Here is a 273,224-nt window from a genome sequence, read left to right on the forward strand (position 1 = left end):
ACTACAAGGATGCAATCTGAACTTGGACATCCCCTTCGGCTTCCCAAAACATTTTTGAAGCCTCTATCCTGTTGTCACTGAAGGCAATGACCAATTTTCAATTACTCCTGGAGTCTAAGAATTGCTTTAGAAATGCTACAGCCATGTGTAGAAAATTCACTGCCTCTCTGCACACACATACAGTTTCATATTACCATACAAATAATGCCCCTAAGAAAACCTCTTCATTCTCTACTTCCTATTTGAGACTGCAGCAGCTGTTTGTATGCTGAAGTAAAAGTAAAAGGCTACTCCTTTAAATCATTTTCACCCTTCACAAGGCAGTGCTTTTAGCGTATGCTTAATATCATGGAACTGAAATTGATGTCTTTCTTATCCAACCCCACAGATGATCAGGAACTGCTATATTTATCTTTTTCTCAGAAAGGGAAAAGATAAGTTATCATAGACAAACATTTTTAGAGGTCCAGGATTGCTAAGAAAAGCCTAGTCCATGTGCACAGTCAAAATCGGCTTACTAGCATTTGAGGTCAGGAATCATTTGACAAAATGTAATTATGAACTAGTTTGAAACAGTTTTGCAATGTAGCATCTCATTTTGTAAAATATGGCCACTACTACAACTACTACTAATATTTACATTAAAGTATAACTACTATTAAGAAAAATGGAATAATTGCTCTTGGACCTGCAGGGCTTCAACAAGCTGCATCCAGGATGTGTATCCCTTTTCTCTCTTGTCTGGAAATACCCTTCACTGACATGCCCCAGTGGTGCATCATCCAAGCATGGGATAACCCCTCAAAAGGCATAGATGAGAGTGAGACTCAGCTTGTGCAAGCATCTTCTCCCTAGTTCCCTGTCTCCCACTCCTGTTCCTCTGGTCAGGTATCTAGCTGGTTGTCCCTGTGAAGACCCTGCTAGGTACTTTTGGGTCTAGGAGATGCCCAAATCAGCTCACTGACTCCCCATCCCAGAAAATGAACACATCAATGAAAACTATTGTAGCCAGGGCTGGCTCAGAATGAGTAAAAGATTGTGATGGTGACAATGGCATCACTTTGGGATTTTCTGTCCAGTAGGAAGAGAACAAGAAACACTTTTGTTTTCTTTGCAGAAGTCTCAATGCCGTCAAGGAAACTTAGACACCTAAATGCAGGGGAAGGAGATGTTCGTCATCAAACAAGTGAAGAAACTGTGGATGGGGTAGGCAAGAAAAGAGCCTGGCATGATCAGAACAAAAAGGAACAAAGCAATTGAGGCTGAAATGCAATCATATCAAGTACAGGCATATAAAGAAAGAACTGCCAGCAGAACAGCCTCCTGGGGAAACCTCTTGTGATCTTTCTGGGGAATCAGACATTCAGGTGGCTCCCTGAAATGCCTGTATGCTAATGCATGCAGCATGAGGAACAAACAGGAGGACTTACAAAAGACTGTGTGCAGTTACTGTGCTGTGTGCCCCCAGGGATCACAGAGGTGTAGCGGGATAGCACACAGTTGGAGTGCTGCAACAGATGGATCTGGGCTCTTTAGGCAGGACAGGCTGGGAAGACAAAGAGAGGGAGGTAGCCTTTGAATGAGTGAACACTGGTGATGTATAGGGCTCTGCCTTCGAACGGGTCAGGAGCCAGTCAAGAACTTAGGAGTCGAGCAGATCAACATGAATCATGCTGTAGTGGGTGTCTGCTATAGGCTTCTTGGTCAGGAAGAACAAGTAGATAAAGCCTCGGTAAGACAGCTGAAAGGAGTCTCATGTTCACATGCTCTAGTCCTCACGGGGAACTTGAACAACCAGGTTGGAAGTGCCTGGATATGGGGAGAGCAGGCTTCAGGCCGCTCAGGGAACTAGTTAGCAGGAAACTAACTAGGAAACAGCTCTTGAAGACACTGGGGTCTATAAGTGCCCATCAGTTTTTAAGTACCACCTCTTACAAGCATGGGAACAGGCAATTCCAAAATGATGGAATTCAAGCAGGCACGGCAGAAGGTTGACTTGCCTGAGCAGGTGTCTTTCTCTGGAGTTTAGGTGGAAAAAGAAAGTGTATGGCTGCTGGAAGCAAAATGGTGTGACATGGGAGGACTACAGAGTTGCTTTTTGCCATTGTAGTGAGAAAATCTGTGCACCAAAGCTCAGATTTGAAGCTGCCCAGAACTGTGGGGGACAATAAAAATGATATTTGATTTGATTTGATTTGATTTGATTTGATTTGATTTGATTTTTAAATATGTTAACAGCAAGAAAGGAAATAGAAAACCTTGTTCCATTGTTAATTGATGAGGATAGTCACCTCATGAACAGGGACATAGACAGAGCAGGGACATTTAATGCCTTCTTTACCTGTCTTCAACACTGAGGTTAGGCTCTGGAGCCCCAGGTCCCTAAGACAGAGGACTGTGTCCATAGGAATGATAAACTTCCAGCCAACCCTGAACTTGTGCAGGATTTGCTGCTCCACCTTGATGCATATGAACCTATGGAGTCCAATGGGATTCACCTGATGGTATTCCAAGAGCTGGTTGATGTCATCACAAGACCTCTCTTAATTATTTTTAATAGCTTTGGGAATCTGGAGAGATCCCAGTCAACTGGAAGCAGGCAAACATTGTTCCAAGTTTCAAGAAGGGCAAGAAAGAAGGCCCTGGTAATTAACAGCCTGCCTGTCTCACTTCAGTGCCTGGTAAAATCATGGAGAGAATTGTTCCAGGATTCGTTGAAATACACATGAAGGACCATGGAGTCATTGGTCACAGCCAATATGGGTTCACAGAGGGAAGGTCCTGCTTAATTAACTTAATTTTCTTGTATGACAAGGTCACCCAATTGGTTAACTGAGGGAAGCCAGATGATGTAATCTTTTTGGATTTCAGTAAAGCTTCAGATACTGTTTCTTACAGGGTCCTTCTGGACAAAATGCTCAACATACAGCCAGATAAAAAGCATAATATGATGGGTGAAAAACTGACTGATGGGTAGGGCCTAAAGGGTTATAGTAGATGTCATTACATCAGGCTGGCAGCCACTCACTTGTGGGTTTTCCTAGGGCTCCGTCTTAGGGCCAGTTCTCTTTAATGTTTTCATAAATGTCTTGGACACAGGACGTGAAGGTATAATAAGAAGTATATAGACGATAGTAAATTGGGAGGAGCTGTTGACTCCATTGAGGATATAGAGGCTTCACAGAGAGATCTTGACAAAATAGAGTGCTAGTTAATCACCAACAATATGAAGTTTAACTAGAGAAAGTACAGGATTCTGCATCTAGGAAGTGATAATCCTGGGTATACGTACAAAATAGGGGACAGAAGGCTGGACAGCAGCCCCACAGAAAGGGATCTGGGGGTTTTGGTAATCAACAAGTTGAATGCAAGTCAACAGTGTGCCCTGGCAGCCAAAAAGGCCAGCTGGATCTTGGGGTGCATCAAGCACAGCATTGCTAGCTGGTCAGAGGAAGTGATTGTCCTGCTCTACACCCTGCTGGTATGGCCTCACCTCAAGTACTACGTGAAGTTTTGGGCACCCCACTATGAGAAGGACATAAAACTGTTACAGTGTCCAAAGGAGGACCATGAAGACGGTGAAGGGTCTAGATGGCAAGACATATGGGGAGCAGCTGAAGTCACTTGGATTGTTCAGCCCAAAGCAAAGGAGTATGAGGGGTGGCCTTAAGGCAGCCTGCAGCTTCCTCAACAGAGGAGCGGAGGGGGGTGTTATGGGGATGGCGAGGCACTGGCACAGGTTGTCTAGAGAAGCTGTGGATGCCTCATCCCAGGAAGTGTTCAAGGCCAGTTTAGATGAAGCCCTGAGCAACCTGGTCTAGTGGGAGGTGTCCCTGCCCATGGCAGAGGGATTTGAACTAGATGATCTTTAAGGTCCCTACCACCCCAAACCACTCCATGACTATGATTCTTGATACTATGGTTCTACCTCTTCTCTCTGTTGAACAGTGACAGGACCTTAGGGAACAGAATGCAGCTGTGACAGGAGATGTTCAGGCTGGGTGTTAGGAAAAGGTTCTTAACCAAGAGGGTGGTCAGGCACTGGAACAGTCTCCCTAGGGAAGTGGTCACAACATCGAGTCTGAGGGAGTTCAAAAAGTGTTTGGACTACACTCTCAGACATAGGGTCTGATTTTTCAGTGGTCCTATGTGGAGCTAGCAGTTGGACTTCATGATCCTTGTGGGTCCCTTCCAACTCAGGATATTTGATGATTCTATGAGTAAGAGAAACAGTACACAAAAGTATAGTTCAGGAAGAAGTGTTTTAGAAAAAATAATTTCCACTGCTTTCATACACTTGCAGATAGAGCACAGACCACAGTTTTCTGATATCCTTTACCCTTTGCTTTTACTGTAAGTGTTAGGATATCAGACAAACTTAATTTTAATTGTAAATCATAGATTATGCTCAACTCTGGCCCTATGGACTTCTTTCCATCTTTCAAGTGTCCAGTCATCCAAACTGTTGACTTCTGACAGCTGCCAAAGAGGTCACTAGGGTTTTTCTGGAAGAAGTTCAGGCAACACAAGAATAACTTTATGTGATAGGGCTTCACAGGATATGCTTACTGAGGAGACACTACTACTACTACTACTACTACTACTACTACTACTACTACTGGATATCAGTAATTTATAGAATCATAGAAAATCCTGAGTTGGAAGGGACCCATAAGGATCATCAAGTCCAACTCCTGGCACCACACAGGTCTACCCAAATTTCTTTGAGATTGATTGCTCTGCACCAGGTAAGAGGTCTCAGTCAGACTGGAACTGTGATACAGTCATCATACATCTTCCCAAACCAGCCAGGATCCATTTGGGATTCATTTCCCAGAGAGGGCCATCCTGGATGACACACTTGGAGGCCCCTGATGTTTGAAGTATCCTTGGGTGTGACAGTTAAGGTGACATAACAACAAATAATCGATTGAAAGGTTTTATTGATAGTGGAAGCTATTTCTGGCAGAAACTGATTAAACCTTGCTGTTTATAACAGGAACTATTTGAACCTTGTTATTTTGGCTTGTTATGGGCTGAATGGCCCATAACATACAATGAAGAAAGAGAGAGAGGGAGAGCAAGTTAGAAAGGTAGAGGTAGAGGAAAGATCTAGATCATCACCCTGGGTTCCAGTGAGTTTTCTGGTTGAGTTCTTGCTGTGCTTGTGAAGGTGCTGGGTGCACACATGGCCCCTCTGAGTTCTGCTATTTATGAGTCAGTCCCTACTTCCAGCTCTCACTTTGTATGCTACTTACTCCAAGCTTGTGTCCCAAGACCTTCTTGAGAAGAGGTCGGTGGGGAGATTGCTGATGTCTTTCCTTCCCAACCACCAGAACCACTGGCACCCACATGTCTCAGATGGTTACCCAATATAAGAAAATGGGCCCTGGAAAAGTGCAATCCTACCTCCACAAGATCCTATTTTCTAACCCTATTGTATCTCATGAGTGAGAACACCTTTTCTCTGCTGAAGATATGAGACATGGGACAAAAGCCACAACTATTGTTTGTGTTGACCTGGAGTAGAATTCTTTCAAGTGATGACAAACTGACTGAAGATGAAGTGCCACACCTGTAGCACCAAAGCTTCTGAGAAACCTGGGAAGAGACCACTGTATCCTCTTCTATGTCTCCACCTCATGATATGGTTATAAATAAAAAGACAGAGTGATGAAGTGCAGTATGGAGGTAAATAGTACCAAATAACTGTACAATGCACCCCCAGTGAGTTTGATTAGGTTTAACAGAATCATAGAAAAATTTATGTTGGACAGTGTGGTGGTTTTACCCAGCTGGGCAGCCAATCTCTCTCACTACATCTCCTCAAAGGGGAAGGGGGAGAGAATACTATGAAAAGGGCTCAAGGGTTCAGATAAGGACAGGGATATCACTATGCAGTTATCATGATGAACAAAACAGACTCAGCACAGGAAGATTAGAGAAATTCATTACCTATTACTAACAAGCTAGCGAAGTGAGAAATGAAGAAAACGAACTAAAACCACCTTCCCTTCATCCATCCTATTCCACCTCCTCCCCCCAAGCAGCTCAGGGGAATGGGGGAATGGGGACTGCGGTCAGTTTGTAACTCTTCATCTTCGCCACTCCCTCACAGGTCCCTCTCTGCCCCTGCTCCCCGTGGGGTCCCTCCCACGGGATGCCGTCCTTCCCCAACTGAGCCTGCGGGGGCTGCCCACAGGCAGCAGCTCTCCAAGCACTGCTCCCACACGGCTCCGTCCCAAGGGGTCCATCCCCCAGGAGCAAACTGCTCCAGCACGGGTCCCCCACGGGTGGGGGCAGCTCCCCTCAGACCCCCTGCTCCTGCGTGGGCTCCTCTCCATGGGCTGCAGCTCCGGCCCGGGGCCTGCTCCTGCGGGGGCTCTCCATGGGCCGCAGCCTCCTCCAGGCCACATCCACCTGCTCCACCGGGGGCTCCTCCACCCATGGGGGGGCTGCAGCGTGGAGATCTGCTCCATGTGGGACCCATGGGCTGCAGGGGGACAGCCTGCTCCACCAGGGGCCTCTCCACAGGCCGCAGAGGAATTGCTGCTGCCTGCCTGGAGCACCTCCTGCTCTCCTGCTGCACTCACCTGGGGGGCTGCAGGGATGTTTCTTATTCCTCGCTCTCCCAGCTGCTGTTGTGTGACTTTTTTTTTTTTCTCTTACCTTTCTTATATCTGCTTTCACAGAGGCACAAACAACAGTGCTTACTGGCTCTGCTCTGAGCAGTGGCGGGTCCCTTTGGCGCCAGCTGAAAATGGCCCTCGTCTGATATGGGGCAGCTTCTGGGGTCTTCTCACAGAAGCAACCACTACAGCCTTCCGCTACCAAAACCTTGCCACATAAACCCTCTACAGACAGGACTTGCTAAATCCAATTAATTCGGCTTTGTTCTGTCAAGTTTTGTATATTTTTAAGGATGGAGGTTCCACAACTAAGCTAATTGATTAGCTTCATTGTGAAAGGTTGCTTTTTTATAGATGGGGATATAGATGAAAATGAATGAAAATGAACAGCAAATATATTCTACAAATGTTAGATAATCCCTTGAGGAAGTTTTAAAAAATTATTCTGGTAAAAATTAAGATGATATAACTTGGTGGCTTCAGGAATGCAGAACAATCCTAGTAAATGCAAGTTCAAAATCCAAGGCGGTATACTGCCCTAAGTGTGTGTAAATCCAGTAAAAAAATATGAGTGTAATTAAAAGCATAATTTGAGCCTATAAACTCTGCATAATGCTTTGAATAAACTTGTTTGGATGCATGTTCTCAGCATTGAACTCAGAGTACTTTCATAATGAAGTATCAAAATCAAAATGAAACTGGAACTGCTCATAAATTCCTAAGAAGCTTGGTGGTTTCCTTTTAACATAGTCACTTGCTTTGTGGCATAAAGCTTGAATAAGAACACAAGCTTCATTGTTGATGCTTATGTTAAAATGGTTATGACGGCTGGATGAATAGCCATTGCTATCAAGCAAACAGGATACAGCTGCTTTGTCTGTAAAACTTTAACAGTCTTCGCTGTTACGTGAGCCTTCTGATTCTTCCAATGGTTGCATAAATATCCCATGTGAGTATAACACTTATAAAATGCAAATCTATATTTACTCTGTTTCTAGTCAATGAACTGCAGATTTTCTCTATATTCTTAAGATTTGCTTAAATTAATTTCATTTTCAAATGATTTGCAGGGAGTAGATTTTGAACCAGAGACTGGATAAGCCCCAGATCTTAAACACAGGTCCATGTAACTTCAGACCTCAGAGAAGGAAGAGTTTTAGAAACTGAATCTGAGTCTCCAATTCAGCCTTCTGACTGTCAAAAGCAAAGGCAGAGCAGTGGTGCTAGTGAACATCTATAACTTATGAACTGGGATGTTGCTGTTTGTAAATCTTTCATTCTAAATATCAGGGAAGAGCTGTAAGGAGGAAAAAACAAACAAACAAAAACAATGTATATATTTCTGTCTGAATGTTTTTGGTTGCTTTCCTTTGGTTGTTATTAATCCCTTACCATCTGCAGGGCTGTTTTGATTATACAACATGTCTGTGGAGATTCACATTCTGCATTCCCAGGAAAAGTATCTCTTTTTGTAAAGCTGGAAACCACACTGTAATGTTAGCCTGTATTGTACAGGGCTGTTGCTAATAACTGGAAGGTACATATTTTCTAGAATGCATATCTGCATTAGTGTTAATATAATCAATGATATTTTATTTAACAAAGATATCAATCCAATCTTATCCTAACATAAGTGAAATTCTTTATTTAATTCAAGATTTATTAGTATTGCTGCATTTTACATTGGAAAAAAATGTCAGATAAAATAGGCACTGGTTGCATTTGCAATTTATATATTGCAATTGTAGTGATAGGTGCATGGTAAACAATGCAGTGAGAGTGAAAAGTAACAGCAAAGAACAACAAAGAAGGAACTGAGTATGTTATCCTCTCACCTGAAAGCTGAAGTAAGACGGAGAGCAGACTGAAATTATGCAAATAGGCTGTCACAGGTGATGTGAACTTCAGCGATGAAGCAATGGGCTAGTACTAGCTTGACTGCATAGTGAGGCAGACAAGGGACTGCAATAAGGATGCAACAGCTGAGAGCAAACAACAGGTGAGAGGGCATGTGGTTGAGATGGTTACAGAGAATGAGGGCAGATGTCTTAGTCCTCAGGATGGGAGACTTAATGGGAAAGGCCTAAGAAATAGACTTTGAACAAATGTTGGCTTTTACTTTATTAAGATCTAGTATTTTTTTTAAACAAAATTCCTCAAACGGAAATAGAGTACATTCTGTATCTGTAAGATATAGAACAGATGTAGTTTATATGAGTATCTAATAATGACTTTATTAATATTTTAAATGAGATTTTAAGCTTAAAGGCACAGAAGCTGGATCCTTCACTGACTGGGAAAAAAAAGTTTAGTCATTTCATGAGGACATGGAAAAGCTTATGAATTTTTGCAGATGTGAGACGGCTGGAAGGAAGATTGCTGAAGCATATAAAAACACAGAAGACAACAGAGTTTCAGTAGCAGAGAAAGACAAAGCAAACAATGACTGGAACCTCACAATCTTATGCAGTGTTACTTATATGCTTAAGAAAATAGTATGTTTTTCAACAAAATGGGCGTACAACTCTGTTTCATGCAGGAGGGTCTGAACTATCTCAAAACAAAACAAGCACAGGCATGAGAATCATCATATGAGCCTGGTATTGGTATCATACTTCCTTCTGACTGAACAGAGCCCAGGTGTTCAGCTGAGTTTGTCTTTCTGTGATATTTCTAGAGTTGTACTTTGTGCATTGTGCTTTGTGATGGCCATAACTTTGCAGTACAAAAATACTGTGTGTTACCTGCTACAGCTGCACACGGTAACCTTGCAGGCACTACCAATGTGCTAGGCTGGTCCACAGGGTCCACCTCTCTGCACTACCTACTTCAGAGGTACCAAGTAATGGTTTATTAGTTAGTCCTTTAATCTTTCAGAGTAGAGTATCGGCAATTATTCTGAACTGGCATGTACTTTTGACTTCTGCTTTAAACCTGAAGAAGAGCTTGGAAACATGTTCAGGTTCTCCAACAGTTCTGGTTCTTCTAGTGGGAGATAGGCCCTCGGTATATAACACTCTTCTTGCTTAGTGCTGCAAAGTGTCATTACATCAATGCTTAATGTGCATGCTAATCATCCATTCTCTGGAATACAACAACAACAACAAAATTTGAAATTATGTTTCCAAGAAAGGATTATGGGTTTATGCATGATTTGTAGACTATAAGGGTCCTGAATCAGTGGCTATATCCCGGGTTGTGTTTGTTTAGTGGAGAGCATAAAGTAGGCTCTGTCCTTCCCAGGAGCCTTTGTTATCCTGCAGTTGGCAGCATAGCAAGGCTACTAAGCATTGGTGATGCTGGGGGGGTTTCTACTGAGGTCTTAGACTAAGATGTTCCTTTTATCTGAGAAAAATGCTGTGATCTTTCAGATGCACCGATAAAGGAAAAAGAACTGAATTCACAGTTCATGTTACACAGAAGTAGACCTCAATCTTTATTACTTAGGAGTAGATTGCAAAGATGTCTGCTCTGGGTGGCTCTGCTTGAGCAGGGGCGTTGGACCTCCAGATGTACCTTCAAACCTTGAACATTCTGTGATTCTGTGAAAGTAGTCTTTGATTTCCATGTTCCTTTGCTTACCAAGCTTTTCGCAAATTTTTCATTCTTGGCAACATTGAGCATTTCCCCAGAATAAGATCCAGGAGGCATACATGTGCCAAATAAATCTATACAAAGCATAGCCATAATAAGCAAGTACCCAGCTTTTGCTTGGTAGCTCCATGGCTGAATCAGAGTTTGATGTTCCCCTCTTGCTACCTCTTCTGCCACATAAGAGCATCTTTATACCATACACCTACATACATAGGATAAGCACCTTTTTTTTTTTTTTTCTTTTTTCTTGTCTACAGAAATGAATGAAATCTATATAGAAAATGAAGTAGTATGTTGAAAACAGTATTGTGGCCTAAAGTACCTAACTTGCGCTATTGAAATTGGAATGTTGGGTCTAAAATTTTTGATGGAACAAGAAACATCTTTCTCATTACCTGGAAAATGTAGGGAAACTGCTTCAGATTTTATGTGATCTGGTGTATTCCTTTGGCCAAAAATTACTTTTGTTTTTGGAGATAAGTGTTATGATCCCTGGGGGTATGTCAGCTGGGGCTAAGACTCAAGTTATAGGCATGATTAAGCAAATCAAAAGGAGGAAACCTATACCTATCATACTTTTGACCTAGTGGTGGGATTTTAGCAATTTATTGTCACCTCCCTCAGGACTTCACTCAGCACTCAGTAAGAAAATTTATCAGAATATGTTCATTTTGGATCAAGAAAAGTAAAGCATGGGTTTCAACTTAGTACTTTCAGTAATATAAAAAAGCTATATAGAAAGAGATAAGATTTCTCCATTTTCCCATTCATATTGCCATGACTTTGTTTTCACTGTTCCCACTCAACTGGAACTGTTACAAGTCATAAAAAGCCATGATAGTTTTTAGATGTGTGGTGCTATGGTTTACATAACCTCAAAACTCAAAGCTTTCCTCACCTTCATTTTCACAATCACACAGCACTGTGTGAAAACTTGCTTTTTCTTCTGCAGATTGGTCTGGGAAATTCATTTACTGAGAGGATCTGAATTGCTGTTGAAATGTCACACAACTTCCTCATGTTCTCATATGTGGATTCCAAATCCAGAACCAGTAGTTGCTGGTTTTTAGGGCGCAACTTTTATGAGTTGTATCTCTATGAAGTTGTAACAGGCAGATGATGAATATGCTTTGTAAATGGCCTTTTGCTAAAAGGAAATGCTGTAGCCATCTGAAAGCAAGTGTTGCATGTGAACCTGTTATGATAGTTGCGTACAGAGACCATTGCATGACACGACATGCTATACATTTTACAAAAGATAGGCAAACATTGATTGCTGTTGTGCAACAGAATGAATGGCTGATATAGTCAGCTCAGATAAAAATACTTTCCAGTAACTGGTTGCAGATTTTTTTTAATGAGGGTGCGTCAGGATGCCTGGTGCAGCTACAGTATTAGTTTGCACAGGTAGATTGCAGTGAGGTAGTGCAACAGGTTGATGCCTGCTAGTAAGATCACAGAAATAACAAAAGGTGGTTTCTAGTGCAGATTCTAGCAGATTCCCAGAAGCATTCCGTGGCTATGCTTTCTGTATAACAAATGAAAACATATTTCTCTCTTTGGGTTCTCCTACTTACCTATGGTGTGTGTTATGCTATTCTCACACTAATCCTTCTGGTCTCACAAGACTTATTTGATAAAAAATATATATATATATATATATATATATATATGATTTCCATCTGCTGGTGTTTAGTTATGTATTCCTTTATTTTTTGTTCTATCATACTATTCTCCTTAACACGTATTTTAAAAAGTCTGATCCACTATTTTATACCAGATCTGTGCTTTGCACCTTCAGCGTACCCAGGGGTATAAAAAAGAGCAGGTTCACTGTAAATATCCCACACAAGGCTAAGTCAAGGATCCAAATGTTAGTGCGAGATACTCTACAATTCTTCATTCACTTCTTCCCCCTGTGTTCACCTGCTTCTAGGTAGGTTTGTGGGTGAGTATAGCAGGAGACTGAGGGTGGTAAATTTCTGTGTAGTTCTAAATAAGTGAAATTTAACCCAGCTCTAAGGGCACTACAGGATCTTTGTTTCTGCATTCAAGAAATGGAAATTAATGCTGATACTACTTATAAACTCCTTGCTCATATAACTAAAATTATAATGATCTATCACACATTGAATAATGCCATCTTAGTCCTCTGATTAGTCCTTTCATTTACATGTAATTGACCTGCTTTCTACAGTTGTCTGTCCACCTTTGTGGTATCAAAAGCTTAAAGTCTCTATTTCCAGGAAAAGTTCCCTAATATCAGTTGCTAACTTTGATAAAACCTTGAGGTACTGAGAACTCAAAGGTGGAAGCAATCAGAGAAATGCAGTACCTGAGAAAATCAGAGCCAGAATGTTTCAAGCTGAGTCGCAAGTGAACAGGGAAGTAAAATCTAAAACCTTCTCCAGTAAGCTCTGGGGAAGTCTAAAATTGTTCCTTCTCTTCTTTACTTCCTTATGCTGTTTTCTGGATCTGTTTCAGAGATATCCAGAAAGATATATATATATTTTTTTTTCTGAAGAAGAAAAGAGAGATTTTTCAGACTATGATACGAGAGCTTGTTTGTTAAAAGTATTTCTTCATTCTTCTCTATTGTCTCTTTAGTAACAATTATCCCTAGGTTTTCTTGTCTGATTGTTTTTGTTTTAGTTAGGTTGATTTGTATACAGCAGTTCTAACATTATTTTCCTTGTTACTGGAAAAGGAAGACACTAACTGTAAGACTGGACTTTCTCCTTTAAAGGTTGTTGGTTTACTGTAAGCAATGCAAGGTACTTCATACATGTCAGGCACTACCATGTGCAAAAGCCATGAATCCTGAAGCAAGCTTTAATTTACCCCGCCCTGAGATTTCCAGCACCACATGTTGAACGTGAGATATCTGCTGGTTGTGAGGTTAAAGAACTCAGATAACAAACCAAGATAACAGGTATACTCGAAGAAGTATGCGAAACAGAGATGAAACAAAATCAGGATCAGTGATCTTTCTTTAAGCTAGATCAGGTGATCTGTAAGCTAGGTCATGAATTAGTACAGGCAGTTAAATAAGTCTGCTTGTCTGTGTTTATAACGCCCTGACATGTGAGAAGCCAAATGCAATTGCTTCTGTTATTTATAGGTACAGAATCTATGTGAAACTCATGAAGCTGTTGTAAAAGTTCTACCCCATCAGATTATTTAAGTCTGTTTGCAAGATTCAGATATTTTGAAAAACTCAAGGATAAAGTTGTAGAAGTGTTTTTTCTCCCTTCACTGATATAACTCAGTGGTTCATATTCTGTGTGTGAGAATGGGTTATTTTAATCAGGATTTTCCTTTTTTTCTAGTGGTAGTTTTTGTTTGTTTGTTTGTTTTGTTTTGTTTTTAATAGCTGTGAGGTGTTCTGAAGGGTTGAAAGGCTTTTAGTGGCAGCATTCTAGTTCTCTGCAAGAGAAGGTAGCTGTTGTAAAGCTGCAATTCTTTTATTTCAGATCCACCTGAGAAAATGTTCCAAATCCTGACACTGCTGTTGCTGGAAATGCAGCTCTGGGTGGTTTCAGGTGAGAGGAACTAGACTGCTTTCCAATCTCATCACTAGGACCGATGTGATGACACTGTTGACCCCTCAGAGTGTAGGATGCAACACCTCCAGCGATAACTACGCGAATGGCTGGTGGCATCCGGAGCCTCTGCTTTGCAATGCCTCATAGAAGGCATTGGGTAAGCACTGAGCACAGGACAGATGTCCATCGCTTTCCATGATCATGCTTCTTGGAAGCATGGTGTGTTGGCAGTGGGTGTCCTGAATTACATGGCTGTGAGAAAGATAATAAGGAAACATCTTAAGCCAACTGCAAACTACAACAACCTTATTCATCTGTCCCTGTAGCAGGAGCAGCTTGACTAAAACCCACAAGGGGACCATGGGGGGAGAAAAATAACTGAGGAGCACTGCATATAAAATTGCAATAATTCTGTACCTGTCCCCTGGGTGGCCACTGTGCACAAAGGAGTTTGCAGAGTAAACTGAATTCCTTGTGAAGTGAAGTGGATTCCTGGTGATGTGGCAGTGCAAAATGGGGAATTGCAAGAAGAGAGCTGCAGGTTCCCAGCCTGAGGCCAGCTGTAATCAACAAGAGACAGCCCTGTTCCCCATCTGCACACGTTGTATTCAATAAAAAAATCGGTATTATTATAATTACTAGGGATAAGTCTTCTTCTTTCTTTTTCTTTCTAATCATCTTGAGACAAATACATGGCAATGTACATGTATACTCCTTATTTAACTTCACTTAGGTTAGTGAACTCATGTTCTGTGCAGACACAAAATGACAAATAACAATTTAAAATGGGTAAAGCTTGGCAATTCTTTATATGATTTCTCTGTTGTATTAAACAGTGTATCAACTGTATTAAATACTGTTGTATTAAAATGAATAAGCATTGCTAAAAGGAATTGAAGCTTTCTCTGTAAGTATTTCACAAACAGATGATTAAAAATCAATACGTGCATGAGCAGGTGCATGAACTTCTCTTTTGAATGTCACTGTCAGTATGACCAAGTGTTTCTGAATTAAATATACCAGTATCTGGTAAATCCAATATCGAAGGTAGTAACAAGGTATATGGAATGAATTATAAAAAGCTTTATTTTATCAAGTACTCTTCAAAATGATAAACAATTCATAACAATATGAATTTCAGGTTTGGTAAACAGCTAGGAAGATTGTTTTGGCATGTTTTGGTAATACTGTTGTACATTTCTAAGGTTGCATGGGATCAAATGATATTCACGTGGTCTCACGCTTGTGGAAGACCACAGTTTCTGCGTAGCAATTCTTGCATGTTACACACACTTACCTCATGCAAATGTATGTGTTTCTCAGGAGTTATACTGGATTTTCACTTTTTAATGAATAACAAAACTAAGCTTAGTATTTAAATAACTAATTGTCACTTTTATAAGGACTTACAAGAACATACAGATACAGATTTAATTTCAGAAAAGTGCTTAGTATGTAATCACTGACTCAGCCTTAAATTAATTCTAAAATGTGAAAAAAAAAAATAATGCGTTTCTTATCCTTATCCTTCAGACTCTGTAAGCAGTAGAGAATAGAGATGCTTTTCTATAGATACAACTGACATGGTAAAAATGCTAGTGTGAATAGGAACAAAAATGTTTAAAACTTTCGAACTAGTGACTATATGCCCAACTGCATGAAAACTGCTTGCCCAAGCTTAAAAAAAAATCAGAATGTACAGCAAACAAAACCTGTTTTCTTTTCCTACCTTAGGTTTATTTACAGTTGAAGTTCCTCAGCAGCTGTACGTTGCTGTGTTTGGGAGCAATGTGACCATGGAATGCAGATTCCCTGTGAATGGCTCGTTGAACCTGGGACTCTTAAGTGTTGTCTGGGAGCAGAAGAGGCAAGGTCACTCAGAATCAAGAGATGTGTATGCACTTCACAAGGGGAAAGCACTCCCTCCATCTCAGCATCACGATTACGTGGGAAGAGCAGCACTGTTACATGACGAATTGGAATCGGGACGAGCTATCCTTCAAATCACCAGCGTCAAGATCACAGATGCGGGATCATACCTTTGTCTTATTGACTACCAGGGTGCTGACTACAAGTACATTACTTTGGAAGTAACAGGTTAGTAGTTGAAAGACAGCAGTTGAAAGACAGCACGTGCGTACTCATTTGAGACATCTCAACTAAATTCCTATAGACTAGCAGGAAATCAAGAAATGGCAGGAATTCATGGCTAAGTCTCTCACCAAGATACTGTGCTCAGCTCCCAGGTGCACCAAAGCACTTGTCTCAGTGACAGCTAGCCTTTAGTTCAATGGCAGCTGAGCTTCTCTGAGGGCCTCTCCGTCTTATCTCTATGCCCTATTCTGTGGTCCCCTCACCCCACTGCCCTGTCGAGCCACCTCTGGCCATTCCCAAGCATTTTTCAAATGTGCTTTAATTCACCTATGAGCCCTGCTGCAAGTACCCAAGTGTCTAGGAATTCCCACAGTGCCTGCGGCTCCAGGAACAAGGACATGTGATTTTGTGTGTTTGTCAAAGCCAAAAGGACATTAGTAATAAATCCATACATGACTGGATAGCATTGCAGAGCAGTCCTTCAAAAGGCGTCTGGCATTTCCCACCAATTGCTGTATGCCTGTGTGGTATGAGGCAGCATTTATTTCCCATTCAAGCACTCAAATAACAAACATTGTCAAGCACAAAAACAGACACAGACATTTTTAAGGCCTATCTCAGTCCCTCTGAATTGATCTCACAGAAATTCAAAGTTCTTTTTGTTCTCATATGATGAAAATATGCTTGTTCATAAAGCATGGAAGCACAAACAGTAAAAACAACCTTTTTCTTAAAGTGGCCTGAATGATTTCTTTTGTACTACAACTACTATTTTGTGTATTCAGGATGGGGAAATAGGGCCCCATGAGATTTCACTTATTTGTTCTGCGCTGATGAAATACGAATTCAGTGTTATTTGCTGCCTTGGATAGAGTAGTGGAGTAAGCCCTGTCACTGTGGGCCTGAGAAGGATTGAACTGATACTACTGAGTTGTTCTACAAAATTTCCTTTGTCATTTCAGTTACAGGCACAGATATAGTATGACAATAAAGGGAAGGTGGGAAAGTGAAGTGGGAAAATTAGTATCATTGCATAAAATAGTTTCACACCACTTGTTCTTATGCAGCATCTTACAGGATAATAAACACTCAAGTGATGAGAAAAGGGGATGAAGCAAAGTTTGTTTTTATATGCCAGTCAGAAGGCTTTCCTCTGGCGGAGGTATTCTGGCAAAATGAGAAGAACATCAGCCTCACTGGGTCTGCAAATACCACCTACACGCTGACTACAGATGGCCTCTACAATGTCACCAGCATCCTCACATTCAAGCCAAACATGAGTGAGAACTACAGCTGCATTTTTTGGAATAAAGAAGTGAATGAAGAAACTTCAGCTCACTTTTCCACTTTAGGTTCATATCACCTTGAACTTGTATGAGAGAGAGAGGGAGTGTTGAAAATGATTATGTGCATTGCTATATACATAATGACCTATTATCCATCACTAGAATTTGATTCTAGCAAGCAATGTAATACTGATGATCTGGAAAGGAAACAAGTCAGTGTTATTTATGTCTTTGAAACCTAGATGAGCTCACATCACAAAAAAACAGCCAGTCATTTTCTGGTGTATTTTAGTTTTAGGGTGGCTCCCATTATTTTGCTCATTAATTTCTTTAATCTTCATGGCTATCTTTCCTGATCTAGACTTCTAATTAATCATTCTTCAAATAGGGTATAGCTAAATTGCAGTAGTGCTTGCTCAAATGCCATGAAAATGAAAGATGTATTTCAGAGCTTCTTATAGCAATATTGCAGAAAAAAATATCCATAAAATGTTGAACACCACATTGTGATACATATTAAGAATCCTATGTTCAGTCAGAGCAAGACTTTGGAGAATCAGAATTGGTAACTTTATAAACTATTCCTGTTTTGTAAGTTATGAATTTACTTTCTTTTCATGTTTGTTTATTTATTTATTTTGACAGCTTTATTGAGTACACTGTATAGTGGACAAAAATCCCTGATCTTATTTATCATCGCCACGTGTGTGATAGTAACAGTCCTTCTCTCTGCCTTAATAATCTTTCAAAAGAGAAAATCATTCAAGAAATGCCATGCCAAAAAAAAGGTACATTTTACTTCAGACAGTGGATTTTTCTCTTATTTTTTTATTTTCCTGTGAATGAAATTGGAAGTTTTAATAACCCTGGGAATGCTTCTTGGACTTTGACCATGTTTTCTTTCTAGAGGAACTCTGTTCCAAAATGAGATCTTGCCTTATATGAGCTGGGCTTTATTTTTCTCACCTTTCACTTACGTGAGACAAGGTGTATGGATGTATATTTTCATTTGAACATCTACAGTTTTGTAAAGGATACAAGCAAGTTTTGTCTTGGGTGAGGAGGGTTATAAAAACATAGTTCGCTGACACATATTTTTTTCATCCATTTGAAATGTTTAATTTTTTTTTGTTTACAAATGTGTTTACATTTACTTCAACAGACAGGAAAACTGAACCCTAGCCTGACAGATGAGAACAGTAAGTCATATGTTTTTATGTTTATGCTTACAGCTTTTTCTTCCTTACAGGTAAGATCTATGTAAATCTATAGACTGCAACTTAAATAATGTGACATCAAAATAGAGGCTAGTTTTGAATTTAAACTTTTTTAAACTCTAGTATCGATACTCTTTACATTATAAATCTAACTTAATGACCTTCTCACATTCTATATAAAAATAATGAATGTTTATTGCCTGCTGCTGATAGCTTGTATATGTAGCCATGTACACCCCTGTACAATAATTGCTGTTCCAGTATTCTCAGCTGGGTATGATGCATGGGGAAAGCTGGTTGTTTTGGAAGGTGTAAAGCTTTTTTGTAGCAATTGTCTGTTATGCTTTTGGCTCAAGCCACAGGTTTTGTCAGTAAATAAAATGACATCTGACTTCTCTGGAGCATTAGATGATCTTCCGAGCCACTTCTCATCTTAGTATGTGACTTTGCTAGACACCCAGGAATTATTACATGGCAAAGGAAAGGTAATTTCTAATAGCATCAGGATGCATGTGACTATCTTGTACTAACACTGAACTGGTGAAAAAAAATAAAAGAGATAAAGAAATCTGTAAAGCAATATAAGAAAGCTCTTAAAACACCTGCATATATAAATCACATTTATTAACTATAAATAGAAATCTGATAGATTATTGTATTGTCAGGAGAGAGGCTGTGGTCACTGTCAGGTACAGTGATACCGGGTACAGCTGTAATTCCTTGCTGCAGCCGCCAGGGATGTCTATTGAGGACTGCCGCGAGGCTTCCTGATACACTCCAGGAAGACAAATGACTACCCTAACTCTGTGCAAGGAGCAAAACTGGAGCAGAACTGTGATACATCTGATAGAGGACCTGAGGAAATAACACAAAGTGGTTTCTGGACACACAGAGAGGTTTGGGCTTTTCCAAGAACAGGATTTACTTGAGAAGCCACTCTTGTTTCTCATTACTAAAAAAAAAAAAAAAAAAAAAAAAAAAAAAAAAAAAAAAGTCACCAGGTTAAAAAGAAAACTTTGTAGGAGTAATAAAAACTGGGAATTGGAGATGGAGAATGACATCTTCACTGACTTCCACTTCACCTTCAATCATGGTGCATGCCTTTCGCCCCTAGCCGTCCCACCCACCAGCATCAGTAGATCTCATACACAAAATGACAGTTTCAGAAAAGCACTTTCACCTGTTCACAAATTATGACTTGCTGAAGTCAAAGGCCCTTTTTCACTTTCCATGTGGTGGTTTGAAACTACAGTGGAACCAGGCCATGTGCAAATGAATGTAAGCTCCAGGCTGGCAGAGTTTTGGTGGACAGCTCTGGTGCATGCCCAGACATAATTTCAGTGCACGTTGTCTGAGCACAGACTGGCTTTCTGTGGCTTTTTGTGTTACTGTTGTAGGTTTTTTTTTTTTTTTGCTTTGTAAGCATTGGTCTCCTCTTAGCACTTACTGAAATGAAGAAATTAAAGGAGAGCTGGCTGCTTTTTGTGGTTTTGTTTTACTTCTTCATTTTAATGACCGAAAATCTTTGTCATATGACTTACTGCGTGTTGCACAAACATTTATATTTCTCAGCACCATATATTTTTAAGAAACACTGGAAAGAACCTTTTTTCCATGATGAGTATGCAGTTGAAGCACAAAAGCCACAGATACTTTACCAGAGAGCCTTGGAAATGACCCACATGGCCTTGGTTACAGGAACAAGGATTGTTCATGTTATCATTTTAACTTACAGCTTGAGCTGTACCAGCACTGAAGACCCAGACTGTTTTACCTCATCACTGAAATCCCAGTTCTGCAAACATTTCTTCAGCTGCACAGATTTTACTAACAAGCATTCCCATGGATGCTGTCTAACCAGATTTCAGTTTTGTTATTTCATTTGCATGACTGATTGTCAGTGATAGTTTTGACATAATAGAAAATTCAGAATTTGGGTCACAGATTAGACAGAGTTCTTCCCTCTAAAATGATTGCAACAGGATATCTTTGGAGTTAACAGCAGCTTTAAGGAGTCACTGTACTTCAGCATACCCAGAACTCACATGTAATTAAGATAGGGTCCTCAGTGTTTATCACTTGGTTGTTAAAATTAGGTGATTTATTTGCTTGTATTATTGTAGATTTTAAAAGTAATGTTTTTTCTTCTTCTTTTTCTAAGGAGATGACTATAGCCCTCAAACTGAGGCTGCATACTTGTCAACTGCCACATATTCTGGAGACAGTGGGAGTGTGAGTCTGTGAGAGCTCCTCATCTCATATGCTGGAATTTGCACTTTTTATATCTGCTTCTGAGGACTTCAGAAGAATGTTACAGCACTTTAGCTTCAGATGAACAATGAACTTGTGGGAGTTTGTTTAATGGACAGCTGTGCTTCTTCAGATACAGTATCCTGACTTTACTGAGAATCGTGCTGTTATTAAATATGGTTTACCACTGGGAAAGGGTTTTCTGTCTTTGATTCACTTTATGTTTGGGCATATTGTTGCTCAATTATTTTTTTTTCAAGAATGCTTTTGTTAACTGGAAAGGTCTCATGAATGTGGGAATTTGAATAAAAGCTGTACATGCTGTCCTATGTCTAAACATCTTTAATGTGGAGACATTTATATGCAAGTATCTCATTTCCAAACCTTCTAACATATTACACTGGGAATTAGCACAAGTGCCCACCAGCAAGGCAATATATGGAACATATTTCACAAAATCAAGGGAAGGTTGAAGTTAAGTCAAAGTACAGACTTTAAAAAACAAATAAGCAAAACACAACAAACAAACAAAAACTAAATCAACATTATATCATGGAAGCAAATATTAATGTAGAGTCTATGTAAAACTCTATAAGTAAACCAGGTTAAAAACTATGAACTGTGATGTTGTAGCTGCATGACAATAAGGAGTTTTACATCTGAGTTGATTACTCAACAGAATTTTCTTTAGGAGGAATTTAGAAGCAAAAGTGAAAATGAAGTTCAGCCAGATTTCCCTGCAGATTATATTTAAACAGTAATTTTAACTTTTCTTAGAGGAAAAGATGAGCCTTTTCCATTCCAGCCACTTATCTGTTTTACTTCCCATTACAGGAATGCCTAAAAATGCCTTATTTAACTCTGAATATATTGCATGCTGGGTGTAACTTCTAAAATGCCAGCTTTCAAAAAACGCAACAACTTCACATCTGAGATAGTCATCACATAACAAAGTAATGGCACAGGGTTGAATTTGGGATATTTTCAAAGGGCACTGGCTCTGGTGAGCTGTGTTCTCTACTAAGATAGGCACAACAAGATTGAAGAGAGGTGCTCACATGGAAACTATTTCTGTCATTCTGCTCCTGGAAGAGTGCTGTTTCAGCAAAAGTCATCTTATCAGTAACGTTAAGGTTTTCATCATAGCACTTTGGGTATAGATGGGAGTTGCCTCTCCAGTGCCACTTGCAGCTAATTCCCCCAGTGCAAAGTGGACTTACTGCTGCTAAGAGATCTGAAGTACAGCATTTATAACCGTTTATAACCTCTTTTGTTTCACCATGACAGGTTATTTTATAAAAACAAGGCTGCCAGTGATTTTACTTGAGAAAGAAAAAATAAAGTATCTCACTAACATCACATCTACTTGGATATCTATGTATTGTATCTTCAAATACACAGTTATAGCCACTGGATTCAGCTAAGATGAATCTACAAAAGGCTTGCCATGACCTTGCTGACATACGAAATCAGATAGATGTCAGAGAACCTGAAGCAGCTTTGTGAAGCAGTGCTTAGCTTCACATGCAATGTATAGCAGGTTGGGGACTGCCCTAACTTGCACCACCTAGTAATAATTAAGTGCTTAAGATCAGGTGATTTCTCCCCATGCCGGGTTTGTGCTCTGCTGGGAAGCATAAACCTCTTCTGCTAGCCACACTGAAAACTCTAGCCTGTTGTGCTCCTGGAAGGACTGCTTTTTTTTTTTCCTGCATTTTTCCATTTCTTGCTTTTTTTTCCCCCATAGACATGGAGTCCAAATTTTCATCCAAAATGAAAACATTGAAGAGGACTGGTCCTGAAATGTAGCCCTGGGGAATGCCACAAATGACAGGTCACCAGCCTGACGTAACCCCATTTACAAGAAATCTGTGCACCCGGCCTGTCAGCCAATTGTTCACCCACCTTATTATGCTTTTATCTGGTATTCTGGTCATTTCATCCAGAAAGATACTGTGAGAGACAGTATCGAAAGGTTTACTGAGATCCAGAAAGATTACATTGGCTGGCTTCCTTTGGCCAACTAGCTGGGTGATCTTGTAGAAGGAAATTAAACTTGTTAGACATGACCTTCTGCTAGAGAAGCTGTGTTGGATCTGACCAATGACTGCATTGTCCTTAAGGTGTTTTTCAGTGACTCCCAGAATAATCTTCTCCATGATTTTATCAGGCATGGAAGTGATATGGAACAGCCTGTAATTGCCAGAATCTTTTTTCTTGTCCTTCTTCAAAACGAGGACCACATTTTCCAGCTTTCAGTCATCTTGGACCTCTCTGGATTCCCAAGAATGTTGAAACATAAGTAAGAGAATTCCTGTGATGACATCTGCCAGTTCCCTGAGTAGCCTGGGATGAATACCATGGACTTGTACACATCCAAGGCCCCATGGACTTGTACACTTCCAGGTGGACCACCAAATCCTGCACAAGTTTGGGTGTAACTGGGAGTTTATCATTCCTGCAGTGATGGTCCTCCAACTCAGGGCAGCTGTGGTCCCAGAGCCCGTCAGTGGTATAGAAGACACCAGGGCTCACCTGCTGGGTTTGCCTGTTGCACTGCACAGGAACCTGCTTCCACTCACCTCTGTCTCTTAGGTGATAACCATTATGGTGATTACCATTGTGGTGGTAACCATTGATCTTATTTGAAATGAAAGTCAACCTGATATCATGTTACTCCGATGAATAAATTTTGCCTTGATGTGGGTGCAGAATAGCACGTATGGGTAGTACTTCCTGCACGTTTTACAGGCATAACAAACACAACCCTATTTTTTCTCGTAATGGGAACCATTCTTAACACTGAATGGTTTCATTTGACATCCCTAGGCAGAGGCAGCTCAGCTTTGCACAACAATCCTGTGTTGTATCCACTCCATTTCATATTAAAGGAGCAATACCATTACTTATTGTAATACCCCTAAGAATGCCTGGCTCTCACTGGACACCTATGAACTACAGGAAAAATAGATCAGGATGGTTCTCACAGCTTAATAAGTGAAAGTTAGCTTGTCAGCTGCCTGACCCATCTATATGTGTCTACAAATTCATGCATGAGTTGTTTTTTACTGTAAGCCACTGAGCATATGATATGCATGTGATGAGTCTCTGTTCTTTCTGCTTCAGCTGCTGCTTTACAAGCTTGTTATCTTGAATCAGCTGAAGCAAGAGTTTTTGGATAGAGATAAACTGCCTGCAAAATGTTTGAAGAGTTTTTTTTTTCTTTTCCCACAGTTTTGAAGTTTACAGTGTAAAGAACTGGTATTAGACCAACACTGAGAAATTTTTAGATACTATGCAAGTATTGGTCCCTAGGGATAGACTTTAAAACTTATTCTCACCTGGTATCTTAAAGTAGTGTAGTGGATGCCCTGCATGGGACAATTCCGTTATCTCTCTTGATATATATTCTGTCTACTCCCCAACAAGGATAATATCATAAGCAATGGCATGATAGAGTACTGTAAAAAAGCATGGGTTCAGTTAAAGTTGGTGGAAAGTTAATACCATTCATTGTTTTGAATTCCTCAAATCATAGATAGATCGCTGAATTTTAATGATGACCATTTTTCACAAACATGTATGCAAAACAAATATTTTTTAATTACTGAATTTTTCTTGCCTGGCCAAGAAACACTACTTTTGCAATCCTCTAACCTGTTTTACTGTGAGATGTTAGCCATTTTAGCACAGAAGTGAATGACAAATTGGGTGACTAGAGTTCCTGCTCATTCCTCACCTGCTGTTTTTCACAGGACTTGCACTAGGTTTGTATGGGCTTTTCTACCACAGCAACAGTCTTAGTGTCTGTGGGCTGCAGCTTGTTCTGTGATTAGAAGCACAGAGGACAGTAAGACCAGCTCTCCGTTTTTTATCACATTCTTTTTTGTACTGGCACTGACATAGTATCACTGAACTAGTTGATTTGCTGTAACACAGATATGGCTGCAAGCTATGGCGGACATTAAGACTGTTAATATTTTTGGAAAAAGACCATGGGTAGGAGAGGAATTCTGTTTTGGCACTTGAAATATACAAGATTTATGCTTGCATGCAGGAAAACTCTACCAGCTAATTCTGACCACGACCAAGTGGGAGCAGTTGGAAATGCCTTTTAGATATATAGATCTCCAGTGAATAAAACCTAAGTTTGCCTTAAGAAAGGGTGCAGTTATTTTTTCTTAAAAGATTTCTTCCTTCACCTGACAAAAGCATGCCATTTGCCACTAAAGCCAATATTCTTGTACTTCACAAAACAGCAAAGAGAAAAGTTTTGCAAGCCATCTATGTACTGTGAAGAATCACAGTTAACAGAACAGATCTAACCTGAAGGTTGGCTTTCCTTCATGTGGTGGTGGGGTCGAACTACATGACTTGCAGAAGTCCCTTCTAACCTAGAGTGATATTTACTTTTAAATTTGTCATTCAAATTAGCTTCAGTATACTTTGTAATTAGATGACCTAATCTCTGATGAAAGAGTCGCCTGAGAGAATAGCCCCAGATCAAACTGCCATCTAGTTTGACAGGACATCCTGGTTTTCCTCAGTATGTTGTCAAGTGTGCCCTGAAATACTGCCATAGCTAGTGCACTGTAATATTTCACCCAACTTGAATGCGTAGCCATATGGCAAAAGGCAGCTGTCACAGGTAAGTGTACTGTGCAAACATTGCTAAGAACTGACTTCAAAGAAACATCAATCACACTCAGATGTACTTGCTTTTGGGTTTTATGTTTACTGCCTTTTTTTTTTTTTTTTTTTTTTTTTTTTTTTGCAGCTGAGGTTTGTTTACTCACAGCACAGTTTACTTAATGGGCCTTTCCAAGCGAGAAGTGAAATGTCTTTCATGCAAAGTCCGTGTCACAAACCACATTACTTGAGGAAATAAAACAAGCCAAATGCAGTAGAAAATTCATAAATTGAAGAGTGGGTTTAAGTGCATTTCTTACACAAATGTGGTTTTCAAGTAGAAGGACCAGATGACAATATGAGTCTCAGCTGGTGAAGACAGGACTTTCTGTGATTATACGAGTAATCCATCTAATCAGAAATTTAAAATTTTAATTGCAACAGAAACATTACTATCAAGAAGGTCCCTATGCTACTAGATGACTGCATTTGTGTAAGAAATACAACTTTTTTCTCAGATGAGGTGAGGAAGATTTTTTCTCTGACCCAAAATAGACAATTGTCAGTCTGAGCAAAGCTTGGTAACAGCTGTACCAACATGCAAAGCTGCAAAAAGGAGAAATAACTCTTTCCACCTTCTCTTCATGGAGTAGTAAAGTAAAACCTGAAAGAATAAAGAAATCAGATATCAGTGAAGAGACATACACTTGAAAATGTCAATGATCAGTGAGAAAGGAGAAGCTATAGGTGGGAAGAGGGAACAGGAGAAGGTCAACAATTTTTGTTCCAAGAGGGACACAGAATTCTTGTGAGAACTACTGAAGTCGTGTGATGCACTTTCAGCTCAAATAATTTCCTGGTTCATATCATAAGCCATGAACTGCTGAGATTGTGCCTGTACATCCCCAAAACATTGCAGCCCTAGCCAATGGAGCTGTTTCCACTTGGCAAGAAACCTGAAGCAGTAACATACCTGTAAAGGTACCTCAGAAGACCGGAGCACGTGTTGTACGAGGACAGGCTGAGAGACCTGGGTCTGTTTAGCCTGGAAAAGAGAAGACTGAGGGGAGACCTCATCAATGTGTATACATATCTGAGGGGAGGATGTCAAGAGAATGGAGCCAGTGTCTTTTCAGTTGTGCCCAGCAAGGCAACAAGAGGCAATGGACACAAACTGAAGCACTGAGAGGGCACTTCTTTACTGTGAGGGTGACAGAGCACAGGAACATGTTGCCCAGAGAGGTTGCAGAGTCTCCTTCTCTGGAGATATTCAGAACCTGTGTGTTCTAGGTGATCCTGCTCAGCAAGGGGGTTGGACTAGATGATCTTCAGAGGTCCCTTCCAGCCTCGGCCATTCTCTGATTCTGTGAAATTAATTTGAGCAAAAGCAACATATTTACATCTTCTTGCAAAATCATTGAATTTCTATATGTTTACAGTGCATGCCCTTCATGCCCCTAAAGAGCTGTGAAGTGAAATGTAAACCACAGAGTGTAGACCTTTGCTGGGATATAAGTGAAGATGTCAGAGATATTTAAATGACTTCCTGAAGGCTCCTATTTCTAGGCCTTAGAAAGCAAGACGCTGTTTTTAAAGAGAAGTGTAAGACAGAGCCTGTTTCTGGACTAGTTACATGCTCAAAGCCAGGAGCAGGACCTGATTCAGTGAATTTATAGATTGAGATTCTGGAGAATTCCCAGCTGAGAAGATTATTTACTTGAGTGTGCTAATTACACAGAGATGGATGAAGATTTTTTATGCTACAAATGGGAATTATTTGCACATTTCCATAAATTCTGCAAGCAACATAGACTAAACACAGTTTAAATCCTGAAGAGACCACTGGTCAGTGCTTTTAATTGTCTCTTTTTTATCATTTATGAAGTGTTTTTCCGGTTCTTTATAACACCCTTCAAACTTCACCTCTACAAATTTGTTCAGTTTTCCAAAACTGAAAAAGTGTATGACAATTGCTGCAAGAGACCAGAAGACCACAGTCACAGTCTCCTCTACTGGGAGGAAGTTGGTTGGGTCAGGTATTCCCAGGATCTCCATTATAGTGAGTTGCTCAGTTGTACCCCACACTAGAGAGGAAGGTGGAAAAAGCCCAAGGCTATGACAAATTTTCTCTCACCAGTCAAGACAATCTTGAACAAGACACACTCTGGAAGATATCTCAGGGCACAAGCCAGCTTTGCTCAGCTAGTCATTGCTGACCTTGCCCATCCTCTGGTCCTTCAGATGAAGGCACAAAGTAGTGACTGAGAGGGAAGCCACGATTGCTGTTCACAAATAAATCTCACTAAGGATATGGGAGGCAGTCTACCAGGATGAAGAGCCAGCCTATTTGGCACAGAAACAAAGGTATAAGGTTGCTCTGTGCTAAAAACAGTGAAGAGACTTGACTTTTCAGAAGAAGCTTTTCAATTAAACTGGTAGAGAAAACCCAAACCTGTTTACAGATAGAGCTCAGTAAGTTCTTGGAAGGGGTCTTGGGACATCAGGGTCCTGGACCTAGTAATGAAGAGACCTTCCCTCATTCTGTGTCCCTTGACTTAAAGATCATAGAATCCTTTTTTTGCTACATGCTGAGGTCTGTACTTTTGAGGCATGAGTTTTCTGGAGTTATAACTTTCAAGACACTGCTTCCCACTCAGGAAGTGTTGCCTGTATTCATTTTCCTTTGTTCAAGACAAAGAAGCACAACAGCAACAACAAAATACAGGCACTTTATAGGAAGCCCTTTAAGGGGCCACAGTCAGCTACTTCAGAGTACTTACTCAGAGGTCCTGACTGCTTATGCCTATAATCAGTAAAAAATTGCCCTGTTTCAATTAAAAAAAAAAAAATTGCCCTTGGTGCCTGGCCAGACACTTGTTCAAATCTGGGCTTTTCCCAGGAGAACGAGAACATGTGCACTGCTTTGATATATATTGAAACTTTATTTGTCATGAGAAACAATGCTCATCTTGCAGCGTCATAAAGTAAATGCTCTTGTAAAGAGTGCTGCTGCAGGTGGGGAAACTGCAAGTCTCACAGCAGAAATAAGGAACAAGGCAAACTGTTCTTTTGTCATATGCTGCAACCACTGTGAACTAGTGACTCTCATATCTGGGTAGAAGCTCAGGCTTGGTGTGTGCCAGTTTTTTCATTTTGTAACTGCCTGACAGCAGGAGCACTGGCACAGAGCAAATGTTGGTAACTGACCTGTCTACTGCTCTCATTCTGCAGGCATTGGCCAGCTAACACTCGTGTATGCAAGTGACAGACAACACAGCACGCATTCCTGCAGAATTCAGTTTTGGGCCATGAAGATAAGCTCAGAACAAATAGTGCTAGACAGTCTATTCAGCTCTGTGTAGGGGGTAAAAGTGACATAACCCAGTTTAAAACCTTTCTTGTGATTATGAACTTTATTAAATTCATTAAATTGTTAATCAAATAAATTAAATACCATATATTTCCCTGCCTCCCTGCCCTCCCTCCCCCCCTCCCCCCGGAAAAAAAAAATCTTATATATATATATGAGATTTTTATTTATTTATTTATTTACTTATATATATATATATATATATATATATATATATATATATATATTTATATTTATATTTATATTTATATTTATATATTTATTTTTATATATATATAAGACAGAAAGACAGGAAACTAAGAGAAATAAAATCACACTGATTTGAATCACTATATTATTGTAGTTATTTTTATTAAAATGATATATAAAATATTTATTATTTTATTCTATTATATTAAATAAAAATTACATATTAAATAAACATTATATATATTATATATATTCATACTACATATTTACATTCATATAATATAATATATTCACATATAATAAAATACATAGAGTAAAATATATAAAATAAATATCATATTTAATATAATAATATAATATAACATATATTATATTTATATATTATATTTATGTATATTCATTATATTAAATAAACGCTATATATAAAATAATATATTTATTATTTGTTTTAGTTATTTTACTATATTTTTATATTTCATATATTATTATTCTTATTATTTTATTTTATTATATTTTATATTTAATTACTGAAATTTTGTAATTTTTTTATATATTGTATTACTGTATTATTTTTCATGAGAAAAAAAAAAAAAAGTCCTTAGGTTTTTAGAAGGTTGGGCCAACAGGCTAAGGTGCTAGTGTTCCTCCAAAACTAGCAGCTGGAGATGCTGGAGCTGCAAGCTGCTTTGGATAAGCAGGTGTGATATCCTTGCAGAAGCCCAGTGAAGTATGGTAGACTTTATTGCAGGAAACATTCTTGAATGTAGAGAATTACTTACCTACTTTCATAAAGTATCTGCCTGATTAGTAGGTCATACACTCCACGGTCATATCAACTTCCAGCTTTGGCAGTCGCTGCTAAAAGCAGTAGCAAAACAGTTGACTTTGTTCCTGAAAAAGCAGGAGTAACAGAAAATGAAAATTCAGACAGCTGCTCTCAGAAGGATAAAGAAGGTCTGTTTTATCCCTGTTTTCTATCATGGGTACGAGTTTGCAAAAGAAAACTCAAGATAGGGACTATTTTCTCTTTTGCATAATATTTTGCTATTTGTTGTCTGATCTGTTTTGTAAGAAGCATAGAATTTCCTGAGAAAGGGGTTTAATTAGCTGACTTCATGGTTGCGTAAGCTACTGAAGCATCAATACAGTATCTCCTATCTGAGAATCTGAGAATCTCCAAGCGTTTTCCAAGCGTGTGTAAATACTACTATACAATTGTACCGATGGAGAAGGCATACCTAATAAAATGCCTAATAAAAGCAGACAGAAGGGCATCAAAGGAATGAAACCCACATCTCTTGATGTTTGACTCCCATCCTCATATTGGCAGTTAATCTATCTTTGCAAGGCAAAATAAGCATCCGCGAGCTGCAAGCATGGGGCTGCCCCATGACTGAGTTATCAGGGGCAGGTGGCAACCTCAGCACCATGTCCTGCCCAGCAGGGCACAGCCCGGCAGGGCCTGAGCAGGAGCTGGGCTGGTGCCACAGTTCCTCTACAACCCCATGCAAGGCCAGGCGACGAGTCAGGCCCAAAATCCACCCATCTGGTAGGTGCAGCCAGATGGGCCTGGAGACAGGGCAGGTAGGAAAAGCTGGGATTAAGTCAGGATGGCAGGACTGGGTGCAGATCTACATAAAGCTCAGCTCGAGCAAGGCTCAGCTGCGTGGGCATGAGCCTAAATGGGGCTCCTGGGCCCGTGGGCAGAGGGTGCCTTGGTGCAGTCACCAGCAAGGTTGGCCAGAGCAGGTAAAGGTTATTGCTGCACAACGTGCCTCTGCTGTTAGGGAGTCTGTTGCCTTGTGTAAGACATGTTTGTTATTACTAGGTTTTATAGAAATCATCTTTGCACAAGAGCAGAAAAACTCCCATGCCACTTATTCTTAGAGCAACCACTTCTGCAATGTCTATGCTCCTTCTGCTTTAACTGTGGTGTTTAACTACAGTCCTGGATGTTCCCATTTTCATATATGAAGGTTGCTTTTTTGTTTGTTTGTTTGTTTTTGCCTTTTTTTCTTTTTTTCAATAGGGGATGATGCACCAAACCATCATATTCATACTGAAATATAACTGGCATTACAAGAAATTAAAACTCAGTTAACTTCCAGTTGCTTTTCTTTGCACAGCAGCATGATTGATTCCTTAGGAAAACAGGAATAGCCTGACCTCTGAGTAGAGATTTGGAAAAATCTGGGCAGAAATACTGTAGACTTGATCCCCATAGCCACCCACATGGACTTTTTTTTTCTTTTTTTCTTTTTTTCCCTTGAAAATATTAAAGTCATCAAGACAACAAAAGTTGTAACGAAGTCCCAGCTCTGCACAGTTAAGTTCTGTTTAGCTGGCCATAACGCTACTAACAGATCTTATCTCACATAAGGCAGATAGGTCATATGCTTTATAGGCATACCCACTTCTGTCTTTTTCAAGGCAAACTTAGTTAAATTTTTCTAACAAGATGCCGTCTCAACGTGGCTTCCGACAGCTACACAGCATGACTTTGCAGCTTTGCAACTTCCCACAATGCTGTTGACCAGAACATCAGTAGGACTGATAACATAAAAGCGGATGGTAGAGAGCTTCCTTGCACTAGTTCTGCCTTTGTTCAACACCCGTGCTCAGACAAGGCCTTTTAACTTAAATAAAAGTTTATACAGGTATTATGTTATGGAGCTAAGGGATTTTCAGTTGATTAAATCATCATCTCAAGTATTACAGAAAGACCTCATGGAAAATTGTAAGTAAGAGATCACATAATAATAATATCATTTACAGAAAACAAACAAACAAACAAAACAACATGGCAACATGCAAGAACAAAGCATGCACTATTAAAAAAAGGCAAAGACAGAGGGTAAATGTGATGCTATTTTTCCCCAAACCATGAAATAGGTTGCCAAAATTCTGCATCTCAGTTTTCAGCTCTGTAATTCAGATTTTCACATAATACTTGAAAACTTCATTTCAGACCTTTATAGCCATACTTGCAACAGTTCAGGACTCTGTGTGTATCATGGGCATTTTATTTGCTGTCTCAGTAAAGGGCAGATTATTTTGAAAACATGTTATCTGTGGGAGTATGAAGGAAGGTGGTATGAAATGTCAGTCTTTCAAGGTCTATTATATAACTTAGGGAAGAGGATCACAAGACAAATCTCACAAGGCCAAGCATGTCATGTGATACAAGGCAGAACTTGCACAGGACCAAGCTCTTTTCTGAACCTAGCTTTTCTCCAGATTTTGCTGAGCAATGGCTTATCTGTTTTTCTCATGTATACATAGAGCTGAATCCTGAGAGGCACTGAGCAGTTACAAGTCCATATATATTCAGTGGAAGTTGCAAAAAATGAACAGTTTCAAGGTCTATAAGCTTAGTTTTTCTACTGACTTTGGTTATACATGTTCTTGCTTACAAGCCTTGCAAGCTTGAACTTTTTTTCCAGTTGAAAAAGCAAGGGTTGCAAGAGCAGTTTCGTCTGTATGCCTTCCCATACATTCTCAGGTGTCTTTCAGTTTTAAACTGAAAATGAAAATTTGCAAATTAAAAATGAATTCGGAATTGCTGAGTCACTAAGGTTTGCTTTTTTAATTTCAACAGAGATCAATTAGAATTCTCTCCACTACTTGTACATGCTTTCTGGACAAAAAGGCTACTTTGTCAAATAACACAAACAGGACACGTTGAAATGTGTTGTGTGAAAACAAAACAAAACAAAACAAAACAAAAACAGGTAAACAAAGAAAATAAATGAAGGAAGACCATGGGGTGGTGTGGATGCAGCACTGGAGCTTTGTCTCATTTAATGTTGGGGACTGTTCCTGGACTCTGTACATGTATTACACAGCCCAGATGGAGGTGGCACAGAAATTATAGTAATTTTGGTTCATGGCATTATAGTTCATTTCCTTTATACTAAGGGTTCTTCCTGTTCTCCAAGGAACAATAGATAATGACTGACTGTTTTGATGGAAAACTCATAAAACAAGGAGAAAACACGTCTGCAGCATAACAGCACCAGTGTTTTCTGTGCCTACACTGTGCATCCACTGACTTCCTCCTGTTTGTTCAGTACCTACAAAAGGGGAAGCTTCATTGGATGCTCCCTAGGTATTATACTGGGAGAGACCATGAAAAATAGATCCTTACTCACGCCATTCAGCGTGACAGGTTCTGGCATTTCTCCCTCATTTCTTTTCAATGTTAAATACATGTAATCCTAGTTTATTCAGCTGTTCCATGTATGGAAGTCATTCCATATCTGATGTTAAGAGGAGTTGAATACCATGGACTTTTAAGACATAGGGGATTGCTTGCTGCCAAGTCCTCCAGATCAGAATGGCAGGGCCCTGGGTCCAGCCAGTAACAGGGCTAAGCATGTAACCTGAAGATGCAAATGCACACACAATACAAACATGGCCAGCCACAAAGATCAACACTGACAGAAAATGGTGCCTTCCATGTTTCCTGCATAAATGCAAACCATGCTCACATAAGCATGGATAATGCAGGTGACCCGATCCAGTTCCTTCTCTCTGGCTGATCATGCTTGAAGGGTAATAGCAAAACATAGGCATGCCCTCAACTCACATATGGCTTCCACTGATACACAACACAGTTACCAAAATAAGTTGAGATGAAGCGTTGTATTTTGTTTTGCCAGCATTACATCCAGTTTGCTTCCCATTTTATAGTTTTGTGGGCATAGCCTGTAAAAACTGAAACAATTTTTTTTTTTTTTTTTTTAAGATCATAGCACTGAAAGGATATGCTGTGATTACCTTTAGGAAAATGCCTATTTAACTCTGTCAAGGAACTGCTGAAAGGTTGGCATGGTTCAGTGATTAAAAAAAGTGTGACTACTTTCATGTAGCCTAAAAGCAGAAGTTCACGTAGCTCTTCCTCTTTTACATTGCTGTTCTGATGCCTATTTACAAATCCAGAAGAACAAGCTCTATAGCTCCACCCAGTGTTTATTTATAACTTCAAACCTCTAGGTAGGCCACAGAATAGTTCACTAAAAATTTTTCGAAGTGTGGATAAAGATAACCGACTCTCTAGAATTTTTCTGTTGCATTCTTCTTTAATGGGTTTATTTTTTCTGATGGGTTATTTAATATTTACGAGGTTCATCTAAGAATATAACTGACAATATTCACTCTTTTCATGTGTATGCATATTGCCAGCCAAGCATAACAGTGCTTCTTTTGCCCCCTCAGATCTTCATGTGAAGCAAATATGAGCTTTTGCTTGACTTGGACTCCTAGCTCTTTAATTAATTTGTATACAGTACAGTTTCATACAGCATGCATTATTAGCAAGATTTTAACAAAAAAGACCTAGGTGACTTCCAAAAGACCACATAGATGTCCCTGTATGGTCTCAGAGAAGAAGACAAAACTCTTGGCATATAGCTGTCCTCACTGTTCTGAGCCTCCTGATCAGAACATTTATTTTGTTTGATGTGCCGGAGATAAGAACAAAGAAGAACAATTTACTACAGTAATGAAAGGGCTTTACTTTATGCTGCTGACATTCTTGTGTTGATTGAGTTAACTTTTAATCAATGATGGCTTGGGATAAGCAATTGGTTTTCGTGCAATTTACCATGAGATAACCGATTTCTGAATTTTCTCCTGCAACTGGAAGATATTTTAAGTTTGTGATAGGTAATAAATGAAACAAAACAAAACACCAGAGTTCAAACATCATTGATTTTGCATTGTACTTGAACAGAAACAGCTTAAAATTTGATGCCCTCTCTGACAGTGACAAAAACAATTTCAGCTTTACTTGCAGCTGTCTTCTAGCAATACTGGGACATATATCCCTTGGTAACTTAGCTGAATCTGATGTGAGGCCCTTATAAAAAAAAAAAAAGATGACTATTTTTTTAGTGTAGTCACTGACCACAAGGAACTAAAAATTGAATTGTTTAGCCGTTTCTTTCAGACACGTCCAGTTCAGTATAGACAGAAATAAGCTCCTCCAGGGAAAAGAGATGGGAACTGGAACTACTGTTGTCCAGGGTGCAGGAAAGTTGTAAGACACAAACTGATAGGAAAACAGGCTCTTCAAACAAGACCATAACTTCTTTGCTTAATTCTTTCTGGATGTTCACTTAAAACACTGTATTTATACCTGGGCAGCCTTGGCAATAAAATTCCAAAGTTCAGATGATGATCTACTAGCAAAATATACTACAAGAACTGACTCAACCAGAATAAATACTTCATCAAAGTAAAGCGTGGTTACTACAGCTCCTTTTGCTTACTAGATAAAAGCCCACAGAAGACCCTGCCAATGCCAAGTGCACATTAATACCCTGTCACAGATTATTTAGTGTACTTCTCAGTCCAGAAAAGTGCCTAAAATGAAGAGATGTGGAAGATGAAATTAAGGTTAAGAGCCACTAATCATTCACAAGAAACTCCCTCTATTTATGATAGCTTGCTTTTTCTCTTAGAAGTACATTAAAATTTCCTGTCATTTTGTAGCAAATAACCTCCCTTTTAGCACTGATTTTTCCTTACATTTCTGATTTTAACATTTCGATATTTCTTTAGATTTCATCTTTAAGGATGGTAACAACCATGATAACTCTCTTTGAAATCATCTCAGTAGATGTTCTACAGGAAAGCGAGTTGAATACTTGCCCTGCTTCATTCTGTTCATATGGATCTCCTGATAATGAAAAAAACCCACAACACTTTTGGTTGGTCAAGGGACAACTAAGAGAACAGGCAGTTTAAATGACAGGCTAGCTTATGGCAACTCTCACATTTCTGCAGCAGAAATCTGCAAGGTGAACGACTTGTTCTATGAGTAGCTTTAAGAAGCCAAGGTAAACCGGTATCTTTTGATGTACGCGGCAGAGATGCTCACACATTGTCACAGGCTGTCTGTTGTTTATGCAACATCATTAAGCACACTGGCAAAAGCTTGGTGCCATTGACTATGGCCACACTTCATTACCAGTCTTTCTGTACGCCTTTCTTGGGCCTAAGCTATGCTGCTGGTAGTGGTAATATTGGTGGTGGTTGAGCTGTGTTTTTTTCCCCTCACATGCAAGGACTAACCCTCCCTGTTCACGCAGACACACTGTAACAAGAGCTGCAGATAGAGCTCTAGGTGAGAGCTCACTGCACAATCTACATGACAGTTTGTAGCAACAGAGGCAACTCCGTGCTGGGAACCTGTCAGTGTAACAGGGGCAGCTGTGCAGAGCACCCACAACACTGCAGTGCTTTCGTCCTTGGTCAGCGTCAGCAGTGTCCTCTCCTTCCTTGCCTGCTAGCATTGAGACCTATCTAGGCTTACGATATTTCAGTGTCCCTGCGTGCTCCCACACCTCTGCATGTGCCCTTTCCTTTCAGGACGGTTATCTCAAGGGTGCAGTTTCCAAAACTACGTGGCTGTCATTGTGTAGGCAGCTGCAAGCAAGTGTATCTTATCTTAACTAGGTGAACTTGATGACGACTGACAATTGGATCTCTGTGCAGGAAGGGCTTCCACAGTTTCGTCCAGCCGTGTTATCATAGCCTCTCTGCTACATCCTCTTATTGTGCTTTGGCAGCCGCCGCCGGATCTGTTGAAGAAGTTCTGCGAGATAGTTTGTCTGCATGCTTGTCATTTCTACAAATCTTTTCGCTCCCAGGGCAGTATGACTTGTTTTCCTATACCGCAACACTGAGAAATGTGCTTACGTATTTATCTTCAAGTACAAACAGCCTGTGATTCACAAGTCTGTTACCTTGTCACCAAATTACCATTCTAGGCATCGAAGTATGTTCTTGATCTAGCCCACAAATTGTACCCAAAATTACATTTTTTAGAATGAAACATTGCACCATTTGTGCCAGTGAATGCATCATCATTGTTTATGATTTTATAGTGTGCCCCATGCCTTTCCACAGGCAGCAAGAACAGCAATAACGCAAATATTATGAAGACTTCAGCCTTTACTTTTTGCACATTGGACTGTTACAACAAATGACTAAAATCTAGTTGCCATTGACTGTAGTAGCTTTCTTTCATTTATGTTGTTCTCAGCATACAACCTGGTATTGTTCACCAGAAACAGCATGATCTGGAGGCATGTTTACCTCCTATGCATACATTTGCGTTACAACACTGTAGCATTAACGAAAAAGCTACGAGGAGCTACAGAACACATGCAGGTCTCTTAATTATTGTTATTTTGTGTGTGTGAATTTTCTTTGTCAAGTTTGTCTGTACTTTCCTTTCATTAAGTAAGGTGAAAAATGTAATTAATCCAGAAGAAAGTTGATTCTAAAAGTCACACCTATCCTTCGGGGTGTATTTCATGGCATTTATTTCCTAATACCAGGAACAGAAAGGAAGTTAACAAATGAGTTGCTGCTATGCTCTTAATTAATCCTCTTAATTAATCTGATGTATTAATTTAGGAGGCTGGTTATCAGAAAAGCAGTCCAAAAGGGGTTCAGGGAAGAGCCTATATCAAAGAGGATGTTGGTAGCAGAAGCGCTGACTGGCATCTGTCTGAGGGGTGGGAATTTGATGACAAGACATTTACAAGTTACCTACTTAGAGATCAAGGATAAGAAATATCTTGATGCATTGCTTCCTTAGTACATATCTTTTCAACGGATCTTAGTTTTTTTTTTTTTCCTCAGCTCTAAAACATACATCATGAAAACTCATTCCTCTTCATGTCTGCATTCAGACTGACTTCAGCTGGAACATGGTATTTGTACAGGAACACAAACATTTGCACATGGAAAAGAAGGAGTTGATTGGTGATAGTCAGCAAGGCTTCAGTAAGAGCAGACTGTGCCTGATAAATCTGGTGGCATTCTCCAATAGGGTTATGGCATTGGTGGAGAGGGGAAGAGCAACTGACATCACCTACCTGGACTTGTGCAGAGCACTTGACAGTCTTGCATATCCTTGTTTCTGAAATGGACAAACATGGTTTTTACGGGTGAACCAATTGGTGGGTAAGGAACTGGCTGGATGATCACAGAGTTGCAGCCAATGGCTCAGTGTTCAGGTGGAGATCAGTAACGAGTGGTATTTCTCAGGGGTCAGTACAAGGATTGGCACTACTTAACATCTTTGGTGGCGACATGGATACTGGGATCCAGTGCACCCTCAGAAAGTTTGCCGATGACACCAAGCTGCGTGGTGCGGTTGACACACTGGAGGGAAGGGATGCCATCCAGAGGGACCTGGACAAGATAGTGAGGCACTGGAAGTGAGGGCCCAGAAAAGCTGTGGATGCCCCATACCCGAAGTGTTCAAGGCCAGGCTGGATGGGGCTTTGGGCAACCTGGTCTGGTGGGAGAAGATCCTGCCCAGGGCAGGGGGTTGGAATGAGATGGTCTCGAAGGTCTGTGCCAACTGAAACCGTTCTGTAATTCTATGATTTACTGCCAAGAAAAGATGATAGGAGAGAACAGAGCTTATGTGTGAGGACAAGTCACATTCTTTGAAGGTAACTTGTTAATACGGAGGCAGTTAGACATGTTTACCTGTTTTGGTACACCACAGTGCAGAGGAATTGCTGCAGCAGGAGAGAGTGGTTGAGTAGGTTACTGAACAGAAAGAGTTGTTTGATAAGTTTCCCTAATTATTTCTATGCATGGCCGTATCTTTACAACACATGACCTGACCTTGCAATGGCATGAACACTTACTGTCACTTCTCTTCCATCTTCTATGATATTCCTTCATTTTTATTTTTATTTTTTTTTAATCTCCAATTACAAGAGACTAATCAACCTGTCACTATATCTACAGCTACCTTGAGCTCTGGCAGTTTCCACTTCTCACCCTTCTCACCACATGCTCCTGCTCTCTCCTTAAGGTGTGTATAAAAACACTTGGACAATTTTGGAAACAAGAAGAGGGAACAGGTGCTGGCTGAAAAATAACCTAGAGGGAAAAGAAAAAAAAAAAAAAGAGAGAGAAATATATAAAGATATACATGTACACATAATTTCCAGATGGGTTAGTTCCTTAATCTAACTCATCACTTGGTGGGAGAAACGCTTGGGACAGCACCTGCCAGAAACTCAGTGCCAAAACCACCCTGCTGCACACACACTGCAGGTGCGGCTGCTCCCTCCACCTGCACTCCTCCTGTCCACGAACCCCCAAACACAGCTGCAGCGACAGGAGCTGGTGCCAGCCCTGCTGCTGCCAGGTTTATCTCGTCACAGAATCACTGACCCACAGAGCGCCCACGTTGGAAGGGACACACAGGGATCACTGAGTCCAACTCCTGGGACCCCACAGGACCACCCAGAAATCAGACCCTGTGTCTGAGCGCGTTGTCCAAATGTTTTTTGAGCTCCCTCAGGCTCGGAGCTGTGCCCGCTGCCCTGGGCAGCCTGTCCCAGTGCCTGACCCCCTCTGGGTGCAGACCCTTTCCCTAACCCCCAGCCTGACCCTCCCCTGTCCCAGCTCCATGCCGTTCCCTCGGGTCCTGTCGCTGTCCCCAGAGAGCAGAGCTCAGCGCCTGCCCCTCCGCTCCCCTCGTGAGGGAGCTGCAGGCCGCCATGAGGCCTCCCCTCAGCCTGCTCTGCTCGGGGCTGGTCACACCGAGCTCCCCCCTCCCCCCCTCCCCACGCGCATGCGCACCCCGCCGCTCCCCCTCCCTCCCCTTTCCGCACACGGAGCCCCCGGGGGGCGGGCGCCTCCCCCCCTCCCCCGCCTCCTGACGCCACATCCGCGCGGGGCCCGGCGGCGGGGCCAATGTGCGGCCGCGCTGCCGGCCCCGCCCCCTGCTCCCCCCCCTCCCCCCTCACTCCGCCGCGCAGCGCCCGGGCGCCGCGAGCGAGCGGGGGGCGGGCGGCAGGGAGATGGCGGCGGCCGCCTGGGGCCGCGCAGCGACGCCGGCAGCCGGCGGGCGAGCCACGGGCGGCAGCGAGGAGCCGCAGCGGGGGGCCCCGCAGCCGGCACGGCCGCGCTCGGAGCAGTGACCGCCCGCAGCTGACGGGCGCCGCCGCCGCCGCCGCTGCCCCCCGCCTAGGCCAGAGGCCGCCGCGCCCCGCAGGCCCCCGCCGCCGCCGCCGCCGCCATGTATTTCCTCAGCGGCTGGCCCCGGCGGCTGCTGTGCCCGCTGCAGGGCCCCGAGCCGCCCGTCCACATCCGCACCGACCCGCAGAGAGCCCTCTTCGCCGTGCTGGCCCCGTCCCAGCTCAGCGTCTGGTACTGCCGGGTGAGTGCGGCCACGGGAACACCCCCCCCCCCCCAGGCTCCTACCCAGCCTATCTATCTATCTATCTATTTATCTATTCATCTATCTATTTATCTATCTATTTGTTTGTTTTTAAGCCTCGAAGTGAAGCGGCGGGCCAGCTTGATGCTCATAGCAACGCAGGTTGTGCAGGCGTGCTCTGTGCGTTTTGTCTTCATCTTTACACATTATACCAAACCACACACACACACACACACACACACACACCACAGATGTGAAACACGCCCAGCACCTGCTGCTGGCAAGGCAGAGCCACCTGTAGCGCCGCGCCGTTACGTAACCCCTGAGAAGTTAAATAACTTTTTGCGATTGCAGGTGGGATACGTTGCTGTGGCCCTGAACGCCGTAAGGGCTGAGGCGGCTGCTGGCTGGGAGCCGCTGCTCCAGCAGCACCCCGTTGTTGTTGTTCCGGGACCGTGTGTGACTGGCATCGGATGCGTTGCGTTAAGTGAGCTCTGAATTGGCTTGGGAGCGTGGAAGTGCTGCTTGTCAGCTTGGTTTGACGCAGTCTTATGAAACAGCTGCGGTGCTGACTTCAAATTTTGACGCTGGATCTTCTAAAATACTGCCCTAATTAGATTCCCTCTCTGTCTAAAAATATCTCCGTCTCCAGATGATTTTCAGAGTTCATCTCGGATTTCAGAGAAAAGTAAAAATCCAATTTTAGAAAGCTGCTATAGAAAGGTATCAAACAACAGTCACAGCCTCAAAACCCTGTTTTGATTTATGCTGAGGTTTCATCACTTGGCCTTCTGCTGTGCTCTGCGTGGCTGATAATTGGTTCCTGGGTGGGTTGCTGCCGTGGCTGTCTCTTAACTTTGACAAGTATCCGGTCAGGGAGTGTCAGCCCAGTAACTGTGCTGTGTGAACAGCGTCGCGTGGCCTGCGTTCCCTGAGCTTCATGGCACCTACTGTAGGTAAATTACACAGTCTTCCAGCTGTCAAAGCTGTAGTTGTAGCTGTCAACAAAGCACAATTGATGACCTTTTCTGGGAAAATATATAAATGAGGACGGGCTTGTAGAGTGCTTCTATATGTGTGCTATTGTCCAGAAGGCAGTTTGCTTTATGGTTGGTTTCTGAGGACTGCCTTCATTATGTTACAAGTTTGGGCTTGTTTTGAAATGTTAAACAAGGTATAATTGGCAAGAGGCAGGATGCTGGAAGAATTCACTTGTTGCAAAAAAAAGGCTGAGCAAACTTAGAGGTCATTAAAAATTTCTCAACCCATTCTGGTTCCAGTGTGTCATGGGTGTTTTTAAGGAACGTGCTGACTTTGCCAGACTTGGTCAGTAACTGAGTTTAGACTATAAAATGTGGCAGTCTCTTTATGAGAATCTTTTGTATTATCGCTAAACATAGTGTGTTGTTTTTCTTTTTTCTTTCTTTTTTTTAATCAGGTGACTATTAAAGTCATATGTTGAACTTCTTTGAAACAAACAAAATTTTTGCGTTACAGAAAACGTTACCATTTGTCGGAAGTATCTTCTTTAGAACAGGGCTAAGTTCTGGTCAGGTTGAACTAATTCAGTTTTGCGAAGTGGAAAAGCCTTTAGGCTAATGTCCTTGTTAAGACTTATTACTGTCTCAAACGTATATGAAAGGTTTCCTGTAAGAATAAGGATGTGAGGCTGGTGAAACTGTTTTGAGGTTTTCAAGAACAAGGGGCCCTTTGAAATACTTTCAGGCTTGTGAACTTATATTCAGTCTTGTGTATGTTTCAAGTGAAGTGGTAATGTTTAAAGCTCCTTTTCATCTGCTGTGGGTTAAGACCGATCATTAGGGAATGTTTACACCAAAGTGTGGATTGTTTTCTGGTTTGGAAGCCATATAGGTGATAAGGTTAGAAGCTGATTTACATGATGTGTGTAAAAACAGATGGAGTTCTCCTGGTGTGGTTGAGTTCCAGATGATTTACCTTGTTTTGAAGGGGGAGGCTGGATTGTGGATACAAAGACCACTAATGAGTGGCGAACTGATTTGACTGCATGCTGATACTGATAAAAGATGTTCGGGCATGCACCCCCTATGTGAGTATAGTTCCTTACAAACTGTGTGTGTTGAGTAATATACTTATTTGTATGCTGTAAAACAGACACAAAACAGAAATTAAAAAAGATAAAGATGAAATAAGCAATACTTTTAATTTTTGTTTGTCAGTGGCATAAACTTTTTTTTTCTTGCTCCCCAGTGGGTTGTCTGGCACATCTCCCAGTTTGGAGACGGCTTATCTAAGTGGCTTTCTTCAGTATTTCATAAGAAATTTATGGCTTAGGTACCTCAGAAGATTAATTGTCATTGAAAGCCAATGAAACTGTTTTCATTGACAGAATTGGAAGGCTTGTTGAGGAGTTTTTGTTCTGCTAAAGTTAAGTACTTGGATGTTTGAAATGTGAAACTTCAGTTCATGAAAGAAACTTTCTGAAATGCTAAAAAGAGGCAGTTAATTGGCTTGGGTACTGAAGGTGAGGGCTTCATGAGGCAGCTGTGCAGTCTGAAGGGTTGTCATCTTTCCTGCTTAGACCTGTATTTTTGGAGCTAGTGGTGGCTTTTATGAGGCTGTTCAGTTTGCTGAACAAATAGAAACCTGCTTTTTTTTCTGCTCATGGAGGGATCAAAGGAGCATTGTACTTGGCTCACTGAAAGCATTACTCCTTTGACAGCAGCGTGGCCTTTAATTTTAGATCAGCTTGGTTATCTCATGAAGTAAGAGCTTGAGGCAGTTTGGTGAATCCTAGATATTCACCCACAGGGCTCTGGATACTGAGGGAAGCTGTGTGTGGCTGAAGGAGGAGATGTGACAGAGGTGTGGAGTTGAATTCCCCAGTAAATGTTGAATAGCAAAGTAAGTGGAACAGGAATAGTGTCTGATGGCACACTTGTACCAAATATAGTTCAGCGTTTCCTTTCTTTAATCTTAAATGACTTGTGACAGTAATAAGTACTGGCCCTGAATATTTAATGAAAACTATTGGAGGTGGTTGTTGGGCTGCCTGTCATAACTAACCAGTTTTGCAAGCTGTGTGGTGTCCAAGTAGCTTGCTCAGCTGTTCATTTTGAGGAAAATTTCTTAACTACCTAGGTGTTTACCAACTTAGTATTTACATCTACCCTTGCTTTTAAACTTTCCTGTGTGTGTGGTTTTTTTTTGTTTCTTTTTTTTTTTTTTGTGATAATCTGACACTGAATGAGATCACTCAAATGAACTGTAAGCCTATGGGAAAACATACATTCTGGAATCACAGATGACAGAATAATCTCTATTTGTTCTGAATGCTGAATTAGTTTATGTTCGGGCAACCCTTCTAACACACTCTTCTTGCTCTTTTCAGTCTCTAACTGGTTCAGTGTTAGAGTAGAGCTTGTTACACGCTTGAAACAAATTGAAAACAACAGGGATCTGTGCTTCCCTTAGAGAAGTGCTCTTTCCAACCTGGAATTTTGGCACAGTATAAAAGAAGTTATTTGTGACACCACTGCTTATAGTTAATGTGATACGTAAATAGACTCTTAAAAAAAAAAAAAAGGTGCAGTTGTTTCTTTTATCTTATTTATTACAGGTGGCTATGAAAAGAAAATACTAACTCTGCTTCCAGGATCACACATTGATCTCAGAACTCTAAGCAATATAACTGCTGAATACTATATATGGCCTTTTCCTAGGGAGGATGAGATACAATCTGTAGCATTTTATCTGAAATTTGATTGGAAAATGGACGACAGACATCTTCCTAGTGATGCATGCGGTTGCTTGTTGTGAACAGTATGGCACAGATGGCATCAGTGCAAACTATCATGTCTTACTTCTTCTGTTGTGCTTTTTTTTCCCCATGGTAACTTAACCGCTGAAATGCAGACTTCTTACAGATACCCATCTGGTACTGGTCTGAGAAGGCCATTTCTATTTGTACTTTACTAAGGGCACTGGGTGTGCTGTTGCTCCTATTGTGAAGTTGTATTTATGGTTAGGTAATTAACAAAAAAGAGAGAGAAAATACCTATTAAACTGATGAATTTGTCACATGAAATACAAAGTTCCTATGTTAATATTCAGCACATCTTTACCGTTTTGTGGTTTATCTTATGTTAACATCAAATAGATGACCCTTCAAAGACATTGTAGAATTACTTTAGTGAAAAGAAGAACATCTTCAGCTGTGGGTTTTGACTTTGCAAGCAGTTGCTCATGAAGTTGTTTGCCAGTACAAGATCAGAGATCACATTAGAGCGTTTGTGAATCTGATCTTCATCACAGAGTTCTATTTAACTTAAACTTAAGCACTTGATAGTTCACGGGAACAGCGAAAATCTACAGAATATGACCTTTCATATTGTAAACATTTTTGAGCAGTAGATTAACCGAAAACTTTAGCTTGTGAGAGGCAGTGACTGTCATCTGCTAGATGGTTCTGATGCGCTTTGTTTTTTGCTCTTTGACAGCAGCTTGTGTGAAGCATGTCACTGGGAGTTGTGCGTGTTAGCTTCTTGAATGGATACTCTGCTGATTCTAAACTTTATGCAGCTTTTTAAAACTCAGTTAAAGCTTTAAATGATATTTTTCGAATTAACCATATTTTTAGAAATTCTTTTACTGCTACCTTGTATTTGTGTTAACTACGTAGCTATTCATACTCTGTATTCTTTTCTTCTTCTTCCTGTTCTTACCAATGAAATTTCTTTTCATACATGTGTATACTTCTTCTTTCTCCATTTAACCTTTTATAACTTTATAAACCTATGAAGCTTCAACCTTAAAAGCAGAGCATAAGTCATTTAATGACAAAATACAATGCGCGGTTTCACCAGCCCTTGGGTCTATTTTCTTGCAGCCTGTCACTTAGACTGTAAGCTCATCAGAACAGTGTACGTTTGATTTTTGTCTTGTGCTTACAGCCTAACACTGCATTGAAAGACTTGTCTTGTAAGACAAAACAGACCATCTGTGTTTTTGAAAGAAATTGCCTCCTGATTCTGAGTGAGATTAAATGTTAAAGTTTAGAATACTGCATTGTTGGAGGATGAGAATGTAAGGGGCTTGACATTATTCTATGGTCATGCAGGATTCTTACTGCTTCTGCTAAGAAGGAAAAAACGTACATGATACTGCGTTGCTAGCTGCTGGTACCACTGCATGCTGTCAGCACACATAAGAATTTCTTCCTAGACATGGCAGTTGTGAGAAGGCTGATTGTCTTCCAGGTATTTGGTGTTTGGCAACTATAATTTAAATGCAAAAAATTATTCCGTAAGTAAGTTGGTAGAAGTGAATTGATGGAGGACAACTGAGGAGTAAAATCCTATAAAATAAAGAAAAGGAGGTATTAAGGATTGCGTAACTTACTTGTGCTGGAAAAAAAAAAATCAAGTTCCTCTGGGTTTAAATTTAGAATAAAAAAGGCAGAAAAAAATGTGGTTTGGAGTTGAACGTGTTGGATGTGTATAGGCTAGGCAAAACATCCAGAACTTTGCAAAGTTCTTTCTTCAAAGTTCTTTGCAAAGTTATTTCAACAGAAATTATACGATTCTGTAAACCTTTATCAGTACTTTTAAGAATTCATGTAACTTTTTTTGCCATGTATAAGCATTTGAGCATAAATTTATAAACTGCTTGAGACATTGCTATCCTTGCCTATACAGTGTTGCTATTCATATTTAATACGACTATAATAACTACTTCTTTGTTTTGTGTAAAAATTTAGAGTCTGCTGATGTCTGACGGGTACATCTACAAGCTTGAGAGAAAGTGTTACCTCATGGTTCTATTAATTTTTGGGATGTGCATAAATGGCAGTGCTCTTGTCTTGCTCTTTCTCTGTTTCGTTCTGGGCTCAAATGAATTAGTGTTAAGAGAGCAACTGAAAATTAAGGAACACTAACAGGCTTCAGTATCTGAATCCAAAGATGCTGCTAGGTATTTAATTCTCAAATTTAGTCCAGTAGTTTTACACTGTATTTGCTGACCTACTTAACATGTTAAATGTACTACGCGCACAATTTGCCATTAGCCTGCAGCAGTCAAACCACAGACTCTAAATTAAGGAAAACCTTTGTTTTCATTATATTATATTCTGTCAAACAATGACTGTACCTCTCTCCAGTTGCCTGATGTATTATTATATTTTAATGCATTTAAGCACCTCGATTAAAGACAGTCTCTCATTCCTGTGAGGGTTGCTGTTCAAGTCTGTGCTACTTGTGCTATTTAAAGACAGCCAGTTTGGAGCAGCATTCACATCTTAGTTTGGGATTTAAATGTCTGCTCAATGTGCATTCACATCACATATTAAGGAATGCTTGTGTTTGGAGAAGTAAACCAGGAATATCCCACGTCTAGCATGCAAAGAGATTTTGATGTAGGGTTTGTGTATCTTGATAGATCTCTTCGCAAAAGCCACTTCATATGATGCAGTCTAATGAGATTATTCATTGCTTAAAGAAAGGAGATGGAAAATACGGTATATTCTGGCAGGTGGAGTTGAATAAAACTACCACACTTAAAATACTTTCACTGTGTATTTGTTGTAGTATTGTTTTGTTTTGGCCTGTTGTTGATGAAGAGTTCATATTTCTCAGTCAGAAATCCAAAGGAATTCTTACTGAATAGTCTTTCAACAACTTAGAATAAATCAAAGGGGGTTTTAAAGTAGTTTGTAGAATTAGGTGTCTTTGCCTCTTAAGCTGTTTTGCTGCATTACTGTTTTATAAATGATGTAGCTCCTGTATTTCAGAATTGGTCATCCAAAACAAATTTGCTTTCATCTGCTGGCTACGAATGCTGTCATAGTCTGACATAAATAATCTTAACAAGGGGGGGGGGAGGCATTTTTTAAGATGGGAAGTATTTATTGAGAAGCAAAGATTTCAGAGTAGGGGACTTATAGAAAAGGTGGAGGAGGGAAGCAAGGCAGATGAGTGGTGGACAAGAAAGGAAGGAGATACTGTATATTAAGCTATGGGAACAAGAAATAGTATTCTGTTGTCCTCTTTTTAATACTGGAGCACGCTGGAGAATTTGTTTACTCGTTGGTGATGATATTAGTGTATTCTTTTTAAGGTTATCTTTTTTCCTTCTCCTCCCCCTCCTTCGTTTTTGTTGTCCTTTGAGCATCCACCCACCCTGTTCTATTCATAAGTGAGTGTCGGCTTCTGTTTTGGCTGACCTTATATTCCTTCCTGAGAGGCAAAGCGTACTATATCAAAATGCTAGATACTCTCTGCAGCAGATTGTGAAATGCCAGATATGCTTCTCATCTATTTTGGAAAGCTTTTGCTAGTTTTAGGTTGCAGTTTGAGTGAATTACTTAATATTTGCACAGAATGTCTTCAGTTTTTACTTCCTTAAAAAATAAATGTGTTTACTGTTGTCCTATAGACAAATCATTTTTTTGAACAACTGTTTTTTTTTGTTTTGTTTTGTTTTTGTTAGGTCACTTCCTGTGTTTCTTGAAACACCAGTTTCTTCAAAAGTTGGGACTCAGCCATTAAAACTCAAGTGAAAGGAAATTTTAAGCATTGTAAAGAAGGAGAATCAATTGCTTGACTTATCTGAGACTTTGATTACAGTTGTGCTTAACTAGATTTGTTTTACTTTTTAATAGGTGGTGCAGAAATGCGAGGAGGACAAAACTCCATGTGTTTTTTTTTGGTGTGGTTTGTTGTGAAACTGCTATATGGAGTTGGTTTGCCCAACAGAAACAAATGTTAAAATTTAGGAAAAACTTCATGTAGTGAAATCTAAACTACTGCTTCTGTACAAATTGTGACTTAATTATCTAAAACTAACCAGAGAAAGGTATTGTACTAACTAGACCCTTCTGTTTTTTTATTTTATTTTTTTAAAAAATGTGTGTTGAATGGCTTGTTTCACTTGAGGCAAGTACTTAAAATTAGGCTGATAGACTCCTGTTTATAAAACAGAATTCTGTGCTCTTACACCTTTAGTGTTAAGAAAAGTTAAGTCACTTTTTTTTCAGTAAGAAATGACTTCAGATTTAAAATGGCTGCTTCGATTTCTCCTGCATGAGCAGAGCAGGAGAGCAGGTTGCGCTGTAGCTGTGCTGTAAACCTATGGAGTGAAAGTCTGTATGTCAGGTGTTTTCTTCACAGAGGAAGATGGATTTATTTTATTTTTTTTTAGTTTCTGTATGTGGAAATAAATTGCATTAGTGAAATAATTACAGTTTAACCATTAGCTAGGTAGACTTTTGGACCTATTGAATTGGAAACGGAACTGCTTGCGAATAAGAAAGCTACTGAATCTGCAAAAAGATCCAAAATGCTTATATGTACTCCTAATTTACTCTTTACTCTCTTCTCTTCATCTTTACTCTTCCTCTGCAAAACACAAAATGAAACGAATCTAGATGTCTATTTTGTATAAATTTTACAGCTGCTATGTAAGTAGAATGTTCTTCCAGATTCTGAGGTATAATAGCAGCTTTCTCATTAATGTCTCAAGAACGTTACAGTATAAATACTGTCATTATGTTTTGTAAAAGTAAGAACATAGGAAGAAAATTGTTGTGCATTAATGAGGTTCTGAAACATTTTTTGCCTGCTGCTAAAATGCTTGAAGCACAGGAGTGCTTAAAGGTTGGTTTCAATCAATAGAGCAGATTACCATGATTGTGCTGTCACAAGGCACTTTATCTAAGGCATTTCACTTGGGTTTAAGTCAAGCAGTGAAGGGCTATGTACTTCGAAGAACAAGCAAGAAGATTTTGCTAAGAGTAGTCTATTTAATGTTCATTTACTTGATTTGCAAGTAGCTGCAAAAGAAGCCATCTGAATTGAAAAAGCCTGTGTAAATAGTTCTTACAGTAAAGATTTAGTTTGCTTGTCATACTTTCCAGTGTAATCATTGAACTTTATTTTTGGTAATTCGGTTCGATGTGGATTTGGAATTTTAGTGATGCTACTGCTTACAGAAAGCAAAGTTATACTATGCATTAACCAAGGCCTATGTGACATTAATTGAACTCCTAATTTATATGCATGGTGAAAGTATTTGATTACTTAATTTCATACTAACTTGTTTGTAGCTCTGCTTATTCTTAAGGGAAACTGAAGCAATTGGTTCCGAATGTGATGTTATTAGATACGCTCCTAGTTCTGGGTATGGTGCAAACAGACGTGATTTTGGGGTAGAATTAATCATTTTAGATTTGTTGTGCCATCTTTTGCCATTTGAGCTAGTAGACGAAGAACAATAGTAAATTGCCATCACCTCTGGACCTCATGGCAGGTGATGAGCGCTGCCAAGTGTATCTGTAATTCCTTTTGGCAAACAGTGTTTGCTACTCAGCCTTTTCTTTCCCTTCCAGCAGCTGGAGAAGTGTGCTCCTGTTGGTACATAGTTTGCTGCTAAAGTTCTGAAGAAAAATCAGCGTTCAAATGATTAGGGAAAGTTCATCTACTGCAACGTTGGGGAGGAGCTTATTTCACGAAAAGTATGGCTTGTTTAATTTAGCTGAAGGCTGAGGAAGTGCAGTTGTGATCTGACTGATGTATAAGCACATATCTTTCTGCTTCCCTCTTTCCCAGTGGTGGGGGGTAGCAGACAGGGGAATACCTATCTAAGCTGAAAGCTGTTACTGGTCCAAGAGCACAAAAGTCCAAACATTCTTCCTCCATAAATATATTTAAGATCTGTTTCTAAGCATGAGAGCAAGAAAAGATACCCTTCCATAAGGTTTTTATATCACAGCTCTAAATTGTTTTCAAGGAAGGGAATGAAGGCTTGGTGCCTTTGGTAGCATTTTCTGGGCCTCAGGACTCCAGAGCTCTCCATTCCCAAGAAGAAAGGTGCCAACAGTTGTCTCATATGAAAAATCTCTGCAGTGAACTTGATGTGTTTTTTTCTGCATGATTTCTGGCAACCTTTTCTTGAAGAGATATAAAACAAGTTCTCTGGTTATCATTCTATTTAATACAGTGGTCCATCCATTTAGTAGAAACAATACAGATTGTACTAAGTCCTCTATGTAGCATGTTTCATCTTAGCTAATTTGACAGTCCTTTTCATTATTAGAACCTACTAGTGACACGATTGTTCATCTTAAGCATCAGTTATCCTTTGTGTAACTTGAATCTACTTTTGTACTCTGTAATGACTCTTTCTGAACTATTTTATTCAAGTACCCTTTATTTAAAAGAGTGAGATTAGGAATGACAGTGTGGCAAGAATTCACCACAGACTCTCTTTAAAACCACAATCGTATTATGCATTGTCAAATACTCATTAATCTTTTAAATTCCCTTTTCAAGAGAGACATATTGGTAAGGAAACATAACTGTTTATATTTTGCATTTCTTCTAGGCATAAGATGTAATTATTATTGTTGCCTTTTTTTTTTTCTTTCAGCCCAGTGTATTAATTGTGAGTTACAAGGAACTGTCAAAAGCAGCTTCTCAGTTTGGACCGTACAAACAAGCAGAATGGCGGCCTGACAGCACTATGATAGCTGTTTCAGTAAGTAGGGTTTTTGTGTTTTTATATATTGCACTTAAATGGTTGTAAAGAGAGTTCTTTACTACCAGTTTCCTTGCAGAAATCTTTAGACGGTATGTACATTTGACTGATACTTATTGTGTGCAAATACGTAATAGTACAAAATGTGTTTTCGGATGATAGAAGCTTTCTTAAGTAATTTTAGTACATTTTTACCCCTAAAAATGAACTGTGTTTCTTTGTATTAAAATGATGTTTAATGTATTCACTGCAGCATCACTTTATTTTAGTAACCTGATCACAAATAAAAAGGGAATTTAGAGGCATGTGAATAACAGAAATAACTAAGGAATTAGGTGACATAAGCATGTGTAGCTTGATAAATAGTATTTACAGATATTTCGGAAAGATGTGTCTTTAGTGGATGAAAATGTGGATGGAACGATGAAATCTTGTCTTGCATATGAAAATAAAACATTTAGTCATGTTTCATTGCTAGTGCTGTGCTCACGGAAGTTGAGCGGACTATTTGAGCTCCAGTGTTCAGAAGTAATTTTGAGGTGTAAGGTAGTCACAGTAAAGGTGGGAGCAGAAATTTCAGAAGTCAGAATACAGTATCTTGCAACTTTTGACCAGGTCTTAAGTTTAGGCGTGTTAATTCTAATAGCATTTTAAATCAAGGCTGTTGCTGTGAGATGGTGTGGAAGACGGAAATCGTTAAAACTATCCATCAGAAGATGGGCATGTGGAATTGCAAATCGGACAGTAGCTACTGTAATTGTTTGGTACAGTAATTTAATCTCCTGATATAAACCACTCTTTGTACTTACAATGATGCCTGTAGTGTCTTGGAGTTTTTAAATCAATCAGGTATTGTTATAGTGGAAAATACCGGATGTTTTATGGAATAGCTCCTGCCTCTACCATTACCTTCATGCCTCAAATCAACTAAACTGCTGGTGATCCCATTTTTGTGTATATAATGCTGGGGTAGACTTTTATCAGTAGTTGATTTAGAATGTTTAAACTACCTAAAAGGAACTGGTGAAACCAGTGCAGGAAAGTGTTTCTATTAGTGTAAGATTTTATCTGCAGATCTTATGTGTTAATAGTTACGAGTAAAGGCAAAAAGGAGAATTCTATAGCATTTGCCATGAATGAACAAGTAATTCTTTGATTTTTAAAACACAGAATATGGTCACAAGTGAACTACCCATTTCAATTACATCTTTATGCTGGAATTCAGAAGAGATTTAGATTTTTAAATTTAATTAGTTTGTATATTATTTTTTTCTGTGATATTGGGATCAATTTGCTGAAGAGACATTATTGTTCAGCTAACATACAGACTAGCTTTATTTTTTGCCCATTCAGTTACCGCACTTTTAAGTTTTTCTGCAGCTAAAAGCATTGTGTTCTTTTCTGCAAATGACGTCAGATTGTAAATGCTTGTATCTTAAAGTCTGTTTGTAAACTTAAATTTCACAAAATAAAACTCAAAATGGTCAGTTTACAAAATAACTGTCATGACTTTTCCTAATATCCGTGTTTCTTATGTTAATATTGCATTTCCTGAGAGTGTGTGTGTGTGTAGACAAATACGTTTATTATACTAGTTTTATCATCAGCTTTGGATAGCAATTTTTTTTAATAAGCTGTTGAAACACGTATGAGGTTTAATTTAAAACAGATATGAGGTTTAATATAAAACAGAGAAGACTACTCAGATATAGAAACGCAGATACTTTTGTTATAGAGAGACAGTGGACGAAAGGCAGTAATGGGAGGCCTAATTAAGAAGGTGTTTCTGCTGATGCATGGCAATCTTGTCCCCAAGTAAAACTATGCACTTCTTTCCAATAGAAGAGGTATTGTGTCCATTCTTTGTGACTTTTCCTTAAGGAGAATACTCATAGGAACAAGTGAAGGAGCTGGTAGCAAGGCTAGCTAATAAATAAAAATATTTTACACTTCTAGTTTTGTTGGTTATTAGTGCAGTCCTATGCCATAGCTTAAACATCTTAATTTGAAAGCTTTTCAGTGATTTAGTTTTTAGCTGTTGTTACCTGTGCCCTTGAATTTATTGATTGTAGTTGTGTGTGTAATAATAAAATTGTTGTACTTGGTTTTTCAAATGTGAACAGAAGTTTTTTTTTTTTTATGTTCTTAGCAAATGTATCACTTAGCTGTTTTTTTTAAGTGACAATGATGGGCAGGGTAGTTGGGAGTCAGGGGCTTTGATCCACAGTGGATGGGCAGATCCATCACAGTGGATGGGCAGTGCTCTCTCTTTCTCTCTCTCTCTTTCTCTCTCTCTCTTTCTCTCTCTCTCTTTCTCTCTCTCTCTTTCTCTCTCTCTCTTTCTCTCTCTCTCTTTCTCTCTCTCTCTTTCTCTCTCTCTCTTTCTCTCTCTCTCTTTCTCTCTCTCTCTTTCTCTCTCTCTCTTTCTCTCTCTCTCTTTCTCTCTCTCTCTTTCTCTCTCTCTCTTTCTCTCTCTCTCTTTCTCTCTCTCTCTTTCTCTCTCTCTCTTTCTCTCTCTCTCTTTCTCTCTCTCTCTTTCTCTCTCTCTCTTTCTTTCTTTCAAGTGTTCTGAGAATCTCAGAAAAAAATTTCTTCATAGCGTTTGTTGTGAGGTGATTATTATTGTACTAAAGGCAACCTTTGATCTAACACATGAGGCATTATAAAATACCTCAGGTAGCTTTAATGGTATGCAGTTAAACAAGCTTAAGCAGTTCCCACACTGTCATCCTCTAGAAATTCTAGCTTCTATTACTAATAGTATCTTTTAGTGCTAAACTCTTGGCACATCTTTAAACTGACTGTCTTGCTTTGAACTATCACATATTCACTATGATTCGTATATTGTTGATTTTGGTAGAAAGTAACCAGGATCAAACTCTACCTCCCCACCCCACCCCCACTCCCTCACCCTCCCAGTATTTTGCAGTTTCTTCTCTCGTATTGGTGTATTTGTAATTTTTCTACTGTTACTGTCTAGATTAGTATATACACCCATAGTAGCTAATTCTACTACCTTAATAAACCTGTGAAGTGAAGCAAGATGTTTCAATGTAGAGAAGAATCCCAGGCATTGTAGTCTTTCCCCTGGTGTTTCCCATAGCTAAAGCAGAGCTTTATTAGATACTGTAGCATATGAGAAACCGTGTAGTGATGTCTCTTGCAAGGCACTGAATGTTTATACTTTGATCATATTCATTCTGATAGGTTTTTATATTGTTTTAGAAATGTTTGTGACGCAGTGAAACTCACTGGAGTAACCAGCACTGTCACATGTTCCCTAATCAATTTGCAACAAGTGCATGGTCGAATGCTTCTGCATTTCAGCCAGCTATTCATGGAATTTGAGGTTCAATTTAGAAATGAAGCTGTAACAATAGCAAGTTGTGCTTTGAATGGGATTTAGCTAAGGCCTTTGTACCTTAATATCAGTATAAAGATTACTTCACAGTATTGTTTTACTTTTCCTTCCAGTATAAGGTAACTTAGTGGTTAAATAATTAATGATGTAATGGAAAGAACTTGTAAAGATGTTAGAAAAGAGCATGTTTCTTTACTGCGTAATGCCTGAACATGATATTGCTGCACGTGGAAAATCTTCCATTTAATTTTGACCTGTCTCAAGATGATCATTATCATTTGGATTTTAGTTTTGCATAAGAAAAATATTTGCTTTGAATGAAAACAGTGGTGTTCTAAGTATATTCTTGACGTTTATGAAACTGAAAGGAATTTCTTTCGCAATAAAGCAAAATATTTGAGTGGGTAAAAAATGGCTTCTGTGAACTGATGAAGTAAGCTAACAAGTACTGCTGTTTCCTTTATTCCCGGAAAAGGAAACCAACCTTGCAAAGCAACTTGACAAGAAGCACCGAAATGCATAGTTTCTTTTAGTAATAGTGCTTTAGGTACATGCCTAGCTCATATTAAAATATTTGTATGGATCTACTGGTTAACTGAAATGTATTTGCCAGAAGGTCAAATTTGTGCTTTAAACAAATCTTATATATTAATTTTGAACAACTAACCTTACCGGTCATCTGCTTGTCTTGTGGTTATACAAACACTCGATCAGCTTCTACACATCTGATAACTAAATGATTTATATTCATTATCCGAATAGCATTGTAGTTTAAAGTCAGTCTTCCAGAATAACAGAATGTGACTTGGTATTGGATTATAGTAAAACTTTTTTTCAGGCACTGGAAGATTTTAAAAAGGCATTATGATAACAAAAGGTACTGTTTGACAGGAGAATTTTTCAAAACCTACCTGGATGACTAACAGCAAGAGGCTGTGCTTACCTTCTTTGCAGTCTTCTGCAGAGAGGGACCTGGGAGTCCTGGCGGGCAGCAGGCTGACCACGAGCCAGCAATGTGCCCTGGTGGCCAAGAAGGCCAATGGGATCTTGGGGTAAATCAGGAAGAGTGTTGCCAGCAAGTAAAGGGAGGTGATCCTGCTCCTCTACTCTGCCCTGTGAGGCCTCACCTGGAGAGCTGTGTCCGGTTCTGGGCTCCCCAGTGCAAGAGGGACATGGAGCTACTGGAGAGAGTCCAGAGGAGGGCTACAAAGGTGACTAGAAGACTGGAGCACCTGTTGTATGAGGACAGGCTGAGAGAGCTGGGCCTGTTTAACCCAGAAAAAAGAAGACTGAGGGGAGACCTCATCATTGTGTACAGATTTATGAGGGGAGGGTGTCAGAAGGATGGAGCCAGTCTCTTTTCAGTTATGCCCAGCGACAGGACAAGAGACAACAGGCACAAACTGAAGCACAGGAGGTTCTGTCTAAATATAAGAGGGCATTTCTTTACTGTGAGGGTGACAGAGCACAGGAACAGGTTGCCCAGAGAGGTTGTAGAGTCTCCTTCTCTGGAGATATTCAAAACCTTCCTGGATGCCCTCCTGCACAGTGTGCTCTACGTGATCCTGCTCAGCAAGAAGGTTGGACTGTATGATCTTCAGAGGTCCCTTCCAACCTCAGCCATTCTGTGATACTGTTATGTCCATCTGCGTTCAAGTAGATGGAAGTTTTGCTCTGAAGGTTTGATACATACTACTAGATGCTTACTGCATTAACTCTCTCCTTTGCAAGAAGCATAGTTCCTTCTCTCCTATTGAAAGCACAAGTTGTCATTTCTACAGGCTCATTTCTCCTTTTGATAATTAGGTGCCCCAGTTCTGAATATCTGCTGTAGCTGTCTGGTCTTATGTATTTAGATCTATATGAGCTGGGAAAATCTCTGTTGGACACATACATCCACAATGTTTTTTTCATATTTTCTTTCTGTTCTGAGTGATCCATTCAGTGGATTTTAAGGGATAGTAGGGATTTTAATTAGAATGAATTTCAAAGTACCATTTTTCAATATGTCTGAAAGTTGATACAAGTGTATATTTGTGCTTAATATACGTGAGACATACATAGAAATTAAAAGAATCTGTATAGACTTTACTCATGCTTCTAGACCAGATGTGTATTTATCAGTATTTCTCTTTCAGACTGCAAAGGGATACATCTTGTTTTTTGAAATCCCATCAGCAAGAGACAAGTATCTTTATGAGCCAATGTATCCGAAGTAAGTATTTTAAACTTTCTTTTGCATCCCCACAATGCGGAAAAATACAACCAGACAAGTCCTAGGCAGATAATATGATTAAAAACATATTCTTCCAGTGTGTGTTTTAAACATTGTTACGTATATGGAGCATCATTCTCACGAGCTGTAGTCAGTTCAGAAGGAAGCTGATTTACTTGGTTTGCTGTTCACTGATAGGATTCCTTAGGTCAATTTTATGAGTTCTCAAAATTCTAAATACCAGGGTTGAAATCATCTAATTCTGTAATTGATTTAAGGCAGTCTATTGAATTCCTGATTTGTCACAAGCCTTAATAGTTAGTTTAGAATAGTCCAGTTAAATAAATCATTTTTCTTAGGAATTATGAGGGTACAGGTTTTTAAGGGTTCCTGTCCTCCCTCCAGCTTTGTAATAACTTAGAGATTTTTGAAACAAAGAGGGAAGGAATTCTCAAAGAAAGAATATGAACTGTTCTTAGTTAGAATATGCAAATATTTTAGCTGTAATGTGTTATATTGTCATTATCTTATTTTCCTTATTTTGAACCACATAATACATTCCTTTTGTTAAAATGTAAAGTGAAATCACATTGGATATGTTTGTGGTTGACTTCTTTGAGTTCTAATGTGATTTGGCAAAACTGAAAAATATTTAGGAGACATGAAAACCTTAAGGGGTGTATTTGTGTGTCTTTGTATGTTCACATGGCTAGAATCTGTAGTCATTGATAGGATCAAATTTGCCTAGAGGAACAGTGAAATGCTCCTTTGTGGTGTATGTATGTTTTCATGTTTTTATAACAAGTTTAAACAAAGTTTATGGGTAGGTGTCTGCACGTAGAGATGTGTGAAGAGTGCTGGGTAACTGATGATATCACATAAGGGGAAAACATTTTAAAATAACTATTAAGTCATTAGTGTTTAAAATTTTAATTTTTGTGAAGATCTGGGTTTTTTAATCTCAATTCATTTACAAGTATTTATAGGAAGAAATGACTTAGCAGCTAGTAGATGATTTCAAACTGAATTAGTTCTTGCTTCATTAAGTGGAAAATGGTGTGTACAACAATACTGTAATGCATCTTTTTGCCTCTGAAACAGCCTTCAAAGTTCTGAAATTAAGTGGAATTTACTGTTTCCCATATTTGTCTGTTTTCCAAAAACTTAAGACCAATATAGATATGTTATATTACATTACTTGTCTTTTCTGAGACAGATTTTCACGCTGACTTTTCACATCTGACTTACAGTCATCAGATAAAAAGAAGAAAGAAAAGAGAAATTTAACTTGATAAAAACCTGTTGAAATGAATAAAGGAATAGTAGTATATCTACAGTTGCACATAAAGCAGAAGCCTACATTCCCAACGGAAGAGCATAATTGTTTAATTTTCAACTGTTAAAATCTAAAACTGAATGGAAGTCTGTATAAAATATGCAGTAAGCAAGAAAGAAGTCTTAGAAAATTTTAGACACGACACATGAAGGCAGGTTTCAAAATATCTATTAAGTAGTTAATGATAGCTGTTAGTTTATGTTAAGTTAGTTAATGACCGGTTAGTTTACCTTTCATATAAAAGTATTAAGTGTTTTTTGTTGTAAACCTAAAAGTGTATGTTTTATGAAAAACTATCTGTTAGATGAGCTGTGTGTTGAATGGCAATATATTTTAGATGTATTTATCTAGCCAAAAGGATATAGCCAAAAGGATATAATGCTTTTTCTATGTCTGAAAAGGACAAGGTGAATGTCCCTAGAGTGTTCATGATGGCTTGCTCACAATCTCCTAAGACTAATTCATGGACTTAACTTTAAGAAGATGAATGATCTCTCTGAATTTACTGGGATTACTAGTCTGTCTATATTTAGCTCTCAATTTTGAAAACCTACTTAACATTACTACTGTTCTGGTTATATTAATCAAAAGAAAGACATAAACCCAATAGCATTTCTGTGTAAATCATCTGCTGTGATTAACTTCAAATTTCTGTAAGCTCTTATGAGGAGTTGAATTTTCTGTGCAGCTGCATTGCTTTGTCTTGTAGACAGTTTCTGTAGTTCTTTGTAGTTTCTCTTTTGTAGATCAAATATTGAACAAACAAATGAAGGGGGAAAAAAAAAAAGAACAGACACACAAATCCAAAATCTCTGGACTGAAACTAACTTTCTTTTAGGATACGTTTGTTTTCCAAAGAGTAGGTTATTTCACTGAAACACTGGATTTCATTTCTACTGGACCGAACAGTATTAAAAAATGCATTCTGTTAACTTTGAAATTATGAAAAGTCATTGTAAGGGATCATACTTGACTTGTATGGTGTATGAAAGGGGTCACCTTACTGTTTTGTCCCACTGTAACAGGGTGTTCTTGGCTCCTTCCTCTATGTTGGCAATAGTCATTATGCAGCTGAGCCTTAAGGCAAGCCAGGTTGCTGACCCCATGGAGAAGCTAAACCTGCCTCTCTCCTTTCTTTACCTTCCCTGGCTTCTAGTAGCTTAGCTTACAGGCTCTCATAAAATATAGTAGAGGTTTGGTAGTAGAAACTGGTGACCTTGAAGTAGCAACGAGTGCAAGGAAGCAGTCATTACAGCTTTGTTTTTTAGCAGGATTTAGCAGTGATACTTGAGTGATGATTCTCTTTAGTTGGTGATGAAGGAATTGCTTGTTTTGTTGTAGCTCTCATGCAGATATTAATTCTGGCTTGTCCAGCTCTATCTTACATAGTTATTTAAGTTATCTGTGAGTGGAAGGGCGGTGATTTTTGCAAAGTAAAAGAAGATTTAAGGCTGTCCTGGCATTACGAGTATGGTAGGACTGTGTCTTATCAACTGCTAGAAACAAGTCTTTAGAAACAGTGAAATGGATGAAAAACAGGTTCAATTGTAGGACCACACACTTCGCATATATTAGGTAAAGTGTTTTTTTCCTCTACTTTTCTTCTCTTTGGCTACCTCCACAACGTACTGGAAAGTTAAGAGATGTTATAGAATATTATCAGTTCTCTTTTGTTTCTAGCTAATGGGCACACTTGTGTCAGTGCTCCTAAAAGTTGTACTTGCTGTAATTTGTAAAATTCTGAAAATCTGCTTAGTGTTGATGATCTGTCCATATCTACTAACAGTTCTGTAAACAGAATGAGGACAGACCTTTAGTATTATTTCTTTAAATAATAATGGCCAGTTCTGACTGAGTCATAGAGGGTAAACATCATGGCTAAAAAAATAAAATAAAAAGAAAACTCTTTTAACACACCTTCAGCTTGAAAAGAACTCTAGTGTGTTGCAGCTAAACATACAGAGATTGTGGTGTACCTAAAATACATACCAGCAACATCCTCAGCACTTCACCAGAATCCTGAAGCAAGACTTTCTTGCTGAGGCAGTATTATGACGTTGAGCTTGTGTTTACGTTTGATCAAAAATAACTTTTGAAAAAAAGTAAGAAATGTTGTGTTCAAATTATTCTGTCAGCGTAGCTCTCATATCAACACAACATGCATATCTTACTGAAAATAAAAAATGTAAAAAAAAGAAAAAAAAAAAGTGCTAATATGTATGATAAAGTTTTTCAACTTTAGGTTTTTGCATTCCTCTCTTTTAGGACGCTGGTAGGTGCAGTAGAGGTACAGCTTTATAAAGCATTAGTATTTTTGAAAGAATTGCTTAAGAATTTACTTGGTAGTTGAAGTGTCCAAATACTGGTTTAGCCTTCACTTGAAGAAATGGACCAAAGGTGTCACTGAAAATAAAAATCACCTCTTTCATTCCTGTGGGAGAGAGATACAGTCCTTACAGTTTAATTTTTTTTAATATAAAAGTGTTATGATATATAGCTGTTGATCAAGATAATCCAGAAGACTTTGCCTGTAACTGAAACGTTAATAGAACTACTCCAGCATACAGTTATTGTGTAAACTGTAATTATGCATGCAACATTTTTTTTGCTGGTACAGTTTGAACAAATGCCTTAAAAAAAAAAAAAAAAAGCTGCATGGAAGTAGTGGGAAGTGACAGAAACACTTCTGCTGCTTATACTTCAATACACATTGCAGTATGTCTGATTATGACACTTCTTTTTAGGGCCAAGTCTCTCTTCCAGTTTAGCTCTTCTACTAAGCCTGTGTTGATTAAAGTGTGAATTGGGACTAAAATCTCGTTGTCTGAATGCAAGAGTCTCTGCCTTTCCATATATTTTAGTCATGTAAAATAACTAGATTTTGGAAAGTAAGCCTGGGGAAAAAAACACATCTTCCTTGCTGCTACTGTTTGTTTAAAACCAGACAGGAACTGGAATCTAGGAAAACTGATTTCCTGTTGAAAAATGCCCATTTGGCATGACTCCCTCCTTTTCTTATCAACCTACTGTAATGCTATTTATATTCTGAAATTTGGTGTTTTAATGAAAGTGTTGGAATTCAAGATTAGAGAAGCTACAGCCTATAAAACATTCTAAATTTGTTCTATCAATACCTGAGGGCATAAATCTTATGAAATTGAGAATTCATTAAGTACTTTAAGATGATTGAGTGAGCAATTCCTAAATTTTAGATGTGTTGTGCCTTTCAAAGTTTAATTGGTTTGAAATGTACTTGATATTGTATCTAGATAATGTAAGAGTTAAGGAACTGATCAGTTCAGTGTTATGCACATTTTATATAAAAGCTAAAATTAGTTTAATGTCATAAAAGTAATACATCAGAAATGCAGCGTTCTCTGTGAATTCCGAGTATTTTTTCCAGATTAAAAAAGGATACTTTTTACCCTTCAGCTGGAGTCACTCGATAGTGGGGGTGTTTGTATTTTTTTGTTATTGTTGGTTTTGTTTTTGTTACTGTTGGTTTTGTTTGTTTGTATGTCAAACTTTTTTAAAAGATTTTTAGGAGTGTTAGGAGTTGAAATCGTTCTCTTGAAGGGAATATTTCTGGCTCTGCTTATATTTGGCTAGGACTTGCTAGCTTGTTCTTGGAGTGAATGCTGAGTGAAAATTTAGACTAACAAATCAAGCAGGACACTAAAAACAAATCAAAAAAACAATTGTTTTTTAAATTGAGCCAGAATAGTCTGCAACTGCTCCAGCTTTTAAAATCTTTGATCCAGTTCGTAGCAGACTTGGAAGAGAATCAAGTATTGGCTATTAGCCCATGTACTGGGATGCTTCCCTGCAGTGAACACAAGTACAAAGTCCTGCTTCAATTAGTTCACTCTAATTTTACCACCATATTACTAAAATTACAACAAAATAAAACTTGAAGAATATGTATGTATAAAATAATACAATGGTAAAATATAATTAATCTCCACAAGTGATATGCTTAAGAAAAGTGGCAGTGCACACAAGCACACTTGTAACATTTTAAGTTGTGGCAAAGTATGGTAATATTTCTTTGAGGATTTTCCAAAGGGATTTGTACAGGTACTGTATAAATCATGTCATAGGGAGGAGATGTGCAACAGCATCACAACTGAGGCTTCCCTGTATTGATCTGTTTATTATTTCTGTTTAGAGTTTTGGCAAAGAGATTGATACAAGATTTGTCAGTGAAGAGACAGCGTGCAGTCGCTTAATGCTGAGGATATTCTTGCCTTAAAACAAACAAAACAACAAAAAAAGAAAAAAGAAAAAAACACTTTGTGGCTAATAAGCTTAAAAATGGATGTTGTATTCTAACCACCATGGGTACTTGAACAAGTTAATGTTCATATGCCAGTTTACATTCTTGTATTGTTGCTTATGCGTCTGGTTAGAGTATTCGTGTCCTACTTTTTTTTGGCATTTTTCAAACCTTTCTTCTTTCTTATAATAAGTCTGTTTATAGGTGCCATAAATTACCTCATCAGTTGAGGACTTTTTGCCTGATTCAGTGGACTTAAGATTAGAGTGTACAAATGTTTTGAACTTTCAACTCTACATGGGTAACTGATGAGGTGTACAGTTAATTAACTTACTACTTTTTCTTCGGAGTTAAGTTTGTGCTAAAACTTAACTGTGTGTTTTTTCCCTATGAAAACAACAAAGATGATTTTGGCTTTGTTTGGATAATGTATATTTAAAACTAGATTAGTTGCAGAATTTTTATTAAGCATTATGGCACTTACTAGCCCAGGCTGTGGTTCAGGAGGATTAAAATGTCATCAAGAAATCTTTGAAACCGGATAATTTGTTAAACCATTTCACTTTTGAAAATGAAGAGTTGATTAATATGCTAGCTGGTTATTATTCTCAAACCACAGAAACATATTACCCATTTTGGTAGAAAAGGTTCTATAAAGAATTACCTTTCTAAACCCTTCCTTATTCTTTATAGTTGTATCTATATGCTCTCTCTAAAGTTTTGTCCAGCTTTTGGTGATCTGTGTGCATATAGCTATGGATTAAGCTGGACATATTTCATCTGCTGGTGGCTGGCTGCAGTATCTGGTGGAGATATGTAGGTTTAGAAGTCAGAAGGCTGAAGCTGTAAGGAAATGAGAGCTCATAGTGCAACTTCTTAAAAGTTGTTTCAGAACTGTTCATGTTTTCAACTTTTAATATGTTCTAATACGCTTTCAGGTGTTAACATCTTTTCCAATAAAGAGTGTCAATTATTTCCCAAGCATCTCTAAATTGAATAGTAGGAAATGATTCTTCGGTATATTTTTGTTGTCGTTGTTTGCTTTTTTAAAATATTTTTCTTGGATCAGGGATGCAATGGGAGATTCTTAGCACTCAGAATCGAGAATAGACTTATTCAAATGTTTAGTTATATTAACAGATGTGGCCAATATCTTTTAAATTTAATGTATGAAGTATCAAAACGTGGTGTTTTGACAACATTCCAGCTACATATGGGAATTAAGACTGAACTCTGAAACTGAGGGACAGATGAAAGATTTTTCACTTAAAATTTCTTCCCTGTCATTTCAAGTACAAACTCATTACCTTTATGACAGTGTTCTTACATACCTACTGAAATAAATATAGAAGTGAAATAATTACATTTGTTTCAACATGCAGCTAGTTGGTCACCCTGATGTGTCCATTCCTCTCAATTCTTGTGTAAAAGAGTTACTTAAAATTTGGATACAACGGTAGCAGATGCTGATGTGGCAACGCAGACCAAACATTCCTTCCTGCCTTCGTCAGCAGAGCACGTTCTTCATTTAAAGGTCAAAGTAGCTTAACTAGTAAGGCTGATTCATGCAGATGTGGACTGTATGAACACAGCGTACTTTGGATTGTACACCCCCTGAACCCATAGTAAGGGTATAGGTTGAATTGATGAATTTGACATAATCATAGGTAATGAACTAAAATACTGACATTGAGTTTCAATCGTGACAACAGGGGCACAGTGGCAAAAGATATTCTCTGCAGCTAGTAACAAATTGGTTGAAACTAGCTTGTGAAATTGAAAACATTCAAATAGTCTTACAAACTATTTTTATCAAAGGTGTTTAAAGAAGAACCCTGCCCCCATGAAAGTTTCTCTTTCAGCACACACACACACAAAAATAAATACTGAACTGTGGTGTTCCCATTCTGGTTTTATAATTTGTGTTCTGCAGAAACAGTTTATACTTTTGTTAAGTACCTCAGTGAGTTACAAGATTCATGTTGTGTGGTGTGATATATATACATAACAGTAACAGTGAAATATTACACAATGCTTTTCTCTCACCTTTTGTGGTTTCATTACAAAATTCAGTTGTAACACTGACTCTTGATAAGCTGCAGTCCTTTTGTGTTGCTTGGGATTATGTCTGGAACTGTATGTCTGCATAGATTGAAAGACATGCATTCAAGTACCTGGGGGTTTCTGGATGTTTTCTGTCCCCTTCTCCAACCTTCAGGATGATACCTTTGCAGATAGTGACAGATGTGGATAAATTAATTCTGTATACTATATTTTTTTATCTGTGACCTCTCTGATTCTAGAAGATGCCAAGACAGATCAGATGGGTTTGGTCTCAGAAGTGTACAAGAATCACGGAATCAGAGAATGGTTGGGGTTGGAAAGCACCTTAAAGCCCACCCAGTTCCAACCCCCTGCCATGGGCAGGGACACCTCCAACCGGACCAATTTGCCCAAAGCCCCATCCAGCCTGGCCTCGAACACCTCCAGGGATGGGGCATCCACAGCTTCTCTGGCCAACCTGCTCCAGTGCCTCACCACCCTCTGAGTGAAGAATTTCCTCTTAATATCCAATCTAAACATACCCTCTTTTAGTTCAAAGCCATTCCCCCTTGTCCTATCACTACAATCCCTGACAAAGAGTCCCTCTTTGAGCTTTCCTGTAGGCCCCCTTTAGGTATTGGAAAGCCACTATATGGTCTCCCTGGAGCTTTCTCTTCTCCAGGCTGAACAACCCCAACTCCCTCAGCTTGTCATCCTAGGAGAGATGCTCTGGCCCTTTGATCATTCTCATGGCCGTCCTCTGGACTTTATGGTCACCATGTTTTTTTCTTAAGAGATGTTACTCTTTATGTCTGTTAACTCCAGCTTGTCAGAGGTTGCTTTGGTCTTACCTTAGCTAGCATATGTATAGCTTTGTGTAAGAGGATGTTGTATCCATTGAAGAACAGGTGATCTAAATTTTACATTTTGTTATAAAATGGTAGTGGAATTAAGGCACTTGACACTATCTGAGATCAAGAAAGGCAGGAAGGAGATTAAGGTGTTGTTGTGCTATCAAACTTATCAAAACTGCAGCTGCTTAATTTTCTGCCACATCTTAGGTAGTTGCTTTGGCTACCCTGCTGGTAGTGTTTTCTTAAAACCTAAGTAAAGGTGAGGTAGATTTGTGTACACATTTGTTTCTGACTAACGATGTTAGACAAAATGCTTGACTTGCCTGCAGTGCCTTTTTCATGCACATTTGGTGTTGTTTACTAGCATAATGCTCATTTCACCACTGGGTCATATATGTCACAATACTTAGGATAGTTCAGGATTCTTGTTTGTTTTTTTAATCATTAGCCAAACACATGGCACATCAAATAGACGCCTAGATAAATAAGGAACGCTTTAATAATGCTGTACTGAGTTTCATTAGAGAATGAAATGCAAAATGTAAAAAGAGAAAAATACATCTTTCTGCGTTTAGAAGCTGATAAAGTGTAATGGTCAATTTTAAGGAAGTTCCGTCATCTTTCTTCTTCTCTTGGTAGGCTATAAATGTATTGTTAATTTTCTTGAGGGAAATAGTCTTACAGATTAGTATAATAAAGTCTACCTATTGAGTTGTGCATGATGAATTGATAGTATAAACATGGATCTGGCAAAAAGAACTGAAGAAACATGAGCATTTTTCAGTCTAAAATATCTGTAATGCATGTTGGCAAGGAATGAATTTGAGATGGCTATTGTAGCATTCACAGTCTGTTTGCTGTCCTATTTTGCTTGCTTACTCCTTTTAGGCATATAGGATGACTACGCTTTTTCTACTACAATTACGTTCTACATATCAAGTGTTCCTTGTGGCAGGTTGTAGATGAATATAAAGTAAAAAGTCAGTGATGTAAAACTAACTAAATGTAAAACTAACTCTTACCTTTTTTGACTGCCATCTTGTTTCAATTTTAATATTTTCCTTGTTTTTAGAGGAAGTCCACATCTGAAGGGAACACCACATTATAAAGAAGAGCAATGTGCTCCTTCTTTAAGTCTAGAAATGAAGAAAGTGCTGGATCTGCAAGCTTCTATCACAAGGTATGCTCAATAATCACGTGTTTAGAATATTTTTCCTAATGAGAAACTTCCATATGAAACGGGAAGGGGATAGAAAAAGCTTTCTCGTAAGCCTAAGAAGTTGAGAAAGTATATTGCTGTTTAGGAATTTTTTCTTTCTGTGTTTGCCTGTGCTGGTACTGTTTGTATGTAGAAGCATGAAGAAAAGGCTATGTTTATGTTCAGTACTACATTATATTACGATGAATGTTTCTGTACTTGGGCTCAAAGTATGGATTAGAGATTTCATGGAAACCTAGGTACATCCAAGCAAAACTGTAGGCAGAATTTCAACACTTCTTCAGCTGTTTGCAGACGATCCTCATTTTTTTCTGAAAAAAGTTTATTTTTTTTTGTGGTGATTGCCTTCCCTATTCCCTATCAGAAGCATGAAAATGATATTCTGTGGTTTGTGTACTAGCTAAACCATTATTCTGACAATACAGACCTGTTAACGACTTCTGATCCCTAGAGAAAAACAGACACTCTTTTATATTCTTTATACCTTATTGTATAAAGGGTTTATGCACTCAGGTTATAATTTATTTGGTGTAACTTCTCAAGTTATTCATTATACAAAAGGCAGCTGTGTAGTGTTCATTACGCTAGGTGATAAATCTGTGACATGGGTTTGAGATAGAGATTTTTAGAGAATGACGAATACATTTGTTAGTTTGCAGTCCATGTTAGAGGATCTACTTGTTGCTACTGCTGATGGATTTCTCCATCTTGTTCACTGGGATGGTATGACCAATGGAAGGAAGGCCATCAACCTGTGCACAGTTCCATTTTCTGTGGATCTGCAGTCTTCTCGAGGTAGGTTTGTGTTTTGTTCTTTTTTTCGGTTGGTTTGTTTTGTGGCCATTTGTGGTTTCTTTGGTGGTTTGTGGTTTTTTGTTTGTTTTTGTGATCTTAAGCTATTGGAGAAATACTGTGTAATATAAAACACAATCTGTTCTCAGAGATGAGAAAAAATTGCCTTTTGTAAATCTGGACAAAGTAGCCAGTTTAAATTAGCTTTTGATGTGAAGTAGCAAGTAAGCAACTGAAAAGTCTGTTGGCTTTCAATATCATGGTGTTAATGTATTTTTAAATTACTGGTATTTTCTCAGCAGGTTCATTTTTGGGCTTTGAAGATGTTTACATCAGAGATATGGAATACTGTGCCACACTTGATGGTTTTGCTGTTGTTTTTAATGATGGCAGAGTTGGTTTCATTACACCAATGTCAAGTAGATTCACTGCTGAGGTATATTTCCTTTAGTATTTATAGCACACATTCTTCGACAGAAATTTTTCCCCTGGTCTCTGCATTCCAGTTAGCTTTCCATTTTAACTTATGTTCAGCTACAAAGAAAGAAAAAAAGATAACAAACGTTTAAGAGATAAAATAGAAACAGTACTGTATTTCATACCATAGTTTGAACTAGAATCTCTTAGGACTAGTACATGTCTATGGGAGAACATAACTAGTAGTAGATTTACTTTCTAATTGTTTATTGTTTCAGAATGTCATTATAGTTCTGAGGTCTTACTACTGTTTCTGTGACAGACTTTCTGTTTACCAGCCACAGGTATAGTTGTGCAAAGTGGTTTCTCCTATGGCAAAGTATCATAGGTGCTATTTCTAGCTGTAATTAAGTCTTAACTCTTCTCATAGTGACAAGCATGTTTCAGATTTTTTTTTTTGATGGAAGCTTTTGTAAGCTAAGCACTTCCTTACCTGTAATTCAGCGTACAAACCTACATTTTAGCATTCAATCTCTTCCACTTTTGGTTACACCTGAAGTGGTCAGGCCATCAGACTAGATCTCTTGAAGTGCCTTTCAACCATTCTATTTGTTTTAATTACAAAAAAATAATAAAATTGTTTACTCGGTCCCAAACTCCTTCACACTCTTAATGTTGCAATTTCATTTATTGGAGATGGGAATTTATTTCTCTGGTTTTTGTTTTGCCTCTGTCCTTGGTACCACCTACCGATTTTTAGATGATACAAGAACACACCTGCCTTATAAATACTGACTTGCTTTGGTTATTCAGAGCTGTGATGCACAAAAACTATTGCATATAAAACTGGTTTCACTGTTCCTAATAAAAAATAAAAATCAGGAATATGCCAGTACATAGGGAAACTATTCTTCTGAAGCTAGTCAGTTAATATTGATATCTGCAATTGAAATTTACCAAGGTGATGAAGGTCAACTGGCAAATCTGTTATATGGTGTGCATAGGTAGCATGTGGGTAGAAAGCGGATAGCATGAGTAAAAGCACTGTTGAACACCAAATCTTTTGACTTCCTTCCTTTACAGCAGCTCCATGGTGTTTGGGCACAAGATGTGATTGATGGAACTTGTGTGGCAGTGAATAACAAATACAGACTAATGGCATTTGGATGTGCTAAGTAAGTTTTGCAAGGCTGGTTCAATGGGGAAAAGAAGTCTTTCCTTGTAAAAACAGAAGTACTAATTTATTCTTACCAACTTGTGCTGAAAAAGCTTTAAAGATGAAAAGGATCAGTCTTCCTAGGATAAAATGCTGTGTCAAGAAATTAGGAGGGAATTTTTTTTTTTTTTTTTTTTTAAATGCCTGCTTGAAATTGCAGTTGATGTTTTTTTCAGCTCTGAGGAGGAGGAAAAAAGTGGTTGGACCAGTAGTGAGGATTGGAAATGTGCCACTGTCCCAGTTAATTTCAAAGCAGGATTATAAAGTCAATTTTAAGCTGTTAATCATAATAGTACTGGACAAAAAGTAGCACTTTGTACCCAGCTGACAGTGATCTCTTCTGGTCAGGAAAAATGATGCCTATTTGAATAACTAGGAATATTTATAAATTAAACTTGAAAAATGCTGTAGTGTTTGATTTACTGCTTCTTCAAGACAGTTCCTCCTATATAATACTATTCCAGATAGTTCTGAGTGCAGCTTTTAAAGAAGTGTTTGTTTTTCAGAGCATTTCGTAAGATGTGATGATCTATGTTGTTTGGTCTTCAACTGTCTGAAATGGTAGTCTCAGTTATTGTAACAAAACAGTATGTTAGCATTTGCCTTTGAAAAATAGTTACTATAATTTTTTTAGTTACTTCTACGCTGCTGATGAAACTTTAGCAACTAGTAAAAAATGAGTTTCTTTATGTGGATTGTCACTGTTGGAAGCTATGAACTATGTGGGTTGTGTATACATGGATGTTTTCAGAAAATATAGTCTTGGTTATCATAAGATTGGTTTTTCAGGTCCTCCACTGCCTTATTAAGTATGTTTTACAAATATGTTTTGTAAAGTGCTATGAGTGTTACTTGGCATAGTGTATCTGTTCTGGATGAATTTTGCACAAGTGAGAAAATAGCAGACAAAAATTAAGGCATTAATTGTTTTCTCCTTTTAGAAGGACAAGTGGATATTTATAAAAGTCCTTGGCTTTTAATGAACTTAATCCAGCCTAAAGTTGTGTTATCTGCATTGACAAATTTATTAAATTATTTTTATAACTTCTGTATATAAAGTAAAGAGTGAACTGTTCCTGAGAGTGGGAACACTGCTCTCAGATAATATGTAACAGCTTTTATTAACATCTTGAAACTGATGAGAAATCCGAATGGTTTGTAATCTAAAGCATGTGTAATCTCTTTCAGTGGCTCTGTGCAGGTTTATACAATAGATACCACCACTGGAGCCATGCAGTTTTCTCATAAATTGGAGCTGACACCAAAACAATATCCTGGTGAGCTAATTTTAATGCTAGAATTTTCCATCTGTTTTTGGGGAGGAACAAAGAACATTTTACCAGTTAACTATTTCTTGTTTCTATTACCACTGACAGCATTAGTTGTTTACTCTTGCACATGTGTTGTAATTTACTCTTGTATATTTGCTCTTTTTGCTGATTGCTTTTAACTGTCATTTGGATGTGTTTCATGTGTGAGTTTTTTGGTTTGATCTGAGTTAGTAGGTTACAGATCTTGCTGCTGTCATTTGGTGCCTTTTTAAGTGTTGCAGGTGTCTGTAGTTCCCACGTACAGTCTTTGGATTATTTTTCCATGACTTATCTGGGAAAATGAGATTATTGTCAAATATGAAATGAGCATAATAGAGGTTTAAAAGAGGTAGGAGTCAACTTGAAACAATATGTACAGGGTCCCAAAATTACAAACATTTTTTTAAAGCATAGTTATGTCATAGCACAGTATATTTTTGGCCTGTTTTCATGTGCTTTTAGTTTTCTATGAAACCAAACATTTGAAAGAAATTGTGAATTCTTAATTTGCTGCTTATTCATTTCAATGAATGCAGCAAAAAGTTACTGAAAAATCAAGTACTTATTTCTGTATATTTTTGTTTCTACTGTTAAGATAAGAGCGGTTGAAGGACATGACATTTCTCACATGGTATTTTACTCTCTGTTTTTAAACAGATATTTGGAATAAAACAGGACCTGTTAAACTAATCAGATGGTCACCTGATAGCTGTGTTGTTATGGTGACCTGGGAATGTGGAGGCTTGTCCTTATGGAGTGTTTTTGGTGCTCAGCTTATCTGTACTTTAGGAGGTGATTTTGCGTGAGTATGTCTTTCTCTAATGAAATTGTAAAATGTTTTATTAGGAAAAAGTTATTTTTCTAATTAAAATATACATAATTAGAAATTAATTAATTGAATTATTTTGTAATCCCTTTCCATCATAATTCCATAGATGTTGGCGTCATTGAATGATACTTAGGAAGAGATCATATGAAAAAAAAAAAAAAGTATTTTTTTTTTTGTAGTGATCTCTTTTGGCCATAAAGGCAAATTACCCTAAAGCTAGGCCTCAACAGGCAAATATTATTAAAATTCCTTCAGTACCAGTATGTATTTGTTGAAAAATTGCCAACACACAAATCAAAATTCAGACAGTTTACTCTAGACACCTGACAGTTGTTTTGCCTTTTATGCTTTTTAGTCAGAGGTAGGGCAAAAATGTGGCATCAAATGACAATAGAAAGGTAGGAAGATAATTTCTTATTTTGAAACAATGCTAAACTCAAATTTCTATTCTGTTTTTAAGGTATCAGTCTGATGGTACTAAAAAGGACCCTCTAAAGATCAGTTCTATGGTAAATATAAATGTAAAAAATACTGTAATGGGACACTGCCTGTTATTTTTTTAAAAATTATTTTTAGTAAAATAATTCTAGAGGGACCTGGACAGGTTTGGGAGGTGGGCCTGTGTGTACCTCATGATTTTTGACAGAGCCAAATGCAAGGTCCCGCATCTGGGCTGGGACAATCTCAAGCACAGTTACAGGTTGGGCAGAGAATATAAGAGGGGAGATTTAGATTGGATATTAAGAGGAACTCAGAGGGTGGTGAGGCACTGGCACAGGCTGCCCAGAGAAGCTGTGGACACCCCATCCCTGGAGGTGTTCAAGGCCAGGCTGGATGGGGCTTTGGGCAACCTGGTCTAGTGGGAGGTGTCCCTGCCCGTGGCAGGAGGTTGAAACTAGATGGTCTTTAAGTTCCCTTCCAACCCAACCCATTCTAAGAAAGATTTTCAGAAAAGCAAACTGGCTTTATTTGGCTTTATTGTGTTTAATGAGTAAGATGCTTTTACTATTCTTCATAACACAAATACTGTGTTGAGGGAAGAGGGGACAGCTGATGATTTTCATGTACTATGCCTGATCATCAAGTATGCACACAAAGCCTTTTCTTGGCCTTGCTTGTAATACTAAGAATGAATGCTGATTTTTTTTATTATTTTGCTTTCAGACCTGGGGTTCAGAAGGATATCATCTGTGGGTCATTGAGGGGAATTCTTCTCAAAACACTAAGCCTGACAGAGATGCAAAAAATGAACCTCAACAGTTTGGTATTCTGCAGTTTCATTTCATCAAGAGTGCACTCACTGTTAATCCTTGCATGGTAAGAGTATTGTTTTTTCATTTGTTTTCTTTTTGTTGTTGTTAGTGGTGGGTTTTTTTAGTTATTTTTTGTTAGACTGATTTTATCATAAAATCTTTAAAATGGTACTCTGAAAATGTTGGTATGCACTAATGTAACATAAAACCTATTTGTGTAAGCGATACAAAGACGAAAAACTGCCTTAATACCTATTTTTCATGTTGTTTAACTTGTTAATACAGTGATAATTTCTTTTTCTTTTTTTTTTTCCCCTGTACATGGAGATAAAGGGTTATTTGGCATTTATTTTCTTTTCTTTTTCAAAGAGTAACCAGGAACAAGTCCTTCTGCAAGGAGAAGATCGCTTGTATTTGAACTGTGGTGATGCAACACAGGCCCAGAACCCCAGAAATACTTCAGCACACTCTGAACACAAGCCTACCAGGGAAAGAGGTCCATTTTCAGATGGCAATTTAGATTCTCAGGGTTTAAGCACTTTACTAGGACACCGGCATTGGCATGTCGTACAGGTAATTCTCACTGGTTGCTTGTGCATGTTCTGAGCTTGCTGGAGTTTACGTGGCTGGAATTTGCAGCGAATCTTAGCATTCTGCCATACTTTTTTTTTTTTTCCTATTGTGAAATTCTTGCCTTTTTATTTCCTTCTGGGTTTTGACTGGTAGAGCTTTTTATTGAAAAATTATAAAGGATTGTTGACCATCTCAACCTTGTGTTGCACTTCAGCTAATAAGAATCAAAGTGTCTTTTAACTGTATGAAAGAAATTAAGAAATTAATTTCCTTTCCTATGCTTTGAAAGGGAAAGCAAGTGTGACTTGCAGAAAACACTTCAGAGATGAGTTCTGTTGTTTTTTGCAGATTGCTTTAAGCAAATTCAACTAATGAATATAGTCTTAGGACGTTGGCTGTGTTTTCAAGCAGTCTTAGATGGCATCTGTCTAAGCATGTAATTAAAACATCACAAAATAAAGCTTGGAAAGAAAAATTTATTTATAGGGGTAATCATAGCGCAGATTCATTTCTCTGCTATAGATGAAAAAATAAGTAACGTTTAATCTGTAATGCAATTGCCATCTTCCACAGTTTCAGACCTTCTAAAAACCTTTATTCAGAAAAATGTCTACCAACGTCTTATTTTTCACAGTGCATGAATTAGTATTATTAAACAGCATGTTACAGTAGGCATGTATATCTGGATGCTGTTGAATTTCCAGTGTAGCTAGCCAGATGCTGCTGTTGTGCAAAGAAAGGTCTAGGTCTTCCTCCTGTGTAGGAAAACAAAAATTAAGACAACTGGAATTTTTGTGGGAATCAACGTACCTGTGTGGACAATGAAGGCACTTACCTGTTTTGTATTAGACCAGGGACTGAAGTTTGATCCTGGATTGTATCATCCCAAGTTACATGACAAGTCCAGGATCAAGATTCAATTTGACGCATCACAGTGAAGTGTTCTCCTAACAGGGCTCTTGACAGTGCTGGTGTGTGTTTCTGACTGGATTAGAAATTTCATTGCAACACTGGAAGTCCTTCTTGGCAGCTGTGTTTATTAAAGCTTGTACATTCCCATGAGAGGTTCTGATAAAAGAGACGGACCTAAGGGGGGAGGGGGGGGGAAGCAGCAAATTTTGACTGTTAATTTGTGATGTGTTACCTGTTTTATGTTGTTAATGCACTTCTTGTATTAAAAACAATTTAACACGTATGATTCGGGAACTTAATTGGAAAAAAGTAATTGTAGTTAAAACAAATACAATATTAAAAAGTTATAATTAATCACTACTTCAATGGTTCAGAGTATAGTAATTTTTTTGTTTTGGTGTTCTTTATTTTTTAGATACATAGTACTTACCTAGAGAGCAACTGGCCTATAAGGGTGAGTGATTTTAAGAATACATTCTTGCTTTTTTAAAGGTATTGGGGTTCTTAACAACTGTCCTTTAGGATTGGATGACCTCTAAAAGATGAAAACATTGCTTTAAGTTACAGTAAGAAGAATGTATTGGGCAGGAAAAGTAGAAAATGGGATAAAAACAAGATACTTCACAAGTTTTGACTCTAACATTTTATTGTCATATTGTAATGCACTTGGATAGGATATACCATTTAGATTATTTCTCTACTGAGGTCCTGTTTTTTTGTTTTCTGTTCTTTTGGCCAGTTTTCAGCTATTGACAAGCTTGGGCAGAATGTAGCTGTTGTTGGCAAGTTTGGTTTTGCACATTATTCTTTACTCACCAAAAAATGGAAGCTGTTTGGAAACATTACCCAGGTGAGAGGCTATGGAATTTTATTTGGGTATACTGGGGAGGATAAATATGTTGGAATGTGATTCTTGGAGGATGATTAAAAGTATCTTTTTCAGATAAACAACCTGACAATGCACTTGGGATTAGGGTAGTTGATTTTCCACATTTTCCATAAAATAGCTGAAACGTCTTGTGGTTTGGTGCAATAGTTCATGTCTGATTATTAATTGTTTCTAAATATGACTTCATTTAGTCAGACACTACTACTATGTATTATCTGAGAGTCTGTGTGAAACCCAGGTTTGGATGTTAACCTTTAAATTCTGGCCAAAAGCAAAAAGCTAAGTTGGCCAAAAGCAAAAAAGCTGAAGCTAAGTTCAGGGATGCCAGGAAACTAGGGATCCGTAGAACTGTGTCTCATAGGATGAAGTTTGTCCTTCACATACTACTCTTCAGTTCTTTGTTATTTTCAAACAGCCAAAAACTTCATATCAAAAGATCACCTTACTCTTATCAATATAGTTTGCTGTGTTTTCTTTTCAGGAGCAAAATATGATCGTAACAGGAGGCTTAGCGTGGTGGAATGACTTCATTGTTCTTGCATGTTATAATTTAAATGATCATCAGGAAGAGGTGAAGTATTTTTTCTTCAAAATTATGAAATCTTGCTTAGAATATCAGTTCTGTTCAAAAGTAGTAGTATAAATGAGTAACTTGATTTATAGGTGACTTCAGGTCACCTTCAAAAAATCTATATTAATGCTTTAATTTTTTGCACATAAGTTTACTATTGCTATGAAAAACTGTTTTCTGCTGAGAACCATGAATCTGCTCATTGATATGAAAACTTTGTGGTATTTTTAAATGTTTTGAGGTTTCCATTATAGAAAAAGGGAGAGTTTTTGTAATATTTAAAGAAAAATATGGACAGAAAACTTCAAATTTTTTTTAACTAATGAATGAAACTCCCCTATGTTTGTTTAGCATTTCAGATTTGACTGTACTTCAACTGCTTTGGATGCAATAGTAAAATGTAATGCCTAAATCATCTGTTGAAACAAACACAGTAATGTATCTTGCTAGAAATCCATGACAACCATTCCACACACAAAAAAAGTGGAAGTACTATCAAATGTTAGTAAACAGAACCTATATTTACACTACCAGTTTTCCTTGTAGCTGAGAATCTACCTGCGAACATCTAATCTTGACAATGCATTTGCACACATCACCAAAGTGCAAGCAAACACGTTACTACTGAGTGTCTTCCGGGACATCGTAATATTGTTCAGAGCAGATTGTTCCATTTGCCTTTACAGTATTGAGAGAAGGCCTGAAGGGTGAGTATTAGTACTTAAACAATTTTTTGTAAAGTTTTTGTAAATCTGCTCTCAGTCTGAGTGTATTCTCAGTTTGAGTAAATTCACATATATATGAGTATATTTATAAATACATAGAAATGAATATATAGAGAGATTTCTATTCAGCAATATAAAGTTGTTTGACAACTTGTAGAATCAGAATTTTAAATAGTGTCAGAGGAGTAAATGTCACTTGTATGCGCAAGTGATAATTCATGAGTCTTGTCACTTGTATGTGACAAGCAAATACACACGCTAAGCGTGGGGGTGTGCATGGAGGAATGCATATTCCAAGCTATGTATGCACAAACATGTGGCTTGTTCTACTTGATAACTACTTGAAAAGTGAATGTAAACAGAAGAAAAAGGTGCCGAAAGACACCCATGTATCTGAATATTTTAACAACAAAATATTTCTAACAATAGAAGTAGGAATTGGTGGAGGTAGGGTGGAGTAGCAAAGATGAAGACAGAAAAGGAAAGTTTGGCCTGTTCTGTGGTTGTGGGGAGCTATTTTGTTGCAAGATAAGTAGCAACAAAGAGCCAGATACTTTTGCATAGGTAAGTTTAGTGACCATAGAAGAGAGACAGATTCCCACATAGTTATTGAGTGTCTGAACAGGTGATTTTTCTTCCATATGGTATCTAGGTTTCAGCAATAAAGGACCTTTTAAGCAGAAAGTAAGCTATTGACCCACTTCAGAGGAAAATATTTTCAATGTTTTCCAAAGAAACTCAACAAAACTGGAGGTTGATCAGAGACTTATTCTGAAGTATCTGATTACTCATAAAGCTCTGTTCCCCAAAACTATCAAGATCCAAGCTAAGCTGCTGTTAGGTTTATTTGGTAACTTTTAGGTAGTGTAGATATCTGGGCCGATGAGATTTCTGTTTAAGGGGAAGTAATTGTGATCTGTAGAGTAAATTGTATGCTAAGTTGATTATTTTCATTAGCCTTGCTTCATAATACTGATTTTATATTAAATACTATTAAATAATTGTAACCCTTGTCATCTTTTATTTCAGTCTTAACCCTACTGCCAGTGTCCAGGTTCTTCAAGAAGTGTCCATGTCTCGATACATCCCCCATCCTTTTCTTGTAGTGTCTGTTACGTTGACATCGGTGAGGACAGAGACTGGCATCAGCTTGAAGATGCCTCAGCAGGTACAAACACATTAGTGCTCAAAATTGGGAAGAAATTTTTGCCTGGATTTGTTAGTTTAGTTCTCAAAGCTTACCTGAGTGATGAAAATCATAAGTCAGTGGTTCTTCTGCCTGGTAAAATGCCATTATGTTTTTTTCCTGGTGCTTACTATGAAGACTTTGAACTGGAAGAAAAAAAGTAAATTCTTACTTTTGTTTCATGTCTTCTCTTGTCATCTTGTAAAGTTTGGGACCAAATACTGGGGGAAAAATTAACTATGCCTAGGGAAACGCTGAACACCAGAGCTCTGCATGGCACTAGGAAGTGCCTATTCTACAGTAATAAGTCAACTACAAAAGCATCCGTAGAAAAAAGATGGCATATTATCTTATAAGGTTACTTCTAGTCAATTTCATACTACACTATATTTACACTACAATGTAAAGTGAAAATGGATTTTTGTTGTCTGTGGTGTAAATAAATAGAGTTTAATTATTTGATTAGCTGCATTACGAAGCATTTTACCTCACAGAAGCTACTTTAAGATAGTTCTGAAGTTGTGTTATCTGTCAATTAGGGCCCTGGATATATGACATGTATTTTTTCTTCGCATAACAAAGCCATTGGCAGATAACAAAGCACTAGCACAAGTGTGTAAAATCCAAAGGTTTGCATTGCTTTCTCCAGTGTATTCTAACTGAGTGTGCTAAACATGTATCCTAAGACTTTCATGTGATCTTGGGCAAGCTTGCTCTGGTTATGTCCCTGTGCCAAAATTGTTTAATTTTTTTCTTTACCTCTTGTCTAGTAAGTCCTGGGAAGACTTACTAGTTCCCACAGAGTGGTCAAATGGTCAGATTTAAACAACCCAGACTGGCAAGTAAACAGTTAGGCCTCTAGGTACACTACATATTTATACAAGCAATTGATGTCAGGGATTTATATTAAAAGTTGGTACTGATCAAAAGAAAAGCATTAACGTTAGCACTGAATATGATGTTGTACTGCCCTTTGGACAAAGCAGTGAGCCTGACTTAATGTGTGTCAGCCTTTTCAGTGTCGTTAACCACTTTTGATCTTACTCCCTGAGTCTGCAAATTTACCATGCAGGCCCTATGTCTATGCAGATTAAACTTAATGCATAGCCTAGTAGAAGCTCCAGTGACTTGGTTTAAGATTAATATGAAACAGTTCAAGATAGGTTCAAGATACTGTACAACTGTGGCTAAACTTATGGCACATTTACCAATGTTAGTCTGCTGTAAGATGCTAGCATGTAGCAGTGATACTGTTAATGCAAAGCTTTATTTATCTTAAAATACGGGTGGCTTGCCCGTGTCAACAGGTTTAGTTGACATTATAAGACCTTCTTACTTTTAGGCAATAAAAAATAAACATGGAATCTAGTAAACAGAAAAACTCCAGTGTTAACTCTCTGGCATAAGACCTGTATAAATGAATATATCTGTAGGTACTCTGTTATGCTCGAGTCTTCTGAGTCCTTTTGCATTGAATTAGACTTAGTCATCTCTATATGGATTGAGAAGCTATTGAGTTCACTTGGGCAGAAAGGCCTAGTGTTAAACAGAAAAGCAAAACCAATTAAAACAGTTCTTTCAAGTGTTGTGTGCCTAGAGACACGGATGGAGGTATAAGACCAAGACTAAGGAAATACAAGTTTTATAAATGGAAACACTTGATTCCTTCAAACATTTGTGTTGATTTATTTACTGTTACTCTTCTTTGAATGGTAATGCTTGTAGTATGTGAAGTAAATTTATTTCACTTCCAATTTTGCAGTTTAGTAAATCTCTATGAATGAGGTATCAACTATTTTAAAATCAGTCTCATGGGTAATCATAGAATCATTAAGGTTGGTGGTTGGACCAGGTGATCTTAGAGGTCTTTTCCAATATCTCCCACTAAACCACATCCCTAAGCATGGCTCATGTTCAGGTGAGCATCTAACAACACCCCCAGATCCTTTTCTTCTGCACAGCTTTCCAGCCACTCTCCCCCAGACCTGTAGCATTACATGGGGTTGTTGTGGCCAAAGCGCAGGACCCAGCACTTAGCCATGTTGAACCTCATCCCATTGGCCTCTGCCCATCGACCCATCCTGTCCAGGTCCCTCTGCAGAAGCCTTCCTACTCTCCGTCAGATCCAACACTTCCCCCCAAATTGGTGTCATCTGCAAACTTACTGAGGATGCACTCAATTCCCTCATCCAAATCATCATTAAAAAGATATTAAAGAGGATGGGCCCCAACACCAACCCCTGGGGAGCACCACCAGTGAGCGGTCACCAGCTGGATTTCATTCCATTCACCACCACTCTCTGGGCCCAGCCATCCATCCAGTTTTTAACCCAGCAAAGAGCTCCATGGGCTGCCAGCTTCTCCAGGAGAATACTGTGGGAGACCACGTCAAAGGCTTTGCTGCAGTCTAGGTTGAAGCCACCATCCCTGTGTGTTTAAAAAAAAAAAAAAAAAAAAAAAAAAAGATTCTTGAGATTTTTGTATGATTTTTTTTTAATAGAGCATTATGCAATTCAGATTAAGAACTGTTGAGACATGTCTCCGTCTATCTAATGAAGTATCTGATCGACTGTGGGCATGTGTGAACAGAGTACTAAGTTTACTAGGGGGTGGCTGTTGGCTTTAACATAGTTACAGCTAGGTAACTAACATCTTGCAAGTTTATACACAAACTTACCTTGTAACTTGTTAGCTACAGGTATGAAACATCCAAGGAAAGCAGTGTGTGGAGTTCAAACATGCCCTGCTTATGCATGCTAGTTCTGGAAAGCAAAACTGCTGGGAACCTGTTGGATAGGGGTTTTTTTGTTTTGTTTTGTTTTTGTTTGTTTGTTTGTTTTTTGTTTTGCCTGAGAAGCAGAAGCTGAGCACTGTCCTAGTCCCTTTCTGGTCAGAATCCCTCTTGGAGGGTAACTAAAAATATAGTATCTTATAGTCCATGAATAATAGTTGTGAGCTCTCTTTGCAGAGGCTGTGCAGTTAATTTATTCTTTCTATTCTGGGTTTATATTGTGGTTATGGATAAAATGATCCATGCAAAAAGTTTAAACAAGTGATTTGCATTAAAACTTTTTTATCCTTAGGCTTGTGAGGCTGAAAGTATTATGCTAAACTTAGCAGGACAGCTCATCATGTTGCAACGGGATCGATCTGGACCCCAGATACGGGATAAGGATAATAATCCTAATCAAAGGAAGCATGTGAGTGATGTCATATTTTGTATGGCTTCAAAGATGTCAATGACTGGAGAATTTGTGAAAGGAAGCAGTACAGCAGTTAAAAAAGAAAATAAAATGTATTTACACAGGGCAGTATCTACACTTACAAGCTGAATTGTTAGCTGGAAATACAATTCCCATGATGTTTTTCCAAGAATTTATGAAAAGTTACTAGTTACTTGTGTAAATATCTAACTAAGTATTCGATACTTGTTTTTACTACAAGTATTTACTGTTTGTGTTGCAATGAAAAATGTAAGTTTTTAAGAGTAAAGGTCCTGTGCAATACTTGGTATGCAGTAATAGTAGAAAGTCTCCAGTCTATCTAAAACTGTTTTATATATTTATGAAATGTTGTTTTTGCAGAATATATCTACAAAATTTCTAGAAGCAACAATAATAAAAATCACATACTGAATTTTCAAGTACTAGTTTTTCTGTGCTGTTGAAAAACCCTTTGGCTACATGAAACAAGGAATTAAGGAAAGTGAAATCTGGGAAGTTTATATGAAGACTCATTTGTAGTTCAATCAAACGCTAGCAGATTTTGTCTTTGTAGTAATTCTGTCATTTCTTCATTGGACTTTTGGATAACTGAAGAAGGAGAGAGCAGGTTTTTGCTTTCTCCCTTATCCTCTTCCCTCAGATTTCATGAGTGCTATAAGATGGTTAGAAAAAGAAAAGAAGTGTCTATTGAGTTAACATAGGTAATATATTACAGGTGCTTTGCAGAGAGAACAGTTCTTAGCTGAAAGAAGAGCTCTTGTGAAGGGTTCAAAAAAAAAGGTACAATGAAATGACTTTTTTTTTTTTTTATAGCTGCCTTTCTGTGCTCCAGTTGTTCTAGCCCAGTCTGTTGAAAATGTGTGGACTACTTGCAGGATCAACAAACAGAAACGCCACTTATTGGAAGCTCTTTGGCTCAGCTGTGGTGGGGCAGGTATGAAAGTCTGGCTTCCCCTGTTTCCCAGAGATCATCGAAAACCACATTCCTTTCTGTCAAGACGGATCATGCTGCCTTTCCACATCAACATATACCCACTGGCTGTTTTGTTTGAAGATGCCTTGGTTCTTGGTGCTGTTAATGACACTGTGCTCTATGACTGTTTATACACTCAAACCAGTGCTAGAGAACATTTAGAGGTTCTTTTTCCTTTCTCCATTGTTGAGAGAACCTCTCAGATCTACCTCCATCACATTTTACGCCAGCTGTTGGTTAGGAACCTTGGTGAACAAGCCTTGCTTTTGGCTCACTCCTGTGCCACATTACCATACTTCCCTCATGTACTAGAACTGATGCTTCATGAAGTGCTGGAAGAAGAAGCTACCTCGCGGGAACCCATTCCCGACCCTCTGCTTCCCACTGTGGCGAAGTTCATTACAGAGTTCCCCCTCTTCCTGCAGACAGTAGTCCATTGTGCTAGGAAGACAGAGTATGCCCTGTGGAATTACCTTTTTGCTGCTGTTGGAAACCCAAAGGACTTATTTGAAGAGTGCTTAATGGCCCAGGACTTGGACACAGCTGCCTCTTATCTTATTATCCTACAGGTAACGGTACCCTGTATATTGTAAGAAAGGTAGTATTTACTGAGGTTATATTACTTAAAAAATGTTGTCAAACCAAAGTTACACATGTTGAATACATTTTAAGTTCAATGACTATGCCCAGTGGGGAAGGAGACAATATCAGGCAATGCGAGTTGTTAGCTTACAGGTGGAAAAAAAAAAATAAGGTAGAAAGCTAGCTCTTTCCTTTAATCTCTTATTTTTGAATGTGACGTGGTATGACTTGACTTAATAATCTTTCTGTTGCACAACAACAGAACAGCAAAAGCAAAGGACTTAATTATTCTTTGTTACTTGCAGAATATGGAAGTTCCAGCAGTTAGCAGACAACATGCTACTCTCCTGTTTAACACTGCCTTAGAGCAGGGAAAGTGGGATCTTTGTCGTCATATGATCAGATTTCTTAAAGCCATTGGATCTGGAGAAACAGAGACACCTCCAGCTACACCAACAACTCAGGTCTGTGGTGAAAAGAGTAAATACTACACATCAAAACTTGCATGATTAATCTTGCTATCATGTAGCATGTTTACTCAGTTGATTTCAAGTCTGTGTTTTCTTGGTTTCAGGAACCCAGTTCAAGTAGTGGCTTTGAATTCTTCAGACATCGCAGCATTAGTTTATCCCAATCAGCAGAGAATCTCCACAGCAAATTTAACTTGACGAAAACACTGAGTATGCCCTCTGGCCCATCTGGAAAAAGGTAATTGGTAGTAATTTTCTCTCCTTCCCTACTTTGTTTGGTAATGTACTAGCTCTCTTCCTAGTTTAAGCTATAGAAGCGCATTGTATTCTAGAGACAAATCTGTCATCACCTCCCTCCACAGCCTTCTTACCATCCTGGGAGAAGACACATTCACATACATGCATATACTTATATAGTGACACACTTAAATGGATATTGCTCACCAAAATCCAGCGGATGCCCCTGTAGTAATTTAGTTAGTGAGAACACATGCCTCATATTAGGAGGATCTGTTCTACTGAAAAATGCCTTTAACACCTCACAGTGTCATAAGATACACTGCACAGTGCTGTTGTGTGTATCTTGACCTAGCAGTGTGTTGATGAGCCATAAAGTCTTTTATACATTTTGGTAGATCTCTCTCAAACTGCTGTACACAGAATTCATATTGATGAGTATTAATATTGAGAAGAAGCAGAGAGGTAGGATTCGTTATTATCTTGGTTTTGTTTTGTTCCTGTATAAGACTTTCAAAACAATTTCACTACCAACTGTAATTCTTTCAGATAGTAACTTTCCATAGATAGTACTATCACAAGAGTTTTGAAAGGAAGTGTCTTAGTTAATGCTAGTCTTGTTTTCTAAAGCTGTATCTCAGAAGTCACTTTGCAATGGCGTCAGCTTCTTCTATCTATTTTTTTCTGCATTTTGAATGGTTTGAAACTCAATAGATGCTGTTGCTGCTGCAATTTTCTTCCTTTATTTCACTTGTCCATTGTGGCAATGGGATCATTCAGAGAACGTAAGCAGGAAGGAGTGGTAGAAACTGCTGTGGCCACTTGTACTGTGGCTGTGGCCAGCAGTCCTTACAACTCAGTCCAGCACCTGATGTGACTGTCCTCTGATCTGTCCATAGGTGGAGTAAAGACAGTGACTGTGCTGAGAACATGTACATTGACATGATGCTCTGGCGGCATGCTCGGCGTCTGCTAGAAGAAATCAAGCTGAAAGACCTTGGTTGTTTTGCTGCACAGCTGGGCTTTGAGCTGATTGGCTGGCTGTGCAAGGAGCGAGCCAGAGCTGCTCGTGTTGAAGACTTTGTGTTTGCTTTGAAAAAGCTACACAAGGATTTCCTCTGGCCATTCCCAGTCATACCGGCTTCATCCATTAATTCACCTTTCAAGAACGGAAAGTACAAGACAGGTGCTGTAACATCTGAGTTGATTTGGACTAGGTTTCTCTTCTGCAATCCTACACCCATCAGTCTGAATATCTCCTTCCTCAATTCAGCCAAGCAAAGAACAGGCTGAGGCTTATGACCTGCATAGCCTTCTCATACAGGGTGTGTTTTTTGAAGGGATTCTGTTTAGCATAGACCTCATCTCTTGCACAGTCTGACTACACTACTGTTTATTCTGAGGTTTCTTACTTTCTTAGGTGCACTGGAGTGGATATGACTTGTGCAGGTAGTAAGTTGAACTGGGATACTGTTTGTTGATGTATATCTGCTATGGAAAATTATTAAGAAAATATAAATCAAAACTTGTACAGTTCTTAGGATGTACATAATTTACTTAATTATTTTTTATTAAAAAATAATGTTCCTAATCTTTGAAATTCTCCATGTGGTAGAGGACTAGAATTCTGAAAGCTTGCTGTAAACCTCTTTGCATTATTAGTCTCTAGTTTACCTTCTTAGGGCACAGTTGATAGTAGCTGCCAAGGCTTTCTCTGCCCAGTAGTAGCAGCACTGTTACTTAGTTTTATTGAGGCTAATACTTTATTAGTTGATGTTTTGTTGATGCCAGTGCTGACATAAAAAGCTGACCAGAAGTTCTTGAAGTACTGGAATTTACTGCATTCCCTTGCTTCTGGTGATCTCAACAAATTAATTGACTGTTGACTTAGTTATAAGTTTTACCTTCCCTAAATGCCTGGAGAGAACTTTCCAAACTTCCTTTTTGATGTTTATATGATCTGTCCTTTGGTGTATTTTTTTTTCCTTTGTTTGTTTTTTAAGCCATGGGGGAACAGCTGCTAAAATCTCAGTCTGCAGACACCTTTGTAACTATGGAAATGGACACAGGAGTTTCAAGCACACCTAGGAGTCGCAGCTGGCTTGGCGCTATGGGCTCCTCTCAGAGAGAAATTGACACGGCTTCATCCCATGGACCACACATGCAAGATGCATTCCTTTCTCCTTTGCTAAGTAAAGGTTAGTCACGCTTCCCTGTACTTGCCTATTGGAAAAACGCACCTGGAAATAAGCACCTACATTCTCATATTTGCATGTGACTACTGTATTGTTGCTTCTCAACTGCTGATACCATAATGCAGGGGAAAAAATAGAGGACCTGATGAAAATTGACCTGAAATTTTTATAACAGAAATATACTCATGTCATACATCTGTGAGTAGTTGAAGTAGAATATGAAATTCATACTTCATGAAGCTCCTGTCCTTGATGGTAAATTGCAATTTAATATTTTTACTCTGTCTGAGAAGAGTGAAGTTTATTTTTGCCTTTTGCACAGGTCAGCAGTGTTTTAGTGCATGAACTTTGTGCTTTTGGATTATTTAAAAGATGTTAGATACATTCTTTAATGAGGAATTTGAGGAAAGTATGGTCTGATACAGTGTTTTTTTCCCAAAAACCTTTTTTTTATCACTCTTCTAAAAATTCAAATGTATGATGAGCTCAAGAAAATAAAAGGAAATAAGATTCTCTGTGCACTTCCTGACCAGCAAGAGACAACTGTTAAGACTGAAAGATTTCTCATCTTTTTTTTCCCTACTCCCTCTTGTCCTCAAGCACTGAGAAACATCTTCAACCATCTGTATCCTGTGATTTCCACTTTACTAGGGCAAAGCCTGAGCATGAAGTACAATCTCTCCAAGATGCTAGAGCCTCCTGTAAGAGAAAAAAACACTTGGAGCTACTATTTAACAGGTTGATGGGCTCTAAAAAATGAAGGATGAGGTTCTGTACCTCTCCTTGGGCACTACCTTCCTGTATTTTCATTCCTATTTGTTGTATTTATTAGATTGCAAAAATGTATTTTTTTCTGAAAACAAACAAACAAAAAAACCAACAACAGAATTTAATGAGGAAAAAAAAATCTCTCTGCAGTTGTACTGCTGCCTACCACTACTGTCATTTCTATAGACAAGTATCTCACCTTTTTCTGAGCTGAATGAAGACCTTTGAGTTCAATGGACTTTGATAAGCATTTTGAAACAGTTTGTTTTTAAAGTGAATTAATAATCTTTGAAATACTGTCAGGTGAACTCTAGTAATAATTTAATAACTAATCCAGCAGTGGCTAACTACTGTGTAGTTTATCAGTTTCTGTAGGAAGTAGTTAAGAAATTCTGAGTCTTAGTAAAGTGAGTAGTTTTTTTCCCCTTATGTTTCTGAGTGTTTTTGATAGGTGACGAATGCAGCATTGGCTCAGCAACAGACCTGACTGAAACAAGTTCTATGGTGGATGGTGACTGGACCATGGTGGATGAGAACTTCTCCAGCCTAAGTCTAACTCAGTCAGAGCTTGAGCATATCTCTCTGGAACTGGCCAGTAAAGGGCCACACAAGTCACAAGTCCAGCTGCGGTAAGTATTTTGCATTTGAAACTTGGAATGACTAATACCCAGCATTATGAGAAAGAAACAGCCTGCAGTGTTTCTATACTGCTTGCACTTTGGGATTTTGTCTCTGGCTGGGGGGAAAAGAACTAAGAAGAGTGTTTTTTCCTATAGGTACTTGCTACATATCTTCATGGAAGCAGGATGTCTGGACTGGTGTATCATCATAGGTCTTATCCTCAGAGAATCTTCAGTAATCAATCAAGTTTTCAGTATAATGCAATCCTCCGATATTGATGGAGAAATCTGTCAGAATATCAAGACTGGCCTCAATGCTGTTGACAAATGGGCTTCTACAGACTGGTAAGTGTTATTTTTCCACCTTCATTTCTGTTCCAGTTGCGGATACTTAGTTATCTAAAGAAATAACTTGGGAGTCATCTCAGCCCCAAGTTAAAGCAATTGTTTAATACACTTCTGCAGAAAATTTATGGACAGACAGTCACTTAAGACTGAAAAAAACACCACCAATTTCTACTGTTCAATTATGATCGCTTTTTTTCATTAAAAAAGACAACTTCTGTACAGGAAGTATGCTAGAACACACCTTTTTATAGCAAGTATCTCACAATAAATTATGCTTTTCAGGCGTTTGACAAAAGTACCATTGCTAATTCACTAAAGATGTTCTATACCTTTATTTTCCTAGCCCTGGGTACAAGCCATTTCTAAATATCATCAAACCACAGATCCAGAAGCTAAGTGAAATAGCAGAAGAGCAAGTACAGCCTGAAGCTTTTCAGCCAGTGAATCCTTCGAAAATTACAGAACAAGCAAACACCAGAGCTGAGGAAAGCAGGACTTTGATTAGCCACGGCACTAATCCTCAGAGTGATGCTGGCAACAGCAGTGCTAGCAGACATGAAGAGGACAAGTCCAAGACAGAGGATGAGGATTCATTCCAAGAGGGCAGTTATGACTGTATTGTGTCTTAAATGAAAGATGAACTACGTCCCAAACATCAGGTGTGAAAGGAAGCAAACCAGCTCTAGACATGCTTCCGTGCTTTGGAGTTGAACTTTTTTATATTAATCTTTCAAATCTATATTGGGGATAATATAACTAAGGAGCAGTTTCATCTAACAACTTCAGAAGAAGGCAAGATTTTTTTGATGCAATCTTCAGACTGCAGCTTTAGGTTTTGATACTTCGTAGTGCTGAGAGACAGCAAATAGCTATGTATACAGGCTCAGCTAATGTTCATCAGTCACTCTACATCACAGCTTACTTGGGACAAGCTACTATCTTATCTCTTGCTTGAGTTTAAAAGGTAAAGTGGAGACTAAAAGTTGTTCTCCTTCCCACCTTGCCTGCCTAAGAAATGTCTGATCAATGCAGATTGGTTTGATATCAATATTTTGTATGAAAGGAGTGTAAAATATATTGTATGTTTTTGTGAATACTCTTGTACAAATATTCAAGGTTGTACCATATTTGAAGGTACCCATATGTATCGCGCATGTTTCTAGATTCCTAGTAAAGATAAAGCAGAGTTGCACTTCTTTCTGGATGAGGCATACTTTACTGACCTAGCAGTGACACAAGGTGGCTTATCTGTTTGTTTTTTTTTTGTTTGTTTTCTTTTGTTTTTTAACTGCCACTTACAGATCTTATAGTTGGGTTTAAGGGATTGCTGAAGGTTATTTATTTCATTGTAAATTCTTTTCTGAAAAAAAAATGGATTTTTAAAATGTAAATACTCATCATATAATCTTGCTATGAAAAATTAGTTTAACAGCTCATACTTAAACAATTTTCAAACATTTTATAATATACATACTTGTAACTAAGACTTATTTAACTTTCATACAATGTTATGGAAAGCTGGCTGCAAAAGTCTGTTGCTTTGAGGTACCTTATTTTTTCTAGCTGCTGTCCCTATGTAATAACTACCTGTAACAGTATTAATTTAGATATTAGCTTGTTTGTACTGTGCAATCTGAACAAAAATGCAACATTGCTCATTTTATACAAAATAAACTAGTTTATTTTTTATAACATCACTTGATTACTGACATGGACCAAACAAGTCGTCAAAAGGTAGTTACAGCATCTGTTGCTTCCATAGCATAGTTACAAAATGCAAATCTATTTAAACTCTAAAAATTAACAACATTCACAATGAAGTTGAAATAAATTGTGGTTTTATTGTCTATTTCCTTTGCAGATAAGATCAAGTGCTTTAAAATGTACAAATATTAAATGGTTGCTTTAAAATGGCTTTATTAAGCCAATACAACCAGTACAAGTGCAATAATAGTATTACTTGGAAAGCTGGAGATTTTGGTGAATGGAGCTCGAATCTCCACTTAAGAGTTGAAACTAATATCAAAGTTTTACAGCAGAGAAATCCAGTTTGAGTCCCAGCATTAAGTTTAGTATGCATTATAGCTACTGGTTACTGATAATGTCTGTCATACTTCCTTCCAAATTAGTACCTACAAGCCTGTTGTGATTGGACTTCAGAATCCATTGTTTTAAGGGGATATTTAGAAAGCTTTTCTATGGAAAAAATATTTAATCTATAAGTTTTCATGTTAAAACAACAAATAAAAACTGCTTCCAAGTTAATATTTTTCAGTGATTCTGTGGTAATGCTGTAAGCCCAGCCCAGCCATCTTTCTGCTGTTCAGGGTTGGATCTGTACAAGTGAACACATGCGTTAACTGATATACTAAGATTCTTGGTATTAAACATCTTACTACTGTGCTGTTGTTTAGCAGTTAAATCTTTTTAGTTCTGAATTTTTAGAAGTTTGTACTTTAGTAGTAATTATCTCTATGCAAATTATCTGTGCTAATTTTGTATTTCAATCCCACTGCTGTTGTAATTAAAAGACAAATGTATTCAACCTTACTTGAAGTTACTACTGTGGAAGATCACACTTCAAGCCACTGGTAGTGAACCTTACCACAATTCCTGCATGTTTTCCTGGAGAAGCTAAACTCTCACAGGAAATAACAGATGAAGTGTTCTACTTTGCATTGTCTCCATGTGGCCTGTTTCACAGAATGAAGGTATCAGGCTTCTACGTTGAAAATTGCTTTATTAATGCATCTTGGAAGTTAAGTACACCTATTGCTTTGAAAGAGATGTATTTGGAAAGATTGTGCTAGCAGAGTAGGCTGCAGAGGTGGCCCCTGTTAGGAGCGGCACCATCAGACAGCCACTTCCATCAAGCTCCAACCTCCCCCCTGCTGGCCAAAGCTGAGCCCATCAGCAATGCTGGGAGCACCGCTGTGGTAACGTTCAAGAGTAAAAAGCACTGCAGAGCAGCAGTGAGAGAGAGGCGTGAGGGAGAAAAAATGAAAAATAGCCCCACTGACGCCAAGGCACTACAGCAGCAGGTGTCCTGCAGCCTGTGGAACGGACCATGGGGGAGCAGGTTCTCTCCTGCAGGCCCGGGGGACCATTTCTGAGCAGATACCCCATGGCAGCCTATGCCAGAGCAGATGGTGAATGCACCCTGCAGGAAGCTGCAGTGCATCACCAGTCCGTGCAAGGCACGAGCTCCCAGCAGGACTGCCAGCCTAGGTGAGGGTGGCAGAGGGGTGGGAGATAAGTTTTCTTGTAGGACTAGGGCCCATACTGGAGCTGTTCCCTCTCCCACCCTCTGGAAGGGACCCCACAGGTGAAAGAGGAAAGCCTGAAGAGGAAGGAGCAGCAGTGACTGCCCCAGCCTGGCTTGTGCTGCCAGGAAGGAAGCAGAGGGCTTGGGACTAGGGAGTTCAGAAGTTGAGCCTGGGAAGAAGGTGGGGGTGGAATATATTAAATCAATTTTCCCCAGGCTGAGTTTGTTTTACTGGTGATGGTAATCAGCGGTGATCTCCCTGTCCTTAGCTCACTGCTGAAGCCTTTTCATCTTACATTCTTCCCCCCATCCTCTTCAGGAGAGGGAGAGCAGCTTGGAAGCTGGCCCAGGTTAACACCCCACACATTTAGTCTTCTGCAAAATACGAGCTATTACCTCAACCCAAACAGGGGAGAAAATACATTTAACACACTGAAAATCAACATTTTCTATGGCATTCCAGCTTGCCTCTCACTTTGTTTATCCAGCTAACATAAAGCAGGCTGCCCTAGATCTTGCAAGGCCGGCCTACATAACCATTTAATGTCTATATTTAAAGATAACACATTTCATCCTTCACCAGCATTTGCTCATGACCATGTTTTCTTGATCTGGGTCTCATCCTGTACAACACTAATGTCAGCTGAAAAAGAGCAACAATGCTGGGTTACTTGCTGCTCACTGAAAACTCTCACAGGGTGTACCTGCAGAACTGGTTGACTGAAATAATAGTTCTTTGGAAAGTTTAAACCACCACTTTGGTCAGCTAAAGTAGATTAATTTTTATTTTTAACTACTGTTTTAACCAGTTGCAAAGCAACAAATGTAAAAAGCTAGTTTTAAAGCTACAGCTCCTATAAGCTATAGGTTGAGATCCACTGCTAAGTACATGAATGCATAATCTAGCTAGGACCGGTGCAGAAGAGGCCCTTTTTTTTGCTATCAATTGAGGGGAAAAAAAAGCTGTGTACTGCTACAATAAGATTATAAAACAATAGGTAGTCACCCACTGTTTAGGGCAGTAAGTTGCAACAACCAAAGGGACAAAAAGCCTTAAGAAAAAAATAAATGGCCACAGACACTACTTACTGTCTCATGATAGTTTATCCTAAAGCTGAGTGCTGGAGACTGTTGAAAGATTGTAATGGTTAATGAGATGAATGTTCGCTAACGGTGACTGGCAAAAATAATCCCAGTGCTTGAACTCGTAACAGAGAGGACAGGACCATGTATTGACTTTCTGTTTTTGTGCTGCTCTATTTGTATACTATTAATTACCTCCATTTTCATAAGTGAGGTTAAAGTGCAGAAAACTCTTTAAATGGGTTATTTACACAAGCAATAGATACCAATCGATACTCTCTCATCTGTACCTGGCAGGCAGCTCTTGATCACATAAAGATAAAGTTGGGCACGTAATCTGAATATAATGCAACTACCGATGTGGAAATGCAATCTGAGAACAGGTAGGAAGAGCTAAGATTTTTTCTTTATAGACATACCAAATCAAAGACAAAAAAAAAAAAAAAAAAAAAAAAAAAGCAAAGAAAAACACTAAGAAAGAAAGGAAAATTCAGCTCCAGCACTGTTGTAGCAAAAAGATCTGTAGCCAAAGTCAGGCAGCAAACAAAAAGAGCAGAAAGTGAAAGTGACAGATCAAAGTTCAGTACTAAATAAGCAACCTTTTAGTCTCCAGAACAGAGACCATAAATCCACTGTGTATCTAGACACCTTAATTTTCTTTCTTCCAAGCAGCTTTCTCATATGACTCTTAAGTTAACTCTGAAAGAAAGATGCAACCTGAGATCTTAATGAGTTCTCTACATACCATGTACCATCTGAAATTAGTAACGCCAAGAAGAGGCTTTATAAAAACCCATAACTGAAAGTTGAAGCTAAATGACAAAGTTCTCTAATATTGATCAATTATCAAACAACAACATGCACACACACAGAAAACCAACATCCCCAAACAAAACATGCATGGACAACTAAGACACTTACTTAAATCCATCTGTACCTATTGTCTTTGAAGCTTAATTTATTACTAGGTAATTAACTTACCAATAGGTTCAAACGAATTTAAGTATTTGTCCCAGAGTTTCAGACTAGATTGACAGAATGATTCCTTTCTAGGCTAAATACTACAAAGCTTCAGGACTATTTTTGAGTTCAGAATAAAAGCCCTGGTTAAGCAATTTCATATCACAAAACTGTGGCTAGAGCATGTAGTTCAGGGCTATTGATGTTCCATGGTTTTTTTTGTTTGTTTGTTTTTTTTTGCAGCCATCCTTCACTAACGCTGCATATCAGATTTTAAGATCGGTCATCCTGCCAACTCCTTCTAGATCATTATCAAGCACCAAATTAGGCTCCATCCCCAAGGGAAAAGAGAAAAAAAAATAGTGAACAATACAACACACGCAGCACTCTTCAGCAGCTCTGTCCTATATGCTACAATTAGCTCTGTACAGACTTGTTAGATCTTGTCTATTTGATTAGCGTTTTCCAGCAGGCTTACAACTCAACCTAAATTGAACAGACATTAAAACAGGTATTGCTAATAAAGAACAGCTCCACCTAGTTCAGTCGTCTGTTCTTTTATGTGTCGTGCCTGAAACTCTCCTGTTCATTGCACTTATCCCAGCGTTTTTTCTGCAAATGCATACTTTCACTTGACATGCAATCTGAAGGCACCGTGACACATTCTGATGCTGCATTAGATTGCACAGTCACAACAGACACAGGCCTCCTTTGCAAACACATGCTTACATTGGTAAGTAACGTATTTCTGAAGCCCTTTTCCCTCTAGATACATAACAGAATGATGTGTGTTAATAAATAATGTAACAGACTCTTAAAGACATCAAAAATTAGGGGAGACCCAGAATTAACATAAAGCAAAGCAGCTTAGAAAAGGCTGTGCATGTGAACTATCTCAGATTAATATAGGTGAATTCCAGTCAACTAGCTGCTTATTGCCTGACTCAGAATAAAACCTTTTTCTATTCCTATGCCCTGCTATCCTCAAAATCACCACCTGCTTTCTTTGTGTTTATTTCACGGAGTAAGACATGCAGTTCTTCGTATAAGAATTAAGAAACTGCAGCAGCAGCAGACTGATCTGCTTTTATTGAACAGGGAAACAGACACACACAAATAGCAAAATTTTCTACTGTGTTTTTCTGCCTGTGATCAACAACATCGTTTGTTCTCAACTACCAGTTTTGAAAAGTATTTGCAACTCTGCTACCAATTCCTCCTCCAAAACGTATCTTGTTTCAAGGAAAACTTTTCTGTCCAAGCAACTAGGGCCAGAGTCCTCCGCTCATATAATTTTTTACATTCCTTGGCCATGCACATATTCCACATAGCTCTAACTCCAGATGTTTCCAGTATCACTTAGCAATACTTCCACTCAAAGCAAAAATACAACATTAACACAATAAATAAAGACAACTCAAATATGTCTTTAACAATCATGCTTACCATCAAGTTTTACTGATTAAGGTTCACTTTTATTTATAAATCCAGTGATTTACAACAAATTAGACATCCCTCATAATTAAGTTATTTAATAAAGGTTAAATCCTGAGTTAGCAACAGTTACTGCTTCACGGAAGTTCCAGAAATTGCTAACAGGCATTTTGACATTTTTGGCTCTCAGTATGACTTCTTCACACAGCACTTTTTTTAAAAGCTATAAATCAGACACAAAACAGAATAAGAATCAAATCAGGGGAAGACAGTAAATATCAGTGCAGCTTTAGTTAACCAGCTGTGCATTGGCTACAGCACAACGCATAGCATTTGTTGAGATTCAAGACACGTAACAGTTCCGAAGCTTCTTTTTTCCAAAACATTAATAGCACAAGTTTGTTTTTTAAATATGAATGCATAGTATACAGACTGTACTTTCAATCAAGCGAGTGATGATCAATTCACGTTAATGTAGGATGACACTGGTTTTAAGATACTGATGTCCAGTTCAGTATAAATACAGTAATTAAATCTCTGTCCCTAGTCCATGAGTCAGTCAACAATGTTTGCAAATGGACCTTGCAGCAAATATAACTGTTTCTTGCCACTTACCTACACAACTACAGGTCAATCTGAAGGGACGATACCTGAATGGGGAACTGCTCTGCTATCTATCACAGCTCACGCATATTAAAGTGTCACAAATTTCTTCCATATGCCTTGTAAGCTTCCCAGTATTAGCATGTTTCTACTTGAAATGATGATGCATGCACAAAGTCTGCTTTGCATGCTATTTGGCAATGTTCATGAGGCAAAACATGAATCTGTGTAATTCATAGCATGGTGTTGATGTCACAATATTTTATATTTAGTTTGGAAAAAAATTAAAAGTTTCTTCAAGTGCACAGAGCTCTTTGAATTTCAGAAACTAACATCAATTATTACAATGCACTGAAAAAAACCTGTAGGGTGTAAAGGGAAAAATAAAAACACAACAACAGGTAAGTGGCTTCAGAATTCAAAGCTTGTTGAAACTGGAAGATACTCTAGATCATTTAGACATTTATAAACCCATCCTGTGGAAATAAAAACAAGAAAAGCGACCCAGAGATATCATACTTTCTTCTAAAGATGACTGCTGGTTTCCGTAAGGAATAATAGCATACTTGAAGAAACAATTATATGTATCAGCAAAGTGCAATACTGTCACGTTAGTAAAAAAGTCTCTCCAAAGGAGATACCAAAAGTTCGCTAATTCTAGTAAATCAGAAGATAACTTGAAATTTAGATTGGATTAATTATAAGACATCCACTCAAAGGAGTGGTTCCTTGGCAGCCTTACATACGAGAGTAAGTCATATGCTTGTATGCTGATACTAAAAGATCCTAAGGGGAACACCTGCACAAGGAGACAGGTCAAACTTACCCACCCAAGTTTCAACACTGAAAAGACAGGCAAAAGGTAGGAACCAAATTTTTTAAAAGAAACATATTAATTGGAAAAGTTAATCTGGATAAATAATTACCACATTCCAGAACACTGTGTTTTCTGCATTGTACATTTGCAACCTTCACAGGCATCAGAGCTTTCAGTGACTTCATCTAGTGACAGAAGTGTTTACGGCTTTGCTGCCTCTTTCCCCCATCATGTAAACAGCCACCTGTAAGTAAGTCTGAAGGCCTTATTTAATAGGACGGATAGGAGTGGCACGTGATACTACCCATACAGAAGGGTATTTCAGTCGGAAGGGACCTGTAAAGACTATCAAGTCCAGCTGCCTGACCATGCTAATCAGAAGTAAAGCATATTATTAAGGGCATTACCCAAATGTCTCTTGAACACTGACAGGAATGAAGCATCACCCATCTTTCTAGGATGCCTGTTCCAGGGTTCGACCATGCTCACAGGAAATAAATTTTTCCATATGTCCAGTCTGAACCTCCCCTGAGCGGACGGAGGGTGTGTGTGAAGTACAGTTATATTTTATGTTACATTAAAACAACTTAATGAGGCCCTTTCATTACAATTGCCATTTTATATGCTAACGTTATTCCTAAAATGCCGTTTTCATGTTCAGAAACGCACTGGTCAAACTGCCATTTCAGTGGAAGAACCAGCTCAGTTGTATGTATATTGACAGGGTATCACCTTTTCCCCAAGACAGTTGTAGCCTTTAAATAGCCAAACTGCCAAAGAAACACCATTTTCAGCCAAAGTATTTTAAATTACTGTGAAAGTCTGTGCTATCTTGTTAGGATGTTTGCTATGACAGCATCCTATGTTGGAGAGAGATCGCCCTATCAGCGTTGCATTACTGTTAACATTAAAATACAAAAAGGTCATAGGTGCAGGACCAACCAGAAGAAAACGTCCAGTTTGGAAGTCTCTCCAGTAAGGCATAGAGTTGAGGTGATTTTTGATCTTCCCCAAAAAAATAGTGTGCTGCTATGGCAAGGGAGACTATTCCATCAGAATGTTTTTCTGAAGCCTGCAAGTGAGAGAGGGCAACATGGTATTGACAACTGTTTGTGGAGTTTAACGTGTAAACCCAATCCAGATGTACTTTTCCACAGACTTATCTATGCAACAAACTACATCCCACAGGTTATTGTTCTGTAAGTTAAAGCATTACATTATCTTCAACTGTGTCAGTATCATGAGAAGTTAAATTTAAATTGAAATTGCAACTAGGTATTTATATCGCAGGGCCTATGACATGTTAAACTTGCATGTTCTACATTCAACATTTGTATTTATATGTTTTGCTAGCAAATCAAGACATGGACACTAACATGGTATTTTTACTGATCTTTCTACTGTTTACCCTTAGAATGAAAAGCCTTTTATGCCTAGGCTTTGCAGTTATCGATCTCACAAAGCTCGTTATACTGTAGATTCCTGTCTGCCTTTACCAGGTATCCTCATAAGGATTACTTGGTGACATGTTTATACTGTATGATCTAAGAAGGAACAACAAACTTTCTGAATTTCCACAAGTTCTAGTAATATTTCCTCAAAATTAAACCTGTAATAAGCCTCATTGTTAAAACCATTATAGTAACTCACAGATCTGAAAAAACAAAATCTTCATTGGCAGTTTAACAGTGGGAATGAGGGATCATAAATCCCACTGGAATAGGAATGCTGGAAGCCTTGCTTCCAAACAGAGGTACAGTACAGAAGACAAAATTTTTATGATTTTCTTCAGTATCAAGACAGGTAAGTTTCCTATCAAGGATTCCCTGTAATTTCCCCCTAACAAAATATATGACATGGGAACTGTTTACAACAGGAAAAAGATCTGTGAAATAACAGCAATAAAGATAAAACTTCAAGAACTACGAGTTAAAATGAGAGAAATCCAAGCTTAAGGCCTAACACTGTGTAAACAAGGAAGATGTTCTCCCTTTGACTTAATGGCTAGTTAGAAGACAAAGCATCGAAATATGTATGAGCTGATACATACAGTAGAGGGACAAAGTAGAAGACCAAGGGGTCACCACGTTTCCAACAGCAGCAGCATACTTACTGTAAGCTCTATCCAGAAGTTCCATGGTGTAGCATGCAGCCCATGGGAGTAAAATACAAAGTAGTCTCCTCCTATGCTAGCTACTGGCGTTCCATCTCCAAGAGACCAGGTAGACAGAGCTGACCCTTTGTGTGGCCGAATATACAGTGACATGTGACTTGGACCTGTAGACAGGGAAATGTATCAAGATGTATGAACAGCTGAAAGGAGACAAAAACGTTTGCCCTGCTTCCTTTCATTCCAATAACATATCTTCCTAAATAGTAACACATAACCTATGTATTACTACCTATGTCTTCCAACACAAGATAGAGCTATACTGTCTTCTCTAGAGAAGCTTCAATTATTTCTATGTAGTGAGACAAATTAGATGATGATGTAAAGAATGGACAGAGGTCTAAAATGAACTTCAAGAAGGGACTTGCTAAAAATGATCAAAGCTTACTTAAAATAGACAAGATATCAGTCCCCCAAATAACAACTGTAACACAACACCCACAGCTTCTAGCGTGTTATGAAACTGAATTAATTCATGCCAATCACACAAAGCTCACTATCTTAGGAATGGCACTGTAACCTGCAGTACTAGACTTAGAACCTTATCTATTATGGGCATAAAAACAAATCACAAAATAGAAGCTTCAGTCACTCACCAGATACTTCAAAGCTTAACCTCACAGAGTTCCAGGGCATTAGCTCTTTGGCCAGAACTTTGAAGTGAATGGGGCTTCTTGGAAAAATTTCTGGAGCAGGAAGATACCAGTTTTTCCTGTTTAAATAAATATATAATGTTATAATTTTATCTCCATGCAACAGTCAGAGGTACTAAAATATGAGAAGAATAAGTTTTTGTATAGCTTAGCTGATCGCATTGTTAATAAACAAAATACTCAAAAGCTATTTATGGTGGCAGAAAGCAGTTAAAATTTAACAGCTTGCAGCCAGTCGAATATTTAAAGGACACAGTAACAGAACAACAGTTACTAGTGTTTTTATCTGTTACTTTGATCTACCTTACTTTACAAAACAATAAAGTAAATAAAAAATAACTAAAAAGTAAATAAGTAAAAAAATATAAAATTCTACATTTCTGTTCACAAGACTCCTGAGGTATGAGAAACAGACATGGAAGCTAGCTTTCTTCTGGGGAAAGTAGCTACTCTAGATTTCCTCTGTTACCAGCTGAGGTGACGTGGAAGAAGGGAAGAAACACATACTCCTACTATGAAGTGCCCTTTAGAAGCTCCCCCTTGCTTTTTTCTCCACCAGATATGGTGCCAATATCTGTTTCCCCACACATCAGCATCTAGAAGTCCTCCAGCAGACCCACCAATCTCTCTCATAGATTGTGGCAGATGACACTATACCTACACAGAAGTTCAAGCATCTGCTGAAAGGGAAGTATAATTTACTTTTAAGCCAAGATTAGACTTATTTTTTTTGTCCTTTACAGAAGTAAGATTGCATAAACTGCATAACCAATGGGCTTTGTAGCAAATGCTCAAACAAAGCAGTGTTCACACCAACCGGAACATGAAATGCACTGGTAGAATCCAAGGCAGGCCACAAAAAGGAGCCCACTCCTCGCATGGAGTTCTAATGGTGTCATTGATTTCAGGTATGTGGGGAGTTATGTGAGATATTCCATTATAATCAAATCCATTAATCCATATGCCAGAGTCACTTTTAACCAGGTTTCCATCTAGGTCATGAAATCTTCTGCTCGTGTGCTGGAAGTAGAAGTAGAAAAAGATACACAGAAAGATGCTAAGAGTCTGCGTAGTTTGCAAGTCAAAAGTCATTCTGAAATATCCACCATATCAACCCTTGAAGTCTAATGCATTTTCAGTATGTACTCAACACAAATCTAAGCATTTATGAATACAGTTACACAGATTAAACAGAACACCATAAAAACATGTAATTTGAATAGATGTCTGTGCCTGTAAATATTTAGACATCTCCCATTGCATTCACTTCTGTAATGATAATTGCTTATTTAACTCATACTTAAATACACCTAAAAATACCTATTCTTCTGAGAAGACTAGACATGCAAATTAAACATGGGGAACAGCAGCAATTCGTTCAAATCTACAAAAAAATGTTAGAATTTAAATCAAGCGAACAATGGAGACTACTTCAGGGTTTAAGTTCTTTAAAAACAGTAACAACTAATAAGAACCAAAACAAAGAAAACCAAACAACCAAAGAACCCTCTTGCATGCAGCACAGAATCAATACAATATGCAAGACTTCTTACCTGGAGAAAGACTCGCTTAGGCTTTGGGTTAGCCATATCAGAACTGTAAGGAAAGAAGATTCCACTGCAAACGAGAATCAGAGTGACTACAGACACAGCAGTTGAAGTTATTAGCGTCAGTTTTGTACTTTTGACAAGGTAAATGAAGTTAATCTAGAGAACAAAGAGACAGTCCAGTTATAAAACTACAAGACTGAGAAATGAAAGACACTTATGTATAACTCTAAAATTCACTTCTGGAGTTGAACGTGTATCACACATGCTATATGACACAGAAAAACTTCACAACCTCAATATCTAAAACCAGAAGGACAAAAAGGTGACTACTTTCCAAAACTTTAAAAAAAAAAAAATCTTTTTAAAAACATCTGCCAAAAAAAAGTCCTGAAAACTTTGCAGCAAGGGCAGCATAAAAAAAAATAATTTTTTTCTTTTTTTTGGAAATGTAGTACATTTTTTGTTCAGCCACATACCACATTCCACCTAAAATGAATACCTGTTCAAATGCCATCATCAATTTTTTTGTATTTTACAGCAGTTATTACTACATCACTACTGAGCAGATACATTTTTGTAATCCCTGCTTCAATTACTTCTCTCTAACACAAAACATAGGATCCTTCACATTTCCTAGAATTTCCTTGTATTAACACTTGAGATATTCAACAATACTATTAATTTCAAACAGAAGTATAGAAAAAATATATATTTTTTTTTCAACTCTAGAGAAAGCTTAGAAGTTTTCAACATCATTTAAAAACTCTACTTACAAAATAGGATGACAGAATCATAGTGATGGCCACAATAAATCCTGCCAACACTACATCTGGTGGAATTTCTGAACCACTTCGTCCCATGATAGGAGTAAACATTTCAAATATAGTCCAACTAAGATACATTATATACAGATAGGGAACAAACATTCCCAGCATGTACAGCACAAGAAACTTAATTGTGGCACCTACAAGACATAAAGCACATAGCATTAATAATATATCCAAACACTGCTGCAAGGCCCAATGTACAATACCAGCCCTCGCCCTGAGATGGATAGGAAAAAAGGACGCTATTTTACATAGCCAATGCCAATGTAACTCTTCCAAAACCACTGCAAAACTACTCTTATGTTAAAAAAAGAAACAAACAAAAAAAAAAAAAAAACAACAGGTTTTCTGCTCCAAACGCTGCAATTATCTACCCCCACAAACTCATACCTTTTTGTCTGAATTCCTTATGGATCATCAGCTTAGTGAGTAATGGAAATGCCACCCACAACATACAAATGAACGCTGAACAAAGGCCTATCTGAGTAATCACAGCCAATGCTATAGTCCAAATCAGCAATGAGGCATCAAAAAACACATCTCCCAGGTTCAGGTCATTCATACTCTGTAACAAAAAAGGGAATCAGTTATTGCCAAGCAGAAATATTTTATGTATCATGTTTCTTAAGAACACACACAAAAATTCCAATTTCTTCTATGTAATTGTTACAATTGCTTTGTCCACATAACACATTTACCATCTCACCACTCTCCCTGCCATTTAGAGTTACTCATGACAGTTTTCCCTTGTAGGTGCTTTTCTTTTCTTAACCATCTGCTCTGACTTATCTTGAAGAAGAGATTACACAGAATGGGATGGACAGGAGTGGAGTACAAATTACAATACCAAGAAGATGGCAGGCTAATGTTTCAGGTACATATGCAAAAAGGTCTTTTTATAAAAAGCACTGGTATTTGTGAAGCATATCGACAAGTTATGTACTACTTATGTGTGAAAAGAATTACATATACCTCCTGAAATTCTAAACTGCTTTTGCACAGCAGTTGTTAATATACTATTTCTTAAGCAAGTAATGTTATTATTGGATAAACATTACACTGGTGCTTTTATGTGTCACACCACAGCTGTCACTTCAGAAGTCTGCTTTTTTCATACATTATTTGTTTTGAAGAGGACATGCATGGTTGAGTTAATATCAGATACGTTTTAGAAAAAAAAAATTAACCCTTGAAAATGTGTTTTTATTTGTTGTCTTTAGTTAAATACAGTGTTGCACTGTTTGCAGCACAAGACTTGTAACTGTGAATGCTGTTAGCAGCAAGAAGAACTGCTTCACTGAACAGCTATCAAAAAGCACTTAGTTGAGTTTTGGGCTGTGAAAAATGTTGGGCAGTAGGGATAAGAAACTTTTGGGTTACCAAACATATTTCAAAACAAAAAGTTATTACATCACAAGTTCTTAAGCCAGTAACAGAAGACACACTGCTTCATCAACACCCAGGCATTGCCTGTAATACCCAAGTAACAGATTAGCTTCCAAAATTTTTATGCAACACTTCTTAGGGACAATGTAAATTACTGAGGCAGCATAAAGTGTGGAATACTGCACGCTATAGCGCGCCAAGAAAATTGAGAGAGGCACGGTATCTAGTCATCTGATCTGTTCTTCAGACAATCAGCAGGTAAGAACTAGATCCAGCACCTGAAACAACTGAATGATTAGGTAAAGTAAGCTCTCCTGTCAGTAAGAACCTCTATTCCAAAAGACTAGACTAAGGTAATGTCCTACCTATTTTATACATGGTTCATCTTTTCAATAAAAGGTCACTAGCATTATTGTTTTTTAAATTATTCATACACATACTCCATAAAACAAACAACTTCCAGATGAGGAAATAATGGATACACTCAGAACGTACACCAGTCAAGTAAAATATCAGTAAGTTTTTAAACTTGAAGTATTTGGATGAAATTGAATTTGACTGACAACTTAGGTTTCTTAAATTCCACCACCCTAGGCTTGTACAAACGGCTGAGAAGGATAAGTAATGGTAAGCTGAATGACTAAATACCATCATGCCTAAAACCTGTAAACTTAAAACAGGCTCAAGCAGTTGACTTCTCCCTTTTAAGAGCACCATCTGCCAGATACCTCAAGGCACTACAGAAATACAAAACAATTTAACTATCATCTACACATTTGGGATTATTATGAACTATAATTATGACATTATTATGCAAGTTACATTGTGTTGGTTAGTCCACACAGAAGAATTCTGTGCAAAAAAAGATAGATATGCAGTAATCATGACAAATGACAGCAATGAAAAGGTAACATGACAAAACCTAAATCAAACTTTGTTGGGACCTAAAGGACTTTTATCTACAGCAGAAAAGAATGTGGAACATAAAGAGTTCTCTTTCAGATCCAGTTGTGGTCAAAACAAGTAACAGATATCAGAATAATCATACAGAATAACCATAGATTGCAGGCTGAAAACTCAAATTTTTTTTTACAAAAGCTCCACTTAGAAAGCTTTACACAGCACAGGTTATTGCATTACAGAATGATAAATTCTGATAGTTGTAAGAAAAAAGCTTTCACGTGAACAATCTGAAAAAAATTTGCTTAGAAGGCAATGAATACTAATGGCCTTACCAAACAAACATGCATAATAATGGGGCAGAATACAACACAGAGCAGGTATCCCAAGTTTCATGACAAAAATTTACATGGTGAATTAGATGAAATAATGAACAAAAATATTAAAAGATTCATTAAAAGCACGAAAATAAACAAACTGTGGGACACACAGTTATACACGTAAATTCAGAAGCAAGAATCTGTTAAGATTCAAAGACCATATAGATGTCAATTCTGTAAGTATCAAGAACACTTGAAGATATCAAAAAAAAATTATCCAGCTGTTATTTGATCTCTTACCAATGAAATGATAGGAGAAAGGGAGAGTGCAGAGAGGAAAAGAAACAATACCTTACATTGTCTTCTACAAGGCTCTTGCCTGTCACTCCTGGCCCCAAGCAGGAATTGCTACAAGTCATTAGCAAGGGCAAAGACTTAAATCAAGGGGCTGTTAACTCTCATTTAACACAGCAATAATCCTTATGTTTAAATGAGATTAAACACTACACTCACCACCCCTCAAAACTGGCAATGAAATTAGGCTTACCTTGTAGTAAAACTTCTTGGCTAGTGTATGCACAAGGATGAGTTTAGCTGCAGCTGCAGTGCCATACAGAAACACAGAAACATAGAAATGGGTATACCAAGATAGAGACCGTCCAATGAGAGAGACGAACACTGCCACAATAACCACAGTTACTAGTGTGGAGATCCAACTTAACAGTATTAAGCCAAATGCAGTAAATAATTTCTTCAAGTTATTAATAACTGTGAAGAAGAAGAAAAAGTTTAATTCAACAGTCATACCTATTATTTTTAAATACTATCATCAACATTAAAACTACCCTCAGCATAATTTCTGTAATGCCCACATGAAGTCTGTATGGGAAGTGCACTCTGCAGATTTCTTTACAGAATGGTCTTTATATCACGTAGCCTACTCCTTTTACAGTCTTCCTCCCTACAGGATTAATTCCCAGACAACTAGTCTATTTCCTAGGTTATCATATTCCCGATAATAAAAATTTGTCTAAGGAATCAGTGAAGAGACTACAATCTAGAAGGTCTCAACAAATGTCAGAGTTGCTTTTCTTCTAACTTTTTCATATTCTAAAAATGCTTTCTGGATTTTTTTTTTTTAATTTTATTTTAATGTGTGCTCCTATGCTTCAAATGAAAATGTATAACTAGAGGATTTAAGTTGTTTTACACCCTTAATTAAGTATTGATATAATTTTTCCTGTTTGTGTTGTTATGTGCTCCAGCATATGGCCAGGAGTTCATGAATCATATTTCTGAAGTCCTACCTGTATTAATAGAACAAAAAGTTTATACAGATGGTAGGTGAACTTTCTTTTTCCCCATATTCAGATCTTTAAAAGATTTAGTTTAAATCTTCATGAACAGATAAAAGATATAGTTGTAATTCATAAATGCTAGACATCTAGGCCTGTAATTTCATCATCATAATGATTCACAACTGAGTTTTCATCTCTTAAAACAAAAGTAATTCCTGCACACCTGAAGTTTATTCCTTAAGTTTATGAAATCAGAGAACCATCACAGAAGGTTGTGGTTGGAAGGGACTTATGGAGATCATTTGCCATTACCTCCTGAGTACTTCTATATCTACTAATTGTTATTAAATAATAATGCGATTGATCTCAAAACAAAACACTAGACTTACCTCTGGTTTTGGGCTGGAATACTTTCTTGCCTAAGTAAAGAAAAGCAATTGCTGCTATTATGCAATTCATGATGGTGCCAACACGAGCAGGGTAAGCCAGGACAAATAAGCCAAGTACATCAAAAAACACAACATTTCCATGTCTATACTCAAAAGATTTGGCCAGCTTATCCGATGTTGCAAGGTATTTTAGGACAGCTAGAATATTGTCACCTATTAAAAAAGCAGATACACAACGTAACTGTATCAGGGTTGATGAATTAGCACATAGCATTCTTTTATGTACTTAAAAAAAATGTTTTGAGTTATCCAAAACATGAGAAACGAACATGCAACTGATTATTCTAAATATCTATTTGATAATAAGCAGTGCAAAGTATTTTCATGAGGTAATCTACACAGTTCTCCCTGAAGTAAGTACACTTGGAAAGCTTCATATATTTAAATACTACATCAATGAAGGGAGAAAGCGTATCTTCAGAATCAGATAATCATGGAATGGTTTGGAATGGAAGGGACCTTAAGGATCACCCAGTTCCAACCCCCCTGTCATAGGCAGGGACACCTCCCACCAGACCAGGTTGCCCAAAGCCCCATCCAGCCTGGCCTTGAACACCTCCAGGGATGGGGCATCCACAGCTTCTCTGAGCAGCCTGTGCCAGTGCCTCACCACCCTCACAGTAAAGAGTTTCTTCTAAATGTTTAATCTAAATCTTCCGTCTTTCAATTTAAAACCATTACTCGTAGTACTATCACTACACTCCCTGACAAAGAGTCCCTCCCCAGCTTTCTTGTACCCTTTTCCAGTACCCTTTAGGTGCTGGAAGACTGCTACAAGGTCTCTCCAGAGAGCTCTCTTCTGCATGCTGAACAACCCCAACTCCTTCAGCCTGTCTTCACACGGGCGGTGCTCCAGCCCTTTGATCAACCTCATGGCCCTCCTCTGGACTTGTTCTAACAGGTCCATGTCCTCCTTGTGCTGGGGGCCCCAGAGCTGAATGCAGGACTCCAGGTGGGGTCTCACAAGAGCAGAACAGAAGGGGGACAATCACCTCCCTTGACCTGCTGGTCACACTGCTTTTGGTGCAGCCCAACATATGGTTGGCTTTCTGGGCAGCCAGTGCACATGGACAGCGCATGTTGAGCTTCTCTTTAATCAACACCCCTAGGTCCTTCTCCTTAGGGCTGCTCCCAATCCATTCTCTGCCTATCCTGTATTTGTGCTTAGAATTATCCCAGCCCAAATGCGGGTCCTTGCACTTGGCCTTGTTGAACCTCATGAGGTTCGCACAGGCCCACCTCTCAGGCCTGTCCAGGTCCCTCTGGATGCCATCCCTTCCCTCCAGTGTGCCAACTGCACAACACAGCTTGGTGTGATCAGCAAGCCTGCTGAGGGTGCACTCGATCCCATTGTACATGTCACCGAAGACGTTAAATAGTGCCAGTCCCACTACTGACCCCTGAGGAACACCACTCTTTATGGATTTCCACTTGGACATTGAGCCGTTGACCACAAGTCTTTGACTGTGACCATCCAGACAACTCCTTACCCACCCAATGGATAAGGCCCATCCATAAAAAACACGTTTGTCCAATTCAGAAACAAGGATATTATGTGGGACAGTGTCAAATGCTTTGCACAAGTCCAGGTAGATGATGTCAGTTGCTCTTCCCCTATCCACCAGTGCTGTAACCCTACTGGAGAAGGCCACCAGATTTGTCAGTCACAATCTGCGCTTAGTGAAGCCATGTTGGCTGTCAACAATCACCTCCTTGTTTACCATGTGCCTTAGCACAGTTTCCAGAAGGATCATCTCCATGATCTTGCCAGGTACAAAGGTGAGGCCTATAGTTCCCCAAGTGTTCCTTTTTTCCCTTTTTAAAAATGGGGGCTGTGTTTCCGCTCTTCCAGTCAGTGGGAACTTCGCCAGAATGCCATGACTTCTGAAGTCTGATGGATAGAAGCTTAGCAACTAAATCAGCCCGTTCAGGACACGTGGATGCACCTCATCAGGTCCCATGGATTTGTGCACCTTTGTGTTCTTTAGATGGTCTTGAACCCGATTTCCTACAGCAGGTGTTTCATCACTCTTACAGTCCCTGCCTTCACCTTCTGGTGCCCAAGGCAAGTCTTCACTCCTGCCAGTGAAGACTGAGGCAAGAAAGTCATTGAGTACCTCAGCCTTCTCCATATCCTGTGTAACCAGGTCTCCCTTTTAATTCCAAAGAGGGGCCACAATTTCTCTAGTCTTCCTTTTATCAGTGACGTACCTATAGAAGCATTTTTCTTGTTGCCCTTGATGTCCCTGAATAAGTTCAATTCTAAAAGTGCTTTGGCTTTCCTAACTTGATTCCTGGCTGCTCAGACAATGTCTCTTTCAGCCCATAAGCAGTAGACTTCAGGCCTCACCAACAGAGGAGTTTCATTTTCTGTTTACCTTCTTGCTCTTGTCCCTGCCCCCAGTAGCTAACTCCATGTTTCACTATGAATTACCTGCCTTCCTTTTCCTCAATGACAGTAATGTAAGGAAACAAGGAAGTTGTTTTCTTTTGTACAGGTACAAACCACCTTCCTGCCTCTCATAATACAGCCAAAACCACGTTTGTTTTGCTTTATTTTTAAGCTGCGAAATGTTTACCAAGAAATGGTCTCCCTAACCACTATGAGCAGTAAAATCAGCTTTCCAACAGAAATTTAGAGGAAAGTGTTATTTTTTATCTTACAGTTGTGTTGGTGCAAATAAACATTTAAAGCTCTTACTGATGCTGGACCCCTCAGTGGACTTCTATTAGCTTACAGAAGACAGTGGTCAAAAACCTGGAGCTGCTTAGGATTGTGTTAGTTTTTCTGAGAAACTAAAAGTTTTACTGTAACTTTCTTTTCTGAAATCTGTGAAATAACCTACTACACATCCAATCTGTCAGTAGAAAATCAATGTTATTCGCCAACAATCCACAGCCTATATACTGCTATGTTAGGTCAATTGAGACTTATTCTAAATGAAAAATCTCTACTGGCAAGTTGATCTCTATGCTATCTACTTAACCATAATCCTCTCATGACAATCATGAATCAATAAGGGGAATTACCAAGAGAAAAGGAATGACAAATGCTGAACAATCAGGTATCAATGAATGTAAATTACTCAAATGGCCAGATTACAACCTTAATTAGATTCTACAATTACTTTCAAATCAACATCACTGGATGGTGACAAAGTTTTCTTTTCAGAGCTCCTCAAACATATTCCCTATGTATTTTAAAGGCATGTGTTCAGTTAACATTGTTTTCTTACCAAGATGGTCAAGTAGTTCTTAACATTATAAATTTATTGAGATAGTAGCCTTACATCAAAATGAAAACACAACAATGTAGTCCTACTTTAAGGCTTAGTAGCTATTACTGAATTTTTGATAGTAACAATTAAGTCAGTAAGTTATTGAAATCTTAGAAATACCAACCTGCTCTCTGAATCGAATCTGTTAAAATTCTGTCTGATGTGTCATACTTTGTATGATAAATATAGCCATTTTCAATAAAAGCCAGGTCTATCCCTACAGAAAGAGGAAAAGCAAGAGAAATTATGTAAACCTAAAAACACAAAGCAAGTGTGAAACCTCAGATAAATTTCATGTAAAACACTGGTCTACTTTGTAACACATGTACTTTCCTCAGAAATTAACAAATCAGTCTGCTTTATGGAAGACTAACCAGAACTCCACCTGGTGGACTCCAAATTAAACTCCAAATTAAAATGTGTCCTTCCTAACTTATTGATTACATGACATCTGTACAGAAATTTATGTCTCTTTACTGGTGAAACACATGGAAATTCTTAGCCATGTCAACTTCAGAAGAAACAACATGTTTGTTTTCCAAATATTTACTATTAAAACATCAGTAGAGTTCCACTGTGAAAAAAGCAGTACTGTAGAACACTTTCTCTAAATGCTAGCTGTATTCTTTTTACTATGGATTTGTAAACAGATTTTTAGATAGCCAGTCCAAAAGTTCTACAGATGCCCAAATACTTTGTAAAGATAAAAAAATTATATATTCAGCACATCCAAAGTGTGTATACTCTCAGTTGCATATGCAAAAAGCTCTTCTCAGCAATCTGACTCCTCAAGATTTTGCAGAGGTTTAACAAATCAATTCTACCAGTGGACAAAGTGGAACAAATTACTTCTCCAGCTCAATTTTTTTTATGAGTTTAGAAAAAGCCAAGGTTAGGGCGAATTCATTTACCATTTATGAACCAGGTACAATTCCAAACAAATAACAGAACAAATTGTAGAAAGCCAGCTATTTTATGTTCTGTGGTACATTTCTAGCCTGAAAAGTTTCAAATAAGTTTTTCTCTCAAAACCAGTTCAGAAAGATCACTTTTCTTGGAAGTAATTCCAATGGCAACTCACGCCAGATAGTGAGGAACATTTACTTTTTTTTTTGAATTACGTTTGTTCAGATATCATTTTTTGTTTCGCATTTTTTTCCACTGAAAATTCTCTACAGAATGGATAAGAATCTATAAACCACACTGCAAAACCAAAAAACTTTCCTTCACTGTCTTGTGTTTAATTACACCCTGGCCTTCCACTCACTCCTTCCCCCCCAAATAATGAAAGTTCATTACTTACTAAGTCACTGTTTTAAAAAAAGCTGCTTTTAGTTTATTCACTAGTTTTTTTTGTTTTTTTTTGTTTTTTTTTTTTTTTTCTCATTAGTTATTTAATTCCTGCAAGCAAGTTATTAGCACCATTACTAAAGTGTTTAAAAACAAAGTATTTAAGTGTACTGCTATTTCCTGGAGTATTTCCCTAATTTTTAGACTAATTTTCTACCACGTAGTTTCTTTCTGGAAAACAGCAGTCTCCAAAAACATTCTTAAAAACTACATGGTACAGGAATGCTGAATGCTATTGCCTTAGGAAAAAGACAGGAAAATTTTCTCCCAGACTACAACCCAGACCAAAGTTGAGGACCTTTACATAGTGAACAACAGAACAGTCTACTTGTTATATACTTAGATAAATGGACATGCCTTCTGATACCATACCTGGAACATTACCAAAGTCCCTGTAGATCCGGAAGTCTGTATCTGCTGGGATAATACCACTCTGAAAGATTTCCTGTGCCACTACAGAGGCAAAGGGATGTTTGGCTGCATATACATATGCCTGTACCAACCATGGATTTTCAGGTCCTAACAAAAGATGAGCAGAAAGCTCAGAACAATTATTTTTTGAACTTCAATTAAGATAACCTTATTGTAACAACAACAACAAAAACAACACATAGGAACTCCCTAGAGTTGTAATGCTGTTACCTCACAAGGTATACTAAGTTCATTAGTGTCAGCTGAAGCACTCACATACTTGAGATATTTAGTCACACTTTGAGGGGAAAATCATGAATGCCTTGGGTGTTCAGTGGCAAGGTAGATACACCATCTACCAAAGACCAAGCAGAAACCACAACCTTTAGCAGAATTTCCAATTTATCATCACAATTGGATGATAAATCCAATTAAACACAACATTCTTTATCACAGATAAAAATTCTTTACTGAACAGTCTCTCCATCAAAGCATTCAATGCAAGTAAAAAATTAAGCAGCCGCAGTAGTAGAAGGAAATCTGTAGTCCAACTAGGATGGAGCAGAAGTATAACAGCAGTGCATGTGATAAGTTTTGCTGCTCTCCAAGCAGCAAATGGAGTTCTAATGCCAACATCTCTCTGCAAAGATTTTGGAAAAGTTATGTGAAAATTAAAAAAGCATATGAAAGTATGAGTATGCAAGAGATAAGAGATATAGAAATCTGTTTTTTCCTTACTACCTTGATGTAGGAAAGAAATACAATTTCCTTAGTTCTGTTCTACACAGGTTTCCCATCTGTAAGGGAACTTCTGCTGCAGTGCTTTACCCTACATGCATCTAAAGATGCAGAGCAACTTACTTGCAACAGAGGGTTGATAAAGGGCATAGCAGTTCTCTTATCTTTTGTTTGTGAGCAACTTTCAATACTTTTTTAAGTCTACATTATCTCATGATCAAATTATCCCAGTGTAGAAACTGGACACAATACGTGCTCCTACCTGTTTGAAAAACAAGTTCTTTTCCTCCTACACCTGCTGCCTCCAGGTTAATAAAAGCTCTAATTGACTTGGCCCACTCATGTTGTGTAATGAAGCCGTGACTAGCCTTGATGAAAAACAAAGAAAATACAGGTCAAATCTCTTCCATACCAACCTAAGTGTTATTTTCCACCATGTATGATTATAACTCAAGGTTAAACAAGGCAGCCAGATCACTCACAACACAAACAAAACAGAACATCAAAGTATTCTAATTAAATTAACATAGACAACAATCTTAATCTATTTCTCACTTTTACAGCAAATATATTTTTCTCAGAATGTTAACACTGGCATTAACTAATATATCAACAGATTAAATAAACACTGTACTTGCAGTTACTCTTTCTTTTGACAGAGTCTTAATTCACAGCTTTGATACACATTTTATAATTCCGGCATATTCTTACCTGCAAAATATTTTCTTCTGCTCCATTAAACAGGAATATGACAGCATGCTGCAAGGGTTCTGATGATTTTGAGAGAGTGTAAAGTATTTCAAGCATCACTGAGCAGCTAACAGCATCATCACTGGCACCTAAAAACAACCAGCAGAACAGCATGGTTTACAACAAATGCACAGAATTGCAACTAACACCTAAGAAGACAAAAACACTTTGTGTCCTCTCAATCATTTAATCTAACCATGGCATGATTGTGTCAAACTTTAGTCTATTTTCTGCTACAGCTTGTACCTGGTATTTATGCTAGTTAGAAGCAACAGCGGAAGAAAACTAATGTTCAAAAGTTGAACAAGTGATGTACAGAGTATCAAATCCAGTACTACTCTTCACAAGATCTAGGCTAACTAAGTGCTAAACAGAAAAATGGATAACGATCACTTTGCTTAAGATCAATATGAATAAACAAGGACATAACTTTCACTTACAGCATACTCAAATTACAAAAAGTGAATTTTTATTAAAGCGAATATTATTTTGTAAATGTAAATGTAAAAAATGAAGCCACACTACTCATGCTAAGGAATTCTATGCTGCTACAATGAAGTTTAGTAACTGGACAAATCTTCCAAGTAATGTACGGCCAAGATCACAAATTAAAGCATACATCAAAATTCATATCTTTAAAACATTCATCGAGTGAAAATATGCATTGCAATGCAGTAGTTTCATGATTGGATGCTGTCTACCACCTTTCTGGTTTTGTTGCAGAAAGACCTTTTTTGCTTTGACCTCAGTGGTCTGTTCACATTCCTCATCCACCACTACCCTAGAATGGACCCAATTCCTCACACCTCCTCCAACACACCGCCCACCAGTTTTTTGTCTTGATTAAGTTACCCATCTTTTAGCCCTTGCCCCATTTCCCTCACTCTAGTGCAAGCCATAGCATCTCCCTACCCCACTCCAATCAATCAAACCTGGGAGCAAACAGAGAACTTTAACATCATTCCTGTTGGCCTGGGCTGTATAGATAATGCCAGTTTGCACTGAGATGATGACTATGGTTTGTTCAGCATTATTTGCCACAGTATGTATCAGCATGATATTAGGGAAGGCTCATTAGCTGCTGACACTGTTTAAGGTATATATAAAACAAGTATCTTTTCTGGAGCTCATAACCTGGAAAAAGACATGCTTGCCCCTTCTAAAAAAATAAGTGAGCATTCTTGATTTAAACAAAAACCTCAGTCAAAATTTTATTGTATATACATACTTTAGAATAAACAAACACATATACAAAGAAAATGTTTCCAATGCACTGGTTAGTTAATGTAGTTCTCAGAATACTTCACTCTGCCAAAGGCTTTCCAAAAAGCTCCAAAAACATATCAAATTTAAACTCCTCATTATATTGCTGCTGAAGTTTATCCATAGCCTACTCTTAGCCTCACCAAGCTCTTTTTATCTAACATGTACTGTGATGAGAATTCAACAAGAAAGTGATAAGCCCTGCTGTAAAGTAATCACTTGTCTATCTTACTGTGAAGCTAGGAAAAGTAAAGGACTTATTGGTTTCAAAATGCACACACACACCAGATTGAAGCAGCCACAGTCACACTTAAAACAGATTTTATGGCAAATATCAGTAATATAAGAAAACCATGCCATAAGCCAAATCTATACCAATACTTGCAAGGGTATTTCCACCTCCAAGTTTAATTGAGAAGAGTCAAATAATACTAATTTCCATTTAGATGGCCTATCAGAACAAGAGAAATATGTTAGGAGCTTATAGTTTATATGTTTCCTTCACAAGCTTTTTTCCTCACCTGCTTCTTTAGTTAGAAAGAGACTAAACATCGAAGCTCAGACAGTTTACTGAGCTATCTTTACTCATTTTTGTTTGTTTGTTGTTTAAACTGTTTCCCTAATACTGCACTGTGCTGTACTATTAGCAGAAGTGAGATGTACTTGCCTTGCTTTCCAGGAAATGATACACAGGAACATTAGTGGCAACAAAGATAACTTTAAATGTCTGAATACCAAAATACTTGGTAACGCTTTAAAACGATTGAGGGATACATTTGTGAATAGCCCAAACTAACGTAAGGGTGTGAATACTAACACCCAAAGGAAACCAATAAAAAACTTTATACAGACTTGATATCTTTTCCATCAGCACACAATTGGGCTCACGGGCCATTAATCATGCCAGGAAAGCACATCTATAAGCATCAACATCAGATTATCTATTTGTATCTGATTCGTCATGTATACTACTCATTGAAGTATACAAGAGTCATACTGATTTGGGTTAAACTAACATTTTCAGTAATTAAAAAAAAAAAAAAAAGAAACTGTAAGCGAAGAACTTATAGAAATACAGGAGAATAGAAAATAAAAGGTTTGTTCTTATAGAATATAAAAGTTTTACTACAGGAAAATGAAATAGCATTTCCTCACTGCTGTTGTAAAGCGCTGCTTTTGGTTGAGGGCAAGCACACAGGTTGATTTCTATCTCCTCCACATATTCTGTACAACCCTATACTATAGGAATCATTAGTTTTCTGGCATTACTGTGCAAGGCTGGTGAAACATTTCACTGCCTGAATGAAAGTTATTGATGGATGTATAACCCTGTGCAACAACCCAAAGAAACAGGCATGCCGCTTACACAAGACATCAATCTAAAAACAGTTCTTATTCATCATTACGTTATACTTGTGAAGTATTCTTTAAGTCTAGGCAGTCATGTTTAGAACATAAGTGAAGTAATTACAATCAACACAGTTCCTAAATCACAGTGAATGTGTAACAATCACACAGTTATTATACTTAATTGGAACTCCATCTTGCCTAAACATGACCAGAGGAGAAAAAGAAGTCTTCTTCTAACACTACGTGTTAACAGAAAAAAGGCGCAAAGAGTATAGCAAATGTTTTGTTTCTCTAACGCTCAACTCATTAATTCTCACGTCTCATCATTAATAGTGATTACTTTTGTGTGCTAAAGACCAAAAAGGTTGCCTTCCGAAATAGAAATACAGTGCAGGCTGTAAATAAAAAATCTTAAGTAAAAACAGCACTGTCAGTGACTGAAACCTATACATATTTTTCGTCTGCAATAATTAACATATACTTGGGGCTACGAGTTACAGCAAATGTTTTTGTGTGGTTTCCAGTTCCATACCTTCCTGGCAATATTAAACCATGTATTTGCCAAGCTGTTTACACCCATGTTGCAATAATTCTTTAACATGATTAGATTTATAAAAATGCAGTAGGACAAGAATGAGAAAACACACAACAGTGAAAGTAGCAGTAAGAGACATACATATCAACTTAACTTTTGATCACTGCAATTATTTTTTTAGTCAGAAGCTAGGAATGCAGAAACTGTATAGCATATGGGTACAATAATAAAAATTTGAGATAAGTGTGATACCAGCTGACACAGGGAAAAGGAGAATAAAATAGATTGGTTTGTGGGGGTGGGAACAGCCCCCAGCATGAAGCATCCTGTTTAAGGAAAGCCAGGTTTAAATCAGTACAGAAGTATGGAAAGACCTGAACAACAGGTATCAGGAGCACATGCCTAAGAAATGAACTATATTAAAAAAAAAAAAAAAAAAAAAAAAAAAAAAAAAAAGGTGGATTCAACCTAACTTCCTAGAAACCCAAACATAACATCTATAATTTGCTGTCTACCAGAAAAGAAAAATTAAAATCTGAAACATGCTGACTTTTAACAGGACCAACCTGCCACTCTAAGTACTGAATTTTACTGAAATCAAGCACAGAGTAATTGACACACAGAGTGTCCTGGCACATGGCTATGACAGCACTTGGTATGAGACAACAGTGAGCCAAGCTCAGTGGCTCATGTGACGCAGAGGGATGGAGGAGCATGTGGACCTACCTGGGGTATTTGGTACGGAATCAAAGTGACAATTGGATAAGACTGCATGCTCAGCTCCATTTCGGGGTTCCAGCTTCACTACCACATTGGTTATGTTTGCATAGTAACTAGTAAAGCCTCCCAAAAAGTCAATGCTGAAGGAGCCTGTCGGCCTCTGCACGTCTACAGAGATCTTGTGAGCATCTGTGCTTTCAGTTTCTATCGCCCTGATTTGTTCTAGGAGGTAGTTAACTGCAAGAACTTCATTCGCCGGGCTTCCAACCGTCCTGGGCCCAATCGCTGTTAAGTTGTCGAGGTACCCCCTGCAGGAGAGACAGCACACGTTCAGCGCCCGCACGCTTGGTACTCCACACACAGCCCACCGAAAGCTTTACACTCCCCTGCCCACCTCCAAGGCTCGCTCAGCGCAGAACCCGACCCGCACGCCAACCAGAGCCCCCAGCACGGTGCGGGGGGGGCTGTCCCGGCCGCTACCTGGCGCGGTGCGCGCTGAAGTGCGGGTTCCCGCCGCGCTGCGGGCGGCTCAGCAGGTGCCGGTGCGCGACGTGCACCAGGCCGCGCAGCGCCAGCAGGTACAGCAGCACCACCGCCGCCGCCCGCCGCTCCGGCAGCGCCTGCGGCCGCCGCCGCCCCCCGTCCCGGCTCTTCCCCGCGGCGCAGTCGCCGTCTCCGTCGTCGTCCTGTCGCGGAGGTGCCGCCGGGCGCCGGTCGCGATCGCGCTCCCCGCCGCTGCCGGCCGCGCGCAGCCGCCGCACCGCCGCCGCCGCGCTCCGCTCCATGGCCCCGCGCGCCCGCTGCGGTACGGGGCAGGCCGAGGCTCAAAAATGAGCGGCGACACCGACCCGCGCCCCGCCGCGCCGTGCCGGGGGAGGGGAGGGGAGGGGAGGGCGGCCGGGACGCGGAGCCACGGGGCGGGATCACGGGGGGGGAGGGCGGGGCAGGCGGCACCCACCCCCTCGCCGCGGGGCGGGGTGCAGGCTGCCGGGGCGTTGGGGCCGTTGGGGCCGTTGGCGCCGTTATGCCGGCAACGGGCGGCGCGCGCCGGCGTCTGAGGGGGGGGTGCCTGTCCCGTCGGGAGTCTTGGCGTTAAAAGCGTTAAAAACATAGCAGCAATAAAAAAAGTTAAACCGATAAAAGCATGAAATCAGTGAAAAACATCAAATCAGTAAAAAAAAAAAACACCAAATCAGTCAAAGCACTGCGAGCCCCACACACGGGAAGGACGGCGGCTGGGGCGCACGGACGCGGGCTCGGTCCCCTCAGGAGCCGGGGGGGGGGGAGCAGCCCTGCGGCGCTCCGGGGCGAGGAGGGGCGGGCGGAGGGGCGGCTTGTTTCGGCCATGGCCTCGTAGCCCCTCGCCCGGCTGGCCCTGAGGGGGGAGAGGTGTCCCTGGTGCCGTGCGGTGCGCTCAGGCAGCGGAGCCCGGGTGCACCCAGCGTTACGGATAAACTCAGCACTGCTGCCTGCAGGGAGCTGCCCAGCAGCAGTCGGGATACCCTTCGGGACAAAACAAAAACAAACAAACAAACAAAACAAAACAAAACTCTGAAGGAGTGGTGCCTTAAAATGGGATGACTATGCTCTTTGCCGCATTCAGGTGCTTTTGTAAATTTCCATATTCTGGTTCACTGAGTTTTCTCCTTCGCTTCATTTCAGATTCATCAAGGACAAGGTTATGGCTCACAGCCCTAGGTTGTGTTACTACATCTGAGACCCAGTAACACAGTTCTGGGCCGAGAGGTTTGATTTCTCTTTTGTTCAGTTTTTCTTCCTGCTTCATTTATTTTTTTTTTTCCACTTATCAATGCTACCTCTCTCTTCACAAGGAGATGGGATCAGGAAAAACGCACGCCCAAACTTGGCTCCCAGAAGATTTTACACGCGAAACAGCTCTACTCTGAAAAGTTCCAATGTAAATGTTTTCTCAAGCATGCAAGTGCGTAATCAGTCCAGGGAAATGCTTGCAACACAAATATGCAAGCCACCCTTTGAAAATGCCATCTTAATAATCTGCATGATGACAAGATATTAATACAAAGAAAAAGATGTGATGTTGAAGAAAGATGTGGCCAGGTATTCAGTGTAGATCTGTATTTCTCATTTGAAATTTTTAAGTAAGTCCTAAATCTGTTCCGAGAAATCAGACCAGGAATTAAGTATGGACTTTCATCTTGTATTTTCATCTCATGTAAAACACCATCAGTGCTAAAGCACGGGGGGCCACCAGTCCTGAAAAACTCACCTAGGCGGCTTTATGCAGGGACTGTTCCTCTCCAGGAACACCAGTTGCTGAATTTCAATTTGACTATGTTAGAACAGGCTCTGCATTCTTGATTTCAGGGGTAATGTACACTGTGAGAAAACAGCAGCTAAGCATTATTCATTTATTTTACCTCTCTATATATTTCAGGATTAGGGCTGTAAAAGAACTTCATTCTTTCCCTTTCAGTGGTCATTTTTCTTTCATTGTTTGGGCAACATCTGGGTATTGAGAACCCTCAGTCAAAAAGCAGACCAGACTCTACTGACTTTGGTGACAGTCACACTCCCCAGATACATAACATTTTTTAATGCTCTGTCAATGCAAAATTCAGAAGTAATTTTCTCATTTAGATTTGAAAGTCTTCTGATAGTTGGAGTAGTGACAGCCCTTTTATGATCTGTTCTGAGCATAGCATTTGGGAGGGCAGTGTGCAATGTGAATTAAGCTGGAAGTATAGTGCATACACGTTTTGACATGAAAGAAGTGTCAGAGTCAAATACATCAACAAACGTAGTGCTTTTTATTGCTCTGTTAGTCTGGAATGACCGATTTAAGGTAATTGGATCTAATTTCCAAATGATTCAGCATATATTCAGTTTGATTTTATGTCAAGAAGACTGATGCTTAACCTAGTTCTTGTAAATGACACTGCTTCATTTTCTCACCTCAGAACAGAGGGAAATCCCTTGTTCACTGGGCATGACTTATAAGCTAAAAAGGCAGATTTTTTTTTTCTGCTTAAAAGCAGAAAAATTAAAAACCCAGTATCCCATCTGCAAGGACATAGAGCCTGCTTTGTTTTCTAACTTGCAAAACCAAGTTAAACAGTAGCAGGATTACTTTTTTTTTTTTTTTTTCCTGAGCAAATAAATACAAATGCAATTTTTTAGGTTAAGGCCGTAATCACCTATTTAGGGAAATTTAGGGAAAGAGATCAAGAACATTGTCCTCAGAAAAGCATTTAGTATTGATTAAAAATAAGCAATGATGAACCATCCATCAAATAATTGGTAAATTGTTCCCATAATCAGACATCCTTCTCATTAAAGCGTGACTTATTTGTATCACTAATCTCTTAGCTTCAATTTTCCATCCATTGGATGTTTGACTGATAAATTGAAAATCCCTTTGTTACAAGATTTTTGATCCACTGAATGTATTTGCACATCACAATGAAGTGTCCTTCTACACTTTTCTTCAATCTGTTACTTTTCCAATTCTTTCATCCTCGTTAAGTGTTGTCTGGCTATTTTCATTTTTTCAGCAACTTTCCTGCATGGAAGAAACAAGAGTAGAAGCGGTATTCCAGCACCTGCACCTGTGTCAAATACAAGGGAAAAATAATCGTTCTGCAGGGAGGCAGAGCCGTTTGTTTGCTTAAACATAAATACATGGTCATGGTGTCAAAGCATTGATTCTGTCCAGCTGGCTTGGGAATCTACTTCTGTCACAGCATCATGTACCAGTCAGCCACTCAGTGTTACATGGTTTGACAGACAGGATCCCCCAGATCAGATTTGGGTGAAAATGGAGCTCAGCAGAAAGCAGGAAATCCCACGGAGAAGAGAAACTAGATCTAACATGCTGAGTTTACAAGGACTATGGTTTCAGCCCTTCCCAGTGAGAACTGTGGGTTTGGGCAAATCTTACTTCCCTGTGCTGCAGCCAGAGTTGGACCCCTGCTGATCTCACAAGGTGTCTCTGCCCACATATGACGATAGAGCTAGCTCTTCACTCCTCCACCACACCTCAGGCATTGGATCTATCCTCTTTTTGATCATATACATGTAGGTTGGAAAAGACCTTCCAGGTCATCAAGTCTCTTAAACATCTCTTAAACACCTTCAGGGATGGGGGCTACACAGCTGTCTTGGGCAGCCCATTCCAAAGCTTGACCTCCCTCTCTGTAAAGAAACTCTTCCTAATATCCACTGGCACAACCTCCACTGGCACAACCTGAGACCATTTACTTTCATCCTATCACTTCTTACCTGAGAAAAGGGACTGACACCCTCTATACCACAATCACCATTCAGGTAGCTGTAGAGAGAAATGAGGTCTCCCCTCAGCCTCTTCTTCTCCAGACTAGACAATCCCCGTTTCCTTAGCTGATCCTCACATGTCTTGTTCTTTAGACCCTTCACCAGCTTTGTTGCTCTCCTCTGCACCCACTCAAACAACTCAATGCCCCTCTTGTGAGGAGCCCCAGTCTGAACACAGTATTCAAGGTGTGATCTGACCAGTGCCACATACAAGGGGACAATCACTTCCCTGGTCCTGCTGGCCACATCATTTCTGATGCAGGCCAAGATGCCATTCTTGACTACCTGGGCACCCTGCTGGCTCATGTTCAGCTGCCTGTGAACAAGGTCCTCTTTTGCTGGGCAACTTCCCAGCCACTCTTCCCCCATCCTGTACCACTGCATAGGGTTGTAACCCAAGTGTAGGACCTGGCACTAAGCCCTGTTGAATGCCATGTGACTGGACTCAGCCCATCAGTCTAGGGCTGAATTCCATTTGCAACCACTCTTTGAGCACAGCCATCCAGACAGTTCTTCACCCAGCAAACTGTACACCTGTCCAAGCCATGAGCAGCCAGTTTCTCCAGGAGAATACCACAGGAACCAGTGTCAAATGCTTCACTAAGATCCAGGTTGACAACATCCACTGCCTTTTTCCACACCTACTGAGGCAATCACCTTATCAGAGAAGGAGATCAGGTTAGTCAGGGAAGACCTGCCCTTCATGCCCATGTTGGAAATTTCGTATCACTCGGTTGTCTTGTGTCTGCTGTGTGATGGCACTCAAGATGATCTGCTCCATAACCTTCTCTGGTATCAAGGTCAGGGAAGACAGGCCTGCAATTCCCTGGGTCGTTCCTCCTGCCCTTCTTGTAGACTGGAGTCACATTTGCTAACCTCTGGTCAGCTGGGACTTCTCCAGTTAGCCAGAACTGCTGGTAAGTTATTGAGCTCAGATGTTTTTCACTTTAAGAGATCTTCTACACAGGCACACTTCATGTCATCAAGGAAGTCTGCATTTCTTCTTCCTAGTCTTTATTGTCTCACTGTATCACACAGCTCCACGTCTAGTCCATAGATGGCGTTGAGTAGGACAGTGTAGTTTAAGAAGATGAGCCTGTATCCTTTGATGTTTGTACTCTCTGCTGAATCCGTGTAAAAATCTTTCCCAGACATCATCCAGAGGCCATTCAGAGCTTATTTAACTAAACATGTCCATCTCTTTCCCAAGACACAAGGACAGTAGAAGCTTCATTAGCCCCCAAGACACCCCCAGGAACTGGGCATTTCTACAATCATCCTGTACTTTGAAGAAAATGGTAATATCCTTGTCACTCATTTCAGCAACTAGAGGTGGAAGAACCATCCATAGCTTCTGGACTGATAGGGGACAGGCAGGTTGTTGTTTGCATTAACACCACACCTAGCCATTTTTATTTTTTTTTTTTTTTATAGACTTAAACGGTGTTTTTCCCTCTTGTGTAAAGATACTTATTTTCTGTGCTCCCTCTCTCCCTTACTCTGTTATTTTGTAATGGGAGCTGTAATCATAAACAATAATTAGAGAAAATAAACTGATTATTGCTTGTCAAAAACTCAAACAACCTTTCTTCAGATAGACATATCCTGCCTTCACAACCTGTTAAGGCTCTATGTCACTCTGTGAATAAGATACTCTAATTTAGGCTCAGCATTCCCTTTGTTACTGAAGAGAGGCAAGGGCTTTGGAGGAGAATGGCTGGAGGAGAGACGGCAGGGGCAGGGAAATAATGTTAGCACGTCTGCTGTGATTTCAGGGCAGAAGGATTCTTCTTTTGCTCCCAGCCTGGAAAGGTTCAATTTTAAACTAATGATCATTTGCTAAGCTAAGCCACCTGCTCTGGGTGTCCCTGCTTGAGCAAGGGGGTTGGAAAAGATGACCTCTGGAGGTCCCTTCCAACGTCAACCATTCTGTGAAACTGTGATCCTGTGAAGTTGATAATAGGAGAATCTGAACACATTCTAAATATAAGCAATTTTTTCTTCCAGTATCTATTAAGTATCGCACATTCTTGTACAGTCTGACAGCTTCTATCAAGCCCTGTTCACTCAATAGCTTGATTGCTGTCTCTTTCTGCCCTTCACCTCTCCAATAGTCTCATTGCCAGCTACCCTATCTACACAAGAAAATAAGCAGAGAAATTGCCACCTTCATCCATCAACCTAACAACATTATGCAACTGAATCACCTGCCTGGTTCTCCTTCAGTCACGTCAAGATTTATCTTTTTTTTTTTTTCCTACAAGACTTCAAGCCACTCCATGATCACCTACGTTGCTTACCCAGTTTGGTTTTGCATCCCATGTAGCTGTCTTTGTCAGCAATGCCAGTCTTTTTATTTATTCCATAATTGTCTCCTAGTCCTTTCCATGCTAACATCTCCCTACACACCGTCCTCAGACAATTCACCTTCAGTCTACTCACACTGCATCAGCAATCACTTAACACCACAAACCAAAGACAAAGGCTTTTGATTCAATCATTTTGATAAACATTGTGTTTAGTTGAGAAATCATGTGGCCTTGCAATATTTTATCTTGGCTTGCTATCTGTTTATGTAATGCTCTCATAAATATTTTGGCCAGGAAAAAAAAAAAAAAATGACTGGGTGCATGGTAAGAGCTGGTAGTTAGAGTTGGAGGGATGTGTATGATCATCACCAAGGACTGCTGAATGTAGGAAACATGTTTTCATAAGCTGTCAGCCCTTCTATGTGAGAACAGCTGACTGCTAGGAGACTTTGCCAGACTCTGTGTATCTCTGTGTATTTATAGCAAGCTGGCCTTTTATGTTTGTCCAGTTTATTTAAATAAGAAGTACAATTTGGAGACTTGTTTACCTCATCTCTCATTTACTACCATAATAATAATAATAATAAAAAACCCACAATAGAAAGGTATATCCTATCCTCCATGAAAGCAGCCCTGTTCCAACAGAGAAATTAATGAAGAAATTTTCTGATGATGAAAGGGATTAAATATCTTTGAAATCGATGGAACTGCAACCATTTACAGCAGCAGAGCCACTAATCTCACTTTCCAGATTAGAATGAAAAAGTCATTGTGAAAGGCATGTATGATTAGATCATTGCCGATTTTGTTCTACAGGTCTAATAGTAAAAATCAAGACACCAGCTAGCTCCTGAATGGTTAAATAACTCTTTGTGACTTCATTGGGCAGAATTTAATCATAATCTCTTCTGATCATGAATCACCATTATTTCCTGAAGTACAGATGTTCCAGGCAGTTTCTCATTTCACTTCACACCAAATATTTCGTGTAGAAGTCTACCTAAGAACACATTTTGTGCTTACTCAAGCACTTAAAACATAAACTAGTACTCAGTGAAATCTGAGCTGACAAACCAGATCTGAACAGAAGAGAATCTCATTTCCACCTGAAATAAACTGTTGTCTTCTATATATGAGTGGATACCTGAAAGCTCTCTTAGAGTATTATTACATCCTAAAATTTAAACTAGAAAAGGTGTAAGCATTATTTATACAACTGGAGTCTTTTTTTTTTTTTTTTTTTTTTTTCTTAAGGAAAAAAAAGGGAGGCTTAGATTTTATGTTGGAATTAAAAAAAAAAAAAAAAGAGGAAAAATAAGCAACTGGGGAGAAGTACTATACAAAGCTGCACATGTACTATAAACATTCCATATACTGACAGAAAATTGTGAAAGTAGTATTTTAGCCTGATCAACTGAGCAAAAATCTACTATGATAGAAATATGTAAGAGTAGTTTTGGGAAACCCAAATTACATGATTATGATTAAAGATGAAATGTATGGAGTAAGATGGAATGTAGAAAGTGAGTATTCAGTGTGCTGTCAGGTTGAACATTCTGGTTTTAAGTTACAGTCATGACAGGCATCAACAATGTCCTGTAATTTCAGTGAGTGGAATACTAAAAAAAATAATAATCAGATGGGCTGACTGATGCACTATTCCTGAGATCACTATTTCATGTATAGACTTGAACCTATATGATTAAAAAATGACACAATATTGGGATAATGGGCAGTTCTTCAGGAATAACAAACTCAAATTGGCATGTATTAAATGGCACAGCAAAAGGACAACAGGCGAAGTCATAAGCTGCAACAAGAGAAATTCAAATTAGATGCAGAGGAAAACAAAATCACAGGAGTGGTAAAACACTGGCAAGCATTTTCCAGAGAGACTACAGAATATTAACCTCTGCTATGATGAACAATACCCATTTGTTCTGCTGTTTGTTTCCATTTGGATTATAGCTCTAAGTGAAAAATACAGTCTTGTTTGTCACAGTCCTCACCACAGAATCAAAGAATCATTCAGGTTGGAAAAGACCTTTCAGATCATCTAGTCCAACATCTATCATATGCATAGCCGTCTGGACAACACAGATTAGCTTCACCCACCTGTAAACATACAGGTGGTTTATTTTATCACAGTGGGACTCCAGAAGGTAGTGTAAGCCTACAGAGTTAGGATGGAAAGAACATTCTTCTGTGCAAGAACCAGACCTACTCATCCAGCACATATCTCACAGAATCACACAGAATCACAGAATCATCTAGGTTGGAAGAGACCTTCAAGACCACCTAGTCCAACTTCTGACCTAACACTAACAAGTCTTCCATTATATATATGTACATGTGTGTATATATATATATATATACACATACACACAACCTTATATGTATATAAGGCTGTAAGAAAATCTGGCATAAAGATGTCTTCAGATCAAGGCCTCTCAGGCTCTTCAGAGAGAAGCTGTGCAGCAATATGATATATAGCTTCCTCCAGCATGGGAAGGGAAGGAAGGAGAAAGGTGGCATAAGCAACATAATTCCTGACACATTACTTTGAAACTTTGCCTTAAAATTAGTCCACAATTCAGTTGGCAATCTACACCTATACCTCTGGAGTCACATACTTTTCTTTGCCTATTAAGCAGAGTTTCTAGGATCATAGATTCCCAAGCTGTGTGAATATACTAATTGTGCTACAATTCTCGTGTAATTTTCTCCTCTGGATTAAGTAGCCTCATCTCTCAGGTTTTCTTCTTGTCCACTTTTTTTCTGCCTTCTGCCTTCTGAAGGCATGGAATAAATTTCTCCAAACTGAAGAACTGCCCCAGTGGAGAGTTTTGCCCAGCTGGATCAGCTCACCAATTTACCCGTGTGGTTCTCTGTGTAAAAGTCCACATGACAGCCGCAAGGCAAAGAAGGGATGGTAGCAACACTGCTGTCAGCAACAAACACTTAAACACACTTAACACACACACACACACACACACACACATAATTTTTCTTCGATATTCTTTTGACTTCTCTAGCCCTTAAAAACAGTCATAGCGAATCATCCCAATAAAAGAAAATCAGAATGTCACCGCTATATACAGACTTGCTTAACACATTTAACAACTAAGTCTACTTTGATAACCTATATTCCATATATTTCAACCAACTTGCATTGAAACTATCATGAAATAAAGAAATTAAATGGCAGACTGTGAAGTTTTTATTAGACACCCTAGGCTTTGTTTCTCCTGCTGGACTGAGGCAATTGTGAGGTGATACCGTTGACATACCTCTTTAACTGCACATAAGCTCTTGCTCTAGTTACTTGCCCTATATGAGATTTTCAGTAGAATCATTCATTTCTGAGATGCAGTTAATCCCTCATGGCTGGAAGCATGCTATAGGGACTCTCCAGCACCAACAGGAACATACTACTAAACAGTATCTTGTATGAAATCTTGTCATATAGAACTACCCTCTGTTTTCCAGCTTACTTATTTATTTCAATTGTAATACCAACTAAGCAAGAGGATACAACCTAAGTTGAATATATACTCAGATTAATTGTGTTGGGTGGATGGTTATAGTACAGAATCACACAGAATCACAGAATTTCTAGGTTGGAAGAGACCTCAAGATCATCGAGTCCAACCTCTGACCTAACACTAACAGTCCCCACTAAACCATATCCCTAAGCTCTACATCTAAACGTCTTTTAAAGACTTCCAGGGATGGTGACTCCACCACTTCCCTGGGCAGCCTGTTGCAATGTCTAACAACCCTTTCAGTAAAGAAGTTCTTCCTAAGGTCCAACCTAAAACTCCCCTGGTGCAACTTTAGCCCATTCCCCCTCGTCCTGTCACCAGGCACATGGGAGAACAGGCCAACCCCCGCCTCACTACAGCCTCCTTTAAGGTATCTGTATAGAGCAATAAGGTCGCCCCTGAGCCTCCTTTTCTCCAGGCTGAACAAGCCCAGCTCCCTCAGCCGCTCCTCGTAGGACTTGTTCTCCAGGCCCCTCATCAGCTTCGTCGCCCTTCTCTGGACCCACTCAAGCACCTCCATGTCCTTCTTGTAGCGAGGGGCCCAAAACTGAACACAGCCCCCTTTTTTTCCTCTTTCTGCTACTGAGTGCTTAGAAGCTCATCATATCCTTTCTTACAAGAAATTAACTTTTCTGTGCTGTCCATTCCACCCAAAGGCAGATGGAAGGTTTTATCCTTGGATAAAAGCTGGAACTGCTTCAGTATCTCAAAAGTCAGTCCTAAAGCTATGGAGATAGCTCTCTCTCATGCAGTACATCAGAGGATAAAAAAATATAAAACTAAATTTTTTCATCTCTGTCTTAATTATACAAAGTCAACTGACCAACCCATGCATTGTCCTGCCCCTTGACTCAGAGATTACTGGTCAAATCATAAGATAAGCACACTGGTATGTAAATAATAAGATTACAGAAAAATGACAAACCACTGCAACAGACCTCTCACCCTACTCCTTGCCACAAGGTATTATAATAACAGGTTAAAGCCAGCATGAGCATAGTGCAAGGCCAAGGGTTAGGAAATACAGAAAGAGTCACCATAAACTAGCAGTGTTATCTGGGAGATAAAAACTGTATGAAATCTAGCAGAACAGTGCAGTATTTAGGAAACTGACATCCCTGAATGAATAAATAAATAAATAAATAAATAAATAAATAAATAAATAAAAGGTCATACAACAAAGGGGAATATGCCTGAATGATATGGCAAAACATTCTGACCATGCATATTGCAGGCTTGAGATCTGGACAGCATATTCAGGCTTCCTATCATTTCTGTGGCTGCTGCAGGCTATGTGATACTCAGCAGTATCCAACATCTGGGCAACAGCACAACTGGAAGAGAAAAGACAAGTTAATTTCATGTTTGAACTCACTGGCAGTAACTGCCCCAAAATACTAGGGAGTTTGAAGTTGATTGATATATCTTAAATTTTTGACTGGTTGAGCACTTGAGTTAAATATAACTTTGGATAGTAATCCAAGTCTAGTACCAGTACAATGTAGATACATTATAAAATTTTCCTTCCTTCTCCATTCCTTTCACCCATTCCTGATTTTGCTCTCTCTGATCTTCAGTCAGGACAGAACTTTGTTTTTCTGAGTGTAGGTGGAGCCAAATGACTTTTCTAGAGGTGGGAGGGAATCCTTATAAAATCTAACAATTTGCACATCCTGAGTGAGAGAGATTGGCTTCTTCATCTAGACTCTGTATACAAGGAACAATGAGTAAGATGACCCAGTGGTTTGCAGCACAACTCAAGAACTTACAAACAACTAGAAGGTAAAGGACAAACTTCATATCCCATAAAAATCTGGGTTATGTGAATAAGGTAATTTCTTTATGCAATGCTTTATTTTTATTACTTCAGACTGTCTGCTTAGAGCATTCAGCCACTCTTTGCAATCCTGATATGATATGTCATTAAGTTGTGTTATACATAATATTCATTAGATAAATTCTTACTAAGATTATGTTAATGAAGTAAAAAAAGAAAGGATAATTTGTTAAGAGATGTTCTTGAATTTGTGTCAGAAGTGCAGTAACTAGCACAGCTCTGCTGTATTTGGAGTTGCGGCAGCGGTTTCTGTCCAGGTCTTTCTCTCTTACTCTTAAAAACAGTTTCTGAGGCAAGGGGAAAAGTGAAGACATAAAAACTTAACATTTACCATTGCTTAATACTTAAGAGTTCAAAGACATCCTGAATGTTTTTCTCAGATGAGTTTTTTCTCATTTACGTGCTTTTAGTCAGCTCTAATTTACATGTGAGGGAGTGAAGAAAGCAGAGCATAGTGTCAGAAACATGCCCACCAATTGCAACATTTAAGCTTTCTTCTACTCATCTCAGGCATTTCAGCAATTCCCTGCAGTATGTAGCTGCACTGCTTTCACATCTGTAAGGCTCATGGGAGATGATAACTTCATTAATTAATCAAGCAACTAAAATAGTTGTTTCATTTGGAAAGCAGCTGGAATAGTCATTTCTCTTTTCAGTTAGTCATTTCACTTTGGAGTTGTATGTAGCAATGTGATCATTAAAACAGACTGGAGAATGAATTCTTAGCTGTGACATGAAGATATATTTGTAGTCAAGAAAAAAAAAAAAAAAAAGTTAATTTAAGTCTTGTGAGCAGTGTGCCCTGATTTGTACTCCTCCTAGGGCAGAGTTTGCTTAATGAAGGTGAAGAGTCCTGGGTGGTGTCAGGAAGTAGATTTTATCATGCTTGTTTTAGTCAGTGTGCTGCCTGGTAAGTAGCAGGATTTCTTCTATCTGTCTTGCAGCAAAAATCAAAATCCCTTTCAGAAGCATATCCATGCAGAGTGCAGCAATATCAGTAACATTCTTCCCACGAAGGCTTATTTAGCCTGAGCGTTGCATCTTTTTTAACATTCTTCAGTACTTCAGAATAAATTACATACATGGCATTGTGCCCAGGAATATAAGATATGGCTACAGCTGGATCAAGTTTCTGAATTTTCTTACAGTATCTGAGCACTGACACAAGTGCTAACATTTTCAAAATCCATGATCTTTGAAAGTATTAGCTGCATTTGACAACGGAGAAAATAGAGCCACAGCAAGATCAAATAACTTGCTGGAGATCACCCGCAAACTGTGAAAATGAAAACCAGGTTCCTTGGTATAGACCCCAAACACAAGGCATTCCTTCCTCTCTTCTGTCTAAGTTTTAAGATATTCAGGATGTTGTCTGAGACCTTCTGTAACTGATGAATCTGTCTGGCTATGTCTGTCATGTAAATGCATCCAGTGCCGTATGTTAGCCAGAAGTTTGGGACAGACACATGGTAGCAGGATGATTTTGCTTCTGATCCCCACAAGGGTCTGATGGCTTCTTTTCCCCCTCCTTTTCTCCATGATTTAGCCTCCCCCCTGAGGTCAAGTACCTCAGTGGAGCAAATCACAGAACTTGTGACTGTTGCTTCATACTGGATGGCTTCTAGTGGTGCCCTTAACTTTCTCAGCTGCACACAAGGAAGATAAATATATTAAACTCATTTTTAGCTCACATTTTCACTTTTAGAACAAAGCTGCTTCCTGTGACATGTCTGTATTATTTGGTCTCTTGCATTTAGTACCATATACCCACTCAAAATTATTTATACTGTCCATGAAAAACAAGAAAAACGTAAGAATGTCCTTCTCTCTGCCAGATCCCACATCTTCCATGCACTTCATGATGTGCACTTCCATGCACTTCAGTGTGTTACAAAATTTTAAGGAGAAATGCATTCTTTTAGTACTGCATTTAACAAGATACACTTGTACCTGTAAAGATGCCTTCACATGTAGGCATTTTGATAAAAATGCTTTGCAGTGTTGGGAACATCCAGACTTATAAATGCTCAGGTGTTACAAAGATCACCCTGAAGTTCTTATCTATGGTTCCCTGAAAGTTTACTCACACTGTAAATATATTGGTTTAGGCCCAAAGGGGATTTTTATGATTAGGAATAGAATAAGCATAAAGTGATAGTTCCTGGTTCCTCACTACTTGCAGGTTGGAGACTTCCTTGGCCAGAGACCACTTCTAAGCATTTGGTAATCCATAAGTTTTCTGCAGCACATATTAATGTCTCATGTGACTCAAAGGTGTGACTCATAGGTGCAACATAGAAATTACAATTATGCTTTATCCATATGCACACTTATGATCAGGGGCTGATGAGTACAAACAACTGCCTAGATGACTTTAAAGTTTATAAAGTTTATTACATTGCTAAAGGAACATGAGGAAGCATAGTATCCTTTCAGGCATTAATTTTTCTCCTTTCTGGTGTAAAGTGTTTTTGTTTTTTTTTTTTTGTAAAATGTGTGGGATAGGGCTCTTGAAGTTAACTAAAATAGTAAGGATTCTGGACCTGTCTTTGAGAACCATCTCTTTTCTGATCATTTTCCCTCCCAATTTTCGTTTCTTCTTGCATCTTTTTTTTTCTGTCCTCCATGCATACGTTTTTCTTCTTCTTTTTCTTCTTCTTTTTTTCTATTTTCTTCTTCTTTTACTTACTTTTTTCTACTTTCTAATTTTCCTTCTGTCTCCTAGAGCATTTGTTTCCCAGATAGTATTTTCAATCAAACCACTGAAATGCATATTGCATTTTCATTAGGTAATTACTTGTATAAATCACTCCAAGAGTATTTGAATTAATTTATTTAAAGATGGGCCTTCTACTAATTTGCAGATCTTCACCACCACTCCTGAAAAAAGGAAACAAACAAGCACAAATAAACAACCAACAACTGAGAGAAGATTTGAGACATGGAAAAGATGCATGCCAAAGAGAGCAGTCCACCAGATGGTGGCTATGGATGGGTTGTGGTGGTGTCAGCCTTCATGGTCATGGGTCTGACTGCTGCTGTTCTCAAGACTTTTGGCCTGTTCTTTGTTGAAATCCAGGAGCACTTTGATGAACTTGCAAGCACCATTTCCTGGATCACGTCAGTAACTATTGCCACCTTTCATTTAGGAGGTAGGTAAAAGTGATCTTCAAGAGTTTTGGCTTAAGGTCTTAACTACTCAAGAAACTTTGAAGAGGTTCCTTAAAAACAAAACAAAACAAAACAAAATAAAACAAAACAAAACACAAAGAAACAACAACAACAACAAAAGCCATATAAAACCAAAGCATGTAAAGACAATGCTACCTTATGCTGTTTAAAAAAAAAAAAAAAAAAAAAAAAAGTACCCATGTTAGTGAGGACTCTTTGTGTATACAAAGAAATCAGGTTACCTTAGAGAATTTATGTACCTAGACTCATGATTCAACTTTCCTACGGGCTTTGCATCAAACTCAGTGGAGGTAATCCTAAGAACTTCAGACCGTGTTGGATCAAGCTCTTAAAACAGTTTGTGCAAATTCACTGATTTTGCAGTGACTATCACTTTTTTAAGAGCTTGATGACAAGAAGCGTGACCCTGTCAGATAAGCCATCTGTTGCCAAAATGGTGACTCTCAGTCAGCCCTGCTTCCCTCCCATTTCTCCTTTTTCACTTCACAAACTTCCCCTTTCCTTCTGCATAATGCCAGTTCTGTCTCTCTTGACAAAATTGATTCCAAGTCAATGATCTGAGAGAAAGCTCATGAAGTTAAAATAAAAATAACAATAAAAATAAACAGTTCACCTATGGAGAGGAAATGGAAGACAAGAATATACAAACAGAAAGGAAAGAGAAAGTAAACTATACCAGTCAAATGCAGTCAGTGATCTATTGGGTCTGGCCAAATTCCTGTTTTTGCCAAACTGAAGGAAGAATATCAGATGTACTGCATTTGGCTCTTCACTTAGTAGTCATTTACAGTCTTTTTTGCCATTGTAAACTGGATCATCCTTTATCTTTATAATGAAGATTCCAAGCGTGCAGGCAGAAACTGCACAGAACTTGTGAGGCCCTCTCTACATATTCTCAAATGGGTATATAATTGCAACAGGTAAGCATCCTTATGTAAGAAATGTTATCATAATTTTGATTGTGAAGATGTTTCATTGCATAGATGCTGTACAATTATATACCTCCTACTCAGTCCACACCTACCAGTATTATTGGTTATCATTGCATTACTTCCAAAGATCAACTGATTTATCTTTGTGAAGTTTATTAGGAAGAACAAAACAGTAATTCAAAATCAAAGTCAAAAGATAAAGCAAAACATGGATTGACAGGATTTTGTTAGTTCCATAAACTGCTATCCTTGCTTTATTCAAAGTATTGTTTCATTCTGACAGAAATAGTTAATTAAAAATTCAATGAGAATTCTGCTTTTCCATCTATTTCATGGTCTACAGAAATAAATAAATGGGAATCTAACAATTTGGTTTACAACCTAGCCTAATCAGTGACCTAACTGTGATACTGTTTTGTCATTCATGCATATGAACTTAGTGTAGAAAAAAAAAACAAACGGGGGGGGGGGGGGGGGGAGGGGAGGGTGGAGGAGGGCAGATAAAAGAACTCAAAAAAAAAAAAGTGTTTTTGTTTGTTTACTTGTTTTTAAAATATATTTACATTATATGGAAATGTCTTACAGATAGAACAGATTAAATGACATTGCTAATGTCAACTGGCAAAATTACATTTGTCTAGCAGGTGTAAGGCTGGTATACTTCAAAGAAAGCAGCTGTAGTTTTCAGCAGAAATTGTTTCTCAGTCTTCAAAATCCTTTTAAAATACATCTCTTACGGCTTGATGGCCAAACATTCTAAAACCTTTCTGTATAGCAGTTCACAATTTCTTGCATCACTCATTAATTTTCCTTCTTCTCCTGCCTTTGCTTCATTTATAGGGATCAGAAGACTTTCTGCTGAAGATCATCTGAGCCACCAGTTCTTTGAGCATCTTTCCTGGCCTGGCTTAGTCTTTCCTAACATGTTCCACTGGGACACCTTTAGTGTCATTTGGCTCAGTATGAAGGATGATCGGTGAATTATTAATTTTTTCCCATTTGGATCTTTTCAACATCTTTTCAGAATCTCCATGTCTTTCATGAAAGGAGAGCATGTTTCTGCCTGGGGGCTTGCATCTGTAACAGGCCGTTCAATTTACCAGAGCAAGGATTTCCCCATCACATACATAGACCTCCTCCTGGTAGTAGCATGTATCTCCCATCACCTTTCTCTTTGGCACTGTGGTTGCTTGTAAGTTTTCTAAGCATTGTCCTTTATCCGTTCAAGCTCTGATCCCTTGCTGTCTTCTTCACTTCCAGTTCTGTGACTAGTTCCTTTCTTCTTCTTGCTGTCCTGTGTTCAATTTCTGTTTCTTCTCTTTCTCTACTAAAAAAAAAAAAAAAAAAATTGCTCTGTGGTAGCAGTTCTGTTCCAATTGCAGATCTCTCATCATTAAGCACTTTATGGATCTTTCTTGTTACCCTCAGCCTACTTTTCTCTTCTTTTGCTCATCATATGTGTATGATTCTCCAAATGCATACACTTCATTCTGTCTCATCCCTTCCACTAAATCTTACAAACCACACCTGAATTCCAGCATCAATTGCATGCGCTTATCAAATCATTGTATTTTTGCTGTAAATGCTGATAGGACTTGTTGGGTTTGCATAGCTTCTCTCAGATAACATGCATCATACAGCCTTTATGGTTGTTAATATCTCTCTGTCAGGTTTACTTCGCTTGTCTTAGTTACCAAAGTCTCATCTTACTTAAAAGGGGGAGCGGAAAACAGCCTGCCCCTACATCCTACCACAAAACCTTATTTGCTGACTGCCCTCTCTTCATTGTCTTACCACTTATTTCAATGTGTAAACAAGGCCTTCATTAATTTAATTTCATTACATCCCAGAACTCCAGAGTCCAAAATATCAATAACTCTGATGAAGCTTACCTGTATTCTCTAAGAAGCCCTACCGAAAAACGGGTTTTGTCCCGTGTTACTTGGGTTCCATCTAGTGGCCATTTTTATTTCATAAATACGTGAACTTTATCCCCACAGAACAGAGTGCCTTCGGTGACAGGAATGGTCTTATTAAGGTATACCATAAAGTATACCTTAGAGCATACCGTATACTACATATACTATATTCTATATAAAGTATACCATACCATAAAGTATAAAGTATAAATAAAGTATCCTATACAACTAGAACTTGGTGCTGGTGGAAAAACAATTAGGCAAGAACAGATCTTTGATTAAGCAAAAAACATTCCTAACATTTCTTTGTTGGTATTTTTGTTTGTTTGTTTTCAGAAAAGTTTGTTTGTTTGCAGCACCAAGTTGTGAGATTGAGGAAAAAAACCTCAGATCTGTACTTCATGTAACTTTTCCTCTCTGTGTTGAAGAGTTCCCACAGTCTGCTGAGAGGAACTGTACCAGTCAAATACAAATTTAAGAAATGAACTGCAGAATTCCTGGAAAAATGTTACCTAAAAACAAACCTCAACTTTTTGTCCTTTATAAAACTTCTCACAATTTCATGAACAGATGATTTTGCAAAGTGTAGAAGGTAAAAAGCTGATGTTCTCCAGAAACCTTTTGTGCCAGCCATATATATTTTATGTTCACAATAATACATTTTTGTAGGTTAAGATAGACATTTCTATAGATTAACCTAGAGATTCTGAGGACAGGGCTAAAGGGCTACATAAATTTCTGTCATGCAGAAAAGACACATGGTCGTGTCTTTATATCCAGTAGAACCATTCCATAAAGAAAACACTGAAATGTTCTTTCAATTAAAAAACAACAACAAAAAAGTCCACGTAATGTTTTTTTTTGAATAGATATGTGTGTTTTGTTTTGAATCTGTGTTGCCAGGGCTGTCATTTCCCTATGAGGCAGGATCTTGATCAGCCCTCGTGTCCAGCAGAATACAGCAGAATTCAGGCTGTGGCATTGTCTCACACATGCACCACAGCCCCACAGAACAAAGGACTGGGTATTTGCTTCTTTGAATAAAAGCTATTTCATTTTTGAATGCTTGATTCGATTGCTCTATCACATCAATCAGCTTAACGTTCCTAACGTATTTATCTTGCTCCTGTTCTGCTGTTGATCTAGCCCCTGTTGCCAGCTCACTATGCGTAAAATACTCCCATCGGGCAGTTCTGGTCACCGGAGGACTCCTCGCTTTTTCAGGAATGGCACTGGGATTTCTTGGGCTCAACATGGTCTGGATGTATGCAACAACTGGCTTCCTACAGGGTATGACTTAATGGCTTTACAGGTTTCTTTCACTAGCAACTCAGAGCCCTTATGCTAATAGTAGGAGTTCTAAAACTTCAGTTCTATTTTGATTTTATAAATATCTGAAACCTTCAACCATCCTTAAAAGTTGTTCTCCCCATGTTCCACTCTGGAATTTGTGCTAGAAAACTGAATGACATAATAAAGTAATAATTAGATGCTAGTAATTTTTACCTCCTAATTATATGCCACTAGCAAATGGGAAGTGTTTTATCCTTTTAATCAGAGCTAAGAGCTCTGTGAACATCTGAAGAGCCTAATGGATGCTGAAGCACAGTGACCTAGAGATCCCAAATTTTGTACTTTCTATCACATAATACTACATTTTGAACACCTTTCCTGGTTTTCAGTTGATTGAAATCCGTTGCTTCACTCCAGGTGAAAACAGGCCAGAAATTTATTTTCAACTAGGATTTTCCTGGAACAGGAAGCCACGCTGGCAGGGAATAAAATAAGCCATTCCCAGTTGCATGCTGGATGGCTGAGAAAATGTCTGGAATTTGAGTCCTTTGGCAGTCCTGAGCCTGCTAAGTAGTTTTTAGAGAGCCATTGAAATTAAATTAAATTAAAGCAGGATCAAAGTCAAGCAGTCTGGCAAAACAATGAAAAGTAGAGGTAATACACCGGCTTCCTTCGCATCCTCCTTCACCTCCTAACCCTGAACAGAACTCACCTTAATGCAAAGATCTGATCTAGGACCGTCCTCAATTAGGTCAGAATGAACACTACTGGTCTATTTAGTTTCAACTCCACAGTCATATGATTTCTAATCTCGTGGCAAATTTGTCAAAACAGTGGTTTATTTTTATTTTTACCCCCCTCCCCCCCCCCCCCCCCCCCCGATTATTTTTATTTTCCTCCTTTTTTAACTTTGCGAATGTAAGAGTACTGACTGTTTTAATTTCCAGCTTCACAGAATACCTCAACAGTTTCTAACTGGTGCTACTTGTATTGGTGTTTTTCAGGACTTGGGATTTCCTTTTCATGGACACCAGCCATTAGCATTGTTAGCCATTATTTTTCCAAGAGGAGAGCTTTGGCTAATGCTATTGCCAGTGCTGGAGAATGTGCATTTGCATTTACATTTGGGCCACTCTTCCAGTGGTTGATTGGCCAATATGGATGGAAAGGTGCCCTCTTGATCATAGGTGGCATCCAACTCAATATCTGTGTCTGTGGAGTGCTCATGCGACCCTTGACAAGCAACTGCTGCCTTGAGGCGAGCCATTCTGAAACACCACCTGACACTGGTGCATCTAGGATGGAAAAAGAAGAAAGGTCTTCTTCCACCCACAAAACCTTCAACTGGATGCTTGTGAGGAGACCAGAGTTTGTTCTTTATGCCATGTTTGGCATTTTAGCTGCTATGAGCTTTTTTGTTCCTCCGTTATTTTTAGTTCCACTTAGCTACAGCCTGGGAATAGATGAATCTTGGACTGCATCCCTCCTATCCATTTTGGCTATGGTGGACTTCGCAGGCAGACTGCTATGTGGCTGGTATGCCAATCTCCATGTTACCAAAACTATTCATTTACTGACAATGACAATTACACTGATCAGCACTTCCTTGATGCTGTTGCCTCTGGCTAACAATTACCTGTCCTTGGCAATATTCACTGGCTTCTATGGATTCTTCTTTGGCACAACAGTTGCCGTTCACATTACAGTGCTAGCAGATGTTGTGGGCATGTCAGATTTTGACAGTGCTCTAGGGCTTTTCATGCTCATTCGAAGCACTGGAGGTTTTCTGGGGCCTCCTCTTGCTGGTAAGTTGATACTTCACTAAGTACAGTTTACAAGAGTATGAGGAGTGGTAACCCAAACTGAAAAATCTATATCTGGACCAAATTTTGCCCTCTGTTAGCTCAGGAGTAACTGGACCAAGAAGTAAATAAAACAAAGAGTCAGTTTAATTCCTCTAAAAAATATCTTGCTTCCTCTCTTCTCTGTGGTTTTAGAGATACCTCTTCAACATGAAAGCAGGGAAGAATGGCAGGGTTCATATGGTGTTCCTGTTTCCTGAATCACACTTGATGGACTCCCATTCTCTTGTTATGAAAGTGTGCCTTTGGAGCAAGCAGCAGATCCATACTTGCAGAGGAGATACTGTTGGATTTTTGGAACTTTGAGACTAATGGTGTTGCATAAATGCTGGTATTGTTTGGAAGGTTTATACAGAAGGTCACATTTAACAGCTTGAAACAGTAGGTTATGTGAACCCAGGAAATATTCACAGAGATGCCTGCTGTTTTCAGACAGTATATGAGCTAATCAATATAATAAATGGGGAGGCAGCATTAAAAAAAAAAAAAAAGTAGAAAGAGAAAGCAGATGATGAGACAGTACAAGGCTATTGGTTGGCAGTAGGCAAGAGTCATCTTGGAAAAATGCAAGGAAAACTAGCTGTAGGCTGTAGGGACTTGATGAAGTGATATGGCAGAAAAATGGCCAATGTAAAAAGTGGATCTGAGCCTTCATCCAAAAGCCACTGAATAAAATGAGACTGCTCACAGACTACCATGACTTCTGTGGTAATGACACCCCGTTATAGGCTGCAAGTGGGTCAGAGTAAGTATGGTAACACTTTAATCTTCTTTTGAAGATACAGAAATAAGGAAGATTATGGAGAACTTCAGATGAAACAGTATCCAAATTATGCCAGGAAGATCTTAATAAACTACGACAGTAACAGGACTTACAGATACCGTGCCTAGTCACAAACAATGATTACTTGGGGATCACTGTGATCCCTTTTGCGTATAGGCAGCAAGCAAAAAAGAATGTATAAAAGCAGAGGGAACCTTTAGTGCTTTACTAGCTCTTCCCTCCTACTCTAAGAGTAAAACTCAAAAGATTTGGTTTCAGTTCGTCTGTCTGGCAGGACTGATGTGAGATAGGAGTGGGAGCTGCCACTGTACCCACCGAGCAGCCAGTGCTATTAGTGCATGCACTGCGACAGCACTGCTACTATTCAACTGCTTCTTCTGCATGGTGCACAATGGCTTAGGTCTTTCAATTGGGTTAAAGCTACCTAAAAAACAGCGTCTTCTCTTTCAATAACGCCTATGACTGAAAAATGTTTAGCAGAGGTCAGTAGTAGCACTATAGGCAACCTATCAACCTGTGTCCAGCAGAGGGCATCTCCCTTCTTTCTTTAAACTACTGCTCAACACCTGAGGTCGAATGTACAGTGTCTGATGATAACTACACCTCAGAATATAGGGCTAAGATACAAAGCTGCACGATTTGTTTATTTTTCTGCCATTGCCCATCATACCCAAAATATTGCCCATTATATTTTGGGTTGGAAAGTGTTTCAAACTGTATAACATTATGTTTTACTAGCAGCTCACATATAATGTAAATGAGAAGTGAATTGTGTTTTGTATTTTAAAATGTTATAATGGACCAATATTCTACGCACTTATGGGTTAGAAATCTGCAACACAGTTATATAGCCAGTAGTCTCCCTTGAAGAGAGGATATGTTCACCCTGATGAGCTAATTCACATTAGCCTGTTTTCTATCAGTCACATTACTGTCTTTTTTTTTCTTTCCAGGTCTGATTGTGGACATGGCTGGAGATTACAAAGCAGGCTTCTACATGGCAGGAGCCACTCTTGTCCTAGCAGCTGTATTTTTAGTTATTTTAGATCAATTTCAACAAAGAAGTGAAAGAGGAAGTCAGACTAATACTAAACCAGATAAGTCAACATTGCCATACCCTTCTCTCCATTTCCTGAAACTGCAAAACAGAAGGTATCAAGAACATGATGTAGTGGTGTGACTACATTGGACATCTTACAACTTTTCAGCACTTGTCCGATTTTCTCCAAAGTCAATATTAGTAGGATTTTTAAAAAGTTTGGGATAGGAATGTTTGAAACAGAGGAAGAAAATCAATAATTCACAAGCAAACAATACCTGTAACCATTGACATATTATTTTGACGTTGAAGTTCCATTTTAACTTTACAAGTCTTCAGCACAGTCCCATAAAGCTGTGATAAGCAAGCTAGAGAATCTATGATCTAAATTAAATGCTTGCAAGGCTTTAACTGGAAGACATACGTAAAGTGCAAAAGCATAAAGTGGGATAAGAATGAGAAATGTTTAAAAGGAAAAAAAAAAAAAAGCTTAAAGAAAAAATTTAAAAAATAAAGGCTGTCCAGCTTAGAAAATAAAAGGTTTAGAGAGTATGAAAACAGCCTGCAGTAGTCAATAGTCTGAGATAAAGAAAACAAAATTAATTTATTTTCTTGTTTAGGCAATCAGTAATTGGTATGATTTACAGCAAGGCAGTGTTATCTCATGGGAAACAAACAAACAAACAAACAAAAACCACACCATTACCAACAACAAAAAAAAACTCATTCTAGACAGTTAAGCATAGAGAATATTGGGAGAATAAAATAACACAGAGATATCAGAGAATAGATGAGATGAGAGAGAATCTAAATATACCCAGTTCTGCCTCAGAATAGTGGGATGGACTAGATGATTTCCTGAATTCCTCTTTAGTTCTACATTGCAATTATCCTAAGGCTCTTTGAGCATGTATTTGATTTATGAGAACAAAAAGAGTCTGTATCCAAATCATATCTTTTCTGTAATTTTATTTTATCTGGGGCAGAGGTAATAGAGAAGAGAGGAAGGACCGGATCACACAATAAAAATAGGAAAGAAAAAAAAAAGCTGAAGGAAAAACATAGCACTTTAGGGCTTTCAAGCTACACCAAATATTATAGTTACCTTACTTATGAACTTCGGAGCGTTTGTTCATTGAAACATTTTAACTGCATAGCCAAGTTTAACATTAATCACCCATCTACAATAATTATTTCTCATCCTATTGAAATAATAATAATTTCAAAATTTTAATTTAATTTACAGGACATTAGCTGAACTACTAATAAACTATCTGTGAGGGCTGGATTACAGAACACAGGCAAAGACTTGTAGCAAGGACTTGAAATTTCTGGCAAAATATGTTTCAGTCATTTCAATTTAATAACTTAGATTTCTGTGGAAATCTAAGTCACTGCAGCTTTCTGATGCTCAAAATAACGCTTCATTTTTTTAGATTGAAAGAGGAATTGTTGGAGGGAGAACGAATGGAGAGACATTTCATACAGGCCATTTCCTTTCTATTAAACTTCTGTATTTTCAATTAAAATTCTCTATTTTATTTACAATCCCTGTCTCCAATTTCTGTGTTTTGAGGCATCTTGACATCTGCCAAGGGCAGAACAGGAGGCTGGCAGCATCTGGGGCTGTGGGCACAGGGGCAGTCAGCAGATCAAGGGAGGTGATTTCTCTGCCCCCTCCTCCATCACCCCAACCCATGAAGAGAAGAGGATGTTCATCATAACTGAAAGGTCCCCTTACCCACACTTAATGTAGCACATTTGTTGTTGATGTAGATCCAGTACTGAAATACTGAAGTGGTTCTACCGAAATTCCCAGCAAACACAAAACTAAAACCTTTATCAAGGTACATATGTTTCTTTGCTCTGCCTGCTACAGGAACCTTTAAATGCCAGTGAAAAATAAAGACTATCAATTAAGGGAAATAAACAAATTAATAAAAATCTCATCCTAGAAAGATGGAATCACACTGTCAGCAGAATAAAAACAACCACCATTCTTTTTAAAAGGTCAAGTATATTATTTTCAGTTATGGGGGAAGCATCATACCTATCATCAAGATTCATCAGTGTATAGGTCTGCCACAGACTGCTGGCTGTGAGAAAAAGTCTGGATTTCTTTGGTGTTTCTTGTAATTATACCTCCTCTTCCATCTTCTGCTCCTGAAATGTTAGGTATTAAAAGGTAACACCTGTGAAATCCTTGCATAAATTCCAGTGACTGTATACTCAAGGCATTAGCAACATCACCTCAGAGAAATTGTGTTTTGTAAGGAAACTAAAATCAGAACTAGAACATGGTGTTTCACCTTCTCATCCACCCAATTTCTCAATAGCAGCATTGTGCGTTTATATATCAGCTGGCACCACATACTTAGGACAAAGTTGTCCTCTCACCCCACCCCACCCCATCCCATCCCCCCACCCCTTTTATTTTACTGTTAACAAGAAATTCTTTCAGATGTAGAATATTCGATCAGTTGAAACTCTCCCCCCCCCCCCAGCACTGCTTGAGGTAAAGAAGGAGCAGAAACCACTGCTTTTGGTATCACATGGATTTTCTGTGTCAGCTTTGCTTATTCTGGAACAAAGAATACTCTTCAGTCAGAACTCCCTCCCAGAAGTGAAGCTTTTCTTCAGTAAAACACATGGCTTGATAAGGAACTCTGTGACATTTTTAAAGTATTACCCAAGGGCCAGCATGTTTCTTTGGGACTTTGTTAGACTGATAGTGTACATTTACCGTTTTACATAGGTATCTACAGAAAGTTTCTCTGTATCTCATTCACACTTGAAACTCTCACTAAATTAATCTGGAATACTGTAAAAGAAACACCAAATCATTTTAGGTAAATAAGCAAATTTATGCTCCTTACTGTTTTTCGTTCTTCCTCCCTTTACTCCTTCTGAAAACAACAACAACAACAAAAACGGTTGTTTCAGACTTTAATGGGTCTTGTGGTGTTAATCACAGAATACCCGGATGGCTGAAGTTGGAAGGGACCTTTGAAGGTCACCTGCTCCAACCCCTGCTCCAGCAGGGATGCCCAGAGCTGGTTGTCCCAGGCCACCTCCAGGTGGCTTTTGAAGGTCTCCAAGGGGAAGACTCCGCAACCTCTTTGGGCAACCTGTGCCAGTGCTCGGTCACTTGCACAGCACAGACGTGCTTCCAAGTGCTTAGCTGGAATCTCCTGTGCTCCAGTTCGTGACCACTGCCTCTTGTCCTGGCACTGGGCACCTCCAAAGAGAACAATCCAAACAAATATCCCATCTAAACAAGATAAGATTTTTACCTTCATTGGGAAAAAGCATGGGAACACACAAGCAGAAGAAATGATCTGGCACTTCCCAGCTCCATGATCACTGAAAATATTGATGTTAAGGCTTTCACCTGATTTCCTAAGGAAACGGATGTTAATTTCACACCCTATTCTTACTGTTTTTTGAACTTGCCAACCAAATTTAGAGCCAGGTTCATCTGTTCAAAGATAACCAAAGTCCTTCAAACTTAAGCAAAAATTTATGACAGAGAGGTCAAGTTATTTATTCACTGGGGAAAAGGGTGAACAGAACATGGACCTTCATGGTCCTTGTATCTTTTGGTAGATACCAGCATTTCTGGACCACCATAGAACACAGAAACTTTGGATTAATTAAAGACTGTTGTTTCTTGTCTGATGTTATGAACAAAATTAGTGTAACGTATGTGCATACAAAAACAGAGATGATGATAATTCACATAAAATCCACAAAACCAGGCCCTATTAATTGTGCAGCCCATAGAAGAGAGTTTCTTCTTGTTGCAGCATTTGCTTGCCAGTCCAGAATTTAACTGTACTTGCTCTAATCTAAGACACTTTGATCATAGCATAACAGCATCCATCTCTGAGTTCTGCTCCACAGAACTTTCTGCTCGGTGTTACAATGGTACAAAAAGCATGGATAAAAAAAGCTTTAGTTAAACACTTGCAGAAACTCTGTTTACATCAACCCTCAGCAAAAAAAAAAAAAAAAAAAAAAAAAAAAAAAAACAGCCAAAAATCAAAACATGTCTTAATCTAGGAGTATGTTGCCCACTTCAGGAAGTCATTCTGTGTAGGCAGGTAATGGTGTTGAGCCATTTCTAAGAAGGCATGTAATAACATGAAGAAATAACAGACTTCTGAGCCGCTTGTGAAGAGGGAAGGATACAGACTATGAGAAGAAAGTGAAAAGTTGTCTACTGGCCCCTTTCACGCTAATTAATGCATTCAGAAGCTGTACTGAAAGGAATTTAAACTCGTGATAGTCATAAGAGAACAGATCAAAGAAGGAAAAAAAAAGAGATCAAGTCAAAGAAAGCTGTACATGCTTTTAGTCAACAGACAGAATACAAGTCTGAAGGAGGTAAGATTTGTATTTTTTTTATTCTACTCAAACTTTTCTATCTTGATTAAAAATTATGCTTCAGCAGAGGCTTAACTGACTCTTAGTGAGTTTTGAAAATATTTTGCTTCCTTGGCTAGAATTCTCTTCAGCAAGGTCACCAGTTTTTATATTCACCCCAGTAAGGTAGGAAGATGTGGTAGATACAATCAAATAGGATCTGTTGTCGTGCTGCTTAAATGACAGAAACATGATTACTTGTGGATTTTCCTTTGTAACTGTTCAGACTATTTTTAGTTGGAAGATTACTTTCTTAAAACTGAAACTTAAGATTATAACTTCCCTGCATTCCTAAATGCAGCTTGTCAGCAGGTATAAGTTAGTAACCATCTGAAATCAACAGATCTTTGACAATTTATGTTGACTGAACATCTGGCCTTTGAACATTTATAGAGATTAATAGAAATAAAGAAACACATCCCCAAAGGCATATAATATGCATATAATACTATATGCATATTTTTTCCCAAATATTTCTTTCTGTTCAGGCAAAATACCTTTTTTCTTCTCCCTATATACCTAAGAGACTTTAATTCAGAACTGTTATCAGTTGGTGCCTAGAGAGACCATGTCAGATCATAGTCTGGTGCACTCAGATGCAAGTAACTTGGTGACAGTGGAACTGTTCATAGTTACCGTTTTGAGTTTTGCCTTAAATTGGGACAGTTTCAAATATATATGGATCTATATGGACTCTATCCTGAAAATAACAGATTGTCCTATCTCTCCTAAATGATCATACTCAATGAAAAAGTTGATAATATTATGCCTTAAAGATAACAAATTATTTCTTGCACTTTAGGGCCATAGTTCTGTCCTGTGGGTTTGAACAAGACTAAAGTCTCAAAATGCCCAGAAGAAACCACCATCCAGATGGCAACTTTTTCAGAGGAAAAGGACACAGCTATCTTGCATTAGAAGAGTAAGCATAAACCAAAACCTATTTTAGCATGTAAGCTGAAAGAAAAAACTTACATTGAAAAGAAATTTACAAAATAGTATCAGAAAAAAAAATCTCTGATGTATGTAGGTGTAGTGCATTTTGTCTGTTTTGTAGCTGTCTGTAATGTTTGTCATTGCATTACCTAAAAATGCATGCAATGGTTAAGAAAAATAAGATCTGCAGAACTCAAGAATATGGAGATTGATTATATGATCGCAAGTAATCAGCTATTACAATAAAATTGCTGGGCTTATTGAGGATCACTTAGAATTACATTTCTGAGGCTGGTGCAATGTGATATATACAGTAAGATTTGCCTCCAGGTCTACATACCTCTCTTCAGAATCTCAAAAAGGCATCATCTCACCCTAAAGAATAACACCAGTGAAATGGTAAAATACCATCAAAAACCAGTAGAGACATCAATGCCATACAAATGTGTCTCTCAGTAAGTCATTTCTGGTTGAAGCTCAAGTTAAGCAGAATTAATTCAAGCTAATAATTTGTGATCTTTGGCTTACAATAAACTATGTTGCTTCTTGGGTTACTAGAGACACTATCTCACTGGTGATGTGTTATTATTTTAGGCAAATATTTCTGATGTGTTTGGGATATCTTTATGTGGAATACTCTTCTAGCACTGGTTCGCTGGACTCCGAACTTTGTGACTTGTACCATACACACATGTATTGCAACACATTTGTTTTTATATGTTCATCCCTGGGCACAGAGAATAGACGAAGGGTAAGACTCTTCATTCCACAACGAATGCTCTGTGCCTTAACAGACAGTACATTAGTGCAAGAGGAAGAGGTCTTTATGACAAGGAAATGTGCAATTACCTTGTCACCCTACTTTCTGATAAACAGTGGAACTATGCCTTCTATTCTAAGCCCTGGTGAGCAGTGGGAAAGATTTCTCTCAGCATAGTTTGCAAAGACCACCTTCCCTAGAACGACTCAGTGACATCAATACTGTGCCTAGTATGACAGGAAACGAGAACTTAAGAATTACAGAACTGTTTATGAAAAAAATAGTTTCTTACAAGGTTTTTGGGATTGTGTAGTGCTTTATGTACCTAAAACAAACAAACAAACAACAACAACAACAAAAGCCAACCTTCTGCTACCAGGCTGTGTTGTAATGTGATGCAATTAGGATTCTCAATACTTACTGCCTGGAGAAATTTAACAAATAAACACGAGATAAGTCTCTGCAGGTATAGCATTTATTTTATTTCTCATTCTCTTCCAATATCAGAATGATGATTGCTAGACTTACAGGTATGGACTTTTTTTAGAAGCACTGGTCACAGGTAGATTATTATCTTTGAAGCTATATATTCCTCATTTTTAAAATGTTTACAATCTTGGCGGAGAACAAACTCGTCAATCTACAGAGACTGGCTGAAGTTACTGATGTTTTGTTTTCTGAGGCAAATCCTGCTTCATGCTTGCCTCTAATAAAGGGATACAGATATAAGCTTTTGTGCTAACCATTCTTGCTCCCAAAATAATGCATCTAGTTCTGCTGTTAATTATTTTGTTTTGCTTTCTTAACAGAGCCCTGGGTATTGGAATCTTCTTTTTGGTGCTGGCCATGCTATTTATCTTTGGCTGCTGGTATTACAAGAGATGTAGTGGCTATAAAAGTCTACGGGTAAGCACGGCAGGTTGCATATTAGCATTTTGAAAACATATTATCATTATTTGCATTACATTAATGGAGAGAACATCAAACCTGTCATAAGACATCATTGTTTCTCACTAACATACACATGGGTAAAACTATGCAATATGAAGCACTACCCACCCTGCAGAACTTGCAAATCAGGCAGAGGAAACAGAAGCATGGGGATGTGAAGCCAACTGCCCAGCTTTGCACAACCCACCAGTGGAAAGGCTGATCTATAGGAAGCATTATATTTAAATGTACAAAAAACCGTGTTTTCTGTGCTGTATACTGGCTGCTCAGTGGGTACAATGGCAGCTCTATCTTCTTCAATAATATTTTTTTTAAATGATATTTCATCCATCCCACAAAATGTCTCAAAGCTTTATCTTCGAAGCTCTGTTCTCTCTCCTGTGAGAAAGAGGCAGTTTTTAACCATGTAAGTGGCAAATATCTTTTAGTTACCCTAATATTTCTAAAAAGACTTAATCATTTTTTATTAAAAAATATAACCCTTGTCAGCAAATCAATTTCCTTGATGTTCCCAACAATTTTGTCCTATTACCTTTCCAGTGACCTATCCAATAGGCACATCCACTAGAAGAACACATAAAACTTGAACTGCCATATAAAACAGATTTCTTTCATTCCTGCACATCATGGTAAAAAGTACAATGTCTTTTTTAATTCCATCTCACTGCAGATACTTTTTGGTTTTTAAAATCTTATTTTTGCTAGGATTTTTGGAAAGGGGAAAATTGGTAAAGTATGTACAAAAACATGATGGAAAATGGAAAAAGGTTGAGCTTAAAGACAGAAATGTGTGGAAAAAAAGGTCCCTGCAGTGGTCATGGACCTTAAAATGCAATCCCCATTTTTGATGGCAATATAACTGGTGATGTAGGAGGCAGAGCATGTCTTGGCAGAGACAGCAAAAAGTGCTAGATAGATTGCCTCTCTTACTTGCTGCTGTTGTACCTAATCCCAGATTCTAATAAATACTGTAAAATACTGTCGAATATTAGAGGATCACAGAATCACAGAGTCATTTAGGTTGGAAAACACCTTAAAGATCATCAAGTCCAACCATACAATACCTTGATGTAGTGTACTCCAGCTTCACATTTTCTTTTCTCTTTCACCTTCCCCGTGTTTCTTCTTGATCTGTCACAGAGCAAAAGCACTAGCATGGGCACAATACGAACCGTGGTAGGTGAGGGAAGAATAGTGGACTGCAAAATGGCTCTGCAGGAGTACAGAAACTTTGATTCTGTGGTAAGTTGCAACTCGGGGCCTTATTTACTTAAAATGTACTAAGATACGGTAAGACAATCTTGGTAAACAGTCATTCAAATAATTCTTTCTTAGGTTGTGCTCTCTAGATTGGATCTTCAATGACCACAATAACTGTTAAGAAGTAGTATTTTGTAGAATTTTTACTGTGATTTTTTAAATTACTATTTAGATAAATACTAATAATAATTCTTTTTTAAAGAAAAATCTCTTTCACCTACTTTTCCTAAGTTGTCTGACAATTTTGCAATCTATTAGCATGATGCAGCATGTGAATGTTGAAATACACTGTTATACATCTTATATATTATATTAGATATATATATATTAGGATCATCTATTATATACATAATATACATAACATACATTATATAATATATAATATATACATAATAGATGCTCCTAGTAGATGTTACCCTGTGCTGACTGACAGCAAGTAGATTGTGTCTGGTACACTGCAACCTGTGGGAGCACCACTTCAAGGTTTTAGCTACCTTAATCACTATGGAAAGAAAGAATAACATTCAAAACCACATAATTTTTAAACATTTAAAATAACTTAATTGATAAATTTACATGTCAAGTCATGGCTGTTGTTTAAACAGTTTGAGAATAGTGAAAAGGGTAATTTATAACCAATTTTAAATAAGCTTCCCAAATTGTTAACATTGCAAATAAGATAACTTACATGTGTCAAGACTCTTAAAGTCTTATGTATCAGTTTGAAATCTTAACATATAAAATATTTTCCGTATAAAATTGCTATCTTAATAAATTTAAAAATTATTTATTTGGACGAATGATACAAGTGATACAAACAAAATCATTTTAATATGATGCAAACCCAGAAAACATGTTAGAAAAAAATAAACTTAGATAATATAAAGACATAATGAATTAGCTTAGCTACTTTAAGCTATAATACAACTTCTGATCTGAAAGCAAATACTTCCTTGCATATTTAATTTCATTTTCTTGTTCCTTAATTGTTTTTTCAATCTTTCACACCAATTTTCTTACCACAGGTACCCGATGCTCCACCAGCTTATGAAAAAATTGATGCAGATCAGTTACCACCACCTTACTCACCATGATCTTAACAACAGATCTTAAACTTTGAGAACATCAGCACAATTTCTTCATGCTCCCTCTTGATTTCCTGTACAAGCTTAACATTCTTAAAGCTAAAACTGTAATAAAAATCACATGCTTTCAAAAGCAATTGCTGAAAATTATTCCTGCATAGTTTACAGAACTAGTTCTTGAAATGCTTCAATAAAGCTGAATGTACTTGTTTTAAGTTCTTCATTTCCTATGGTCAGATTAATTCACTGTGCTGAACTGTGGGCATCTTGCCTCCTTCACAGATCTACCAACGGTAAATACACATCATAGGTGAGCTAGAAAGTGCTGGCAACTTTGTTTACATCTTCCCTGCTTACTCCCCCCTCCTCCCCCCCTTTAATTTAAAAAAGACACAAACAAACTATTTCCTGGAAAGTAATATACAAGAATCTGTCATAAAACAGGCAAAAATATTTGACTACATGTCCTGTTGAAAAAACAAATGATTTTCCCTACCAGCAGTTCTAAAAATTAACCTGCCCAAGGAGACTATATGTTACAGCAGTCTTGTGGCTCACATCACTGGTATCTGGAAAGAAACAATTCCTTGTGAAACATAAAATATGATCCACACATTTTAATAATTTCTGCTCACAGGCCATGTTATTTCACACCCGTCAGTGGGTATAAAGATGATCACACTGCTGTCCTGGCAAGAGAGAAGAGCAATAACAGAAAACAAAGAATTCTGATACATGTAAATTAAAGTACATTGCTTTGGCAGCTATTGCTTACTTAGCCTTTAACTAAACAATTGCCAGATTATTACTTAATATTATATGCAGATCAGCAAGTTTATACCCAAGGCCTGATATCTTACAATAGGAGGCAGCTAAAACTGTACAATATTCATTAAAGAGGAAAGCAGTTACAGAAAAAATATACATATATTTTAACAGAACAGTTATTAAATGCAATTAGTAATTAACCCAGTTCATTCAGTAAATAAATAGGCAAACACAAATCACTTAATATAACAAAAGAGTTTTAAACAGAAGTGAGCCTATGATGATAGATAATGATAGAGAATCACAGAATCACAGAATCACAGAATCACAGAATCACAGAATGGTTTGGGTTGAAAGGGACCTAAAGGATCACCCAGTTCCAACCCCCTGCCATGGGCAGGGACACTTTCCCCTAGATCAGGTTACCCAAAGTCCCATCCAGCCTGGCCTTGAACACTTCCAGGGATGGGGCATCCACAGCTTCTCTGCACAACCTTTTCCAGTGCCTCACCACCCTCTGCATGAAGAATTTCCTCCTAACCTCTAATCTAAATCTCCCCTCTTTTACTTTAAAACCTTTCCCCCTTGTCCTGTCATTTTCTGACTGAGCAAAAAGTTGCTCTACATTTCTTTTTAGGCTATCTTTAAGTAGTGAAAAGATGCAATAAGGTCACCCAGAAGCCATCTCTTCTTCAGGCTGAACATCCCCAGCTCTCTCAGCCTCTCTTCGTTAGGAGAGGTGCTCCAGCCCTCTGATCATCTTCATGGCCCCAGTCTAACAGGTCAATATCCTTCTTGTGCTGGAGGCCCAAGACTTTGATGCAGCACTCCAGGTGAGGCCTCACAAGGGCAGAGGGGCACAATCCCCTCCCTCTGCCTGCTGGCCACCCCTCTGTTGATGCAGCCCAGGATGTAGTTGGCCTTCTGGGCTGCAAGCACACACTGCTGGCTTGAGTTGAGCTTTTGGTCCACCAGAACTCCCAAATCCTTCTCTGCAGGGCTACTCTCAGTGAGTTCTACTCATAATAAGACATAGAGTTTTAGATTATTTTTTTTTATGTAGATTAGTAAATTATTTCCTTGCTCAAAGGTAATAAATATCTGTAATTGCTCTGAACAGTTATACTCAATATAGACAGATTTAGAGGTTGTCTGCCAAACCATTAAAAATACCAATAAAGAACGGGTCAGAACTTAAAAGCAAGAGACTTGTAACTGCCCCAGTTGCAGGCTGCAAGAACCAGCTGTTATGTACTTTCTGTATTGCTCTGCACTTGTCCAAAGACAAGCTGAAATTTCTAAGAAGTTTGTACCCTTATAGAGAAAGAGAAATATAAAGAAACATCACAACCAGCAGAAATGGAGATTGTGGTATGGAGTTTTCAAATGTCCAGGAAAGACTTTTCATGTTAGACAAATTGTTGAACAATGTCAGAGTAATAACTGGTCACCAAATTTTGGATTTAGAATTCCTCTGATATGGTCATGCACAGGGAGGGTATAAAAGTCAAAGATCTCCTGCTCCATGTTTGTTTGTTTTTTTATCCTCTTTGCAATCAGGCTGCAATCAGACCACCTGTAATACGACTATAATTCTCAACAAACATGGACTTTGTGCCAAGAGACAGAGGATATATACCACATACATCAGAAAGCTGTGAGAAGAAAGCACCAAGGACGTTCCCCAGGAAGCACTTGGTTTCTTAGAGTCTCACAAATCTACTGGGACAGGACAGGTATATGCAGCTGTTTCCAGGACAATACAAGAATGTTCACCTCAGTAATCTCCATTCGCTTAATACCTGCTGCAGCTATTAACCATATTGCCTGTGGCTTTTCAGTTAAATAAAACATTGTCAACATATCTTGATTCATGTTTTTGCCTAATATTGGTAAAAAATCCATTACTCTCTTGATACATGTCCATATATTTACGCAATGTAAGACTTCTCCATTAAGGAACATACTTTAAAGGCAAACATTTTCACTTTGTATGTAAAGGGAAAGGTTAGCGAGTTTGTCTGTGCTTTGGAGAAGCAATGTTTATTAAGTTGTACATTTCTGTTGACTGCATACTGAACCGTGCTGCAAAGCTGGAAGAATGACTTGTTCATACCGTTTCATTAAATATATTTTGTTGCCCAGTAGAATTGACAGCTGCTTCCGGCATTGTATTTTGGCCCTACTTCTGCACTGAACTTTATGTCCAGTAAAGAAGATCAACTAGTAGCAGTGCAGAAGTTAAACAAGCTGTCTACAACTACTGTCTGCACTTGCCATACACACTAACAGTGAACATCCAGCCCCTGTGCACTTTTTGGAATTGACTCTCTGTATTCCACACCCTTACACAATCATCTGATTTGACTGTAGCACCTTTCCCCGTGAAATACAAGGCTCAAAGAAGGTTTGGTTTCCAGAAAACAGAAAGAACTACTTTTCTTACTGCAAAATTGTAGTTCTTCAAGAAATTTTGTCCACATATGTGCCACTCTTAAGCCAGACATTGCAAAAGACACTGGGGCAGCCATGTCCCCTGATGCCTTGTGTTCATGAAAACACAAAGGACAGGCAAGGCTGAATCACTCTCAAATTCTCTCATCAGAGGAGACTTCAGGTCCCCCCCCCCCCCCCCCCCCCCCCCCTTATTTTTTTAGCAGAGAAAAAGGGCACAATGCAGAATCCACTGACAACACATTTTTAACTATTGACATCTAAGCCAAAAGATACAGTTATTGCCTTCTCTTGTTCCCCTAGAAAACTCTTCCCAGGTGACAGCAATTCACTTCACTCTTTCTGTGCTCACAAAGCCCACGGACTGCATCAGTGCTTGAGCATCAGATGTTCTCTCACATTTCTAAACCATGTTAGTGGTACAGCCCCCATTATGTGCGTAGACCACATGCTTTATCTGTTCCTTCCCCGAGAGGTACACTGTATCAGTAAACAACATCATGGGACCAGGAGAGATGGCCCAATACAAATACTTTAGCCTTTTACTACTGATTTTGTCAGGTCTTTTCAACTCAGCTAGCTCTTATTTCTGGATGAGAAGAACAGACTGCTGTGCTGAACATTGTGTTCACTGTGCTCTCTGCTTACGCAGAAAAGCAGCCTTCCTCCTTCCTGATTTATATTTGAATTTACCTTGTCATCATCAGCTGCATTCTTGTAGCTATTTTGGAAAAGAATTCACTCACATTTGATGGAGAGTATTTTTAAATGAAAGGTCTAAGCCTTCAAGTAACTTTACTGACCCTCAGAATAAATAAATAAATAAATAAATAAATAAATAAATAAATAAATAAACAAACAAACAAAATCAGCTGCCTCTCCTAGACACAGAATCACAGCATGGCTGAGGGTGGGAAGTCATCTGTTAACCTGTCCCTGTTCAAGCAGGGACACCCGCAGCAGGCTGCCCACAACTACGTGCCATCAGGTTTTAAAGATCTCCAAGCAGAGAGACTCCAAAACTCCTCTGGTCAACCTGTGCCAGTGCTTCATCACCAACACAGTAAAGAAGTGTTTCCTGGTGTTTAGACAGAACCTGCTGGTGGTGCTTCCACATTGCCGATGCTGCCAAGAATACCTTCAGCTTTCTTAGCAGCAAGGGCACACTGCTGGCTCGTGTTCAGCTTGGTGTCCACCAGGAGTCCCACGTGGTTTTATGCCAAGCTGCTTTCCAGCTGGGTGGTCTCCAATGTGTGCTGGTTTCTGGGTTGTCCCTCCCCAGGTGCACTTCTTGCACTTCTTGACTTTGCACTTCTCCTTGTTGGACTTCATGAGATTCTTAGCCCACCTCTCCAGCCTGTCAAGGTCCCTCTGGGTGGCTGCATGGCCCTCTGGTGAATCTGCCACTCCCACAATTTTTTGTGTCACTGGCGAATTTACTGAGGGTGTGCTCTACCCCATCGTCTACATTACTAATGAAGATGCTAAACTGACACAGCGTTGACCTTGCTCATACTTCAACAGCTTCTCTCTCAGGATCTTTTGGTAGACTGTGTCAAAGGCCTTACTGAAGTCCAGGCTAACACTTTTCAGTGCTAGATTTTCTGTCTAGAGTTATTTACAGTAGGAGCTTTAGTCTTGTTTTTGTTTTGTGCTTTTTTTTTTTTTTTTTTTTTTTTTTTTCTGGTAACCCTCTTTACAAAAATTTGAACCACTTCAGAATTTTTGGTAGAACAGCAAAGTCATATAGCATGTGTGAATATTCCCTCAGCTTTAATTTCCAATAGAGTAATCCTTGCAAGGATTGAAAGGATGCCTATATTGCAATATATTACTCATGTTTTCGTATCTCCAGCAATCTTTTCCTGAACACTTCTGGTGTCAGTACAGCTAAAGATGCGCTGTCTTTCTTACAACACTGGTAATCCCCAGGATATGCAATCCATGTACTCTACATTTCTTGCTTTTGGAAGACAACAGCTTTAGGAAGGACAACAACAGTGTTTCACAGTCAACTCCTTTTTAAGAACTTGTGCATTTTAGCAAGCATTCATATGCCTCTCCCAACATTGCTTTAGTTAAAGAAGCAGTTTTAGCTTTCTATGCCTGTATTTTTTTTTCTGCTCTGAAATAATTTTGCTGGAACTACTGCTGGAGGCTATGTATGCATACCGGGGAAAATTAACTCATTATAAATATATTTGTGGTCCTTTCCACTAAGCATTCTCTACTGGCAGCTACAGTGAGAGGATCCTGGGATAAATGCACAGCCCAAACGACATCTCTCAAAAGGACCAGGCTGCTGCACCAACCATGTTGCTGGTATTCCATGTGCCAAGGTAAGAAACTCATGTTTAAGTGTGAGCTGTTCTTTGAACAAAATATTATGATTTTACATCAATTTACTAGGCCAAAGAGGGAAAGAAAACTTTCTAGAAGGAGCTTTTGCAGCTTCTTCCTACTGTGTACTTTTCTCATGACTTGTGGAAGAGATAGTGGTCCAATCTGTTGCCAGATTTGGATAGTGAAGATCTCTCCCTCTCATGAATGCATGGGTTTGGAATCAAGCTGAAGTTCAAAGAAACACCAGCTGAAGAGAGGTTTGTTTGTTTGTTTGTTTTGAGGGGTCTGAAATATCATTTTTATTTTGGGCCAATAAACACGGGCATCTCAGAGAAAATCTTTAGGACAGGCCTCTTCCATTTTTTGTCTATCAAAGATTCTTCCAAGATTACATGTACTTTGCAGCTACAGGTACAACTACTACATACGAAAACTACTACAACTACTACATATATTGAGGGCATAATATGTAACTGAGCTGCAGAATACTGGCCAGACGAGCCTCAATCTATCCTAATTTTACATGTAGTATTGACATCTTGCTGATGTGAATTCACAAGTCTGTTTTATTACATCTGTTTATTATACAGATGTAAGCAATTCCTTCTTCCCAGTAACTAAAAATGGTATTTTTATTGTACTGCATAAATTGATTCCATCATAATTCTGCTTTTTTATCATTATAACCAAGACATCCTATGACTTTTTCATTATACTAGTCATTAATCCTTCTGTAAAACTCTATTTTACCGCTGCAGGTGATAAAAACAAGGGGAGTGAGGAACGATTCTGTCAACAGCAGCACATAAGGGGACAGGATCCCAATGTATATCTTGGCAGTAGGTGCTCATGGGCTACAGATAGCAAAAATATTCTGATATTATACTTGTACATTTACTAGAAGGAACCAGTATGAACAGGTAATTAGCAAAGAATCTTGTCTTTTTTCTATGATGCCAATAATGACAAACAGAGCTCTAAAGCTTGAGGACAATCACAAAAGTCAGTTACAGTGGCTCCTTTCCTGTCTTGTTTCTTGTACTTCTTCATTTCTATAAATACTACCTGCCAGTGCCACTCACATTCTTGAAAACAATTTAATTTTCCAATTCATTTATCTTCTTTTGTAAAAAGCAAGAATAGGGAAAAACAAAGCAATAATCTAGTTGCCTAATATTTACTAGTGGATAGTAAAAGTAGTGGAGCGTGGAGAGTGGCACAGGAGTCAGGAAGAAATCTGTACTTCACTTCCTCCATCTGCAAAAGGTGGGAAGTTATATTTATGTACATTTTAATATACTTTCTGTGTAATAAACTTCATTATAAGCAATATACTTAATTCATTACATTACCTTTACTTAGCTTTTACATAACATTTCCATTTAATGTGTAGCTGAGACTGAAATAAAAGATACTGTAAGAACACCGGTTTCCTGCAGTTTCTGAAACCATCATATATGAAACAACAAAGGATTGTTTTCCAGATACCCTAGTGTGAAAAAGAAAATTGTAAGCAAATTTAGTATTTTGAGAAAGGAAGAAAGATCTTCAAGATCTTAAAGATTATTTTATGTTTCAAGGCATATATTTGAATTGGAACATAATCTGTCACATTTGTAAAAGCAGCCTCTTAACTCAAAAACTTTTACTTGGGTTCCAGTGAATAGAGTGATCACGCACCTAATATACTGACTTAACTTTGTATTTCGTGTTCAAAAACTTACGCACAAAAATCATTAGAGACGAAAAATGATCGTGTTCTAAATCACTAGAGAATTTAGCTTGTTCTACATTTTCAAAGAAGCTAAAACAAATTGAAGCAGGGACTACAGAGGGAGAGAAGAGCATCAGACTTGGATTAGTTTCAATGATTTCATTTAAACATCATGTCTCCAAAATCAGGTTTTGTAAGTGAGTGTAGTTTTATAGGATAAGCCGAATGTATTTTGACAATTAAGTATATTTGGTTTACAACTGATATTTCTGTGACAAGGTCAGTACAGAACAGATTCATAGTGCTCCTGTATCTTTTGAAATGTGCACTATTCTAATCCCACATCCCTAGAATTACTGAATTGACTCTGCCTCTTTATTCTGGAAAACAGACATCAAGAGACATGGGAAAGGTCCACATAAGCTCCATGGAAAAATTAATAAAGAGTTTAGGTTTATTGTCTCCCACTAGAAATACTATCAGCATCAAATGAAATTAGCTGCTGTCAGGTTCAGAAACAAACTGATTATTTACACATTATGTGGAAAACTCTTTACCGCAGGATGCTGTGGATGGTACTAGTTTACCTGTGTTTAGGCAGAATTCTAGGAAGGATTGAGAAAGTACATTGAGAGTCATTGAATAACATTTAAAAAATAAATAATACAAAACAAAGAAGAAAACAACAACATCAAAAGAAAACAAAAACATAACCAAACAACCAAAAAAAACCATGTTTGGCTGAGGGAGATGCTGGGTCACAAATTATTGGATATTAGAAGAGTATTCAGGAAATACGTCACTAGCTGCTTGCCCTGTTATTATACTAAGTTGGACTGCTCCAAAAGACATGATAGATGGACCTTTACTTTGATCCAGCACTAACACTCTTAGTTACCGTCACTACACATTTGCTTAGGGTGGCTAGCCATCATGTTTCAATACAGAGCAAAAGAATTTTCATAAAACAGTATAATGATCTAGGATGGAGAAGACCTTCCAGATCATCGAGTCCAACTGCCAACCTCAGCTGTCTCACCAAGTCCCATCACTAAACCCTGTGCCACGTCCACGTCTCTTAAATACCTCCAGGGATGGCGAGTTTCTCCAGGACAATACTGCGGGAAGCAGTGTCAAACACTTCACTAAGATCCAGGTAGACAACATCCACTGCCTTTCAGCTGGTGAATTATTGACAATGGCTTGGTGACCACTTCTGCCAGCTCATTCAGTGGATGAATCCTGTCTGGCCCCACAGACTTAGGAACATTCAAAACTTGAAGGAGGTCACTTACTGTTTCCCAGTTTCATCTCACTTCTCATTTCCATCTTCCAAGTCAGGGGGCTGGGTACCCTGAGAACAATTAGCCTTGCTAATGAAGACAGAGGATCTTCCATAAATATGATGTTACAGAAGACACAAGTTGCTTCACCTAAACCATCTTTGATGAATTCTCTCTCTTCTCCACAGACTTCATGTGCAGCTGCAGAGAAAAGGCTACAACAGTTTTAGCCTTTGTGAGCACCTCTGCTCTTCTCTTTAAACAGACTCCCTCATTTTAACAACAACAACAACAAAAAAAAAAAAGAAAAAAAAAAAAACACAACACTTGAAGACAAAAGAAAAATCTGTGAAAGTTGGTCCCAAGGTTCTACCAATGAAATATAAATAAATTGTATTGCTGGAATACAATGGTTTTACAGCACCTCTTCTGTCCATGAAGAAACTGCCACCCTTTACCACCCTCCTCTGTTTAAAAACAGAAGTCACCTATAGCATGCAACTGTACAATGTCGTCATGTTTAAAAACCCTTTGTAAACTCTAGCATGCAGACACCATTTACAAAAAACAGATTACAGAATGCCTGTAATGACAAGTAGGTAAGGTGTAACACAGAGCTTTTTTCTGAAATAAAAGCAAACCTTCTCACACCCCCAAAATGAGAATTGTCTTTCACAGCCCTGAGAGATGGAGGTTGCTGATCCACAAAAGCTAACTTTTTTTTTTTTTTTTAGTTAGTACAGAAAGGGAAAGTATGTATGGAAGGTGAAAGTTTTTCTTCTCACTGTTTTCCAACTCCAGTAAACTAGTGACTGAACTGCTTTTCAGAACAGTATGAAGGGCAGATGACACAAAGAAAGTAAGCTGCAGTTTTATTCTTCTACCCAAGATAGGATCCAAACTGTGTACAGCAAACGTAGAGGGGAAGGAGAAAACTCAAAAGGATAAGGAGCGAAAGCTGAAGCCTCATCTTTACAAAAAACAGTCTTAAGAACGCTGCTAAAGGCAGATATCTAAGCCCCACCTCCACACACCCCCTTTTCGAGTCACAACAGTTTGTGACTTCTAGTTTCCTAGTTACTAAAACAAGCAAATAATCCCCCCCCCCAACTAAATAAAATGAAAAAATCCTGCATATACAAAAATATTTGGCCTCAGTCTGGCTTCCAAGCAATCAACAGAAAAAAAACAAAAAACAAAAAAAAAAAAAAAAAAAAACAAAAAAACAGCACTTCTAAAATTATCATCTTCCACAAAATAAGTGCTTCATTAAAGGAACCCTTTCCTTATCCCATCCAAATCTCAAAAGTTAACAAAAAACTTCTCAATTTCCATATGCACTGCAACAGGTACTTATGAACTCTGCTGATCTACAGAAGACAACCCAAGGGTTTTATCAGAGCAAAAGCTGAACCTAAGCCAACATATTGAACATAGTCCATAAAAAGGGAAGGTTTATGCAATAGGTGAATTATGCCCAAAGCATTTACAACTCCTCCTTTAATGTGATGTTTTAGCGTTGTCCTTTCATAATTATATGGAATAATGAAAATCTAAAGAAAAAGTACTCATCCAGAAAGCATGACTGGTGAAAAAAATGGGTGATTTGACTAGACTGAAGAAGACCCATAAGGAGGCTTCTTACGTATATGAAAATTGACACAAGGTTGCAAAAATGACAATGAATTTTCAAGAGATCCATGAGCTCTACATAAAACAAGGTAGTCTTGAACAGCAGTGTGATTTAGGCTGCTGTCTGTGAAACCATTTGTAGCCTTACCCATTCACTGGAGATTTTAGGCAATTTAATCAAACATTTATCAGAAACGGATGAAGTATGGGCTATGCCTCTCTGTGCCTGGTGGATCAACAAGATGGCCATCCTTCCTACTCCCACCAAACCATGTGAAATGCAAGCCACACAGAAGAGCAGAAGATATTAAATAATTTCACTCGACCATATTCCAAAAACTGAAATGCATCTACATTAGGAAGATGTGACACACATATATATGTGTGTGTGTTCTGCCATAGTTTAACAGATAGACACATTTTAAACTATTGCCAACACAATGCAGTACAGCAATTTGATTTATTATATGCAGATTCTTCTGCATTGCTGCTAAACAGTACACTGGTCCAAAGTTACTAAAATACTTAAAAAACTATACATTATGTAAACAAAACATAAATAAGACAGCATAGTTCTTTGTACATACAGTTTAGTACAGATTGTTAGGAATTCGTGAATATGTACAATTCTATAACATAGACTGCATTTTTTACAATGCATAAATATTTTTTACAGAAACAAATCAAAAATAAATTTGACAAATAAAAAGAAGACACATACTGTCATAAACACACTGCCAAACAGTCCATACTGTAAGATGGAACATGTGCAAAAAGCTAGATTTTTCAAAACTGTTTAATGAAATCATTGGTCATTTCTGACCTTTTTACTAAACAATTCTCTGACAAACTAAATATATTTTTTTCTTCTTATCCCCATAGGTAAACTGTAAAGAATTGTAATCTTGAGTAATTTTGAGTAATCAACTGTTTTGAACAATGTAAGAAATTATTCAACAGCTATAACTTCCAAAGTCAAGAATGCCCCGCAATTTCAAAGTGGCTCATTTGCTCTAAATTCAGGATGCAGCTTTGTCAGGTTTATCAAGGCAAGATGATTGAGATGTTGGGAAGACAGTGGTAGGATTTCTGCTTGTGGACACAACCACAGGAGGCAGTGATGAAGACACTGAAGAACCTTTTGATGCTGGAGTATTTATAGCATTCAGAATGGCTCCCTCTGGACTAACCAAGAGTTTTTTGATAGAAGTGTCCAAATGAAACACTGAAGTGTTGCTTGGTAAATGAGAATTTGGAGGATGAACAGCAGAAACTACAGCAGATGGAGCTAGAACATTAGCAGGAGATTTTATCACCGAAGACACAGACAGTGTTGTTGTGGACAGTGGAGTACATGAACTAGCTGGAGCAGCTAATACCTGGGGCGTTGCATGAACAATGGGTAAAGCATCTGCAGACCCAAAAGAGTTCACAATTTTTGTAGAGTTTTTCAAAGGATGTTTTGATGTTTGCAAACTTAGTGAATTACTTGGTGCTAGCATGATTTTCGAGGTTATTGAATTAACAATTGGTATACCTTGAGCCTCTTGGCCATGGTTAATATTTAAAGGAGGAGTCTGTTTTGTATTGTAAGACAGAAGAAGAACATGGCTGCCAGCTCCAAGGCCTTGTGGTGGCACAACAAAACAAGTACCATTAATCATTATCTGAGTTCCGGGTGCCAAAGGCATACAGGTGTTAATGACTATTTTCTGTTGAATGCTAGGTTCATTCGGCTGACCTGCCTTGCTTGTTACAGCCGGTGAAGCCGCACACATCTGAATGGTGGAAGTATAAGCATGACTTTGTTTCTCTATACAGAGAGGCACCTGCTGGCACTGTAGTGATGACAACGTAGGAAAAGTTATGACTTTACCTGTATTTGCAGGTGCAGTGGTCAACACACTTTGAGGTTTATGAATACCTGCATTACTTGGCACAGCAGCTGAAACTCCAGGTGACTGGAACTGAAGTAGTGTGGGCAGCTGGCTTTTTGCTACTGGAGGAGGAGCTGAAACTGCCGCCAAACGAGGAATTGTATGTAACACTTTCTGCGGGGTGGCTACAGATCCAGACAAGCTGATGACTGGAAACTGCAAAGTAGGTGTTAAGTTTTGAGGAGATACCACTGGCTGAGTTGTTGAAATCAGCACAGATGAAGCAAGATGTCCTGTTTTCACAGTTGATATACCCACAGTATTTCCAATATTTGCTGTACACAGTCGATTACCCAGAATTGGCCTTATTCTTGAGGGATCATTTCCACCAATCAAGACAGTAGGCCGTGTCCCAGAAGAAGTCCCACTCGGTGTTACTGAAACAGATTCTGCACTTACATTTGCTGTTGTTACTGAAAAGGAATTTGCAGTTTTTGCTGCAACACACACAGATTCATTAACTGACACAGCACTTTGACTCACAAAACTTGAACACACAGGAACCAAACTACTACTACTTGTCACAGATAAAGCCAAGCCCATGCTCTTTTTGTCTTCTCCCTTAGAAATGGCAGAGTGCAATAGATTAACCGGTGGAGTCTGCTGTGCATTGCCTTTAGTATTTACAATGGTTTGGCCTATATTTAGTCCAATTTTCACATCTTTTACTTGAGCAATAGTTGGTGATGAATGTATTCTTATTGGTGCTCCTATTGTAGTTGGGATCAGAACCAACTGTGGTTGCTCTGTGGTCTTATCAAAGGTTTTGCTGAGGGAAGAAGGAAGGTTATGTTTCAGAGACTCTGCAACTAGATTAGTAACTGATGGGCCATTGGGAATTTGAGTATTAATGAAAACTAATTTCTGAGCACTAATACCGCTGGATGTTAGAGAAGGTATAACATTGACTCCTGATGCCCCACAGGGGGATAAAATAGGTGGATTTGTGACTAAGGTAAGTTTCTGGACTGGAGTACCACTGATTAAATCCCCATTTGTTGCTGAACTAGAACTAGACTCATATTGTATAACAGAATTTGTTTTAGTTTTAGCATCACCTTGTTGCTGCATGGAAGAATTTGGAGTTATGATGGTGCTGTTTTGTCCAACACTAGTCACAATAGCAGGACTTTTTGGAGTTGCTGATGTTGAACTGCTAGCTGATGAAATGCAGGACAAAGGACACACTTGGCTGGTGTTCTCTATTACTTGACCCAAAGTGCCCCCAGCAGCAGGCTGCTGTACTGTGAATTTGATATTTTTCTCCTGGTTAAAATCAACTGGGAAAGATGGAATGTTAACAGAAGAAGCTGTTGGGGGGGTAAATCCAGAAACACATGTTTGTCCAAAATGTGGGAGACCAGATGTGGCTGTTGCTATAGATGAAGGAGTAGAAGATGGTAATGCTGTAGTTTTTGGCACCAAAAAGGCCTGAAATTGAGGTGCATATGTGAAAACTGAACTAGAAGATATACTAGTAGATGAAATCTGGTCTGGGTTTGTCTGTACTTTTACAATTCCTGTGTTTCCACCTCGTGTTGTGACCAGAATAGATTGTGATTCTCTAATACACACGGTCTTCAATTCTTGCCTAGTTTCAAAGGATTCAGTTGTCTGCTGTGAGGCAAGACAATGCAAGGCAGAAGCAGTGTTTGTGGATGTACTTAATGTTGTTGCTGATATCAAAGACTGACTAGCTGTGGAAATAGTAGGTGAAGTCAAAGACACAGGGAATGTGGTAGTTGAAACTGTAGTCTTGATTTTGTCAGTTTCTGTTTGGCAAACCTTAACCGTTGATAATAAGTTACTTGTTGAAGTTATACCAGGCAATGTTTGTATGCTGTTCTTGGGACCAGTCCCTTGTGACAAGTTGGTGGTATTCTTGTTAAAAATTGTATTTGGTGAGTGAGTGACAACATTTGCCGGTGCTGTTACCATTACAGGTGTTAAAGAAACACTGACATTTGTTATTTCTGGTAAAGTTGCACAGTGCAGCTCAGAAGTCTTTTGTTGTAGTGAATTCATGTCCTTGGACACAATTTTTCCTTCTTTCTGTTGAATAAGAAAATTCTTAGGTAAAATAAGAACTTGTTGCATGACTTTTTCTCCAGTTTTAGGGTCAATCACGGGTTGCATTTGAATTTTCACAGAGCTGTTGTTAAGGTCTATTGGTACACAATGACCATTTGGCATTTTGTATACCATTTGTAAAGGAGTCTTTGAATTGGTCTGACAGGGCAATGCTGGTTTTGTCAGTGATGATTCGACAGGTGATAAAACTGGCTTTTCAGAAGTAGATACATTTATGCCTGGTGAAGGTGACACCTGATTTGTTAAGGTCACTTTGTTCCCAATATTCTTGGCAAGCAAGGCCTGGATGGGTTTGGTCCCTTTCAGAAAGCTTGACACTGATGTTGCAGGATCTGTCAAGGAAAATGATTCTGGAGGTGACCCTTCAATTTGTTTCAGCTCAGTCAAACAACTGTCTGTCTGTAGGCTACTTTCTGAACTCTGGACCGCAGCCTCACTAGTGCTTAGTTTAGCTTTCTTCCTTGGTGAAAGCTCATTAGTGCTTTGATCCAGACAACAGTTTTGCTTGGACTGTCGTTTAACAGATTTGGGCAGTGTCTTCTGTATTTCTTTAGAAGTTGATTCTTTTTTCAGAAGTCTGCTTTTTCCTGCAGGTAAATTCATCTCTAGTAGTTTCATTTCATCTGCAAGGATATTAAAACAGAAACGGTGTTTTACAAGTTTGCAATTGATATCTCTACACAACAATTTGATAGTGTTTAGCTAAAGGTAAAATGCTAGTTTGTAAGTGTAAGGCTATGGGGAAGGAGAATGTCTGCTCCTTTAAGGGCATCTGGTCAACGACCTTTTTCAATGAAAAAAGGGGATAACAAGAAAAGAAGGAAGCCATAAACAAGAATGTACAGGGACAGAAACCTGATCAGCATGGGGGAAACTGAGGAAAACTAAACCTGGTCAGACATCCTAATTGATGAGGGCACGTGAGAATTGATTCAGGCAAAGTTACCTAATCAGGGACCTGGCCAGTTGAGACACTAATGGAAAAAGGGGGGACCAGAAACAAACTATATGGAGGCACAGGTCTAACAAAACAGACATGGAGACAATGACAAGAAACAATATCACTGGTCCCATCAACTGATGGGCTATGCAAGAAACTACAAGTGCCGCTTTCAGGAAAAAAAGGACTTCATGGACTTCGCAGCTGGTCAGACTGTAAACCAGGGGGATCATGGACAGAGGGCTGGAGTGTGGGATTCAGTAGAGCTAGACAAATTCACGAAGGGATATTTAAGGTGAGGGGCAGCTGCAAGTAACAAAGATGGGGTGGGGGTGCAAGGGTGGGCAGAAAAGGGAATAGAAGAAGCTCATCACATGTAAAACAGGGCCAGACAGAACTCTCTTCTGGCTAAGTGTTCTGTATGGTCATCACAGTCTTTTAACTTCTTATTAAATATTTTCCTAATGATCTCTCTGTGTAATCTCACCCCACCCATGTGTGTGTCTGTGCTACAAGGAATGAGTGCTAGCTACTGGTGAGACCTGTGTTTGTGAGTGAAATCTGGTGCCAGTACTAGCACCAAACAGGGCAGTAGGTGCCCCTGACTCAGTGTCAGCTACTGGGGTGGGTGGGGGCCTGACCATCAACAGCTGGAGGGGCCTCAGCCCCCTGGATCTAGGAAGTGTTTTGCAGACTTTGTACCTGCAGTGCCAGCTACTGGGGACACTGGAGTGACAGACTGGGGGCTAACTACAGGAGTCAGACTGTGGGTGTAGGTGCTCCTCCTGGCCTGCAGTGCCAGCTACTGTAGCGAATGTGGCAGGGTGTCTCTGCCTCCAGCCAGTGGGCTGGGAATGGTGTGTGCGTCCTGAAACCAGCTACTGGGGGGACTGGTGTGAACGAGGGACTCAGCACTGCCAATTGGAGAAGTAGGGGGGTCACAGATAGTCTGCCTGCTGCCAGCCTCTGGAAAAGAGGGCCCAAGGCTCTTCACCTTCCCCAGACTGGGTGCGTGTAGGGGTGTGCACATGTAATTCACTGGCAAACTTCAGGCTGGACCAGCTGTAGGGTAGGGGAGCCTGAGGTCCCAGCTGGGGTATCAGGTGGGTGGACAGTTTGTGCTGGTACATCCAGGGGAATTTGCAAGTGTGGAGTGCCTGTGGGATGAGGGTGTGAGTGCTTTGTGTTTGCAGCAAGCACCAAGCTGGACGAGACAGTGAGTAGGGGGGATGTGTGAAGCAAGTAAAGGAGCATGGGATCTGGGCAGGGGTACCAGGTGGACAGAGAGGGCCATCCTAGTCCTGAGAGGACCTGCACATGCTTGTGAACCTAGAGAGTGGTGTGTGTGCACCTTCACCAGTGGGTTTCTGTCTCTAGCAGCCAAAAAGGAAAGTGGACTCAGCTGTCTGATTATGCTTTATGCCAGTCTTTAACATAGGTGCTGCTGAAGGCAGCACCTTGTCTGTGGCAGCCTGCGTGACAGGCTGTGTCACTGTCAGTGTTGTTTGCATGTGCATCTCTCTCTGGGATGTGTGCTCAGCTTTGCCACTGGCTGAACCTGCTAAAGGACAGCGGTAGTTGCACCCCTCAGCCTGATCAGAGACCCCGGGCCCCTGGGAATACTAAGCTGGGCTTCAGTGGCCTGGTACGGACTCCTGGGCTGGGGTTGCTGAAGGAGGTGGCTCTGTTCCTAAACCTTATAAATAAGCATTTGTCATGACAACTGTGAAGAGCAGTCTCTGAAGTGAGGACTGTTAGTCAGCCTTACTCCATCTTTTACTTTTCTTTAAACAAGTTGTTTCCAATTTAGTTTTATATTGGTTTTACACAGTGAAGTGTTGGCAATGGAAGAGCTGCAGGGCTGGCTTCACAGAGAAAAGACCAGGGGCTGCCCCTGTGCCAAACACAATTGGATCCAGGTGGCTTCAAAATGAACCCACAGGAAGACACAACTAAGCCCATCAGTCAGGCCGGGGACACCACTGGGAAAATGTATTTAAGAAAGGGTGAAACCTTTCGCATCAGAGTGTGTGAGAAAGAAGTGAGAAAACAGTATCTGAGAAACAACTGATCCTGCAGACACCAAGGTCAGAGAAGGAGGGGAAGGAGATGGTCCAGGCATGGAGCAGATATTTTCCTGCAGTTCATGGACAGGATCATGCTGGAGCAGATATCCACACTGCAGAGCATGGAGAACTGTACACCACAGCAGGTGTACACAGTCTGAAAGAAGTCGCAGGCTATGGAGTGCCTACTGGCTCCTCACAGGTACCTGGAGCAGGTTCCTCACGGGTACCAGGGGCTGTGGAGAAGAACACTGATGCTGGAACAGTCTTACTCTGAAGGACTATTGCCTGTGGACCCACACTGGAGCAGTTCTTGAAGGACTGCTGCCTACAGCAGCAACCCATGCTAGAGCTGGGGAAAGGTGTGAAGATGAAGAAGCAGCAGAGACAAACTGCTATGAATTGACCACAACCCCCATTCCCCACCCACCTCATGCCACTCAGTGCAGGGAGGAAGTGGAAGAGTTGGGAATGGTGTAAAGTTCAGCCTGGGTAGGGAGAAAGTGGTTTAGTTTTTGTCTTTGTTTCTGACCATCCTACTTGAATTGGCAATCAATTAAATTAATTTTCCCTACATTGAGTCTGTTTTGTGTGTGACACTAATTGGTAAATGATTTTCCTGTCTTTATCTCGACCAATCTTTATCTTTTCCCATCTTATTTTCTTCTCTGTCCCGCCAAGGACAGGGAATGAGAGGGCAGCTGGGTGGGTATCTGGTAGCCAGCCAAGGTCAATCCACCACAAAGTTAAATTCTGAGCAGGCACATTATGTGATCACAGAAATGATTAAGCATTAATAATGGCAAAAGCTTGCATGAATCAGAACACTCAGATTGGTCATATTCTGCCCCCCTCTAGCCTACACCTATCAGATGTATGTCTAAATCTATTTTAATATTAACAAAATGGTAGCTGAGGTAAAAACTATGATGCAAGCTCACACAGAGAAATTCATTTCCTTAATCAACTTGATTCAGGTCATGGATCAAGTTCAGGCTATCAAATTCCATTAAATGCTTACCATTGTCTGGGTGATCTTTTCTGGGAATTTCCACATGTTCTGCAGACTCTGAAGATTTACTGCTTACTATTGCAAAAGAATCTTTGCCAGCATCAACCTCACTTTCATCATTACTCCACAATTCTCTGGTAAATTTATCATGGTCTGGATGTCTTTTAAAGTCATCGTAGTCCTTCTTCAATCTAGACCTTGAAAGTAACAAAACTAACTTTACCAAAGAATACCACTTTCTTTTAACATTCTTTTGTTTGTATTTGCTGCCACAGTAGTTGGTGTAGAACTAATTGCCTGTGTCCTTCAAAATTTTTCAGGGTAGCACTGCAAGTCTCTAAGCCCCATAAACATGAAGTAACAGTGATACTCCTTTCCTCACCAAAAAAAAATGAATTGTATGCCATTAAGTCCTCTAACTATAAGCAAAAAGACTGAGTCAATTATGACTATCAGTGTTGAACTGCATTCATTTTCTGCTTCTTACTTCATTTTGCACTGTGACAAACGTATCTGTATGAACTTGAGTATTAGCTGTAACAAGTCTACTCCTTCCTCTGAAAACTGTGTCAACTCGAGAATTAAGTAAATTTTGTTTTTTTGAATGCATCGTGCTTCTGGCCCAGCTATGGGACCTTAACATACCTTTCTCCTTCAAGAGGACTTTTTATTCTCTGGGCCATTAGAACAGCTGCCACTGTCATTTCCACACGTTCACACTCCACTAAGAACGTGCATGTGATGGAATTGCACAGCTGCTTTACTCACTTGAGCACTCTTCAGAAACACATCCATTTTATAGCACACTTATCTTGACACTCCTAAACTGCTGCATATTTGCATTGTCCCTTCTTCTATGCCATTGTTTAGATGAGATCGAGGGATATTTTAGCATACAAATATAGTGAACTGCATGATTCAGCTTGTGGTAACCAACAAAATATTCAGGAGTATTAATTAGCAAAAGAATAAGGTGATAGCAATTAGCACCTCGTGTAGAACAGAATCTAGAATCCAGTCTGGACCTAAACTCAAGCCTTTGTCACAGTAAGAATAATACCTTAATTTTACCCATTCTTATAGGTTAAAAACCTATTTTTTTGCACTGAGTGCAGCAATGACTAGCTGTCCCCAAAGGGATGGGAAGGGAGGAGCTGAGCTGAGTACTGAAAATGGTAGGGCAGAAGACTCACAAACCAGGACACCATCCCACTGCCCCTGAGTGGGAGTACAGGGCAGGCCTGGAGATGGTATCTGGTTTCAGCCAAGAGCCCAAATCAACAGGCAAGTTCCTGGTGATGAGGCAGGTCTGAGGTCGAGCTGGGAAGTCAATTCACAGCTTCAGGTCAGGATCAGACCCAGTGATGGCCACCAGGGTTAGACCCAGTCCAGTCATTGTTGGGCCCAATCATGATACAGGACTGAGCTCAGCCTGTGGGTCAGCCAAGATCTGCAAGACCCATAACCAGACAGGGGCGGTGCTATAGCTGAGCTGGAAACTAGCATTTGTATGGCAGAGGTTGACGGCTGCATAATGACCTGAAATTGGGGTCCTGGGCCCACAGGCATGGGATGCAGATGGAGAGCCAGGTGAGGTTCGTCAGGAGCAGTAAGACCTATCTGTGTGCTCTCAGCTTTGACACTCTCACTGAGCGAAAACAACATTGAAGACTGTGTGAAGATGTAGTGCAGTGATACTTCATTAACTCTATCATTAGGATTTTGAGCTTTAAGTCTAGGTGTGGAAGAACTACAGAAGGACACTGGGGAACTACAGCAGGACACTAGGCGAACAGTACTGTATTAACATGTATTAACATTTCTGAATGGGAATCGCCTTCCTTTCTTCAGCAGAAGTTATGGCATGGTGCCAGTAAACAAATCCGATCAGTAGGTACAAGTGACTTTTCCTTTTAAACCTTGCTGCTATTCAAATACCATTCAACACTACGCTCTACAATTTTGAAAGGAATAGAGTACCTCTCAGAAGGGGAAAATAGCATTTCAGTCATAAAGAGTACTTCTATTAATTAAAGACAACAAAAAGGAAGGAAGAAAAACTCCAGACTCTTAATCCATATCAATGCCTTGCAGTGCTGAAAAGAGCACTGCCCAGCAATTGAAAACCTAGCAGGCCAACACTGTGATTCAATTAGAAGTTAGCTGGCTGACATGCCCTTTGGACACTACAACTGTAGCTAGAGCTGTGATGGTGCTGCTTCTTACATTATCATAAGCAGTCTTCACTCAATTACGTTTTCCCTTTCATTACACCTTTTTTTTACCACTGTCATTGGTACTACACAGCTGTCTAGCAGCTGCATACTGAACTCGAGCGAGACACTGATATAGAATCCCCCCATACATCTCTCTCTCTTTTACCCCCGGTTTGTAAAGACTGTTTTTCAGCTTGAGCTTTCCCTGGTGTATTGTGAGTCTGTCCAAGAAGTTCTGCCACAAATATGCCAAGGCTAGTATTGCTGCAGAAATTGTGGTTACAATAAAGAGCTTACATATGAGAAATACAAATTCACCTCAAAAACTATCCTCTACTTGAAATGTATGCTTCTTTAGCTACCAGCACACATATATGCCAGACCTCAGCTGCTACCAGCATGAGTAAAATCACCACCAATATGAGTAAAACCCCTCACATTAGGCCTCTCTCATACACAGTACTTCTGTGAAGACACTTTACACTATGGAGCCACTTCCATAAGCACCACAGTTAATAAACAAAAACTAGTAATCTACAGCAGAATTTAAATAAAGGATAATATACATAAAGAATAAACCAGAGAGCCAATATACTGGAAACTGAAATTCCTTCTACCAGTATACCTGTCACTTTCCAAAATGAGTCTGAGTTGCTACAGACAGGAAGAACAGCGACAAAAACGAATAGAAACTCAAACAGAAAAGAATAGAAATGAGTAGAACTAGTACTTTGGTCTATTGTTTAAAGTGAAGTGTTCAAAAATATCCTAAATTTCCAAATAAGGAAATAAGGTTTTTCATTCATGAATGATACCCATAAAGTGACCTACTAAGGAACCACCTCTTACTGTCATTGGTGTTATATGTTTTGTTTCTTTTTCATGTCGTATATTTTATGCTTTTCAGAATTAATTCTGCATCATGTAACTGTGTAAGTTGCTTCCTTCACACTCAACGTATAAGCAGCAGCCTAACTTTATCTAAAATTCAACACACACTCATATTTACTCTTTCAGTGTCTATGTGGCAAAACAGACAACATGTATACGTGTTGTCTGTATACAGGGCAACACCTGTCGTCTGTAAGTCAATACCTGTAACTATAACAGAGAAGTGGCACCAATCTTCAATACCAAATGACATTATAAAATCAGTATCAGACCTCTACAGGGCTTAGAATATGAGTGCTAGATCCCAAAGAATCTTCACTGCTGTTAACACCTTTACTCATCTGCCTCTGCTACACTGACATATAATTCTAGATGCATTCTAAATTCACAGGGCTACAACCATGTTTTAAGAATTGACTTGAATTGCTTTGTGGAGAATTCAAAAGCAACCTATTTTGGTAGCTTTAGACAGTAGGCAGTCAGACTTAAAGTGTCATAAGAAGTCCTGGTCCAGTTATGTAGATACGGGTTTTCAGAATCATTTAGCCAAATAAACAGCAATAAAAATCCTAGTTGGATTGTGGTACAACTATTGAGATAGGCATACTTAAGGATTCCAGACCATTTTAGAGAAAAAAAAAAATATTAGGAGTTAAACTTTACTTAGAGACACTTAGTCTGGAACATAAAATAATCCTTTCATCTAAAGTATTGACAATGCCTCCCTCCTATCTTCAAAGTATATTCACTTAGTTTATTTGAGAAGCAAACTAACATTGATTAGCTTTAAAAAGATTCACTTTGTTCTGTTTCACATCCCATGCACTATTGTTAAAAAAAGAGCAGCTAATTACCTGTTCCTTTGAAATGCTTTCATAAGCTTTGGTTCCCATGGTAACAGTTCATTAAGCAGTCGTATCAACGTACCATGCAATTCCTTTACTGCTTGCTTCCGGTGGTACCATCTTCCCTGAAAACATAAACACCATTTATTTATCATTGCATTACACTTGAATCTTGTTTTTGTGTATTAATCCTACACTAATCATGGTACATGTTAATACAACATAGAAAGAAACCAACTGAAAGAAAATGTTAGTGAGTTTCACTTAGTCTATCTACCCCTAGCGTATATAAGATGAATGTGTATTTCCACGTTTTTATGCTACAGAGAGATAATATACTAGTTAAGAAAGTAATACTGTAAAGATGTTAGTTTTTTATAGCCAAAACTTAAAATCAAAGCAGAATCTTAAAAAAACACTAAGTTTTTAAATTCACTTATGCTGGTAACTAACAAATGTATTAGTCTATTTCATACCAAAAATGTATTTACATTTTTAGTAGGTAGAAACAAAATTCCTACAGGAAATCTTAGAATAATTTCATTTAAAGCAAATGATACAATTTATATTATTATTTGCAAAAACAATTTACTACAAATTTCAGGGAGAAAAATCACAGTTTTTGCATTATAATTTTTCAATTTATTCAAAGTTTTAGATAAAAGAATTTTTAATAGATATGTACTGCAACTTGGTTGTTTATGAAACAGCAGGCTATGGACAACAATTTCCAGCTCTAAAGCCTTAAGTTTTTAACTCATGTAATTAAAACTTATTTTCTTATCCAAATTGAAATATGTCATCTTATGATCTTCCATAGAGAATTTCTAGAGAATTGCTTGTTAAGTCTGGAAAGGCTGAATGAGGATAAAAGATAATGGGAAAAAAAAAAATAGAGTGTATATACACAGCACTATTTTTTTTTTCCTCATTTAAATAGGCAAAATACAATATGGGAAAAAAACCCACATAGTGGTCACAATATGACAAAACATCTTTCTTAACAATCTTAGACACATATACATTCCTCTTAAGTATTTTTTCCAAGTAGTAGTTCTCTGGTTTATTACATAAGCAAATGAACAAGGCATATTTTTACATTAAAATTTCAATCCTGGATATGAGGAGAGCAGACTTCAGGCTGCTCAGGGAACTAGTTATTAAGGTCCCCTGGGAAACTGCTTTTGAAGGCACTAGAGTCCATCAGGGCTGGTCACTTTTTATTAGCCATCTCTTAAGAGTGCAGGAGCAGGCAGTTCCAAAGTACTAGAAGTCAAGCAAGCAGGGCAGAAAGCTGGCTCAGCTAAGAGGGATCTTTTTCTAGAACTTAGGTGGAAAAGGAAAGTGTATGGATATTGTAAGCAAGGTCAAGTGACACAGTAAAACTACAGAGACACAGAGATGCTGTTTGCCACTGTAGGGATAAATTCAGTGCAGCTAAAGTTCAGTTAGAGTTGAAGCTGGTCAGTAGTGCATGGGACAACAAAAATGGCGTTTTTAAGTATGTTAACAGCAAAAGGATGACCAGGACAATATTGGCCCATACTGGATGAGGCTAGTCACCTTACAAATAGGGATGTAGGCAAGGCAGAGACACTTAATGCCTTCTTCACCTCTTCTTTAGCACCGATGCTGAGTCCTAGGACCTGTGGAGCCCTGAGCTAGAGGACTGTGACTGCAGTAAAAACTCCCAGCTATCTCTGAACTTCTGCAGGACTTGCTGCTCCAGATGAACGCACTAAGTCTATGGAGCCCCATGGGATTCAACCCAGAGTACTCAAAGAGCAGGCTGATGTCATCACAAAATCTCTTTCAAACATTTGTCAATAGTCCTGGTACTCTGGAGAGGTCCCAGTTGACTGGAAGCTGGCAAGTGTGGTTCCAGCTTTTAAGAAGGGTAAGAAAAAAGATTCAGGTAATTACAGGCTTGTCAGTCTCAGTTCAGTGCCAGGTAAAGTTATGGAGAAGATTATTCTAGGAGTTAAACACCTGAAAGACAAAGCAGTCAGTGCTCATAGCCAGCACAGGTTCAAGGGGGAAAATTCTGTTTAACTAAATTAATTTCCTTTTACAAGATCACCCACTTAGTCAACCAATCGAAGCAGTAGACCTGATCTTTTTGGATTTCAGCAAAGCTTTTGATACTGTCTCTCACTGTATCCTTCTGGACAAATTGTCCAGCATACACCTAGACAGTTACATAATGCAATGTATGAAAATTGGCTGATGGGTTGGGCTCAAATGGATTACATAAAACTGATGGACAGTTACTAGTGGGGTTCTGCAGGGCTCTGTTCTGGGGCTGGTTTAATTATTATTTTTTTTTTAGGAATGATCTGGACACAGGACTCAAACTCATACTAAGTAAATTCCATATGATAATAAGCTAGGACCTGTTGAGAGGCCTTGCAGAGAGATCTTGACAAATTAGAGCTGGGCAATCACCAAATGTATGAAACTTAAGAGCAAGTGCCAGATTTTGCACCTGTGCTGGGGCAGTCCTTGATTATGTACAGACTGGAGGATGAGAGGCCAGCAAACAGCCCCAGTATGAGGGATCTAGGGGTTTTGGTCAATGGTAAAATGAATGTGAGTCAACTGGGGTGCATCAAGCACAGCACTGCTAGCTGGTCAAGGGAAGTGATTGTCCTGCTCTACTCTGTGCCAGTGAAGCTTCACCTCAAGTACAGCGTGTATTTTGGGTGCCACAATTTAAGATGGACATAAAACTACTGGAGTGTCCTAAGGAGGGTTACACAGATGGTGAATGGTCTGGAGGGGAAGACGTGTGAGGAGCAGCTGAGGCCCCTTGGTTTGCTCAGCCCTGAGCAGAGCAGGCTGAGGGGAGGCCTCATGGTGGCCTGCAGCTCCCTCACGAGGGGAGCGGAAGAGCAGGCGCTGAGCTCTGCTCTCTGGGGACAGCGACAGGACCCAAGGCGACGGCATGGAGCTGGGACAGGGGAGGGTCAGGCTGGGGGTTAGGGAGAGGTTCTGTACCCAGAAGGTGGTTGGGAACTGGGACAGGCTCCCCAGGGCAGTAGGCACAGTACCAAGCCTGCTGGAGATCAAGAAGCACGTGGACAATGATCTCAGATGTATGGTTTAATTTTTAGGTAGTCCTGTTAGACTTAATGATCTTTGTGGGTCCCTTAAACTCATGACATTCTGTGATTTAGTGATATATGAACAGCTACAAAAAGAGATATGGTATGCTATAGTACTTTTGCCGTTCTAAGTAATTCAGTGCATTTTACATAAATGAGGATTCATTACATCCGTTGACTTGTCAGAGATGTTAAGAAAATAAAGAGACTACAGTTCTGCAAGAAAAAGAAGCAAGACTTGGGAACCTATGTATTTGATACATATCTTCAGCTTTTGATAAACAGCTTCCTGTGGTCCAGCGCACAAAGAAACCTATGGAAGAAAAGGCTGGACGAAGCTCAACTTGTCTGCCATCCAACAGTCTGTAATAATGACTTTTCTATGGACCGTGGAATAATTCCTTTCTACAAATTTCAGCTGATCTCTACAATGCGCAGCAGGGCCAATCAGGCTGAATGCTTGTTTGAAGACCAGGTATCTTATTTATAAGTAATCATTTACATGTTACATAGCAAAATGAACAGCTACCCCTTCAAATTCTTTGATTAAAATTAAAAAATCAGAAGGTTTTAACTAGGAAATTATGCCCCATTACCACATAACAATTAGTGCTGAGCCCACAGGCAACCCAGGAAACTGCTCTAATTTTCCCCACTTGTGGCCAGTCATAATTTGCACATGTAATACACTGCAGCATAAAACCTGCCACTGAGCACTGCAACAGGAAAATAGCCTTTGTGTATACTGCAGCCTACCAAATCAATATCACCTCTTAATACTAGCAGTCAACAGAATTAATTGCTAATTTATGAGAGAACTACGTGCACAGATTTATCTTTCCAGTAAAGTATATAAAATATTTCACAGAGTTTTAAGTGATTGATTATACACTACATAGTATCAGTGGATTATGTCAAAACAAAAAATAACTGTCAGAATATAGAAATGCTGTACATGATCTGATATAGCAAAGAATAGGATGTGTGAAAAAATGTATTAAAATGACTACAGAGTAAAAATCAACAAGACATGGTGAATTTTTAAGAAACTCATTTATTGTTAAATAAGATTTGGTTTATACAGGAAAACAAAACAAAACAAAACAAAAAAACTGTATCTATGAGCCAGATAAATACTAGCTGAATCACTGAGTAAACTTCAAAGTGATATCTGTATCATGCATTGAATAGCCGGACACAAGTAGAAGGCTTAATCAAGAATAGACCTCAGAACTTTACCGCCTTCATTATCACGTAAAGGAAAGCTCTTTTTTTTTAGAGGTCACATTTCTCCTTGTTTAAAAAAAAAAAAAAAAAAAAAAGGCAAAAAATACACACAATTCTAGTGATAGTTTTTTAATGAAAATTATTGTCCTCTACTTACCATCTCTAGAAAACCCGATTTGATTCCCAATCATTTTTATGCAATTATGTAAATACATATTAACAAATTTATTAATTATTTTCCTGTATTTCAACTACTCACTTTTTTACTGGGGTTTAGTAGTTGGCAGTAAATCTGGTAGTGACAACACACAGAAATTAGAGTATCTTTTCCTCAGAAAGAATATCCTTCCCTCAGAAACAGCCACGGTGCAGAACATATAGGGACCAAAAAGTTTGGAAAAATAAATCCTTATTTTTTCAATAACTGTAGTTCAGTTCAATCAGCTATCGTTCCTTAAATTTTAAAATATAAAAAGGGAAATAAAAAATGTCTACAAGCTTGAGACACATCACTACAAAATTTAGCATTACGTTTGTTATGCGATTTAATTCTCTAATATAGTGTCCTGGTTTCAGCTGGGATAGAGTACATTGAGTTTCTTCACAGAAGCTGGTAGGGTGCTGTGTTTTGGATATCTGATGAAAATTGTGGTGATAAAACACTGATGTTTTAGATGTTGCAGGGCAGTGCTGACTGGAAAATGGACTTTTCAGCTTCTCGTGATGCCCTGCCAGCAAAGAGGTTGAGGAGACACAAAGAGCTGGGAAGGGACGTAGCCAGGACAGGTGACCCAAACCAACCCAAGGAATATTCTATACCATATGACATCGTGATCAGCAATAAAACTGGGGGGAGAAGCCTGAGGGCAGGGCACTGCCATTGCTCAGGGACTGGCTGAGCATCAGTTAGATGGTGGTGAGCAGCTGCGGTGTACATCACTTACTTTGTGTATTCTTTTCTTTTTTTTCCTCTCCTCTTTCTCTCCTATTAAACTGCCCTAAACTCATGAGTTTTGTTTTGTTTTTCCATGCTTTTCTCCCTCTGGTGTGCATGAGTGAGTGAATGGTTGTGTGGTGCTTAACTGCCTGCTGGGTTAAACTACAACACATAGTCTTGTGATTTTCCAATAAAAAAGCAAATCAATGATTGATGAAGCTATGACCTAGCTCCCTACTTCAGCAATATGTAGCAGCCTACTTTCTACGCAACATAAACTTCCCTTTACAAATATTTATGTATAAATATTTATGTATAAAATGGCCACAAATTGAAGCTCAGGAAGTTTAGGATGGACTTTAGAAACTGTATTTTTATCAGAAACCAATGGCATTAGAACAGGTTGTCCAGAAAAGCTGCTGAGTTGCCATTCCTTCATGTTTTCAAAATTCCACTCAGAAGGCCTCGGTTGACCTACTGAAACAATAGCAGTAGTGCTGCTTCAAGGTCCATGAAATTTGAAGGTGTCTCTTCAAATGTCAGACTAGAGGATTTCTTAAGGTGAAAGATAAAGCCTCTGAATATGAACTGATGTGCTAATGGGATCAACAAATGAATAGAATGCAGCATCGTGTTGCTTTCATAGTTCTGCTTGACTTTCTTGGAGTCAGACTTGATGATTGCTGTGGGTCCTGTCCAACTCAGGATACTCTACAATTCTATGATCTCAGGGGCAAAAAGTTGCTTGTAAGCACAGAATAGCATGACCTTTCTACTCAGAGTAATCAAAATACAGTTGCCCATGAAAATCCATGGTGAGTGGTTTAGTTGAACAGCAGCGTTTATACAACTGTGTAGCTATTACAGCTCCATGGTTCAGTCCTCTCATCAATGAGGGGTACGCAGAGATGGAGATCTGGATGTACTACCTTCCAGTGTATACGAACTTCAACAACACTTTATTAGTAGACATGGAATACAAATACACAAGTATCTCAACTCAAGACGGTCTTTACTGGAAAAAAGGTCTTTCCTTATCAATGAAAGGCTTGCTCTTAATACATATGAAGGAGTTGTTCCCCTTCAGTTTAGTTGAGCTAATTCTCAGTTTGCTAAGCTTTTACAGCCTACACTCCAAACTGATTATTTATGCAGAAATATCCAGTGACTAACTTGGATGTGCACAGAATTACATTCTTATGTTGCTGGTAATTCACATTGCCAATAGCACTGCTTCTATACTGCTGTTTGACTATATGACTGCTACTTATGGTCTTGTTTCAAATGCAACACATGGTACTAACAGCACAGCAAACAAGATAAAAGGGCCTAGACTAAGGCCAAGTACAAAATGTAACCTGAAGCTGTGTTAAGCTACAACTAAATTTTGTAATTTTTTAAATGCAAGCACAACGAAAAAAAAATCAGAAATGTGTTGAATGTTTCCACATAAGCCAGGAGAGACATTCAACACATTCTCAACTGAAAACTTACCTTTTAAAATTAGGTTTCTGACATCCAGAGCAGCCAGGGAATGCTGACTCCACTCTCCGTGATGTCCCAACATACACTATTCTGGCATATTCATCATGGAACCCCAAAGCAGACTGGAGCCAGGATATTGGTATATGGGGTAAGGACTGAACTTCATAAGGGAGTTTTTGTTTTGTTTTTTAAATAAACACACACACACACAACCACAATATTATGCAGTTTTATAAGGTTTTCTTTAGTCTTTACTTTATATCCTGGGGATATAAAATAAAGAAATTAGAAATCTTATAAAACCATGCAATATTGTTGAAAAGGGGTGGTGGTGGAGGGAGAAAACTTACCTTACCCTTAATAGGCCTGCTCCATTCTGCAGCGGGGTTCTGTGGTATGTGTGACATCACCAGTCTACCGTTTTCTAGTGATGTCACACGGAGAGGGAGTTGATGATCTGCAGCTGCTTTGGACATCAGATACCTAAAGAAAAGAGATTAATAACTTTTTCAATTCAGAGATGGATTGATATTGAATGCTGTTATTAACCAACTTACAGGCCGACTACTAGAATTTCAGACACTTCAGTGGAAGCTTTGACTAAATAAGAATGAATGATACGGTCACTTGTGCTATACAAACTCATCTATAATTGAATGCGCTTTCATTTTGAAAAAGCTTGGAGTTACTTTCTATAGTTGAAGTTCCTGCAAGTCAATAACTTGTATTTACCCTAGGCAACGTTATTCTGAATTTTTTATCTACCATCTGCTAACCTCTGATTTTATTAGAGGACTGGGATGGAGTCAGGAAGAATGACTGGTAGTAAATCATAAAACAAACTCACTCATGACATCTCTTTATTGATCATCTTTTTGAGCATTTACCTGTAACTAATTAAAAGACTGGTGAACACTTTATGTCAACCCTCAAAATTTTGTGGCTTTTTTTTGGTAAGATTTCAGCTTGCACTTTCATGATGTGAATCCAGTCAAATCAAGCTATAGCCTGAAATGGTATCCTAAACTCTTATTAATAATTGCAAACAAACAGACTGGCAAAAACAAACAAACAAAACCACCACCCCACCACAAAAACAAACAAAACAAAGCAAAACAAAACAAAACAAAAAAGCCCACAACAACACAAGAGCACAAAAATAAGTTTCTTGCTACAGGACGTGTCTTTATCTCATGATTTAGCTCATTACTGTGAAATGACTCTTCAGACATTCAGCCATGTCCTAATTTTCTTCGGGCAAAATTACAACATGATGATCAGTGCATTGATTATCTCCCACATTTAAAACTATAAAACACAAAAATGCAGGATAAAGTTTATCATCAGCATATTCAAAGAACCATAGACAGGCTTGGGTTGGAAGGGACCTTAAAGATCACCTAGTTCCAACTCAGCTGCCATTGGCAGAGACGCCACCCAATAGATCAAATTGGCCAAAGCTCCATCTAGCCTTGGGCCTTAAACACCTCCAAGGGATGGGGCATCCACAACATCTCTGGGCAACCTGTTCCAGTGCCTCACCATCCTTATAGTGAAGAATTTCCTCCTAACGTCTAATCTAAATCTATCCTTTTATTTAGTTATCCTTATACTTAGTTTAAGACCATTCCTCCTTGTCCAATCATTATCTACCTGAGTAAAGAGTCCTTCTCCATCTTTTTTATAAGACCCCTTTAAGTATTTATCTTACTATCTTTGCCAAACTAACTCAGAAGACAAATTACATACCACTGAATTGTCACATTTTGCTGTTAATTATAAGAAATTCAAGATATTAATTAATTTATACTTCTGTGACTCATGAAGAAACTGGATGCATGCAGTAGCTTAAGCTGTTTAAAAAAGCTGATGTTCCTTTTAACTAATTAAGAATCTCATCTGACTTTCATATAGCTGAATTTTTCATCTTTCTTAACTCTGTATATATATATATTTCACTATCCTTCAACTGAACACCTTAAAATCAACTGTTTTATTTCAACTATGTGTACTGATAGGAATGCCTTGCATGCTTTTTCAAAATAATATACTAACTGACCGAAATCCAAAGCACTATGAAATGTCCTGAATACACTGCAGTATCTCTATGATGAAAACATTCCATATTAAATGTATGAGTATCTATTTGTATCTTTGATGCAGAACTCACACCTTTACATCTGGAATTTTAAAAGATAAATGATAGAAGTGGCTTAGGTGAAGCATCTTAGCATACATTTATTGGAGGACTAGCCTAGAAACTAGGAAAGGCATGAAAAATGATGGGATGTTAAGAGAAAACAGCTGTGAAAAAATACACCTAATACAGGGAGCAACAGAGGTACTGGAGAAGCTACGAAAAACACGAGACTAAGACAAAAATACAGAAAGCTAATGAAATAAGCATAAGCCAGGAATTGCAGAGAAGTAATTGTTGCGGGAAATCTTTCAAAATTTGAAGCCTATAATTGGCTATATTCCTTCATGGCAAGCAAATAATTAGCTGCTTGAATTTCCAAAAGCTCCACATGCTCATTTTCATCTCAGGACTATAAGAAATAGCACGAACATAAATGTGAATTTCAAAACCTTATTTCAGACTCCAAACTCAATGTTTTGAGTTATAGCAGTGTTTTTAAAGATGCAGACAAGCCAGGAAGAAGCAATAACAGAGTATTCGAAAGCCAGTAAAGTACAAATCAAGTTTTTAGGACAAAGAATGGAAAAAGAGTATGTTAGATATTTTGCACAAGAAGATGCATAGTGATACAGAACCTGAGATGAAATTAAAATATTATGTTTCAGCTGCAAGACTACAACTAGATCTATTATGTTATTCCATTAAAGATTTAGGATAAGGATCCCCTCATCTAAAGTTTAAATCAAAAGCATACACAGATTTCTCAGACAGTATAATTATCTGTTTGCATGTATATTAGTATAAATATAAAACTATGCAAACAAGTATAACAGAGAACTCCTTACATCCCAAATTGTCAAGCAAAGTGCATATTTCACTGAGGAAGAGTAGAAGAATTGGGAGAAGGAAGTCCACCTCATGCTAACAAGTGAAGAAAATTTAACCCAGTACCAACAAATTTTCCACTGAACCCAAATGAGAAGACACTATATTTTTTTTCCACCTTACGATTTGTAAAGTTGGTGTATGAATCACAGAAATACTAGTAAAAGCCCTAATCTATTTTTGGTGGTTGCATATGTTTCCACCAAGCATTCTTGGGAATTGTTGTTCAGTCTTGTTCAAACACAGTTCCCCTACTAAACGTTTTCAAACAGATGGCAATATTGCCCATTTCTTTACTAAATACATTTCTAAAATTCTTCCTCTGCGTATTTAGTAAATTAGCCATTTTGCATTATTTCTGCTATATATCTTTTTTTTTTTTTTTTTTGAATTAATGCGTGGCAGTGAAAAAAAGTCAGTCTCTTCTCGTATTTTGGATACTTCCATTTCCTATGAACACATTGAACAACAACAATAAAAAGACACTGTTCCATCATACTGTCCTGGCTCAATGTGGCTCAAATGGCTTTGAATAGTCTTGTGGATCCCACAAATGAATTTATGTCGGAAGTCCTAAATACTTCTGACCTGAACTGTTAGTTCCCCCCTTTTTTTGAACTCTGAATCTTCAGGTGCACTCCTAAATACAGATTTCTGCAGCTTATGAATTTAAGCTTGTATGAATTTAAGCTTGCAGAAAGCCTTAGTTTGTCTTCAGCACTTCTGATATTCATCTACTTAAAAGATATATCCACCCCTAAAGATAGACAAAGATGTTTACCTGGGTTAGGAAACACAACCACCTAATTTAAACCTTCAGAAACAACATTAGAAAACAGCAAAATCCAAAACCTTTACAAAAGAGGTTTTTATCTTTCTTATTACTACATCAAGAACACTAGAGTGTTACACACCTTTGCAAAACAGCAAAATCTTCGATCCTTTTCCTACAAACCCTGGCTAGTTGTCAACTTGGCTATCTCCTTTGACTAGCTAACTCTCCTTCCCCTCACCTTTGTCTGACTTTTCCTGTAGGGAGAGTCTGGCTTCCTACTCTGGAACATATTGCCCTTTATCATTTTAACCTTGTGTACTTAACTTCAGGAATCCTGGGCTCCAGTCTCTCTTCTCCCTCCACAGACATCTATGCAGTTACGAATCAGACTTGCATGCAATGATTCAAATCCAATGGCACTACCAACAAAATCTTGCATTTCAATAAACAATCTTTGAATGTTTATGCTCTCTTTGGACGATCTAAGCTCTAACATAGACATAGGACAGTGTCTAGAGTTAACTGATCTTGTCGCAACCCAGTGCACTTTACAACAAACACGCTTACTATAAAGTCAGGTTAAGAAATAACACCTGCCTCTGCAGACTTCTCTAAGCCCCAAATTTTCTATCTGATACAAGCATCTGCAATCTTGTCACAGTTTCATACTACACAATGGCGAGAGGAGATTAAAAAATACTCAAGTTCAGCTGTACTATACAACAGTTAAATACATACAACTGACTTACAGAATAGCTTAATTAACAGTTTCATGCAAAAATCAGATGACTGAAGAAGGTGATTATCTGAATGGCAGTAAAGAAATTTCTATTCACTCTGCAACCCTCCCTCATTTTACCTGACACAGCAGAAAACAGCAAAAAAAAAAAAAAAAAAAGGATTAAAAATTTCAGACTGTTAGTTGTTATCTTGCATACTCATCAGGACAAAAGGTGCTACTTTGCATTTCTTAATTAATTTACTAGTTAGAGCAAATGTCAAAGAGCTCCCATTCAAATGAACTGTCATGCTTATATATATATATACATTCTCAGCAAACATGAAGTAAAAATGGAGTATTTCAAGAGAATGATTTTTAGCCAACACTGTATTTCAGTTTCTCAGTTGTCTACTGACTAGTGATGGCTTTCGCTGCATCTTACCTATGATGGTATTAGCAACAAAACAGACAATTTTTATTAAAATCTAATTTTTCTTGTTGTAAGTTTTCTTTTCATATTCATTCCATTTTTACTATTGCTTTAAAATGAAAGGACATCACTTTTCAAATGTGACACAGAAACTTTAAGAAACACAGCAAAACATACTTTTTAAAAATATGTAAACTATATGAGTGTACACACACACAAATACACAAAAATGAGTAACACTTTTTTAATTAAAAAAAAAAGAAGTTCCTCACTTAAAACAAGTTCCTTACTTCCTGACTCTTCAGATACGCTAATTTGTAAAGGTGTCATTTGTTAACTGCCATTTTTTACTTGTCTTCTTTTTGGTTCCTATTAGCCTATCTCAGATTTTAGATCTTAGATTTCCTTTAAGGATGTAAAATTTTCTACATAGCAAAATAAAATCAAGAACTTTAGCCTTCAGATTATACTGACAATTTTAAGGCAGTCCATAAGGACTTAAGGGCTGGCCTACTGTAATTCCATAATTAAAAAACATAGTGCTCCATAATGACAAATACAGCAACATCAGAGAACAGTTTACAAGATAGAAATCTAAGATACTATTCTGACAATACCCAGCACTCAAAGCAATAGATGGCAGATCCAAATTACAGTTGTATTTCAGCAGCACACAAGGCTACTGAATAGAGTCAGGTACTACTTGAGTGCTGCCACCTTTCTGACTCACTTCCACACTGTATGGTGCATTTGACCTTCTGATGAAAACTTCAAAATATTCTCTGAGAATCATGAATAATGAGGGGAGAAAAATGAGATTTAGCACTGTGTACTTTCCTGTAAAGACAGACTAAAATAAAGACTAATATCTTCAGCAGTCACAAACAAATCTTTAAAACTACAATAACATATCACGTAATTTCAGAAAATGGTGATAGATTCTTTGCCCAGACTACACGAGGTGCCTTGTGGAAAGGTTCCATCCCTTTCAAAGGTACAAAAGAGACTTCACCTAAGGAGATGTCACCTCCTGAAGTCTCCTCTCAAGTCACAGTATGCCAACTTCCCTGTGGTTTTCCTTCTACAGCTCCTCACACAATGTTTGTGCCAGGACACATGCTTTATGACATGCACCAAAGCCAGAAGCCATTCTATATTAGACATTCTTGATGGAGCTACCCACCATCATTCTACAAAATGGTACACAGGGATTAGATTTCCTCCACTTGATGCAAATCCCTCAATTCCCCTTTATGCGTGTCCAGCTTTCTTTTTCCCATCTAAATACTCAAACAAATAACAATTCTGCCCAACATATTCTTTTCTCTCCATTGTGAAATTCATAAGGTAGTGAGGAATTATTTAGTAGCTGAACAGATAGAGAATTTTAGAGCAGCTCTGTTTTAGATTGTAATATCCCTAACAACTTCAGCTGCCACAAAAGAGCACTTCTCATGACAAAAGCAGTCCCACTTTCTTTTGTTCCCAGATGCTCACTCTTGTCCTTACAGCGACCCTTCAATCTGTGGCAGAAGACAAGCAGAGAGGTATCTGTGTAAATGCACAATTAAGTTGCCCTAGGAAAATGATCTGGGTTAAAACCACCTCATCAGCTGTGGAAAAGAATGTTTGGTTTATTGCAGACTCAATTCACCATGCAGCTGAACAAAGAATTTTGCGATCCTCTCTTATGGAGTGGCAGAGAAAACAGAAGCTGATGGAGTGATGGAGGATAGGAACTATTTTTTGGCAGCAGTTTTCGCTTACGTCAGTTGAAAGCATGTGTGAAAATGCAGCTTCACATCTGAAATGTGGCTAGAGTTCAAGAGGAAAGCAGTCTGGGAAGAAGCAATACTAAGACTGAATTTCTGTTTAGCATTAAAGAATTGAGGTCAAATTTCATTTTTTTTCTCTAGACAGTTACTGCAAACTGGCACTAATGAAAATCTTATCATTGTTACAAAAAACTCAACAGTAATGAAGCAGAAGTGTAATGGATAACTTCTATTCATAGCTAATTCAAATGGTATTGCAGATGTACAAAAGAGTAATGAAAATTCTTTCAAATAGGTTTATTATTTCACTGTTGTGGGAGGAATTGGTAGTAATGCCTACATTTAAAATTATCCACGTCTTTCCTTTACATAACCCTGTTTTAATTTGTTTTTACCTTGCCAAACAAAACTTATTTGAGCTAAGTATCTCTCATGTCATTTGCTGGCTCCAGATGATGTTCTGAAAAGTGTCAGATATGAGTCCAACTATCTACAAAAATGCCAGCAAACAGTATGTTTACTCATGTTAAAGAAGTCTTATAGTTCAGCTTTTTCATTATAGATTTTAGTATTTCAAAAATTTGGAAAAGGAATTCCTTTTATACAGTCTAGAATTATTTCCTTGGAAACAAAGGACAGTTAGGACAAAGAAAAAGCTTGTACATTAAAGTCTTAATGTAAATTAGAAAAGCTATAGTTTTAATACGCATTAGTATTTACCATAAGCTTTAAAGATTTCTGTGAGAGTTTAACTCAGTAACATGTGTTAACAAATACTATCACTGGTATTACCAAGAGAGCTAGTCATGAAGAAGAAAGATTCACCATAAAAAAAAAAAAGCCATCAAGACAGATACCATGAAGTAGTAAGATCACCACCATTTCCACCATCTTCAGTTCCAAACAAGAAAAGGCCATAAATAGCCTTAAAATTATCATCATTTATCATATTAAAATGAGCTTTCACTTTAGGTCATATTTGCAATGTCCAATCAGTATATTTCACTTAATATGCAAGGCACTACAGAAAACTGAAAGAAATTGAGAATGCTTCTGGAACTGCCACTGCCATTTGTGTCAGAGCTGATAGACAAAAGTCTGCCTCTCTTCTAAAGTTATCTAACTTAATTATGCATGGCATTACTGGCATCAAAAATGCAACTCTAATAACTTCCCTTGCAAAGTGAAACCACATTCTGTCTAGCCAAGTTTGCTAACTTAACATCTTTTTATTTTTTTTATAAGTATGCAATTTTTAAAACATTTCCAATGTTTTAAATCAATACTTCACTGTTTATTTATGATCATTTCTTCAGCAATTAGTCTTTATTCTTTATGTTGTATTTCTATATCACAAGTGTTTAAAGACACAGAATTATGATCAGATAGAGCTATACAAGCACAAAGAAAGATTGTCCTTACCTCATAACTTCTGACCACTGATTGAGTTGTATCTCAACTCCCCCGTACTTGAGAGTTTGTCTGGTTTTTAAGATGGTGTGATTAGAACTAAACATAGTATTCCTGCTGAAGTCATGCAACTTATTTACATAATGACATTATCAGATTTCAGTTCAAAGAGCAATTATGACATATTTAGCATTTGTCTACCCTTGAACAAGCTTTGGTATGGTTTTACTAGTACTAAAAGTCTCACCTATACTAGGATTATTGATATGCTGATGTGTACTCTAATTTTTGGCTTTTTCTTCTATTGTTGACATAGCTTTTCTGATAACCTCTTGACAATCTTATCTTAGAACCAATCTGCAATTTAGCAACTACAAAATAATTTCAAGTGAAGTCTGTCTTTCTTTGGATATTGTGACAGCTATAATGTTAAGTGTCTGCACTGAAATTTGTCTTTCAGTGCCTCTCCTGCACCATGTCTCTCTCCTGTATTTAAAAAATTATAAAGAAAGGATGTTTCTGCATGAGACTAAGGATATTCACATAAATTATCATCCTAATTTCCACGGTATAGAAAAAGCAACTTTTTTGTCTACTACTACTACTCATAGGAAAGACACAGATTTGCCTGCCAAAGGTTTAATAAAGAAAACTGCAGTGAAAAAATCATTACTAACAAGAGTTGGCTGTACGGGGCCATTTAAATGAGCACAATTTTCGCATTTAAAGCCAGTCCACACCCTGAGGAGAATCAGTGCCTCCTAATGAAACCCCAAACATAGTGGATTCTCTTTCTAATGGTTATTCTTTTAAGTTTTTCAACTGCATAGACTCTCAGGGTACTTCAGGGAAAATTTGTATCTCAATATCTAAAGCCAGATAGCATGCGTTCCTGTACAACCTACCTGAATACAAAACATAAGCAAAGACAATTTTAGTAACTTATTTGCAAAAGAAAAGTTAGAAATCCTGAAAATCATCTTGACAGTCAGGGCACAATAAGATCTGATCAGTCCTGCATCGACAGATAACTCTGCCCGGTAAGCCTGTTGGCAAGTTTGTTCTCAAAGAACATGTTTAACAGAAATGAACTGCTCCTTCTAAGGTATTACCACTACTCACATTTTATTCTGGCAGTGAAAAGTGTAAACAAATAGTTATTGAATTTACTTATCAAAAGAACGTTGTGAACAGTGCACTACATACAGAAGAAATGAAGATTATGGTCTCCAACCTTATGATGTTTCATGCAATCACTGAAAAGGCATAAAATCTTCAATTGACAGGCCTCAGCAAATAACTGGCATAGTTTTATACTCATACAAAAGAAAACTTTTTATGTCACATACCGATTTCTTTTTAATGTCCTCCAGATCTTTGAGTTCATTCTCAATCTTTGTGATTAATTCCCTGAGTTCATCAAGATTAGTGCAAATAAGCTAAAAAACAAATGAACATAAACACTTGGTAATGTGGGACTTGGAAAATGCACAATGAAGTCAAATAAAATCTAAAAGCACATGCTATTACTTGGTGCCAACCATGTGATTTTTATTTCCTTATATTATTTAATGTAAAAAAAAAAAAAAAAAGGACCTCTTCAAATCAAATTACTAAGAAAGTAGTTCACTTCAGATATAAATTGCATCTCTGCATATGAGCTTCCATTCCAAAACGTAGGTATTTTCTCAAAACTGCAGTGAATGACACAAATTACCAAATTTATCTCAAGCGTAGCAATGAGTCAGAACAGGCTTGAGTACCAAACAATAACTTGGTGAGTTAATATGTGCTAGCTTTGGACTATGCTGTGGTTATAATATTATTACACTTGTTACAACTTTGACATGAACAGAACCTTGTATGTTTATATGAAGTATTCCAGAAAGAAAACGTTATCTATGCCTATCAAAACTCTTTTGTTTTAGCAAAGGTACTATATCTAATGCATTGGAATTTCTTCTTGCTCCTGTTCTTAGCAAACAGCTTTTTACATTTTTCCTTTCACAATATGGATGTCATTTCCTTGAGTAAATTTTCAAAGAAACACAAATGACCTTTAAGTTTTGGCTTACTGTCACTTAGGGCAATTACAGACTTACTAACCTGGAAATGATTAATCTATTAGATTCGTTCAGGCCACTGCATCTGAAGACTTTTCCACCCTTAGGTGGAAATGTTTTCATTACTATTGAAAACATGTTGAAGTAACTTTAAAAAAAATAACCAAATCCAAGTAGGAAAAACAACAACAAAAAAAAACACACAAAAAGCCCACAAATACACTATTATAATAAAATTGCTAGTATCTTTTTATGCCAAATCAGTAATTCACAACAATACATCTTTACTTCAGTTGCACATAATGTTCTAGATTTGGAGTAAATTCATATAAAAAACACTAAGTTGTTTCATTATTACAACACAGAACAGACAATTCCAGCAAAACACATTTCAGAAGCCTCTAATATCATACATACAACTATTTTCATCATATTTGTGTACATTTAAGAGCACTTTAGGGAAATGGAGCAGCTCCAACCAAAAATTTACAGTGTTCATATCTAGAAGTTCAAACTAGAGAACGAATAAGGAAATTTTCACTGTGTTGCTGTAGACAAAATGTGTAAAAATTAACTTCCAGACAGTTTCTCTCTTGATCCAGAAAAATATTATTGCTATGGGCAACTCTATGAGGTTCAATACTGCATGTCTGTTTTGCATGTAAAGAAGTTCCAAGTACATAAATGTAAAAGAGAAGCCAAGTAATTGTTTTTTCTTCTCCCATCTGGCCTGCAAGCAAACTTATAATACAGCATTATTATACAAAAATGTGCAAGTTTGTCACATCAAGCCCTTGACATAACTCAAAAAAGCCATCGGTAGAGATTTCCCTTTACAGAACTATAACTCACTCCTTTATAACCACATATAACTCCATATGTAACTGACAATTCAGTTTTTGAATTGTATCGTTGCATTTTATATTCTCATACCAAATGTGTTTAATTCAATGATCAAAGACAAACTATGAACCAAAGAAAGATACTATCTGTTTAGCCCTGTACTTCATTTGCTAGAAGTGTATGAACTTCTCTCTAAAAGTTCATTTGTAGTAAGGCAGGAGTTTTTTAAGAAGGATGACTTCAGTATCATGTTAGTTGAATGCTTTCCTGGAAATACCAATTTTATCTTTACCATACAGCGTCCACATGTCATCAGACAATTCATGTTGCCAAACTTGTCACAGGTCCTAGTCCTGTTTCTCATTTTCAGAACAGTCACTTGAGACATAAGAATCCTATTTTCAAAATTGTCAGTATGTATCAGTCCAAATTACATCAACATAAAAAACAAAACAAAACAAAACACTAAAATATATAAAAATTAATTGTCTTGGGGTTGGTAGTGACAGGGAAGAGTAATCAAATCTATGTCTCAGTTTGGCATCAGAACAGATGTACTTCAAGGCTAATATCTGTGTACCACCTATCCACTGATAAAACAACGAAGGTAGCACCAGTTCAGCTTACAGGATTTATTGTCAAAATGAGTTTAGTGTCTGAAACACTCCAACACTGTACTGAAAACCACTACAAAAGCATTAAAGAAGAAATCTGTATTTGTTTATGAAAAGAAGAATTTGAGATAAGATATTAAAGATATACACTGGTTGGGAAGGAGCTTTTTTCTGAAAATTCTATCGTTTGGGCAACATTTTTTACATAATGAAGCCAGCATTTTGAAGTAAAGATGAGAATAAGAGTGGACTGTATTCTGTATGTAAAACAGAAGAGGATTGAAACTACAAAGATAAGTAGCTTGAGAATTTCTCAAATTTTAGTTAACTGGCCTAAAAAATTCTAATGCACTTACGGTCATAAAATATAAAATCATTATAAAATCATAGAATAGTTTGGGCTGGAAGGGACCTTAAAGATCACCTAGTTCAAAACCCCCTGCCACAGACAGGGACACCACCCACTAGACCAGGTTGCTCAGGGCCTCGTATAATGTAGTCTTAAACACCTCCAGGGATGGGGCACCCACAACCTCTCTCAACCTGTTTCAATGCCTCACCACACTCTGAGTGAAGAATTTCCTCTTAATCTCTAATCTAAGTCTCCCCTCTTTTAGTTTAAAACCATTCCGCCTTGTCCTGTCATAATCTGACCATGCAAAGAGTCGCTCTCCATCTTTTTTATAAGTCCCTTTCAAGTACTGAAAGGTTGCAATAAGGTCACCCTGAAGTCTTCTCTTCTGTAGGCTGAATAGCCTTATAGGCTAGGATGTATTAAGATCAGTAAAATCATAGGGAATTTCTAAAATTGTGTTGAATAAGCAATAGCTTATTTCAGCCTTTATTTACTATCTTACTTAACAAGCTTAGCTTATGACTTCAATTATTTTGCAATATATTGCAAGAGAAAAAATAATGCTTTTCAATTATTTACATCATTATTGTTTTAGGCACAGAATTTAAAACTTTTTCTTTTGCATTACATCTACTGACTGTCAGTAAACACACAGAAAATTTTCTTTAGATCATCTTGATAGGGAATCTAGCAGCTATTTCTCATAATGAGACTCTAATATATGTTTCAGTATTCTTTGCTTATGGTTGTTAACTGCATGAACTTAGCAATTCAATTTTCTGCAAGCAATACTCCCTTCGTAAATTGGTGTATATGTTTAAACAGGTTAAATGAAAGTGAATGCAAAAAGAAAGGTATTGATGTTACAATCTAATGTTCCTGTCACATTCTGACAGTTTACTGTCGTTTCACGCACTGCTCATGAGGAACGTATTCTAATTATCTATCATGAGAAAAAGAATCTGTAGAGAAAAAAAAAACACATTTCCTTCATGACTTACAGGGAGTGAAAAATTAGTCCCTATTCTCTAAAACATTACACAGTGACTTAAAGATCTGGGTTGTCAGTATTTCCATAAATGTACAAGTCACGTACATCAGTCATGTACATGTTTACTATATACAGGCATTTTCAGATCAGGCATGGGACTTACTACATATGGGCTGAACTTTCACAGGCAATAAGCATTCTGTTTCTCAAATGAACACAAAGGAAGCTTCAGGTATTGAGTTTTGCAGTAAATTTGCAAATTCAGTGTTGAACTTCCCCCTTTAGGATACAATCTCAGATTCTGGTAATCTCTCAAACACCCTCACTGCTTTCTAGAAGCCCAACGAGGAAAAACAGGAATAAGGAATCTCTGCAGATTTTTCTAAGGCAAGACAAGCACCATTCCAACTTGGGACCCTCCAGTGATCCCTCGGAATTAATAAATGAATTTTGTCATTATAAAAAAAATGGAATCTGTGGATCTATTCACAAATACACAGCTAGTACACTCCCCTGGATCATGGATGCTCCCTTCTTGACCCTATTTAATCAGCTGGAACTTCAGCCAATGTTTGTAAACATGGAACACTTCTGTGTGGTTTTGTGCCTAAATTCAGATTATCTGCATGATTTTAAGTTATTTTCCCATGAAACTGTTCTTTTCTTGCTGCAATTTCCAAGTGGAAAATATCTAGATACCTCCTTTATGAGCTCTGTATTTAACACAGACCACTGCTGATGAAAGCTGAAACTGTTAGACACAGTTACAGAAAAGCCAAAGTGTTAGCCCAGTTCCCTGAAACGTGTTCCTTCAGTTATGGTATACAAAGGTCTATATAGCTACCTGTGTATACAGGGATGGGAAAAGACTGGTAGAAAACACTACTGGATATAAAGTTACTTTGTAACAGGGACAGAAGTATGAAAAAAAAAAAAAAACTTAGTATCCTTCCTGTACAGGAGTATAATTATTGCCATTTCCTTAAAACATTAACAAGAAACAGTAACTATAACCTTGTAAATCAGAATTTATTTTAAAAGGAAAAGTACAACAATATTAAAAATATTAACAAAATATTAAAAACAGCATATATATGTTTTGTACGCTTTTATTTGGTAAAAAGACTTTAATTTACAACTGCTTTTTTAAGAACACCCTTGAGCTAAAAACTTGGTATAAGGTCTGAAATTACATATAAGTAGGGAGTGATGTTCATTGATTTTCACTGACCTGTGCTTTCACTGTTTTGTCCATGACATTCAAACTATGAGAGAATAGAAAATCTGTGTGATGTGTTTCCTCAAAAAGATGTTTAAAACTGGCATTATAAACGTTAGGATTATTAAATGCATCCTAATTATCTTTGTTGTTGTTAATAATCAATTTTAATGTACAATTTGGGTCATTTGGTCTCTGTGACTGCATACATTAAAAAAATGTAATAATACTCATTTTCTCAGATAAATGATTTTTTTTTTTTTTTATCAGGTAAAGGATTTACACTAAGGTGCAGGATCTATTCCTATGAAATAAAATACTATATGGCTTTTATTTTTTTCTTTATTTCTTACATCTGTAGACTGCAGGCACATAAAACGGCATAGGAATTTTCAAAAAGGTTTCATTTATTTGCTTTCTTCCTTAAAAGACCTAACGTTTAGATATGAATTACGACATCTTTTATGGTTATACCCTCCCTTGCATGTTACACTGTAAAGACTTGTCTTATCAAATATTTAAAAATATAGTCTCAACTTCAAGTATTCGTAATATCTTATGAAATTTGGCAATCTATGTATGTAAAGTATCAAGATACATGCTTTAGACTGCTGGTGTACACTAGTTTTAGGAGTATTACAAATATAAATGTTTTAATATTTGCAAGTGTTTGCGACACATTATAATAGTCCTGCCTGTCCTCTTGAAAAAGGAAATTTAAATGTTTGAAAAGTTCCCTAATAAGATTAAACTGCTCATACTGACAGATCCTACTTTCACCTAAACCAGATGTAAAACCCAGATTTGATCAAAAGAGATGGGATTATTTTGTTAAATTTTAATTAACATTTTACATAGGTAAATGTAAAAATGTTAATTTTGCATTTAAATAGATAAGGAAGGAAACATACACTTTACCTTGGTTAGACAAGAAGTTAGGTTAAGTTTTAGATAATGCTTTAGAAGGACTATTTAAATGCAATAGTTTAATAATGTAAAACCCATTTCTAACTTAACTATGTACATTCATAGCATGCAGCAAATGTGCTGAGAACAACAAAACCAAAAATTTTTACACGCTACCTACTTTTTGGAGTTCTCAGGAATGATTTTAGCCACTACCACAGACACACAGATGAAAGTCAGAATACATTTAAATCAGTCCTTACTCAATACTGACTACTACTAATCAATTTTACCACCAGAAATTCTAGTAACTCCACCATTGTCATAATGGATGAAGATAATTTATTGTGAGGATTTTACAAAACAGTCATAGCTTATTCTATTGAATAATAATTTCTATTTATTTCTAAATAAATTCTATTAGTTGTAGCTAATTCTCTTGACTCAGAAAAGCACAGATTGCTTTCTGAAAAAAAAAATTTATAAAAGGATATTCTCAGAACCAAATGAGAACTTCAATTCAAGCAAGTATGCATACATAAATGCTGACTTAAAAATTAGGTACTTTAATACTTCTGTTACAGTACCATAAAAAACATATTATAATTACCACTCTCTGCATAGTGCTCTCTGGTCTAAAGGTCAAGTGCAGATAAGAGGTGAAAGTTACAAACAGGATGAACACATGAACATACAGATTTTTTTTCAAATCCTTCAGTAAATCAAGCTAGAATTCAATTCAAGGCTCACAATGAAACACCTCATTAAAAAAAAAAAAAGACAAAACAAACAAAACAAAAACAATGACAACACAAAAAATAACACAAGTAATTTTATCCTGGAAAATTATATCTACCTTATAAATTCCATGAATAACGACTGGTTTTCCATGTTTTGTCCTGCATCAGCCTTATCTGAGATCTTAAACAATACTGTGAAACACTATGTAAGCTGCGTATAATAAAAAATGCTGAAATATTTTCTATTTAGAAAATGTGAAATGCACGTTTAAAAACATTATTAAACCTTTTAATCTGGAAAAGGGAAATTTACCTTTGATTAGGATTTCCAAGTTGTGTAAGACAGTAAAAGGACTTAATATATAGGCATTCAGCTTTCAAGAATTTAAAACAAAAATTAAAATTATTTACCTGAAATTCTGGTATGGCAGACTTTGTGACACCTTTCCTCTTCTTTGTGATTGCTTTTTTAGATACCGATTTTTTTCCTTTTAAGATTAAAAGAGAAAAGCTTCATAATGCTGTTGTACTTCATTAATAAAACCAAATTACATACAGACTTTAAAGTTAAACTATAACTAACAGATGGCTGACGGTGAGTCACGTAAACATGACGAATCAGAACTAGACGCAGCAAAAGCAAACATTAAACTACAAGTATCTGTGGAGAAGTCTTTTCTCAAAAAAAAAAGAATAAAGAAAAAGAACAAATCCATTACAATGCTCATAATATACCACTGAAAAATTAAGGCGACACTGCAAGAAATTTAATTCACAGAATAAACATTCACATCAGTGTTCTGGAACAAGCAAAATCCAGAAGTTATGCCACAAACTTAATAAATATAGTATCTTACCTGCAAGGTATGTTCTCTGACACTGCAAAGTGAACTACGTATTAGGGTCTGGGACCTCTTTATGTTACAGTAAAAAATACCCTCGAAGCGCAAGCAATATCTAGAAATCACTAAACGGATATGCTAGTTACCAATGGAATTGGATTACTGATATGGTTACTCTGGTAGTGGCAAAGCCTAAAGGTTTCAGAAAAAACACCTTCCTAATAGGGCCCTTCCAACCTAGTTATGCTATATTACACTATATATGGATGTAACAACAGAAGTTCCTGAAGACAAAGCAAGTGGTCAACTGCCTAAAAGTACCAGGATTAACAACAGATTACACACATTTCTCAAAACAAGCGGCTGCATCGCCGTCTTATATAAGCTCAAGGCAATGGAGATTCTTACAGTTATTTCTACATTCCTACAGCAAACTTTGACCTATTCATTTAGATTAAAATCACCACTAGATTTTGCCAGTACTCACATTCTGGAGTCCTAAGCATTAATTGAAAACCTAAGGAGTCATACAAACTATGCTGATTTAATTGTCAAATAGAATCATCACAGACTACTTGCTTTAACACAAATAAAGTCAGATTTGATATTCGTATTTATGAAAAATAGGCATGAATTGCATTTTTTCCTAATAGATGCTTGCCTGTCTGTGCAAAGATGTGCATACACACACACACACACAATTATACATGTATAATTAAACAAAACACATTGAGAAGTTCTTCGTATCTCAAGATAAAAAATCAATCATTAACCAATATGGCGAGGAGGGGAGGAATCAAATTTTTATTTTCCACTTATTACATCGTGAGGTTTCCTGAACATTGTACCTGAATCTGAAATAAAACACTGTTAAGACAGAGCACAGGTCTGGTATCAACCCTAATTTGAAACTCCACATACTGAACATGTAACAAAATTTAAAGAGCCCTCAGCTACCAAAAATAAGTGATCACAGACTTCACATTACAGGAAAAGTGATAAAAATAAAGAAACACGTTTTATTAAAACAATGACCCAAACATTTTGACAACATGAAAAAAAAATAATTATCAATATTTTTATTACGTATTTTAAGGAATCAGCTGCATTCAAAACATATTTGCTATGATTAAGTATAATGCTGTTCATTAAATGAACTAAAGCAGACATCTAATACAAACTTTCTTGACAAACTGACTGAAAAATAAGTCTGGACATATGGTGGTTACTTAACACCATAAAGCAATGTTATCTGGCAAGAACATGAAGAAATAAAAACACGGGGCTGCCAGACCATCTTGCTTCATCTTTAAAGAAAGAATTTCAATCCCAATGTGATTAAAATTAAAATGAAAATTTTCAAATATGTTGAAAATACTGAAATAAAACAAATATTTCATATTTTCAGCTTCAGGTACTGAACGATGCAGTGTAGTTTGAAAAAAGTAATGTAGATAACAGAAATGTGTTCTCTCTTTGCCCCAGCACTCCCTTCTGGAACAGTGGAGAAATGAAGAATTAATAACCAAAATCTTAAGTAAATATTTCTTCCATTGCAGCAACACCTGAAGTACATGCAGTAGGAAAGATATGGGATAACAGACAGAACAATAAGAACAGAAAAACTGATTAGAAGCACACGGAAGTTGAACCCAATCTACAGTGTAATCTGAATCAAGGTTTAAAAAAAAAAAAAAAAAAAGATTTTTAGAAAAGAAAGGGGTAAAAAAAGAAACGCAATATAGCCCAATGTATGCATTATCAAAACATGCCTAATAGAATATATGTACCATAAGACCCACACTATTAGTTCCCTAGCTGACATCCTCTGTGAACTAACAATATACCTGTAACAGTGTAGCACTGCAGTCTCATTCCCCCTTTAACACACCAGATGTCCTATGGTGCTAGCAAATACCACAAAACAAAAAAAAGGAAAATGCAACATGTATTTGCACTACTAGAGAGAATTAGCATATATATAGCAAACTAACTTTGGGAAACTCATCTTCTACCTTAATAACACCTTTGTATAATAACATATTTAAATTTAAAAGAAGAAAAGTTACAGCAATAGTATTAAGCTCTTAAAAAAAAAAAAAAGTAATCCCTGGTTTTCCTCATTCACCAAATTCTAAATGAAAATTTTGCTCCAAAATAGAACAAAACAAAACAAACTTGATAAAGGAAGGATTTAAAGAAACTTTTACTTAGTACTTCCTGGGGTAAACTCACCTGTGTCCAGTTTCCAGACTAACTTTGGTACCTACAAGTAAGTTAATTTGAATATTTTAAATGTGAATGTCTTTTAATAAAATTATGAAGAATTAGATTTCCACAGTAAACATCTATTGAGATCTTGGAGTTTAGATTCTAAAACGACAAGCAGATGTGTTAAGCAAAAACAGCAATGGCAAGGGAGGTCACCCTCCACCAGCTGCCTAGTACTGGCCCTGTCACGCAGAGCATGGCCATGCAAGCACGTCAGCCCTACCTCCACAGAGCACAGTCACTAAGCTGAGCTGCCAGTCCTGTATGGAGAATAAGGGGTTGAACGGGCACCCTGTGAGCAACAATTTCTCAAACCACTCCCACTGAAATCTGCTAGAGCTTTCTTGCCCATAAACCTAGGTAAAGAGACTGCTTAAAAGGGTTCAAATGACTCACTTCAACAAACAAAGTAATGTTACTGAGAGCAGCTAGATGTATTTTGAACCATAGCTCACTGTACCTTTCAGAGCACACTCAATGTACACATTTAATTGCTGAAAAAACTCAGAGCCAGAAAAACACAACAAAATAATAATCAAATAAATTAGTTCCTAATCCTAATAGGAATCCTAATCCTAATCCTAATAAAGAAGCTGTTATGCATCCTTTCTTCATGTTACCTGTACTGACCCAACATACCCTGCCTGTTTCCCATCTTTCAGTCTCCTGCTTTTACTAACTGTAATTTAGAAAACATTCAACAATAGTTCTACACAGAGATAAAGTAGTCACCAAATAACAGAATGGTTGAGGCTGGAAGGGACCTCTGGAGGTCATCTGGTCCAACCTCCTTGGCTCAAGCAGCGACACCAAGAGTGGGGTGCCCAGTACTGTGTCCAAGCAGATTTTGAAGATCTCCAAGGAGGGAGACTACATAGCCTCTCTGGGCAGTTTGTGCCACTGAACATCCAGTCATTTCAGTACAAAAATTCTCATAGGGGAACAGAGGAACAGTGGCTCAATAAATAGATTTCTATCTTTAGAGGTCTTCAAGACATAGCTAGACAAAGTCACAGCTGACATATCTGGCATCTGCGACAGCAGTACATTAAACAAGGAACAAGACTATGTGACCTCCAGAGGTTCCTTCCAACCAACATTTCTATGCCTGTGGCTCTTTAAAAGACTGCCTTGCAGGGTATAAATGCATTAGTAAAAAATGCAATCAGTAACTCAAAGCTGCACTGCACAGATGGAACATAAATCAGACAATGCTTTCGCCCAATCTATTTGTTTACACTTCTCCCTAATCACATAAGAATGAAATGATAAAAACACTCTCCATCAAAATAAATCAAGAGTTTCCCAGACCAAAACAAGAAGACAGAAGAAGATGATTATCTTGAAATACCGTAGAGATCTTCTCCTTCAGTAGTTTCAACTACATAAAGGAAGTTACTGTTACACCTGCCATCTGGAGGCACTAACAATGACCTCCCATTCCAATATTATAAGTTACTTTTTGTGTGCTAGAGAAATACTTATTTGGACAAGTACTCAATAAATGTTTTATAAAGATCAATAAATAGATATTAGTGTATTCTTATTCCTGTGCCTGCTACATGGCAGTACTTGCAATGAAGATTAACACTGTACTGTACTTTTTATATATATATAAAGTTCAACTTCAATTTCACCTTGAGTACTGTGTTCGGCTTTGGGCCCCTCACTACAACAAGAACGTCGAGGTGCTCGAGAAAGTCCAGAGAAGGGCAAGGAAGCTGGTGAGGGGCCTGGAGAACAAGTCCTACGAGGAGCGGCTGAGGGAGCTGGGCTTGTTCCACCTGGAGAAGAGAAGGCTCAGGGGCGACCTTATTGCTCTCTACAGGTACCTTTAAGGAGGCTGTAGCGAGGTGGGGGTTGGTCTGTTCTCCCACCTGCCTGGTGACAGGACAAGGGGGAATGGGCTCAAGTTGCACCAGGGGAGGTTTAGGTTGGATATTAGGAAGAACTTCTTTACCGAAAAGGTTGCTAGGCATTGGAACAGGCTGCCCAGGGAAGTGGTTGAGTCACCATCCCTGGAGGTCTTTAAAAGACGATTAGATGTAGAGCTTAGGGAGATGGTTTAGTGGAGGACTTGTTAGTGTTAGGTCAGAGTTGGACCCGGTGATCTTGGAAGTCTCTTCCAACCTAGATGAGTCTGTGTAATTCTGTGATAAAGTCACCACTTCCTTGAAAAGAAAAAAATAGCTTTATTTTCCCTTAATGGAATTATACCATAACATTACAGAATAAGGAAGACTGATTTGTATTCAAATATATACAGATCAAAAAGATATTAAAAATTTTTTACTTTGCTACAAATGGGAGTATTCTCAAGCTAGGAAGTGTCAGCCTACATTATTCCTGTATAAACTGTTATTCACCCACTACAAAGATTTAAGTGTGACATGATTACTAATTATGTCTCCACACTGATTCTTCCAACAGGCTCCATATCTCACTTGGGTTTCCTTTCAGAGGAAAAGAGGATATGAGACATCTTACCTTGGACAGAAGTTGCAACTCTCATCTCTCTTCCCCTGTCATACTGCAGGAGGGGATCAGCTCTTTGTATTCCACTTCCAATACGGACAGAGCTAAGCCATTTGTGAGGTTAGGGAAGGGACAACTACAGATATCTAAGGCAAGTGTCCTTCCATGTTCACTGAACAAATCAAGAATGTGCAACAAATGAGTGTTCCTTTCATTCTCGACCAGAGAATAGAGGGGGGAAATAAACATCTTATTTTTCAAGCTAACTGCAACATTTTAACCTAAAATAAAATAGAATTCAGTTATCTATGGATAGAAAATAAAAACTCTCTAGGAATTTGAGATAGTATTTCTCTCCAATAATGTGACACCAACCTACACTCAGGGATGGTAGCATCACAGCACAAAAGCTGAACTGGTACTTTTCCTGACTTCACCTGCTGACACGACAACTTGAACATCAAACTGAAACAAGTACACTGCCAATATGCTTTCAATCTACAATAAGGGACAGTGCAGTGGTGTGACACTTTAGCTATCACACCCCCTTTTTTTTTATGGAAACAAACTCCATCTTGTGGCAGGAATGCAGGAAAATACCTTTTTTTTCCCCACAGAGCAAGCCCAAGCTCACCCCTAAAAGCTGGAAACTGTATTAAGCACACACAAGTAACATTAACCTGGATACCAAACAACTTGAATATGTTAACTAGGATACCTGTCCCAGTGGACAAGTTATGAAGTTTGAAGGATGATGAAGGAAACCTGTACACTGAGCATCAGCATAAGCCAGTAACAGAGGTAGCTGAAAGCAATGAAGTAAATATGAAATAAATGCTGTTCTCTGAAAAGTTGATTTCAAAGTAACTGAATGTTCTAGGGAGGGCACTCACTGAAATTCTGCTCGAAACAATGTATTCCTGGTTTCATGTGTCACTCAAGTCCTTAGTTAAAGACAGTATTTAATAAAACAAACAAAGAATAAATGAACAAAAATAACTCAAAAGTGAACAATTTTTACATCACTGCTTTTTAATTTAAAATTCTAAATTAATGGTGATCATCAGAGTGAATGAAGCAGAAGAAATACAACTTCAGTGAATTACTTCTGATTTGAGGTATCATCTGTTCTAATCTCAATTCCAAGAGATAGGATGATTTCTGACTTATAGTTAAGTGCTGATTGTTATTGATTTTCCTTCATCATTTCTTTCCTCATCTAACGATCCAGTCAGCAGGGATTCATGCTTGGCCAGCTTGATAAACTTCTGCAACAAAATGCCCAGCTTCACAGATGAGGGGAGAGCAGTGGATGTTGTCGACCTGAACTTCAGGAAGGCCTTCGACACTGCCTCCCAAAAGGTCCTCAGAGACAGGCTGCTGATTTGTGGGGCAGATGGGCAGACAGTGAGGTGGACTGAAAACTGGCTGAATGGCCAGGCCAAGCAGGTGGTGACCAGTGGAACGAAGTCTACTTCGGGGCCAGTAACTGGTGGTAATGGTAACACCACGGGTTAATGCTGGGGGCAATACTGGTCAACATCATCATTAACATTCTGGATGATGGCTGTGGTGTACCCTCTCAGAACTGGAAGCAGCAGTGAACATGCCAGGGGTCATGCTGCCACCTAGAGGGACCTTGACAGCTGGAGAAATGGGCTGACAGGAAGCTCAGGAAATTCAACAAGAAGTGCAAAGACCTGCACCTGGTCAGGAACAACCCCAGGCACCCAGGTGCAAAGCAGCTTGGCAGAAGAGGCCCTGGGGTTCCTGGTGGATACCCAACTGAACAAGAGACAGCTTGCCTTTGCAGCAAATGGTTGCCAGCAGGTGGTGAGAGGTCACCCTTCCCCTCTGCTCAGCATTGGTGAACCTGCACCTGGAGCATGGGGGCCAGTTCTAGCCAGACAGACACGGAGAAGAGAGTCAAATTAAGGGCCACAGAAATGGAATGACTGGAGCACCTCATCTATGAGGAATAGCTAAGAAAAATGTGATTGTTCAGTCTACAGAAAAGGGTCAGGGGAGATCTTACCAATGTATATAAATCCTTAGAGTGATAGTGAAAAAAACATAGCCAGGCTCATTTCATTACTGTGCAGTGACAAGACAAGAGGCAATGGGCACAAAATGAAACACAGGAGACTCTGCCTGAACATCAGTAAATTATTATTATTTTTTGAACTGTGCAGGTGACCAAGTACTTGCACAGGTTGGCTAGAGAGGTTGTGGAGTCTCTCTTCTTGTAGATCTTCAACATTCACCTGGACAACATCCTGGACAACTTGCTCTGGGTGACTCTGCCTGACCACAGAGGTTGGAAAAGATGTCTTCCACAGGAGCACTCCAACCTGCACCATTCTGTGATTCTACAGATTTATGATTTCTGATCAAGTCATTTGTTTGACAAAGTCGTTGCTGAAAGTGAAAAAAAGTTCACATCTACAGATCTTTTACATGTATTCCTTTTAAATAGTATACTGTTTGAACACTTCTGTTCTAAGATTTACTGGAAATCAATATTTTATTAGAAGAGCCCTTTAGCCAGCTCTGAAAAAATTCTTAGAAATGCTCTTGACATTTGTAAATTACCTCAGCAAGAGCAATACAACTCATTTATAGTTATCATAATGTAAATCATCTTGACTTGCGAATATTTCTAAAAATCGTGTAGAACTTCATTATGAATGTTCAAGACCTTATGGCTCCTGTTTGACAATGTCAATCAGTGCTTCAAATTATAAAATGACATCATCATAGAGTAGTAATGCAATTTTTGCAGCATATGCAGCACAGCCTATTTCCCCAGAAGATAGGTGATTTTAACATTAAACTGTTATATATTTATATATATATTTATATATATATATATATAAATATATATAAATTCCTGTTTCTTCATTGCATTCTAGTTCCAACTCCACTGTTCCCAAATCAATAAAACAGCAAGTTTTCCTCTTTGCAAATTTATAAGAAATACTACGTCTTTCAAAGGTTTAGCAAGATCTGAACATGTATTGCTTTCTTATTGCTCTCCTAATATTTTTTCTTGACCCCAGCATCTCTCATTTCATAAAACAACACACAATGATCTGGAAAATGAAGCATTACTACAGACTTTTGAATCTTCCACATTGACCTTGCATATGCTTTTATATAGTTAAAACAGCACCACAGGTCTGAACAAGTGCATTAAAAATGCTGACTTACAGAACAATGGAAGTAAACCCAATTGTACATGTTTCCAGGTTTATTAAAGTTGACAGACACTGCTGCTTAATGCATCAAGAACACTGTTACAACTTGCAAAAGAAAAGAAACCACAAATATTTGTAGAACACCACCTTAAAAGTTTTCAACAATGTTAATGGGCTGTTCCCGATACAGAGGCAAGACACCATTACAACAAAGTTTTTTCCACTCTGAAGACAAAGGTGAAGACAAAACCCCCAAGGACAGCATACCACATACTACAAAACTGCTCTAATTTAACTATGTTAAATTAATTCATTCACATTCAGGTAGAGCTTTATCTCATTTGTTTTTTAAGTTTTGTGTATAAAAAAAAATACCCAAATACTTAAAAAAACAAACAAACAACTCTAATGAAATAAAAATACAGTAAAATAAAGTTTAAACAGATAGATTGCTATTAACCTTTTGGAGCACAAGTATAGGGTATAGAATTTTCATTAAGGTTCTTCTAAAGGATCATGTTTGTAGAAATTACTGAAATTACAGCAGATGTGTGTTATGTTGGGGTTTTCTACACCAACTGTAATGTAAGAGACTGAAATTACACTTCAACATCTGCTTCAGGCACATCAAAGCAGCCTCTCATCCCTCCTGTTTTCTCAGCCCTCTGGATATTTTGAATTTCATCCAATCCCTGTTTCAAGTACACAGTTAAAATTCTTGTGCTTTTATATTGTGCTCTGCACTGCAAGCTTTGCTGTTCCCCATGATCCACTTCAGCATAGCTGTCGAGATGCAACAAGCCTATTACTATTGACACCATCCAAATCATGTTTTACATCCTAATTCATCTAAATCCAGTAATAACTATTTTAAATGGATATCCAACATGCTAGTTGCTTATGGAACTACCCTCATGAGTCTGTCCTTCTATCACAGACGTTCACTTGTCAACCATTTATAACTCATCACCTTCTTGAAAGATAAGAATGTTTGCTCTTCAGATGCCTTTTCACTCCTTGTCTACATGTACAGCAAGACAAACATTGAGCTTCCCAGAAGAATGTTATTACCTTCTGGGTGTGAAGATGTGGGAAGTCAAAGTCTGACTTCAGAGATTATACATCCCCTCATATTCAGTACTACCCTGTCTGCAATACTGACTCAGAACACTGGCACAGTAATAATCACAGCCTTGAATCAAAGATACAGATTCGACAACATGATTACATCTTCCATTTCATAACACGTAAAGTACCACCATATCTGTGGCAACAGATAAAACATGGTCATGTTCTCCATTAAGTTTTGCTCACAGTAGTTATGCAAGGTTTTCAGCTAAAACCTACCCAGCCAATCTATATTCATAAACACCATGTTTTGGGTGTCCCCTGACCACTGCTACAGCAAGTCAGTAATTTGGCAATCACGTTAATTGAAACATGAACTGTAATTCAAATTTGGCTGCCTTAGAAAAATCCATCCAAAAAAAATGACTTGTCAAAAATTAAGGAAAGGTACTCACTTTCCCATTTCTGATGATTTGTACTAAGTTCCTTGAAAGTATAAGAGGCAGAAAAGAGCAATGATTGCTATGAGCATATTTAAATCAGTATTTTTGTGAATTCAGAAGAGGTTTAAACAAGTCACTTTCACTGTTCTACACTGAAAGGATATTGTCAAAGAAAAAATAAAGTTTTAGAAGAGCATTGAGGAATACTATTTAGCCTTAAAAATGACAAAACAGTAAGAAGCAATTTCTGTTGCATAGCATCATCATGAGTTCATTTCTCCAATCTAATCCTCTCCTATCCAGTTCAGCCTAATACATGTAGGACTAATGGAGATTTCACAAGCATAGGAAGGTAAACTATCATATAGATCTGCAATCCTCTAGGAAAATTTTCCTCCAGCAAGGTCAGAATAACAAGGGAAATCCCCAAAAGATCAAGAGATGAAAGGCAAAAGAGTACCAAATTTGCAGGACCTTTGATATCATGCTCAGGACTGCCTGTCACCTACAGATGACAAACAATGTCTCGCATTCTCCATTGGAATGGAAACAGAGATGCCATGTCAGCATAATTTGGGACTATACAGTATATCAAGTCGTTAGACAGGAAAATTCAAAGTGGAAGAGAGGAATCTCCATGATTTGTCATTCAATGACACAAGAGCTCTGCGTTGAAGTAGCAAAACTCCAAGTAAGCACCATTAGAACACACAGCAGAAAGCTTTGCTCATCTCTTCGGGACTTCCTCCTGTACAAACACTCTTTTCTTCCTGTTTGAAAGTGACAATGAAAGGGAGTAACTCTACACCCACAGTGTTCTCTGACAACAAAAATACATATAATTAAAACCTAAGCTCAGATGACTAACTGCATTATTTCTCAGTAGATACTGGTCTACTGTTACAGAAACTTAAAAATATACAGGAATTGTTTCCTGCATTAAGTTACCTCTGGTGACATTAAGCTCCTTATGACAAAATACGGAATTGGAAAAACAGCAGCACATAGCATCCTACTGATGAATTTACTCTTCATTCATGAAGAAGACACATATTACAACTGAAAGAACAAATGTTTTAACTGACATAGTTTTTGTGGTGTAAAGTGTGTGAACTGTGAATATGAAAATACTTTCTAATAAAACGCAGTGTAAAGCATAAAAATGATAATTGGATAAATCATCTCCATTACAATCCAGTATTGGACCAACTATAGATAAGTCTTGGAATTAAGATACTGTGAAATCCAAGCTCTAGCTATACTGGTTAATATATGTGAGGAATAAGGAAAAGCCAGGAATTTCCATCTTTACTTTTACTATCCAGTGCACCAAACACAACATACAAAAACGAAAACTGACTGGAAGAAGGTTCTCTTTTGAGAGAGTATCAGTTAAAGACAGGAATTAGAACTGGAAGACCTGTCTATAGTCAGGAATTGCTATTCAGTATATTAGAATGAGCATTACAGTTTCCACCAGCAGTGCAGGATTAAGTTTTTGATCTACTCAAGATCAAGAATTCTTTAATGTTAGAGACCGCAAATTAGAAGTTAAAATAATAAAATATTCGGAAATTACATCATCAAATATATACCAGATATATAAACACATTTGTTCTCTGAGAACTGTTAATTATGCATTTCTTTAAAAAAAGTCATGTCAGCATTTACAGTTCATCTAACAGCACTTCAATTTCTTTTTCCTTCATCCTTAATAACAAAACAACTTGTAACTATAAAAGAATTCTGCTAACATGCTATTAAGTATACCAAGTAACAAGACTGAGGAAAACAGGAACCTTTTTTGAACCTCTCATATTTTTGTTAATGACATAAGAAAAGCAGTTATCACAGTAAACCTCACCTCTATCAATTAACTTCAAAAGCTACTTCCAAATATGACAAATATTGCTAATGGTAGTAGTCTCTCAAACATAGTCTATAAAAAAATAAACATTCTATTTGTTCTCAGCACTGCGTAATTCATAGGAAGTAGATTTTTAGGCATGCAACATAAAATAAGACCTCCAGTGAAGAAAGTGACATGATTTAAATACTTCCTCAGAAAAAAAAAAAAAAGAAAAAAAAAATGGTCGCCGTCCCTTTTTTTCCCTTACTGAAAAGGCTCTTACTTGCAATTTGGACTGTTACTTATTTTGCTGTCTGTTTTTAAGATGAAAACAGTAATACATTTGGAGAGCTAGCAGTAACAAAATTGAATGCAAAATACATTATTTTTGCTAAATACTACATATTTGAAAAATTATAACTCTTAAATTTATGGTTAGATGTGGCATTGACATTTTTTGGAAGGAGGAATTTCTGATTTACATGGTAAAACAGCTGTTTGGGTATTCTGCACAAAGACTTGACATCTAAAATATAACCTGTTTTCTTAGCTTTAAATTTCCACTCAAGCTCTAGCTAAAATGCATTGGCAACAGTTCACTGAATTCTCTTTAAAAGATGCTTTATTTTTTTAAACACAGTTTTTTGCTTTTGTCTCACTGTTTTGCAGCTAAAAAACAGTATTTCACCTACCAGTCTACACTGTTCTGAAACCAGGCCTGTTGCATCCTAAAATACAGTGTTTGAAGCCGTCTGCTAAAACCTTACCCAGGTAGCTTAAGACTCAACAGGACAGCAGATGAAGCTTACGGTGGTTCACATAACATCAAAAACACAGCATCTAACAGACAGTTTGAACTGACTCAACAAGTTTGTGACTTCACTATTTTAAGATTGTTTTAAAGATAACTGAAATCTGATCTATGTATCACCCACCTAAAACACTTAACAAGATACTGTCCATATCTGTCATAGAGTATTTATGCAAATAGCATTTTAATCTCAATTGTTTGACTAAGCAGGAATATTATCAGGCCCACAGTCAATACAGTATTGTTTGGTGACCTAAGACTGCACAGCTCTAGCAGTAACAGCTTTAGAATCATGATCTCATGCAATTACTCTACATTTCTCTGGAACCTGGATAAAGCAGTAATATCAGAAAAAGAATATTGCCAAAACTGATGTGATATGCCATAGCATAGAGTAACTTCACGCTACTCTCTGAAGCTAATTCATTCAGATTCATTCTCCTAAATATGTTTTGTAATACACAAACTCTTCCAATGAGTTATGTTCTCTCTAGATAAATTATAGAAATGAATCATGGTTTAATTACCTGATGAGCCTGTTTTATATGCTTATGTTATTGAATGGGAAGCAGTCACACTAAAATTAATATCAGAACATCACCACACAATAATGCTGTCCCATTTCACGAAACAAAATACTGACAAATCTAAGAAGGAAAGTTCAAAACAAATCAGTAACCCCCTAATTTTTATGATGGGTAAAAAGCATCAACTTACCAGACTTGTGCTTCTTGTGTTTTGCTTTCTTTTTGATTATGAACAACTTGCTCTGGATCTCAGATTTGTAAGATTTGAATGGATGAAGATGAATTTCACGCCTTCTTTGCAAGTCATCAATTTTTTTCTGTAGATTTTCATTTAGAATATCCTTCAACTTCTTTTTTTTCTTTTTCTTCTTTTTTGCCCGCAACTTACTTAGTTTCTTATTATTTTGAAGTGAGTTCTCCAGCACTGTTTCTTTAGCAGATTTGTGGTAATCTATTTCTTGGTCATTATGAGTGCCATTGACAAGGACTTGGCAAGCTTTCAGCGTGTTCTCTTTGAATGGACTGATCTCAACTGTTACTCTGGCCATTTCAGCACAACCTTGCCCATTCTCTGCAGGTCTTCTTTCTCCTGAACTAAAGTCACCAGCCATGCCAACAATCTCTCCTGAACCAATTAAATTTCTCAAGTTCTCTTTATAACAACCAGTTTTTTTGATGTCACTGACTCCTGAGGTCTTCATTTCACAGTTAATCTTAATCTCTGTAGTGACACTAAAGCTATCTAAACATTTTTCTTTTTCTGGACAGCTAACAGTGGAATCCACACATTTCCCTGCTTCTGTCTTAGAACAAGGCAGCAGCTCTTCTCTACCACCAGAGCTGACATCCCCATTGCTTTTCCTTACGTAGTCATGTTTTGCTTTCTCCACTTTAATACGTGGCACTCTTTTTACTTTGATGGGAGGGGATGGGAATTCAGGAGCCCGAAAAGGTTTTTGTTTGTAAATCCGAACATCTGCACCACAGAACTGTGGAAAATGAACATAAGCATTCTCCAAGTAGTCATAACCAAGAATTACTTCTCTGCATTCATGGATAGGCTGTCCTAGAACAGCATCCTGAACATCCTTTTGTGTTTCATACACAAAATCACAGAGACCTTTTAGCAGCCACACTTTTTGGTAGAATGGTAGTTCATGAAATGGTTTTTCCTGTAAGGGATTAACTTCTCCAAGGACTTTAAAAAACTGGGGACACAATCCAAGTTTTTCTGCAGAGCTATTAGGATTGTCAGTCTGCCCTACAACATTATACCAGTGTTGGACTTTCTGTCTGAGTGCTGCTTCCCAAGTCCTGTAAGAAAGTGTTGGCCTGCGATGTAATGTAGATCTGCGATGAGGTGGACTTAACAAAGAAGTCATTATTTTAGATAAAAAAGCATTACACTGAGGCATCAGAAGACAACGTTCCAATTCATAGAACACTATTTCAGGTAGGTTTAAAATCTGTTGTGCTAAACAAAGGAAATGACCAATAGCTGGAATCTCCCACATTGTCTCCATCCTTGTAGGTGCTGCTTGAGCTAAAAGTGACTTTTCCCATTCTTCTATTTCTTTCTGACTAGCTTCTTCTGCTTCTTTTCTTTCTTGCTCTCTCATCCTATTAGGAGAAAGTTAACAAAAATTTAGGTATCAGGTGGATTAAAAGAAACTGGAAGAAAAACAGATCAGAACTACAGCATGACAAACACATTTTGAAGTTATAAAGAACACAATACATAAAATTTTCATTTAGTTGTGTATTACACAATGCACCACTGCACCAAAATGGGAAATTATAGACTCTTGTTTCTCATCACCACTAGTTTAAAAAGGGGAACACTAAGAAAAAAATGGCAGATAGCAGCAGCTTAGATGTGCTAAATTATTTATTAATTTTTCTATTTTTAACATGTATCCCCTTTAGACCCCATGTCTCTCCTTTTTGCGAGGATTCAGTATTACCAAAAACCAGCATTTTAATAGTCACCTACCCATATAAAAATCTCTTAAAACAAATGCCAGATAACTTACTTTCAAATTATTGCCCTGTAGCTTATGTCATGTCACCTACCTTTTAACTCCCTTCTTCAGTATACAAATATGAACACCTAACTTAAGTGCTTCATTCAAACACAAGAATGTGAATTTCTCTCCAAGGAATAGGCTTGTTACTAGTTTGTGTGCAATGGTGGTCAAAAAGGAAACAAATATCAGGATGCATGAAGAATGTGATGGAAAATAACACTAGAAATAAAACATCATTATATTAATAAATGGTTTTCCCTCACCTGAAAAACTGTATTCAGTTCTGGTCCCCCTATCTAAAAAAGGATAGAGCAGAAATAGTGGGTATTCAGAAAAAGAGGTTATCAGTAATCAGAGTCCTGTAAAACTTCTGAAAAATCCTGGACTCTATACAAACCACTAGCAAGAGGAAACATGATAGCAATATACAAAACTAATATGAAAAGACTAATTGAGCACTTCTATTTACTTTTATTTGCAAATTCATCATTACATTCAAAAGCAACAAGATTAAGAGGAAAAAATGCTGCGCCACTTCAGGTAGTAAGCTAAAGGTAATTAACTTACTAGAACACAGGATATGTTAATTTAGTTCCAAAGTGACAAATAGGATATCCATGTTAACTGTAACAGTATCAAGAATTACTAGTAATAGGAGGAATTTTACTTCCATGTTTAAATGGTAAACAAACATTTTTGCCTCAAGGCATGACCAGAGCAGATAGGATTAGCATACATTGGTACCTACAGGATTATTTTTTTCAGACCTATTCCAAAACTTCTCATATCTTTTCCTCTAAAGCTTCTGTCACTGACCACTGCTGGAAACAGTCACCTGTGCATATCACTGATGTGAACTAATAACGGAATTCGTGTCCTCATTTCCAGATTGCTAACCTCCTATTACTTCTCTTCATATGTAAGTATCTAATAAATGCCATATATCCGTTTAAAGCAGCAACGCTTTCCAAATTCAACCAAAGAATAATGGTATATTAAAATCTTTCCTTTGATGTAAACCTACGTGTGGTTTCTAGCATGAAGAATAAGCATGTTCTCAAAGTAATATCTAAATATGTCAATCTCAAGTAGTGTGATAAAACTAGTTTGGTCCACATTTTGGTATCATGCAGGAGAAATATGCCATGACCACAAACTATAAAAATTTGCATCCTCTGTGTGTTTAAAGTGTCATGTAACAGAAAGATTCCACTAACAGTTTTTTCTCCTATAAACAATTAAATTTCAAGTGACTTGTTACCAAAACTTGGTCAGAAATTTTTAATACCACTTATGTTCATCCCTGTTGTTAATGTACCAATCAAATGCATAAGACGGATTCATGTAAAATAAAATTAAAATGCAAATAGGTCAGTAAATTCCCAGCTTCACTCTCCCAATACATTACTAATCAAACCATATAACTAACGGTATCTAAAGGCAAATCCCACTTCGTAGTACTGATTTAAAAATATAATGAATGTGACCTAAAGACAGAAATCTCACTTGCCATTTTAGGTGTATAAACCAGTACAGTCAACAATACAACTTGCATAGGTAAAGTGAGCACCTTAAAAAAAAAAAAAAAAAGGAAGTGAGGGGGGAGAGAGAGAAAAAAAACATTTGATATTTAGCAGGATAAACATCCTAACATTGAAAAATCCTCTGGACAAACATTTGGCTTTTATGCTGACAGCAATTGTTAAGAAACTGTTGTTTCCTACTTTTATTTACATTTATCAGGGATGTTTGCAGACTTGCACTGTGTTTATAATAATAACACAAACTATCCTAAGGTCAGGCTGACATTTCCACATGAACAGAAAAAAAATATTCTTGGAACATGTCTGTAGCAGTTATTTTGTAGCTCTCAAATGGATAAAAGCATAGTACCTGACCTTAAAACTCAGCAGTCATGCTCTCCAGGTAGAGGGATTACCTAAAACAGAGTCCAGATACAACTCCCCACGTTTCTTACCATTTTCTACCTTAAGTCAGCGGACACACCTCAACAGCTAATTAATTCTCTCCCACAACAAATTTCATTGGTATGTGAAAGGAGGCAAGATTATAGATATACTTTTTTCCCCCACTTACTCCTAAGACTGCTAAGACGTTGAATCATTTTTCGTAACTCTTTTCAGTTATGAATCCATATTATTTGTCTGACAGCTCCAAACATGGCAAGCATACTGCTTTATGCTAAAAGGTAACACATTCAAACTTGGATTGCAAGGTACAGGAAGTTGTTTTAATTCTACAATAATTGGCTTCTCCAAATATTCTTTTAAAAAACAAACTACTAAGCTAAAAGCAAAATAGTAATATTATGCATTATTCTAAATTAAATTAACATTTAATGGTTATGAGGACACAAATACGGGAATGCTTTTGTTACTTCAATTCTATACCCATAAAGTCTTCCATCACATTATCACATATTCAGCATATTTTCACAGAAACCAGTTCATTCCTTGTTCACAACATCCTCATAAAAGGCAAAATCGAGACTCTATAAGTACACGTAATGCAAAGATTTACTAATTTAAATGATTGACCTGCAACCTAAATTCCTCAAATGTTTTAGCAAACGTGTGAAAATTAAGAACCACATTTCCAGAGGTGATAAAGACATTGAAGTGCGTCATATAATTTTCAACAATCCAAAGCCAAACAGAAACTTAATTCCCATTGAAATAAACCAGTTTATTTTCTATTATTTACTAGGGTTTTAAAACTATGCCAGTAAGAATCTGTACCTATGCTTTGGTATCTAAGTGCCCCTAAAGAGGCAGGCATTTCCAATTATATAGTAATTCCACAATTATTGTTAACAAATATGTAAGTCAGTATCTGTATTAATATGCTACTAAAGTAGCATGTAACTAAGCAGCTGAGTAGAACTTCAAAGAAACGTAACTAATCATTCAAAGAAGATATCTGATATTGTGATCATTAGAACAATTTACCAAAAAGATAGCTCGTAAGTAAGATTGACAAGAAAACTAAATCAGATGTTTTTTCTAATTGTACTTGGGAAAAAAAAAAAAAAAAAGTGCTTTTACTGCCATATAGAAACTACCAGCTGTAAAACAGTGAAATGCAAAGGCATCTTCTAAGTTGGATCTACCATGATGAATAAATATATCAATTGGGGGAGGTTATAAATAAATAAATAAATGAAAAACTGTGCAAGAAATGGATAGACAACAAGAAAGAAGAAAATTATCTACAAAGTGTACCTACATGTATATAAGAAATAACAAAAAGATTCAGAGTAGGATCTCTACAAAATTAACTACAGAAAAGAACAGAAGAATCACACTTTAGGATATTATTCCAAAACATGCAACTGAAGAAAAGCTTGTTATAATAAAAAAAAACACATAACCCAACAACAACAACAGAAACCATCATAAGATTCCGGTGCCTTATGAGAGGAAGTATCTAAAGCAAAGGATTATACTTTAATATGGACCTCAACTGACCATTTCTTTAGTCACAAGGCTGAATTCTATAGCAAGGCTCCAGCATTAGCAACCTTGCTCACCTAAGGCTAGAAGTATGTAACTCAGGCAGCTAAATATTCTAAGCTATTTAGCTAATACTATGCTTATTAGCTAAAAAGTATGTATGCTGACAAGTCAGCTGCATAGCCAGAAAGTAAGTACTTTTTTTGTATGTCAGACTGCCCAGTTTCAAACAGGGTAAACAGCAGGTATCCCTGTCCAAACACAACCAATTTGCCAACACACAAACAAATTACACTACCACATTACACACAATATTATGGGAAAAATTATCAGCACAGGAAGACTGGGAGGAAAGAAAAGTTCAGTACATTAGAAATTAAAAACTTAACTGCTTCACCCACTTGAGTTGAGCATCACATTCTTTCATAATTATACTCAGATATGGGATAGCATATTTTACAGTAATACATTTGGACATTCAGTTTTTTAGGAACAGTGATAAAAGACTCAATGAAACAATCAATATTAATAATCAATAAAATAAACTGTATCTAAACAAGTAGTGCTTTACTTCTAAGAATACAGTTTACACCATAAATATTACTGTAATACATCAAAACAATTATAAATTCCTCATTAACATTTTGTGGCCTGAAAAACAGGTGGATAATTGTTCATTATCACACATTTTTGCTTAAGTTTTCATTGCTAATTTAGGACATGCTTTAAGTACACATAAACAATTTCAATTCAGGAAACTTCACCTGAGTTACAAAAAATGAAGAGAGACTGAAAAGCAAATTCAGTAAAAACTGGCACCTGCCAACAGATGAACTCTGTAGCTCTATGGAATGCTGCTGTGGGTTACCTAGAAGGAAGGCACTGAAAACTCCAGTAAGCTACCCAAGGCTGCAATCTTGCATGCTCTTTTGAATAGTACCTGTTCAGTACTAACCTTTGTGTGTCAGATTTCTAAAAAAATAAACTGATTAACCATTTTTTCCTTACAACAGGTATGAATATATTCAACATAATCCATTATTTTATCAGTAATCCAAAATAAGCTTAGCAAGTTGCACTACATTTTTGAAGGAAAATGGTGTCTCACCTTTGTGTTGCAAGAATGTGCATCTATATATAAAAAATACTAAGGAAAATTACGCATGTTGTCAATAGTACGTGGATATAAATCATGTACTGCTAATTTTATAGGCCTTACAATTTCCAAATCTTTTTTTCTATAAAATATCTTCGCAATGTACTTGCTGAACACCTGCATTATGGTGAGCATTACAGTGAGCTGAGAAGCAACTGGTACAGAGAGGTGTAAGTAACTACAGGGTCAATCTGTCAGTAAATAAGAAAAAAAAAATGAAAAGATATCCAAAGCATGATTATTTGAGTATATCAATATAGTTCAAGTAATATCCAAACAGCTATTTACTGACACATTGTTTTTATTTACTAGTAAGTGTCATAGCGCAAAATCATAACGCATAAGGAGGCAAGCTAGTTAAGAAATTTTTCTGCTATTGTAGAAGGTTCTGTAAGATCAGTGCCATGGAGCACCCTTCCCACAGGATCTGGGACTTCTGAGTATATTCAGCTACAGTATATTCAGATGTAACCAGTGATTATTACAGTTTTGTAGGAATGTGCTTAACACAAGTGTATGAAAGGAAAAAACTTGAGTAGATAGGTTCTATAGACTGTATGGATTAGGATGTCCTCTTTCATTCCTGTATGACCAAGTTCTGGTATCTTGAATACAAAGTTGAACACAGCTCACAAGAACTCTACCAGAGAAATAACAACCCTAGTGATCTTTGTTTTTTGCAAAGCATGAGGTAGATTAGAAGAAAGACACTATAGTATCTAGGAAAGAAGTAGTCTCACAATCAACTCAGCCAAACTGTATGGCTTCAAATCTGTTGAAAATGATGATAGCCCGCAAAATGAGAGTGCATTGATTATATATGGGAAAAATCTCTAGAACTGAAGTTTGAAAAAGTTGGATGTATTTGCTTCCTAAAGCAAATAGTTATCATCACACTTCACATTCAGAAACAGTTTCTCAAATTACTATTAAGGTATACATGTTTATGACCTTCATTTTCTCAAAACGAAGCACACCACAAACAACTGCCTGAATTACACACCTCTTAAATTTAAGACATTTTAAAACTGCGAAATCCCACAGAGTTTACTATGTACACACTGTAAATTTGTTACCTAACTGGCAAGGTGAAGTGCCACATTGGTGAGATAATAGGAATGGCGCTTGCAAAGTTAATTTGCCTCAAGCTATCAGAGAAGGAAGCACTAACAAGCATAACTACAGTCTAGTTTTGTGATAATTTTGGAAGTTTTTTACCTAATTTTTGCATGTAAAACAGCTGAAGAAGTACAATAAGCATGGCTGAGCTAGCCAGAAATATTGTTGAGGATACTTTCAGTTACTATTTAAAGTATCAAAATCTGAAAATAATAGCACCCTTGAAAATTATACTGCTTTAATATATTTTTTTTAACAAGGTGGTAAAGCAAAAACAAATTCCTGTATGTGTGGATGCACTGTGGCTAAGTCTGGGTTCATTCAGGAACTAAAGACAAAGAACATTACAAAGTTTAGTCATGTAAGGGAGCCTCAAGGAGCTATCTCTGTTAGAGAATTAAGATGATATGGTTATTTCAAGATGGAACAGAATAGTTTTTCCTTTTACCTTTTTTCTTCTTTTGCTCTCAGCTGTTCCTCTTGCCTTAGAACCTGAACCATCACGGACTCGAACATGCCCGCTGACAAGCCTACTAAATTGCGAGGTGTGGAACGACGTCTTGTTGAAGTGCATGGTGTTCCTTTCTCATCTTCCTGCCCATAGCATCCTCTAGATGTTACTGCTATTGATGTTTTCTCTCTTAAATGCCTACAAGAAAAATACAAGTCAACTTACAATTACAGTTTCCCTTACCAACTGTACTTCAACGCCATCGATAGATCAAACATATTTACTCAGGACTAAAACAGTTATCGTTCACTTGCCATTCACTAGAGTTGCCATTTGAAAATTCCTTTACGAAAATGTAAAACTTAAAACAAATAAAATAACAAGATGTTTTCATATCTGTTAAGGATGATGAATACCTATCTCAATTAACCAAATATTATTTGGAGATTGAATTTCCTACTTCAAGCCATAAATATTTGGAAAGAAAATACTTCCGCAAGACTTCAGATAAGAAACTAGAAGACACCTAAAAATACTGAGGAAAACATATGCATTTATTGTTGTTGTTTTGTTTAAACAGTTTAGTTCAATTGAAAAATTTAAAGATGTAGGCCACTGCACCATGAAGTTGGTTCTGCAATTATGTTTCATCTTATATGTTTCGAAGTACAGCAGCACAGCTATTATGAGAAGTGACACTATCACAGTCTCTGAAAACAGGAGGGAAAAAAAATAAAATCCAGCCCCCCAAAATCAACCTCCACTCCGAGGTAATTTTTTGTGGCTTGTAATATCTGAGAATCACACAGTCAACATTACTGTAGTTAAGGAACATTGAGCGAAACACTGATCTGAAAGGAAGCAAAGATGATCATTACAAGAACTACTTCTTGTATTTCATTTTAATAATAAACTAATTCTGTTAAATAAAACTATCTGATACAAAATTTAAAAGAACTTTGAGACTTCTAGATTCCATAATCCTTTCCATTTCCTACAGATCTTAGAGACTTTTTCCAAGCTAGTACACACAGACATTAAAAAAAAAAAAAAAAAAAAAAAAAACACAAAACACTCCTTACGAATCCCTGAATTGTTAATGGAAGACTCACTATATAACAAGGTAGAACAACCTTTAGTCTAATATCTCTTGTTGATTAGAACAAAAGAATGTGCCTTTGTGAAAGAATGACAACAGCAATTTTCTTTTAGTAAATATACATATTGCTATTTGACAGCATCTCTCATAAACTGACTTACGCAATTTTCAATAAAAAGGCACTGAGCACTCTCATGTCCTATCAAGTCCGGTAAGTAACTCATTTCATTCAACAAAGGCTTCCACAAAACACCCTTCACTTCAACACAGCTGAGACATTGCCATCACACAACACAGAAATGAACTTGGGGTGAATCTTACAAGCTCTGCTTGATTAGCTATTTATTTTCTATCAGTAATTCCTTTACACGAGGATTTATTTATTTGTGTAAAATTTGATATTGCCAATTTTCTCGAGTAAAACTTCACACCCTGTCAGAGGTTCAGCTCCTCCTGTCTACTCCCAAATTGTCCCAATGCTACTGTTATGCAAAACCATGGTGGCCAATACACCAGCACAGTACACGTTCACAGTGTCTTATTCAATTAAGTTCTGCACAGCATTCAAGTGTTCCCACTATAGAGGCAAGGTTCTTCTTACCAGCTGGCATCAAGGCTCTGTGTTGCTAGCAAGTTTAAGCTTGATGGACATGGACAGCTTTATGCATTTCCTAATACCATTCCTTGTTCACTTTCACCCTCTCCCAAAAAAAAACATCTCAGCTTTAACGTGCAAAACATTAAGTCACATGGAAGACTGCTGGGCCTTTCACTGTAAGAAGCCACTATATTTTTAATGCAACTAAGCTGTGCCTATGTCAAATTCAAGAGAAAACGTGTATTTCAGTTGTGACTTAAATTGGGCTTTGTACAATATGGCTTGAAAACCTTCCATGGTCAGCTGCTTTGGCAGAGAAACAAGCTCCTGCCAGGCATTCATGTTTAAACATATTACAATTTCCATTTCGCTATGTAAGCCTGTAACTACAATATGCCAGGTGTTACCTTCTGTTTTATCATGCATATTTTCAAAATACATTCTGACACTAAATTACATATTTTAAAGGAAGCACTTCAGCTCAGCATTTTATTCTTACTCAAAGGCAGTAAGAAATTCACAGACTACAATTACTATGTAAAATGTATCATCTACTTGAAACAGAGAAGGGTATTAGTTTTAAAGAGACAGTCACACAGAATTTGGGCAGCGTCGCTTGCTTTTACCAGCATAAAGGAAAGAAAGGAGCATTTGACATCTTGTCCAAGCAACTGTGTCTCCATAGTCCTAAAAGGTTTCTTTCAGAAGTAGAATCTTAGTCAGGAAGTGCTAACCCCTATTTTGCATTTCAGCATGCCCATCTTTGGTGTTCCCAAAACATTTTTAATATTTGAATGGTCCCAGTAAGCACCACTCTTCTTAGCAGAAGTGCTGAAAGCTTGAATGTTTCATCCTACCGGGAACCATTCAAATGTTTTTCTGTTTGTTTGTTTTTAAGTAAGCGATCCAAATAGTGTTTTTTACATAAAGACGAACAGAAGGTTATGTTCTACCAAAAAAAAAAAAAAAAAATGTTATGGGGGGGGGGGGGGGTGGTGGTGAACCCATACCCTCCTGTTGTACTTCATGCAAACGGCGTACACCAGAGCCGCTGTAGAGTTTTCTACACCTACCGGGACAGCAGCGCCAGTTTCTGCTCCAGCATCATCTCCAGCTTCTGGGCCTGCTTGGAGAGCCAGTGATCCACGCCGTGCAGCCGGTAACATGTCTCCAGCATCAGCCGGAAGTCCCCCACGAAGTCCGCTATCCCCGCGTACTGCCCACCGAGGAATTTCTCTTCCATCTTCAGCAGCCACATCCCCGCCGGGGGAGCGCAGTGACTGCCACCATGCCCCGGGAGGGAGTCACCCCCCCCTCCTCCTCCTCCTCCTTCCTCCTTGATGGACGCCGGATCCGCCAGCGGCTTCAGGAACGGCGCTGTCAGCGGCCGGTGCTTCTCCAGCAGGAACTCGCGCAGGATGCGGTAGCCCTGCTGCAGCTCGGGGCTCAGCCTCTGCTCCCAGCCGCTGCCCGCGCCCTGCCCTCCCGCACCGGCTCCATCCTCGCCGCGGGGCCGCTCGGGGTCCATGTCTCCCGCTCCTCTCACGCACGGGGCCTGCGCGGCTGCGGCGGCTCCGGGGGGGCGGTGTGAGGGCAGCTAGGGGCCGCCGGCCGGGCGGAGGGGCGGCATGGGGCTCACCCGGGCACCGAGACGCGCGGCAGGGCCCTCGCCACGCTCCCCCACGGCGGCGGCGGCGGCGGCGGCGGCCTCAGCCCTGCCCCCAGCCGCGGCCGGGCGGCGGCAGCAGCAGGAGGAGGCGGAGGAGGAGGAGGAGGAGGAGGAGGGGGACGGGGGGGGCCTCCCCCTGCCGGGCCGCTCCCTCGCCCTCAGCAGCCGCCCCCGCCCCGCCCGCCCTGAGGGGGCTCCCCCGGCCCCGCCCCGCGCTGTGTGAGGGGAGGCCGCCGGGTAACGGCCCCGCGCGGCCGTTGGGAGGGGAGGGGAGGGAGGGGGGGAGGTGAGGAGTGGGGGGGAGGGCGCGGGGGGGCTGGAGAGGGGCGAGAGAAAGGGACGCGGCGCCCCGCCTGGTGCGCATGCGCAGCCAGCCCCGCGGAGAGAGGGGGGGTGTGTGGGGAGAGGGGGTGTCATGGGCGCCAGGTGGGGTGGCGTCATCAAAGGGCGACCGGGGAGGCGGGTGGCGATCGCCTCAGGGAGGGGCGGCCCCGCTCCGCCCCGCTCGGTTCGCAGCCCCTCCCCCGCCAACCACCCCGTGTCCCCAGTTAACGCTGCCCGTGTCACAATAAAGCTGTTTGGCAACCGATGTGTGCTGCAGTGTGTGGAAGCGTTGGGGTCCAAGCGCCGCAGTGCTTTGGGGGGTGCTGCCTGGAGCAGCTGCGGGAGCAGAGGCTGCCACAAGCAGCAGAGGGAAAGGTGGAAGTGCCCCGAGGGGCTGGGGGGTGTGTGGGGGGCTGGGGGGTGTGTGTGGAGCTGGGCGTCGGCCGCTTCTGGCAGATAAACAGGGATGGGAGCAGAGGGAATGGCATCAAGGTGCGCCAGGGGAGGTTCAGGTTGGGAATGAGGAGACATTTCTGCTCAGGGAGAGCAGCCAGGCGCTGGGATGGGCTGCCCAGGGAGGTGGTGGGGTCACTGTCCCTGGGGGTGCTCAAGGAGAGGTTGGACGTGGTGCCTGGGGACATGGCTCGGTGGGTGGTGACATTGGTGGTAGGGGGGTGGTTGGACCTGATGAAAGGTCTTTTCCAACCTCAGTGAGTCTGTGGTTCTATGATCTTTTCGTATTCGCCCTTAGACACTTTCCAGTCCTACTCCACCAGAACAATGGTCACCAATTAACAGAGGAACATTGCCTGGGCTCCAGAGGGCCCTGCAGTATTGTTATTACGTATTTGTGAGAAACTTGTGCTTGCAGTTTCAAGATAATCCCCTCCAAAACACATGATAATGTGAAAAGCTTAGGGTACCTTGTTATGAGAGAAAATGACTGCACAAAAAGAAAAGATTCAAGGATGTTTACTGTGAGCAGCCCATGACACCTTTAAGACATCTCTGTCTTCTCCGAATGGTAACTCTGCAGAGATCATTGCGGAAACCATGCTCAAAACACACTCTTGACAGGAATAAATCATGATATGTGACAAAGTAAAGCGGAACAATTCCTCTATCATTATTGCCTTTTCCATTCTAAGGACACCAAGAAATTTCCCTCTGTTCACCCCTGTTTGGTCAGAGCCAGCTTTTGTAAATGCTTCAGTCATGCTGTTTTTCTACAAGGACAGAAGCAGTAGGTGTAGCACCCAGCTCACACTGATGTAGCTATCTAGCTTTATCCTCCAAAACCTCTTGAATTAAAAACTTGGAAGGAATGAGATCAGACACCCCCAAATTCAGGAAGTGGTTGTGGAGCTGAGGCAGTGGCATACCTCCAACATGGAGGGCAATGCAGTGACCCCAGCGACAAGACCCTTTTTCATCAAGCAGTCAGCCATCCACAGATCAGGTGAGGTGAGCACAGCCATGCACAGCACCGTGTTGGGGCCTGCATTGCGATGTGCGTATCCCGTTGCCTGAGGACAAACCCAGACAGCCCATTGTGAGAACGGCTGGCAGTTCCTACTTCGTACCAGCTGCTGTGCCACCTGCATGGCCTTGCCTTTGTCTAAAACTGCAGCAACAAGTTCCCATGCCAGTGTCTTGTAACAGAAACCCTGTGTAGAGATGTTTTCTTCTACAAAAATCCTGTTACAACCTGAATAACCAAATGTGGAGTAATTCTTCTGCAGATAGGGCCTGCATGGTGTGGTGTGCCCTAACTGGGGGCCCATTTGGGGCTACTCTAATCACGGTTTCCAGCTTGTGAAGTGCTGCAAGATTACTGTTCTCTATTGCTTTATAGTGTTAGCTGCAATAAATACCATGATGGACCTGGTGAAAAATGGAGGGAATGCTATTTTGTGTTTACTCTGATATCTTGGTAATAGTACCCAGCGCGTCTAGCTCCCACTCCAAGCTGCAGGTGCAGGGTCGGCATCACAAGGACAGAAGTGGTGGGGGTCTTCCGGCAAGATATATAGAGATTAAATCAACTGCAAAAAAAAAAAAAAAGTATGGGATTTATTAATCATGTTCCTCTTGTTAGGGTACTGTGTGACCGCACCCCCTGTTCACAAGGGCTCTGGCCTTTGTGCCTTGCTGTGTCTCAACCCCTGTGTAATTTTTTGCTGTGGAGCTGCCACGCCTGCTACTCACTGACTCTTGCATTATACCAACCTATATCCTCTTGTGATTGCCCAAGGCATGGCAGATGCACTCCAAAAGGCTTCTTTCTTCCTGACTTGATAATGCCTTCACAAAGACTAGAAGTAAAGCTAATGGAGATAAGCTTGTATAGAGATAAAGTGAATTGGACTTGTGTCTGGTAATCAGTGATCATCTCTCCAGCTGCCAAAAACATCTCAGCGCCCAGGTGCCTATAATGATTTCTTTGAGGTGGCAGTCTGTCTTCTTAATGAAATAAGAAAGAATTGTTAGGCTAAGGAATATGCATCTTTGTGTTGGGAAGAGAGACCGTAATGAAATACAAACTCCGTATTTCCACTTTTGTTTGTTTGGTTGGTTGGTTTTGTATTCCTACAAGTTACGAATTTTCATTCAATGCTTGTCCTCTCAAAGTATTTTGTAGGTCTCTCCTGGAAGTAAGGATGGAGACAAAATTGGGTGGTTATATTCTGTGTGTCTAAGTAAATAAGAGCAGTTTTTTCAATGTAGTTCAGCTTTCAACTTTGTAGGTTTTTTGTTTTGGTTTTGGTTGGTTGGTTGTTTTTTTGTTTTGTTTTTGGATTTGAAGAAGAGCTTTTTTGCCTGGAAGCTCCTTTATACATTCTCCAACAATACGAGGTAACCTAATAAAAGTTATTGCTCCTAGCTACACATTTGGCCGTACCTTCAGGCTGTGAGAACTTGTAGTCAGAATTTGATATTCAATTTATGAACAAATACCATGCCACAACAAGTAATTTTCTCCATTTGTGGTGTGATAACATCTCAACCATAGTCAGGTATCACTTAGAAAACTGATATTTAGTCTGTGGTGGTGAGTGAAATATAAATATCAAGATTACACTCTGAGGTTAAATTGGCGGTAAAGAATGGAGGCAGATTAAGGAAGCAGAGATCACAAATCAGGATAATACCCTTTATTGGGAACAGGGACTTTTATAAGCAAAACTATTTAAAGGAGAAATTTTTCAAAGTAAGCAACCATAGTGAGATAAAAGAGTGACAAAGCATCCAGTTCTGTGTCCAGTTCTGGGCTCCCCAGTACAAAAAAGACAGCGATCTCCTGGAAAGAGTCCAGTGGAGGGCCACAAAGATGATATAGGGCCTGGAGCATCTTCCTTATGAGGAAAGGCTGAGAGACCTGGGTCTGTTCAGCCTGGAGAAACGAAGACTGAGAGGAGATCTCATCAATGTGTATAAATACCTGAGGTGTGGGGGTCAGAGGGATTTGGCCAACCTCTTTCCGGTGGTTTCCGGGTACAAGGAGTAATGGCCACAAGATAGAGCACAGGAAGTTCCGCACCAACAAGTGAAAGAACTTCTTCACGGTGAGGGTGACAGAGCATTGGGACAGGCTGCCCAGGGAGGTTGTGGAGTCTCCTTCTCTGGAGATACTCAAGGCCCATCTGGATGCCTACCTGGGCAGCCTGCTCTGAGGAACCTGCTTTGGCAGGGGGGTTGGACCCGATGATCTTTCGAGGTCCCTTCCAACCCATTCAATTCTGTGATTCTGTGATTCTGTGAAAAGGTGTCTAAAATGAATTATACTGGAGAACAGATAATAGTGTCTACCCATAACAACTGTAATATGTTGTTTTTGTCTTCTGTAATGAAAAATATATTTCATTCAAAAAATCGCAAAATAGACGATCGATGCACTTGAAAATCTTGCCACATGAGTGCACTGTTGCATAAAAACCGCACCCTGTGTCTACTTTAAGTTAGACTTGGAACTCCATTTCCAGCAAAAGCAAACAAAAACTGTAGAAAGTATGTAACAGTGATAAAATGGAGTTGTGTTTTGCCACATCCAGTATTAAGAATAGGGGCTATCACCCACGTAACAAACAATAACATAGTTCAGAATAAATATAGTTGAACACTTAATAACACTTAATAACACTTATGAATTGAACACTTGAAGAGGCTGTATACTGATTTCTTTCCAAAACATCTCAATTATATATACAATTTTTGTAATATATCATGATGTAGATTTACATAATTTTAACAATTAAAAAAATGAAAATGTGACTGTGGATGATCTGTAAGAGACAGAATGGCACACTAAATGAGCCCGTCTACCCTCAGGCTATCACCAAGATGGCAAGAGCATTTGCAGTTGCAATGTTATCCACATTGCATGAAGTTGTTATAGAAAAGTTCAAGTCTTAGGTGGCTAAAGATATACTATAAAAGGGAGAAAAGTGATATGTGCTTGGGAAGGAATAATCTTCTACACACAGTTTACAAAGGATGGGATAATCTTGCAAAGGAACAGAGGCAACTATCAGACATGACCATATCCCCTACCTGTGGTATAATTGCTGGGTAAGGGAACCATAGCAGGTCAGGTAGGTCAAATTCAGGGATCTGAATTTAAGAGAGCTTTTTAGGCAGAGTGTGAAAGGATCCACAACTTCTATTGACACCCAGTAGCAATGTATATACTTGGTCTCTTTAGAAATAAGGGCACTTCCTGCAAACAGTACCCAGAACTGGTGGAAGGGGACGGGGAGCAGGATGTGGCCCTCACCATCCATGAAGAACTGGTTGGTGACCTGCTACGGCACTTGGATGTGCACAAATCGATGGGACCGGATGGGATCCACCCAAGGGTACTGAGAGAACTGGCAGAGGAGCTGGCCAAGCCCCTATCCATCATTTATCAGCAGTCCTGGCTATCGGGGGAGGTCCCAGCTGACTGGCGACTAGCAAATGTGACGCCCATCTACAAGAAGGGCCGGAGGGCAGACCCGGGGAACTACAGGCCGGTCAGTTTGACCTCAGTACCAGGGAAGCTCATGGAGCAGATCCTCTTGGGAGTCATCATGCGGCACTTGAAGGGCAAGCAGGCGATCAGGCCCAGCCAGCATGGGTTTATGGAAGGCAGGTCCTGCTTGACGAACCTGATCTCCTTCTACGACAAAGTGACGCGCTGGGTGGATGAGGGAAAGGCTGTGGATGTGGTCTACCTTGACTTCAGCAAGGCTTTTGACACCGTCTCCCACAGCATTCTCCTCAAGAAACTGGCTGCTCTTGGCTTGGACTGGCGCACGCTTCGTTGGGTTAGAAACTGGCTGGATAGCCGGGCCCAAAGAGTTGTGGTGAATGGAGCCAAGTCCAGTTGGAGGCCAGTCACTAGTGGCGTCCCCCAGGGCTCGGTGCTGGGGCCGGTCCTCTTTAACATCTTCATCAATGATCTGGATGATGGCATTGAGTGCACCCTCAGTAAGTTTGCAGATGACACCAAGCTAGGTGCGTGTGTCGATCTGCTCGAGGGTAGGAAGGCTCTGCAGGAGGATCTGGATAGGCTGCACCGATGGGCTGAGGTCAACTGTATGAAGTTCAACAAGGCCAAGTGCCGGGTCCTGCACCTGGGGCGCAATAACCCCAAGCAGAACTACAGGCTGGGAGAGGAATGGTTGGAGAGCTGCCAGGCAGAGAAGGACCTGGGAGTGATGGTGGACAGTCGGCTGAATATGAGCCAGCAGTGTGCTCAGGTGGCCAAGAAGGCCAACGGCATCCTGGCTTGTATCAGAAACACTGTGACCAGCAGGGCTAGGGAGGTGATCGTCCCCCTGTACTCGGCTCTGGTGAGGCCGCACCTCGAGTACTGTATTCAGTTTTGGGCCCCTCGCTACAAGAAGGACATCGAGGTGCTTGAGCGGGTCCAAAGAAGGGCGACGAAGCTGGTGAGGGGCCTGGAGAGCAAGTCCTATGAGGAGCGGCTGAAGGAGCTGGGCTTGTTCAGCCTAGAGAAGAGGAGGCTCAGGGGTGACCTTATTGCTCTGTATAAGTACATTAAAGGAGGCTGTAGAGAGGTGGGGGTTGGCCTGTTCTCCCATGTGCCTGGTGACAGGACGAGGGGGAATGGGCTAAAGTTACGCCAGGGGAGTTTTAGGTTAGATGTTAGGAAGAATTTCTTTACTGAAAGGGTTGTGAGGCACTGGAACGGGCTGCCCAGGGAGGTGGTGGAGTCACCATCCCTGGAAGTCTTCAAAAGACGTTTAGATGTAGAGCTTAGGGATATGGTTTAGTGGGTACTGTTAGTGTTAGGTTAGAGGTTGGACTCGATGATCTTGAGGTCTCTTCCAACCTAGAAATTCTGTGATTCTGTGATTGATTTGAGTGTTATCATGAAGATTTATTGTGCACCCTAAGCTGATACTTTGCTTTCAGATTTGGTCTCAAACTGAATGAACAGCTGGTGGCTACAAATATTGTACAATATGATGAATTGCAAGACACATACCAAAAAGTTTTAACTCCCTAATTTACTTGCTGGCATTGTCTGTCTTTAATAACAGATAATACATACACTCTCACAGATGTATACATATCAGAAAATATGTGAAATAGTTTATAAAAACTACCCCAAACCTTGTGAATTCACAGGCTCTCTCCAGCTCCAATTGTTGTCTGTCCTAACCTTTTTAACGGACAATTGCCTTTTTATAAAAGAAGTTATCAATTTACAGGGCGTAGAAGCAAGGACTGATAGCCTGGGAGGAACACAGGGAAATCGTCCAAGCAGCCAGAGATCAGGTTGGAAAGCTAAAGCCCTGTTAAAATTAAATTTGGCGAGGGACATCAAGTGCAACAAGAAAGGCTTCTATAGGTACATCAGTGATAAAGGAACACTAGGAAAAACATGGGACTTCTCTGGAAGGAAACGGGAGACCTGGTCACCTGGGATATGGAGAAGGCTGAGGTACTCAATAGCATTTTTGCTTCAGTCTTCACCAGCAAGAGCTCCAGCTACATAGCCTGGGCCCCAGAAGGCAAAGGCAGAGAATGATGAACCATCTTCTGCAGAAGAAGATCAGGTGTGAGACCATCTAAACAACCTGGAGGTGCACAAGTCCATGGGACTTGATGAGATGTATCTGTGGGTCCTGAGAGAACTGGCAGATGAAGTTACAAAGCCACTGTCCATCATATTTGAGAACTCATGTCAGTCTGGTGAAGTCCCCACTGACTGGAAGAGGAGAAACATACACCCCATTTTTTAAAAAGGAAAAAAGGAGGCACTGGGGAACTATAGGCCAGTCAGTCTTGTGAGAAACCAATTTGTGTTTTTGCAGTGCAACAGGTTTTTGAAGTAGAATGTGTTTTTGTAGTAGAAAACCAACCTTCTGTATTCAAAGGTACTTGTGTAGTCATAACAAAGGGAAATGGTAAGTAGATTAGGGAACAGTAGAAGGCCTCACTGTTCCAAAGTAAGGAGGAAGACTGAGAAAAACAGGACAAGCAGTGCAAGAACAGTAAAAAAAAAAAAAAAATAATAATAATAATAAAAAAATCACAAAATCTCTAATCATAAGAGTTTAAAGAAAAAAAAAAAAAAGGAAAAGGGAGAAATTAAAGGGTTGATCAAATAAAATTGTACATATATGTTACAGAAGAGTGTCGAGTAGGTTGTGAACCCATAGTACTCAGCCAGTGAGAAATCAGGTGTCGGGTAACAGCAAATATAAGGTTATGATATGCTTTCCATGGGGTGCTCATATATGTAGGACACCCACCATTGCAATCATGAATAAAATACCTTCAAAAATGACTCTGCCTGAAGAAAATTATTCTCACAGTCTTACCTCTGTACCTGGCAAGATCCTGGATCAGATCCTCCTGGAACTATGCTAATGCACATGAAAAACAAGAATGTGACTGTTGCCAGCCAACATGACTTCACTAAGGGCAGATTGTGCCTGATAAATCTGGCGGCCTTCTGCAATGGGGTTACAGTATTGGTGGCTGGGGAAGAGCAATTGACATCATCTACCTGGACTTGTGCAAAGTATTTGACACAGTCCCACATTATATCCTTGTCTCAAATTTGGAGATACATGGATTTGATGGATGGACCACTTGGTGGGTAAGGAATTGACTGCATAGTCACACTTACAGAGTTGCAGCCAATGGCTCAATGTCCAAGTGGAGATCAGCAATGAGTGGTGTTTCTCAGGTGTCAGTACTGGGACTGGCACTATTTAACATCTTTGTTGGTGACATGGACAATGGGATCGAGTGCACCCTCAGCAGGCTTGCCGATGACACCAAGCTGTGTTGTGCAGTTGGCACACTGGAGGGAAGGGATGCCATCCAGAGGGACCTGGACAGGCCTGAGAGGTGGGCCTGTGCAAACCTCATGAGGTTCAATAGGGCCAAGTGCAAGGTCCTGCACCTGGGACAGGGCAATCCCAAACATGAATACATGATGGACAGAGAATGGATTGAGAGCAGCCCTGAGGAAAAGGACCTGGGGATGTTGGTTGACAAGAAGCTCAATATGACCTGGCCATGTGTGCTCACAGCCCAGAAAGCCAACTGCATGCTGGGCTCAAAAGCAGCGTGGCCAGCAGGGTGAGGAAGGTGATTCTTCCCCTCTGCTCTGCTCTTGTGAGACGCCACCTGGAGTCCTGCATTCAGCTCAGCCCCCAGCACAAAAAGGACATGGACCTATTAGAACAAGTCCATAGAAAGGCCTTGAGGATGATCAAAGAGCTGGAGCACCTCAGCTGTGTAGATAGGCTGAGGGAGTTGGGGCTGTTCAGCCTGGAGAAGAGAAGGCTCTGGGAAGACCTTACAGTAGTCTTCCAGTACCTAAAGTAGCCTACAGGAAAGATGGGGAGGGACACTTTGTCAAGGAGTGTAGTAATAGGATAAGGGGGAATGGCTTTAAACTAAAAGAGGGAAGATTTAGGTTAGATATAAGGAAAAAATCCTTCACTCAGAGGGTGGTGAGGCACTGGCACAGGCTGCCCAGAGAAGCTGTGGATGTCCCATCCCTGGAGGTGTTCAAGGCCAGGCTGGGTGGGGCTTTGGGCATCCTGGTCTGGTGGGAGGTGTCCCTGCCCATGGTAGGGAATGAGATGATCCTTAAGGGTCCCTTCCAACTCAAACCTTTCTGTGATTCCATGATTGTACAATATCACTGCTCCACCATAGTCAAAGCATCATTTAGGCTGGCAGAATTAAAACGCGTGTGTAAGGACACTGGGAGATTGTGCTGCAGGTCAGAAGCTGCCTGTGTCAGGGCGTGGGATGAAGAAAGAAGGGTGGTTTCTACAGTAGCAATACAGGAACAGATCAGGGAGAAGAGTGAAGTTTTCTATTTTTTTCTGAGTGATCCCTTGACATTCTGAATCATGATATAACACTATCTGTTTGCTTCTAGGAAAGGAGAATCTAAAAGTATCCCTCACCTTCAAGTTTATGTTATGTCAGAACACAAAAATCTCCACATGCCAAAAAAAAATATCGACTTTTCATATAGCACACATCCACTGAGTGAATCATTTTCTTCTTCTCCTTCTATAGTGACAGTGTCACATGTAGTGACTGATTATCACAGAATCACACAGAATCACAGAATTTCTAGGTTGGAAGATGTTACTGTTACTTTAATTCTGCTTCTTCTAGTTCATACATTAAATCCAGAGGTCAAAAATTTCAATTTTCTGCTACTGATGATCCCCAGAGTGACATAAATGACAACCCACACCAAGGGTCCGTGGTGAGGTGAGTGAATTAGCACTACCAGCAGAAACAGCTAAGCTGTGTGCCCCAATAATCACGTTCTCCTTTTAATAACGTAAAATAATAGTAAATAAAAACAGCACCAAACTCCGGAAAACACTCTCAAAGGTCTTTTCTCCTGAGGATCTGCCATCTGAGGTTTTCTGCAGCTGTGCAAGAATTATTGAAGAACTGGCACGTGAGGAGAATAATCAATCTTTGAAATGTTCCAGACTAATCCTGATTTTTAATCCTCTCACACATCACACCACCATGAGAGACCTTACATTTTAGGGATACAGTACTGCTGTCTAGTGCTAATACTATCCTCATTGCCAGTTAGTTACATAAGCTGACAGAAAACAGAGCATGTGTCCTTGCATTTTAAGCTCTAGAGACGTTCTCCTTTTCTGAGTTCTCAAAGCTGTAAGCTGTTTTGCAGACAAAGTTGTGCAGCATATTTGGCTGAAAAACTACAATTACCCTTAAAGTACATCTTTCTCAGCAACTCAAAGCACCAGTGAATTCTGTTATGTATTGTAATGCATCAAAGATCCATTAGCTCGCAAACTGATCAAGTATTTAAGTTTATTAATATGAAGTGTTGTGATTCAAACTTCCATTATGATCTCTTCTTAGAACTAAAGAAAGAATAAAACATTTGAACAAAATAATTATTTTCTTTATTGTTTTAGCTTTTTTTTTTTCTTTCTTGATTCCAGATTACCTTTGAAGCTTATTTCATGAGCTATCTAATTCTGGTTAGACTGCTAAACCAGGCTCCTCCTGAAGAGCAGCATGGTGGAACTTGTCATCTTTATGGTAAAATATTATAATTTCATAATTTTAATATATATATTAAAATGTATTATATTAATTATGAAATTATGTAAGTATATAAAATATTGTATGAAAGATAAAAAAATTGTTTATGTCTACATTTTATAATTCAATTACTTAGTGTCAGGTGTTCTTTCTCCATCTCAGTGTAGCAGAATTATTTTTTAAGTGTGTGATGGGCAGAACAGACATGTTGCTCTGACAATGGCTCCTGAGCAGTCAGACTAATCTCAGCTGCTTTCACATGTGCTGATGTGTGCTGGTAAGCAGTGTCCAGTTACTCTGCTACAGCATCTTTGGTTTGTTCCAACATCTTCCTTCCCTCCCATACCTTTAACTGACAGGGACGGCTCAGTACTGTGGCTTGTACATGTATGTACATGTATGTGCCTTGGCATCACAGATGAAAAAATAGTTTACATTGTGCATGCTAAAAGGCAGAAGATTTTGTCTGTGTGCTGGGGGTATGTGAATATATGAGGCTGATCTTTGAAACTCTGAAGCACAAGACTGCTACTCGCTCACTGCAGTTGTTACAGGCTGGCTGTCAATTTTGATAGCAGCTAGACTAAACCTTGGGCACTAATATCCAAAACTGGAGCCTGTGAGAGACAAAACAGCAGGAACCAACATGACTTTCTGCTGAACCATCCTAGAATGGCAGAGACCTTCCTGCGGAGAAAACAAGTTGAGACCTGGGAATGGTGATGCTGAAGGGCAGCAAGTGAGTGAGTATGTCAGATGATCAGGTAAGATAGAAGCTCTAATCTTTTTTGGTTCTGAAATCAGCTTCACTGTTCAGATCCTCTGTGGGTTGTCGTTTACTGTTGCACCAGGCTAGCCAGTACATACAAGCTGAATAATTAACTCCTTAGTTAGAGAGAAGACCTGCTGAGATCAGACTGCAGTTTTTCATTCAGCAATACATTTCAGACCCTCCCTCTCAGCTATTCAGCTTCTAATTTTCTCAAAATGTGAAAGAATGTGCATTTTTTTTTCAGTTAAGCTTGCTCCTTCTTCCATGCTCTCACCAAACTGGGTCAAAATAATCCAGGAGGTCCAAAAGTGACTGGGGACGTGTACTGGGTCTGTCTGGGACAGAGTTAACTTTCCCTGCAGCAGTCCATATAGTGGTGTGCTCTGCACCTGTAGCTAGAACAGCATTGGTATCACTCCAGTGTTGTGTGTACTTCTGAGCAGTGCTGGCACTGCATCAGAACTTCCTCCAACCCCTCCAGAGCCAGAAGGCTGGGGTGGGCAAAAGGCAAGGAAGGAACATCACCAGGGCAGCTGACCTAAACCAACCAACGGATATTCCATACCATGTGGTGTCACACTCAGCAATAAAAGGCAGAAAAAGAAAGAACAGGGGAAGGGTGGGCTGTCATTGTGAAAATGTCTGTCCTCCCAAACAACGGCTATGTGTGTTGAGGCCCTGTTTCAAAGACATGGTCAAGCATTGCTCAGTGGTGGGAAGTAGAGAGTAATTTCTTTCCTCTGCACTTCCACATATCCTTTGCTTGTTGCTTTTTGTTTGTTTATTTGTTTTTCCCTTGCCCCTCTCCCTTTTTTCCCTTTAGTTAAACTATGTAATAATAATTCTTCCTTAATAATTATTCTTTTTCCTTTAATTAAATCATTCTTATCTCAACCCATGAATTGTTTCTTTCCTTTTCTTCTTCCCCTCCTCTGAGGAGGAGGGGGAATGAGAGAGCAGTTTGGTGGAGTTCAGCTGCCTAGCAAGGTAGAACCACCACAGAAGGACAGACAGCACAATTGCCTAATCCTCAGTTCTTTAGGAAATCAGGCTAACGGGAATTTATTAATAGTAATCTCCAAGACTGCACATTTTGAATCTTTCCTCTGTAACTGTACAATATGATAAATGTAGCCACAAAATTGCTTCATACACAGCATTTATTTATGTTCAAGTTTTTGGAGCTATTATTTTCAATGTCTTATTGCAGAGATGAAAATTGTTTTTCATTGTCCTGGTATTATCGGAATGGCAGTCATTTCCCTCTTCCATTGTAGAAGAGCAGAGAACAGAACAACAGGGAAAAAAAAAAAAAAGAGAGAGAGACAATTTTTAGTTTAGAGAGGACATTAAATGTACACAGAAAGGTTATATTTAGATGACTAAAACATTTGCTCCGTTCACCGGCCATTTCGTTCATTTTTAATCGTTACCTATAAAGACCATGTTTTACAGTGTTTGAGAAGACATATCACTTATGCATCAGGACTAAAACTTCATGTGCCTAGATATGAATATCTGCTTCAATTAGGTGAAAAGAGAACTCTCAAAATGTTCACAAAATCAACAATTATACAGGATGCATTCTATGTCACTGTGTCTATATGGTGGCTTGTATCAAACAAAAGAAGCTGTGGCAGTGCTTAGGCACCTGACACATTGAAAATCTGTATAAGATGACACTGTCCCTGTTGTACCAGACTGTCAACGAAGGATTGTGGACAGAATTGGCAATGCTTGAAAGGTATCAACCAGAAGGAAGATACATATTTATGAATAAATACAACTATTGCTGCTTGTTCTGGTGTGTTTTCTAAAAGTTGTACGAAACAACCTGCAAAATTTGTTTAAAAGGTAATAATCTTCAGTCTCATCCAACCTCATCTTGTCTGTATGTCTGTTTTGACTCTACACCTAGAGAAAAAATACAGTTACTTCCAAAGTCCTAGAGTAGGTAAATAAATAATTAATAATTTCTGGAATATTGATTTCACAGGACCACTGGATAGTTGAGGTTGAAACAGACTTCTGGAGGTCTGTAGTCCAACATCCCCATGCTGAAAGCAGGGCCAGCTCAGGGCCTTGTTCAATAGAGTTTTGAGTATCTTCAAGGATGTAGGCTCCTCAACCTCTCTAGACAGCTTGTTCCAATTATGCCAAGATGCTTTCCAGCTGAGTTGCCCCTGAGCAGTACTGGAGTATGTGTGGGGATTTTATTGGGATCACAGAGACTTGGTGAGATGACTTCATGACTGAAGTGTTGCAATGTATAGGCTCATTAGGAAAGACAGTCTGGGGAGTTGCCCTCTATGTGAGAGAGTAGCTGGAGTACATGGAACTCTGCCTAGAGATAGATGAGGAGCTGATGGAGTGCTTAAAAGTTAGCATTAAAGAGAGGTCAGGTAAAGGTGACATCATAGTGGTTGTCTGCTACAGGCCACCTGACCAGGAAGAACAAGTGGATAAAGCCCTTTATAAATAGGAGCAGCCTTGAGTTCACAGGCCTTTGACCTCATGATGGACTTCAGCCACCTTGATATCCGTTGGAGGGTCAACACAGCAGTGTGTAAGCAATCTAGGAATGCATTGACAATAACTTCTACCTCTGAGTGATAGAGGAGCCAAAGAGAAGTGTTCTAACCTCGTGCTCATCAATGATGAGGCACACGTTGGGACTGTGAAGGTCAAAGGCAGCCCTGGCTGCCTCCAACATGAGATGCTGGAGTTCAAGATCCTGAGGGCAGTGAGGAGAGTGAAAAGCAAGCTCACAGCCCTGGACTTCAGGAAAACAGGATGTGGCCTCTTCAAGGACCTGTTTGGAAGACCCCCATTAGATAAGACCCAAGAAAGTTGGTTAATGTTGAAGAATAATCTTCTCCAAGATAAAGAGACCCATCCCAATGAAGAGGAGGTAAGGCAAAAATGCCAGGAGTCCTGCATGGAACACAGAGACTTTGCCCAAACATCCAGGGTGAAGCTGGGAAAACTAAAACCCTAATGGAGTTAAATCCAGCCAAGGATGTCAAAGACAACAGGAAAGGCACCATAAGTACCTTGATGACAAAGGGAAGACTAAGGAGAATGTGGGCCCATTGCGGAATGACACAGGGAACCTGGTTACACAGGACAAGGAAAAACCTGACATACTGTGTGCTTTCTCTGCCTCAGTCTACCAGCAAGACTGGCCTTCAGGAATCCCAGGTCCCAGAGGTGGGGCAGGAAAGACTGGAACAAGGAATATGCATCCTTGGAGGAAGAAGATCAGGTCAGAGAATGCTTAAGTAGATACACAGAAGTCTATGGGCCCTGATGGGACACACCTGTGAGCGCTAAGGTGATTTGCTAAGAGCTAGCAAATGTCACTGCAAGGCAATACTTGATTCATTTTGATTTACAGTGGCAGCTGGGAAAGGTGCCCAAAGATGAGAGGAAAACAAATGTCACTCCTAACTTTGAGAAGAGGAAAAAGGTAGACCTGGGGAATAACAGGCCTGTCAGCCTCACTTTGGTTGCTGGGCAGGTAATGAAGAAGCTAATCCTGGAAACTATTCCCAGGCACATGAAGGAGAAAAAACAAACAAACAAACAAACAAACAAACATTGGGTGTAATCAGCAAGGATTCATTCACCAGGGGGGAGTCATGCCTGGCCAGCTTGATAAATTTCTGCAACAAAATGCCCAGCTTCACAGATGAGGGGAGAGCAGTGGATGTTGCTGACCTTCAGGACACTGCCTCCCAAAAGGTCCTCAGAGACAGGCTGCTGATTTGTGGGGCGGATGGGCAGACAGTGAGGTGGACTGAAAACTGGCTGAATGGCCAGGCCAAGCAGGTGGTGACCAGTGGAACGAAGTCTACTTGGGGGCCAGTAACTGGTGGTAATGGTAACACCACGGGTTAATGCTGGGGGCAATACTGGTCAACATGCTCATCAACAATCTGGATGATGGCTGTGGTGTACCCTCTCAGAACTGGGAGCAGCAGTGAACATGCCAGGGGTCATGCTGCCACCTAGAGGGACCTTGACAGCTGGAGAAATGGGCTGACAGGAAGCTCAGGAAATTCAATAAGTGCAAAGACCTACACCTGGTCAGGAACAACCCCAGGCACCCAGGTGCAAAGCAGCTTGGCAGAAGAGGCTCTGGGGTTCCTGGTGGATACCCAGCTGAACAAGAGACAGCAAAGAGAGCTACATTAGGCAAAGTGTTGCCAGAAGGTGGAGGGAGGTGATCCTTTGTCTCTGCTTGGTGTTGGTGTGGACACACCTGGAGTACTATGGCTAGTTCTGGGTCCCCAGGTACAAGAGAGACCTGGACATACTGGAGAGTCTAGCAGAGGGCCACCAGGATGATCAAGGGAGCATCTCCCTTATGACACAGCTGTGATAGTTCACCCTGAAGAAGAGGAGGCTTGGGGAATCTCATCAGTCTATATAAATACCTAAAGGGAGGGTGCAAAGAGGTTGAAGCCAGGCTCTTTTCAGTGGTGCCCAGTGCCAGGACAAGAGGCAACAGGCAGAAACGGGACCACAAGAGGTTCTGTCTGCAGGAAGCACTTTACTGTGCAAGTGATGGAACACTGGCATAGGTTGGTCAGAGAGGTTGTGGAGTCTCCCTCCTTGGAGATATTCAAAAGCCACCTGTACAGGTTTTGGACAACCTGCTCCATGTGATCCTACTGGAACAGGGGAGTTGGACCAGATGATCTCCAGAGGTCCCTTCCAACCTCAGCCATTCTGTGATTCTGTGATTTATCCTTCATGAATGCATGTTGACTGCTCCCAATCATCTCCTTGTCCTTCATAGTTTAGAAACAGTTTCTACTATTATTTGCTCCATCAGTTTCTCTGGGATCAACATGGTGCTGACTGGTCTTTACTTCGCGGGATCTGTCTTCATGTCTTTCTTGGTGGTAGAGGGTGCTATTTGCTCTGTTCTAGTCCTCAGGAACTTCTCCCAGATGTCACGACTTGTCAGAGAGAATAAAGAATGGCCTCACAATGATATCTGCCAGCTTCTTCAGCACTCTTGGATGCACCCTGTTGGCTCCCAAAAGTCTTTTTTACATCCTGTTTTTAAAGTTCCGCAGCTGGATCCCTTCTGTACTGAGAAGTCTTCATTGCTGCTTATTGAAAATCCTCATTGAAATTGAGAGAACTATGTAAACAAGAACTGACCTTTTTTAAAGATACAGCATATATCTTTGTGTAACTTTTAATATGAACATGCAAAATTTTGGAAAGTCCCTTAATATTTTGTCGCTCTCCGTATTCTTAGGAACAGAATGGCTAAAGCCAAAATTAATGTTACTCAATTTTGCCTCTATGAAAGAGAACCTGTTGTGGTCCAAGGAGATATCCTGACAGCCTCCACGTTTTCTGTATGCAATGAAAGCATGTGGCTTCTTTCACTGCTTTGTATTGCAGCGTATTACTGTACAATGAACCACTTTTGCTCAACCCCATCTGCGTACCTGTGTGTCCCTAGAGGTTGACTGTAGTTCTCATGATTTCTGACTCAGGCGATGTCAGCCTTCTATAATTCATGAAAACACCAAAAATGATGTAACCTATAATGAGTAAGAAACAATTGCAATTACATCCAGTACAAGAACTCCAGACTTTGAGAAATATTTAAAATATAAAAATGGCATTGGAGCAAAAATAGCTTCCATTTATACCATGCTGTTTTTCACTTTTGTGTGTTTTTAAGAACAGAGGTTTCTCTGTAGCAGTTGTCAGCATAGGCATTACTAAGTCGGTAGTCTTGTTCTATCGAGAAACACACGGAGGTTTAAATATGTGCCTAAAGTTTTTAGTAGAAAATTTCACCATGGAGTAAAACAGAATTACTTAATGACAGTTTGGAAGTACTGGGAGCAATAGATAGGAGACAGCAGCCTCAGTTAAGCCCTATATATGTCTTTAGCATGCCATGTGAACAGGATATGAAGTAAGATAAAATTGACTGTTACATGCTAATGCTAAGATGTACTTAAAATATATATAAAAAAAAAAACCTACAGTTTCCAAGAAACAAATGTACTTCTATATTGCTGTCAGTTTGTTTCAGCAAGCTGCTAAATATATTGAATCTGGTGTCTTCATGACTTTGGGGGAGAAAATACTTCAATGTGAAGAAAACATGGACTTTTGATACAAATATTAATACATCCTAGTATAATGAAAATATAACCTGTATTCTCTGATAAATCACTAAGCTTTATATTAGAAATTCTATATTCAGAACTAGAGCTAGTATTTTTAACCTCTTGTCTCCAAAATCTGAAATTGCTATATTTCACATCTATTTGAAAATTTTCAATCATTTTCACTGAAAATGTTTAGGATAGGCTTTATTTAGAATGGCACTATTTGTCATCAAACTTTTCCCCAGTGTAAATCTGTCAATACACTGTAGTCATGTTTAAAAATAAGTTTTTATATCTGATCTTTTTTCTAGTACAGTCCACTGCCTATATGTCAATTTTGTTGCTGTTTGAGAGACTTTGAGTTATTTCACCTGCATATTCTTTGCAAATTTATTGGCTGTTAAAATGTAGTTGCTGATATTTACTTTATGCTCAATATTATTCAAGCATGTTGTAGCAATAAATTTTTTCCTACTTTTTATTACAGCAAATATTGACTTTCTGTAGATGATTGCCCTTTTACCTTAAAAAAATAAATAAATCATGCTATCATCCCATGTCTTCCTCTATCTCATTAATGTAGCTAAAACTAGTTTTGTTTTGTTTTTTTTTTTTTTTCATTGTTGAAAAGTCATTGTTTTCACAGCTGTCTTAGGCAACCATAAAAAAGTTAACATTACCTGGTCTAATAACATAAATTGTAGTGTTTTAGCAGGATTTTATAAGAACTTTTGTTAAAAGGCTTTAAAAAAATGGGTGGGGGGACTAATAATTATATTAATACTCATACTGATTCTATAGTAATCTTGTTGAAGTTTTTCCTCAATATGAACAGTTTACTAAAGGTTATTTTTTTCTAATATAATTTGTTTTGAAGTATTCATTTGAATTTGAAGATATGTCCAGTGATGGACTGGACATAGTATTGCAACTGTAGGGATACAAAAAGTGTTCTTAGTACATGTGAATGAAGGTTTATTAGTGGGGTCCACAGCTGATGAACCACATTGACTGTAATGATGAAACTACTGCTGTGGGAAAATAAGAGAACTAGAAACAAGAGGGAGAGATGGAATGACAGATAGGAAGGGGGAGGGACATAGGCACAAGGAGGAGAAAGAGGGAGAGATGGAGGAAGGGAGAGAGAGCCAGAGAGAGAATAGAAAAATGCTCCCCAGCAGCTATCCAGATGAGTATCCTGCCCTAGGCACCCTTCCCACTGGAGCAGGTGTTTCTCCTCATAGTACTTCCCCCACAGTAACTCAATAGTTTTCATCAGGATCTGCACAAATTTCCCATTTGTGTTTCTGCGTGTGATACGGTAGTTATGATGTAATAGTCATTGCTGATGGGAGCATGTGTTGAGTGGGAAAGGTGCTGCAGGGCAGATTCATTGCTGAGCTTCCTGCAAATGTGATTTTTGGGCCATGTAGTGCAAAGCAGAAGCTGCAGCCAGATGGCAGGTAAAGGAAGGAGAAGAAAGGGTGTTTCCAACATGAAAGGCAATTGCTTTCTGTGGGACCTGCAAGTAACAACAGTATTGGGATTGTCAGTTGCAAGTCTCTCAGATTATTAACAAGAGCATAAGAACAGCACAGGAGAAATACTGTTGCAAAAGGTCTGGGGTAGACTAAACTAAAACCTCAATTTCTTATTGAACACCTCTACTGATGTGGACTTAGCAGATCTCTTCAGAGTCTTTCAGATCCAGAAATGATCAATGGCATTCCCAATTACAGACTAAACAAGAAAAAAAAAAAAAAAAAAAAAAAAAAAAGTTTAAAATGAATTGCAAATACTAAGATCAGCTACAACGTTGATACATCCTTAGTATCCATATGACTTAATTTACCTTGTATCAATTACAAGTAATTTAAAATAGTTTCTTTTTGTGGCTGCTGATCTCATATGTTATTATTCAGTTACTCTACAGTAGTGTTGGTGTAGTGCATGATAATGGTTGTACGTTCATTTATATAAAATCAAAAAATGTTATGTGCTGTGGCTGTAGAGAGCACAAACACTTCACTTGGTCCCATAACTTGGGGCCCAGAGTCAGACACAGCCTGCCAGAATGGCTCTCATGACATACAGTCTGCATCTTGCAACCTGGATCCATCTCTTCTATAACAACAAACATAGATGCTGCAAGCTTCATCAGATCCAGCCCATGTACAGCCTTTGGAAAAAAAAAAATAAAAACAAAAATAAATAAATAAACAAATATGTTTTTAAAAATGCATTTGCTATATTTTTCATTGTATTTACCCTGCACTGAAATGATGGTCTTATGCCATGACATTTAGAATCACTCCCGCATTTCAGTGTCTGCATGTCTGCCTGAGTGATAGACAAAGACCTGAGATTTTGAAGTTTCACATTGCTTTGTTGTTAAGTATATCTTCTAGCAAAGTCTTTCTACTGACCTGGTATAGTTACAGAGTCCGGTGGGGGCTTAACGAACTAAGAAAGGTATTTGCTACACCAAATACAGGTTAAATTGAGAATTTTCTTGACACAGTATACAAATTCTAGATGGAAAGAGTAACTTCATTCAGATTTGCTCAATCTTGATTTTAAGAAAACTGCCAAAAAGGAAGTAGCAATTGCTTTTAGAGGAGTTTCATTACTTCAGTGACACATATAAATGTCTGATTCATTTCTTTATAAACGCAAAGATTGCATTAAGACAAATCTATGTGTATGGATAGAGGGGACTGATAGGTGAGTGAAGGGATAGGAATGTAGAAAGATAAATTTACTGCACGTAACTGATGTGATAATTGATAGAGCTAATTCTTTTATGACAAAAAAAAATATCTGGGTTTTATGGGCAAATAAACACAGCACATCCGCTTTAAACAAGTTCACTTCTATGTTGGAAGCAGTCCAATTATTGCAGTTGGCACAATGAACTACAAAACCCTTTGAATAGCTGGTAAAATATTTAGGCAGCTAACTTGTTTTAAGCTCCTTGAAACTGAGGCTTCACTCCTACTTTTAATATGTCGATATTGCCAGAAACCCACCATCTGCCCTTCAGTCAGCCCTTGAAGGAACAGTAGATAGTAACAACACAAGTGACATAGAACATCTGAATAGTGTTTATGGAGATATTCAAGCACTATGCAGAAATACTGGCTAAAAAATTGCACGAAGTTCCAGCAAAGACAGCTTCTACAGCTCCTTAAAGAAATAAAAGTTTAAAAATTTGTTTTTGCTATTTTCCAGAGTCCTAGAATTACCTCACCAGAGAAGGACAGAAAAAAAATATTGATTTAATTGAGTGGATGTAAAGATGTAAAAGATTGGGTCTACGTCAGACTTCTCTTTTATCACAAGGTTTGGCTTCCTGCCATGTGTTCAGGCAATAAATTGGCTGTAGCAGAGCTGCTTCTAGCATTCAGCTGGGTGGAAGTAGAGACAGTAGCAGGCACAATAAGGTAAGCAAGAGTGGAAGACTGCAGCAGATTTTTAAATGGGTTCCAATGCTTCAAATTAAGGTTTTTTTTTGTCACACTGCTTTTTTTAGTCTAGCAAATAGAATGTTTTTGTTTTTTTTTTTCAGTTGACTTTAAATTTTTCTTCTGAGGGCTCTTCCTTTAGTCTAGTTTACATCTTATTTCATATATTCCTATATCTAGCTTAGTCTATAGATATTTTAAGGCTGGCTGATTTGAAAGAAATGATGACCCTGTTATTTATTAGCTATATGGGATGGCAGAAGTTCCTTTTAATCTACTGTGAACTTGTAAGACTTTTTGAGGAGTTACATATATTGTTTGGAAGCAGGACTGTCAGCTGCAACCCAGTACACTCAATAAAGACAGATCTGATCTTTTAGGGATAGCTTGCTGTGAATGTACCAATACAGAATGGGATAATATGTGGATCATACTGCTGTGTGAATGATCTCCACATTTTTAAAGTCCTGTTTATATATACTGGGATGTGTCTGGGACAGCTGGAAGAGTGAATAATGGCTAAGAACAAAAGAGAACACTAAGAGAACAAGAAAAGTTATACAGATTATATATATATGCACATATATATATATATATAATGCATATGCATATATATATATGAAACAGTTTTTCTCTGCTGCTTTCATGTAAATAAATTGATATGGTCTATGGAACTGGAAAAATTCTCAGACCTTGCTTTCAGGGTGATCTTGTTACAACAGACCAGCAGTGTACTCAAGTATATCTGATTTTAGCAGTGTAAAGAGCCAGAGCTCAACTTTTCCACTACCCTTGCACTTAGCATAGATGTGAAACAAAATGAAAGAAACTGAAATGTCCAAAACAAACAGTGGTTAACCGGGTCTGCAGCCAAGAACACTATGTTGTTCTTTCTAGCATTCTTAGAGCTGCATGCACCTTACAGAAGAAGAAAAGAAATGAGCTGAAGAAATGAGCATGAAAAGACATTGAAACAAAGAAATAGACACAGGGATAAACACACAACAGTAACAACTGTGAGTAAAAATGTAAAAAGCAGGAGCAGGTGACGTGTATGTAAGAACATCGTGGGAAAGGAAAGGTATCAGAATGGGAGGGTTTATATTGCACACAATCTTAGGCATCACGTGAGGAAATTCAAACTAAGGAAGCTTGGGAATGTGTGTTCTTAATTTATTGTAGGGAGCTGCATTTTTTCTAGAGAGATAACAAATGTGAAGGTCTAACATAAGCATTTATGTTTTCTCCATTTTAGATGTGTCTACTGGTTAGAATAGCCCAAAATAACTGAACTTATGTACAGTTCTTCAGAACTTAGAAAAAATATTTCTAAGTTCAAAACTTTTCTAAGATAGTGTTGTAAGAATTTGTGCACTTATTAGAAATGCTTTTGAAAATTCCTTGGAACAGCCCTGCCCTCCTCACTGTCCTAGCTTGTAATATCTTTCTTTTCTTATAGAGATGGTGGGTATAAAATACACAGATGCAGGACTCTGAATCTTGGTGGCATGATAGCATATTGGTTCTCTATAAAAATAAATTTCACTTCATATTGTTTGTAAATAAATTTAGGACTAAGTGAACATAAGTTAGCATTAGTAACTGTGGTATACAAAGAGCAGAACCAGGAGAAGACAATTCCCTGACTGCTTCACTAGATACAAAAATCAGGAATTCGGATCTTCTGAACTTCTGATCAACTGCAGCCAAATTAGAGTTGTACTTATATTTTCATTAGAAATGTTTAAAAAGGGATTAAATGCCTGTTTTTGAGCATCCCCAGGTCTAAGTCTCGATACTTTGTTAATGCTGAACACCTAGCACACTAACAAGATCCAAAAGCTAGTATTATTGCCCACATACTCTGTAGAGCCTGATCAGGGTAAAAGTTTGCAGAGGTCAGGTCCCGGTTAGGTCTTCGGAGAAAATCACAGTCTTTTCTCTTTTGGTTAGCCTGCTTCAATGACAAAGCAGTGTCAGCAAGATGAAGACCCTACCCTTTACTTTCTACCTTCTAACTACAAGTTCTCAGGCATTTGAAAAATGAAACAACTTTAGTAGGTTAGAAAAAGTTAATTCTTTTTAATAAAGATGTTTCACTTTCCAATAGCCTAATTCAATGTTCAATTTTATCTGAGTCAAAGAGCAAAAGAAGAGCCTTAGTTAGCCTTCATAATTAGTAACAGGAGAATTGCGAGTGAAAAAAATCCTTCATTTCTATCATTTCAGATAAATATTTAATGTGAAATTCTGCTTTAGAGAACTGAATCGAGCTAGAAGACAGAACCACCCTTCCCAAATTCATTCATAAATTATTACACATACAAGAGCCATGACCTCTCTGACCTAGCTGATATTCAGTTACTCCGTGCAAAGCTGAATAGGGCCAATATTATAATTGTCTTCACTTAGTTCTTTCACCCATGGTACTGGAAAAAATTTAGGACAGGTGTCTTCTTTGATCTACACTTGGTTAAAAACAGTTGACTTTAGGAGAATACTTAGATGAAGGAAACCCAGTTTCCCTTTTTTCAAACCAAAGTTTGGTCCTCAACTTTTCCAACATGCAGTGATTTAAGCTGTGTCCGCGGTATATCTTATTAGATGGCCAGGTGGTTCATCAGTCAATGTAGCTCCCATTCTTAGACAGCAACCTTTCTTTGGGATATCTAGCCTAGGTAATTCTTAAATCCTGTTCCTCATCTAGTCTTCATAAACTAAAGAGCATTAATTCTTCTCATAAATAGTGGTCAGGCATTGGAATGGGTTGCCCAGGGAGTTCCCACCCCTGGGGGTGTGTAAGGAAAGGTTGGACATGGTGCTTAGGGACATGGTTCAGTGGGTGACATTGGTGGTAAGGCGATGTTTGGGCCTGAGACTTGGAGGTCTTTTCTAAAAGTAATGATTCTATGGTTCTCTGAATTTCGTAAATATAGTCACAAACACAGCATCATTTGAAAAATGAAGAACACACTGAAGTCAAATGATCAAATTGTAAATGAGACATTTGTAGTCTGAAAATATGATTGGTTGGGGATTGATTTTTTCTAGTCACCTGTGTCATTAATGAATGAATACTTCTAATACACACCTCAAATCTGCAAACTCCAGTCCTCATTCCTGAATCTCATTTTAAGATTACAGTATGGTTGCATCTGCATGTCTTTACTGAAAGCTGGGTTACACTATGTTGAAGTTAGCATCATATTCTATCATTTATGAATGCTCTAAAAATGATTGTTGACTGAAGGACTTCTGAGGGAGAAAAAGAATATGATTTTTCAATACAGCTAGTAAAGTATGGCTAGATTCCTATGACTGAAAAGTGTAAATAAATAAATAATAACAAAAAAAAGTAATCACCTAAACTAGTTATAGAATCATAGAACCATAGAATATCCTGAGTTGGAAGGGACCCATAAGGATTGTTGGGTCCAACTCCTTACATTTTATTTAAGAGGAAGTCTTTTACAATGTGCTCCTTTAACAAAACTTTATGCATGAATCTTAGCCTAAGATTAGGTAGATCACATGAATTGCCATCATTGGAAATACACCATTTTTGCCTTTCAAGACACAGGCTTGAGTCATGCACACAATCACACATTTATTGAGTTTACCTTACTTCTGTTGAATGTCCCATATTGAAACGATACACTTTGTAAACTTCTTTCTCAACCAAATTATGAAGTTTTGTGACTAATTCTATTTTCTGCTTTAGGGCTGGGAAGGTGAGGCAATTCAGGTTATCAGGGTTTCTCAAGGACTTCAACAATGAAGCTCCGCTCAGGCCGCCAAAAGCCATACGAAGTGCCTGTCTCTGCAAGACAACTGGCTAGAAGGAAACCTCCGCAGTGCAATAGAGCACCAGCTTCTGGAACATCAGGTAACTCCTTCCTGTGGTTGAAAAGTGTGGTTGTAATCTTGGGAAGGTAATGGTGCCAACCCAAGGCAGAGTTCAACTAAATCAAGTATCTGGAACAGCTAATATGTAATAAGCTCAAGAGTAAAAATACCGGAAGGAAATAAAAAAAATATATATAAAAAAAAATAAAAAATCTGGCTTAAAACAACCTGCAAAAAAAAGGCTTCCCAAAGGAATAACATTAAAATTTTCATATGACCAAATGCAGACTGGTAATTTCTAATGAACATGTATGCATCCCTGGAAGACAGTGAATGTCATAGCAGGCCTAACAACCATTTAATTTTCTGTACTGTACTAGTTCTTATAATATACCATAATACTTACAATATAATTGTTGTGATATATCATAATGTTTTTGGTTTTGTTTTTAAAGTTTTGCTCTATTACTTATGATAGTAGCTGTCCTTTTGCTTCTTACAAAAAGCCATCCTTTTTCTGGAGGTCTGCTAGCCCAAGTTGCCAGACCTGTGCAGAGAAGGCCTTTGCCCATGAATGGGCCAATCATGTGTATGCCAAAGGTCCAACACAGGATGTGTCAGACCTGCCAGTGCTGGAATGAGGGACTTGGGTCAGGGTGTGTCAAGGATGTTTCCTTTATCTTTTTTTGTTCACTGAACTTGCAGAGTTTCTGCTCAGCCTAATCAGGGCAGAAAGTAAGCTTCCCCAAAACAGCTCTATTTTTCAAAATATCTGCTGAAACAGATTTTTCAGAAGGTCTATATAAATATAAAGGGAGTAATAAAAGCTTTCAGTGAGGCCAAAAATTTTCCAGAGTATTATCTCATTGCAAGTGCATTTGAGTATCCTGTTGATTTGCCTAAGTTTTCTGGCCAAGAAAGGACTATTTGTCTTACAGCAGTTGTTTACCCTAGAGGTCTGTGTTGTTCCAGAAATGTCTTGAATTCTGTAATGAATTTGTAAGTAGAAAACATATTCCAGGAAAACAATGCTCAGTCTAGCATAATCCAAATTATGCTTTATAGTGATCCTCTAGAGGTGTTGGACATTCAGTTGGCTGAAGTTCCCTACTGACACCTTTTACACCTTTTACCTACAAATATATTTTATTTATTTATTTATTTTAGTTTAGTTTTTTGTTTGATTTAATTTCTTTTGTTGTTGTTGTGGTGGTTTTTTTTTGGGGGGGGAGGGTTGGTTTGTTGTTTTCCAGCAAGAATGCCAGGTATCGCCCCAAAGGCTGCTATTTTAGGTAAACAGATGGACCCTAAAACTCTTGTTTGTATGCAGATACAATTTTCAAAGTGGAAAACTGGGAGACAGGCAGGTACTTATCTATGAAAGGAAGGAAATTAATCTAGAAACAGCATGCTGCAGAACTTTCTCCTATTTCAAAAACTTACGGCTCAGCTATGTTCTCTTTGCTGCTCTCTCTCTGTGCAGGCTTTTGTACAGAGCATTGCTCTGTTTCTGCCTCTCTCCACCAATCAATTGCAAATTCAGGTCCCTTCTTTTTTTAAAAAAAAAAATTATTTTGTCCAAATTCCTCCTTTCCCCATTAGTTTCTTCCAACACAGCTATCTGCAGGTTGTCCACAACCCCTATTTGTACCCCATCCTTCAGGCTTACACGCACCTCTTGAGCTGGAAGCCACTTTTACAAGATCAAGTTTTTGCACATGCTAACTCTGCAGAAGGCTCAGAATAAAGCTCATCTTCTCACTGAGGTAACCTTCCAAGCAAAGAAATCTTTGCTTTCCTTCTTGACACCACCACCAAGCTTCCAAAACAGCAGCTTAAGCCCACTGTATAATTTCTATTATATGTTGCTTATACTGTTCTAAGGTAAATCTACTTTCCGTAGTAATAAACAAGCAAAGATTGGTATAAAAATACACATTATTTATTTTTATTATGGAATTTTCCCATTTTTCTGTTGCCAGTGTTTAGTCTGCGAAAAACAGTAAAGTGCTATTTACTGACTGAAGATTCAAAAACAGTGCATTTTGACTTAGATGAAGATGGTCATCATGAAATATCAACCAAAGATTCACAGTCCCATGAAGGTAGTGTGCTTTTTATACCAAGCCTCACCAAATGTATGTATAATACCATAAAACATGTTGAATGCACTATTATGTTTTCTGTCCATCAGCCAGTAGAGATAACATTTTATTGCGTATTTCTGAATATTGATAGTGATATAAGAAGACTTGTATTCTGCTTTACAGTAGGTACATACTATACTTAAAAAAAATATGATTATTTGTTCACTCCAATTAGAGTTAATGGGAAGTCTATACATTTGCCTGTTAATGGAGGGAAAGAATCATGCAATGGTTTGGATAAGAAGGGACCTTCAAGATCACCTTGTTCCAAACCCATTGCCATGGCAGGGATGCCACCCTCTAGATCAGGTTGCCCAGGGCTTCATCCAGCTTGGTCTTGAACACAGCTTCTCTGGGCAACCTGCTCCAGTCTCTCACTACCCTCTGAATAAATAATTTATTCCTAATATCTACCCTCTTTTAGTTTAAAAACATTTCCCCTTGTCCTATTACTATATGATCATGTAAAAAGTCACTCTCCATCTTTTCTTAAGCCCCCTTCAGGTACTGGAAGGCTGAAGTCTCCCTGGAGAGTTCTCTTCTCCAACCTGAACATCCCCAGATCTCTCAGCCTCTCTTCATTAGGAGAGGTGCTCCAGCCCCTTCATGGCCCTACTTATAACAGCCCCACATCCTTTTTGTGCTGGGGGCCTCAGACCTGAATGCAGCACTCCAGGTGAGGCCTCACAAGGGCAGAGCAGAGGGGCACAATCCCCTCCCTCTGCCTGCTGGCCAACCCTCTGTTGATGCAGCCCAGGATGCAGTTGGCCTTCTGGGCTGCAAGCACACGCTGCTGGCTCATATTAAGCTTTTGGTCCACCAGAACCCCCAAGTCCTTCTCTGCAGAGCTGCTCTCAGTGAGTTCTTCTCCCAGTCTGGACTTATGTCTGGTCTTGCCCTAACCCAGGTGCAGCACCTTGTGAAGATAACTATCAGACACTAGGAAAAATGAAGAAAAATAGATACAATTCAGGAATTTGTAGAATTGTTCTATTTTTTCATGTAACTCTTCTCTTATTTAAAGCGGGGTTTCTCTAATTGACTCCCCAATTAGAGAAGTATTAGAGAAGTTAGTGACTCCCCAATTATACTAGTCACAACTAGTATAACAGAAGTAGTCATTAGAGGGTATTCTTTTGGTGAATAAGAGGCAAATAACAATTGCAGTTATCCTAGAGCTATATATTTTCCAAAGACATGGTAGAAGGGAGAAAAACAAAATACTTCTAACCAAAATACTGGAAAAAGAAGAAATTTGTAGGATAACTATTAAATTACTGAAGCTTTCTTACAGAAACTCATTTTTTACAGGAGTTAGAAGTTTAATATGTATGCTTCAGACATAGAAAGTCTTGGTTGATATATTTGTAAATTAGATTAAAAAAAATTTATTCTATTAAATTGTGAATAATGACAGCTACACTGATAACTAAAATATTTAAGTGATACCTTTTGAAGTGACTCTTACATGTATAATAACTTCATTGAGTTTTAAAGTAACCCAGACAATTAGCACTTCCGATGTGTGATCAGAAGCAAAATCTCTATTGGTTTTGCTTAGCAGAAGCAATTTGTAAAAAAAAAAAAAAAAATGCTATGTCATAAACACAAGTACCACACACAAACATACATTCATGATTTCATGATGATTCAGTTAAGACGGCATCCTATTAGGAGCCAACTTTAATCTGCGTGTTTGTGGCTTTGAGCTGAAGTGAGTAATGCTTTCAACACAGCTGACTACTTAACTTAGGCTGATGTGAGAAAAGCCAGAACATCCATGCTGTGGCTACCTGTTACTTTCCAGTCTGATTTATTTTGCATCAGGGTCCTCACATCTGTTACCAAACAATTTTGGGGCTTCTCTTTGATAGCATTTAATATCTTACATTTCCTTACTCATCTCTATTTTGGCAGGTGAATTTTCTTTTTTAAAAGATAATTAATCAAACAATACATTTATTAGACTAAGAATTCAGCCCTCAGGTTATGTATACATACAAGTTTAACCATACAGTCTTAGTAGGATCACATGAATTCAGAGACCTGCAAAAAAAATGAAGTCTGATGCCAGTTGCTATTACACATTCTTTGCCAGATGATACTTTAAAGCAATTCAATAAATTGTTCATGAAGTTTTTTTTAATTTGAAGAATGTTACTGTCTAATTCCAAATCTTTGTTAAATGTCTTCTGTTTTAGATATCGCATGGTTAAGCATATTCACAAGCAATGAACCAGCAGTTAGGGGTAAGACTTGCATGACTCATGTGGGAGCAAAATGTATCATTCTCTTTGTTAGTGTCTGGTTTTGAAGGGATGTTTGAAGGTAGGAAAAGAAGTTAGTAATGTTTCATATATATCATATTAGAAGTGATATCTAATGCCGAATATTCATTTAGGTCAGGTTGCTAGAAAATGGACAATTTAGACAGGCTGCTAAGAATGAAAGGTCTGTGAATTTCTGTGTTCCACAGAAAGAGATCTTAAAAGCCACACAACATGCCTTAGCAAGTTATGAGTAAGGTCTTGGACTGAGAAAAAATGTATATGAGGAAGTAGAGTTTATACAAGCTGGAACCAATATTTTTTGGAAGAAAAGCACATGTGCTATATTGCTGGCATTTGGCTCTTAGTTAGAAAAGACCTGTTTTAACAGGAGAGAGAAAATAAAAAGAAAGGATGTGAAGAAAGAGGAGATGCTTTTTGGGAACTTTCATAATTGTAAGCATAAGAAATGAGTGAGAACAATCAAAGATATGTTGGTTCAAGATATTCCAGTAAAAGACAAATATAGTCCAGTTTCAACCAGAAAGGGCTGCTGCAAGGTCCAGGATTGCAACTTGAACAATAGTCAAAAGGGGATTTATAGGGAAGAGTATAAAATATTGATCATTCAATATTTGCCTGAACCGCAACACTTTGCATTTCAGGGACAGCCCAAACAAGAAGTGGCATCTTGTATTTCATTAATTTCAAAGCATTTCATTTGCATTTCATTTTGCATGAAAAAGGTCCCTGAAACTCTGGTTTTAGAAACCAAGAGGTTAGGTAATTCATCCAAAGGCTATCAAAGAGTGGAAAGAACATTTATGAAATCATGGAACGGTTCCTTACTTTCGTTACCAGCAATTGCATGCCTGACAGATCATTTGCCACTTTTTTCAGAGGTGATTTGGAAAGTTTGAGTCCCCTAAGTCAGCACACTGTTATGACTTAGATATGAAATATCTCTTGCCACTGATGTGCTACTTACATGCTACAGCTGAAGCTGGACAATTGCAGCTGAGACAATATGAACTGGTAACACAAGTAAAATGAAGACTTGTAAACCTCCTGCATTCTACCACATTTATCTGATGCATTAATAAATATGCAAACAGTAAAGCACACTATGCTGGATTTTAACAAGGTTTGTTATGCTGTTTTCTTGCTGTAGCTGGCTCAGACAAAATTTGTTAGAAAAATTTCCACAAAAGCACTATAGGTAGAATAAGTTAGGGTAACTAAAATGAGGGACAGGATCGAGGGACATGAAAACAGTCAGATGGAATGAGTAAATTCTGCTTATTCATAAGGTACTTCAAAGGCTGAAAGATACCCTTGGTAACAAGAAAAAAAAATATCTTCAACTGCAACATTCAATTAACAGTTACCTAATCTCTGTTAAATTTATCTTCAGTTGTTGCATTGGTGGGCATATAGATCAACTGCTACTTTTTTGTTTGTTTGTCTTAACCTGTACCCTTGAAATACTTTCAAGAGCACAGCTGATACTGTTTGAAATAAATCTGCAAGGCAGTCAGATATAACATCACTGCATAGTTATTAATGCCAATGGCTCTTCTAGGTGATGTTCATGCTAATTGACAAAAGGTAACTTTAATTATTTTTTGCTTACATTGGTCTGAGGCTTTGAAGTACCAAAACGTTTATTTTCAGTTTATCAGGCTGAGCATTATACTGTGTTATATACTGTTATTTCCTCTAGATGAAAAAACAACATTATATCCAAAGGGATTAAATCCATTGCACCCATTGACAGTGGAAAGATTTTGACCTACAGAGCACACAGGACATAAAATAGAAAAAACCCTGTATTTCCTATATTATAATAACATGTGTGTTACACATATGTCTAAGCACTAATACATATATGCCTTCATTACTCGTATGTATTCATGTATATCTGATATTCCATATATAATCAGAAATATACAGAGAAAAATTTAGATTTGTATAGAAAATCATCAAAAAGCCATAGACTTTAAACACTTTGCAGAAGAGATCTGTATCAAGTTAGTATATTTGCTTCTATTTGCTTCTATGCCTGTCAATGTAAAGAGTCTGAATATTGTCTATTTTCAAAATACTTTTAGCTGCACTTCATTTTACAAAGTGATACAAATTTTATTACAATGTTCTCCTCTAGCGAAAACGTGGTCTAAAACTGTGGTGGTCCTCACACAGAGATCAAAGCATAACGAATTTGTCCTGTTGTGCAAGGGTAAAAAGCAGCTCTGTCTGAAGGTAAGAATCAGCTTTTTAATTTGTTACTTGTGGGTGCTCTTTCCCACTAGAGAACAATTCCCAACAGCCCTTTTCAAATGCATTTTTCATTACATATCACATTTCACAAGTTCTGACTGCCTTCCTCTATGATGTCCATGGAGAAACTTAAAATAAGCTATTGCAAAAATCATTGTATTATGTAGCTGACTACTGCTGTGGAAAGAAATGAGTTTAAGAGGGGAATTATTTTCTCCTCCTCAATCTGAGTTACAAGATAATGAAAGAATATTTGTGATGAAAAGAAATTACAGCTGTATGTACTAACCTGCTCTAAATATTTGCATCTGTTGTCAGAACATTCTCATTTTCTACATTCTTGCAAAGGTTTGTTTATAGTGGAAAGAGCAGGAAAGGGTAGATTTCCATATGGTGCCCTCCCCACCCCCCTTTTTTTTCTAAATTGGTTGGAAACTGAAGTGCTGAGGTATAAACTGGTCAATTCCTGTTCTTACCCCTGCCATCAGAGCATCAAAGTGGTTCCAGAGTGTTTGTCCATATGGTGATAAGAATTTTATATATATAAAATATATAACTTCATATATTTATATATATATAAATACATATACTAAAATCTGTCTGAGGAAGAACTTTATGTTGGAATTCACCCTTTAAAGTAGGCCAAAGGTCCAAGCTGCTCTGTTTCAACAAGTCATCCTGAGATTAAGAATGACTTTATCTAACCTTGGCCTTGCATTACCAAATGCTTCCTCATATTAAATCTTTCACACATTTAATTTATTTTCCTTTTCAGGACTTTCCAAAAAGTCAGTTTCCTGAAATTATCTGGGGAAATGTGTGCTGTAAGATATATTAATTAAGTTTATAGTACATTATCCCACTGGAGTTTTCATTACTACCCTTGGAAGAACAACTATTTTTTAAAGGTTTTATATGGTTCAGAGATAATTTTTTCATAGATTAATTGTTTGAAATGGGTTCCACCAAATCAGAGAAAGAATGGAGTATTGAGCCATAACAGATCTTACTTCCCAATCACCTATTTTGAAAATGCTGGATTATACAAGGTTATCTTTCTTGGTATCTTCAAAAGCAGTTCTTTTCTGAAAATGATGTGACACACATTTACTGTCTCCAAAATACATAAAAAATCTGGAGAGATCACTGACCGCAAAACATAACAATTTGGATGTCTCAGCTAACACAATTTAATCATTAGTGGGCTTTGTAAACAAAGGAAGTTTTCTTTGGAATTAGTACTACATTTGGTGGATAAAAAGTGCAAAATGTGAAGACAAAATAACCAATTTGCGTGGTTGTAAATACAGGTCTTAAAAGGATGTTGTTCAGAGCCAGATTATCCTTCAGTGAAAAGACGCAACGGGAAAACATGCAAGCACGAAGATCCTGACTTCGAACAGGTATACAATCATGATCAACCAAATAGAAACGAATTTATGAGAGAGAGGATATACAAACATAGCTGTACAAAAAGTGCAACTAAATGTGGTTCTGCTGTTGTTACATGATGAGTTGTTTACATTCTTATTTTTAGAACGTTCCTCAGAAAAGGAAAAATAAGAAAAACCTTTCCTTGCTTTTGACTTGACTTGTGTACACCAATAGATCCTGCAGTCTACAGGAAAAATACCTAAGCTTACAATACCACGTGAAAGACAGAGATATGTTTCCAGCATTATTGTGCTTCTGTAAAATGCAGGGAGATCTGAAGTAGTTTTTATCTGGTTCAACTCCTTAGACACAATCTAGAAGAGTCAAATTACAAGAATAATGATGTTTTTAAAGAATAGTGAATCCAGCAGTCAAAAACTTACCGTATGAATAAAACCACAAAGTATAGAGTACTAAACATTTATAGAAATTAGAATTTAAAAGTAAGTAGTCCCAGAAGTACTTTCAGAGTGAATTTGGTATCAGTAAACCAATATAATTCTGGAGAAATATATTGTGTGTTGAATACTGGTAGCCAGGTTGATTCTTCACATATTTTGGTGACCAAAGTTTGATTTTGTTAGTTCTTCTCTAGACAGAAATGATAAAACATTGTGAGCCCAGAAAGGAAATTACTTTAATTGCTATATGGTACATATTAAACAGGTATCATAACCCACAGAAAATAAAAAACTGAGAAAATGTTGAGAAAATCGTTTTTGTTAGGGTTATGCTCCAGCCAACATACTATTCAAGACTGATTAAAAATACAGTATTTCCAATTTCATAAGTACATTTAAAACTATCTGGGATCAGATGGCTTTCACAACTTCATAATATCAGATCTGAAATACTGAAAACCTAAAATTCATAGCCTAATATTTCTATCATTTCTAACATTTCTCCAAAGTCAGAAAGGAATTCTGGTAATTTCAAATTATACTGATTTTCTTGTTTGAAGACATTCTGAAATGTTTTTTCAAAGGTAGGAGCTACACATCTTTTATTTATTTGTTTGTTTGTTTGTTTGTTTATTGTATAATTAATTAACCAGTCTCCAGCATTACGAACCTGGAAAATCCATTTGGGTCCTTCAGTTTATGTTCCTACTGATGTACTTTTCAGAAATTTATTTGGCTCTACCTAGAATCAGAAAGTAATGAGGCTTAGAAAATTTAGGACAACTTCTAGCCCCTCTCCTTGTATGATAAAAAGTATCAGAGACATTTTTCATTCTTGTAAAACTTTTATCATAAGCTTTTTATAAGAAACATGCCTTTTCTTTTCTTTTCTTTTCTTTTCTTTTCTTTTCTTTTCTTTTCTTTTCTTTTCTTTTCTTTTCTTTTCTTTTCTTTTCTTTTCTTTTCTTTTCTTTTCTTTTCTTTTCTTTTCTTTTCTTTTCTTTTCTTTTTTTTTTTTTTTTTTTTTTTCTATAGAGCTGTTAATAGGAAAAGAATTAGTCTTGATAGATCCCAGTTTTGGGTCATAGTTAGAAAGAAAAAAAAAAAAAGTAAGTGTTTCCTGTCAAGACCTAGTCATCACTGTAGTTTCTAAACAATTAAAATTAAAAATTAATTCTGAGAACCTATTTGCTACAAACCTAACAAGGCAACCAGTGAACATCATAGCTTCTTGCTGAAGCTTTTAAGTAGAAAATAATACGTTACTCATTTCAGTGAGGAGAAATCAGCAGCCTGCACTTGGTTCACATCTGATTAGACAAAGAGGCCAAACCATAGTTAAGCCTGAATTGTGAGATTCTTATAAACCTTCTAGAAAGAATGCAGTGAACAAGAAATAATTTCTGGTGTGATTAATCAAGTCTCTATTGTCCACAGAACAAAAAAGTGTGGGAGGGGTTGACTGAGATGGGGAAGTACATCTCATGGTCAATCACAAAACTATGTGGTGTTGCAGTGTGATATTTTGTTAGCTAGCTTTTAACAATAAGTCTCAAAGGTTAGCATTTTTGCTTATTTTTGGAAGACTGCCAGTAGAATTACCAGAAACATGAGAATCTGTGGTGCCTGCTGTTACAGCACCAGAAAGAGTTGCATACAGTGTTGTCAGCTTACATTTCTGTAACCAAAGCTTACGGAGACACAGCTCACAATCAACATTTACTAAAAGATCCTTTATTAATTAGGCTATTATTAACACAATAAAATATTAACAGCTGGTAACAGCAAATAATGGTTTATAGTAACAGCTTATAATGATAGGAAACTGAAGCAGAAGGGTAGCAGTTCACAACCACCATTTATTAAAACACTGTGCTGGTAATGGCAGAAAACTGCTCGCACAGCACATGCCCACACAGTACACCACGCGGTGGTTACCCAGCCCCAGTGGCTCACTGCAGAGCAGAGGGTCCTCCCCTGCTTCATAGGGTCCCCGAAGATGGATCTTAAATGAAGGTGTACTGTGGACTTGAGATGCACAGAAAATTGCATGTATTAGGCCTTTTTTTAAAAAAGAGTAACTAGTATTCTGATTTCACTCCAAAATAGGCAACAGAAACCGTGACTTGGTATTTTGTTGCTAGCAGCAGCTGACCTGGAAGGTCTGAGATAAGAAAATAGCCAGATGAAAATCCTAAATTATCCCAGTAGCAAGTACATTACAGAGCGAAACTGTACTAGTCTTTTTGGAAACCAAAGGAATACAAAGGAATACAGCTATGGAAGCAGCCAGTCCTCTGAGGAAGGCAGGTATTATTTTGTTTACAGTCCCCATAGAATCTGTCCCAAAATGATTAGGTCTTCCCAAAAATTTATCATAAAAAATGGAAAATGCAGTCAAAATATACAAAGCTAGCAATATCCCTGAATTTTTCTAACATTTGAATTTTTCTAACATGAATTTTTCTAACATAACTTAAAGGCTTTAAAAAATAACTTATGTTCTTTACTCTGTGTATTTTCATAGCTGAGCGAAGATAATCACTTTTTCATCATGCATAGTGAAGGAGAGTCAGTGAAATTCCAGTGCTATGAAGACACAAATTACTTTCTGCATGTGAATGATGACTCACTTGATATACGCAAGCCAGATCACAAAGACCCCAATGGAGAGAAAAATTTTTTCTTCAGAGTGTCATACTTATAGAGAAAATATTTCTTCTACCCTTCAGTGGCCGAACTGTCCATACAGCTCCTACAATAATTTAACAGGAAAGAAGAAAGGTTGAGACAAACTAATTTCCATTTTGCCTTATTTTTCTCTTTTTTTTTTTTTCTTTTTTTGGGGGGAGGGGATATAATTTCTTGAATAATCCTTCTGCATGAGGGTACTATATTTCTGTACTTACAATAGGAAGAGAGAATGGCAAAGTCTGAAAAATATACTAATTAGTCTCTTCATATCTTACCTGCATAGTTACAGTTTTAGGGAGCTGAATTCTCTCCGAAGGGGAAAAACCCACAGGGCATATCTCAAAGACAGGGGAAAAAGGAATCATCCACATGGAATACAAAGCCCACAGGCATGAAATACACGTGCAGCTAATTTTCTATATTGTAAAAGTTTTACTTTTTAAAAGTGTACGTCTTTTATGAGCTCACCTGAACTTGAAAAGAAAACACTTGGAAGTCATTAAATGCATACATACATGTACTGACTGACTGACTGTGGGAAGGCAGTGAGGAAGGCATCTCTCATCTAAAGGAGAGCAAAGGAAGAGGTTATGGTTTGGCAGGTGATGTGTCTGCCTCTGCAGCTCACAGTAAGCCCACACTCCATCCTGCAATATCAGCGTCTGAGAGCACGGAGCATCAGAGTCATGGTGTACTGATGAAACTGACTGGGCAAAACAGATGCCTGTGGACAGAGGTAGAGAGTTATTCTGTCTGACATATTGAGCCCTAGGGGGAAATGCCGTCAAGTTTTCAGCCGCAAAGCAGAGTGCATAACAACATCTGGAAAGTAATTCTGTGTTCAGAATGACTAAATGAAATAATGGTAATAAACCTCTGGGTGCTTACATCAGGGACACCGGAGGAGCACTAAAGGGGTCTGTCAATGTGAAAGGAAAGATGTTAACACTTAAAGTTCATACACTGTACTCTGCAAGGCACAGAACACCTAAGTACAAGAGGAAATAAAGACATAATTATGCACAGGATTACTAGGTGTTAAAAATGGGTATTCCACTGCTGTACATGTAGTCACACTGTGATTTGGTGGCATTTTTCTTTGATGCACTGCATCTGTGATAGATGCATACTGTGAATATATGTGTATGAATGATAGGCACTATGCACCTATGCCAAGAAGTTGCAGTGGAACAGTGTACAATCTACACAATCCTACAATTGCAGGAATTGTTCTGTGTAACTATAACAGGCAATAAATGTCTGAAATAGGAATCCTAATGTCAGTCAAACATTAAAGCAAGGCAATTTTTTTTTGTTTTGTTTTTGTTTTTGTTAATAGCAGTGCAGAACTTCAGTGCTGGACTCGTATACTCATAGTGAAATAGTGAAAATCCTTTTGCTGCTTCCAGTGCTGATTGAACAAAAGAGAGCTTTTGAATATTCCTTAGATAATACTTATGATTTATGAATCTGTTAAGTGTTCACTGAAGTCAGCAGGTGGGAAACAATGACAAAAAAAACACACACAGATATTGACTGCCAGATATTGACTGCAGCATACATTACACTAAAACTAAGCTATTTTAGTATGATCTATTACTTTAAGAATAAATTTTACTATTTATTACTATAAGAATTACTATAAGAATCAATTGAACTGTCTATCAGGTACAATAATTTCACTAGCTGAGACACTAACTGTTGGCAATTAGTAAATGGATGATTGTGATTTCTCAATTGCAGAACATGACCTGCAGATGTTACGCTGATAAAACTACTACAACTCATCATAAAACATGTACAAAGCATGCTGAGCAAATACATTATCATTGCTGATTTCAGCAAAAAAGCAAGTCTGATCTCAGTGAACATTGAATCTATTTTGGAGTTAACTAAAATTATGGTTATATGCAGATTGTTGTACTTTACCATCTACCTTAAAAGTAAGAACTTTTTAACATTCTGAAGCCCTTGTGGAAAGTAGCAGTGGTAGCTTTGTAAAGTTTTAGATTTGAGATATGTGATAAAAAAGTCATATGATTTTTTTTTCCGGAAAACAATAAATTCAGGCAGCTCTGTACCTATAAAAGCATACAGAAAAACAGATTGATAGGTTATGGATACTGCTCTTTTCTGGACTTCTCTTTTTTTGCACATACAAAAATCTGTAAACTGACATTTTCAAATTCCCACTAATCTGAACGAGTGGCAGATACACTTTTATTTTGTGAAGTGGAAAGCATATATTAGTTTTATTTTAAAATAAATAGGAATCAAAAGCCGGTGAGTCTTTTTGAAATATAGCCACTTAACACTTTATCGTATGAAAAACATTTATCCAAGGTGTCTAACAGTTGAATATGAAATATAATTTTGTAGTTTATTTTCAAAACAGTACTGATATTCTTAAATTTTGCTTTGCAGATATGATAAATATTACAATATTAACATATATATATATATATATATATATATATATATATATATATCCTGCTCTTCAAAAGCTGTTCTCTAAATAAAATACTGCGTTCTATTTGATGGGGAACAATTTAATGCAAGTGTTCTTCATATGTAGTCTTATGGACCTCTACTATTTTGACAATATTTGCAACTTGTTAGAATAAAACTTGTAAAAGAGCATCACTAACCCTAAAGAAAGTGATTCTTATGCTATATAATCTGAGAAAATCTAGCCAAATAATGTACGCAAAAGAAGTGACCATATCTTCCCAGGATCTATTCGGTAGTTTTTTTTTCCAAAGAGCAGAGTTCTGTCATCCTTGGAGGAAGGAATGGTCATTTACAGTGAAAAAAAGACTGAAGACTGGTAAAAGAGTCACTGCATTAAAGTGTCTGTTTAGGAACAACTGTTTTATATTCTAGCAGGAGACTGATACCCAACCTTGCTAGATATGAAGTGTATGCCCATCTAACGCTGTTACATACCAACTTTGTTATGGGTAACCAGAAGAACTAGAAATCAAAATTAGAAATTGTTAGTCTAATGAATGCTTTTAGAGTTTAAACAAAATATAACAACCTAACTTGAATGCAGCTACAATAGTGCTAACACCTGTAATTCATTACCCATTTTATATTAAATGAAATCTTTTAAATAATACGTTTCTATTAATTCTACTCTTTCTGTTAGTAATACAATAAACTGATAGACAAAGATTCTCTCACAACTCTTCTCTGATGTAAAGTTCATACCCCTCCAGTCATTCCCTGTCTGAAGTCATCCTTTTTCTTAGATAAGATGATCTCATAACATTACCATTACAATAGGTATATCGGTATATATACCAGAATTCTCTACTTATTATGACAAAACACTATTCTATCTTCCATATTGTTTTCAGATATATGTGGCATTTATTTTGAACTATAATGTGTGTATTAATAGAGATATTTTTTTAAATGTCAAGTTGGTTTTGTTTCTATTCGTCCATAATTTGTCGTACCGAAGGAATCATAGGCAGGCCAAATTCCTGTCTTTTAAACGCTGATCCTCATATTCTTTCGTTTAGGAACAGCCATAGATGAGCAGATTCTCTATTAGCTCCTTTCTTCATTGTTTTCTGCCAAATTTCATGTGCTAAATACAGCAGCTGTTAACATGCCTATGGGCTGTAAACTGTAATTCATTATCCTCTAGCACCATCTCGTGGACTTCAGGAAAGCAGAAGCATACATGTTAAATTTTATCACAGTAGCAAACAGAAAAAAAAAAAAATCTCAGCAGCTGAAAACCAAAAACATTCTTCCTTTCTTCAAATAGTGTTATTTATTTCCTACTGATATAGGGCTTAAATCTGTGTCTGGGATGATTGAAGAGGGCAGCCAAGCAGGTCAGGGGAAGGAAATTTCCCTATTTTGCATTTGGAAGGTCACATCTGGAGTACGCTGTTCAATTTTGGGCTTCCCAGCACAAACTGGAATAAAGAGAAGGGAAAAGCACTGTATGCCTAAGGCAAGGGAGCATTTGAGGAGGAGAGGCCTGGAGATGAGAAGGTTAAGTCTTCACCTGGCTGAATGGGATTTTAGGGAATATAGAACCAAAATTTCCACAGAGGTGTGCAAATAAAGGACAATAAGCAGGAATCACAAGTTGTAGTAAAGGAAGTTTTGTGTATCCGGAATGAAAAAAAATCTCAAGGATATGTAGGATTTGGCGCAAGATTTGTGATTATACAATGCCCATTGTTAGATTTTGTCAATACACCTTTAGATATAAGGAAGAAAAGAGAAAGGGACGATATCTTAAAATCTCTGAATCAGACTCCAGGCCCTTTCATCATAGCACCAATACTTTCCGGAAAGAATGCAAACCACAGTTCAAAGAAGTCATAAAGGTATGCTTAAACATCTTATTTTACTCTGATACAGAACGCTGGACTCAGGTTATTCTACAGTTCCACAGGGAGCTGCAAATAAGATCAAATAACTGGAACATTGGCCTGTGGTGTATTTGTGAAATGGCAGGTATGTGCTCAGACATGACAAAAACTAAATCTATTGCCTTTTGTTCACAGGCTTTAGCTCTGTAGAAGATATCATGTTAACTCTCTAAGTGGCTTATCAAAATACGTTGTTTTTTTTTGTTGTTTTTTTTTTAGCTATAGCTAGGCAATGTTTGCTGATGACTAAGCATCACTATCAAGCCTCAAAACTCTCTTGTGAGTTTGGAAACTTATGAGTAGAGAGATTAATCATAGAATCACAGAAGTTTTTTGTTTTTTTTAAGGGATCATCTAATTCCAAAACCCCCTGCCATGGGCAGGGACACCTCCCACCAGACCAGGTTGCCCAAAGCCCCATCCAGCCTGGCCTTGAACACCTCCAGGGACAGTGCATCCACAGCTTCTCTGGGCAGCCTGCTCCAGTGCCTCACCACCTTCTGAGTGAAGAATTTCTTATAACTGAACTGAATCTACCCTCTTTCCCTTCAAAATGAGTATGCATTGTCCTGTCACTACATTCCTCATCTTTCATTTAGGCCTCTTTTAGGTATTAAAAGGCCACTCTAAGGTCTCCCTGGAGTCTTCTCTTCTCCAGGCTGAACAACTCAAACTCCCTCAGTCTGTCTTCATAGCAGAGATTCTCCAATCCCTTTATCATCTTTGTGAAACCTCCTCCAACTTGTTCTAGTATTTCTATGTCCTTCTTGTGCTGGGGGCCCCAGAGCTGAATGCAGGAGTCTCACAAGAAGCAGAGTAGAGGGGGAGAATTACCTCCCTGTCCCTGCAGGCCAGGCTGCTTTTGATGCAGCCCATAACATGGTTACTGCCACCTCACTTTGAGCGTCTCATCAACCAGTATCATCAAGCCCTTCTCTTCAAGACTGCTCTCTATCCATTCATCAGCCTGTATTCATGTTTGGCATTGCCCCAGCCCAGGTGCAGGGCCTTTGTACTTGGCCTTTCTGAACCTCACGAGATATGCACAGGCCCACCTCTCAGGCCTGTTCAGATCTCTCTGGATGCCATCCCTTCCCTCCAGTGTGTCAACCACACCACACAGCTTGGTGTCATCTGCAAATTTGCTGTGCATGCACTCAATCCCACGGTCACCATCCTTGTCACCATCAAAGATCTTAGATAATACTGATTCCAATATTGGTATATTCAATATTTAATCATGTCATACTGAGGTGTTTTTGCAGTGAATTATTTTCCAAAACCACATTATTGACATGGTAGCAACCAGCTATGCCTGTAAAGAACATTTGACAAAAAGTCAAGAAGCATTTCAACATCTGGACAGTATTTATTCTTATCAATTAGCTATCATTTAAACAAGTCTGATAGCAAACAGGGATGATTGCTCAATGTTTGTTGAATCCAGAGTTTACAAAAAACAGTGGAGCAGTTTGTGAAGGACTGTATGCTGCAGGAGGGGAATGAGCATGACGATGAAGGAACAGCACAAAGCATTACGGACTGACTGCAATGCCCATTGCCCATCCCCTGCACTGGGAGGTGGAGGTGAAAAAATCAGGAGTAGAGTTGGGCCTTTGAAGAAGGTAGGGTTGGGGGAAAGGTGGTTTTAGTTTTGTATTTATTTCTCACTGTTCTACTTTGTTACTAATTGGAAATAAGTTATTTATGCTCCCCAAATCAAGTCTGTTTTGGCTATGACAGTAGCTGGTAAATCATCAGCCTGTCCTTATGTGAGTCTTCTCTATTTCTGTATATGAGATGGCCTAAAGTTACACCAAGAGAGGTTTAGGTTGGATATTAGGAAAAATGTCTTCACTGAAAGGGTTGTGAAGCATTGGAACAGGCTGCCCAGGGAAGTAGTTGAGTCACCATCCCTGGAGGTATTCCAAAGACATGTAGATACGGTGCTTAGGGACACGTAGTGGTAGACTTGGCAGTGCTAGGTCAGTGATTGGCCTTGATGATCTTAGAGGTCTTTCCAACCTAAATGTCTCTACATTGATCTATGATATTTTCTTCTTATTTTCTCCCCCTATCCTGTTGAGGAGGAGGAGTAAGAGAGCAGCTGGGTGGGCACCTGCTGGTCAGCAAAGGTTAACCCACTACAGATACACATCATACTTCAAACATGCAGACCAGGTGGAAAACCACTGTGCTTTTTCTACTCATTCCATATCACAGAACCATCAATAAGCAAAATGTTTGAAGGTGTGGTATTGTAAAGATTGATGCAGCTTGCATTGCTATAGCCTGCAATAGCACTTTGCCTTCCCAAAGTGCTTTATAATGTCAGAATTACGTAAAATATTTACATGCAGTAAAGGTGAATGCAACTTTGATTGTGTACGTTTTGAGCAGAGAAATTTAGACAGAGCAAGGATTTGCCAAAACCAAGTAATTACAAATGGCATAGCCAGAACTCTAAATCGTGTTTCCCAGCCCTATACACATCCCTTCAGTGTTGTGGTAATGGCAGCTTTGTGGTATGTCTGACATCCATGCACATTATCATCACTAAAAAATATGAGAATAAAGTAAGATACCAACATATTTTCCATACCTGCCAGAGTGTGAACACTTTAGATATGAACTGCAAAACAAAGCTAAGTGCCTTGCAAATGTATTAATCAGGATCGAGTTTGACCTTTTAGTATTTACTGATTTTTTCAAAACTGAAATGAATTTTTTTTTGTGTGTTTTTCCCTAAATGAAATGTAACAACTTGTGGATAGGAAGCTTGAAATTACTCTAACCTGAGTGCTTTTTGTAACTTATTATTAATGGATGAGATGATATAGAGTGCTTATGTGTATGTGCGCGACAGAAATCTAAATAAAGATTTTATTAAGTTAATTAACTTATTAAACTTTAATAACTTTTAACCATGGACATGGACTTGCCAACATTGTACTACAAGGTTTCACAGATTATAGTTGTCAGAAAAAGCTTAAAGCCAGTAAAATGTCTACCTTTGCTGTAACGCAGAAGTTAAGATATAAAAAATTCAGACACCAGAGAACTGGATAGTTTAACACAAGATTCACAAATGCTTTTCAGAAGGCAACGGATCACATTAGTGTTCATCAGTGTTCTAATTATAATCTATTCAGGCAAACACTATTGAAGTAAACCTGATCTCTCCTGTCAAATGCAGCTTTCAGTTTCAGAGAGGCTAAGAACTTACTGCAAAGCTTTATCACGAGTCCTTTACTCAGAAAGATCTTGATCGAATCATTTAGGTTGACTTGATTGTGAGACCTACAAAAGAACTTGCTGGAATATAAATTTACTTTTAATTAAAAAACGAAGATGCAATTTTGAGGCACTAATAATATAGATATTTGGAAGAAGAAATGGCTGATAACCCTCCAATGAGCAGCAAGAGTTTTCTGCTCTGCTTGAGAAAATGAGCTGACCTTAAATGAAAGCAGCCAAGCACTCAATGAGAGGAAAAGATTGCAGAGGGGAGCTTCAGAGAGAGATGGTTACAGGCTTCTCATGGGAATTAGAGCCCTCTGGTATGTTCAAGGCCCTGCCACAATCTTCCTTGCTGAGACATAACAAAGAAAAGGTTTATAATAAAACAGCTAGTTGATTATGTGCAAGCACATTTAATGTGTTTCATATTATTAGACATATTTCTATTTCTTTAATCCTATTTCACTTTAATTTTAGCTATAAAATTTAACAAAGATACATTTAAGTCTGTTACAGTAGATTTTTTAATAGGTGACAGGGAAAAATGAGCTCACTTTATGCAGCTTTCCTCTTGATTACTCAAAAGACATTTAAGGCTTTAATAGCTTTGAAGTGACAATTTAGAAATAAAGACACATCATGTCTTCATTATAAACCATCTGGAAATCTAAGTGTCAGTACACTAGCTACACACTGAACTGTGTATATCTCATGCTTTGGTCCTGTTGTCTTAATGGCAGGACAGGTTCTAGTATTTTTATGGGAAAAAAGACAATATGACAATGTCTTCTTTTAGCCATCTGTTCAGTTTCTGAAAGCACTGCTTTAATTCATGATGATGAATTAATCTTTTTATTATAATCTAAGATTAATCTCAATGTATTTGTCATTATTTTTCAGCTTCTGTCTGGTTATACCACAAACCTAGTAGCATGACTTTAAGTTGACTTTGGAATTGAATTTCAATGGGGCAGGAATTTATCATGGATTGCTGAAAGTTACTCACTAGCTGTGTGGAAATAGGACATCTATGGAAATGGAAGCGATCAGCTGAGTTCTAAGTCTGGTTGTGCACAGTAGACAATTAGTTTCTAGATGTTTAACCCAGAAGGATTTTTCTCCCCATGCTTTCTCTTAAATCACAAAATACATCAAAAGCTGAAGAAAGTATAATGCTCTACAGAAAAGATCAGGTCAGACAGAAATACACGATAACTCTTATCCTCTGTTGCCCATAATCTCTTTATCATTTGCTGTATTCTCTTGCCATTTTGTAGAATGTAGCCTCGCAAAGAAATCCAAACAACATGTGCTTAAATAACATCTCAGTGAGGTTCCAGTTCTGACTACAGACCCTTAACTACTAAATAAATACAAAGAGCAAATTTAACTACTTAGTGTTTTTGCAACTCTAATAATGTTTTCTAACAACAAGGTTGAAGTAGGATGTTGACAACCTTTTCTCCCACTCCCAGCATGGAGTTAGTGCAGGAATATTTCTATGGCAATTCTGTAGTATTAGCGCTAATAAGCAGAACAGCTACTGATTGTCTAAAAAGTTGCCAATATCAGAAACCATGGAAATACTAGTGTAATTCTGTTCTTAAACCCAGTAATGCCGTAGTGGGATAAGCATTAGGCAAAGAAAATAGATTATTGGCTGTACAATTAGGTTATTTATAAATGGTTATTAAAATAATCATATTACAAGCATTTATCATGCAGGTTACTTATCTGTAGATGAAGGCTGATTCTGGGGTGAAGACAGAGTGATCCCACTGTGACCTGCAACCTGAGATGAAACAGTGGCACTTGAGATGCTTTCTAGCTGGTCCCCACCTCCCCGAGGGCTACAGCACAGTCCTTTTCTGTGGTTATGATGCCAAGCTATGCTGGCAAGCATTTGGACTGTTTCTCCTTACATTCAGCACAAAGAAAATAAAGATACTACCAAGGTGACATTTGGTAAAATTGTGGCTGCAACAAGCTCCATTGTCTGTAATGGAAGGGCTGCCACTGAATCCTCTACCTTCAGCTGCTGAGTTGCACAGCTCAGCTACATTTAAAGATACCAAGTCCAGCACTGCTGCTGAATGCAGTGGTGCTGCTGACACCAGTTTCCTTTGGCTTGAACGTTGAACACGGCTGCTTTTTGTGCAGTACTCTTACTTTGGCCTAAATATTTTAAACCAATTGCACTTCTTAACAAGTAGTGCACAACAGTAATGTACACGTGCCTGAGGCTGACTGGGGGTGGGGTGGCAGGGCTGGGAATGGGCTTGAAGAAAGCAGCTCTGAGTTTTTTCACTTGGAACCTGCTAATGTTGGCAGAGGCAGGCTCTAGAAAGGCTTAAGCACTGCTCTGAATTATGGTTTCTTAGATCTCCTAGTAACCGCTCTGTTTCTTAAACACTGTGCCAGCTCAGCTGCAGAATGAATACTGTACTTCAGCACTCTTCTGTCTGAATGCATCTTTAATACAGCAACAAGAGAGTAACTTTGCTTAAAACAAGAAAATACAATGCTAAAGCCTTCTATTTGGCAGCAGGTCAGAGGCAGATGTAAAACCTGACAGCAATTTTAATTGCTGCTTTGCAGTCAATTTTCTTTGAAAATTGATGCCTAAGTGGAATATGATTTCACAGGCTGCAAATTTAATCTCAGAAATAAAGTTTACCCTTTTTCAAGGTACACAATAAACATGCTTCCTATCCTCCAGTAGTTGGTAAATTCCGCAAAAGGGTGAATCAAACATAGCTTGGTACTGCCACTTAATCCAAGTCTAGGAAAAGATCAGCTATTCCTCCTCACTATTAACAACTGAATAGGGAGATGATATAAAGTCTGAATAGCTAGGTGGAAAGATGTGCCTGATTTTCCTTTAGATGCTGGACCAGACTGTAGGAAGGACTGGTTCTATATTCTTATCTGGGAGTTTAGTTTCTATACCGGAGTTGCTCAAATAGAAACCATGAATCTTATTCTGATATATTTACAACAGTAAAACAAGGACATTGAAATATATTCTATAACAGAGTAGTCATTTTATTTTGAGCATTTGATTTATAATTGTGGAAAATGATTACATGCTCTTAAATTACCATTTTTTAATAAACTATTACAGTCAGACTTCTTCACCATGCCGAGACCTTTACAAACAGATGCAATAGGGATAGGTTTGGGATTACTTCCTCTCAGCTCTGCTGGAAACCAATACAGAAAGCCTATTTGTTGATATTTCCTTCCTCAATGCATAAAAAAGCTCAGCTTTGGCAAGAAACTATATTCTTCTAGCCAATACTAAAACAAACAAACCAAAATCCAAACCAAAACAAAAAACAACACACTAAACCAAACAACCAATCATAAGAAAAGAGGAAGAAAGCACCATTTTCTATCTGGTTTGAATTAGTAGAAAATGTGGCAAACAATGTATGCTATACCAGGTCTGATGGCTTCATATCTTGTAGCAGCATAAATTGTTTTGCCAGCACTAATTATCAAATCTTTCCTTTTAATTAAGTGTTGATACTCAAACCTCCTTCATGTTTGCTTTAAATGTGAAAACATATTTTAACCAGCAGAAAACATATTTTAAAACAGCATAAACTGGATTTTGTTGGACCAGCAGAAAGAAAGAACAACATAAAATGGTACTGTTTTACTCAAAATACAGAACTGGACTTCCTGTCAGATAAAATGTCAATGAAATGCTTATCCACTGTTTACCACATTTCAAGTGATCTTATTAGATCATTGATCATTAGATCACTTGATCATTTCAAGTGATCAAGTTAGATAGTAACTATATGGGAGGTTGTCCCTGGTGTAGAGGAACCTGATCCAGGACTCCTACCTCACTTTGTTTAAAGTAAATTAGAGAATTCAGCACAGGGTTGGATTGTCCACATCAACAGATGCACAACTGTCCAAACACAATCCACACCTACTGGAACAACAGTTTAGAAGGCATTGCTTTTTCTGATCAGAGAGATCAGCCTACATACTCTAGCTTTCTTACAGAAAGTCAGTTTTCAGCTTGGACTTAGAAATACAGTCAAGTGTTTTTACTGAAAATCAATCCATGATCTATAAGAATGATAGGAAAAATCCAGTAAGTGCTATGTTACTAGGAATAATGATAAATTTTCATTTTATTTTCCCTTAACATTTTTTCCAAGCCTTGGAATGACTGTTAATTTCTCTTTACTCCTTTATCTGTAATCTAAACTTTTCTGGATTGTAAATCTTGTTTTGCTTCCATTGCTATTCATTTTACTCTAGTGATTAAACAAAACACATTTAAATCATCCACAAATCATCTGTAAGTATCTGTGATAAAGATATAAATAAATCTCCAATGAATAATTTTGAAACACTTAAAATTCGGTTAAAATATCAAACATTTAAAACAAAAAACATTAAGACTAAACTTTATTTCAAAACAGAAATCAAAACAATGAATGAGCATCTTTCAAGCTCATTCATTTTCATACTGTACATTTCCATTTCCTTTGTGTAAACTGAAAAAAAACGGAGCCCAGTGTTCACAATTTAGTTGAATGAGTATTGTAAAAAATGCAGCTCCATAACTTGAGCTATTAAGACCATCTTAAACTAAAGACATTTCACATTTTTGGGAAAATTAGTTCTTTAAAATGAACACAGGAAGTAAAGGAATTTGGCATTTAATAGTACAATCACGTTTTGAACAAAAGGGGCAACAAATAACATATTGAAATCAAAAAGGCAGAAAAACCTCCAAGATGATTTGTTTTGTATTGGCTGTGTGTTTCACAATAGTCCACTGGATGGCTCCCTTACCACCGTGTTTTGCTGTTTCATTGACCATATTACCACGAGGCAAGTTCTACTGCCCAAGGAAACTTTCCTTACAACAAATGAAAAAGTATCTCCACTTGTGGTCCACGAACTTGCAAATTATTTCAAGGTGTTCTCCCAAAGCAATAAACTTCAGTTTCCTTTGGGAAGGAGAAAAAAAAAAAAAAAAAAAAAAAGCTGAAAATCTCTGAGTACGTAAAACTGGAACAGATATGTTTAACAACAACAACTACCCATGGAGTATCCTGGAAAACAATTCAAATGAATTGAGGTAGATTCTGACACTTCCATGCTCTTGTAATGCACTACAGCCAAGGACACACACAATCATCCTAACACTAAGTAATCCTTCTCACTGAGAAAACCTTGTAAAGGCAGTATGGCAAAGAGCTATCTGGAATGGAGGTAAGCTGACAATGCTCAGGTTCTGTGAGCCCAGAGTGACAGAAAGCGAGGTGTGGGTCAGTGTACAGCTCGCTCCTTCCAGCCACTCGGGTGTGCAGCTGTGGATTCACACTAATTTTAAGAGCAGGTTGGCCCCAGAAAGGACAGGCCTGCTCACTCCTTTCTTCAGCTAGATCTAACAACTGTTAGATCTGCAGGATATGTCAGATCAACAGGCTGATTAGATGGAATTTTTCTGATGTATTAGTTTTAGATCAGATGGTAAAATCTGACTGTAGGATCTCCACAATATAACACAAGGCATAGTCTGCAGTTATAGTGAGTAAAGTGTAGCATAAACCCATATCCTCTCTGTTGTAAAACTAAAGTATTTTCCCACTTCAGTTGCATTTTAGTTGTATTTCTAATGGGATTTTATTGCAAAGTCTGTTACCAGATAAAAATCACCTACATGTCATAAAATTCCTAAATGTCTCCTAAAACAATTCCTGTGTCATAACCATTTGTGCTAGGTCAATTTATCAGATAGAACTGTCTTACACCGCCTTTAGGAATTGATACTTGTTTGTACTCTGGCAGAGAATTTAGCTGAATAAAATTTCAACCTATTTATTGCAAACTGCCAGATGCCACACAAAGAGAGAAGAGCTGCCCGAGGGGCCAGCTCAGCTGCAGAGTTCAGCTGGGCCTGTGTGGTGGTTTTACTCGGGTGGGCAGCCGAGCTCCACCACAGCCACTCTCTCACTGCCCCTCCTTCAAAGGGAAAGAGATAAAATATGATGCAAAGGGCTTGAGGGTTTAGATAGGGATGGGCAGGTTGCTCAACAATTATCATGACAGGCAAAACAGACTCAGAGTAGGGAGACAGCAAGATTTAGTGCCTATTACTACCAAGCTGGAGAAGCAAGAAACAAAGGAAAGAAACCAGAAGCGCCTTACTCCCATCCACCCTCTTCCACCTCCTCCCCCAAGCGGCGCATGGGAAAACGGGGGCTGCGGTCAGCCTCTGGCGCTTCATCTCAGCTGCTCCCTCACGGTCACGGTCACGCTGCCCCTGCTCCCCGTGGGGTCCCACCCACGGGATGCCGACCTCCCCGAACTGAGCCTGCGGGGGCTGCCCACAGGCAGCAGCTCCTCAAGCACTGCTCCCACACGGCTCCATCCCACAGGATCCATCCATCCCCCAGGAGCAAACTGCTCCAGCACAGGTCCCCCACGGGTGGGTGCCAGCTCCCCCCTGCTCCTGTGTGGGCTCCTCTCCATGGGCCGCAGCCTCCTCCAGGCCACATCCACCTGCTCCACCGGGGGCTCCTCCACCCATGGGGGGGCTGCAGCGTGGAGATCTGCTCCGTGGGGGACCCATGGGCTGCAGGGGGACAGCCTGCTCCACCAGGGGCCTCTCCCTGCACAGCCCGCAGGGGAACTGCTGCTGCCTGCCTGCAGCACCTCCTGCCCTCCTGCTGCATTCACCTGGGGGCTGCAGGGCTGCTTCTCACTCCTCTCTCTCCCAGCTGCTGTTCCTCGCCAGGTTTTCATTCTTTCCTTCCTTAAATACGCTCTCACAGAGGCACAAACAACATCGCTTATTAGCCTGGCTCTGGCCAGCGGCAGGGCCCTTATCCAACACGGGGCAGCTTCTGGATTCTTCTCACAGAAGCCACTCCTATGGCCCCCCGCTACCAAAACCTTGCCACATAAACCCAGTGCAGCCTGATGCACAGCGCCCTTGTAAACAGAGCAGATCACTTACAGAATAAAATAACTGAAGAGGGAAACAGAAGGTCAATATTGTTATAATATGAACGAAGGCAAAATCTTGTCTACCTGCCTACTGTTCTGTCAATGTATATTGAATACAAACTGAGGCAGTATCTTAGTCTACGCATGTACAGAACAGCTGCAGTAATGGTGGCAAGACATTGGTTCTAACAGGCAATAAAATCCTTTACTTCCCACTGTGGAGAGACTTTGGAATAAAACTGGACCAAATCCAAGAGGTTCACAAGCCGAACAAAAGCAGAAGAGGTCCAAGAATGGGTCCAACGATGGTCCCATACTGTCCCATTCTACTCAAAGGCTTCAAATATCTATCTTGGTGCAAGAGACTGATATGATACTTGCACTAGTAGCTAAGACTTTTGTAAGCAATGTAAGGTCATTAAAACTAAACTACACTTACTTTTTTTTTTTGTAGAGCTGGGTCTGTTGTGGCTCTAGCTATGAATACCAGTTATGTAAATAACAGCTATGAAAGTTTCATATATCTAAGCTTATAATCCAATAGTGGAACTACATATAGTGACCTTATGTGCAAACAGACATCAGAATAATCATTTGTTACACAAAACAGGGGGCTTAATTTTCTCTCTCACAGATTTAAAATGGACTGTCATGGTGGGCATGGCAATATGCTATAAATACCATGACAGTTAAATATTTAAGAATTATGGTTCAATTATATTTGCCATTTCAAAGACAATGCCCAACTCTGTGCATAGCCACTGGTGTGTTTACAAATGATGGACATGGCAGAGGAGCCTCATCCTACTTCTTCACTGAAAACATGCCTCCTGCAGACGTGAGGCCTGCAGGTTCTCCTAACACTGACTCTAGTCTGAGCAACTGTGAATGTTACTCTAATTCATGTGCACTGTTTTGTGTACTCGCCCTAACTTTCAGTTACATCCAAGCTGCAGCCTTAATGCTAGGTAGATGTGATGTGCCATTGCTTGTGATAGGACACAGACTTCATGTTAACTAGAAACTCCAGCCTTAAGACTTCTGGATTTATTTTGGTCTACTTCAGGTTCTGTTTTAGCTTGCTTTGTAGTATGAGCAATTATCTAACTGTTTTGGTAATTATCTAGTATTAGGTAATAGGTGACTATTCCCTATTATTATATTTTACCTAGAGGATGACTACCCTACCTGTGCGGTGTCAAGAGTTGGACTTGATGATCCTTAAGGGTCCCTTCCAACTCAGGATATTCTATGATTCTACTACCTCTTATTGCACTATATTTTACCTTTTGCTTAGCTTTGCACTGTCACCTGTTGTAATGCCTCTTGTAACTAATTGTTGCATTCTGGAAATAATAGGTAGCAACAGGAAGTAGCTGTTTTCTGCAGGAAGAGATATCTGTGAGCCTACAATAAAATGCAGTATAGTGAAGAAGAAAAATCAGATGAGAGCAGACACCTTGAAAGTCTGGTCACAGAATCATACTGGGGTCCTCATGGTATAAACAAGTCACTAGTCTATTACTGGTCAATAAAGGAGTAATGTCCATGAAAGAACAAGTATCCGACATATGTAAAAATACACCTTATATTAAATTTCAATCTACCTTGGACTTTCAGTCTTATGAAAAAAAAAAAAAAAAAGTAATGCATTGAACATTAACAAATGTAAAAAGTTATTCCAAACACACCCTAAGGTGAGGTAAAAGGAACCATTAGCATCAGTATTTTACACTTGCTAGCAAGAAGGAAGAAACACCCAACCATCAATATCATGCTCCTCTCACTGATAGACTCAGGATGAAGCTCCCAGACTGAAGCCATTAATGTTTCAGACTCAGAGGGTGAGTAGAAACACTAGCATCCTGTCAAAGACAGGTATACTCAAAAATGTGCATTTATCAATTTTAAATGTAATCCAAATTATGCGTGCTAGTACCAATTTAAAGGGACTGATAATATTAATTCTTGATCATCCTGCTAAGATTTTTCCTGGACTAACAGTAGATTCTTGGCTTTGCATGTAAGGTATGTTCTTTGGCTCACAGCTGCAGAAATTGTGCAACTAAATGAGGGAAATTCAAACTGGTCTACTGTTGAATACAACAAACAGATCAGAAGATACACACACGTATATATATATATGTAAACTCATTACATAATGAGGAAATTTTATCTTGCAAAATATATCTCAGAATAATGATATCAAAAACAATAGCATCTCTTATCTCTTGCCATCCTAGTGTCTGTGTGTGTATATATATACATACATACATACATACATACATATAACGAAGGTGAGTTTTGTCCATATCTGGGAAAAAAATGAAATCAGCCTTTGATTTTGGAAATCAGTTCCAGTAACTAATTGAGGATCCAGAAGTAGCTGTTTGAGCTGTTTGTATCTTCCGCAAGACAGTATCTAAGATTTCCCTTACTTATTTCTGTGCTCCTAACTCTAGACAGATACAAACTGTCCGCACAGAATTCAAACAGCTCCCTGTGCATCATGCTGCCTCTTTCAGATGTCCATCTAGGACATCTAATTTTAGCACAGGATGTGCAGTAAACTTAAATGCTTCACTCAGAGGTCTAGGTTCTACTACAGAAGTGGTAGGTGTTGCATTGCTGTGAGAATACGTCAACTTACCACAAGTCATTATGAAGGTCTAGCGACATTTAACCCGCGTTCTGTGCTGTTGAGTGGTTCCTGACTACTGGCAGAGTAGGGGCCTCCAACTTGCTCATAGGCCCCTGGGAGAGCCACAGTGTACAAAAATGTTGTAAGGTTGGGTTGTGGGTAGTTCATGAATCGCTGTTGTGATGGACAGGCAGGATTAGAAATATTAATAGAAAGATATAGCCACTATTGCCACTAAAAACTACTTGACAAAATTATAAATCGTTTTAGGAGTTAGAGAGTCATACAGATTCTTTACACTTCATAATTTGTTAGTTTTCAGATTTGCAGTACTTGGTCTTTTTCAGTATACAGCCTCTTCGTTTTGGTTGCCTTTCATTTCCTTGTACTGAAACAATACACAGTAGCAGCAAACTGACTATGGAAGATGTTATAGTAACTTACATTTTCTGGAGTTTACACTGCTGAGACAAACATTTTTTTTCTGGTCTGGGTACCCAAGGTTTCAGCTTTGAAAACCTTTTCTCCCTGGCATTTTACTAATAATCTGGCCACTGTATATGGAGACACAGACGCTTATAAGTGAATATAATTTCAGCAGATTGAGTCTTGTGTTTAATTATGCAACTAAAAAATAACAGTATTAAAAAACAAAACAAAACAAAACAAAACAAAACAAAACTATAATTTGGCAAGCATGAACTTCCTAATGAGGACTAATTGCTTCAGCTTTCATAAATACATATTTTTATAATTAGGACATAATTACCTGAAATAGTCTTTCTTTATGCACTTTTTATTTTATAAAATGCTAGACAAATAGGATGAGAGAATCAGTCCTTTATTTTTCCTGTATTTGTACATTTGTTTCCAGGTAAATTGGTAAAATGTTGAAAGTATTTTTTGAGAGCTATAAATTTTATCTTCAGTCCATATATTTATTTTTTTCTTGGAATAGCAGCACTAATTTTCACAGGTGAAGATATGCACCAATGTAATTGCAAAACCAGAACATACGCAATTGCTCCTAATGAAGCAATTTAAGGCAGTAATATGAGGGCTAGGGTTATCATTTCCATTAGGAAATGGATGGTGATGATGTACTGTTAAGGCTGGGTCTGGTGCAGATGAAAGTTTGAGTCAGGCTGGAAGCTGACCCTGCTGGGCCAGGGATTCAGGAGGATTGGCAGCCATTGCTGAGCAAGGGAAAGACTTAGAAGTAGGCTGATGTGATCCATGCTAAGACAGTCTCCTTATGTATTTAAAAATTACTGAAGCATGTTCTTAGGCTGAGGTTTAGACCTAGAAATGGTTTCCTGATATGTTACTGCTCGTGCTTGCACTTGCAGAGTTTGGTGTACTAGGGTTATTGTACTATTAATCTAGGAATAGAGTTTGGGTCTGGTGAGCTAGGGTTAGTGTTTGGTTTACTGGGAGTTAAGTAACTGGGAGTTAAGCTGTAGTTTTGGCCGAAAAGACGAGGTTGAGCTACATTCCTACCTGGATCCGCAAGGAATTTCTGAGTTGGGTTAAACGTGATGCTATCATGTTGAATTTAATGGGTGGGGGTTTGAAACGTACTAAGCTGACAATGTTGAGTTATGGTGAGTTTGGACAGCTTCAGTCCTGCAGCCAGTGGTAACTTCATGGAGAGATGGTGGTACCTCTGGTAGTAAGGCTTCATTCAACCTACCAGAACATTTTTAAAGAAAAAGCAACATTTCAGACTAGAAATGAAACAGAAGTCAGTGGACATAATGATTTTCTGGTGAGAAGTGTTTTGCCATGAAAAAGTGATTCGATTTGTATTTTGCTCCAGCATAAATTTCTGGATTATCTACTGATAGCTGATACAGTTTTTTGATGTAAATAAGCCACCAATTATGCAACTAGCTTCCAGATGAAGTTGTCTCATATTCCTTGGCAAAGTACAGATGTTAAAAAATATATATACTGAATGCTACTGCTGTATGATAATCTCAAAACGAAGCCCAGATGCACTTCCAACTTCTGATAGTTAGAAACTACCTTTTAGTTTCCAGCCTAAAATTGATACAAATTTTTTCGGAAACTTTTATTTGTTCTTGTATAACATTGTACCTGAACTCACATAATTATCATTTGTTCATTGTGTTCACCTGTTGTGCTTATCCTTGAACAACCAACCCTTCCAGCATTCCAAGACAGGTCCTCTATATTCTGTACAGTATTCTAGAAACAGTTCTCTTTACCTATTCCTTAGTCGAACTAAACTCTCCTGACAACAGTAAACAGTATTTTAGATGAAGTTTCATAAGAGCTTTTTAGAAATGGTATCCCCACTTGAGTCCTTTCGCATGCATGGAAAAATAGCTCTATCAGAAAACGTAGGATTTATGTATTACAAATATGCCTTCCCAACCTTTGGAAACTTTACCCGAGCAGTGCAAGTGACAGTGCTACCATGCTTCACTTTTTGTTAATACAACCACTTAAAAGATTATTTTCTGACTTGTTTTTTTAAAAGTTACCTGCAAAACTGGTAAAGCATGCTTATTTTCTGCATTACTAGGAGCACCGAAGAATGCAGGGGTTGCCTATTACATGCATGGAACAGTAATTATGCACAAAGTCTGCAACAGCCTACAAGAAATAAATTCTTAAAATTTATTGAGAAATAACACTAGCATTGGATCTCACTACAGCCAATTACACTTACTTTGCTGTTTCTACTACCAGCCTGTTTTTGTAGGCTTCTCATTTTGCAGTAAAAATTCTCACTGTGCTTATTTTATACATACTCTCAAACCAGAAATATATTTTCCCATTTCCACTAACTCACTAACTATCTGAAGTACAGTTCATGACAGAGCCGTTGAAGGCAAAATGAATGTTTTCATTAGTCATACAAGAGTTGAATGGCATGCTAAGAGATGTCAGAAACACAAAGGAGACCATAAAAGGTTTTATTGATCAGCTCCACACAATTTTGCAGGATGTAGTTCTTTAATCTGAACTAGAAATCTGGATTGATCTTTTATAACGATTGGAAAACTGAAGCTCAAACCTCCACTTTTCTACATGTCCAATATATAATGAATTTAGCTGTAAAGTTCTTCTGCCTCATGAATCCAGCTTTACCCAGCCTATATATGAAATTAAAGGAGATGAACAATAGATGTGCTACTTGTGACAATTCAATAGGAATGCCTTGAATGGTTTACAAGAAGGACTTTTATCAAGTGATAAGTCAAGACAGCTTTTTGAAT

At 38.5% G+C, this 273,224-nt stretch overlaps 7 protein-coding genes and 1 long non-coding RNA gene across 27 annotated transcripts; 5 read left to right on the forward strand and 3 right to left on the reverse strand.

Moving 5' to 3' along the window:
- The first annotated feature begins 7,356 nt into the window (after positions 1-7,356).
- Positions 7,357-20,952, forward strand: LOC101798906 (programmed cell death 1 ligand 2). 6 transcript variants are annotated; one of them, XR_011805869.1, is made up of 7 exons: positions 7,362-7,578; positions 13,697-13,765; positions 15,503-15,865; positions 16,930-17,214; positions 17,794-17,936; positions 18,311-18,850; positions 20,527-20,952. XR_011805869.1 is itself a non-coding variant. In XM_027446786.3 (7 exons), exons 2-7 carry the CDS (start codon positions 13,711-13,713, stop codon positions 20,607-20,609), a joined length of 966 nt encoding a protein of 321 aa, XP_027302587.2. In that variant the 5' UTR covers positions 7,362-7,578; positions 13,697-13,710; the 3' UTR covers positions 20,610-20,952. The 6 variants fall into 6 exon arrangements, 5 of the variants coding, with proteins under 5 accessions (XP_071887461.1, XP_027302587.2, XP_027302589.2 ...); XM_027446786.3 differs by having other exon boundaries at positions 18,311-18,347; XM_027446787.3 differs by lacking the exon at positions 7,362-7,578 and adding an exon at positions 8,367-8,628 and having other exon boundaries at positions 18,311-18,347.
- An 18,641-nt stretch (positions 20,953-39,593) lies between these two features.
- On the forward strand, positions 39,594-88,459 carry RIC1 (RIC1 homolog, RAB6A GEF complex partner 1). 5 transcript variants are annotated; one of them, XM_038170019.2, is made up of 26 exons: positions 39,597-40,006; positions 50,408-50,515; positions 56,015-56,091; positions 65,673-65,780; positions 66,472-66,614; positions 66,911-67,047; positions 68,112-68,203; positions 69,433-69,521; positions 70,212-70,356; positions 70,844-70,892; positions 71,548-71,700; positions 72,006-72,209; positions 73,537-73,575; positions 73,861-73,971; positions 74,492-74,581; positions 75,128-75,288; positions 76,336-76,474; positions 79,576-79,692; positions 80,530-81,258; positions 81,577-81,735; positions 81,846-81,979; positions 82,878-83,164; positions 83,982-84,176; positions 85,381-85,570; positions 85,718-85,906; positions 86,253-88,459. In XM_038170019.2, exons 1-26 carry the CDS (start codon positions 39,866-39,868, stop codon positions 86,536-86,538), a joined length of 4,272 nt encoding a protein of 1,423 aa, XP_038025947.1. In that variant the 5' UTR covers positions 39,597-39,865; the 3' UTR covers positions 86,539-88,459. The 5 variants fall into 5 exon arrangements, with proteins under 5 accessions (XP_038025951.1, XP_038025947.1, XP_038025949.1 ...); XM_038170021.2 differs by having other exon boundaries at positions 68,115-68,203; XM_038170020.2 differs by having other exon boundaries at positions 66,914-67,047.
- Positions 72,666-114,910, reverse strand: ERMP1 (endoplasmic reticulum metallopeptidase 1). 3 transcript variants are annotated; one of them, XR_005261550.2, is made up of 18 exons: positions 114,500-114,910; positions 114,026-114,327; positions 110,113-110,240; positions 109,664-109,769; positions 108,625-108,771; positions 107,027-107,119; positions 103,565-103,777; positions 102,425-102,645; positions 99,662-99,836; positions 99,218-99,408; positions 98,448-98,600; positions 97,712-97,914; positions 96,838-96,953; positions 96,185-96,348; positions 78,731-78,919; positions 76,549-76,638; positions 73,045-73,295; positions 72,666-72,964 (listed from the first exon to the last, which is right to left on the reverse strand). XR_005261550.2 is itself a non-coding variant. In XM_038170024.1 (15 exons), exons 1-15 carry the CDS (start codon positions 114,802-114,804, stop codon positions 94,979-94,981), a joined length of 2,682 nt encoding a protein of 893 aa, XP_038025952.1. In that variant the 5' UTR covers positions 114,805-114,908; the 3' UTR covers positions 92,289-94,978. The 3 variants fall into 3 exon arrangements, 1 of the variants encoding a protein (XP_038025952.1); XR_011806065.1 differs by having other exon boundaries at positions 76,549-78,919; XM_038170024.1 differs by lacking the exons at positions 72,666-72,964; positions 73,045-73,295; positions 76,549-76,638; positions 78,731-78,919 and adding an exon at positions 92,289-95,143 and having other exon boundaries at positions 114,500-114,908.
- A 10,828-nt stretch (positions 114,911-125,738) lies between these two features.
- LOC101798362 (monocarboxylate transporter 13) lies at positions 125,739-138,185 on the forward strand. Of its 4 annotated transcripts, none has more exons than XM_038171313.2 (5): positions 125,739-126,015; positions 128,886-129,173; positions 133,211-133,354; positions 134,362-135,162; positions 136,957-138,185. In XM_038171313.2, the coding sequence occupies exons 2-5, from the start codon at positions 128,963-128,965 to the stop codon at positions 137,181-137,183; spliced, it is 1,383 nt and encodes a 460-aa protein (XP_038027241.2). In that variant the 5' UTR covers positions 125,739-126,015; positions 128,886-128,962; the 3' UTR covers positions 137,184-138,185. The 4 variants fall into 4 exon arrangements, with proteins under 4 accessions (XP_038027241.2, XP_071887596.1, XP_071887599.1 ...); XM_072031495.1 differs by having other exon boundaries at positions 125,739-125,966; XM_072031498.1 differs by lacking the exon at positions 125,739-126,015 and adding an exon at positions 130,986-131,121 and having other exon boundaries at positions 129,048-129,173.
- A 3,097-nt stretch (positions 138,186-141,282) lies between these two features.
- MLANA (melan-A) lies at positions 141,283-146,682 on the forward strand. Its single transcript, XM_038171022.2, has 5 exons — positions 141,283-141,428; positions 142,270-142,389; positions 143,973-144,069; positions 145,255-145,356; positions 146,400-146,682. The coding sequence occupies exons 2-5, from the start codon at positions 142,316-142,318 to the stop codon at positions 146,466-146,468; spliced, it is 342 nt and encodes a 113-aa protein (XP_038026950.1). The 5' UTR covers positions 141,283-141,428; positions 142,270-142,315; the 3' UTR covers positions 146,469-146,682.
- Positions 146,683-157,099: 10,417 nt separating this feature from the next.
- On the reverse strand, positions 157,100-216,608 carry BRD10 (bromodomain containing 10). 4 transcript variants are annotated; one of them, XM_038170244.2, is made up of 8 exons: positions 215,751-216,608; positions 212,978-213,178; positions 204,945-206,374; positions 191,683-191,759; positions 184,890-184,979; positions 168,661-168,776; positions 164,709-164,896; positions 157,100-161,304 (listed from the first exon to the last, which is right to left on the reverse strand). In XM_038170244.2, exons 1-8 carry the CDS (start codon positions 216,203-216,205, stop codon positions 157,673-157,675), a joined length of 6,189 nt encoding a protein of 2,062 aa, XP_038026172.1. In that variant the 5' UTR covers positions 216,206-216,608; the 3' UTR covers positions 157,100-157,672. The 4 variants fall into 4 exon arrangements, with proteins under 4 accessions (XP_038026172.1, XP_038026174.1, XP_038026173.1 ...); XM_038170246.2 differs by lacking the exon at positions 215,751-216,608 and adding an exon at positions 207,045-207,077 and having other exon boundaries at positions 212,978-213,109; XM_038170245.2 differs by lacking the exon at positions 184,890-184,979.
- Positions 216,609-228,870: 12,262 nt separating this feature from the next.
- On the reverse strand, positions 228,871-236,356 carry LOC140000788 (uncharacterized). The gene is made up of 3 exons (XR_011806000.1): positions 236,268-236,356; positions 233,498-233,593; positions 228,871-229,291 (listed from the first exon to the last, which is right to left on the reverse strand). It is a non-coding gene; the product is annotated as an uncharacterized lncRNA (long non-coding RNA).
- A 1,109-nt stretch (positions 236,357-237,465) lies between these two features.
- On the forward strand, positions 237,466-255,885 carry LOC101797220 (uncharacterized). Of its 3 annotated transcripts, none has more exons than XM_027446566.3 (7): positions 237,466-237,618; positions 241,361-241,525; positions 243,468-243,590; positions 245,834-245,881; positions 248,064-248,161; positions 249,490-249,582; positions 252,542-255,885. In XM_027446566.3, the coding sequence occupies exons 2-7, from the start codon at positions 241,414-241,416 to the stop codon at positions 252,719-252,721; spliced, it is 654 nt and encodes a 217-aa protein (XP_027302367.1). In that variant the 5' UTR covers positions 237,466-237,618; positions 241,361-241,413; the 3' UTR covers positions 252,722-255,885. The 3 variants fall into 3 exon arrangements, with proteins under 3 accessions (XP_027302367.1, XP_038026931.1, XP_038026930.1); XM_038171002.2 differs by lacking the exon at positions 237,466-237,618 and adding an exon at positions 238,529-238,655; XM_038171003.2 differs by lacking the exon at positions 245,834-245,881.
- The last annotated feature ends 17,339 nt before the right edge of the window (positions 255,886-273,224 follow it).

The sequence above is a fragment of the Anas platyrhynchos genome, chromosome Z, assembly GCF_047663525.1.
Source record: "Anas platyrhynchos isolate ZD024472 breed Pekin duck chromosome Z, IASCAAS_PekinDuck_T2T, whole genome shotgun sequence".
NCBI lineage: Eukaryota > Metazoa > Chordata > Aves > Anseriformes > Anatidae > Anas > Anas platyrhynchos.

Excerpts from the sequence above, each read along its gene's own strand:
- LOC101798906 (XM_027446786.3), top strand. The coding sequence starts at position 13,711 with ATGTTCCAAATCCTGACACTGCTGTTGCTGGAAATGCAGCTCTGGGTG. Across the intron at positions 15,866-16,929 it reads CATTACTTTGGAAGTAACAG|CATCTTACAGGATAATAAAC; the intron begins GTTAGTAGTTGA and ends GTTCTTATGCAG. Across the intron at positions 18,348-20,526 it reads TAGCCTGACAGATGAGAACA|GAGATGACTATAGCCCTCAA; the intron begins GTAAGTCATATG and ends TCTTTTTCTAAG.
- RIC1 (XM_038170019.2), top strand. The coding sequence starts at position 39,866 with ATGTATTTCCTCAGCGGCTGGCCCCGGCGGCTGCTGTGCCCGCTGCAG. Across the intron at positions 73,972-74,491 it reads TGTTTGGAAACATTACCCAG|GAGCAAAATATGATCGTAAC; the intron begins GTGAGAGGCTAT and ends TTTTCTTTTCAG. Across the intron at positions 84,177-85,380 it reads TTCTCCTTTGCTAAGTAAAG|TGTTTTTGATAGGTGACGAA; the intron begins GTTAGTCACGCT and ends TATGTTTCTGAG.
- ERMP1 (XM_038170024.1), bottom strand. The coding sequence starts at position 114,804 with ATGGAGCGGAGCGCGGCGGCGGCGGTGCGGCGGCTGCGCGCGGCCGGC. Across the intron at positions 107,120-108,624 it reads GGACTTTGGTAATGTTCCAG|GGATAGACCTGGCTTTTATT; the intron begins GTATGGTATCAG and ends CTCTTTCTGTAG. Across the intron at positions 98,601-99,217 it reads TGATTCTGTCATCCTATTTT|ATTAACTTCATTTACCTTGT; the intron begins GTAAGTAGAGTT and ends TTTGTTCTCTAG.
- LOC101798362 (XM_038171313.2), top strand. The coding sequence starts at position 128,963 with ATGGAAAAGATGCATGCCAAAGAGAGCAGTCCACCAGATGGTGGCTAT. Across the intron at positions 129,174-133,210 it reads TGCCACCTTTCATTTAGGAG|CCCCTGTTGCCAGCTCACTA; the intron begins GTAGGTAAAAGT and ends CTGTTGATCTAG. Across the intron at positions 135,163-136,956 it reads TCTGGGGCCTCCTCTTGCTG|GTCTGATTGTGGACATGGCT; the intron begins GTAAGTTGATAC and ends TTTTCTTTCCAG.
- MLANA (XM_038171022.2), top strand. The coding sequence starts at position 142,316 with ATGCCCAGAAGAAACCACCATCCAGATGGCAACTTTTTCAGAGGAAAA. Across the intron at positions 142,390-143,972 it reads AGCTATCTTGCATTAGAAGA|AGCCCTGGGTATTGGAATCT; the intron begins GTAAGCATAAAC and ends CTTTCTTAACAG. Across the intron at positions 145,357-146,399 it reads ACAGAAACTTTGATTCTGTG|GTACCCGATGCTCCACCAGC; the intron begins GTAAGTTGCAAC and ends TTCTTACCACAG.
- BRD10 (XM_038170244.2), bottom strand. The coding sequence starts at position 216,205 with ATGGACCCCGAGCGGCCCCGCGGCGAGGATGGAGCCGGTGCGGGAGGG. Across the intron at positions 213,179-215,750 it reads AAACTGGCGCTGCTGTCCCG|GCATTTAAGAGAGAAAACAT; the intron begins GTAGGTGTAGAA and ends TTTTTCTTGTAG. Across the intron at positions 191,760-204,944 it reads ACACAAGAAGCACAAGTCTG|GAAAAAAATCGGTATCTAAA; the intron begins GTAAGTTGATGC and ends TAATCTTAAAAG.
- LOC101797220 (XM_027446566.3), top strand. The coding sequence starts at position 241,414 with ATGAAGCTCCGCTCAGGCCGCCAAAAGCCATACGAAGTGCCTGTCTCT. Across the intron at positions 243,591-245,833 it reads AGATTCACAGTCCCATGAAG|ATATCGCATGGTTAAGCATA; the intron begins GTAGTGTGCTTT and ends CTTCTGTTTTAG. Across the intron at positions 248,162-249,489 it reads AAAAGCAGCTCTGTCTGAAG|GTCTTAAAAGGATGTTGTTC; the intron begins GTAAGAATCAGC and ends TTGTAAATACAG.